The sequence below is a fragment of the Alligator mississippiensis genome, chromosome 3 (assembly GCF_030867095.1).
Source record: "Alligator mississippiensis isolate rAllMis1 chromosome 3, rAllMis1, whole genome shotgun sequence".
Lineage (NCBI taxonomy): Eukaryota > Metazoa > Chordata > Crocodylia > Alligatoridae > Alligator > Alligator mississippiensis.
This window is the reverse complement of record NC_081826.1, coordinates 80949192-81212209: the sequence shown is the minus strand read 5'-3', so window position 1 is coordinate 81212209 and position 263018 is coordinate 80949192. Positions and strand designations below refer to the sequence as shown.

Sequence of the window (263018 nt, the reverse complement as noted above, 5' to 3'; positions counted from 1 at the left end):
CAGGTCCCTTCCGACCCTAACAACTATGAAACCCCATTCTTCTGGTCCATGTGGGCAGGAATTACATGGCTCAGAGCAATCCCAGGGCTCTAGGAGGGTTGGGGATGCAAGTGGTTTTTTCCTCAATCCTTCCGGTTATGGGTCATGGGCATAGGAGGGAGAGATGAATTGAAGAAGTAAACAGAAGACTGTGGTCCTAGTGCCATCATGAAGGCTTCAGTTTCTTCGACTACAGTCCGTACTTCAGAAAGAGAGAGTCAGTGGTTTGTTGGGAAGGGATGGCCTCCACCTCACTCCAATGGGAAAGAAGCTCTTTTCATCCAGAATGGCTGACCTGTTTGACTGGGCTTTAAACCAAGTCTGCCAGGGGATGGGTGAATAACCACCAGTGCAAGCCCACCAAGCATCAACCAAAAATCAGCAGGTCAGGCCGCACAAGGGAGCTCACTCCTATCCCAGGCCAGGGACGGGGCTCTTCTAGTTCAGGGAAGCCTAGAGCCTCTGATGGTAGGCTTACTTGCCTGTACACACATGCCAGGAGTCTGGGGAACAAACAGGAGAAATGGCCCTCCTGTTAAACAGAAATCTCATAGGGATAATGGAGACCATAGGCAGTGGAAGTGGGGACTAATGCGGCTCAGCCCCCAAAATGTGGGGCAGTGATAGGGCCACAAGGCAGCCTGGCTGTGCGCTTCCAGCAGCTGCAGCAGGGGTAGGGAGGGGCGTGTAGGCAGTGGTGAGGGAGGGAGTGGAGCTAGGGCTGGGGGAGAAGCAGGCATACGTGGCAGGGTGTGGAACTGAGCCCCAAGTGGCTTGTCAGAGGGAGCGGCTCCTGCTGCCATGTGTACCCCAGGAGGCATAGGGGGCATGTGCCCCTGGATCTGCGTGGGGCAGGGCAGGCTGCAGTTGTGGGCTGGGGCTGGTCTCTTTCCAGCGGGGTGGGACTATGCTCAGGGCAGGCAGCAGCAGCACTGGGAGGGGGCTGGAGGGGAGCTCCAATCCAATCGGTCGCAAAGCTTCCTCACATGCATTGATGAGTTCTACTTGTCTCAAGGACTCTACAGGCCAATGAGAAATAAGGCACTGCTGGACCTGGTACTGGCCAAAGGGGACAAACTAGTGAGCAACCTGATAATCAAAGGGAAGCTGGGAGACAGTGACCATGAATTGATCACTTCCTCTATTCATTACAAAGCTGCCAGGTCAGTCAGCAATGCAGAAATCCTCGACTTTAGGAAAACCAACTTTCACAAGCTCAGGAGGCTAGTTGTCAAGGCCCTGAGAGGCCATGGGGGGGGGGGGGGGGGAGTCCATGATAGACAGGGAGGGGAGTCCACGATGCGTGGTCACTCCTTAAGGATGTGATGCTTGAAGCACAAGGGAAGTTCATCCCAGCCCATAGAAAAGGTAGAAAAAGGGTTGGGCAACCCCTTTGGCTCAATAGGGAACTTATGGACCTACTGCGCCTAAAAAGAGAAGCTTATAAAGGATGGAAGACAGGAAACACCACTAAGGAGGAGTATTCAGCACTGGCCCACACCTGTAGGGAGCAAACTAGGATAGCCAAGGCTGAAACTGAACTCAAACTGGCTACACGAATCAAGGACAATAAAAAGTCCTTCTTCAGATATGTGGGAAGTCAGGGGGAAAAAAAGGGCAACAGTGAACCCTTGCTAAACCAAATGGGACAGCTAATAACGGATTCCCAGGAAAAAGCCAATTCCTTAACGATTACTTTGTGTTGGTCTTCTACTAGCCCAAGGGAATCACCCTGCATGACAAGATACAGGATTACCAGGGTAAGGGCAAGCATACACCCAACATTGGTATAGGTCTTGTGAGGGAACACCTTGAGAGGCTGGACATCCACAAATCAGCTGGCCCAGATGGAATATACCCACAAGTGCTAAAGGAACTGGCTGACATCAAAATGCAGCCAAAGGTGAGGATATCTGAGAACTCATGGCACTTGGGCAAGGTATCTGAAGACTGGAAGAGGGCCAATGTGATGCCTATTTTCAAGAAAGGGAGGAAGGAAGATCCCGGGAACTACAGACCAATCAGTTTGACCTCAATCCCTGGAAAGATCTTGGAAAAAAACATCAAAGAAACCATTAACAACAGGCTAACTAACAGAAGGCAACATTCTGAGAGAGAGCCAACACAGCTTCGTTGCAGATAGGTCTTGCTCAACCAATCTCATTTCTGTCTATGACCAGGTGACATCTCCTGGACAAAGGAGAAGTGGTTGATATCATATATTTGGACTTCAAAAAAGCCTTTGACCTGGTGTCCCATGATGTTCTCCTGGTAACACTGGGGAGCTGAGGCCTCAACAACCTTACGGTCCAATGGCTGGGGAACTGGCTCCATGGTTGGACCCAGCGAGTGATAGTCAATGGAACTGAATCAACATGACATGTGATGACCAATGGCATCCCCCAGGGCTCTGTTCTCGGACCTGTACTCTTTAATATATATATAAATGATCTGGACTCTAATGTCAGAAGCAGACTGGTTAAGTTTGCTGATGACACCAAACTATGGGGAAGTGTGGTCACGCTAGAGGATAGGCTGGCAATCCAGGCTGACCTCAACAGGCTTGCAAGGTGGGCAGATCAAAACCTGATGGCATTCAACACAGAGAAATGCAAGGTGCTCCACCTCGGGAGAAAAAGCCCACATCATACGTATAGGCTTGGCAGTGCTACACTCACTAGCACCACGACTGAAAGACTTGGGTGTCGAGATTGACCACAAAATAAATGTGAGCCACCAACGTGTTGCTGCAGCTGGCAAAGCAAACAAAACTCTGGCTTGCATCTACCGATGCATCTCAAGCAAGACCCAGGAATTCATCCTCTCACTTTATTCGGCCTTGGTGAAGTCACAGCTTGAGTTATGGCTTAGAAATTGTATTTAAAGGCCTGGGTTTTTTGAGAATTGGCTTATTGGTATAGATATATGCATTATAAGGGGTCAAGATGGGCAGCAGGGGTTAAATGGATTTCTAAAGAGCTTGGGAGATGCTCATACAGCTTTTCATGGCCCTGAAAGCAGACGGACTGTCTAGCACAACAAGGCCAACGGATGGACACAGCCTGAGAATTAAGGGAGGGCATGCCATAACACAAGATCACAGCCTTCAAGGGAGACAGGTTGTCTAACACAACAAGGACACACACCCTGGGAACCAAAGAAGTATGTACCATACTGTCCCATAACACAAAATGAGTTCAACTCGATACAAAGCCCCAGAGCAGCCAGGGGGCTGAGTCCCGGTTTGTGGGAAACAGCCCAAATTACGAAAAGGCCTGAAAGGCTACATGGGTGTGTGACCACAGAGAGACAACCAAGCAGAGATAGCCACAGGTGAAGAGTCATCGGGAGCATCAAGGGGGAAGGAGAATACAAAAGCAGAGACTTGAGATTAACAAAGGGACCCTCCCTTTGTTCCATCCCTCCCCGTTTTGCTTCCTGAGAGGGGCCCCTCTACCCATCTCCTGGGAAGGGTCCCTGAGGTCACCATGGACCGAGAGTATACCAGCAGCCTGTCTCTTGCACCCCACTGGAGTGGGACTGTTGGCCTCAGCATCCAACCTCCAGACTGCTGACACCTAAGAGACAAAGCCTCTGAGTGCAGCCTGCATCCTGACCACACGTACTTTGACTCTGATGACAGCCCTGGAATTGTAGATATAGAATTGCTTGTATTGTTGCTTTTTTGTTATCACTCTGTATCAATAAATTTGCCTGTTATCAACTGGCAGGTGGTGTGGTCGGTCTGAGTGTTGTGCCCACCTGGAACAAAGGTATAGGAGCTGGGTTCCTAAAATGCAGTGTCAACAGAATACTGCATCCAATTCTGGGCTCCGCAATTCAGAAAGGGTGTGGAGAAGCTTGAAAGAATCCAGAGGAGAGCCACATGCATGATTAGAGGACAAGAGAACAGGCCTTATGAAGAGAGGCTGAGAGCCATGGGACTTTTCAGCCTGGAAAAGCATAGGCTCAGGGGTGACCTGGTGGCAGCCTATAAGTACATAAGGGGTGTGCATCAGGAACTGGGAGAACATCTGTTCACCGGGGCACCCCAGGGGAAAGCAAGGTGCAACAGTCACAAACTCCTGGAAGACCATTTTAGGCTCGACTTAAGGAAAAACTTCTTAACTGTCCGAGTCCCCAGGGCCTGGAATAGACTCCCTCCAGAGGTGATGCCAGCACCTACTCTGGACACTTTCAAGAAACACTTGAATGCCTACCTTGCTGGGCAGACAAGGTTCCTTGGGTGAATCTGATATCTTTTATTAGACCAACCCAAATAGTTGGAGAATAGTTATTAAGCAAGCTTTCGGGTTCAAAAACCCTTCGTCAGGCTAAGGAAGTTTCAGCAGTTGGTGTGTGCTCTTCCTGGATGGAATGAAAAGTAAAGAAGCCAGAGGCTGGGCTGGGGAGTCAGTTGTCCTTAGACCAACATGGCTACAACCTACACTACCGTGCTGGGATCATTTGATCCCAGCTGACTTCCTGCCCCTTGGGCAGGGGGCTGGACCCAATGATCTTGTGAGGTCCCTTCCAGCCCTTTTGTCTATGAAATCTATGGTTATGTGGTTATTCTGGTAGCATGGCTTTAAAGATGTCTGTTTACACTGAGAAAGATGTTGAGAATGATCATCTTGACCTCAAGATCTATTTCCATTCTGTACTCATGGTCCCAATGGGAAACAAAACACAATTTGATGCTTGATTAAGTTGTTTTCTACAGCTGAGTGCTTCTTTAGGTATTAACATATGCTAGCTAAATGTGACAATCAAAACTGTTTATTTAAAATACCAAACAATGCATAACTATAAAATGGCTGTTTGACTTATAAATGTGACAATGGACCAACAACAACAAATCCTTTTTCTTCACTGAAGTTCTTTTTGTTTAGTCTTTTCCTGAGTGGTACATGCTTGAGCAGAACTACTTTATTATATTTCTGGTAGATTACCAGCCTGATAGATAGCTAGCAGCCTGTTCTCTAAGACTATATTCATAAACCATCAGCTAAGCCTTTATTTAAAGGCCAAGATTTACAGCTTATTACATGGTTTTACAAAAGGATGTAAGTTTGGGGTATAGTCACCATCCAGCTACAAAGATATTTTACTGGCACAGTGACACACAGTCCTGACTAGCTCAGGAGCAGTCAGTAGTAATAATCAAAGAACCCCAGATACATGTATGCCCCTAAAGAATGGCAACAAACAATTTCCAGTCCAAAGGCAAAGAACTTACAGTATGGGCTCGCATACGTATTACACTCTTCACAGTTGCAGGAACAACATAGCCAATGTGTATAGAATAAACAAACAAAACCCCACATTCAATTTCCAAGATGTTTTCTTCAAAAGGAGTCAGAGTTGATAAACTGAACTAGCCGAAATCAGACATGTTCCATGTTTGTTGCATCAGTATTAAAGCATTGCTAAGGTATTCTGTTCCTAGAATGCCATCAAGTAGTCTTTTATTTCCAGAACCATAATTTTCCCTCCTGCAAGGGAGGAAACAGAGGAACCCAAAATCACCCTCTCCTCTGAACTCCAGCCCAGGAACTTCATGTTAAATAGCAAAAAATTATGCCATTCTATCATTAGCACTTCCTGGGGCACATCCTACCTTCACACTCTTTCAGCACTCCCCACATTCTTCAGCTTCTCTCAACTTGTGGCTCTAACACCTATCAAAAGTAGTCCTCAACTTCTCCACCTACTGCCTCAGTCTACCTGGGTTGCAGTCTTCTGTAGCAGCTCTCTCTAATCAGCTCCTTGGTCACAGCTGAGGCCCTCCTTCAGACCTTTCCAGGGTGTTTTTGGTAAGTCTTTATACCTTTGTGTATACCTAATCACATAGGCTTTCAAGGAATTTTAAAGCTACCATGTTGGAACACAGAAGTCAGTAGAAAAGAAGGGCTCCAAATAGTCTAGCAAGCTTTTCCACTTCACTACATCCTCCTCTCAGCCCACCTTAAGCAGTAGTATACTAAACTTGGGAAATAAGTCCTCAGCATCACACTTACTGATTGGTAAATATCAAGCTCAAAAATGTTCCAGTTTATGTTTGGAAGAAGGGACAGTCCTGTATTTTGCCGAAAGAGAACCTGATCCTATGTGCACGTAAATAAATGGCAAACCTACCACTGCCTTCCTCTTGCCATCTGTAAAATAGGGATAAGAATACTTGCATACCTTAAAAGGAATGTATTTGTTCAAATTATTCATGAGGAAGTGCATGGTTGCCCTCAACCCCAGCACCGTCACCACCATTCTTCAAGAGATGTTTGAGGTGCTGGTGGCCCACAAATTCTCCAATGCATTCAAAAATGGTCATTTTTCTAAATGCAGATGAATATGAATAGTGCCTAGAGCAAGCAACTTCAGTTGCCCATAGGAATGTGCCATACTGCACCAGAACCCAAGTCCACCCAGTTCAATATCCTGCCTCTGAGTATAGTGTACTAGGTACTTCAAAAGAAGATGTAAGAGTGCCTAGGTAGGCAGATGTAGGATAGTCTGCCTCCTCCTCACATTAGGTGTAATACTGATTTCTAAAGTTAGAAAAGGCTTTGTACCCTGAAACTCCACAACTGCAATAGGATTGTGCGGGGACCTGAAGGCTACATAATACTTGTTTATGTAGGAAGTATCTGTTAATTTTGAAAGGTGTCCCAAAGAGCCAACTTACTCGCAGACACCAGAATCCACTAGCTGAACTGTACTGTGATCTGGTAGACAAAGAGTTGGCTGTGTTTAGTGTAATGTAGCAAAATATTTTATTTGTTTAATTATTACATATATGATTCAAAATGCTAATACTGCACCTGATGAATAATTAAGATAGAGATAAACCCATTTTTACTAGTTGAGAGTACAGGTGACTTTAATTCCTTGTATATTAAAGGCGACGTATCCTGATGTTTGCTTATGTAACTGTTTTCCTATTGGTGTAGCACAGGGATGGGCAATTATTTCGGGCAGAGAGCCACTTACTGAGTTTTGGCAAGCCATCGAGGGCTGAATGACAGGCAGCCAGGGGCAGATAAATATCCATTTTCTTAATTTTGGGGGGGCCCCCATGGGCCAGATAGAATGGCCTGGTGGGCCGCATCCGGCCCCCAGGCCGCATTTTGCCCACCCCGGTGTAGCATGAGGTTTCATTGTCTTATAAAGATCAACTACAATCAGACAGAGGTGAGTAAGTAGGCACCAAATTTTTGCCACCAAATTCAGATTAGCTGCCACAAGATAGATTTACTGGATACTAGCGCCAATAGTGGCTAAATGACACTTCTATCTTGAGTAGAGGGGCTTTAAGCTTTTCTGAATGAATCAGCTTACTACAAAGTTGTAGCTTTAAGGGAATTTTTCTTATTTCTATTTTTGTCAGATTTTCAGATAACAAGGTAATGTGAAATGAGATACAAGATCCTTGGGGGGAGGGGGGGGGGTGTTTGTACAAGCACCATGCACACCCCATAGCTTCTGTGTAGGAACCTAGTAGGGCTGTTAGCATATAGCATGTTACCATGGTAAAAAATTATAACTGGGTTGGCATTATGTTTAATAATACCAACCCAATTATACTATGCAGGGTTCTGCATATATTGCTTTGGAACATAAACTATGATTTCATTATGTATTAAAAAGATAGATTTAAAGTAACTTACCAAATCTGGTCTATCTGGGTACTAATAACCATTTCAGTGGAAGAGCATACCTCTTTTAGCAAAGCAGGATATCATACTGGGAGCAAATTCAGTAATCAAATCTACAGTGCTAATCTTAAATAAGTCACTTACCAAGCATGTGTTTGTTTTATTCTTGTTTGGAATAATAATGGAAGAAGCTGTTAAAACATGCAATTAAGAAATTTCAAGATTATTTCATACACCAAATAGTCTTAGGTTACCCTGTAGAAAGCCTTAGTCTCCAGTAAAATTGATTGGAACAGCTCCCATGTTTAATGCTGATAGAGAAGGGGTGAGAGTGTGAGTCATATCACACACTTCTGTGAAAGGCTAAAGCTAAATACCAGATAGGCCACACAAAATATTCCAGGAAACTTTCAGCATTTACTTCGTTGAAAAAGTCACACACTATTGTTCTGGCAGATGCTTCTCAGATCTGCCAAAAGTAGAATGATATTTTTTCAGAGCATTAACAGTAGCAAGAAAATCCATATCTACATTCAGAAAAGAAAACCCTATTATTACAATATGGATAAGGAAAAGACAAGAAATATAGATGTAAAACAATGACACAGTCTGCTTCATGTATTCTGTACTAGTAATAAGAGGAAATGATTCCATGCTTGTAAAATTAAACTGCCTAATTATTAAGAGAACTATTTCCAGTGATGCTGTAACCCAACTAGCTTTTCAGGCACATGCACACAGACTAATACCTTTGTGGCTCCTCTAAACTCTTTGTTCCTGCAACTTATGATCCTGCCTCTAAATTCCATGCTTTCCTTTAATAATTGTCATCCCTTCTGTACACAAATTCACAGACTTCTCATAGCCACAAGTTATAAGTTCATAACCCACCCCAAGGACGGCCTTTTCTCTACATCACAAACTATTAAACCCCATAATCCTTCAAATCCCATGTTCTTTGAACCATCTTCCAGTTATCTGTAATATCATTGTTGATGGGGACATGATTCCACACTGTTTACTGCTTTCGTTCTATTTGGTAGAATCCTGTGGTCCATTCTGAATTAACATCAAGTCTTCCACTGGCTAGCCTACAACAGATCTGAGCCAAAAGTATGAGAAATGCACTGCACTGAATCCAGTATGCAGAAGATTTGAATCAGGAAGGAAGCTTGTGTGAAGAACTGGATGACCAGTTTTGTTTCAGGAAGCATTTCAGGGCTATCGCTGCAAGTATTCTAGCACTAGCTGACTAATTTCAGTTTTTGGCTATCATATAATCATCATCTCTCTTATTTTTGTATTGTACTTTTTGTTAAGAACACAGAGGAGAAGACAAGCAAAGACAGCCATAATGTCTTAGCCAACGGGACCATAGAGCTACATACACAGGAAGTGGTTCATGTTATTTTTTATCCATTTTGTTATGTTCAGTTCCATTTCAAAGGTGTGTTACCAAAACCCAGTGCAACCATGACCATAGTTTTTGATTTTCTTTACTGTAGGTTCATTCATATTTACAATGTAGCAGTTCAGTGAAAATCATGACAAAAAGCAGCACAATCTGGGCACATTTCACCTTGACCACTTTCCTCCTCAGTATATATTTTGTATTTTGGATAAAACAATGAACAGACTTTCACTCTCCTCTTTCCATGATTGCAAAATAAAACTCTGCTAATGGATAAAATTATAGGTCAGTCAAGTATTCTTGTTATTACTACATCTTTCATGCATTGTCTCACATTGCTGACAAAAATGAAAAGATTTTCAAAAGGAAGATGTTAAGGAATGGAGGGAGAAAAAGGAAGATGTTAGGAATAAAGGGAAAATGCTAATGGATGGAAGAGGAAATTTAATGTCTTTTTTCACTTCACAAATCCTGAAGAGCTTCCTCAGTTTTTATTCAGTTAAAACTCCCATTTAATTTTAATGGCTGTTTTACTTGAAAAGGGAAACTGAGGCCTTCAGGACATGTTTGTTTCTTTAAAAATTGTAGTGGTTTCAATTCATTTTAGAGACAAAGGATTTTATCACTCAGTAATTCACCATGTTTAAAACTACTGGACAAAGGTTCGTAAAATGTGTCAAACACAATTTGCCTTGTCCAAATAACACAAAAGCAATACCATGAAACTGAGATATTGGTTTTTCCAAGCACAAGCTGTCACTATGTCCACTACCATGCTGTGAAACCATCTCTGCTTTTAAGACCTTTAGAAAGTATACAATAGTTAACACCTATTGTGCAGCTGCTGACCTAGGGAAAATCATACTGAATTTGCATTTTATCATTCCTAAATAGCCGTAGCTAACTAAACCCAGCAGGCAGAAGTAATTACCTACTTAACCAAATTAATTGTTTTCTGCTGTCCACCATGTTGGTTCTCAATGGGAAGTCAAATATTTGCAAGGCATAGGATTTTACTGAATTGGTATAATAAAGAAAATTATAGGTCATGCTCTCCCATGGAATAGGAGTACAGCCCTTCAAAGAGATGTACTTGCTTTTCTGGACAGCTGTTCAATCTCCTCCTCAAGATGTTGACAGGGGTTACAGAGAAGCTGGTTGTGGTTGTTTATTGTTATTGAAAACCAAGATCAAAAGGAATAAAAGTTTTGCCTTCATCCTGTTTCGCCTAAGGTCTCCTGCCCTTGCTGTTATAGGACTAATGAGCTTCTACTGGCTTGGGCAAATGCTGCTTCTCTCTCCACATTCGGTTCCATCCACACAGGCAGAGAAATGCTGTTCCTGAGCAATAATTCAAGATGCTTTTAACTTACACATCTTCTACCTTAAGAGAAAAAGTACATGTGGTGATCTGTTGTTTTACCACCTCCTCTCATATTCCCATCCATACATAGCAGAGTGAGGAGGGACACAGCAATACAGTGAAGACATTTTCTACTGCTGAGTAGTTTTTCTGACTTCCCATTTCACGGGGTACCCACTGCACAGTACTACAGAGAAAAGGATATGTGGGTATGTAAAGTCACCTGAGAAAGAAGTGGAGACATCCCATACTAAAAATGGAAGTTCTCCAGACTGAGTGAGTCTGTATTGTGATGGGAGACTTTGCTCTGAATTTTATTAACCTAAATGCACAGGAATTGAATATTTCCTGTATTCTAATTTATATTTCTTTCAAAGCACTCCATACAATTTGAAATGTGTGTATTCTTCTGAAAATATATTGTTAAAGGATATTTTTAATCTAAAGATTAACTCTGTCCTTAGCTAAAGCCATTCAAGACTAAAGGAAGCTGAGTTCACATGTGTAGCTTTAGACCAGAGTTTGTCCCTAATGTTTACGACTGTTTTGATTTAAAGACACTCAAAAAGATTCAGAGATTGACTTTGGAGACATAATCATGTCCTGAGTTTGAACATCTAGGGCAGTTGTGCCCAACCTACAATCTGTAACTCTAACTTGAGGCCCTCAGATTTAGAACATTTTTTGAATCAGGCCCCCTGAACTTTAGTTTGATGCATCTGAATTGCTACTGTCCCTGTAGGGAGGAAGGCGGCTTCGATGCCACCTCAAATGTTCCCATGACATCCCCATTACTTTTAGCAGATCTATAACTGGCTGCCTGCAGCATTGCAGTGGAGGGAGGAGAGAACCTAGAGATGTTCCATTGCAGGGCCTGTAGAAGTTTTAGAGAGGACAGGAGTCTGATTGGTTCAGCCTGAGCTTTGGGTTTGCTCCTTTTCTCCAAAAAGCTGCCCAGTGTACAGCAGAGGAAAAAATAATAAAAGAAACAGCTGAGAACCAACAGCCTATTGTAGCTCTATGGATTCTCTGCCACAGGCTATCCTGCTGCTCTGACAGGCACCAATGTGCAGTAATAATCACATAGATAACCGTAAAGTATCACCAGTCACAAGAGTCAAAACACCTAAGTTGGAAGTGCAAAATAATGCCTTTGGATACCAAAATGAGAATTTTTTTAATGGATTACATTATGGATTTCAGTCTCTCTGGTTTTTGGGCTGTCCCTGCCATCCCTAGAAGGGTCTGTCTGTGACAATTTGTGCTGCCCATTCATTGGATAAGATCCATTCTCTGCTGCAGGAGCTCTGTGTCTCGCATCTACTCATCCCAAACCCAATTGATCCTCCAACACGACTTCCAAATCAGTGTGGTGTTCCTATCCCTGCTTTAGTTTTGCTCCCACATCATTTTTGTCCTCCAGCTTTGACATCTGCCCATCCCTAGCCACCCATTTGTTCTGCCCCTAGCCTCCATATCTGCCCAGTTCTCTATTAGTTCTCCCCTTGCCCCTACCCCAAGGTCTCCTATCTGAAAACCTACACATATAGTCATTAGTCAAAGTCACTTCCCACTTTGTCAGATACAGACGGTGGAGGGAAGTTAACTCCTCTATCCCAGTTTGTAAAGACAAAACCCCCCAGAAGTGTAACACGGGGGGGGGGGGGCACCTGCCCTGGGCACCAAGTTAGAAATCACCCTCTACCCCTGTGATATCCATTCCCTGACACTATGCCCATGCCAGAAACTCCAGAACAGTACCCAGCTGCTGTTCATTTAAGAGCAACAGCTGGGGTAGGCAGAGCATGCAGTAGCAGCAGCTGCCCAGCCGATACTGTTGAGGAGTTCCCGGCACAGGTAACTACTGCACCCCCTGCCTCCACTCTCACAACCTGAGTGCCCCCTGCGCTGCTTGCACGCACCCCTGGCTCTCCTGCATGGTTTGCTCAGGGCACCAGCTCTGCTTCTTATGCCACTGACAAAACCTACTATTTCCTGCCATACAATCATAGACCTCAGTTGAATTTAGATAGAACATTACAATTGGACCATTTAATAGGTCTTTGAATTGTGGTATTACCTTCTATTAATCTAATGATCACGGTTCATTGTTCCAATTACATTTTAAAATTTAATCAGTTTATCCTTACAAATTTGTATAAAAACAAGAGAAGTCCTCATTCTGTTGGTATAAATCTTGGTTTGAATCTTATCACTGTTTCGTTAAACAGTAAAAATAAAAAAATCAGAGATTGAAGATCATGATTTGATTTTCCTCTCTTCTACCTTATCTTAAACCTTAGAATGCTCATGTGAATAATTTAATGTCACAAGTACCAAACAGTTTGAAAAGACTTATAAGATGCCAAGTGGAAGCAATGCCTGCTTTAGATCTAATTCTAGGTAGTGTTCCAAAGAACTTGCCAATGTACAGTATAAGAACGAAATCACTTAAGCTCCCTCAGTAAACTGCTTTAGAGACTTTACAGCAAACATTTTGGTTTTTAAAATATTCAAAGATAATCCTTTATCTAAACCTCCCAGATAAACTCTAGAATGATTAGAATAAGGACAGAAATGTCTGACAGTGGCTGAACCACCTCTGGTAATTCTGAGAAGTCCTATCTTGGCTCTAGGAGAGAGGACGCTTTAGCAGACTCAGAGCTTTATCATGGTGCAGGTTATCTTTCCGAGATTCTAGTTTTTTACTACAGTGCTTGGGTCTTCATTTCATGATCTCCTTTGGAAAAGCTGATGTTTTTGGATGGGCACCTGGCCTCACTAGCTTAACTGAGGGGTGGGGAACAACCAGGGCAGCAGCCCCAAGCACCGCATGTGTGTGGGTGTGTGTGTGTAGGGGGAGAGAAACAAAAATGAACACCATGACCAACACCTCCGCAGCCTGACACTGACCTGTACATCACAGCTAGCCTGCTCTGCTAGCTCCATTCATGTCAGTGACCAAATTCTCATTGATTTCAATAGGCTCAGGATTTTTCCCTTTGAGCTGATTTCCAAACTGCCTTGAATGTTCTCATGGACAGGAGGTTTCATTTTTCTCAGTGAGGTTGAAATTCTTACTAGTCTGAGAGAAAAGCAATATCATGGCTTAATATCACAGAATGAGAGTTTGTATTAAAATAGTTGTGATATTTCTAAATTGCTGCTCATGTCATGTATTTATTTTAAAAAGAATAAACTAAACCATGAAAAAACTTTAGAGTCCAGACATGAAAAAAATAGCAAACATGTTCCACCCATTCTAGCACCTAGCCAGAGAGCACATTCTAGAGCCCAGAAAAGAAAGGTTGTTTCACACTTTTGCTTATTATTGCAGAACTGGTATATTGTACCTAGAATATTCTGTGTCTTGCAATTTGAAGTGATGTTTGGGCAATTTCTTCTAGAGAAGAATGAGCACTCCCAATTGGTTACAAAAACCCTTCCAAAGCCATAAAGATAGTGAAATATTTTTAGAATAAGAAACTTGCATCAGCAATGCCAGAGACTAAACATCAATATGAAGCTTCTTCTGTTCCAATCACTATATTTTCTCTGTACTTGCTTTTGGAACGGAATAACTAAATAACTGCTAAGTGGATTTAGGAAAGCAAGGGAGTTTTTTTCTCTTATTTCCCCAACCATCAGTCCCTCCTCCCTTCCCCCCCCCCAGCCCCAGCTTTTTACATTAATCAACTTGTCTGCTTTATTGGGTTTGAGTTTAACAAAAACCTAATTCAAAATTGAAGCCAAAGGTTAGTTCCTGTTATATTTTGAGAAATTGAACAATTTTTTACAGCTAGGCATTTCTGTTTTTTGGTGCCAAGCAATAGCATAACTGGAAGCATCAGAGGAGCCTTGGCTCTTTATCCTGAAGAAAAATACCTCGTTCTGAGAAAACTACTAAGCTGTCTTCCAAACAAAGACAAGGCTATACTTAAATTATCCTTTAAAAAAAGTTTATGATAGGTAATTGAGGGCCACATACACTTCTTTTTGGAGGCGAATGAGGAATCTAACTCTGAAAGATACAGCTCAGCAGAGATTTTAACCCTGAAGAAATCCTAATCATATTCAAAACTGGGATTAATTGTTTTAGTTAACTTGATTTCCAAGTGTCAGTGGCACTTAGTTGTCTTCAGAGAAATGAAAGAGGGAAGAAAGCATAATTTTGCAGCCTGCTGATAGATCAAGTTTGCTGTGAAGAGTTTGACATTGAGGGAAAAAACCTATGTTAATCACATCATTGCAGATCTACCAAGAGTTTTCCTTCCTTTGGCCTTAATTTTTATATACATTTTTCAAAGGAAAAGAAAGAAAGTGATGCTTATTTGCTGGTGAGGAACAATAATAGATACTTGGGAGCTAAGTGGGAATCACTAGATGGCAGCAACGTTCAAGAATTCTTTACTGGTATAATTTGAATGATCAGGTGAGAAAGCAGCCATCTAAGAGTAGACACAAATAAATACTTTTAGAATACTAAGCTTTAGAATATTAATTAAAATTACTTAGAACAATAACTAAAGTGTTGTGATGGGGCACTTCCTATTTTTGTAAGATTAGAATTCAGTAATCAAATGCAATAACAGATTTTATGATGTAGAAAGCTTGAATATATGATCTTGTATAATTCAAATCCAATAAATGAAATACAACAGCAACTGTAGAAATCCAAGTGATAGGCTCAACTTCTACTACCACAACAAGAGAAGTGGTAAAAGGACCTAATTCACCCAACATATGATTCTCTGTATCACTCAGAAAATATGGAGTACAATTGCAGTACAGCTAAGCAGATAGTATCAAATACATTGTATGAAACTAGTCATTATGGACCTGACCAAAGTTTCTGAAGTCTCTGAAAAAATTCCTCTTGTCTTCACATTGGATTCGATTAGGCTGTATACAATCTCTCTGTAGCAGTTTATTCCAGGATAATCACTTTCATGAACTAAGCTAAGACTTCATTCACCTGCACTACTACACAATAACCATAACAGTAACAACGTTTGTGCTCAAGACACTTCATAAAGATAAATAAAAACTGTAGCTGGGCCCTGAACAAGCTGCTTAAAGAAAAGACAAGTTCCTTGCTATACCAAAATATATGAAAGCAAGAGACCAACAAAGTCATACCTTTTGTGTAAGCATGAACCACAGACAGATGGACTGTTAGAAGAATAAAATTGATACCTTTGAAAAGTCAAATAAAATACTTGCTTTCAACTATTTGTTCCAGCACAAAAGGATAAGATACAGCCATGCACATGCTGAAAACAGGACATTGAAAGTTATTGTGATCTAAAGATGGGCCTTATTGGTTAGATACAGACATTCAAAAAGCCTGATGTGGAACTGATTGAAGTTACGCAGTTTTCTGTAAGCAGCATAGTTTAGATCAGTAATGAACAGAACACACATTTGCCCTTTGGTGGAGTGGGGAGGGTACAAATCTTAGACCAGGTTCCATCATTTTCAAACCAGTCTGTATGTCCCAAGCTTCTGTTCTGTTACAAGTATAAACTGGTTTCCAATCACTTATATCAGTAAAGGTGTAATGTCTGTACCTGGCCCTGAAGTCAATCATAAATAATAGGGGTGCGTGAAGCGGACCCTATTCGATTCAGATTCAGCCCGAATCAGGGACAGTAATTCAATTCGTTGATTTGGATCACTGTCCCCAATTGGATTTGGCCAAACCCAAATCTGAAGATTCGATGCTGATTTGGAAAATCAGCGAATCAGCCATAGACACAGATTTAAATGTTTTTTCTACATACCTCGAGGTACCAAGGCAGCTTGTAAACGCTGCGATTCTGGGCCAGATGGAGCATCCCACAGGAGTGTGAGGGGGCCCTCCATGTGCTTGGCGGGGAGCAGGCAGGGGTCTCCCCGGCTTGGTGATCAGCCATAGGGAGATCCCGGGTGCCCCACCCAGATCCAGGAAGCACCAGTGGCCAAGCTGGGCGGGCATGGGGGGTCCCGCCATGCAGTCTTTCTGGTCCAATTCTGGGTCTTCTGCCGAGCGCACTGGGGAGGCCCTCGCACTCCTGTGGGACACTCTATGTTCCCCAGCATCACAGTGCTCACGAGCTGCCTGCTACCTGGAGGTATGTAGAAAAAACATTTTAAAGTGTGTGTACGTCTGAAATGTTGAATCTTTCCAAATCTCTCTGAATCAACTCGGAGGGTTCCAATTCAATCCAGAGAAATGAAAGGGTCCTACAATTCGATTCGGATTTGGAGATTCGGCCACCAAATCAGGCTGAATCTCCGCCAAATCAAATCAGGGATTGAAGCTTCGCACAGCCCTAATTTCATAGATTTCATAGACATTAGGGCTGGAAGGGACCTCAGAAGATCAGAGTCCAGCCCCTTGCCTGAGGGGCAGGAAGTCAGCTAGGGTCATAGGATCCCAGCAAGATAAGCATCCAAATTTCTCTTGAAGGCATTCAATGTAGGTGCTTGAACCACCTCCGGAGGCAGGCTATTCCAGACCTTGGGGGCTCGGACAGTGAAGAAATTCTGATGTCCAGCCTGAAACAGTCTTGCAGGAGTTTATGACCATTCAACCTTGTCATCCCTTGGGGCACTCTGGTGAACAATTGTTCCCCCAGATCCTGGTGAATACCCCTGATAAACTTATAAGTGGCCATCAGATCGCCCCTGAGTCTGCGCTTTTCCAGGCTAAAGAGTCCCATGGCTCTCAGCCTGTTGCCATAAGGTCTGTTTTCCTGACCTCTGATCATGCACATGGCTCTTCTCTGGACTCTCTCAAGCTTCTCCACATCCTTTTTGAATTGAGGAGCCCAAAACTGAATGCAATACTCCAGCTCTGGCCTCATGAAGGCTGAGTACAATGGAAGAATGATGTCCTGGGATTTGCTTGAAAAGCATCTATGGACTCAAGCCAGAGTTTTGCTCGCTTCACTAGCCGCAGCATCACATTGAAGACTTATATTCATCTTGTGGTCAACCATGACCCCCAAGTCCCTTCCATCTGTAGTGCTAACCAGTGTAGCACTGCCAAGCCTATAAGGATGCTGCAGGTTTTTCTTCCCAAGGTGGAGAACCTTGCATTTTTCAGTGTTAAACATCATCAGTTTCTCGTCCACCCATTTCCTGAGCCTGTGCAGGTCAGCCTGGAATCACCCTCCTGTTCTCAGGTGTGGATGCTTTACTCCAAAGTTTGGCATCATCGGTGAACTTGGCCAGTCCGCTTCTGACTCCAATGTCCACATCATTAATGAAGATGTTGAACAATATCAACATACCAGGATACCAGATTGAAGGCTTTTTTGAAGTCAAGATATATGACATCAATCTCCTCTCCCTTGTCCAGGTGATAGGTCATCTGGTCATAAAAGGAAATAAGATTTGTCAAGCAAGACCTGCCTGCAACAAACCCATGCTGGCTATCCCTCAGGATGTTGCCATCAACCAGTCTGTTAAGAATGGCCTCTTTAATAATCTTTTGTAAGACCTTCGCCACGATAGAGGTCGGACTGATGGGCCTATAGTTTGCCTCATCCACTTTCCTTCCTTTCTTGAAGATAGGCAGGCACCACATTGGCCTTCTTCCAATCTTCAAGCACTTCACCAGAGCACCAGGAGTTCTCAAAGATCCATGCCAGGGGCTGGGCTATGATGCTCGCCAGCTCCTTGAGTACCTTGGGGTGTAGATTGTCAGGGCCGGCTGACTTGAAGGTATCTAGCCTCTCAAGGTGTTCCTTCACGAGGTAAGCATTGATGAAGGGCAGGGGATCTCCCTCACCCAGGCCTCCCTGTCTCATAATGGCCAGGGGCATCCTGTGGGACTGATGAAAGACTGACGCAAAGTACCCATTTAATAGGTTGGCTTTTTCCTGGGCATCGGTTGTCAGTTGCCCCATCTGGTTCAGCAGGGGCCCAATGTTGCCCTTGCTTTTCCTCCGGCTCCCCACATATCTAAAAAAGGACTTTTTATTGTCCTTGATACTTATAGCTAGTTGGAGTTCTGTCACAGCCTTGGCTTTCCTAGTTCACTCCCTGCAAGTCCAGACCAGTGTGGCATATTCCTGCTTGGAGGTGGATCCTGTCCTCCATCCTTTGTAGGCCTTTCTTTTTAGCTGCAGGAGATTCACTAGTTCCCTGGAAAGCCAAGGAGGCTGCTGTTCCCTTTTGCTGCCTTTCCTCCGAGATGGAAAAGCATTAGCTTGTGCATCGAGGATTGCTCCCTTAAGGAGCAACCACTCTTCCTGAACTCCCCTCCCCTTGGGGTCGTGGGTCCCTTAGGGCCTCACCGAGAAGCCTCCTGAGCTTGTCAAAGTCAGCTTTCCTGAAGTCAAGGACTTCTGTATTGCTGATTGACTTGCCAGCTTTATGGCGGATGGTGAAGGTGATCAGCTTGTGGTCACTGTCACCCAGCTTCCCACTACTCATTAGGTCAGTGATTAGGTTGACCCCGGTTGCCAGTACCAGGTTGAGCAGTGCTTTACCTCTCGTTGGCCCGTAGACTTCTTGTGTCAGATAGAGTTCATCCATGCATGAGAGGAAGCTTTATGACTGCTTGGATTTAGCTGAGCGCTCCTCTCATGAGATGTCTGGGTAGTTGAACTCTCCCATGACAACCATGGACCTGGAGCATGCAGCCTCAGCCAATTCCCTAGCAAATTCCTGGTCAATCTCTTGACTTTGGGTTGGAGGTCTGTAGTAGACTCCCACCATTGTGTCCCCTGTGCTGTGTTCCCTACGGATTTTAACCCAGAGGGTCTCCAGCCATCCACCCTGGTCACCAATATCAGCTTGCAGGGATGCATAACTCTTCTTGACATAGAGAGCTACACCCCCGCCCCTTTTATCTACTCGATCTCTCCTGTACAGGGTATAGTCGTCTATACCTGTGGTCCAGTCATGGGTTCCCACCAGGTCTCCGTTATCCCTATGACATCATAATTATTTGCCTTAAGCAGGAGGACAAGTTCCTCCTGTTTATTCCCCAAGCTTATTCCCCAAGCATTGGTATACAGGCAGGCAATGCAGATAAATAACTCTATCTGCATTACATCCACAAGAGCAGGTTAAAAAATATCCAAGTCAAGCACTCAAAAGTTAAGATACTTTAAAACTGGTATGTGACAGTGAATATGCCTATAATGATTAATGGAAAACTATCTTGGTTGGGTTACTGGGGTGTTTACTGTATATTGCAGGTGTGCTCTACCTCCAGGCTTCAGGCCAAATGCAGCCCACAGAGCCATTGCATCTAGCCAGTGGGGCTTCTCATGGGGCAGAAAATTTGGTGGTGGAGAAGCAGTGGCCATTACTATGGTCACCCTCCCCCCACCAAATTCCCAAACCCCAAGTCCCATACTGCCAGTGATAGCCAGACCACACTGCCTCCTTCACATCTAGACAGGGACTGAGCCACATACCCTTCCCCACCATGGAGCCGGGTTGGGGCCAAGCCATGTTCCTTCCCCCCTGACAGGCCAAGCCACATCCCCTTTTTCCCCACAGGGCCAAGCCATGTCCCCTTTCCCCCAATGGGGCAGTGTTGTGGCCGGGCCGCCCTGCACTCCCTTCCATGTGGCTGGATGGCTTGCACTACACTGGCCCCAGTACCAGATCAGGACCTCTGGCAGGATCCAGCCTGCAGGTGAATAGGGTACTGCCCCTCTCGCCCACCAGGGAGAAAGGTTGATCTCCCCTGGTATACTGAATTAATTCCCTGGTAGGATTGTCAAGAAATGCACACAGGAAAGGAAGGAGAATCAGATACAAACACTTAATGGAGATAAACTCTTAACAAAAGTGTTTTTTCCTGATACCCTGGTTTACCTCCTTTGCTGGGCCTCTCAGGCAGATAGGTCCAGGAGGGACTGGAAATCAAAAGACTCAGTTGCATTTAAAGAGATTCTCCCTCCAGGAGAGAGAGGGAATTTTGAAACTGAGCAGAGCTTCTTGTGTAGGTGTCTGGGTTAAATTAAACTTACTGGAGTCCTGGTCAAGAGGATGGTCATGCTCTAAATAAAAGACATGCACCTAAACTTTCTGTTGTTTAAAATCTAAAAATTATGGATAAGCAATATTTTTAAGAAAGCTGTTTGTAATTGCTGTAATCCAGCGATCACAAACTCTCAGGGGATTAGTAATTTTCTAAATCAAGGCATACTCACTGGCTTGAGCTAGTGGTTACATCTCTTGTCGTCCCCCTCCCCCCCCCGGTATTGTTCTCTGTCACTTTCATAACTCCTTATCAAAAGTCCTTCTTTCCCAGTATCGCCCACTCTCAGGAGTTTTGGAGTTGTTTTTAAGTCCATGCTTTGGGAATGTGAACAACTTAGCTCTTTCTTTTATATATATTCATATTTATATATGTATAAAAGAAAAAGCTAAATTTTTAACATTCCTGAAGCTCTTACTTTTATATATATGTATAAAAGAAAAAGCTAAGTTTTTCACATTCCTGAAGCTTACACTTTAAGAACACCACCAAAAATCATGAGAGTTGGCAATACTGCTTTCCTTGCATAGCTAGTTCCAGGCTCCTCTTCCCAATCCCACTCTTCTTGCTCAGCCTGTTTGGCACAGTTAATTGGAAGCAACTGGAAACAGAATCTTCTGGGAAATGTTGGACAACCTTAACTGTAGGCACCCTAAAATAAAGATATAATGGAAGAAAAAATATGTTAGTGCTTTAACCAGCTTTTTGAGATCTAATTGATGCAGCAGTTCTCATTAAATATACCACTGTGAGTGCCTCATTCAGAAGTTCATTTGCTAATACAATATTAAGATAAGTTTAGTTCAGCAATGGTGTAAACAGATTTTCAGCAAACAGGTTGGGAAGCTTCAGTAAAAAGCCTGTTAGTATAATTTCATAGGACTAAAATTGGGATGTGGCTAGAACCATTTTCAAGGCAATATATTAATTTGTGTGTTAAATTTAGCTTGAAACTGATGGGTAGACCAGGCAGTCTATTATAGAAAGCTGTGGACACTTTCATTTTTTTTTATTGGCACACTCAGAAATACTTCCAAAAAATAAAACTTGAAATAATTTGTTCCAGGATCATAAAAGCTAATAGATTGGTGCTACAGTGCTTCTCCCAACATAATGCTGTCCTCAAGAGGCCATGCTCCTGCAGGTACTCACATCTGGGAGAAAACTTGATCAATGACAAGGAGTAAATAACTGAGAGCCAGGAGGTTCCAAGTTCATTTTTCACCTCTGCACTGACTTGTAGTGAAAGCCAGCATGTAACTTCAACTCTTGAATTAAATTTATCTATCTGTAGTATCAAGATAGTAACCTACCTTCCAAAGATATTATATGTCTACAGTGTTTTGAACATGTAAAGTGCTGCTTACTATCACAATTGCTCTAGACACAATGCTGCTGGGAAAGCAGGGTGTGAAATTGCATTAGGCATAGCCATGAACGGCACATGCCCCCAGTGGCTGGGGGGGCATGGCTGCACCGGTGGTGACAGGAGCATGGCGGTGGTGGCAGGAGTCCAGCAGCAGTGAGTGGGGAGCTCCCGCAGACACCACCGGCACTGGTGGTGACAGGGGGTGGTGGCGAGTGCCAACCACGGGTCGGCGACCACCAGCAGGTGCCGCTGGCAGCAGCAACAATAGCAGCCAGGGGAGATCATGGACTGTCTGCAGACACCGCCTGTCGTGCCGGCGGTGGGGTGGCGAGGGGCAACTGCTCGCAGGTGCCACTGACATTCTCGCCTTTTTGCAGGGAGTGCACCGCCACACACAGGGGGTACATGGGCACCCACATACACCCCCTATGTATCACCCCTGGGCATAGCCAGGGGCAGATCCAGGATTTGGCAAAGGTTGGTGCAAGAGCAGCCACCCCCACTATAAAGGTGCCTGTACCCCTGCTCCCAGCTCCCCTCCTCCCCAACTTGTAGGGACACACCCCACCACAGAAGCCTCTGGGGACTTTTTTAAGTCCCCAAAGCACATAAGACCCCCCCCCCACTTCCCCTCCATACTTAGAGGGGAGGAACCCCTCCACATCTTCTCCCCTCTCTTTTCCTCACCTCCCCATCTGCTGCTACTGCTTTCCCAATGTCCCAGGGTTGGGGAAACTCAAAGCTGCTCCTGCCTGCTCCACCTGAGCAGCATGGAGGATGGGAATAGTGATAACTATAGCAGTGAGATGGGCAGGGGGCAGATTCCCTCACCCTACCTGGTCTCTCAGGGAGCATGTGCCAGAAGAGGGAACCCCCTTCCCATTGCTTTTCCTGCCTGCACTGTTCCCAACTGAGCCCACCTCAGCAGTGGCTTTGAAGTTCCTTCCCCGTCCCCTCTTCCTCACCCCAGACTGCAGGGAAGCAGCACCAGCAGGCCATGAAGAGGGAGGGATGGGGAGGGAAGGGGACATGCCTCTTAGCACAGAAAGAAAACAGGGATTCTTACATGCTTTGGGGGTTTTAAAAAAAGTCCCCAGAGGCTCCTGGGCTGGACCCAGTCTAGAAGAGGGCAGCAACCACACTACTGTACTCAGCTCTGAATTCACCCTGGGCATGGCAACTGTTTGTGAGAAACCAGTTTTTGTCAGTACTGCACTGCTGAGCTTTAGCTCTTTGCCTGCACCCATGGGCTGTTGATTTAACTAAATTAGTTTGATGAAACCTGTGCAGTTTCCTTGTATGGACTCTGAAATCAATTTAGGAGTGCACTACAATTGTTTCCTTATCAGTTTCATTTTAATTAGGGGTGTCAAAGATATGGCCTGTGGTGCACAGGGATTGACCAAGCACTGCAAGTGCTGCATGCGGCACAGGGCGGCAGTGTAAGGTGTAGACAGCATGCTGTGCCTGTGCCAGATTGGCCCTGCATGCCACCTTCGGGGCCAGTCCACATTGGCCCTACAGACTGTCCCTGTTTGCTGCAGCCAGCACACAGAACCAGTCCAGCACAGGCACTGCACACAGTGCATGTCCTATCCCAGTCCCATGTGCTGCATGTAGCACAAACCCTGGACTGGAGCCAGCATATATTATATATGGTGTGGGGACTGAGACTTCCACCAGCTCCTATGTGCTTGTCCCCAATCCTATGGTGATGTACCATCTATCTGGGCTGTGGCAGCAGTTTCATTTCAGAGGTGTTTTGGCTCCTGAAACACTGAATCCGAAACAGAAGGCTCCAAAACATCTCCAAAATGAAGCTGAACCTTCTGAAACAGAAACTCAGAAGAGGAAGGGGGAAGAGGAGGAGACTGACTGCTCTGATATTAATATCTGTAGCTGGCCAGTGTCTGCAATCTGTCCCTGATGTCCCCCCTTCCAACCCCAATGCTCTGGGGGAGGGACGGAGAAAGAACATATAAGACTGTTTGTGAACTGCTGTCTGCCTTTTGCGAGATCTGTCTTTTGCAGCATGAGCAGCAGAGCACAGCATCTGAAGGGTCTAGGGGGAATCTGAGTTTGGCCCTCACGCACCACCTTCAGCAGAATGGTGGTGCCTTTCCTGTATGAGGCATGCAGGGAGAACCTGAGGGAGGAGCTGTAGAACGCAGGGCCTCAGGTGGCCTTACACTTCACCTTGGACATCTGGAGCAACTGGGGTGGAGATCATGCCTACTGCTCCCTCACAGGGAACTACTGCGATAAGTCAGGCCGTCAGCAGGCTCTTCTTCAAGTGGAGGTGATGGATGAGTCCCACACGTCAACGGAGGTCATGGGGGGGCCACGAACCGCATGGTGCAGGATTGGTTCATCGGACAGGGAAAGTTCACCCACAGGTTCCTGGTCACTGACAATGGGGCCAATATGGTCAAGGTGGTATGTGATGCCAACTTTGTTGGCATCCACTGTGTGGCACACAAGTTCCATCTCATAGTCAGGGATGCCTTGGAGGGGGACATGGCTGCCAGTGAGGGTGCCATCACAACCAGCCAGCTCATTTCAAAATGCAGGAAGATGGTAGGCTACTTCCACTGCAGCAACAAGGCGGGCAAGATGCTGCAGTACAAACAGGCAGAGCTGAGCATCCCGCAGCACAAAATCATGCAGGAAGTGGTGACTCGGTGGATCTCCACATACCTGATGCTCAAAAGGCCTGTCGAGCAACAGAAGGCCATCCATGAGATGACCTTGCTCAGGGAGATTGGGATCAGAAGCCCCCTTGACAAAACAGAGTGGAACAACATCTCCCAGGTCTTGGTGGTCCCTCAAGCCATTCCTCAAGGCTACCAAGAGCCTCAGCGTTGGCAATGCCCTCCTTAGCCAGGTGATCCCCAGAGTGAGGGAGTTTCAGAACCAAATGGAGAAGTTCCAGGGAATCAATGTACCTGGCTGAGGCAAGCCAATGTCACTAGAGGTGCAGGCACTGGTGAATTGGCTGAAAAAGGGCATCAATGAACAGCTGGATCTGCTGTGGTCCACATGCTGGCAGGCATGTGCAACCCGAGGGTGAAGGGGAGCGTGTGCATCAGCAAAACCCCCGATCACTGGACAGAGGTGCTGGTGAACAGAGTCAGGGAGGCAGAAGGGCAGAGGGAAGTGGAAAAGGGGGAACCACTGTCCCGTGCCAGCATTCCATTCACCAGTCAGTCTCCTCCACCACAGGTGCTACCAATGTGGGCCAAGGGTATGGCTTCCATGTTGGGGTCCAGAGGCACCAGACACCAGTATCAGGCAGGTAGCGCCAAGGCCTCAGTGGCTACTATCTCACCGAGGACATGAAGCCACTGCTGTGCGACCCCTTGGCCTACTGGGCAAGCCGCAGCCAGATATGGCAGGATCTGGCCACGGTTGCCCAGGAACACCTCTGCTGTCTGCTGACCAGTGTACCGAACAAGAGGGTGTTCAGCATTGCTGGGGATGTTGCACCTTCTTGGATCCTGGTTTGGTGGAGCAGCTGGTGTTCCTCAAGGTGAGCCTCCTGCTGCTGGGGTTCCCCAAGCTCCACATGCAGACGGAGTGCATCCATCCACATTTAATTTCTTTTTTTAATCATTTAATACCCCACTCTCAGAGCTGGAGGTGGGACTCACTGCATCACCAGCCAGCAAGGGAAGAACATGTCCCTGATGAGCTTCCGTGCCAGAATGAACTTGGAGGTATGGACTAGGGCTATGGGGAAGGAAGAGGCCCCAGGTCCTGGGCATGACCTAAAACTGCATCCTGTCAGGGTCAGGAGGCCTGGTGGGACTGCTGGCAGTGCAGCAGCCCCCAAGAAATGCCAAGACCACAAACCTCCCTGGTGAAAGGTGTGTAGGAGGCACCTTATAACCTCCAGCCACCACATGCGCACACAGTCCTGGCTAGGGAAAAGCCCAGACCTGTAAAATCTTTGAGAGGCCTGAGGCTTGCTGGAGTTGTGAGGCTCCAGGTGAGCTTAGCTGCCTGGGATGCCATCTGCAAGGCATGGGCCACAGTATAGGGAAGGTATGGAGCTGCGGAACGGATGTCACCCCTAGACATCAGGTGCCTAAATGGCCAGCCTCCTGCCTAGGAAACATGTGAATTGGTTTTCCATCAAGGCATGGCAGGAGAAAGAGGGGTGGCTGGTTGGCCCAGAAATAGGTGGGCGGGCCAAGATCTCACCCGCAGTGGGAAGGCCCCCTGTTACAAGTTGCCATCCCTGTTCCATTTATCCCACTCTGCTTTAACACTCACAAGACAGACAAGGGTCTTTGGGTCAATCTGATATTTTTTATTAGATGGACTGAATAGTTGGAGAAATATATCTTAGCAAGTTTTCGGGTTTAAAACCCTTCTTCAGGCCGAGGAAGCACCTGCAGTTGCTGTGTGTGCTCTTCCTGGATGGAAGGAATAGTAAAGAAGCCAAAGGCTGGCATGCAATGCAGGCAAGAAAGCCAGTCAGTGAAAATGGAAATGGACGTGTCAGGGAGTGAGGGACAGGCTGGGGGGGAGGGGGCGCGGAAGGGGGATGTAGCAGGTAAAAGTGGAGAAGTACCTGGGCCTTCAGATGTCAGGCGGGTTAGAGTGTATTATAAGTCCAATGTCTATATTGAGCCCATGAGTTTCTGTATCTAGGAGGTTGATGAAGTGAAGTTCACAGGCTCATCTGTGAAAAGTGGTTTGTAAATTCCCTTTGAGGATCAGGCCTGAGAGATTGGAGGCAGAGTGGTTTTCTTGTGAGAAACATCCCCCACAGGTAGTCGGGTATTCTTGTCTGTAATAGATTTCCAGTGTGCGTTCATTCTGGTGTGCAGTTGTTGCTTGGTGTCTCCTGTGTATTTTCTATCAGGACATTTGGTGCACTGGATGAGATATATAATGTTTCTGGAGGTGGAGCTGTAAGATCCAGGAGTGGTGATGGTTCTTGTGTGGGGTGTAGTAATTGCTGGGTGTACTGAAGATATGTTGGCAGGTTTTGCATTTCTTGTCATGACATGGTCTAGATTCATTTGGTGTGTTTTGGGCTGTAGGAAGTTTGTTTCTGGTGATGTGGTTGGTGAGGTTCAGTCCTTGTTTGAATTTACAACCCACTTTTCACAGACAAGCCTATGAACTTCAAGTTTTTTCAGAAGTTTGAGGTACATTTTCACAGAAGCTCCTGTACCTATCTCCTTGAAACCTGGCAAGCTTCGTGCCCTCAGAAGAAGCTACCATCCCTGCAATTCCCATCCAAATCAGGCAAGAAATGTCAAAGTTACAGGCATTTTAGCGATTCCCCCTTATAGCCTATGGCCAAATCACCAAAATGGCATCAAAACTCAAACAGATTTGGCCGAATTGAAATGGTACAGTGATCCAAAACACCAAAACCAATCATGGTCCCTCCAAAATGGCCGAATCTGAACCAAAACATAGCCATTTCGCACAGCCCTACTATCTATCTCCTCATCTCTTCTGCCTGTTCATTACCACCTCCCTCCAGCTTTTCAGCTCCAGGAATTTTTCTCCTCTGCCCTGGTACACCTGATCTGGAAAGGGGGCTGTGAGCAGTGCTGCACTGAGCTGTTGTACACTCCCCACTCCCTTCCTCAACTTGTGAGAGTGGTATCTGCTGTCCCATCCACCTCCTGCCTCTGAAATCTCTCAGTTACTCTGTGAAAGGGATATGAATGCCTACTTCCAGAAGTAGCTGCTCTCTCCCTGGAGGCAGGGCACGGAGGAAGATGGCAGGGCTGAGAAACTTCAACAGGGGCCCAATCACATTACTAAATGTGGGTTACCAACAGTGCAGTGGAAAGTGGCAGCCATCTTTACTGGGGGAAGCCTTATTGTCACTAGAATAAGTGAAAGTGACCAGGAAGTCATTTTGCTGAGGGCAACCTGTATCTTCTGACCCATTACCAACAGTAGGAGGTGGTGGCCACTGTGAGAACAAAACTCTGATGTTGAAGATAGGCCACATGAGGTGCAACTTGTCTCAGAGGGGTCTATTGTTTAGGAAGGGCATGGAATGCTATTGATCATTTGGGGCTTTACCCAGTGTGGAGGGCTGAGACTTAACAGCCAATTTGGAGGGTCATTGCATCCCTAGCGGCTCTGAAACTATGCTGAGCCCTAAAATACCCCAAGGTAGATCACATTAGGCACTGATCGCTAGCTCAAGTTGTCCCCCAGTGATGAGAGAAATGTGAGGGAGGAACCACATGATGAGCAGGGGAGAGAGGAGTACACACTGTTTAAACGAAAAGTCATTACTGATAATGTAAAATTAGTCCCAGAACCATGAGCCTAAGACAGCAGTTATAAAAGACTGAGGCTGTAACAGAAATGCACAGAGCAGCAGCCATATACAACCCACAGTCCGGCCCAGACACCAACTGCCACTCGGAACTTCTTTTCATCTCTTCACAGGAAGAAGTGAGCAGTGACAGCAGCCATTGTGGGCTGGTGTCCACAGAGAACAAGAGCACCTACCTGAAGACCAAATAGATCAGAGGGAGTGGCTCAAGTAACTGCACAAAAAATGCAAAGTTATTGGCTGGTCCCACTCTGGCTGTTGATACATCTTATAGTTGGAGGTGGTCACTGCTCTGTTTGCAATTGGAGGGAGTCGTTCTCAGTTAAACTCTCCCTTTCCCAGAAGCAGGTGTCGGGCACTGTCCTTCAGTTCGCTGCCGATGAGCCCCACCTTCTGCAACACCCTTGTACAGACGAGAACCTCTGGGGAGGTCCTGGTCCAGCCCTGTATTTGGGGGAAAGAGTTTTCTTCAGCAAAGATGGCTTTGAGAGCAGCCTCCTACCACTTTCCATCCCCAGTGAGTTAGTGAGTCCAACAGCCTTAGTCAGTGCTGCCACCTTTGTGAAGAAAAATCAGATGGCAATGGTGATAAATGGTAGGGTCTATCTCTATATCTTTGCAGATGAGGAGAAATGGCAACCAGCAGAGGGGATCCATTCCCCAGTCATGGACCTCTCCAACACCTACTGCTGCTTCTCCTGGCAGGACCCGATCTGTGACAACGTCAGCATGACTCTTTTTGCCTATGCGACTGGGCATTCAGTCTCTGAGAGCCAAATCTTCCTATCAGAAAATGGGGGTTTCACTTTTAGACTTATGAAGTTAAAATCAGCTCTACAAAATGTGCTGCTTGGTGTCTATAATTTTATTTCCCTCTCTGTTACTGGGTTACTAATCAACAATACCCAAGAGGATGAAGGAAAAGGACATGGGGCTTATTTTATATACATTAACTGGAAGAAGAGCCACGAGGTCTATCGCAGCTCCACAGCCTTCCAGCTGGTTTCCAAAGAAGGTGCTTCTATCCATAATATCCAGCACCCTAGCCTGAGGGGCTACATCATTATCTGGACCAAAAGTACCCTGATGCTTTCCTTCAACAATGGCCTGATTACAGAAGCAGCGACTATTCTGCCCACAGAAGAGTTTCCAGGCACTTCTCTCCCTAATACTTCTCTATTCCATGTAGCCATCAGCACTTCTGAGATTGCAGTCTTCACCCAGGAGAACCAGCTTTTCTATGGCGTTCTTGGCATGTTTTCCACTTCCATGGTACTTACAGAAACAATGAACACCACAGATTTAGGCTGTTGTGTGTTGCTGTTTGAAAGGACAGGAATACTGACATTGCTCAGACCCATCCATAACAATGATTCCCACATATATAACTTCCAGAAATGCACCTATAATATGCAGTCACTGCTCATGAACAAGTTACATCCCATGCAGTATTGTATACTGGAGGTCCTTAGCGGCAACTTTCATAACAAGGTTTTTTACATTGATATGTACCAGAGGCTGAACTTCACTGCTACCTTTGTACCCAAACGTGGTACTGGGGCCTTTCCTCTGGTGACTGTGAGCAATCCCCATGTGCTGAGTTTCCAGGCACGTGTGGTACAGGATGGGTACACACATGACGGGAATACCAAGTATAGTTTAAGCATACTGCTGATGCAGCAACGCTTCTCTGACATGGCAGAGCCCCACTTCTGGGCTGGCTTACTTGAGGGTGGTGTGTCTATCCTCAATGTGGATTCTCCCAAGAAAGGTGTTTTTTGTGCTGACATACTTCCTTTGTCTGCATTTATTCATGTAGGTTGCCCACCTATGAAACAGATTAGACTTTTTAAAAATGCAACTGCTTGCAGCAAAGAACTCTTTCATCAAGACTTACTACGAAATAATTTCACTTACATAATCAGCCATGATATATATGACCCAGAATTTCTTGCCAGACAAAATTTAGAGCAAAGCGACCTTCGAATTCAATATGATTATGAGATGCTGGGATGTCCTCTTCTGGTATATCATGATGATCCTTGGTTGCCAGTTCTTGAGTTATGGGAAAACAGTGAATTTGTGGAGTACGTTTCTGCTGACTTTGTTATGTTTGAAGTAAATGGAATTCATAATTATGATTATCTCTTGACAGCTGTAGAAGCCAATTGCATCTCTCAACCTCAGAATTGGACCTCTTTGCTAAAAGAACAAGATTCTCCAGACCCAAATACTGCATGGAATAGAAAGAATTACGTAAACTGTGAGAATCCCAATGGACCTAAATTAGTATCACCTTCAGCCAAGTATCAAGTTCTTGGTGGAAAAACAAAAAACAAAATAATTTTTTCACAGTATAATGGATTATACATCTTTAAAGCTATTGTAGTGGACAATTTTTATAGTTATTGTGAGTTGTCTACATATTTCTGTGTCTATGTCTATGGTGCCCTCCCAAGCAGCTACATAAATCCTTGGGTAGCGCTAACAGTTTTTTTGACTATTATTTTTATTTCAATTTTGATGGGATATATCTTACCGACATTATCACTCATAAAAATACCCTCAAAAGTTAAAATATCCTGAGCTTATTTTGTAAACTGTGATGTTCAAGAAAGTTACTATGTTAAGAATTATCATATCTCACTTGTATAGGTCAGAAGATTAAATTGTATTTGTTATGAAATCAGTTTTATAACAAATGAAAGAAGAATTTGCAAAAAGGAACCATTTTGATGTCTGTTTTGTAACTTTCTTGTACATGCATTTTTAATACGCTAATTAATTTTCTCCACTTTTTTCTCATTTTTATTTTATAATTTTCTGACCATTTTGTTGCTTGCATGAAGAATTCATATCACTATTTTATTACAGGGACTGATTTTAGGGTTACCAGCTTTTGTTGATGCAATCAATTACACTAGCTTACTTCAAAAGGTCTCCTTTCCTCAGGAGGAATAAAGATCATCCTTGGAGCCTGTCAATTGCTTTTACTTCAACAACAGATCAATGGAAATCGAAGCTTCCTCTATATTTGTACTCCTTTTGTAGTTAAGATGCATATTTCCTACCTCTTCTCCCACTTGCAATATTAATGTTCATTCAAATATTCTATTTTATTGGCTAGATAATGGAATTCTGAGGCTTCATCTCAGTTATAAGACACTTTGAACAAAGACAGTTAAAAAAAAAAACCTTAGTTAAAAGAAAAAAGACATGATTCTACAAATACTTAATTGAGTGACACTTGGCTTCAATATACCTACCTGCGTTAGTAAATATTAGACAGCATGAATAAAAGTTGCAGAATTTAGCCCCCAAGTTAAATATACAAGTCTGTTTCTAATGGGTAGATCAGTAGCCTCTTATGTCCTATGCCATGGAAAGCTGCCATGGCCCATTTCCATAATCAAGTATCATCATACCTTTGGCCATTAAGATTGTCACCAACATCTCAAAGCATTTTTTAAAACCAGAATTAATACTTTTTTAATGTATCAGCTGGAATGAGATATTATCCTAACAATATATGGATATGCAATAAAAAGAAATAAATCAAAATATTCCATACACAAAAAAGCAAATTGGGATTTTCTGTACACATTTCAGGTAGCTGTGACTATAATATAAATATAGTAAAATGTTAGTATTTTGTTATAAAAAAATATTTTAGACAACTATTCTCCCCATTCTAATGTATTTTCAATAAAATTGTGCAATTTTATTGAATTTGCTATTTTATTTGCTTTTAGCCGAATCTTCACCTGTGCATTGATAGTGTTTATTGTCAATTGGATGTGTTTTAGCCGAGTTAGAAAATGTGTTTGCTTTTTCATCTACATATTATATGGAAGTTATTTAGGTTTAAAAATAAAAATTATCATTTGGAAAGTTGGTATTATTTCATTCTCTGCATACATAGATGATGGCATTAATAGTTAGTTCCCTACTGGTTACACTTTTTATAGATGATCAACTTCTCTCTTCTTCTACCTTTTATATTCATGTTATTGATAATTCCTGCTTCTTTGTCCTTTTATAACATTTTTAAGTGCCATTTCTTGTTATCAAGCTCTACTGCAAACCCTGACATTTGTCCCTTGATGTTTTCTACTTAGGCTACAATAACCAGCTTGTCAATGGTCACCTTGCTCTTCTCCTATATATAACTTAGAATGTCCCCTTGATCCTGTGTGTGTGTGTGTGTGTGTGTGTGTGTGTGTGTGTGTGTGTGTGTGTGTGTGTGTGTGTGTGTGTGTGTCTCTGAGAAGAACAAGGTGATTATTGACAGGCTGGTTATTGTAGCCTAAGTAGAAAACATCAAGGTACAAATGTCGGGGTTTGCAGTAGAGCTTGAAAAGAAGACACACACACACGTATATGTATATGTATATATACATACATGAATATACATACCACTCTCTCTCACTCACTACTTTGTCTAGAGCCACTAAGGTGCCACTCTGCCCTGCTTTCTACCTGACTTCAGACTAACATAGCTAACTATCTCTCTCTAGAGACACTAATGGGTACAGGACTAGGAGCAATGGCCTCAAGCTGCAGCAGGGGAAATTTAGGTTGGAGATCAAAATTAACTTTCTGACTCAAAGTGGTCAGGCATTGGAACAGGCTACCTAGAGAAGCTGTGGAATCTCTATGCGTGGAAACTTGCAGAAGCAGGTTAGACCGACATATGGCTGGATGGTTTTAGTCAAGAGTTGATCCTACCTTGAGCAGTGGGCTGAACTAGATGACCTTGTAAGGTTCCTCCCAGCCCTACTTGCTTATGATCCAGTGTGATAACTTTCCGCAATTATCTTAGCCTTCTAGGCTGTACTCAAATCTCAATTTTTTCTTATACGCTTGTGTTTAGATCATGTGCTGTATGTACCAGGGCAAACCTCTCCCCCCTGTATGTCCCTCTTTTACTCACCCCTGTGAGCAAGCACCATGTGCTTGCCCGTCCTGCTGCTTGCTTAGAATGTCCCCTTGATCATCTACACCAGTGTTTGTTTTTCAACCCATAGGTCGCAACCCAAAAGTGGGTCACAAGAATATATGGAAGGGTAGCAAATAATCATGGAAAAACATAGAAAATCATGGATTTTTTCGTTTAAAGAGAAAAACATGGAAAACCACGGGTTTCCCCTTGCAAGCTGGCAGAGTTCCAGCCTGCAAGGGGCTGCAAGAAGCAGGATGAGGACAATCAGGGAGGGGGTGTCATGTTCATGCACACATGCACGTGACAGGCAGGCAGCATAGAAAGCAGCTCCTGCAGGTAGAGTTGGGGGGAGGGCAGGGGTAGGCATAGATGATGCATCGGGGAGCCACAGGGAATGTCAGGGACCCCCCAGATTTGTGCACCCACAGTGGGCACAGGGCTGCAGCCTGGCTGGACTGGCAAAGGAGAGCAGAGCTAGATGGCGAGACTGCACCAAGAGTAATGGATGGGAGGAGACAGAGGGGAAGGGACTCACTGCCCTCACCTGCTCCCATTACCACTGCTGCCCTCAGGCTGCAGCTCTACTCTGGAGGGGAGGCGGGGTACTAAGCAGCAGAGGTGGAATGGCAGTGGCCAGGCCATGGTAAAGCCATGGCCCGGCAGGCAAGCAGTTGACAGTGGGAGGAGGCAAAAGCAGTGTGCCCCCACCCCATCTGTTACTCCTTGCGCTGCTGGTGATGTGGCTGGCACAGGGGTCCTGGTGGCATCAGCAACAGCAACGAGTCTCAATGTCCCATTCCTGGTCCCATCCACAAAGCCACAGAGGGGGCTCCTGTCTGTGCCAGTCTGGCCAGGCTGCAGCCATGTGCCCACTATAAGCACACACTCCCCCACAACCCACACTCCCATCCCCTACCTCACATACTGAGGGGCTGGGGCCTGGGGACAGCAGGATGCTTTGTCCCATGATGGGAACTTGAAAATAGTCCCTGCTGCATGCATCCATCAGAACCAACACAGAATAGTGGACATTTTTCTGTGGCAGCATCCCTCCTGAAGCCTTGGGAGGGTTGCTGCCACAGTGTGTTGGCACCAGATTTATGATGCAAATACCCTGTTTCGGGTGGACCCAAACCTTCAGAACAACCACAATGTCTTTCATTAGATTATAGGCAAATTGTATTGATACACTGTGATAGCAGATAAGAATAATGCAGGCAAGGCAACCCTCCCCCCATTCCTGACCAACCCTATATCTACCAATCCAAAAGCTGTCACAAAGGGGAGGTACATCTGGCCAGTATACAAACTTCATCCTGTGGTTCTTTCTTGAATGTCAGATGACAGCAAACTAGAGGTCAAGGGCCAAGGCTCACCCCCTAACCCCCCTCCCCCTGCAGTGGGGTGGGTGAAATGGGCTGGTGGTGTATCCTCTATCCATGGTGGCCTCAGGATCACCCCCTAAGGGACCCTTTGCTGCTCTAAAATCCTTCCTTTTGCATTCTTTTCATCCTCTGATTACTTCATTTCTGGGCATCGTCTCCCTATGGTCATCATATTGTCCATGTTCTGTTCTGTCAGCATGTTCCTTTGTTTCCTAAACCCATCACATGCAAACATCTTAATTTGGTCATTTACTGGTGTCTTAATTTGGGCATGCCCTGGCTTCCTAATTTGGTAAGTCCACCAGAACCGGAAATCCCAGGGCTCTGCATTTGGGCATTGTGACCTGGCACCAATGCAGTAAACCTGTCTTTTATTATGGAACAGTGCGGTACATCTTCAATTTCCCAGCTTGTTTGTGTATTAGCTTCATACACAGTGGGCCTTGAAGGAATATTTGGCACAAACAGGCTTTTAGAAACCAATTAACCTTAGCCGTTCCCCTGAACCATTATTTTAATGCACATCTACTTTACCTACAAGCCAATTCCTAAGAGCAAATTTCTAAATATCATTTTCTAGCCATCACAGTGCCCCCCCCCTCCTCCCCACACACACACTCTCCCAAGCTGACCCAAAGGAGGGTTTTTGCAGGGGTGGGGGAATCACCTGATAGCCATTCTTCTCAGCACTAACCCTCTTGAGGGCCCAGGAGGATTCCTACTGCAGGCCAATACTCCACCTCCGCTCCCTTGGAGGAATGGGGAGAGAGTAGAGGATTGCGGGGTAATGGGTGTCTCCAACATCCAAAAGAAATGTATATCCATTCAAGTTAGATCAGGACGAGGGAATTCATCCTGGTAGGTATGAATCTAATCTTCTTGCATAATAGCTAGCTATCTTCCATAAGAAATGTTGTGGAAGATTCGATGCATCCTCCGAAAGTAAAACTGGTCTCTCTCACGCTGGACAGGATAGTCTCCTTGAACTCGCCCACCACACCTTAGATAGAAAAGGAAGGACCCAAAGATGGATACAGTCCTATAAGAGGGGTTGATGTTAATTCTGTGACTTACAAGGCTGGCTCCTCTTCGCAGGGCTCCACCCTCCCCATCCCCGGCCCTCACCACACCTGATGTTATGAGTTCATTCATATCTGTACTCCTCTGTGGGAGTCTCGACCTCCAGCCTATCTTTATAAGCCTTTAGGTGGCCAGTTTCTGGTCCCTGGTCACTTGCCCCATTCTTCCCTGCACGGGTCCCAAGCCAACTGTCCTGCAGTTCATCTCTGCCCTTATTCTTCAGGGCAGAGTCACAGGAGGCAGACGCCTTAAACTCACTCAAACACTTGGTCCCGCCTCTTCTTTCCTCCAGGTCCCTGGAGTGGCTGCTTGCACCTGTCGGACTTGGACTCACTGGTTTGAACATCGCAGCTTCCTCATTTCCCTGCCTCTGCAGGTAAGTCAGTCTTCGGGCCTCTCTCTCCCGAGTCCCTTTGTTAGGTCCCTTGTCGCCATCTCCCTGTGTTCCCTCGAGTTTCTTCCTGGAGATTCTTCTCTCCCCAGCCAATGCCGACTGCCTGCTCAGCTCTCCTTTTAATTCCTCTGCACCGATCAGGGGTGAGCCAGCTTCAGCGTCCCATTTGCTGCCTAGTTGGCTCTCCCAGCTGATCAGGCTAATTAGCATCCAGGGATCTTGACGTGGCTTTTCACCAGGCTCACTGGTGCAGTAAGTATTCCTTTGTTCTTTGCCTTTTCGGCAACTCGTGACAGGATGAACACTGCCACTAGTGATACCAAACAAATATCAGACAGATATCCTGAAGGCATTTTAACATTTAATGTTTGAATTATAAATAGTTTAAACTTAAGGAGTTTTGCTGTAGTCATTTGCTCAAAAGCTCTAGTAGCTCTCCCACCAATACCACTGATTTTTGAAGGTAGTTTAATGGTTTGATTTTGTGTCCCCTTCTCATATAACAATACTGCCAAGCAGAGTTGAGATTGTTTGAATATTCTAACAGTATATTTGCAAACCGTAACATTTGGATTTCTTTAAAAAAATGTAATGATTAATTTTCTGGGGTTTCTAAAGTTTGTGTTTGGGATAATTACAATGGTCCTGTGTGCAAGTGCGTGTGAATAAAACAAACTAGGAATAATAAAGAACTTCTATTTTAGAATCCTCAGCTTTGAAAATGTATTGAAGTAAGCAACAGATATAACAAAGCTGGTAAGACCAAGTTCACCAAATGTACCAAATATGAAAGAATAAATCAAGTTTAATTTAGGACAACAGAAAATTGAAATCCAAGTTAACATAAGCAGGGTAGCAAATAAAAAAAAAGCTTAACTTTAAATCAATTTTAACTAGGATATTTGCAGATTCTCTCTCTCGAGAAAAAAGAAACTTTACTACCAAATCTTCATAACATCTGTGTAAAGTACTTGAGGCTAACAGTTGTTCCTATGATCTTTCTATTTTAGATACAACTGTAGCCACTAGGGCTGTGCAAAATTTCACCGGCTGTTTTGTTTCGACACTGTTTTGACTTGTTTCAAGCTCAAAACAGTGAAATTGAAATGAAACGAAGGGTTTTGAAACAGCCTTGAAACAAAATGAGGGCAGTCGAAACATTTAGAAAGTTTCTAAGCATTCTGAGTTTCAAAGCTAAAGCTGGCCTTGCCTGCAGGGAAACAGAAAGTAAGGAGAGGGAGAGGGAAGAGGGAGGAAGGACTGCTCTCAGGTTGACTGTGTAGCTGTCCAGTTCCTGTGATCCTTCTCTGAGGTCCCTTCCAATCCCAGTGCTCTGTGGGAGGGATGGAAAAACACCATAAAAGGCAGCATTGTTTCAGCTGGCCTGCTTTCTGCCATGGGGTCAGTTATTGAGCTATCTTCCAGAAGCTCAGTAGCATTAGACAACAAAGGCTACTACTACCATTGATTTCTTACTTGCTAGCCTAGCAAGTGGGATTCTGTAATACCTTTAGCTTTCTTTCTAGACTCTTTTTTATTATTATATTAATTGATTTATTCTTTTCAAATTTCATAATTATATTGTATATTATACTATAGAATTTATATAGGAAAACAGAGAGAGACACATACAGTTACATGCATGAGAGGAAAGAAAGGCTCTGTCACAGTTTGGCTGCCTGAGATGCTGCTGGTGCTACTGTGCTAGTGCTCACTAAGTTATTATTTTACCTGCTGTTATTTAAAGTGGTGGACCGGACTGAGGCTGTAGGGGAGAAGGAAGCCTCATTGGGGCACACTCCCGTGTCTTGTAGAGGCCCCAGCGCCAGTAAGGGCATGCCTACACACACACACACACACACACACCCCCGTGAGTTTTGCTCATCAGCTTGAGGTGCAGTTTCCCAAAAACTCCTGCACCTATCTCCTTGAAACCTGGAAGGCTTCATGGCCTCGGCAAAGGCTACCACACTGGCTGTTTTCACCCCCTCTGCACCTTAACACACACACGTGACAAGTTGTGCTTGTCAGCAACTTAAGGTATAGTGTCCCAGAAACCCCTGCACCTACCTCCTTGAAACCTGGCAGGCTTTGTGGCCTCAACTGGAGTTACCATGTCTCCTGTTTTCAGCCCCCTGTGCCTTCACACTTAAAAGTGACATGAGTTTTAATTTCAAGATTTTGAGTTAGTTTCCCAGAAACTCCTGCACCTATCTCCTTGAAACTTGATATACTTCATGCCCTCAGGAGGGGCTACTATCCCTATTGTTTTCATCCAAATCTGCCAAAAAATGACAAAGTTATAGGTAGTTATGTGCTTCCCCATTATAGCCTATGGGTGAAACATCGAAACTGCAAAACAGTTTCAACTAAACAAAATGAAACAGTGCTTTCAAAACTAAACAAAACTCAAAACAAAACACTGTCCCGTCAAAACGGAAGTCGAAATGAAATGGTACTGTTTCGCACAGCCCTAGTAGCCATGTCACAAAGATAGAGCACATTACAGTCAATCCTTTCCAACTTAATGATTCCTAAAATACAGTCACAAGTCTAGTGTAATACTATGCATAGTAGTTCGACATTTTTCATCTTTTAGAATATTATGTTTCTTTTTACAGTTTCTTAATCCTGTTACATAGCATGCCAGAATGCATGCCAGCTTATAAAACATCATATTTACACTTATATAAACAATTTAACCCTTTTCCATTTTATGAAAACATTGTCTCTGCCATTTCACCCTGTGCCTTCCTGGTCTCGTATAGGCATTCCCTTGCCGTCTTGAAAGGTGCGCCTGGGGTTGGCTGCAGCATTTGTTCCTGTGGTCTTGGTGAGGACTCTCGTTCTCCCCGAGGGAAACCCCAAAACTTGCCGGCCACAACTTGGGTCTTCCTTTCAGTGGTGGGGCTCCCTCTTGTAGGGTCAGTTGCACTTCCTAGCAAGTATCCACCTTACGGGTCAGTTGCACTTCCTAGCAGGCATCCACCTCCCTGACACTCCAGCCATGCATCAGCCTTTAAGACGGCCACTTGGTCAATTGGCTCGTCCTCCGATGTTCCCTCTTGGACTCTCTTTGTCTGCATGGCTCCTAGTGATCTTGCCCTGTCCTATGATTAAACGAGACTGCCCCAATGCACTGTAGTTACAGAGCACTGGAGCAGCTTCCCAGAATGTCTACAGGCACCCACAGATAAAAAGGAAGGGTAAAGAATGTGAAATAATGTTTGCATTTATAAGGACATCTAGCAACTCCAAATTAATGGTGAATTAAGTTCAGTAATACTGAACATTATTGTAATCAGGCATAAAAAAAGGTCCGATTGAAATTTACTGATATAGGGCCACATACTATTTCCCCTACTAGGCGTATAAGCAGACCTGGGTGCTTAAATGCGATTCTCTTCTACCATATTCAAGTTCTGAAAATCCAATGATGTGCCTGCTTTTGTAAGACATGGTCATCTTACCCTTAACACTGTCATGTGGCCCTCAATGGATTGTCAAAACTCAGTAAGCGGCCCTCCATCCAAAATAATTGCCCACCCCTGCTCTATGGGATTTCTCTGATATTGCTCTACCCTGTACCCTATTCCAAACCTACTCCTTGTAACCAATAAAGTTCTTCTTTGTACCTAGTGTGGGAGGCTTATTGGGAGAGGGGTTAGATCAGGGTGGACAAAATGTGGCCCGCGGACTGGATGGGGCCCACCAAGCCATTCTATCTGGCCTGCAGGGCCCCTAAAAATTTAGAAAATTAATATTTATCTGTCTCTGGCTGCCAGTCATGTGGCCCTCAATGGCTTGCCAAAACTCAGTAAGCGGCTCTCCTCCCAAAATAATTTCCTGCCCCTGTTGTAGGGCCTTGCCTCTGACCGTACAAGTTGCCCACCTCTGAACCATCTTAAGATTCCCTGCATCCCTTTTGAAGTGCGGTGCCCAAAACTGGATGCAATGCTCCAACTGTGGCCTGACCAGTGCTGAATAGAGGGAAAGCATCACCTCCCTGGACCTGTTTGTCATGCATCTGCTAATGCATGATAAATTCTGGTTAGCCTTGTTGAGGGGGGACCTGGTGACCATCTATAAACTCACTAGGGGGGACCAGAAGGGTTTTAGAGGAGACCTCGTTTCCCCTAGCACCCCCCGGGATAACAAGGAATAACGGCCACAAGTTGTTGGAGAGTAGGTTTAGATTAGACATCCGTAAGAGCTACTTCACAGTCAGGGCGGCTAGGATCTGGAACCAACTTCCAAGGGAAGTGGTGCTGGCTCCTACCCTGCGGGTCTTTAAGAAGCAGCTTGATGCCTACCTGGCTGGGGTCATTTGAGCCCAGTTTCCCTCCTGCCCAGGCAGGGGGTTGGACTTCAAGATCTACAAGGTCCCTTCCGACCCTACTTCTGATTCTATGATCACTTTGTCACATTGACGACTCATGTTCATCTTGGAGTCAACTATGACTTTCTGCTGCTGTGCTGCTGAGAAGGTCCTCCCCCAGCCTGTAAGTGTGTTGTTGGTTCTTTTTGCCCAGGTGCAGCACTTTGCACTTATCTTTGTTGAATGGCATCCTGTTTCGTTCCAACCTGTCCAGATCCACCTGGATCCATTCCCTACCCTCTGGTGTGTTAACTTTGCCTCAATTTGGTATCATCTGTGAATTTGGACAGGGTGCTCTCCACGCCCTCGTCTAAGTCACTGATGAAGATATTGAATAGCACTGGTCCAAGGACTGAGCCTTGCAGGACACCACTGCCTACATCTTTCCAAGTTGATATTGACCCATCCACCACCACTCTCTGGGTACAACCCCTTAGCCAATTTCCACCTGCCTGATCATGTAATCCTCTACATCACAGCCTGTCAGTTTATTTACGAGAACAGAATGAGACACCATATTGAACGCCTTCTTAAAGTCTAGGTAGATGACATTTACCTTGACTCCTGTGTCTAAGCATTTTGTGATCTGGTCATAAAAAGAAACAAGGTTAGTCAGGATCTACCTACAAGGCAGGATCTACCTACAATGAATCCATGCTGATTTCCTTTCAGCATTATTTCTCCTGCTGGGCTCCAAATAAATGTGATCCTTCATGATTTTTCCCAGAGTTTGCCCAAGGATAGAGGTGAGACTAACTGGCCTATAGTTTCCCAGTTCCTCCCTCCTCCCCTTCTAGAAAATAGGGACCACGTTGGCCCTTTTCCAGTCCTCTGGGACCTGACCAGAGCACCATGAGTGCTTGAAGAGCCATGCCAGCAGCTCTGCTATGACACTGGCCAATTCCTTCAGCACCCTTGGATGAAGTTCATCCAGGTCCGCTGATTTGAACATATTCAACCCCTCCAAGTGCCCCTTCACTAAGTCTGCACTAACAGTTGGTGAGCTGGTGTCCCTCCTGTAACTATCTATGATCCAATTGGGAGATTTGTCTTGGTCTGTGTCTAGGAATACAGAAACAAAAAACTCATTTAAGAGCTTAGCTTTGTCCCCCGTCTCTGTCACCAAGTGCCCTAGTTTGTCCTATAGGGGTCCTATGCTATCCTGTGCCTTCCTTTTGCTCCCTATATACCTGAAGGACTTTTTGTTGTCCTTAATTTTTGTCACCAGCCTAAATTCTAATCCTGCTTTGGCCTTCCTGACTGATTCCCTGCAAAAGTGAGCCAGGGGTGTATACCTTGGTAGCTACCCCCTATTTCCACAGCCTGTATTCCTCTTTCTTTGCCCCTAGGTTATCTTGGACTTCCCTGTTCAGCCAAGAGGGCTTCTTGGCCCCTTTGCCCCCTTTTTATGCACAATAGGATTGCTCCGTTGAGGAATGACCATCCTTCCCGGACTTCCATTTCTCCAAAGCTCTTGAGCTTTAACGCCTCATTAACTAATTTCCTGAGCACACTGAAGTTAGTCTTTCTAAAGTCTAGCACTTCAGCCCTGCTGGTTAGTTTACCCACCCTTCACTGGAGAGTGAATTCAATCAATTGATGGTCACTATCCCCTAGGTTACCTTGTACCTGCAGATTCCCCACCAGGTCATTCCCTGTAGCTAACACCAAGTCCAGCAAGGTGTTTCCCCTAGTGGGATTGTATACCTCCTGCATTAGGTGGGAGGCCCTATATGCATTTTAAGAACCCATGTGAGTAGTTAGATTTGTCTGACTGCTCCTCCCAGCAGATATTCAGGTAGTTTACGTCACCCATGACAACCATGTCTCTCGATCGTACAGCCTCTGAGAGCTGTCTGGAGAATTCCAGGTCTAGCTCATCCTCCTGGTGTGGCGGTCTATAGTAGACCCCCAATGTCAAGTCCCTTTTCCCGCAACCCCCTTGTATTCTGACCCACAGTACCTTGGTTTGGCCATCCTCTGATCCCGTCTTGATTATAGAGGATGTATATTGTTCCTCAAAAGGCACAAGGACAGCCCAGCCTGAAGAAGGAGAACATTGGAAACTTGAAAGCCATGGGGAGACCAGCACTACAGAACAGGTAAGAAACAAGAAGGTAAGAAACAATGGGCCCCTTGGGACTCGGAGCAGGGGGGCAGCAAAGGCACCAGTCGCAGGGCTCAAGTGCCTATATACTAATGCTAGGAGCATGGGGAACAAGCAGGATGAATTAGCGCTCCTGCTTGCAATAAACACCTATGACTTAGTGGGGCTAACAGAGACCTGCTGGGATTCATCCCATGACTGGGCGGTACATATTGAGGGCTATAGATTGTATAGAAAGGACAGGTTGAGGAAGAAAGGGGGGGGGGTTGCACTTTATGTCAGTGAGCAATATACATCAACCCTCATCAAGACAGAATCCGAGGTTGAGGAAGTAGAAGGATTGTGGGTTAGGCTACATGGGGGGCAAGGAGAAAGGGATTTGGTGGTAGGGGTCTGCTACAGACCCCCACACCAAGGGGAAGAAATAGATACGGGGCTCCTGAGGCAACTCTCAGAGACCATAAAAGCTAAAGAGGCAGTAGTCATGGGGGACCTAAACTACCCGGACATCTGCTGGGAGACGCAGACAGCAAGGTCCCATCGCTCACGCAGGTTTCTAACCTGTATACAGGACCTCCACCTGACACAGGAGGTGCATGGTCCCACTAGGGGGAATGCCATACTGGATCTGGTATTGGCAATAGGGGATGACATGATAGGGGACCTCCAGATCGGTAGCCATTTGGGAGACAGTGATCACCTAATAATAGAATTCAACATAAGACGTCGAGTGGGTAAGGTAACTAGTAGGGTGAAAGTGCTAGACTTTAGGAAAGCTGATCTCAATGCACTCAGGCGATTAGTCAAGGAAGCACTGCAGAGTAGGAGTTTTGAAGGGATGGGAGCCCAAGAAGGGTGGCTGTGCCTAAAGGAAACGATCCTTCGGGCACAAAGCAAGACGATCCCCGAGCGAGGCAAAAAAGGGAAAGGGGCCAGGAGGATTCCCTGGCTGACCAGAGAAATCCAGGGCAGCCTAAGGGCCAAAAGGGGAGCACATAAAAAGTGGAAACAGGGTGAGATCACTAAAGATGAATATACCTCCTCTGCTCGTGTTTGTAGGGAGGCAGTTAGGCGGGCCAAAGCTACCATGGAGCTGAGGATGGCAACCCAAGTAAAAGACAACAAGAAATTGTTTTTTAGATATATTGGGAGCAAAAGGAAGGCCCAGGGACGAATAGGACCACTGCTAAATGGGCAGAAACAATTGGTGACAGATAGTGGGGACAAGGCTGAACTCCTCAACGAGTTCTTTGCCTCAGTGTTCCTAAGTGAGGGGCAAGACAAATCTCTCACTGGGGTTGTAGAGAGGCAGCAGCAAGGCACCAGACTTCCATACGTAGATCCTGAGGTGGTGCAGAGTCAATTGGAAGAACTGCATGCCTTTAAATCGGCAGGCCCAGATGGGCTCCATCCGAGGGTGCTGAAGGCACTGGCCGACATCATTGCAGAGCCACTGGCAGGAATATTCGAACGCTCGTGGCGCACGGGCCAAGTCCCAGAGGACTGGAAAAGGGCTAACGTGGTCCCCATTTTCAAAAAGGGGAGGAAGGAGGACCCGGGCAACTATAGGCCAGTCAGTCTCATCTCCATCCTTGGTAAAATCTTTGAAAAAATTATCAAGGCTCACATTTGTGAGAGCCCGGCAGGGCAAATTATGCTGAGGGGAAACCAGCATGGGTTTGTGGCGGGCAGATCGTGCCTGACCAATCTAGTCTCTTTCTATGACCAGGTTACAAAACGCCTGGACACAGGAGGAGGGTTGGATGTCGTATACTTAGACTTCAGGAAGGCCTTCGATATGGTATCCCACCCCATACTGGTGAACAAGCTAAGAGGCTGTGATGTGGATGACTACACAGTCCGGTGGGTGGCGAATTGGCTAGAGGGTCGCACCCAAAGAGTTGTGGTGGATGGGTCGGTCTCGACCTGGAAGGGTGTGGGCAGTGGGGTCCCGCAGGGCTCGGTCCTTGGACCAATACTCTTTAATGTCTTCATCAGCGACTTGGACGAGGGAGTCAAATGCACTCTGTCCAAGTTTGCAGATGACACAAAGCTATGGGGAGAAGTGGACACGCCGGAGGGCAGGGAACAGCTGCAGGCAGACCTGGATAGGTTGGACAAGTGGGCAGAAAACAACAGGATGCAGTTCAACAAGGAGAAATGCAAAGTGCTGCACCTAGGGAGGAAAAATGTCCAGCACACCTACAGCCTAGGGAATGACCTGCTGGGTGGCACAGAGGTGGAAAGGGATCTTGGAGTCCTAGTGGACTCCAAGATGAACATGAGCCGGCAGTGTGACGAAGCCATCTGAAAAGCCAATGGCACTTTATCGTGCATCAGCAGATGCATGACGAATAGGTCCAGGGAGGTGATACTCCCCCTCTATCGGGTGCTGGTCAGACCGCAGTTGGAGTACTGCGTGCAATTCTGGGCGCCACACTTCAAGAAGGATGCGGATAACCTGGAGAGGGTACAGCGAAGGGCAACTCGTATGGTCAAGGGCCTGCAGACCAAGCCCTACGAGGAGAGACTAGAGAAACTGGACCTTTTCAGCCTCCGCAAGAGAAGGTTGAGAGGCGACCTTGTGGCTGCCTTTAAGTTCATCACGGGGGCACAGAAGGGAATTGGTGAGGATTTATTCACCAAGGCACCCCCGGGGGTTACAAGAAACAATGGCCACAAGCTAGCAGAGAGCAGATTTAGATTGGACATTAGGAAGAACTTCTTCACAGTTCAAGTGGCCAAGGTCTGGAACGGGCTCCCAAGGGAGGTGGTGCTCTCCCCTACCCTGGGGGTCTTCAAGAGGAGGTTAGATGAGTATCTAGCTGGGGTCATTTAGACCCAGCACTCTTTCCTGCTTATGCAGGGGGTCGGACTTGATGATCTATTGAGGTCCCTTCCGACCCTAACATCTATGAATCTATAAACAGAGAGAAACACCCCTCCCCCACCCCGTTTTTTCCCCACTCTATAGCTTCTGTACAACCTGTAACGCTCAATGCCTACTGCCCAATCATGAGTAGGGTCCCACTAGGTTTTAATTAGTTCAACCAAGTCAAAGTTATTGCTTGCAAGCAGGAGTGCAGGTTCCTTCTGCTTGTTCCCCATGCTCCTAGCATTAGTGTAGAAACATTTAAGCCTCCTGATGGGTGCCCTTGGTACCCCCCTGTCCTAATGTCTATCAGGCCCCTTAGTGCTTATCTGGGCTGATCCAGTGCATTGCTTGTGGGGCTCACTGATCCTAGGTTCTCCTTATCCTCTGCTTCCCCATCCCCCGATGAACCTAGTTTAAAGCCCTTTGGAGGAGATTAGCCAACCTGTAAGAACAGGCTCTTACCTTTAGGAGAGATGAAGACCATCTCGTCCCAGGATGCCTCCGTTGTGGAATTGGGTTTTAGCTTCTACAACCACGATCGGCACTTCCATGAGACACTAGTCCGGACCGCATCATGAGCGACTACAGGCCTCTGGGGGCCAGGCTTAGGAAGTTGGGGGCACAGGTGGTCTTCTTGTCCATCCTTCTGGTCAGCGGTCACCGTCAGCATAAGGATGCCTTCATCAGGGAAGTCAACCTGCAGCTCCAGAGTTTATGTCATGGGATCCAGTTGACTGATAGGGACCTTCTGTGTCTCTCAGGACTGAGCTGCCCACCACAATGACCCAGTCTCTCTTCCTCTGGCTGCTAGGTTGTCACTCAGCTTGCCTGGTGCTTGTTGCAGACCTGCAGCTTCCTCTGCAGCTTCCTCTGCTGCATCATCCTCCAGTGCTGCCAGGGCTTCCTATCTGTTCCCCAGTTGTGTTGGGGAAGCAGTCACAACCGCACACTTTCTAGCTCTGGAGGTGGCCGCCCTCCATTCAGCTGTCCTGGGATTCTCCCATGATGTCTCTGAGCTAGGTGTCTGGTCCTGCAGAGAATTAAAGTATCCAACAATCTTATCCTCTGCAGCCCTGATCCCCTGCAACCTGCTCACCTCTGTCTGGAGTTCCCTCACCTGCCCCTCCAGGGCCTCAATCATGTGGGACAGGCAAGAAAACCCCCAGCCCCAACGCTACCCCATTATGGGCCTGGGCTGACTCAGGCAATCACACAGCAGTCAGCACTCACTCCCAGCTTCTCAGAGCACATCCCCCACCAAACAAACAAACAGTCAGCTAAACCAAAGGTACAGGCAGCTGGATCGCTTACCGTTCCTGGGCACAATCTAGTGCCTGGCCTGGCTTTTCTCCTCCTCCTTACGCCCTCCTCTTGCCTCAAGCAACTGCCTGCAAACTCTTCCCCTGTCGGCAGTCCCTGTTCGCTGGCTCCCTGGTCACTTAATCGGCTCCAGAAGTGGCGAACACTGATAAAAATGGCTGCAGCCAGAGTGGCTTATGGGATGAGGGTTGAGAGGCCAGGGGTCAAAAAATAGACTAGTGCAGGGGGAGAGGGAAGGTCAAAAGAGGAGCGCCAGAGCTGGGGCCAGCCCTGGGGCTGCGTAAAGGAAGTGGACAGAAGTTCTCTGCACCGTTTGACTTAAATGGAATGAGTCTGATGCTACACAGGTCCAGGTTTATCTTAAACCAGGTTCTGCAATTTTGAGACCGGTTTGTGTGCATGGAACTTCTGTTCAGTTGCAGGTTTAGACTGATTGCCGGTTACTGAGACCAGGTCTTAAGTATAAGGTCAGCAACAGGACAAGCTAACTTTAAATTGGAAGGCCATTTTGAACCTGATTTAACCTCTCAAATGTCTGTACTTAGCCCTGGTGACTTCTATCAAACTAGATACCCTTGACGATCATGACCGATCATAGGAGAAACAGCATGACCTTACTGAAAGGAACTTAGCTGGAGACCAGGCACAGAAGCACCATAGCAAGGCCCCTCGCAGTTTTCAACAATTTCCATTCATAGTGCCAGGCCCTGCGTTCCTGAATGCACCCTGCCTGCATTCCACCCCCCCCCCCTTCCTGCTGCAGCGGGGAGGGGGGAAGGGAGGGAGGAAGGGAAACTATCAGCAGTGGCAGCAGCTGCCACCCCATGTACCCAATGCCTGCACCACCAGCCTGCACGCCTGCATTGCAGCTCTGGCAGCTATTCCTGTTTTTTCCTCCTCTTTCCCTTCTTTTTTCTACGGACCTACCAAATTCATGGGAAAAGTGGGATACGCAGCAGCACCTTTAATCTTGTAGGTTCCCCCATTGCTCCCCACCCCAGCTGCTGATTGGTGGAGAGGCTGCACTTGCAGCTCACTCCTGATTGGCAGGGAGGTGAAAACCAGAGATTTAAACTTGGTGCTGTTTTTGTCTCCCCACCACTGCTGACCAGTGGGGAGGCAGAACTGGCGCTATGTTTAAAACCATGGTTTTCACTTCCCTGCTGAATTGGAGATACAGTTCCTGTGGACTGTAAGCAGGTCAGGCTGGCCCTGAAGAGTGTGGGAGGGGGACCCTGAGCACTGGGAGGAGCAGGGGAGAGTTTGTGTAGGGAGCTGGTGCTCATTACAGCAAGGTGCCCTGCGGGCACGCGGGCATGGGAGACCTGGCAACCTCTGGGCACAGGAGCCTGTACTGCATGGAGGGGGGGGCTGTGCTTCCTGGGAGCTGCATGGCAGTGAAGTGGGGATAGGGGATGCCTCTTTCTGGAACCCATTAGCCACACTAGCAACCCCCTGAAAATAACTAGTAGGTTTCCAATGCAGAACTGCTGGGGCAGCTGGCACCCTGCCTGCCCAGGGGTGCATCATCACGGTGCTCTATGAAAATTGTGGCAGGCAGGCAAAGTCACATGCAAGCTGGCTGCTGCTGCCTCTGCCCACCCCAGGACTAGCCGCCAAGCAGGGCACAGCCAAGCAGAGCATGAGTTCCCCCTTCCACCCACACTGTACACTGTAGAGTCCAGCCCTGCAGCTTCCGCCTGCCTTGGCGCTTCCAGCCTAGGGCTGCTTGCCAAACCAGGATTAAATCCATGTAATAACTCCCCTTCTCCCCCCTAGCAACTGCAGGTGTTTTCCTGATGGATCTTCAGGGAAGCAAAAACCATGGTTTTAAACATGGCACCATTTTTGCTTCCATGCCAGTCAGCAGCAAGCAGCAGTGCTGGGGCCTCTTGACTAAGCAGCAGCAGGAAGACAAAATCAGCACCATATTTAAAACAGCATTTTTTGCCTCCCCGATGATCAGGAGCAAGCTGCAAGTGTGGCCTGTCCACCAATCAGTAGCAGGGGTGAAGGAACCTACAGGATTGAGAGGTACTGCCGCGCAGCCCACTTCTGCCATGAATTTGGTAGGTCCCCATCTTTTTCACTCTATTTTTCCTCTCTTTCCCTCATCTCTTTTTCCCCCTTTCCCTCATCTCTCTTTTTTTCCTGTTCCCCTCTTATCATATTCTCTTTCCCTCTTTCTCCTACCTCTTTTATCACAACATGCTTAACAAAAATACACAAAAGTAGTAGATGTTTTATTTATTGTCACCAGGTTTATAGGTTTTAGAAAACCTGGCATTTGCTGTAAAAAAAAAAACAAACCCCAAACCCCCACAACATTTATGATTATTAACTATATTAATGTGCAGTGCATCCTGCCATGTACACCCTGCCCCAGTTTTGTTTTTCTGGTATGCCAGAACTCCAGCACCTTAGAAAGTAGACTTTGAGCTTTTTTCAGCACTCCAGCCAAAAACATTGCCTACTCCTGCACCAGGGTTATCGTTGGATGTAGCGGGCAAAAGCTCAACAGCATGAACTTAATTTTTTTAGTTTCCACACAGCGCACTCAGGTGCAAAGTGAGTATTTTTCAATGTTCTTCCCTTTTACTTTCTTCCAATACTTACCCTCTTCCCTCTAGTGGTTATTACTTGGGTGTATGCCAAACAACCTTGCAGGTTAGATCTCTCCACAATAGGGAAAACATGCTCCAGTGAACATTCAAAGTCACGTTAGTGATGCAGGAGTTCCCAAGGAACAGAGTACACCCCAAATACAGTTGAGTTTAGACATCAGCAGGCAAATGCTATTCTGCAAGTAGCACAGCTACACGCGTACCAATTTTCATCCCTGCAGAAGGGCCTGTTCTTCATAGTGAAAAAGAGATTAGACAAAGTCCAGCAACACTATTCAAAGAAGTGCTTTTGTCAGCACCTACCTGCCTACACATTAGATCTTGGAAAGCTTCAAATGGTCATAGAAAAATCTAATGATTATTTTCCTTCCCACAAGGATGTTGTAGCAAATTCTCCATTTAAAAATCACACAACCTTAGCATTTAAAAAAAATTATTGGAAAGCTGCATCTCTTCAGTTCAGAACAGCAGTCTGGAAATTCAACAGGAATAAAGTCTCACCACAAATATGAAGAAGCTTATTTGTGGATAAATTTCAATTAAAATTACACCATTTGAGTTTTAATTGTTATACCTCTTGGACATTCACAGCATAACTGATTTTTATATAGTCAAACATACAGGGCTCTCATACTTTTAGAATTCTAAATATTAGTTTTGAACTAAGAAAAATAAACTCACTATCCACTATTTTAATTAATCCCCCTCTTAAAGATATTTAATGCAACACAAGAAGTTCCTTTGTATGGCAGTTCTCATACTGCTGTGCTTAGCAAAGATAGATCAGCATATTTATTTAGCTGCATTCCTCCTCTAGTTATGTATGTCTAATTTATTTGTAGGACTAGAACTAAATATCACTGGACCTCACACATCCATCAGGTACACCAGTAAGGTGCTTGCCATTTAACCAAAAGGAAACTAACTCCTTTATCTCCAGATATATACCAAAGATATGGAAATATCCATCTTTAAGTGCAATATAGCAGTGACTTCAAGTCTTATTTACACTAGATAATCGGGTACACTAGCCACCATTTATATTCTTACCACACCACTAACTCCCTGCATCCCCACATACAAACTTCTGCGCTCTTGTGGGAATAATTACCTAGGGCAGGGGTGCCAAAGATATAGCCTGCAGGCTGGATCCATCCTGTGAAGTTGTCATCTGGCCCATGAGGCTGGCCCTGCACGGGTCCACATGTGGCACCCACTCTTTCTAGTCTGGAAAGCAAACCACATGCATTGCTCATCCTGGCTGGTCCCAGGTAGGCAGTACATGTAGCAGGAGTCCTGAAGCAGGCACCATATGCAGTACAGTCTCAGGCCAGAGGGGGTGGCTGAATTTAGCATGCAGGGGTCAGGGGCAGGATATGAAGTAGATTCGGCGGGGGGGGAAAAACGAGGGTGGCAGGGAGAGGCTGATGCTCCACATGCCAAATCCAGCACCTCCTCTGGCTGGTCAGGAACTGACGTGCACAGCATCCACCCTTCACCACTTGGAGCTGGTGCCACATGTGGTTCATGTCTCAGACTGGCTGGAGCAAGCACCACAGGCTCTGGATTGGAGCCTCTCCCCACAACATGCCAGATCCAATTGACTGGTTCTGTACAGGGCCCGGTAAGTTTTACACCCCTGACCACAGTAACCGATGCTTAGTCTAATTTCCAGCTGTTCCATATAGGTGCTATTTTAGTAAATCCACAGGTTTTCCACAATTTTAACTGCATACACTGCTTATCTGAAAGGGTTTCTGCACCCATCAGGCCAAGGGTCAAGTTTACTATAAGTTTCTCTTACACAATAGTCAGGCAGCCACAAACTGATTTAATTAAAAGCAAGATTTCAGAGCTGCTTCTGAGGAAGCCCTTGAAGAATCCTGTGTGAACCAGTTCAAGTCTGATTTCTGTGCACATACTTGGGATAAGAAAGTATCAGTTGTAAATGAATCCCTGTCTCCTGGATAGCATCAAGGCAACTGGCTAGTAAAATCATAAAAATCATTCCCCAGTCTGCTTTTGGGCATGCAATTATTTTGTCCCAAGTGCAGGATGTTAGAATTGTCCCTGTTGAATTTCAGCTGGTTGACTGTGGACCATTTCTCCAGGCCATTTTGGATCCTAGCATTAGCCTCCAGAGTGTCTACAGCTCCACCCAGCTTGGTATTGTTTGTGAAATTTGCAGAGTATGCACTCAGTTCCCTCATCCAAATCATTACTGACCAGGTTTCCCAACTCCACCTTCACTGAGCTTAGCATGTGACTTCTTAAAGCTAGTTGCCTGGACCAAGTCTTCTACCTTCATAATGGTTACCACTCTTAACTGTGATGGCACATGTCCTGGCTTTTTTGTAACTTAGCTGCATCAACCTCAACTCAGCTCCACAACCCCTTGACTTGCATACAGCTGCTTGAACCATTGTTCCTAAATAAAGGTAACAATCCCCAACACTTGCAAGCTGTTTGAGCCTTCCCACATAGCTGGATTCCACTGTGCCAAATCCAGTGTCATGGCAAGTAATCAAAAGTAGCAGTGTTGCATGTGCACAAAGGGCAGAACACTACACTTGAACAAGGCTGCATTGCACATATATTTACTTCCATACTTGCAGATTCAGTTTCTGACTGTTTAAGTGTCTAACGGAGACAGCCGCAGTTCATAGGCTACTGCTGAAGGCAAAATAGGCAAGAACAAATCTATACAATAGAAGTCTGTACAGTGAATATGGTGTATGTTTTATTCTATTTACAGTACATTTGTTATAAATATAATACATTTCTTGAAAAGCTTAATTGAGAAGATTTTTTTAAAACAGATCAACTCAGTTGTTATAGTTACATAATAAAGTGAATGACAATTTAAATGACAAAAATCTCATGATGGTGAAATAGTGCATTTTGTACTGAGATGAATGAGAAAAATGCTCAAACTTGTTTCAAATTATTTTAGAAAATTTTTAAAGTGAGAGTCATCTGAAAGCCATGAAGGGCCAACTTGCTATCAGAACATGAAGGTTCCGTAAGAGTCCCAAACTGAAAATAAAAGAAGGAACAGTGTATTTTTATTGTAACACCCTATTGAACTTCACAGTAAGGTTGAAGTGTATGGTAACTAATGGCTTAAGACAGGAGATACTCAATGAAGGTTTCTCCTGGAACTGTCCCCTAATACAGCCACAAATATTAAAACACACCATGCTGGAATTCGTAACAGCAGTCAAACTGCATTTTTCACAGGGCCTAGGATACGCAAATATGTTCAAAATCCAGGTTATGAAGATTATTTTAATTCTGCATGTGAGTATTTTAGTTACCAGAGAAAAATACATTAAAAAGAAGATATGTATTCTCAGTTCAACGTGCCTTGCATTAAGAAACGGACAAGTCTGAATATTTTGCTATTTTTTCCTAAACAATCTTTCATAAGAGGTTAGATGTTGGGGTGCAAGTTCCAAAAACTGCAGCAAATGTCATCTGGCAAAATAAGAAAAAAAAATCCATTTATTTTGGTTTTTAGTGTGATCTTTCATGAAGTGGTCAAATATTATTGATGATGATCAGTGCTGGCATGGAGTTCTGTTGACTTGTTTCAAACAAAGTAACCTGGTCCGCTAGCTTGGCAAATACTCTTGGGGTTCCAAGATTATAGACTCCAGTATGAACAAAGCATGCTTTCAACTGCAAGCTATAGACCTCCTGGCTTTTCAGCTGAAGTTTGTACTGTGTTTGCCCAAGCCAAGTAAAAGATCCATGGACTTCTAGTGCTTCTGGACTGAAGGAAAAAAAAAAAAAGGATTACACTTCTGTTTTGCACATCCTCTTATGCTTAACTGTCTACCAAATTTGTATTCATTTCAAGGCCCATCCAAAGAAAAAGTTAGTTTATGCAGCATAGGAAAAGTCAGCATTTGTATTCTTTAAAGCAGGGGTTGCCAACCTGCGACACATCACAAATACCACAGGTAGCCTCAGAGTGGTGCACAGCAGATTAGGGAGGCGGCAGGCAGTACCAAACAGGGTCAGGAGCAGAAAACAGTAGCGGATCAGAGAGTAGCACCTGAGAGGGCATTCAAGGCATGCTTTGCATAAAGGTTGACCCCCACAGCTTTAGACAGACATACTAGTACAGTCTCCCCAAAAGCATTAGCTAAAACAAACATGCATGCTATTGCTGGGGTTTACTTTTTGAAAAATTACTGGAAGATTAAGACAATTCTTAAAAATGAGCTTTGGTTTATAAAAGCTGTTTAGATCAGGGGCTGGCAACTTATGGCCCAGCAAGTGATTCCATCTAGCCTGTGGAACTGGGATGTTGGTGGCAATCTGACAGCGTGTGCGTGTGTTGGGGGGAGGGGGGGGTTGCTGCAAGGGAGGCAATGAACGGACAGGTAGCAAGCAACAGCCCACCTTGGACCAAGCTAACTTATTTCAGAAGCCTGTCACTGCTAAAAGGGTGCCAATTTCTGGCTTAAATACTGTTCAACTGGGGCATCTGGATGAATATTTTCCCTATTACCGTTTCCATTTGTCTTCTATATTAGAAATCTAGTACTTAATGTATGTCTGGGAAAATATGCTGGACCAAAAACTTGCTAAAGCTATCCCAATTACTGCTCTTCAGTCTGTTCCTGAGAAAGCATCTAAGAAAGCTTACTTTGGACTGTTGCTAAATCAACTCTCTAGCTACTTAATTACTTTGAGAAGATAAGATTTTCTGAAAATAATCAGGCACTTCTTTCAACATTCTCATTTTTCAACCAATTGTAGAGATGTTTGAATACTTTTGCCCAAGAGTTATGCATAGAATTAAAAGCCTCTAATAATGGATAGTGCAATATGTGCTTTTTGCCCCTTTCATACAACTTCTACAACCAGCTCAGAAGTGTCTCTTCCCAAAGTTACTGGTATTTGGTTATGAATAATTAACTGTTATACGTCTAAGAAAAAAAGGCTTGCTTCTATGGATACGTTTATGAAAACTGTTAAACAGCTTTTAATCACAAATTGGCTTGATCCTGTTCCCAATGAAGACCTTTTCTGGACTTCAATAGGAACAGTGAAGCTACCGAAAGTCTTATTACAAGGTGTTCAATAAATCTAAATATACACTTGAGAATGAAAAAAAAGCAATTCCCAAAACCTGACGAAGTATCCATAAATCTCACCCAATTAATATTCAAAAGATCACTACCTTGTTGTTTTATGCCGTAAATCTATTATTACATCAACATCAGCCTGAGAACAGTTGGAAAGTAGTAGTGTGACGGGTACCAAACAAAGACTGCAAAAGAAAAGTCCTTCCATTAATATCCAAGATTTACAGTTAAAGTGCCCAGAAGTACATTTCTTCTATTTAAAAAGGATTACAATCTTGTAAATAATGAAACTGAATGATCTATTGTATGATTAGTCTAATATCAGCTGTTGATTACTACCATTCGTTAAAAAAAGTTTAAGATAAAAATGTTGAGGACTGAAAAAGGAAATTCATTATTCATTTTAGGGACTAAAAGCTGTGCTATCAACTAAAAAAGTTGAGTTATTGAACCTATATCCACTGTACAATTGCGAACTGTATTGTAAAACTGCTTTCATTTTATAAAACAGCTTAAACATTTAAGTACAGCAAGCAGCATTACATTTTTAGAATGAGATGCACCATTTGGCTCGATGTGATTTAAAATTTTGAACTGCTATTTATATACCTTCACATGTTTGTTTCATTCTTATATCCCCTTTTACATTCCACTGTCTACTACACGTATTACAGTATGAGACTCAGTGGTTTCAGTTTCTACCATTCCAGAAGAAAAATAACCAGTTTACAATGAGGCAGAAATCACTCCCAGGGTTGCAGGCAGGGGGCTTTGTCCTGCTGGTCCAGCCCCCCCGGGAATGAGAGGACTGGAACAGCCCAAGCTTTCCCCAGAATGGGATCACCCTGGTCTCGAGAAGGTGCAAGGAACAGAGAGGAGGTGGTTGCAGACTGAACATCTATACTGATCCGTCTCCCAGAATCATTTCTAGCAATGGCAATTTTCCACCGCTAAAACTGAAAATCTGTATGCAGCCTTAGTACAGCTGTGCAATGTCCAATAAAAGTTGGACCTGAAACTTTATACAGACCTGATTTCTTGTCAATTTAATTTTTTTTTAGCATTTTGTATTTAATGTTCTGAAGAATTCTGCCCAAATAGATCTAATTGGTGCTAGTGCGGTTTATTTAGAAAACTGCATAAAAACATTATCTTAATGAAAATGTGTATGAACTAAAGTTTACTATTTGGGAGCATGCCAGATGAACTGATGCACCTGTTTTATCTGGCAAACTTGTAAAAAAATAACCCGTTCATGCACAACTAGGATAAAGGGGCACCTATGCCCAATGTCACTCTGACGTGTACCAATTAAATCAGAACAGATTCGATTAACTGAGTCTGCTGGAGCGTGCCAATTAGCAAACTCTAGCAGCCTTGGCATAACATGTATTCAGAACCCCGCACTTCAAAATGGCAGTATGGGCGTTTTAACTAAAGTTTATTGAACAAGCTTTAGTTAAAATACCCCTTCTGCCATACTGAAGCACAGGACGCTGGATACCAAGAGCCGCTCTAATTAAAGCATCCCCACCCCGAAGCACATGTAAAGACACCCTGAAAGTTCTCTCAACTGAACAGTCATTTTCCAGAACAATGTTCACTTTTGCCTTGGCTCTTAATGGCCATTTAATCTCAAACTGTGCAGGCAAATAACAGATTTCTTCATGGTTCCTTTCACTGTCTACTTAATGAGTCTAACTTAAATGTTCCAATTAAGAAGTTTCATTTCAAGTCAGTCTACAGTGCAACGTTCATTTTCTGCATCCAATTCTCCACAATTGTTCAGTGCTACTGTTCTGCAGTTTTACCTATACCATTATTTATTTTTGATTGAGTGTTTCTTCCCCTCAAAAACAATTCCCCATTCACAGCAGTTTTATTTTCATTTCATCGCTTCATACAGCATAATTTTAAAAAGGATTAGTATTAAATAATCTGAATCAACCAACCTTTTTTTTTTAAAGGAGCCAGACATTTCTAAAGCAACCTTTAAACTAACCTTTTTTGATGAAATGAGTGATTAAAGGACTCTGGATAACGAAGACTTGTTTTGATAAGATTTGAAAGCTGCTCTGGTGTTGGTCTCGTAGGTGCTGGAGTGTTTTCAGGTCGAAAAAACTTTAAGAGAACCATTTCGGGTTGCTCCTGAGGGGAGAAAAAGGGAAAAGAAAGAAAAAATCCAGCCAGAAATGCTATTAAACATGTATACTGCACTGTATAAAACAAGGGATTCAACAACAAAAAGTTAAAAGTTAATAATTTGTTTAGGAACTCTACTCAGAGAGAGTTTTAGCAATCCTCACAGGAGTTGATTAAATTATTAACTTCATAACCCTAATGCAGGCAAGAGCATGGGACAATTCCACCTGCTGACAGTGCCAGCAGCAGAAGCATCTCGATCCAGTCTGGTGCACCACCTCCAGTGCCAGACTGATCTGTCTCATGCACCTATTTCCAGGAGGTGCACATGGAGCTGGACTAGAAAATGCTGCAACATGCTTTAGGCTCATGAGATAACCTTAATGTAGGCAGGCATGCATGCACATGCTGCAGCCCTTCTTGGTTTGGCTATGCACAAGGTATGCAGAACATTCATTTGGTGATGGTGGTAGCAATGGTAGCAGCAGCAGCATCCCTGCTGAGAAGCAATAAAGTAAACCAGGGTACTGCCAAATTCAGAAAAACTTAGAGGTGTGCCAAACCATGACTAAAGATGCTAAGAACCACTGTGCCAGACAGGATTAAAAAGAATAAGATTAGGAGAAATCAGAAATAATGATAAATTACTTCCATTCAGTAAGCTTATTTCTCCGTGAAGCCATTTATTTTCCTTTAAAATTTTCCACCTATAAATATTTTGCCCTAATATATTAGTTAGTTTATAATGGTAAATAAACTTTTAATGGTATTAGTTACAAATACCATTTATTCCTTCTTCTAAACATCTCAAAAATCAAAGTGTCAAGCAAACACTTCTAGGGGAAACGGAACGTTCTATAATACTACTGTGCACTTCATTTCATTGAAAGAGCAGCTTTAAATAAAGATAAATTGAAGGCACAGACACAGAACTTTCAAAAATTCAACTGAACAGTCTCAGTCCAACATTAGGTAGAAGACGGGTAGGCTCCAATTGTAAGGAAGTTTAAAAATGAACCTATTTTACTGGAGTAACAGCATCATAAGGCAACTCTCCAGAAGTACCATTAATTACTATACTACATGCAACAAAAACCACCACCTCAAGATACTGTCCTGAAGTGTGTAAAATTTCTCTCCCCAAATATTTTCACTACTTATGAATACAGGTTTGGCACAAAAAGGTATGCATTTCAACCTATTAAGGGCCATTCTTTTAGCTGAGGGACTAATTAAATAGAAAATCAGTTCCATGATATGAAGACTGCTCATGAATCAAAACATTTGGAATTAATATTATTTCAAGTAAAATGTGCAGATAGCGATATAGATATATATATATAATAGCATTAAGGAGTAATTACAAGTTACAGAAGAGTGTGATTGAGTTTTAGTCCAGGCAAAGAGAACAGATGTACTCACAATTTACAAGAAATTTATGCAGAGAAGTGCATGGCCTACCACAAAGACCACCGTGTCTTCCTGTAACACTCTGCCTTGTTCACTACAACCTAACTCAATCCTGTCACTTATGCACAGAAACAACACGCAAGGTAGGTTTAAGGTGAGGGGAAGGGATCTGGAAGGGGAAACAGAACTTAGGCCGAGGCAAAAAGGGGCCAGGATATTATTCACTATAATTATAGTTGCTGAAAAAACTTGTCTGCATCTCATGCATTGCTCTTTTTAAGTTCACAGACGTACATTATTTCCAACAATCCATGTGTCCAGGATTTAACCAGTTAGGTTCTCAAACCTATCCAGTTTTGTGCCAATACGATTTTGTACACCAATGCTTATGGCTACCACTGTTACATGTACACAAAGAATAAATCTCCACATCCAGGGGTTTATTTTAGCATTAAAAAAATCATAAAAGCATGATATATTGATTTTATGTAGTCTGTTCCGTTATCAACAATAAAGGTCCCCTAACAGGAATTTTCTAGTTTCCCTGGTTACTTCTGATATTTTTGTCCTGCCTCTGAAGTTTAATGGACACTTAAAAATATGATGCATGATAATCAGAATACAAAAAATAAAAAGTTACTTGTTTCCTTCATGCCATGTAGCTCAAGATGATTCGAGTCAGTTTTACTTTAAAGAAGTCATCTTTAAATAAGAAGTCGCCCATGTTTCACTAGTAGTTTATTTTCATGGGACATAATGACTTCAGTTACTTCTCACTAGAACAACATGGGGATATTTTCATTCATCTGATTTTAGTCCCATGATAGTACTCACAGTATTCACAGAAGTAGTTTGTTCTAAGAGAACTGGGCATTTATACCTCAGAAGTAGAGTATTTTTGCTTTTTTTCCTTTAACCTAAACTTAAGTTACTTAAAAAAATAAAATCAGTGTTAAAAGTAGGTAAGAATTATAGTTAAATGTAAGCCACGTTAAAATAATTGTCTGAATATCCAATGTTCCACAACCATTCACACTCATGTTTATTTAGTTATGGTCTACCAGTTATTAAAGTGGAAGAGAGACATTAATGAGACCTCATTTAGATCTGGTATGTGAACCTGATTTATAACCAAGTCTGCTTAGAACAGGGGTGGACAAAAATGTGGCCTGCGGGCCGGATGCAGCCTGCCAGGCCATTCTATCCAGCCTTTGGAGCCCCTAAAAATTTTAGAAAATTAACATTTATATGCCCATGGCAGCCTGTCCAGCAGCCATCGATGGCTTGCAAAAACTCAATAAGCAGCCCTCCACCCAAAATAACTGCCCGCCCCTGGCTTAGAAAGTACACATATGGGAGCATTTAAAATTAAAAAAAATATATATATATATTCATGTGCATTTCAAATATTTTATTGCTTACAACTTGTATACCAAGAATAACTAGACAATATTCTAGGTCTTCTCCACTTCAAGTAGCAACATACCTCAGATCACAACTCTACCTGCAACTCCTTTGAAAAGCTTATTTTCTCAGTCCTGTAATTTAATAGACTAGAAATATATTGCTAAAATTAATGGATTCCTTTCAGCTTTCCTAGTTCTTTCACACCTGTGCATGCACACAAGCAAGGAAATTTCACTGATATATTTAGCGGTGTGGTTTTTTAAGACACTACACATTTTGAACATGCAACAAACCATTCTGGAAAGACTTCTATAGAGCATGTAATTTTTGTCCTAATAGTAAATGTTGAATTACCAGCTTCTGAGGAAAGGAAAAAGCCTCCTTCCCAATTGTGTGAAGAGCAACATGATGCTGGCCTTCCAAAATCAGCTGCTTGCTGTCTTCCACAACATATGCCTATGGAATACAAAGAAAAAAAACCCAATAATCAAGAGATTAGCAAGCATTTACTTTATAATACAAACTTTTAAAATGAAAAATAAAATCATTATCACTTTTAAAAATCACATTGTATTTAGAAAAAAATCCCTGAAAGTAAGCCATAATCTTTACAAAGAGATTTAGAAGCATATGGGGGAGGGGAAGAGGATGGAAAGAAAAATTCAATTCCTTCTATAAGAGGATACAATTACTTTAGGGCTAAAATACTAAAAGATGCCCTCTTTATGGCACGGTGTATTGAACATTTTTAAAAAATTAGGAGTTAGGATCACTTGCATTTCATGAAGTGTCTTAGGTGAGCTACTACCACTGGATAATTAGTAGATCTTTAAGATTCATGCAATTTAAAATCAATTTTGTTAGAAGACCCCAGATGGTATCACTGCCAATATGCAATGCTAATGATTTCAATAAACTAGGGAGAAGAGTGGCCTATTTCCAAAAATACAACTGGAGTTTATCAAGTGAGTTGGTCCTTAGTTAGTATGGCAACACAAGCTCCTGATTTACTGTTGGTTCATGAAGAACTGCATGCAGAACTATTCGGCAGTTTAGTTTCAGCAAGCCATTTCATATACAACTTTTTATTCACATGCAGCAGTACCTTCAAGTTCTAGTTATATTTATTCAATTCTAAGTTTCTACCTGTTCTCACAGGTATGGGGAACCATTTCTATCCATACTGTGAAAGACTATGTAGAGAACTGGCAACTTCATAATCCTCTTTCTGAGGCTTCACTACCTTGATGGGCTACTTCAGGGTAAAAGAAATTTCCCCCAAAGTTTAAATAGAGGAGCTTGAGCTATGGATCTAAAAGCTGTTTGTTCAGGTAAAAAAAAAGTGCATGAAAACTGTGTGCATCAACACTGGAGCAATTGGTGGAGTTTTATTTTTCAAAGCCCAGTATTTAGGGGTAGTGTTAACATTGTATTTAGCTACTGTATTTTGTGAAGTAAAACCAGCCTTTTAAGACAGACCAGACTGTTCTATCCGGCCCACGGGGCCCCTAAAAAATTTAGAAAATTACTATTTATCTGCCCCTGGCTGCCAGTCATGCAGCCCTCGATGGCTTGCCAAAACTCAGTAAGCAGCCCTCCACCCAAAATAATTGCCCACCCCTGCTTTAAGAACTGAAGTAGAACACTTCTTCAAAGTATGGGAATTTTTTCATGCATATGCACAGCTCTGATAAACCCAACATAGGCAGGATCTAAGTAGCAAGAACTTTGATCTACTAGTTTTGCAAGAGACAAACCTCATTTTCACAGTTACAACACCATTTTACTTGATATCTATGCCTCTGGAATACTAAATAGCTCTTGAAACAAAATTCCCCAATTACTTATTTTACTTTCAGTACCATCATAGTTTCTGGTTGCAAATAACTGTCTAAAAATAGGAAACTGAAGTTTATTAAAAATAAAATCAGCATTTCTTTCATTTTTCTTCTTAGAAAGTTAGGCAGACATCAAGACTACCATATTAAAGAGTGTCTCTTTTATACTGTGTCAACTCACATGGGTAACAGAGTATACATACCTTCCAGAGCACAACAATATTCAAATCCACCTCACTGCACTTTTGTATTAATCTAACTGCTTCAAAGGACTGTTTTGCAGCTGCTTGAGACGCATGTGTATTAGATTGTACATGTGCTCTTTTTAATTGAGAGGATAAGCTTCGGAAAAAGAAGTCTGCACATGGACTGGCTGAACTGATTATCTGCAAGTGAAAAAACAGAAAAAAATTGCTTTCATAAGGGCTAAATGATACAAGTTTATTCTTGTAGTGAAGAGGAAATTCCCCCTTGTGTTCTCAAAAACAGCTCTGGTAATCTTTGCAGAGTTATGCACAGAATAATCATGCACATCAGACACAAACTACCTATACCACATAACTTACAGATGACAACTGAAGGGTTCTGTCCACTATTGTAGTAGGTAACCTTCCTTGCTGTACTGCCTGTGGTTTGAAGACTGGTCATTGGATTTAACTGCCTTAAGTCGCATGTAAATAAGTACCTTGAATTTGCAACATTTATGCGTTTCCCTCAAGTTAAGTTAGGCAACCAGACTTAAGGAAACACTTTGTTGCAATGAAAACAAATGTCAGAGGTTTCCAGTACATTCCTTATCATGCCTTCCAGGTAGGTTTGGACAGCAAGTTAGTATTTCACTAATGGCAGAATGAAGACCAAGTGTAGGCATCGTTCATAAGATGCACTTCAGTGTACATTTTTCTATAATGATATCCAGCTAGACAATTAAGTAGTTCCAGCAGTAACAGTCCAGCCACTTCAGAGAATGCAATAAAGCAAAACTATCGTCTTCTACTCAGAGAAGTGATTCTCAACCAGGGTGATGCAGCATCCTCAGGTGCTTGAGAGCCTTTGAAAGATGCCCCAGCATGGTAATGCAACGTTAGCATGCTTAGGTGTGTAAAAACGATTCACAATATAAACCCAGAGATTTCATGTAGGAATCCACAGTATTAATGCTTTCTGATCTGCTGTGATTTCTCTCAGTTCTTTGCAACAGAAAAACTGCCCTCATTAATTTTTCCATAACCAAAAAACCCCCAAAAACTAAAAGCTGACATTTTCTGAGGGTGTCTTGAGTCTAAACAGGTTGAGAACCACAAACTTAAGACTTAACTCATAAAGGTTGGGATTGTTTTTAATTTTCTTCACACATCCCAGAATGGTCCTGATCTATGATCAGGCCTAAGTACTTCAACATGACATTTAAGTAAGATCTTCCCTAACACTTATCTAGCCATCTACTCACCATATACAGAAAGCTTTTACAGCTCTAAATCCTATCCCAATGTTTTGCAAAATTACCTCAATTTTCATTACATGCAAAATATGCAGATTGAAAGAAATAACTTTTGTAAGTCACCTGGTTCTGTACACGACTTGACACCTGTATAGAGGCAATCATAAGGACATGGGGGGTTATGGTGGACAATAAACTGAATATAATCCAAGCATGCTCATTGCTAAAAAGCCCAACAGCATACTGGGTTTATTAACAAGAATGCCTCTTGCAAATCAAAGGAAGTGATTCTTTTTCTCTCTCTCTGGCACTGGCAAGGCCCCACCTGGAACACTACATCCAGTTTTGTGCCCCAAACTCCAAGAAGGATGTGGACAGATAGAAAAGAATCCAGCACAGAAAGACCAAAATGATTATGGGCTTGGAGGCAAGACTTAGGAGGAAAGGCCAAAAGAACAAGGGTTCTTTGATATGGAGAAAAGACGGGGGGGGGGGGGGGGGAATTGGCTAAAAGTCTTTAAAAAAAAATCTCTCTCAGAAGGGCAATTAGAGAGAGGGGAAAGGACTAGAAGCAATGGCCTCAAGCTTCAGGAAAGAAATTTAGGTTGGAGATTAGTAAGAAGTTTCTGACTGTGAGGGTGGTCAATCATTGAAGCAGGCTATCTAGAGAAGTTCCACAACTCCACAACAGTTTCACAATCTCCAATCCCTGGAAATTTGCAAGAGCAGATCAGACAGATGCTTGATTGGGATGGTTCAGTCAGTCAGGGATAATGACCTTGCAAAGTGCCTTTTAGTCCTATTTTCTCCATGATCCTATAAAGTGCCTCCTGACTTTTATTTCCCTTGTTTATTTGTATGGTAGTATTAGCTATCAAATCTCCAAAAACACAGGCACCACAAGGTTAGGTCCATGTGCTTATTTTATACTAATTCTCATCCAGTTAGAGAAAAGTAAGATTTCAGATGTGAAGTTAAAAAATTTTACTGGACCCAACTTGCCTTGTCTCGCAACAAAACAAGCTTTCAGGCTTCAGGTACCCTCCATCCAGTCTGCCACAGTCCAAGCTAAATCCAGTTTAAGTCAAATACTCTAGTCTAAACCTAAATTATAGGCAAGTGTATTAAATGACATGGTGGCTTGACATAAGAACTTTTCTGAAACTATACCTACACAAGACTGAAACCATCGTAATTTTCTATTTTAAAAAGTCTGCCCATATGCAGCCCTAATGGAAAGGAGCACAGTAGAACTCAATTTGTCAGGTTAGTTTTCTTAATCTCTGAAACAATGAAAGTTTGCAAGTATATTAAAACCTGATTATTTTTCCTTCTAAGATGTTCCTAACTCAGTTCACAGGGCACTGCTGAATTAAGAACAAGCTGTGCATTTTCTCCTTTCAGCTAGTACACCTTTGAGGCCCTGTGCAACTATTTGCTCCCATTATATATTAACACCCTTGGCTAGCTCACAGACATCTTCGGGGGGGGGGGGGGGGGGGAGAGGAACCTTAATCGTGCAGAGAACTGGGTTTTGCTGTATAGGTCCAGTAGCCAGCTGCACAGGACTGCTTCAGTTCTCCTAATGAGTGGAGAGGCAGCACCCTTTGAAGTAAAAGCCACAGAGTCTACAGTCTAAAATCAGAGGTGCTCAACCTGAAGCCCACTGAGCCATCATTATTTGGCCCATAGGGCTCACCACAGGTCAGGAAATTTGGCAACAGAGAAGCTGTGGCCATTAGTATGGCCTGCTCCACCCTGCTAAATTCCCAAATCTTGCAGGGCCAGGCTGCAGCCCCTTTCCCCGCCACAGGGCAAATTAAGGCTGAGCCACGCCTGTTAACCCTGCAGCCCCGGGCAGGGGCTAGGCCACACCCCCCCCCAGGGCTGGATCATCCCCCGCCCCCAAGGCCAGGTTGAAGCCAGTTCACACCCCACTTGCCCATGTGGGATGGAGCCATGCTCTCCTCCTCTTGTAAAGCCAGTTCATGCCCCCTCACCACTCCCCACCTCCACTGCATGGCTCGACAGTGCTCACTGCAAGTGCCCTGGGAGCTGGATTGGGACCACCAGGTGGATCTGGCCTATAGAATGACTGGGCACTGCCCATCCAGCCCCGCCCCCCCCCCCTTTCCCCCCCCCCCCCCAGGACAAAGGCTGAGCACCACTGATATAGGTAGACATGGGGTGAACTGCTTAGTGTCATTAGGCAAGTCAGTGATGGAACTGGAAACAGGCCCTAACCTTCAGGTTTACTGCCATACTGCCTCCAATGTGGTCTGTGTCTCTTGTTCACGTCTATGAACACTGAGGAATAAGACTGGAGCACAAAACACTTTGTTTGGACCACAAACACAAAGTAAACATTTCTGCCTAGGCCCTTTGCACAGTAAGGTTGTTTACAGGACTGACAGAGCAATTACACTATTTAGCTGTGCCAGTTTACATACCTGCTCATTTCCAAAGACAATATCTGCAAATGTATAAGTTTCTAAGAAAGAAAAAAAGAAAGCAAGCATCACTGTGTGGAAAAGTCACATCATAAGTATAAAGGATGCTATTTTATAAGTCCCTAAGTGTTGAAGTATTTTTTTAAAAAATCCCACCCAAATCACTAGCCCATATACTTAAGTGAACCTACCGTCAAAGCTTTTGCATCTTACTGCTTTAAAGCACAGTTTTGCTCTTTCCCTACTGGCAAGTTTAGTATCTGAAATAATTAAAAAAAAAAAGCCATATTGATCCAACCATTTAATTACTTAGTCATCACCACAGTATCCAAGCACCAAAGTCCACAATCTTTACAATTTCAATAGCCTAATGCCATTGCTAGACTTCATATTTAGGAACTCATAAGCCAACTGTATAAAAATGACTTAAAATCAATAATGATTACTAGAGTCTATCTTAACTTAGACTTTATTTCTTATTTCCTAATGGATACATAGTTCTACCATACTATAATTGTTCAGTACATTAAAAAGTCATAATTAGTAAACAAAACATTTGATTTTCTGGTCATTTCTAACTCAGTAGGAAAAACTAAGTTGAAGTCGGTAGCATAGGAAAGCTAAAGGGAGAACTGGATGAGAAACCAGTTCCAGAACCTGGGTGGTGACAGATAAAAATCTGATAATCTGTACAAGCAGCCCAGGTGTCTGAACTCGAGTTCAGACAAACAAAGTCACTATGACTGCAGATGAAACTCCTTTTTTAATTAATCTGCAGCATATTCATCTAAAAAAAATAAATGAGAAAAATAAAGGTATATCTACATGGCACAAACATCTTGTATAGAGCTACCAAAGCCACTGCCCTGGAAATAGCACAGCCTCATTACTGCAGTGCTTTATCTGGGCTAGTCAGATCTACTAAGCAGAAGAAAGCTTTAACCTGAGAAAAGGGCTGTGATAACACAGCTGTACTGTTATTACTTCTGCTTCTACTGCTCCAGCTACCTCTTATACAATTGCCATGGCACAGCCCTCTGCACTATTTTACCACCATAATAAATAGGATAATGATAGATGCAATTGGAGAGACAGCAGATGAAGAGCTGGGGACAAGGAAGTTACAACCCAAAACAAACCTTTGCTAACTAACCAACCAATCCAAAGACTTAGCTTGATCTGTCAATGACCTGATATATTAGTATACTAATGTCTTTTCATGGACTTAGCCAAGTTTAAGAACTAGAACAATACAATAATAAAAACAAATTCAACATGCTTACCATTCTGATTTGGTGTCATTTCCTACAATTTTAATGCCTTCTTCATAAGATTTTAAACAATTTATTTGGTGCAAACTATTAATAAAAATACAAACCTTTGTCTTCAGAGACCTTTACAGATTTCTGTAACTTCCAGTGTTTGCTATTGCTCGAAACTTGCACTACATGGAATTCTTTAACACCAGTTTCACTCTTTAAAAAAAAAAAAAAGGATAAATTATGCCAAAGTGATTAAGACTTTATTCTACAAAGATGTGAAGACGTAGTTCAAAGTCTAGCATGCCTGACAGCTTTGAAATTTTGAAGGCTTTGATTTACATTTGTAAGAGTAACTATTAGCCACAAGAGACTGACCCTCCCCCTCCCCTACTGGTAATCACTGAACAAAATTAATGATGGGGACTTTTTTTTTTTTTTGGACAGCACCCAATTTAAACCAGAAAAGTAAAATAGGCCAGAAGCTGGTTCACAGCTACGTAACTTAAAAACCCCCACCCTGTTTGACTCCATATCCAGTGCAGTATGCATTAGGCCACTCTCATCAACACCACTATTTGCTTAAGTTAGGTAGGCAATACCACCATATTACCACCTGGGACACTATGTTTTATTTAAAATAGCTTGATTCTTAATGCTGCCTACTAATTCTGCTCTTTTTCCCCCAGCATCTTCCAAGGTAAGATGTTTTGTAGAAATGAACTGCATCTAAACTACTGAGGAGCTCTGTATGTGACCTACTGAGGCTGGAGTTCTTGCTTATCCCATCTCCTTCATGGTAAGGGAAATATTAGAAGCAACATAAAATATTTCTTTGATCCTACGTGGTTGCATTAATATAGTTTTCTGCATCTCTGGTTATACATATCCTGATAACACCCCCCCCATTATTAGAGGAACTCTTCCACCATACATAGCTGGTCTAACTATTCATTGCATAGTTCAACCTCATTTCCTTTAAAACAAAAACAGTAGAATTTCTTTGCAAAAACGAAGTGAGATAGGAACTTTCCAACTCCCACCCTCAAGATCAGGGCCTTTCAGTTAAAAGCAACTTGCACATGGTGCAAATGTTGTTGAAATGAACCAGTGTTATGCAGAAAGAGCAAGGCAGCCATACAAGTAGCTGGATTCACATGGGAAGGAGGGGGAGGGGAAAAATGAGGTCTCCATTCCTTAAAGCCTCTTAGAAGTCTCTCTGAAGTTTTTGCCTAAACCTAGGATTGCACCAAGTGTTTATATAAAGCAGGGGTCAGCAACATTTTGGGGCAGAGTGCCAAACACACCTGCAACCTCAACCTGTAAGGTATTGGCATGCCAGGGGCGGATGATGGGGAAGCCACAAGAAGCCTGATCCTTGTTGTGGCAGTGCAACCCTGGCCCTTGTGTCCTGATGTCCGCCCCAAGCCATGCGTGCCAAGCAAAAGGCCTTCAAATGCCACACTGGCACCTGTGCCGGGGGTTGCCTACCCATGACGTAGAGCATGGAAGAAGATGGAGAACTGCAGCCATAGGACATGCCAAATCAATGCACCACCCTTACAACTTCAGTTACAATTTCACTCGTGGGGACCTATCCATTTGAGAGTAAGTGCAAGAAAACTCCCAAGACTCAAACTCGAAGCTGAAGTTACTCACATTCTTCCATTCACATCTAGCGACAAAATTTGTGACAGAAAAGCATACCACTGATATAGAAAAGCCAAGCTCTGCAGCTTATCTCTCTCAAGAATGGGGAAGAAGTAGTTTAAACTACAACCCCTGAAGCGTAAAACAAAACAAATACAAAGACACCTACAACAGTTCACATTTGGGGGTTCAGGATGTTATAATAGTTTCAAAGTAAAAATAGACAAGTTCTATTTAGGATTACCCCACTGTCAATATTTCACCAGATCAATGTATGTCAATATGCAAGTTAGATTTGTCTTTTTGGGGTGGTTGTTTGTTTGTTTTTTTTAAACAAGACTGCACTAACTTGACCTTTGACATACTACCAGATGACCAAATACACACTTAAGAGCCATATCTAGACATTCCACTGGGAATAAGCCTTGGCAAAAAAGGATAAGGACAAAAACTCAAATCCCCTGCCCTAAACAAAAACAAACAAACAAAAAAAACTTACAGTATTAATATTTTCCACATCAACAAATACCAGCATGTTGTCCCCTCTGCCTTCTTCATCCTCAAGAGCATTACTCCTGGAGACAGTAGCTCGAACATTCAAAGATCGACTTGTACAAATGACAGCAGTATGTCTTAATACTCTATGACTAGAAAGAGAAAACAGCAGGTACTAAGTTGCAATACTATTACGGAGCTTCTGACTAACCAATTAAGATTTTACATTTGAGAAAGAAAACCAGGCCATTATAAAATTTCTTTCCCCTTCTCTACTGATAAATCTTCTCTTGAACCGAGGTATTACAAAGTAAAGATGGAACAACTGATGTTCATGTTTGAACCCACCCTGTTTGTCAGGCCCAAGGTTTCTGAAGAATTCAAAACAAGAATTGAAAAAACACCAACAGATTCATATTCAGTCATATGTAGAAAATTTAATTAATTGCTGTTTCTAGATTTTAACGGATTAATCTGGTTAGATTAAATAAGCATTTTCTTCTTAAAAATCAGCACTGAAGTACATTTTTTCAGTGCTGAAAGGCCACACCAGCTATGTCAGTGATTTTCAATTCCTATCAAGATAAGAAACTATTCTTAAGTTTTTGTAGTTCCCTCTCTGTTGGCAAAAGATCTCACACACTCTAGCAGGGAATTAAACCTAGGACTTCCCATATCCCACGACAGATAAGTAGCCTTCCTTCCTATCAAATCACTCTGTGATCGAAATAGAAAAAAATGTGAACAAGCAGGACTACCAGAATCACAGGGATGGAAGGGATCTCAAAGATAATCTGTTTCAACCCCCCCTACACGAATTACAGAACAGTATAAGGGGACCGCATGAGGCCATTTGCTCAAGACAGGAGCATCCCCGATTAAAGCATTCCAGTCAAGTACCCGTCTAACCTGCACTTGAAAATTTCCACAGATGGAGATTTTCACAAGCTTTGAGTAGTTTATTCCAATGCTTAAACCACCCTCAGTCAAAAAGTTCTTCTTATTAGCCAACCTAATTTTCCCCTGCTGCAGGTGTGAAACCATCAATCTTTGTCCTAAACTGTGTCCACAGGAGTCATCTTCATCCTCCATAAAACCACCCTTCAAATATTTGAAGACTCAGTGCAAACCCCACTCCAGTCTTCTCCTCCAGGCAAAATAGACAGTACTAGACAGCACTCCAGATGAAGCCTCGTCAGTGCTGAACAAAGTAGAGGGACCACTTCCCTTGATTTGCAAGTACCACTCCTCTTAATACAAGCTAGTTGGCTTCGTTTCTTGCAACAAGAGGACACACAGTGGCTCATGCTCATCTTATGATCTACTGTGACCACCAGGTCCTTTTCTACAGTACCACAACCTAGTCAGTCCTTTCCCAGTTTGTTTCATTACAAACGCAGGACTTTGCACTCATCCTTGTTAAAATTTCATCCAATTGATTTTGGACCATTTCTCCTTTTGTCAAAGGTCATTCTGAATACTAGCGCGCCCCCCCCCCCCCGATGTATGCAGAAAAGCTACTCCTCAATCATCCCTGTCTAATGCTTAGCCCACTACTTCTTGAAGACCTCCAATAAGAAGATTCTATGACTTCTCAGCAATCTCTTCCCCCGTCTTTCTTTTAGCGATAAGGACGGGTTTTTTCCTGATACCCAAGCTGAATCTAGCCTGATCCATTTTCAAGCCACTGCTTTGCACCCTGACCTCTGCTGTAGCAAGGGAAAAGAAAAGAAGTTGTTCTTCTTTATGACAACCTTTCAGATATTTGAACTGCTTTCACTTCTTGCCCCTCCCCCCTTTGTTGGCTTTTCTATAAACTAAAGATGCCTAGTTCTCTCATCCTTTCCTTGTATGGCTTCCTAGCTCAGTTTTCTAATCTATTAAGACCCATCTGAAAACTACTCCTATCCTCCAACATGTCTGTAATCCTTCACAGTTTTGTCATCTACAATTCTCTCAGGAAATACTCTATTCTGGCATCTAAATCATTAACAACCAACATGTTAAATAGCACCAGACCTAGAATAGATCCCTATGGGACCCTGCTCACAACCTCCTGCCATTCTACACAGCTTTATTAGGTGCCTGAAAAGCCCACCCCTCTCTCAAAAGAGCAGGCTGGAAGAAACAGAATGCTAGATGCTGTCTCAAGAAATCAAGACTCCAGCAGCATATCAAATGGTACCAATGACTGTCAGGCCTATCAAACATTTCCTCATTCCAAAGAGGGATAAAAGGACCCAAAAAGTATAAAACATACACACACAGACTCACTCTCTCTCTCTCTCTGTCTGACAAACTGATCAGTGGATAGATTCTTCCTAGATTGTTTCTCTGACAGAGGACAGACTTACTGAAACTCAAATCTACAATATTAGTGCTTGGAGTAGGTACAACAAGCCATGATTATAAACTATCCCTATAATAACTGGCAAGTATAAAAACCAAGACAAAAGAGAAGAATCCCACAAGCAAAATTAAAATGAGCGTGTGTGAAATCTCTACTCGGGTCCAGAACATATAAGCAGGGCTATAGCATAAAGAAACCCAAAACCTAGAATACATTTGTTCACCAGCATCTTTATAGGCGACTATGACCTATTCAAAACCAAGATGCTAACAAGTCACACTGCTTATGAAAAGAGCTACTCTGTTGCCCCTTCAAAGCAGTCAGAGAGTCTGGACAAGGATTGAACCTCAGAATAAGCAATGCAAGTCACTCTTTGCAGGGCTAGAAGGGTCAGGTTGAAAAAAAAAAAAAAGATAAGAAAAAACCCCAATTACTGCAACTTCATGCCATCAATGAAGCTATTTGTGTTTAAATATTAGATTAAGTCAGCAACTTGAAATTTCTGGCTATGTGTTGGATTGAAGATAAATTTTTCAGACTCATAAATGAGTAGGGCTTTCTTTTATAATATACAGGAATAAAGTAACTGATGCCCTAAACCAAAGAAGAATGAAATATTGAGCCTTTAAGCAAGAAAGCTATATTTTATGGATACTGCTTTAAGACAATGTGGAGCCTTGTTTCCTTAAAAATGGAAGCATATTTTGAGAGATCTTAACTCTACAAATACCCAAATTCAGTTCAACAGGTACTGACCAGAAAAATTAGCTTTTAAATATCTTTATGGAACTAAAGATCATGTTTTGCTCTCTCATAACAAAGTTAAACTTTCATTTTTATGATATTTGTTTCCAGAAGAGGGGCAGTTAGCCACATTAATCTGAAGTCAAGCAGAAAGGAGAGTAGATTTGCACCTTACAGATTAAGTCAGATGTGTAGCATGAGCTTTTGTGAGCCCAATCTCATTTCATCCAATGCTGTTACCAGAGACATTAAACACTAGATTTCCCCAAGCATGTTAAAGAATTCACTAGGTATGAACCAAGTTAGAAGAAAGTTAACTTACCACATTTTTGAATGTTTTCTAATACTTTCATAATAGAACAAAAAATTTATTTCGTGAACACCCTCTTCATCTGGTCCACGTAACCACATTGGCAGCTGGACAGAAGCCCCAGGAAGGAGGACAGAGTCCAGAAGTGGAACATGTATCACCTCAGGCTGACTTCCTGTGCCAACCCCAAAGTCTCCAGAAGAAGCAGATGACAACAGTGCTGTATGCAGAGAGGTAGAATCCGTCACGACAGTCTTGTAAGCACTACAGTTCTCAGAAGCCGAGGGACTTAGTGGTGTTAGAATGGCAGTATTTCCACCAAACGTAAAAAATTCTGGATGTTTAGACACAACTTTCAGTGCAGTAAGAGGACACTTGCTCACATTCACAAATTCTACATATGCTTTTCTGATTTCTCCACAGAGCAGCCCTGTAGGAAAATTTATAAAGAACACCTGCATTGGGGGAAAAAAATTCATAAGATTGACCATTTAATTTTAAAGACAGATTTATGAAAATAACTTAAAGCCACCACCATTTATAAATTTAAAATAAATAACATTAATACAACTATTCAACAACCAGCTTAGTAATTCTGTTGGTGTTTTTACCATCTAAGGGTAAATGAAGTGCCAAAAAAATTAGTTCTGACAAACAGAAAAATCTCAAACGCTATTTTGTCAGGTTACAATTTTTATCAATAAAGTGTCTTTGTTCAATTTCTAGAGGTTGTACATAAATACATGTGTACATTTAAATGGAAATATAGCTATAGATAAATATTATGTTCTTAGGTTTCACCTAAGATCCAATAACTCTTAACTTTGAGGCTAAGTACAGGTAGCCAAAAAGCCAGAGGCTAAATCAATTCAATCTTCGCAGGTTAGTCTAAGCTGCATTGATTGAACCGATAAGCAACTGAACAGACATTCACTTTTGATTCCAGAAATGCAGCCACATGCTCCTGTAGTGGCCCAAGACAGAAGCCACAAGGCACTAGAGCATGCCTCCTTGCTCAGCTGGAGCAGACAGCTTGGGCCAGGGCTAGCCCGCCCATTCTGCAAGGGGTAGTTTGCAAGGGAGGTGCAAAGCTTTGTGGGATGCTGGGGGACTGCAAGTTAACTTGATGGTGGAAGGGATCTGGGACAGAAGTTCAATAAACCCAGTTAATCTAAACCAGTTAAGTCTGATATTACATTGATCCAGGTTTATCTTAAACCAGTTTCAGCCATTTTGAAAGCAGTTTATATGCACCAACCTTCTATTGTTATAGATTTGAACCAGTTTCCAACCACTTATACTAGTTCACATGTAATTTCTGTCCCTAACCTAAATGGGCAGAAAGTAAAGACTGCAATTCTTAATACTAGGTCAAAAGTTATTGATACTATAAACAGCAAAGTAAGAGTATCATTCTATACTTTACTATAATCGAGTTAATAGCAACGGGGAAAACAAAATACCTCCAACAAGGGCATTTCCTCTGTAATAATAGGATCTAAACGGCGATCGGGTCCATATTTAATGGATGTTTTTTCTTCTTTTGTGTTATTAAGTCGAGGTCCCTGGATTTCTAAATCCTGACGTCCTCTTACAGACAACCCATTAGAGACAAGCTTTCCTGAAACAGTTTGAAATCATGATGTTTTATAGTAAAAACAAAGTTAGTTGTCATCTCCAATTTCTAAAGCTTATACTAATGAGCCTGATCCAAAGCACACGCCAAAAGAGTACTTGCAAATTAAATTTTGTCATTTTCCCTTAGATTAGGAAAGGAAAATATTCAATCTTTTAAATGGCAACCACCTAGATAGACTAGCATTCTTAACAGACATGGTACTGGCAATAGCCGTGCAATCTGTACCACGCATACATCTGCAAGTGTTCTGGAACAATCAACTGTCTGTTTAGGAATGGTCAACTTTGTGTATATTGCAGTCTATACCCATTCAGTTCTTACCCCCTGAAAATTGCCAAGAGATAAGGATTTTTGGGATGTTAACACTTCATTCACCTCTAACCTGAGCCAGAGAGTATAAGAAATTAGAGAAAGATCTGTCCTGAATAGTTAAGTAAACAATAGGATGCAAGTGAGCAAGCAAGCAAGCAAGCAAGCATTTTGAATTATGAAGTTATAGAAGAGATCATGATTGTTTAACATCAATGAAAATTTTCAGTAGTTAGCTGTGTAGTTTTCTTTAAAAACAAAGAAGGGTAGCAAAGATCACCTACTTCTTATACCTTTTACAATACGAAAATGAAGATTCTTTGCTTCTACCTCATAGCAGATGAATTTATTAATCTAAGATGGCTTTTCCTTTTTTGCAATATGACATTTAATGATATAAAGTTTGAACTCGTGTCAATTTTCTTTAGACATGCCCAATAATTCTAGTAATTTCTCTTTTACTTTAAGTAGTAGTTGTAAACTAACTCTACGCAAATGTAGGTTTATGAAAACTGGAGGAAAAATTAAACAGGAAGATGCCTCCAGTCCCTTCCTTAAATTTATTCCTGCTCAGTTTATGCTCATTTTTTCTTGCACCAATTTCACTCCTTAGCATAGATTCTCTCCCCCTAATGACTATCCCCCTGAAATAACTGTAGCCAGCAAATCGTATCCCCCCTCAGCCTGTTAAGATGAGCAAACCAAGCTCTCAGACACTCCATTTCTCATTACCCAGCTACTCTTGTCCACACCTGTTTCATTTCAGAGTTCACCTTTCTTGAACATAAATGTAAACTGTATTCCACATCTTACCTCTGCCTTGTACAATGGCATTCACACTTTCCATCTCTATGAAAAAAATACCTTAACTCTATACATTCTAAAATAAAAAAGTTTGTTTGTTTTTTTTCCATAGTTGCATCACATTATAGGGTGGCTGTGCCAACAATGTAATATATTCAGGCCCGGTCATCTACATGTGGTAAAGGGACTGGAGAAGACAGCCAAAATAGGAAAGGTTCCACGCAAGGAAAAAAAAAAGTTCCGAGGCTGAAAGAGGCAAGACATAGTAGCTGCAAATTTCTTCAAGTATTTGAAATTTGATTACTTTGGGACTTTTTCTTAAGCCACATGCAAAAATAAGGAAGTGGTTAACATAATTAAGTCTCTTCACACCCTCCCCTCTTCCCCCCCGAAGTTTTAGGGTTCTGCTTCATTTTCCTTCTTCCTCTTTGGTATGATCAACCCACCCTCATCCCCAGCTAGTCATCACTGTTTACCTAGCAGATTTTAATGCTATTCTGACACAAACCTTTATGTCTTCACAGTTTTAAGAGAATCCGGTGTCCTTACCTGTTTGCATTCCAATAGAAGGGTCAAGTCCATCTAATGCCGTAGAACCCTGAATAGTGCCAAGGTTGTAAACGACGCCCAGAATGTGTAGCTCCCCTGTTTGATGGGGAAAGAGCTTTAGTCTCGCCTGTGGAGATACGTTAAATTTTTGTTGTTGTTGCTACTAAAAGAAAATGTTTACATTTAATGTCCTATTTTAATAGGAATGTTCACAGCTATACTTAACATTATATAACCAGACAAAATATAGTCACAATTAAGCATTTCTAATTCCTTATATAAAATTTCTAATATTTTTGCAAACTGTACTTTGTTTCCAGTTGAGCTGAAAAAACTGTCAAGTATATAGGAAAAAGTTCTTCAAGAACTTACTCCTAATCTGGAGTAAAAAAGTAAGCTTATAATGGAAGTAGAAAACAGAGTAGATATTGCTAATTTAGAACTATATTAGAAAGTTATCCTACATTTAGTTTAACGGATAGAAGTGAAATAATTGTAGAGGCTTAACAAATCTATTGCTTAAGTCTATATTGTTGGGTATCTACCTATGGGATAAAACATTTACTTACCATTTTTGTCTCTTCGCTATTAATTAAGAACTCTGCTATTACTTCAGCTCCAATGACATCACTTCCACATACTCCCTAGGGAACAAGACACACAACACATTGAAGCCATTTCCTTAATAATGTCATTCTGAATTCAGCATCTACAAAATTTAGTTTCTGCAAGTGTTGGTTTAAAGACATTTCAAAACAAGAGAAATCATATAGACATGGATCAATAAAAAGAAAGGAGTTTGCTAGGACTCAACACATTTAGAGCATCACAATTTGGCAGGTTGGCCACTGCTTAGCCAGAGAACAACTTTGAACAGAGTTGGAGTTCAACTCTAATGTTTACATCATAACCATTCTATAATGACAATACCACACTTAAGGATTTTATTGGTTCTTGTATCAGCTTGAAACTCAAGAAAACAAAAAGCAAAAGTTTTCAGAAGAAGTGGGTTTGCCAAACCACAATCATGATATCCTCTTTCTGTAGCTGCCTAGAAGTAAATCACGAATGCTAAATGGATGCCATAGTATTAAATACAACAGTTTGACTAGGAAATCTAGTCTATGAGTTTCAAAACAGCAGATGCCTTTAAACAGTAAAATCTTACCAAACAACATTTTAACAGATTACCCCAAGAAATGTCAGTTAAGGAACTACTAAAACTATGATCAAAATTATTAGTCTTTCATATAAGATACTTTCTAACTAAACATTAGCTCCTCCAAAATGGGAAAAAACTTAAATTAGAGATGAACCCAAAAGAGGTAGTGGTTTAGATAATGAACTAACCCAAAACATAACATAAGGGACTTTGGTGATTACAAAACCATATGGATTAGAAGGAAAAAAAAAGAACTCACTCTCTCTTACACACACACACACACACACACACACACACACACACACACACACACACACACACACACACACACACACACGTTAAAGATTAATTCAAAGTTCAAAGTACCAAGCTTTGACTAGCTGAGAACAGATTATGCAAATGACTTAATATTAGGTCTACTGTAAGTAGGCTTGATTTTATTTTAATAAAAGAGACCTTTTGTATGACCACTTGTTAATTTAAGTTTCGCACTGTGTTTGACAACACCAATTTTTCTCCTATAATGAGGGCAGGAAAGTGGTAACTGTGGTATTTGTTGGCAAGCATAGACATTTTAACAGTCACCTGCTGTAAGCAAACCCATTATTTTAAATTTTTAAGAAAAAGTTAAATTCTAACGCACAAGATGAATGTCAGTGACCTTATTAGTGTTATCCTCTCTTCCTATCCCAGATTTTTCCTATCAGGCTCATTCACTGTTTCAAGTCAGAGCTTAGAAACTGCACTGTATATGAATTTCTCATTCATGATGTTAAGACGATCCATATAAAGCAGCCACGTTAGTTAAAACTGGGGAAAGAGAAGGGTCACCAACAGCAAAACATTACTTACCAACTCTTTTGTTTCTTCATTATGCTTTACATTGAAGTCTTTTGGTTGGAATTTCCACAGTAACGATAAGTCAGTCAACAAAAGTGGAACCTTCAATGGATTTCTAAAGGCTACTTCCACCGTTATTGGTTCTATTTAAAAAAAAAGGACTTCAAGTTTTCAGATCGTACTAGGCATGTACAATCTGTTCATTACTGAAAAATGCTCCTACTTAGTTTTCCACTCAAATAAGCAATATCACACATACAACTCCCATTTGTTACTGTAAAATTTAAGCTTCTTTTAGAGTATCTAACTACTTGTAAATTAAGAAGTTCACACATCATCATTTTACCTTCTACTACAGCAAGTGGAAACCTGGAGTTATCTGAATAACTGTTCAAACAATACTGCGTTGGCTGAAAATTTGAAGGTATTATTCCTTTGTTAGCCACAGCCACAACTTGTTCCTCGAGCTCCTTCCACTGCTGTGAAGATTCAGAGTCATATTCTTGATCAAGACTTATGTGTGTGGCTGCTTGCTTTTCACCTAATAGTAGAGAAATCAACATTAAGTGGCAAAAGACAGCAGTACAAAACCACTGTACTACAGAACTGTATTGACAAGTTCCAGGTCAGAGTTTACAGTCAATATCAAAGTGTTCTGATTAATTCAATAATGCCTCACAGGTTCATAATGCAAAGCTTTATTTACATGCATTGAAAGAATAATAAAGAAAAATAGTCAGCACATTTTGAAGCCATTTGAATGTTTTAAAATCTGTTTAGAGAAGTGTTTCACACAATTTAATTATCAAACATGTAAACTGAATTAAAAAAAACCTTATAAACATTAAGTTAAACATTTAGTTTAGCTCATGGACAAAAAAAAATGTAGCCTCAACTAAGAAATGTTAAAGTCTTAACTAAGAGTAAAATGTAGCCTTAACTAAGAGTAAGAAACATTGCATACAAGGACCTTAAAATGTTTTACAAACATGTTAGGGAGGGAAAAGCACTATGCCTATTTTGCCTGTGGATAAACTAAAGTAGTTGAAGATAACTAGTGTTTCCCCAAAGAGACACGTGCAACCTGTCTTGCCTTCACTGTTAAAAATGAAGTTGGTTATCAGTCTTAAGAAAACTCTCAAAGGTGTCAAGCCTATAATCAGTTTAGTGAGGTATACCTGAGCATGTCAAGATAATTTCCAAGTAATTTCACTGATAGCTAAATCAAAATGACAACAGATAAAAACATTGATACTTTAAAGAACTTAATTTCTTCGCTGCAAAAGCAAGTGTTACTGAATGCTTCTTAAAATTAGGGAAAGAGGGCCTAAAGTACTATGGGGTCAAGAAGACCTTAAAGAGACCTGTAAACTAAATTATACAGACTTTTCAGACAATGAGAGTGTACAATCAGTTGCTTTTTTTTTTTTTAATTTGGTACAACCAATATTCCTAGTGTTCTAGAAACACTGTTGTAATATGTAGATTAGTGATTCTCAACCAGGGTGCTAAGAGATTTCTTTAAAAGCAAAATGAATATTAGCACAATTACATGTGCAAGCACCTAAATATGATTCACAAGATAAACCCAGGAATTTCAAACAGGAACGTTTTTGATTCATGGATTTCTACTTGATGGTCTTTGGACTTTTTGCCACGTAAGAACCGTTTCCCCACTCTCCACGCCATAGTCAAAAAACGAGTAGAAATGAAACTGAAACCGGAAGCCACTAAATTCAGAAAAGTTATGGAGGGTTACCTTGTGTCTAAAAAGATTGTGAACTACTGATGTAAGATGGTCATCCCTAGCAAACATTCTAATCTCTAAACCAATGCTGGTCAATGTTTTTGGCAGGTATGCCACAAGTTATGCCCCACCCCCTACAAATGCTGCTGTTAACTACATCCCCCACCACACCAGCCCCAGAGGCATACCTGATGAGAGTTTGAGTCCTGGGGCACTGGAATGGAGACAGAAGGGTTCAAACCTCTGGTGGTTATGCAGATTGGGGGCAAACTGCTGCTATGAGATGTTATTCTCAAAATCCAGATTAACCCTTCCCTGGCCTTAGGCATATTCAGAATTCTCACCCGTAAAAACTTTAGGTGGTCACATACTTTAGACACCTAAAGGATAGGGGGCATGTGGGGAGAGAAGAAGTGAGGAAGGTGTTGAGGCCACTTGGACTTCAGGTATCTAAATTCTGACTATGCAAATCCAGGCCTAGGGTGACCAGACATAAGAGAAGACATTTATAAACAAGACTCAATTACAAAACTTCATTCAGAGATTCTCTGTCCACAGAACAGAAGTAACAGCTCTATGTTTATTTTCCCTGAAGGAAAAAGTAAGTTTTCATAAGGTGCAATTGATTAAAAAAGGCTATTAAAAAGATTTTTAAAACAGAAAGATAGTGGTTATTCCTTATTTTAGGATTGAAATCTTAAGGGAAAAGCATTTGAAGCTCAAGTTTAAATTGCTGAGAAGGGAACCTTACTACACTAACTGATGCAATATATGAAGCCAAGGATATTACAATAATGGAAGACAAAAATACCAACCAGCCTGAAGAAGTGTTTCTGCTTCTTAAAGCTGAACCTTGTGCAATTAGGAGACCTTTATTAACAAACAATGAAAATTCACTAACCTTCAGCTGGTCGCCTGTTATGCCCGAAGAATACGCGTGTTGCTGAGCTGTTAATATATGGTAAAGGAAGTTGTGGTAGAGGGCCATCAGGTGACAGCTGGGTTACGTTCTGAGAGAAGCAGGAAGTAAATTAAAAAAATAAAAACAAAAATATTTTGTGATTATTCCTCCACAAATCTGTTTTCAAACACTGACAGAATTAAGGTATACAGCATTGTTAAACTGGCACTTCTCTTTTTTCTTTTTTTTTTTTTAAGGCAGCAACTTTGTTGATGCCTAGCATTATCCTTCTCTTTATTAAAATGTTAATATTCATAGTATTCTGGTGGTCTAAAATGTAAGGAGCAAAAACAAAACAAAACAAAACCAACAAAACTAGAACATTCTATTTTGAGCATCCCAGAGCAAGGATGAGTGCTGCCTATAAGCATCAAAACTCAAAAGCTATAATTCAGTGGTCTCCAACCTTTTTAAGTAGGAGATCACCTTTGGCATTTAAAAGCAACCCAACATCTAGCGTGAGCCGCCACCACCGCCTCTCCCCCTGCCTAGCAGGTAAGTCTGTGGGGAGAGAAGCAGGAGCAGATCGAGAAAAAATTATTTGGGGGCACACCTCCTCAGCAGGTAAGTCCTAGCCAGCCGGAACCCCACTCAACTTACCTCTGCAGCACTATACATCACTGCAGGGGCCTCAGTCTAGCCCCTGCCCCTTCCCTCCCCCACAGACTGACCTGCTGGGCTGGGGCAAGTGTGTATGCACACAGGCACTCAGCCCCCCAAGCCAGGCTCAGATGAACTCCAAGAGTCTCTGAGATCTACTGGTGGATCAAGATCCACTGGTTGGTGACCACTGCTGTAAGTCATTGTTCAAGGATCTATCCATACTTCCCTGATGTTACAAACTAGACTGACTGTGGAACAGAACTGGTGTACCATGTGGAATGGGTTTTGCAGAAGGCTGCAGTCCATTCTTCCAAAACTGTGCCTTTTGAGCAAAAAAATCTTTTTAATCTGGTTTCCTAGAAAAATTTGCATATGGCCATTACACAGCTAACTTGTATTTCAAAACTGAGGCAGTATTAAAAAATGTGCAGTCATGAGAGAAAATATGGTAATTTATATTAATACTGAATATTCTCACATAGAACATGCCCCTTGTTTTTGGAAGGCAGAAGGAAGTAAAAAAGGGCTTTCCAGAGTTATGGCTGCAAAGAGCAGGGAAAAAGCTTAATCTTTAACTGACTTGTGCTCCTTTAATTACTCAACTAAAGCAGAATCCCTAGCTGTCACTTAAGACTGGTTTCCACAGATAAATCTAAGAGTCTGAAAACAGTAAATGGGCCTGAGCTCAAGAGGTTGTGAAATAAGAGAAGACCAGGAGCAGCTAACTGACACAAAAACTGCCCTATGAAAGGCTAGCTTGATTAGCAGAACAATCAAAAACATTAACAGGGAGACATTATCACTAATGCCTGTAGACTGAGTAATAATAAACCATTAAAGTTAACCCAGTTCCTCAGTTGCCTGAAGAGTAATACCACAGATGCTGCACTATGGAGCAGGAATCAAAGCAGGGTGGCTTCCAAAGCAGAAGTCAGTTTCCCTCCTTAACATAAACACCCCAATTTAGATGATGTGACATTTAGGGGGAAAGGTGCATTGTGTCAAACATAGTATGTTTGTTGCCTAAAAACTACAGAATCCCGATGAGACTATGCCAAGATAAAGTCTTATTGCCATATTTACTCAAATAAGACTAGGTTTTTCCCCCCCTTAAATCAGCATGGGAAAAAAAAAAGCTCCTCATCTTACATTCACATACAAGGGAACCTCACTAAAATACAACTTCTATAATTAAACTACTGCCAAAAACTTGTGCTCAGTACTGGAAACCAAGTTGATTTTTTGAAGTGGATCAAATGCAACCAACACCAAGCAGAACAATAATACATGGCCCATGTTAAGCAAACATACTGACAGGACCGTACCACAAGATTCAGATGGGCTACACTAACTTAAGACATATGGTGGTGCACATTGAGCTCACAGTCCCCTTCAGCGCCGACTCTTTCAAGACCTGGTCAACCACTACACTGCATACATTTCAACTTCTTCTTCACCCTCACAGCTGAGCTGCACTTCTCTTTCCCATTTCCAATTATTCCTGTTTCTTCACCAGCCTTCAATGTCTAGCAAACATCACCAAATGGGGCCCCAAACAGTTCACCCAGAATGCTTCTGTCAGCCCATCTCCCAGCCTGTTGCGCATAATTAGTGTGGCTCTGCCCTCCAGGACGTGGAGCTGGCCCAGGATGCCTTGTGTCTCATCTGTATATACATTTTTCGAAGATCCCAGGACCTACAACAAGAACACCCAGGTCCCATGAGTCAGGGGCTAATTAGCACATGGATCCTGTGAGTATGGGACAGGGTATCTGGAGTTCACACACATATTAAGCAGTGCTGTGCTGTGGGGTCAACATGGCTTGAAATAGTTGGCTCTGCTGGGGCCCAGCCCGATGAACTGTCTGGTAAAATTGTGAGACTTAGCTTTGGACTAGTATTATACATAGTTTGTATAAGTAGGTATAAAAGTACTGCTTAAAAGCATGTTTATGGAATCCCTGTGCTAAAGCTTGCAGCAGTTTCAAAAAAGATTAAATGAATCAATCCTGGTTGAACTATACTGTGGGTACCCATAGACAATTTGCTTATATGGAAGTCACCAGAGGCATGTTTATTTCAAACACAGTGTTTTTAAATTTGTGCCTCACTTCTATGTGCTCAGGGAGAACAGGGTGTGACAGCAAGAAGAGGGAAGGACTGCAGGTGAAGGGGGCAGCCAGAGGGCAAGGGGGCTACTTAACCCCCCCAGATTTATTTTCCTTGCTATAGTAGTGGGAAGGGGGCAAATTCAAGGCAAACCTCCAATAATTAGATTCTGTATCTGGAAAATGATAATGTATTTGTAAGTTTTCCATATATAGAGTCTAATTATAGGGGTGATCATCTTCTATTCAGGGTCATTGTCCTCATCTTGTATTCAAGTAAATATGGGTATTTTTCACCTTTTCAATTATATACACAAGACAGAGTAAAAATGTATATAGCATCCCTTTCCAAGAATGCCTTTCAACCTAGATTTCTATAAAATAGAAGAACCATTTATGTCTTTGTGTAACATCCCAAATTAGGGTGGGATCATATGCAGATTTTAAATTTAGCTTATTCTGAAACTGCAAAGTTTTCATGTTTTAAGTTTGTATTTTAAACCCATCAATTCAAACTCAACAATAATGCATCTGCAAAGGTACTTAAGAATGCAACTCAAAGCAAAAAAATGTTAATTTATTTTGCTGCATTTTTAGGTTTTCTGTTAAGAGACTAACAATCCTGTACTCGGGAAAAGGAAGAGATTCCTTTTCAATTAGTAGAATATGAATTATTTGTTTAAAATATTCAACTCTCCATATAAAATTGGAGAGACTATGGACTTCGTATTTTAAGGTTTTGCCAATGGTCTCAAATTGAGCACAGAAGTTGGTAGTACATTCCAGACTTAAGCACATGCATGCTATCAAACAACAGATACAATGCATCATTCCAATTTAATTCACTGCTGCACGAAATGGGAGTCTAGCACAATGCAGACATTAAATTAATACACAATGATTTTCTGTGACTGGAATATTTTAAGCATCCTGCTAGAGTTAGAAAAAGACCTAACACTATTAAAAAAGAGGATGCAATGTACACGTGAGATTAACAACATTTAAGCTACTTAAGAAATAAAGCATTTACTACTTACCTTGTAAACATAAAGATATTCTCGGAGAAAGGCCCCTTGCTGAGCTGCAGGTTGTTTACTGTCATTGATCAAAATATGCCTGAAGGCAGACACAGCATTATCAAGCTGCCGAAGCGTAAAAGATTGGCGACCAATAGTGAAGTTAATGTGATCCTCTGCAAGAGACCAACCTTTTCCTTTATAAACTTGCATGGCCTGACAGTAGCAACGTAAGGCATGTTTCTTCTGCAAGAAAAGATTCAGATTGTTCTTCAAATATCATTAGTCTTAATATTAAAAAGTTTATTAAGTTACACAGCAGGGGCCAATAAAGAAATCATTTGGGTCCAGACAGATTATAGTACTAGAGGTTAAAATGAGTCTTCCAAGGTAACAGCAACTAGAAGAGAGTTATAACAGTATATCAAGCCAAAATTAATCATCAGGTAAATATAAGGTACTATAAGGTAGCAAACAACCACTTTATTTATCTGAAATTATTCACTTGCACTAAGTCCTAAAATATTAAATGCCCCTTGTCTCAAGAGATGCTTGGGCTCAGATGTATGACAGTAAGAGTAGAAGACAGGAGGGAAAAAAAGTTATACATGCATAAGAATGTTTGAGATTCTGATATGGCTCAGAACACACTACAACCTAGCATTCATCTTGAATGCCTGTGAGCTGTTAGCTTCATAGATAGGAAACTAAAATTGAAAAGGAGCTGCATGACTTGCACAAGGTAATGCAGAAAATCAGAGGGAGAGCATGTGGGACTGAACACAGGCATCTTAAATCTATGATTAGCTACCTAACCCCTGGACCAGTTTTTTCTAGAGCTTAAAAATAATCTTCCAAGTACTCTAAAATACTATGAGAATTAAATGAAAGGAACAGTCAGCCTTAAAGTTCAACTGCAAAGCTGAAGTAAAAAATTAAGTTACCAAATTTGTTGAATACCTTCTAGAACAGCACTTCTCGACTCATGGGTCACGACCCAAAAGTGGCTTGCAAGAACATATGAAAGGGTAACTAACGAACTTTAAAAATGGATTCTCCTTTAATGGAGAAAAATGTGGGAAACTGTGGGTTTTCCCTTGCAGGCCTGAAGAGTTCCAGCCTGCAAGGGGGTGTTTAGGGCCCCTCTGCCCCACACACCCACCCCCAGCCCAACACACTGAAGGGCTGGGGGGAACTGGGTTGGGACTGGCCAATGTTTACAAATTGTCCTGGTACAAAAGGTTGAGAACCATTGCTCTAAAACAAAAACAGGCCGTAGGTTAATCTGGATCTTTTTCCATCTTCTTGCCCTGTCATAACAATACATCTTTCTTATCTAGAAAGTGTCAAGGTGGCAGAGGGAGGAGCCAGACAACCCCTCCTCAAAGTACCAAACAGTTAACACACTAGTTCTGAAGCCAGGATACCCATTATTGCCATTGCACAATAACAGCCTATCACACACATTAAAGGGGATTCCTCAATTAATTTAGTAGTCATATTAAACATACCAAATGTAAACATTAAAGTAAAGCTGTCTCCAGCATATTTTTGTTTTAATAAATTGGGATCAAATTGTATATTTGGAGAGTATAACAATCAAAAGTCAATGAAAGTTATACACATACACACACACACACGCAATTTTTTATACATATATTTTCTCATTCACACACTATGTATATATAAATTTATATAAATTTCATGCAAGTAAACCCCCCCCCCCATAGAAGCCCACTTCTAAAAAAAATCTGTATTCCCTTTATATTAATCACATTGTAGAACAGTTAAGTGAAACTGAATTACTGGTAAACATAAGTTGTATTCATGAAACTTAAAAACAGATCGATTAAAAAATATTTTAAATAATCTACATAGGACATACCAACCAGTTTTAATAAGAAACTAAAGAAAGCTTTTGGAGATGAGATTTCGCCACAGACTGACAAATTGATACGGCTGCGCAAAGCTTTGGTAGACAATTCTATTTGGCGGAGATTTGACCCGATTCAGCAGCCGAATCTCTGAATCATGATCAAATCGGGAGACCCATTAAAAAGGTCCAAATTGAATCGGAAGCCTCCGAATCAATTCAGAAAGATTGGGAGATTCAGAAGGCAGGTTTGCAGCAAACAGAAACTGAGAAGGGGGGAGGAAATACTGCTCTGATATTGACTTCTGTAGGTGGCTAGTGACTGTGATCTTTCCCCGAGTTCCCTTACAAACACAGTGCTCTGGGGGAGGGACACAGAAACAATGGCTGCGTTTGAAGTGATCTGTGCCTTTTGTGAGCACTCTCAAACCAGACCGGCAGCATCTGAAAGACTCTGCCTTGCGATCTACTGTCTTGGTAGCTAGCTAGTCTCTCTTCTTCTGTTTTCCCTGTGTCATCACTATGCACTGCAGGAATGCACAACATATATTACAAACACATGCACATTTTGCAGCACATCAAACATTATGAAGTGTGCTGGAAAGGCAGGTGCCAGGTCTACTGGCAGGGGAGGGAGAGCTGCCCCCCTTCCCCCACCACAATATAGATGCACCCTCTTTTCCTGGCAGCAATGAGTCTTCTACTGCTAGTGGGAGCCGTGTCTGCACTTGCACCACCTCCACTAACACCAGCATAACAGTCTCCATCCCAGTTTCAGTTCCCAGTGTAAGCCTTCCAGTGCCACAGGAGAAGCTGGATCTGGAAGCAGCAGAGCCATGTGCTATAGTTAAGGAAATTCTGGGGAAGGAGGGGGAATCTGAATTTTTGCTCCACACCCCTCAAAGCTCTCCTACAAGCAGGTCTTTTCTACAAGGCGCTTTGGAAGAAGTTGTGGGAGCAGGTGGGCTCAGCTCCTTCTCCTGCTGTGCCTCTGCCTGGTGAAGAGGGGGATAAGGCAGGATGGATCCCCACCCTCAACCCAGAAGTGGGTGGGTAGTGTAGTATGGGATCATTTTGAGGTGGCAGATGATCCCAGGTATGCCACCTGCCAGCACTGCCAAAGGCAAATCAGCCAGGGCAAGGAGGTGAAACACTTCACCACCACAACGATGCTGCTGCACCTCAGAAGGCAGCACCCCCTTGCCCTTCTTCCTCCTCAGCCTCACATAAGTGGGAGCGTGTCCAAAAAGAAGCTGCTCCAATGCCCCCGTCCCCAAGAAGCCGAGGCAGGCCATCCTGGACCAGTGGGGGAAAGGCAGGGACAAAAGGGGGCATGTTCCCAAGGCGAGCAAGGTCACCCAAAGCAGTGGAGAGATGCTTGCTCTGGATGGCCAGCCCTTCTCCTTTGTTGAGCATCCAGGGTTCAGGCAGCTCATGGCACTCATGGCCCCAATGCACCAAGTGAACACACACACACCCCACCTTTAGCAGGATGGTGGTGCCCTCCCCGTATGAGGTATGCAGGGAGTACTTAAGGGAGAAGCTGCGCAAGGCAGGGCTGCAGGTGGCCTTACACTTCACCTCGGACATCTGGAGCAGCCAGGGTGGAGATCCCGCCTTCCTCTCCCTTAAAGGGCACTAGTGCGAGCAGTCAGAACGTTGGCAGGCTCTTCTTCAACCACAGGTGATAGATGAGTCCCACACAGCAACAGAGATCACGGGGGCCATTAATGCATGGCAAAGGGGTAGCTTGTTGGGCAGGGCAAGCTCACCTGTGGGTTCATGGTCACCAACAATGGGCCCAATATGGTCAAGTCAGTGCATGATGTCAACTTTGTTGGCATCCGCTGTGTGACACACAAGTTCCACCTTATAGTCAGGGACACCTTGGAGGGGGACAGGGCTCCCAGTGATGATGCTGTTACTAGCAGCCAGCTCATTTCGAAACTCAGGAAGGTGGTGGGCTACTTGCAGCAGAGCATCAAGGGAGGCAAAATGCTGCGGGAGAAACAGGCAGAGCTGAGCATCCCGCAACACAAAATCATGCAGGGTGTGGACACTCAGACCTCCACATAACTGATGCTCAAACGGCTGGACCAGCAACAGAAGGCCATCCATGAGATGGCCTTGTTCGGGGAGATTGGGATCAGCGGCCCCCTTAACAGAGATGAGTGGGATACCATCTCCCAGATCTTCCTCGAGGCCACCAAGAGCCTCAGCACTAGCGATGCCCTCCTTAGCCAAGTGATCCCCATAGCAAAGGAGCTTGAGAATGAAAAGGAGAAGTTCCGGGGGAAATAGATGTTCCTTGCTGGGGCAAGTCGCTTTTACCAGAGGTGCAGGCACTGGTGAAGTGTCTAAAGAAGGGCATCAAAGAACAGCTGGATCCGCTGCGGTCCAGTACAGTCCACATGCTGGCAGACATGTGCGACCCAAGGATGAAGGGGAGCATCTGCAGCAACAAAACCCTCAATCACTGGCAGGAGGTGCAGGTGAATAGAGTCAGGGAGGCAGAAGGGCAGCGGCAGGGGGGGACACAGAAGAGGGGCTCTACTTTCCCGTGCCAGCACTCCAACCACACACCAAATCTCCTCCACCACTGCCAATCTGGGCCAAGAGCATGGCTTCAACGTTGGGGTCCAAAGGCACCACACCCCACCATCCAGCAGGTAGCGTGGAGACCTCAATAGCTACCTCTCACTGAGCACATGGAGCCACTGCACTGCGACCCCTTGGCCTATTGGGCAATCCGCATCCAGATGTGGCAGGATCTGGCCACAATTGCCCAGGAACACCTGTCCTGTCCTGTCTACCAACCAGTGTTCCAAGCCAGAGGGTGTACAGCATTGCTGGTGAAGTTGTGACTAGGCCTGTGCAAATAGGGAAGTATTCAATTCTGATTCAGCCAATTCGGAGAACAGCAATTCAATTTGGATCAGTCCTGAATCAATTTGTCCAAATCAATTATGGAAGATTCGGTGCCGATTTGAAGAGATTCAGCTCGGCCAGGGAGAGGCAGGCATAGCCAGGCAGCTGCAGGTTCTCCCGCAGCTCCTCCAGCTGTGCCCGACTCTCCCCAGGTAGGGGGGAGCCACAGAAGAAGCCCCCATGGCTGCCCTGCCCAGCCCCAGCCTAGTCCTGGCACTTTAAGAAAAAAAAGCCCCGCACTCACTGGCTACAGCAGTGGTGACTGGGGCCTCTGAGTGCTCGTGGCAGAGCCCTCCTGCACAACACGGGGCAGTGAGGATCTCACGTTGCTTCCCTAGATGTGCCCATCTCTGCCACAGCAGGGGGGAGCTGTGAGGGCTATGCCCTACCAGTGTGGGGGACGCAATGTACATGTGGCTGGCTCCGGGCAGCAGCAGCGCATAGCCCCCACTCCCAGCACTGGCACACCTGCATCAGTGCTGGGAGCAGGGACTCTACCCTGCCACCGCTTTCCCGCTGGTGCAGGGGGTGTGGGATGCAGGCTCAGCAGTGCTGGGAGCAGGGGCTATGCCCTACTGCTACCTGCCCCCTTCCGCTTGGAGCAAGCCATGCCTGCATCCCACCCCCCCACCACCCCTCCCTGTCCCAGCCGAGCAAGCGGCAGCAAGACAGAGCCCCTGCTCCCAGCACTGCCACGTCTGCATTACGCACCCCCCACCCCCACCCCTCCCCAAGTAACGTGTCCCCCACCCCAGTTGGGCAGTTTGTCCCAGCCCCAATTCCTCCCTCCCCCACACCGCATCCCTCCCCAACAGACTTACCAGCTGGAGGCATCTGTCAGCTGCCTGTTTAGTCTGTGGCTGAATCTCTGAATCAGCTGAATCTTTTCCAAGTCAATTTGGATGCTTCAAATCGATCTGGAGCTTTTACTTGGTCTCCCAATTCAATTCAGATTCAGAGATTTGGCTCCCAAAATTGGGCCGAATCTCCTCCGAAGCAAATCAACTACTGAAGCTTTGCACAGCTCTAGTTGTGACACTCCACCACACCTCCTTGGATCCTGGTTTGGTGGAGCAGCTGCTGTTCCTGAAAGTGAACCTCCCGCGGCTGGGGTTGCCTAAGCTCCACATTCAAATGGAGCAAGTGCCACCCTCCCCACTCTGCACCTATTTGCTTTTTTTAATTTGGTTTCAGAACCTTGAGGTGCACCTTCACAGAAACCCCTGGACCACTCTGCCTGAAACCTGGCAGGCCTCATGCCCGTATAAGGGCCTACCATCCATGCTGCATTCATCCCATTCTGCCGTAACACAAACAAGCGATACGAGTTTTGCTTTCAACAGTTTGAGGTACACTTTCACAGAAACCCCTGCACCTATCTCCTTGAAAATTTGGCAGGCTTCATGCCCTCAGAAAGGGCTACCATTCCTGCTGTTTTCTCCCGAGTCTGCAAAAAAAAAAAAAAATGACAGTTCTAGGTATTTTAGTGATTCCCCATTATAGTCTATGGCCGAATTGGCACTGAATCTCCTTATCTAAATTGGCCAAATCGAATCTGGACAGCGATTCGAATCACTGTCCCTTCGAATCGGCCAAACCCAAATCCAAATTGAATACTTGCTGCTTTGCACAGGCCTAATAGACACTAGCAGGCAAAGTTTAAGTGTGTAGCTATGACACCATACATGACAGCAAACAGCCAAAATCCACACATTACAGGTTACCCAGTATATTGGAAACCAGCATATGTAAAACTTAACCTACAAAAAAAAAAAAAAAAGAAAAAAAAATCTTGTGTGTGTGAAATACCAACAGCTGCCAAAAGCAAATTTAGACCTGAAGCTCCATCTACAGACCAGAAGAAACATGGACAAAAATTCACTTTAGAAGCTAACACCTTCTCTCAAACAAGGCTGTATTACAGTCATATTCTAACCATCTTCTTCCAATGCAACCCTCAGAGCTGGTCCCTAGCAACATAATCTCCAGTCCAAAGGGGGTGATGTCCTGCCAGAAAATCTGCTAGTTGGAAAATGCGCAGCGCTTCACACAACACCTTCTGCTGGGGCATTTCTATGAAGTCTCAGTCAAAATGGACAGACATGCGTTAGGCACAACTGGCAGCAGGAAAGTAAAGCTCACCTGACAAACCTCAAAAGATTATGCTATATTTAAAAAAAAAAAAAAAAGCTGTGCAGAGAGAATGACAACATGAAAAGCTTAAATAAGTCAGATACTATGATGATGGAAACCATTTAAGCCTGCAAGACAGGATTCCTCCTTACATCAGTATTCTGAACATGTGAAAATAATATGGCTGAGAAGGCAGTTTTGCTGTCACATAGGAGAACTTGCCTTTATGCTGTGAAACAGAAAATTCTCTTCTCAAAGAGCCTTGAAAAGTTAAAATCTCAAACAAGCTGGCATCACACTGGAGAGAACTCCACAGGTTCCTATGCTCAGCAGAAATGAGGGGGTAGAAGGAATCATACATCTGGAGGCTGTTTAAGAAGAAAACTTCTAGGCTAAAGTTAATAAGACCATGATAAACACCCCCATCATAATACTTACAGGAGCCAAAATATACGGTATAAAAGGAGGAAGTTGAAGCCTTCTGTAACATGCACTTCCATTTTCATTGTCATTTTTATGATCTATTACAAACAATTTAATGCTCTTAAAAGAGATAAGGAATTACTACTAGTTAGGGGTATTAATTAGACAGCAGGCCTGGTCCCCTTACCTGCCTCTGTGCTGGTTAGAGAAGTGGCAGGGATGACAGATGGCAAGAGGGACAGGGATTAGGTTGCTCTGTACCCTCACTGTTCCTTTCCTCACTGTAGCAGTGCACAGGATGAATTTAAGATGACCCTCCAATAAATAGATTTATTTTCCATGTACAAAACAGTTATTGAAGGGTTGCCTTTAAATTCAAAGTAGTACTGGATCTGGGTGAATAACGTACATTAAAACAGTACAGAAATAACAGTATTGTATCAATACCTTAATTCCCTACAAACATGAGGTGGAAAAACTATCAAGCATTTGAGGGCAGACTTCCTGTCTGATGTAAAATTGAAAAAAAGTGGAAGGAATATTTTAAGTCTTCATGTAAGAGGCTTGAGAAGCCTTTTTGGTTTTTTAACCCCTACCATGTTCAAGGCTACTTTCTCTTTGTCTACTACAGACCATGTAAGAGCTGGAGGTTCAGATTCTAAAACGTTCAACAGTTAGCCACTTTCAAAGTAGAGCAAAATCCTGAAATCAAAGCCTAGAAAACAGCTTTTAAAAGATTAATTCCTTCTCTGGCTTGTAATTAAGATGGAAATTTCAGTGAGCCATACTGTAAAGTACTGACGGGTAGTAAAAAAGCAGTATGACCACAAATTCTCAATAACTATTTAAACCCTCCAAACACTGCAACTGGGGGAAACTTAGCTCTTTAACACCAGCCTTAATAAGGCTCTCCAATAGTCTGAAAACAGCCTACTGCAAAATAGAGACCAACATAAATCAAGTTTCATGAAGCTTAATTCATAACATTAAACTCAAGGCTGAGTCTATTTATAGGAAAAATAAATGCATTTGCAATGAAAGCTACCACAAAACAGAAAAAAAAACCCTCTGGAAGTACAAAGTTATATGTAATATTAATAGCCAAGTCACATGAGGAGGAACTGTCTAGTGGTTAAAAGCATAGGACAGAGTCTGGTTCTCTGGATTCTATTCCCAGCTCTTTTAAAAATGTTGCACAAAAAATTCAGGTACAGTAAACTGCTCCCAAGCACACATCTGAATGTGCACCTGGTTAGAAGCAAATTTGCTCCCAACAGGAGCAGTTCAGTCCAAGGCTGCTCCTGCCATGCTCTGCCCCTGTCAGGCAGCCAGGGGGAACTACAGACTCCCCCAGGTGCCAGCCTTGGGCTGGCAGGGGGCACAGGGGTCAGACCTGGGCTCCAGGGGCCAGGGAGAGCTGTACCGGCTCCAAGGCTCCCTCCCAGCCGCACGCAGTTCAGGGCCGGGCTCAATCTCCACGTGGCTGGGAGGGAGCTGCCCTGGAGTTGGGACATCTTCCCCCACACCCTGTAGAGATTGGGGCTTAGCCAGACAGCAGTAATGGCCGCCTGCTGCCTAGGCTGTCCAGGAACAATATGTTCCTAGTCAGGGTCTATATGTATGCTTCAGTGCATTAATGCATCATTTTTCTAGTACCTGTATATATTGGTATTAGCAAATGGTGCTTTAGATTATATTTAATGAACCATAATTGACACACACATGTAGATGGTGATGCTTTACTGCACATTAGTCTAATACACAGTAAAGCATCTCATGTAGACACACTCAGCAAGTCACCAATATCTGCCTCAGTCATCCACCTCTTTCTGAGAAATAGGAATGGTATCTCCCTGTCTAACAGAAGGAATAGCGAGCTTAATGCATTAACGTCTATGCAATTTAAAATGTTTAAGTAAATCAACAACAGCATAATTTCAGGTATGATGTAGAAGTGTCAGGTACAGCACATTAGCATTCAAGAAGGACAATGAGATCAATATTATGAGACTCTCTCCTGACATTAAGCTACACAACAAGTTATTTCATAACACTTACAGATCACAAGGGGTTTAGAGGGGGAGGGGAGCGGGGAGGGTGTTCTAAACGTGAACCACTTACCTGCCCAGCTTTACTAAATCTATGTCCAGCCAATATCATATGGAAGGCAAATTTCCTAACCATGGGACTTTTCATGTTTATAAAGCAGTGTGCCGCCTGCTCCAACAGAAGTGCACTGCGAAGATCAGAATCCTATTTAAAGGGAAAGAGGTCTCAATTTCAAAGTTAGACTAGGCAAATATAACTTAACTTACTTGCCAATAAAGCATAGCTCTACTCATGAATAAGAAATGTCACAAAAGGCTAGGTAGACAGCAGGGGAAGTTACCACATTATTGCTTTGTGGAAGACTGCTTCCTTACTGTAGACAGTAGGCTCTGGTCTGCTGACCCAACTGCACATTGGTCCATGATGCAAGCTTTTAAAATTTGAGATTATGTTCCCTGGCCTACAGTGTGAAATGCAGCCCTTGAAGCAGAGAGTGCTGAAAAAAAGTGATATACTCGAGAAGCACTTGTGGTTTTTGTTTTGTTTTTTGGGGTTTTTTTTGGGGGGGGGGGGGGTGTTTTGTTTTGTTTTTTGAATTTTACTTGCAAAGCATGAGCAAGCAGTCACGCCACCAGGTAGTTATGTTAAGCTTACAAATATTCTTGTAGGAAAAAAAAAAAAAAAATCACTCGAAGTCCCTCTTGGATCCCAACTTGAAAGACCATACACATTATATCATTATTCAAAACTGTGTTTTCTAGTGTGGTCTCTGCTTCTGGAGCCACAGTTTAGTTATAAGACCATAACAGTCCCATTGTAATGCTTACAGGAATCAAAGGGCACATGGATCAGTCAAAACATACTGCATTCAAGGAGGAAGTTGAAACCTTTTGTTAAAAGGGACTTCGTTTTTACTGCTGCTTTTGTGATCCATTATAAACAGTTTAATGTTTTCTTTGAAAGATTCCAGTGAGTACAGCTATGCTTTAAAAGCCTTACTTCATGATTATACACATCTACTAACGTGGATAAATTCCACCCTGTATATCCAGTTACTTTTTCAGTAACCTGAAAGAAAGATCAACAGCTATGAACAGAATGAGAGAGAGAGAAGGATCAGCCCATAGTAAAATGTCAACATTTCCTAACCCTTGAGCTACTCAGGCTGAAATTTCTAACACTTACCATTCCCATCCAAATGTTCTGCTGCCATTTTTTCCCGGAAAAATTAAAAACAAGAATATCAGCTTTAATAATATATATTATTAACAGAAAACCACAAAAATTATAAGAGGGGTATAATAGTGTTACTGAATTTCTCTGAAAGAAATGGGAGTAGATCATTATGGTCACTTCATTCCAATTATTTTTTTCTTTTTTAGTTGTAGCCAAACTTTAATGAACAACACTAACCATGTATCAACTACAGAACATCAGTCTCTTATACCTCTGAACAGTTTTATTAGCTGAATTTTAATTAGTTTATGAAAGTCAAACTGTAGCAGAACAAACTAATCCTAACAAATCAGCAATTTTAACATTACAATATATTTTGACCTCCAGATAAATTAAACAAAAGGAATGAGACAGTTAGCAAATAAATTTCCTGCTTTCTCAAATCACATAAAAAGATCTGCTGCAGCCCCAGGCCTCCTACATGTTACAGGACCTGTTGACACTTTTCCTTACTACAAATAGCAAGGCATTACTATTAAAAGCTTTTTCTCAGTTGTAACTAAATTGTAAGTGATTATTTCCTCTGCAACTGCCTCAGCAATGATCCAGAAGCACAAGAGTTAATTATTGAAATACTAAAGTGAAAACTAAGTGCTTGGCGCAATAAACAGCGCTCAGTATCTCCTTGTCATATATCTGGTTGGAAGTCAGGAAATAAAATAAGAAATATGACTAGATCGTCTCTTGGATATTAAAGGACAAAATTAAAAACCATCATTTGTTGTTTAACATGCACCAAGGATAATTCTGACAGACTTAAGGAGCTGAAAGTAAAAAGTATTTAATAACCAAAGCACTGAAGTGCTTTCATCAGCTTTGTTAATTTAGTTCAAAGTGTATCAATGCCATGTCACCCACATAAGACAAGCAGACACCACACTTTTAAAAACCATGCTAACCCTTAGAGGTTTTTTTTAAATGCGTTAACACCTCTCAAGTACTTAGCAGAGGTCAAAAGACAGACTAAAAATGTAAATAAAATTAACAATTCAGGCAATATTTTCTCTTTTCAAGAGTAACCATGGACATTACTTCAAGTACAGAGGATAGATTAGATGCATCTATCCAATGAAGATGCACAAAAACATGCAAAACTGATTTATTTATACAGGCAAATCAAATCAAGATTACTCTCAACTCAAATATTATTCCAACCCATTTCTGCCACACACCCCTTTCACAAAGGATTAGGCAAAACCCGAACTCTTTTTTTTTTTTAGCATTTAACTGATATTAGGCATTTAAAGCAGGGAAAGCAGAAAGATTAAGTTCTCTCTACCTCACTGGTTAAACGTATCAGAAGAGCAGCCGCTTCTGAATATTTGCTTTGGCTTTTTAAGATTTCAGCACTAAGCAGTACACATCTCTCCGCCAGTACCATGTTCCTAAAAAAAAAAGGAGGATATTAAACAGTGCATTTTAACAAACATTAGAATGAATCCACAGTTTCTTCTGAACTGAAATCTAGCAAGAAGTGTCAGTTCCAAAACTACTATTTTGTTGTATACACAACACAAGTGTGCACTCTTATTTTAGTACAGTAATTCATTGCTACAAAGTAATTCCTTCATTCTAGGTATTCTTAAAACTATATTGCTGAATGAGATTTAACCTATTTTAAAATCAAAATTTATAATGCTTATAAAGGTTTGTCTCCTAAGGAAACATTAAAACTGGTCTTTGGCAAAGTAATAAACTAATTTAATAAAGAAAATAAAAGAACACAAAAGCCAGAGACAAAATCTACCCTTGGCAAAGTGTCCCCTCTCAGAACACGCCATGTCAAGGAGGTTAAAACAGCTAACAAAAGTGAGCTAAATGTCCATTGCAGCTTCATTTTGATATACCTATGAGAACACAAGGTAGTAATCCTGATGTTAATCTTGTGTTATCACTGTTCAGTAAAAGCAAACCTCCGGGAGGGGGAAAGTATTTTATCATTCACTGGATGGAAAAGGGGGGGAGGGAGAACAGTTCTACCTACTTGCAGATATCTCTATATGTTTGAATTGCTGTATCCATATAATGAGCAGGATACGGTCTAGGTGCTCCAGGCTGAAGAAAAGCTGATACTGCAGCCATTTCCTACAGGATAAAAAGGTACTTTAATGCTGTCAGAAGAGTTAAAATTTACAAAGCAAAAAGGAATCTTGAAGACTAACAGAAAAATAAATATTTAAAAAATCCAAATGCCTCAAACCCAGCATTGTAATCCACAACTGATGCCAGTGAACTTTGTTCGTTTACAAATTCCCAGACCAGCTAGGACTTTGATGGAAGCTGTTCAATTTATACTCTGAAACATGAAACCCCTAGATATTTTAAGTACCAATGATTTAGTAGGAGACATTTCTCCAAGTAATCAATGATATAGCACAGGGCCAAGAGGTACTTCCCTACTAGAGAAGATACTTCTACTTGTCTGTGGTACTTAGGCAATTCCAGGTTTGTTCCATTCCTTCTATCTGAACATATCTTCTGAAGTTTCTTTTGGATTTCAACATTACCAAGCATATGCATTTCAGGAGTAGCTGAAAAAGTTCGTTGGCATAGTTTGTACACAAGTATGTAAGCATGTTTTTTTGGGAGGTGCATATACATGCATGTACACACTTTTTCTAAAAAAAATAAACTCTACGTAATTACTCTGAGCATTCAAAAGGTTTTACACAAGTTAGTGTCAGTGATTCTCAATCAGGTGCCAGATAAGCCAGGCTCACGTTTGTCCCTGCCTGGACAATCTCTCACCCCTAGTACCTAGCCCCTGTATAAGGAGGTAGAGCACTGCAATATATAAACTGGTTTATAAAATTGGGTACCACTCAATTAACGAATGTTAGGGGAGGGGTGCCTCAAGTCCAAAAATGTTAAGGACCACTGGCTTATATACAAGAATGCTCCAAACAAATCCAAACAGAGTCATGGTGGAATTGATGAGAAACCAACGACACTTCTGCCCAAGGAAATTCCATCATCGCTACAACAAGAACTAAGCTCCTTCTCACTTACTGTGTCTGGCCCTATGAATCTTGTAGTCTTTTCTGCAGTGGCTGTTTTGACAGGAAGAGAAGTAACATGTGGCCTCACCCTGCTTAGTGCCAGGTCATCAGGATAATCTCTTGAGATAGGAGATGAAAGTTTTAACCCCTTCAGGCAGAGGAGGACCCTAAATCCAGATCCCCAATTCTAAATCATTAGGCATGTTTAGAATGATGGGCACTACATTCTGCTCCAGCTAGGTTTCTGAATGAAAGTGTCCATTTCTGTGTTGAACTCAGTGCTATTTCCATACACTAGGAATCCTTATAGGATGCCTCACCAATCAATCAAGACCCTCAGGGGACTTAGAAACAGAGATACCCAATACGTGAAACCAAAAACAGGCTTAAGCATGAGCTTAGCCTCCAGATGCTCTACAGGTCCAAAATGGTGGTGGTTTGGGGTTTGTGAAAATAGTATTTTTGGGACTTTAGCACCTAGCACTGCACTTTAGACGCTTACATCTTCCTGGCTATGCCTGTTCTTTATTTCTGGAATAGGTTAGTACAGAGGTTCCCAAACTTGTCTTACTGGATACCCCTTTCCAGATTTAACAGCTGCTCACACACCCCTACCAGCATACGTTTTAAATTTTAACCCCTTACACAATTTATCCTGTGTGTCCCGTCCCCCCCGATGTCTTGTGCACCCCGAGGGACATATCACAGTTTGTGAACCCCTGGTTTAGTGCATGAGCTCATTACTCTAGTGCATAAACAACTGGTGCCAAAGCCCTGAAGATCCTGGGTTGGAAAAAGAAACCCATCAAACCTAGAACTTACTATGCTTGTTATACTAGTCCATTTATCAACAGCTTCAGAGGCAGTGGATTGTTTTGCCAACTTGAAGCTTGTAACAGACTTAAGAACTTGATGCAATATTTTAGGCTTCTTTACCCATTTACAAAAACGGATAGGAAACAATTAAAATATAACCTATGACAAAGTGGGAGTTTCAGCCTCCAGTGTTTTTTTTTGGAAATATTTATTCAGCAAATGAAGTTATTCCTATTTAAAAAATCCTCAACTTCAAGCCTGAGACTAATGTGATTTGAAAAATACTGACATCAAAGCCTGGCCATCGGGTATTTAAGTAGTCAAGTTTTTACTTTCTCTCCAACATTAATGTTAAATAGCCTTTAATGGAACAGTTATACTAAAAATACACCAACCAGTGCTCCAGCTGCATAAAACATTGCTTGGTCATTTAAAAAATCTTTCTTTGCTGTATGGTAACAGCTGTATGCCAGTTCGTAGTGTTGCACCAAGAAACACAAATCTGCCATTTTCCTGATCTGAAGTTCTGGCGCTTCAGGGGGATACCTATAAATACACAGCAAAACACACTTTGGTTGATTAACAAATGAGACAGACAAGACCTGAATTCTACAGTAAAAAGAAAGCCTGAAACATGAAGTGTTTTCTTCCCATTCATCCCCTGCCACAAGCAACAAAGAACCTGTAAGTAATATTAGCTGCTTTTTTGGGGGGGGGGGGGGGGAGGGACGGGACAGACTAACAACAAATGAAACTACCATCTTTCTGGCTGAGGATGGAGACAAGCTTCCTTTGAATTTACTCGTTTACTGGCTGAAGTGATTTGTTAAATCAATAATTAGGTTAAGGAAAGCTTTTTTCCTACTAGGGAAAGATTAATAATGTAATTGGTCAAAAAAAATTAAGTAGCTGTCACTGAAACTGATGAAAGCTATTTCATTTGCACCATCATACAAAATGGTTTAATTCTGCCCCTGGAAGAAGAAAACTAAAGGAAAATGTCATTCCACTTATTTTCACTGGCCAGCTAAAACTACAACAGTAACTTGGACCTATGCCTCTTGGACACAACAAAGAAAAAAAAAGTGCATTTCTTTAGCAACCAGTCAAAACTGGTTGGAAAGGGGCATAAAGGACTCGAGTCTTTCTGCCCGTAGTATAAACACCACTCTTACCTGTTTAAGTCTAGCTTACATTAGTTTACACTGTATCAGTAAGGAAGACTGTTCCAAAGACTAGGACTAGTAGGGGTAGAAACGGAACTACTTTTTAAAAGATTGAGCTTGAATACTTCATAAAAGTATCTATAAGGTGTTACTCCCTATTAGAGCTACGCGAAGCTTTGGTCACCGATGCAATTCGGCAGATTCAGCCCGATTCGATGGCCAAATCTCCAAATCCAAATCGAATCAGGAGACCCTTTAATCTCTCTGAATTGAATTGGAACACTCCAAATTGATTCAGAGTTTCAAAATGATTTGGACATAGACACAGCTTTATATGTTTTTTCTACATACCTTAGGACACACCAGGCGGTGCGTGAATGCTGAGATGGTGGGGCAGATGGAGTGTCCCACGGGAGCACCGGTTGGGGGGGGGGGGGGGGGGGGGGGCTGCCACCACACTCAGTGGTGGACCCGGAAGTGGACAAGAAGCACTTCCGGTCCACTTCCAGGTCCACTACGGAGCATGTGCCCCGCCCCCAGCGACTTGAGGCTCCTGGGTCCCCCCACACCCAAACTGCCAAGCTGGAGGGGTGCGAGGGTCTGCACTCTGCAGTGGACCCAGAAGTACTTCCGGTCCACTTCCAGGTTTGCCACCAAGCATGTGGGAGACCCCCTGCGCTCCTGTGGGGTGCTCCATCCACCCCAGCATCACAGTGATCACGAACCATGACTGCTACCTCAAAGCACATAGAAAAAAACATTTAAAGCTGTGTCTGTGGCCGAATCACTGATTCTCCAAGTCAGCATCGTATCTTCAGTCAGCAGAATCGAAAATCAGGACAGTGATCCGAATCAACAAATCGAATCACTGTCCCCTGAATCGGGCTGAATCCGAATCGAACATGGTCCACTTCGCACACCCATGCTGCCTAAAAAAACAAGAGGGTATTGGACTTCAGAAGCCCCTTCTAAGGCTAGGTAGGGATCTCAAAGACAAACTATACTAGTAATTGTTTTAAACTTGGGTAAGTGTCCATGGAGAAGTTTATATCAGATTTTAAACCAATCTTTGTTAAACCGTGTGCAACTATTAAACAGAGATGAAAAGGGGAATCTTAAGAATTCAAGCATAGCACACTGCTGCCTCCCTCCCTGCCTGCCCCTGTTTTCCCTGCTACAGAGGTGGAGAGGGATGGGGACACAAATTTAAGACAACCCTCCAACAGTTACATTCTATACATAGAAAATTAATAAGTTAATACATTTTCCATGAATAGAAGCAATCAAATACAGTAAGCACCTGTGTGTATGCTCTTTCATTGGAGGCCTAAGTCTCCTGCTTTAGGCTTTCATCAAATGTGGGAGTAAGGGTATGCACATTGTCAGTTACTGGCAGCAGCTGACACCTAAACCCTTGCTCCTTTTAAACTCATGGTAAAACAGTTAACCTGTCCTGTTTAAGAATCCTCACATGCTGGTGTGTGCCAACTAAACTAAAATGGCCTATCAACCAAAGGTAACAGTTCATCATCTCTCCCTTCTTATCTGTAGAATTTTTGTAAAAGTCTAGTTGTACTTGAAAAAGCATAAGGGGGTATACCTTCATAAAAATATCTGTTCAGCAACAAACTAGACTTTAAAAGGACTTCTCTTCTACTATTTTAGTTCAATGTCTTTAAAAAAGTTTTTTTGTGCAAAAACACATATACTTTTTTAGTAAATGTTTTGTTGATTCTAAGATTTTAGTTGAAATCTTGGTCAGCTACAGTACATTCATAATACCAAAGTGTTGGTCAAGATGTTTGTTTTTATTTAAAAAATAAAGAATGAAAGTTACTTACAGCAAGCCAGATGTATTTTTCAGCTCATTTATACTTTTCTCTGGAACCTTACCACCACCAAACCATTTTTTGGTTGCAGAAAATAGTGATCGACTCAAACCTTTCCTGGATATTAACTGTAAGAGAAAAGTGCAATTTCCATTAATTCACTCAACTTTAAGAGATTACAAGAACTGTGATGAAGCTCAAATGCTTCTGGTGATATAATATACACCTTAAAAATTTGTTTAACTTCAAAAACAGACACAGGCAATATGTTCATACATGTTAGTCCAGTGTTTCCCAACCAGTGTGCCTTGGCACAAAAGTGTGTCATCAGAAATTAACAGGTGTGCCGCGGAATTTTGCCATGGCAATGAGCTACAACAGGCACGAAGATGGGGAATGCCTTAACAGGTGTGCTGCAGAAAATGTTTACTAAATGTAAGTGTGCCTTGGGCTGGAAAAGGTTAGGAATCACTGTGTTAGTCATTTCAGATGAGACTCTGACTAATAGCACAGGTAGCTCTTTGACAGGAGGAGGTCATCATATCAACATAGTGTCCTCACAGCAAACAGTTATTCTATGACCAGAAAACAGGGTTTTTTTCTTTTTCTTTTTTTCAAACAAAGTTGGATCATGATTAAAACCCAATAGCTGAAAACATCAATGTCAAAACAAGTACTTCTACTAGTTCACTTATTCTAGTCAAGGTTTCCCCCAAAGAGACCTTTTTCCAAACCATGAAAAGACTACATTGCTGGACGTTTTGCTGGTTTCTCATAAATATGACACTCTTAAACCTGCTAGACAAATATACTCATGAATCACTTGATTACATGAATTTACCTTTAAAATTATCTCCATTTTTAGTATTATTTGTAATAAACTAACATGTTTCTATCATTATTTTAAAGCATGCTCCAAGTTGAACATGGCATTGTTCCAGATTACAACATAGTACAGAAATGGACATTTTGAGTCACTGAGTCCAGTCCTTTAAATGTTTCTGTTAGAGAGTAGGGGGAAATGGCTGAGGTATATCTCTACTGTATCTAGGATGTTTTGAGGGTTTTTCTTTATTTGCATGACTATCCTCAACTGTCCCCCTGAAATCTAGATAAGCGAGTTTCAGAAGAGGGAACAGTTTAGTGACATACTGAACTTAATATATATATAGTAATGCAGCAAAAGTGGTATTTTGAAAGAGAGATTTTACCTGGTCATTAAGCTGTCGAATTGTTTTCTCTATGTGTGGCAAAAGCCCCCTAAATGTGAACTCCTGTATGAACTGCCTAATCCGATCGTGATCTGTGAGTGTTAAACATGCACCGTGAGGTGTTCCAGAACTTGATTTTTTTGATTCGTGTAGTGACGGAGTGGTCTTTATGAAATCAGTGCCATCCAAAGTGCCACTAGTATCACTGGGATGATCCAGTTGAAGAGGGTGAGCCTTAAAGTTATTTGATAAGCCATCTACTGAAAAATAAAACATTTTTATTTTGCTAATGCATTCAATTATTTCTTTAAAAAACAACAACAACAACAACAACACACATTTAGATTTTAAAAGGCTTTACAACTGTTGCGTGGCCTATTATCCCTACTTACTTAAATTTCTCATATCCAAACTATTTGTCTGGCAAGTATATTACATATGCCACACTCTTAAATGAAGGCTGTTCACCTGTCATTAGCTGAAGTAAATTGCCAAAACCCAGAACCCTCTGGAAAGCTCCAACCAGGAGGGAGGAGGAATGAATGGAAGAATATGACTTCACACCAAACCAAGGAACAATGCAGGTAAGTGGTAAAAAAAGGGATTCTACACTGCTCCTCCAAGGAAAGAGTAGAGGCCTGAGTAACAGGTTGAGTTTGACCGTTTTATTTGCATTTTTAATTGACAGTCTGTACTCAAGAGTCCCCCTGTTTTAGCTGGGTAACCATCCTTTCTCTGATGATGGGCAATATAGCTCTCTACTCTCAAGCCATGTACACAGTAAACTAGTAGTCGGGGGGTGATTTATACTGTGCATGTGATTTCTGTTCAGATAAAATGCTCCAACTCAGGAGGCACAGAAAGCATACTTGGTGCCCTGAGCAAACCCCGCAGGAGAGTAGGGTGGGGACAACAGTCTTAACCATGCCAAGAACTCCTGAACAGCCCTTGGTTGAGCGGCTGCTGCAGCCACCACCACCACATGCTGTGTCTGCTCCAGCTGTTGTTCTTAAAGCAGCAGCAGCTGCCACTGCTGGGCAGCCTGGGAGTTCCTGGCATAGGTAAAGATGTGAGACTGCTCTTGCTGCTAGGGCACAGACTCCATGGCCAGGGGGCAATTCCAGCACCCATCCCATCTTGGCACCTGGGATGGGTGCCCCTGTTGCCCACCCCTAGTTATGCTACTACTCCAACTGCCTTGAAGTGGCCATGATTAGAACCATGGGGGGCAGACAGAGAAGAGGAAAAAGGGGCTAGTGATTCAAAAGTAGCCCTTATGCAAACAGATTTAAAAATTACCACAGTAGACTACAACAAAATGGTGTCTCAAGAGCTCATGTGGTAGATAAAGCTTTAACAATAACAGAAGAGACTTTACTCTCCAGCAATGCCATTAACAACATACTATAAAAGAAGAGCAAAACTGCAGCTGTGGAGGATTCCAGTTCTCAGCCCCAGCTGATCTATTAGACCACAAGTTGAGCAATCTAGAAGTAAGTTTTTCAAGAAGCCCCGGGGTCTCTTCCAGTTGCAAACCTGCATTGGAAACTTTAAAAGGGGCTTTTCTTTAAATATGAATAGAAGTCTAAACATTGTCACAGGTCTACCCAGTTAATTTCAGGCAGATGACCACACAAGTTGAATTGGCAGCTCCAATCATTTAAAGCCTTACAAAAGCATTGAGTGGATGGAATATTTTACAAAATAGACATCCATTAATCCAGTCTTCTTGCTAGTTCAATCATAAGATTAAGCAGATTGTGCTTATTATAAATTCCTGCTCTAGTCCAGTTATTTAAAAAAAGCCTACCCTAGAAAAAAAATTGGCAAACTAAAACAAAGGACTCTCACTGTGGTGTAGTTACTTAAAGAAACAAGGTGAGGTATATAAAGGATATGATTTCTTATATTAAAAGTTCTCCCAGAACGCTCCAACTTGCAGAAGTCTGCCTACGTCCTTAATGATCAGAGCTTACCAGACGGTTCCAAACTAGTACAAAGAACAATGGCATCACTCAGAAATAAAGCATTTAGAAAATCAGAAAGTTAAAAATAAGCATTTAACAGGTATGAAAGGAACACAGGAACTGCTGCCCTGGATCAGACCAAAGCTTTCTTCAGTCAGTGGATTGCAGAAGATGCTTTAGAACAGTGGTTCTGAAGCAGGGATACATGTACCCCCAGGGGGTACGTGAGATATATTTCATACATTGTCTAACACAGGTCAAAGGGCCTAAAAAATTAATTTCCTCGCACTGAAAGGGGGTACACGTGAAGTCTCACTCTGAGACCAAGGGGTACATCAACTGAAAAAGGTTCAGAACTGCTGCTTTAGAAGAACGTGCCAGAAACCCACAGTTCATAAATACAGAAATCATCTGCTCCCATGTATAGAAGTCAGCCACAAGGCTCAAGTCAATAACCCTTCAACAAAACTCAACTTCCTGTAGTAGTAAATATGTTTTCCTTCCTATCTATGAAATTTCCTTTCAATTTTGTCCCTTTTTTTTTCTTTTTAAACCAACTCTCCTCTTGATCTTGTGATACATTATTTTATAAACTTTTATCATGCCCCCTCTATCCCTCTTACAAGTCTCTCTCACTCCCTTCCTGAGGGAGTACGCCCCCCCTCCGCCTGTCCCTGGATCACTCGCCCTCTTCCTGCGTTTTTCAAGATGGGGTGAGACCAGTAAAACAGACAATACTTCAAATTAAATGATACAACTCATCAACATAAAGGCATTACAATATTTTCCATGTTATTTACCATCCCATTTCTTATGCTACATCTTATGAGTTTTATTTGATGACAGTTTCACAATGAGCAAAGGTCTTCACTGAACTGTCTACAAAAGAAGTCATTCAGATCTTCATCTTGAGTTCATCTAGTTATATTTCTTTTCGCACATGCATTAGATTGTGTTTACCATTTGCTGACCATTTGCTTAACTTGTTCAGGTCTCTTTGAAGTTACTTTCTAGCTTTAACTGACTGGAATAACTACCAACTGCAAGTTTAGCTCCTGCATTACTCTGCCATTCCCAATTTATAAAATGTATTAAAATATGGGACTCGGAAGAGGAGTCTGGTTACCCTTTTTTCATATTAAACGGCCAACTTTTTGTTCTTACTGTTTGCTTTCTATTTCCCAACCCATTTTTGATTCATGATATAGTTGGCCTCTGACCCCATTAGTACTCAAATCTTTTGGCAGCCTCTTCTACAATACACTGTCAAAATCTTTTCGAAGGTAAAAGCAGTCAACTAGTTCTCCCCTATACATTGCTTTAAACACCTTACAAAACAGAATGTTTATAATGCATTCTGGTACCCAGAAACTCAGCCAGCCTCAAGACACACTGACCTAGTTGCTTAAAAACCAATACAAGACAGGAGTTTCTGCACCGAATTATTATCCAAGACATGGAAGGTAATATGTAGACATTTGTTTTTCACATGCCTATATTAATATCTTTATTTAACATTTTTTATGTTAAGTTATAAAATATATATATATATATATGTATATATACCTCTGATATCAATATCTAAGCCATCTGATATTAAGTGGTCAGCACTCTTATTCGAAATTACAGTATATGGACCATCTTCATAAGATTCCTACCAGGAGGAAAAAAAAGGGGAGGAAATATTTTAGAAGTTGTTTCCAAGTCATTAATATTTATCAATTATTCCCAAAGCCTGAAAAATACAAATACTACACTCAAAGAAGGACTGTAACCACATTTTAAAATGAATGCACTCTTTCTTTCAACAGCTAGTTTGCAGAGTTCAAGAGAATGAAACAAATTCTCAAAAAAGTTCAGTTTTGATTAAAAGTTACAGTACACAAAGGGTGAAAGGAAGACAGAATCTGACTACTTTTTCTTCAAGGTTTAAATAGCTACAGCGGTCAAGAATCACTGCAAGAAGATGTCGGATCAGTTAAGTTAATATTAAAGAAAGCAATTAGCATGGATGAGGGACTTAAAAGGTCTAACTTAGTGAAAGATAGGACTTCTTGATTTGGCTCACTGTGAAACATTAATTCACATTTTAGGAGGGATATCACACATCTGAGAGGAACAAAGGGAATAGAAACTACTTTAAACTTTAACAGTAAAGTTTGAGTGTCTTTGACAATGCCCTTTTTAAATCAAAGGCACCTTCTGAGATTTGGCAAGAATGGAAGCAGCATTCCACAAATATCTGCTGATCAAGGTTTTTTCTTCTATTAGCATATAGAAGGTACATAAAAAAAGTCAAATACAAGAGGGAAAGACTCATTTTGGTCTTGTGACAACTACAAAAACTCTACTGCCAAGGAAATTTCTTTAAGTGGGGCAGAGGATGTTGGCTCCTTTAGTGGTATGTAGCGGCATACAACCAGCCTTTAACATCTTGGCAGACATGGATATGTCCCATCAAGCTAGATTACAAGGCCTCAGCACAAAAGGAACAAAGCTGTTTTCTCCTAGCCTCCGCAGGCTTAATTATTTCCCACAACTCCACCAAACTAAGATTTGAAAAAAGTTACACTAAGGAATAACAAAGACAAAAAAAAAGGAAGGAAAAGTAAAAAGAAAACAAAAAACCCCACAAAACCAACAGTCTTTTAGAGGAAAACTCCGTTTGCGTTCTCAGAAACACAGTTTGGAGGAGAGGAATGGATGACCTATACAACCGAATACGAAAATACCCAGGAGGAAATTATTAAGGATGCGCAAATGCACAAAACACCATTACATGATGCTACCAGAACAGTTCACTAAGATCAGAGCAGAAGTCAATATGGACATTTAAGAAGTGTTTTTGAAACATACCTGGTTTTGTATGCTGTTTTTCTGAAGATACTGACTCCAAGGATCTGGTATCTGTTCATCTACTCCCCTGTTGGATACTCGAGAATTTATTTTAAGTAAATAACACCCCTGAGTTCCATATCTCTGCTTCATTTCTTCATAAATTGAATCAGCTCTGAAATGGAAACATCAAGTTTTGTCAGTTTGTCTTAAAACTGGACCGCCTTGCAACATTTAAAAGTGGTTTTCCTATCCAATAAGAGTTGTAGAACAGGAACATAAATCACACATTTTCTACTGAATTGTATCACCTGAAAGAGACTTGCCCATATCAACACCCACAAAAATACTCTGTCAAAGTATTGCCTGCTAGATCCTTCCACTCATCCCTCAAGTTTCCCTCTTCCCCCACACGTGATGCACTGTAAAGCAGTTAACAAAGAACAGGATAGAAGCTGGAGTAGAACTGCAATAAAGAAAGAAACACTTTGCCTCAGAAAACACACAGGGAACAGTTAATTACATGCAACTGCTACTGCTTGGCAGTAGCCACTGATTCCGTGCCAGAAGGCTAGCATGGAAGAGGGAAATGAAGACAGTTTAGAAGACAATTAAGGGCGGAGGGGAGAGGAAAAATATCTGTGGAAAGAAATAGCTAGGACAAATAGTAGTACTAATTTTGATATTCTGCCTATTTCTATTTTAACTGAAGGTCACATTTAGGAATAAACTATTAAATAATGTATAATGGTATGCGACTGGGTTACCATACAAAAGAATGACAGTTTGTTACCCAAAACATTCTGGGAGCCTTAACTGCAAACTAAGAGAGACAGACTCTTTACACAACACCCCAACATTGGTACTGCTTCATTTCCTAGCCTCGGAACCAATACTTTGTCATCCTGAGTTTAAATTGTATTCAAGTCTTATAAACAGTATATACTATGAAAAGCCATTTATGTTGGTAACCTAACTCACCAATCTGCAAATTTAGAGTATTTCAAGCTACTTTTTCTTTGAATGCTATTCCAAATTTTACAATTTGAACTGCTAAATCGGTCAATTTTATACAAAAATGTGTATTTAAGTTTTACCAATGCCTGAAGATTAGTAACTTTGAAAGAAAAAGCTTTCACACACAGTTAGCCAAAGACATCTGCTTGGGCATCAGTCTACATACTGCTAATCATTATCTTTTTGTTTTAAATTTTTTTTTTAAATGAACTGCAGTTTACAGAGTTAGCATATCAGCAAAACAAGCTCTTCTGAAATCATGAAGATGACCTACCTTTGTTCCTCTCCTGCACTGACATCATGTAGCAACACATAATATTTCAGAGTGTTGGGTATGAACCATTTTGGATATAAATAATCACTGCTGTGCTGAATTCGATGTTGTTCTTGTGACAGCTTCAGAAACTGCTCCACAGGTTCAGGTTCACTAGAAGAAACTACAAGCATACCTGATTCCTTGCATTAAGGGTATTTCTCAAGTGTCAGAAACCATTACTGGTTTTTTGTACAGTGCTTGCTTAAATCTATAAACTGTCCAATTTTAAATTGCTAAAGTATATCTGCAGCTGAGTTCCGACTTCAATCTCAGGAAATGCATAAATATAATTTAAGTGTGTCAGATCACTGGCACGTTTTAACAGTATGAAACTTGGTCAGAGCTTAATCTCATGTAATATAGTTTGATTTAAAACAAATACCTGCACAGTTGGATAAGTCAAAAATTGGCTGATGGGGCACACCCAGAGAGTGGTGGTGGACGGGTCGTACTCAACCTGGGGGGATGTGAATTGTGGGGTCCCCCAGGGCTTGGTCCTGGGGCCTACACTGTTCAACATCTTCATCAGCAGCTTGGACGAGGGGGTGGAAAACACGTTGTCCAAGTTTGCCAATGACACCAAGATGTGGGGAGAGGTAGGCATGCTCGAAGGGAGAGGCTGCAATTAGATTTAGACAGACTACAGAAGTGGGCAGATAGTAATAGGATAGGGTTCAATGTAGATAAATGCAGGGTGCTGCACCTGGGGAGAAGGAATCCACAACATACATACAAGCTGGGGAGCTCCCCCCTTGCGAGCACAGAGGCGGAAAGGGATCTTGGAGTCATTATTGACTCCAAGATGAACATGAGCCGCCAATGCCAGACCACAGCCAGCAAAGCCAGCCGCACCTTGCCATGCATCCAAAGATGCATCTCAAGCCAGTCCAGACGTGATACTCCCCCTCTACGCAACATTGATCAGGCCACAATTGGAGTACTGCGTCCAGTTCTGGGCACCGCACTTTAAGAAGGATGTGGCCTGCCTTGAGAAGGTTCAGAGGAGGGCCACCCACTTGGTTGGAGGGCAACAGGGCAGGCCCTATGAGGAGAGGCTGAGGAACCTGAACCTGTTCAGCCTCAAACGGAGGCTGAGTGGGGATTTGGTGGCTGCCTACAAATTTGTTAGGGGAGATCAGCAGCAAATAGGAAGGGCCCTATTCCCCACAGCAGCACCTGGGGTGACGAGGAACAAAGGCCAGAAGCTGCTGGAGAATAGGTTCACGTTAGAGATTAGGAGGCACTATTTCACTGGTAGGGTGGCTAGGATCTGGAACCAACTTCCTAGGGAAGTGGTCTTTGCTCCTACCTTGGGTAAATTCAAAAAGAAGTTGGAAACACCTGTCTGGGGTCGTGTGATCCCAGTGTGTGCTCCTGCCAGTGGCAGGGGGTCAGACTAGATATGTTCAGGTCCCTTCTGACCCCAAACTACAAAGAAACTATGAAACTATGAATTTTGGAATGGCATTTAGGTGCAATGATAATAAAATGTCACTTAACACGAACAGCAGTAAACTTGCTGACCTGGAATTTTGTGAAATGATTGTTTGCCTAAGAGCTAAAAGGGCTAACTTTTTTTTTTGTTCATTTACGTAAAAATCATTAATCAGCCATCATATACTCCAAACAAATACATAGCACTTGATTTCTGACACAGGGGGACAGGAAGATGCGCATTAGTTGAAAGTCACCTGAGTGCATCTCAAAGGTAATCTTTATAAATATGGTGAGGTCTCCTGACCAGAGTTAAAGACCAGAGTTTGGATTAATGGGAAAACAATCCAGAGGTCAATACATGGACAAAGACTTTGAGCAGGGGGAGGAGGAGGAGGTTGTGTTTGTGGTTTTTTTTTGTTTGTTTGTTGTTTTTTTTTTATACACAAGAAAAAGCTTAAAGCTATGTGCTTACATAAGCAAGCAGTTCTTTCAAGGGAGCCGTGTTTTAGCAGCCTAATTTTCTCATCTTAAAGATGAGAAAACTAACATCTTTTTGTTAATTACTGTTATGAAAGAAGCCTAACATATTAAAACTAAATTATAACAGCATGTTAAAGAACCAAATATCGAAGCTGAAATAAGTCTATACAATAATCAGAACAACTGATGTTAAAAAGACAAAACACACAGTATTGGCTACCAATGCTATCTATGTAAGACTGATTGAAAATATATTGTTCTGGGTTTGTGATATTTTTTTCACAAGATGAAAAAGCAATTCTATAGCCTAAGGTTCTTGGCTTCTGTCCACCTAAGACTCAAGTCAACTTTATACAGCAGTCCAAACTTCCTTCATCATCCCAGGACAGGTACATGTAACAAAAGCAAGTCCCTGGGTTTCCAAAACAATGAAGTCAGGAATCTATCAAATCCTCAGGGTATTCTACTTACTAACCTACTTTTCTGAAATACTTCAGACTAAAAGTAAGGGAAGGTGAGTGGAGAAACTCCTTGAGCCCTAACTAGATTTTGAATATTATCTCAAAGCTTGAAATCTGTTTAAGAGTTCAATATGACAAACAATCTAACTGGACATTAGCATAAACCCTAGCCTCCTGTACTGTCCCAATTCTGTGGGACCACTGGATATCTTAACTAAAAAAACAACTTACTGATCAGGGGAAGAATTGACATTACTAGATATTTGTAACACTATTTTAGTTGAAGAAAAAATAATTTGAGTTAACTCTCGACTACAATAGCATTTGGAAGGTATGGAATATTCTAAGGACAACATAAGACTTGGGCAAGTGCCAACTTAACATTAATCTTAACTTTTGCTTAAGAGCAAGCTGATAGAGGTGAAAAATCACCTAGATAAGAGTTAAGAGACATGCAGTACTGCCATCCTGTGTCTAACTAAGGTCACCAGTCAAAAACTATGGAAAAATAATCAATGCTTGTAGTTTTTACTGCAACAGTTCAGAACCTTGTGGACACGGTATCAAGACTGACCAAGACCATCTCTCTTGTGAAGATCAGTAGTAGAAGGTGGCTGTTATATTACAGCTTACACTGAGAAACAAGACTAGAAACTGGGTCAGGGCAAGAACAAATTACTTTACCCACTTCCGTAGCAGCTAAGAGGCTCTGGTAAAGGAAACGGGGAAAAAAAACCCACAAAAAGTTCCAGCAAATAATCTTTGCTACTTTGGGAATGGATTAGTGTTTCAGAAGTTTATGAAATAAAACTGTAAAAACAAGGGATTTGTCCCTAAATAATAATCCAGCATCTCCCTCAGCTGGACAGGCAAGAGCACTTAAATCTTACAGTGTGAGAAAGTGTCCACTAGTAATAGCTTTGATTATTAGGACAATTATGAAACTAAAATTTCAAGGTCCTTGTACTGAAAGGGGATGCTATTTGTGAGACTGGAGGGGAAAAAAGAGCCTAGGAGACAAAAAACCAACATGTAGAACAGTCTGTAAAAACTCAACATAAGAATAATTGAGACATAATGAAGAAGAAAAAAAGCCTATTGAAGACAAACCACAAATTCTTCTGCAGTATCCCTAGATCCCACTGTTCTATTACTGCAGAGCAGAAAATATGCAGCAGCTTAATTAAAGTTTCAAAGTTCATACCTATATAGGAAGAATTAATTCTTTGTAGTTGATACATGAAACTACATATGCTAGAACAGGGCTATTCAACCCCCAGCCCGCAGGCCAGATCCAGCCCCTGGTACCATATTATCTAGCCCACAGGCCTCCCCATAGGTCCAAAAATTGAGCAACAGGAAAGGAGAGAGATTGTTCCCCTGCTGCCAAATTTCTGGACCAACGGGGAACCCCAAGCCCTGCATATTAGCCCGAGTGTACAGGATGAGGGAAGGGGACAGAGGGTTGACAACTTGAGGCTATGCAGGGTCCTATCCATGTGTGTGGGACTAGGTGAAGGCAGCACAGGACTCAATCTAGCCCATCAAGTGGCTCTGCACCACTCATATGGTCTGTGGGGCCAGCAGTTTGAGCACCACTGTGCTACAGGAATTGAGGAAAGGAATTCATGGAAAAAGGGAAAGGCACTGAGGCAACACCAACAAGTCATATACTAGAGGGATTTTTTGGGCCTGAGTACTTCAGCTGTGAGAAGCTAGCTGTAATATTCAACCCAACTTGTTTTTCAAGGTACTTACTGTTCAAAGGATACATGCCACATAGTGGTTTAGGAATTCATGATCCGAAGCTGGCATAGACTGAAGAAAGCTCTCTCTATAAGACTCAAACCAGGGAGTAGTAGCTGAAATATACAATAGGTTATTAAAGAATTTTCCAATAGACCAAAATACTTAGAAAGCTTGCTTAATTAGCTCAAATAAAAACTAGACGTGAACAGTCATATCTACAGATAAAACAAAACAGCAATCATTTGCAAGTCTTGAGGCCATCTTTAGATAGATTCTAATTTTTGAAAAGTATAAAAAGAAAGGAATGCATAACTTCTTTCCCTTATGGTTATCAATTTAAGAACGAGAGAGAGGGCTAGTAAGAATAAGCATGTTTAATGTGAATCCTATTAATTCCAATATTGAGCCTGAATACAGCCAAGTTAGTTGATCAGCACAGACCAGGAAGCCTGAAACTCTTATTTCTATCCTGTTTTGTTACTGAATCATTGCAAAGTCTTGAGCAAATCAAATTAGCCTCCAAGAAATTTCTATGTTGCTGAAAAGTATGAAGCATCACAGCAGACAAAAATCTGTAGCCTATTTCTAACAACATGATTTTATGCTGTACAATAATTAAGAGACAAAACTGAAGTGAGGATTTGAAACTTACAGACTTAGAAAAATCATAATGCAATGGAAAGACGTACACTGATAGTGAAAGATCATGAACACAGAAGAAAATTGTTTGGATAGGTAGGGCTAGAACAGAAACAGAATGTCATTACTAGGTGCTGCTGTAAGTATGTGGTTCCAGTAATTTAAAGAGCTTTGGAACTCTTAACGTCATGCAGACATCCCACACCTAATGCAAAGCTGCAGGACAGTAATATTTGATAATCAGTGAAAACATTTTCTGAAGGAACTTAATGTTAAATATAAAAAGTTTATAGAAGACAAAGCTTAAATATTTAGAGAACATAATGATCTAAAACTACATTTGAGTTGTACGATTTTGTAACTATGTATAAAACAGATTTGTCATAGAGAAACCATGGTATCCATTTTCTTAACAGACTAGGGATGCAAACAATTTACTGAAAGTGGAGAGGTATTAAGTATTTGTACTAATTTATAAACAACAGACAAACAAGCCAACATCACAAACACCTGAATTCACAGTAATTTGGACAAGCCTAGAAAAGAGAATCACCCCTGAAAAGAATCAGATAAAACTCTACTAGTATTTGTTACATTGATTTATGTTCAATTTGTCTGCCCCTTCCTAGGAGCAGCAATTTGCAAAAAACAAACAGACTATTAGATGCTCTGCTACCAGTTAGCAGTAAAATGCTAGAACAGCTGTCTACTGTGTGGCTCTAAGGCAGCTCTCACATTTGGGTGCTCTCTAGTCCAGGGATGGACAATTACTTGGGCTGGAGGGCCACTTAACAAGTTTTGGTGAGCTGCCAAAGGCCACAAGGATAGCCCCACCCCCTGGCTGCCATCTTGGGACCAGATGGCCCACCCCCTAACACCTGACCTTGCCACCAGAGGTCCCTCCCCTTGCCCCAAAAGAGTGGGAGGAAAAGTGCCATCTTGAAACCAAAAAAAACCCCAAAAACCACACACTAAAAAAATCCAAGATCGACTATAACTTACTTTAAAATACGCATTTGTGCTGATTTATGTGAGTTTACATAGTGTATCTAGAGGCAATTACATAATAGCTCAAAATACAGTCTTACTCTTGTATACTGTGGGTGAAGGGGTGTGGGTACGGTGGGTGGGGGTAAATGTAGAGGGATGTGGGTACAGGTATGTGGTTGGGAGTGTGTGGGTAGGGGCTGTGGGATTATGGTAGGAAGGTTGGTGTGTGTGCTGGGGGGCGTGGCGGGGGTGAGGTTTGTCAAAGGGTACAGTTGTGTGTGTGCGCGGGGCGGGGGGAGGCGGGAAATGAAAGTAGTAGTGGCAGCTCCTGCCCAAGTCCCCATCTGCAGATGGCAGCGGCATACCCGGCCCAACAGCACTCCCACCCAAGTCACTGGCCGCATGTGGTGGCAGCAGCATGAGACCAGCCTGGCCCCATTGGACACTGCTCCCTGTGCTCCTCCCCCCTTTCCCTCAGTGGGGCCATACCTGAATTCCCACTCTCGCAGGCAGGGAGGTTGGAAACAGCCTTGGAGTGACCAGGCAGAGGCTTCTCGTCTCTAGCGCTACCTAGCTTGGGGCTGGGGTGGGAGTTGGTTGCTTAGCAACCAGAGCCGCACCTCCTGCATGGAGGTGCTGACTTGGAGAGGGGCAGGCCAGGGCAAGGGCCTACAGATAGCTTACGGAGGGGCCTAGGGTGGCAGATGAAATTGCCTGGCAGCCAGATTTTGCCCACCCCTGGTCTAGTCTTATGAAGTTGTAAAATGCAACAATTGATCAATTTTACCAACAGAAAGAAAGCTCACAGTAAGTTTGCCAACCTGAGTCAAGTGTGAAGAAACTTCAAACTGCAAGGTGTATGCCATTCTGAATCACCCAGTTATCTCCACATATCTACTGCTGGTGTCTCACCCTTTTATTAGTGATTGGACCACAGCAATAGCTCTGTCCCAAACTTTCATTGGAATTAGCCTTTCTGGTAGTGGAAGATCTTCACTTTAAGTAAGAGTAACACACAAGCAAGCAATCACTGGGTAAAGATTTTTAAGAAATCTCAATGAAACTGGAGCTCTGTTCAAAAACTAAATACAAGATTGCCGAGGTACAGTAGCTTTCCATGAATGCATTCAAGGAAGAAAGCCTTGGGTGGTGTCATTTTTGTTTTTAAAAAAAAATTTACAAATACAGTTAAAAGAAAAATAAATTCAAACTATCTACAACCTAGTTTCAAGTGTGCAATGAAAAATGCTCTTCCACTGTTCTCCAGCCCCCTTGAAGAGGGACCTGTATAGCCACCCACACAATCTTCTACAACCTATCCCCTAATAGGGAAAGCACAACATAAGAGATTACTTACCAGTCTGTAAAGTAACATTACTTAATTTGTTGGAAAGGTGGACCGTTTTAATACTAGTGTGGGGTTACTCTGTATATAACCTAGCGTCATAAGTAACAGTATACCTTTATTACTAACAGCTCTTGAACACCAAATCTCACACCGAGTCCAAAATGACTGTATATTTTAAAACATATAGCTGGCTCTTAAAAAGAAAACAATCAGAAATTACTTCTTGCATGACTCCTTTCCTTTTCAGCCTGTGCATATATATGATCATGCACAGGGATATTTTCCACAACTATAATGAAGCTTTGGTATACACACACCAATCCAGCTGTTATTAAATTTAGCGTACAAGAAACAGAACTTGAAATGTGACACTACTTTGCATTCAACCACCTTCCCCTCACAATGCCCTATGTAACAGTTCCTGGTATAGTTTCATAGTTGGTAGGGGCAGAAGGGTCCTGAACAGATCATCAAGTCCGACCCCCTGCCATAGGCAGGAAAGGATGCTGGGGTCAAATGACCCTGGCAAGGTATCTATTTAGCCTCCTTTTGAAGACCCCCAGGGTAGGGACGAGCACCACTTCCCTTGGAAGTTGGTTACGGATCCTAGCCGCCCTGACTGTGAAGTAGTGCCTCCTGATATCTAGCTGGAATCTACTCTCCGTCAACTTATAGCCGTTATTCCTTGTTACTCCCAGTAGTGCTCGGTGGAACAGGAACTCTCCCATTGCCTGATTGTCTCCCTTGGCCAGTTTACAGACAGCCACCAGATCCCCTCTCAGTCTTCTCTTGTGGAGGCTGAACAGGCTTAGATCTCGTATCCTCTCCTTGTAGGGCCTGCCCTGCTGCACCCCGATGGTGCAAGTGGCCCTCCTCTGGACCCTCTCCATGTTGTCCACATCCCTTCTGAAGTGCAGCGCCCAGAACTGGATGCAGTACTCCAACTGCAGCCTGACCAATGTCATAAAAAGGGGGAGGATCACTTCCTTGAACCAGCTCATGATGCATCTGTGGATGCATGACAAGGTGCAGTTAGCCTTCCTGACTGCATCCCCACATTGGCGGCCCACATTCATCTTGGAGTCTATAATGACTCCAAGATCCTTTTCTGCCTCAGTGCTGACGAGAAGGGAGTTTCCCAGCCTGTAGGTGTGCTGCTGGTTCCTTCTCCCTAGGTGCAATACCTTGCACTTGTCAGTATTGAATGCCATCTTATTCTCATCCGCCCAGCCCTGTAACCTGTCCAGATCCAATTGCAGCCTGTCCCTCCCTTCTAGAATGCCCACTTCTCCCCACATCTTAGTGTCATCTGCAAATTTGAACAAGGTGCTTTTCACACCCCCCCATCATCGTCACTGACAAAGATGTTGAACAGTGCTGGCCCGATGACCAAGCCTTAGGGGACCCCACTGCCCACATCACTCCAGGTCGATGATGACCCGTCCACCACCACGCTCTGGGTGCGGCCCTTCAGCCAATTGGTGACCCATCCGACTGTAGGCACCAACACCACAATCTCCTAATTTTTTTAACGAGAATGGGGTGAGACAGTATCGAAGGCCTTCCTAAAATCCAGAAAGACTACGTCCACCACGACACCTGCATCCAAGGATTTTGTGACCTGGTCATAGAAGGCCACCAGGTTGGTCTGACAGGACCTGCCTCTAATGAACCCATGTTGGATGCCACTAAGCATACACTCCCCTGCTTGCCTTTCACAGATGTGCACCTAGATAATTTTCGCAAAGAGCTCCCACAGGACCAAGGTAAGACTAACAGGCCTATAATTTCCTGGGTCTTCCTTCCTCCCTTTTTTGAAAATGGGGACCACACTGGTCCTTTTCCAGTCCTCTGGCACCTCGCCAGAGCACCACAAGTGCTTGTAAAGCTGTGCCAGGGGTCCCGCAATGACCTCTGCTAATTCCCTCAGCACTGTGGGGCGATTGTCAGGACAAGCTGATTTGAACACGTCCACTCCCACCAGAAGTTCCCTGACTAGGTCCTCTCTGACCCTGGGCCCGTCTGTGCCTCCCCTGGGACCATCAAGGATCCTGGTGCGGGGGGATGACCTGGTTCCTACTCAGAAAAAAGGAGGCAAAGAAATTGTTAAATAGGTTAGCTTTATCATCTGGTGAGACAACCAGATTTCCTAGCATGTCCTGCAGAGGCCCCACATTACCCAGAACCTTCTTTTTACCCCCTATGTCTTTAAAAAAGGATTTCTTGTTATGCTTGATCCGGGTTGCTAGTTCCAGTTCCATCTCAGCCTTGGCCTTCCTAACAGCCCCCCTACAATCCTGAGCAAAGGAGGTATAGTCCACCCTGGTGACAGCCCCTCCCTTCCATTGGGTGTACACCTCCTTTTTTAGCTTTGAGACGTTCCTGGATGGCTTTTGGTTAGCCATGGGGGCTTTTGAGTACTCTTTCCCCTTTTGATCCGTGTTGGGATTGCCACCCTTTGGACTTGGAGGATCGTCTCCTTCCGGAATGACCACTCTTCTTGGACTCCCAACTCCCCACCCCTCCGGGACCTCAGTGCCTCCCCAACTAGTCTCCTTAGCTCAATGAAACCCGTCCTCCTGAATCACCAATGTAACGGAAGAAGACAACTGTATTATCAATAAGCATCCCCACAGTCTGGAGCTTCTTACAGGTAATTATTTAGCCTTGTAAGGACCTAAAGGATGAAAAGGCTAGGGTGTTCCAGCTGGTTAGGTGCAACAATCATATGCAATCCATTTAGCAATCTGCAACTAACCTAAGATCCTTGGAATAGTAAACAAATACAGGAAGTAATTATTATTTACTGTACACAGAATCAGTAAATATTCTATACAATATCCTATATTAAATATTATATTGCATTTATCTAGAAGTAAGCTAGGCTCACTTCAGAACAGCATTTCTCAATCCATGGGTTATGACCCAAAAGTAGGCTGCTAGACTATATGAAAAGATCGCAAACAAACTTTAAAAATGGATTCTCCTTTAAAGGAGAAAAATGTGGGAAACCGTAGCTCTTCCTTTGCAGGCTGGCAGAGTTCCAGCTTGCAAGGGGCTGCTTGGGGCCCCCCTACCCCACACAGAGGCGCTGGGGACTGGGGGCAGCCAGTTGGAAGTGAGGAACACTAGGTTGGGGCTGGCCATCTATGTTTACAAATGGGTTCTGGTATGAAAAAAAATTGAGAACCACTACTTCAGAATACAGGCAGTCCTGAACTTACGACTGAGTTATAACAAATGGCATTTACAACATTTGTAAACTGACACCCTGTTTCAAGATTCCCATGCCCTTTTCACTGTTACAACGGTTGACACAGCTGTATCCAGCTGGTAAGTCTGTTGTGGTCGGAGGGAGGGAAGGGGTGTAGGGGGCAGATCAATGCCCCCACAGTGAGGGATTGGGGCTAGGGCCAGGGAAAGCACTGCTCAGGGAGGGGATGGTGCGGCTCGCGCCACTGTCCGGCAGCTCTTATCACCTCTCCTGCCACCAGTCTGGGAGGGCATGGGATGGGGGCGTGTGCCCAGGATCTGCATGTGGCTGGGGCTGTGCCAGGCGGAAAGCACTGGGAGTGGGGGCTATGCCCCACTGCCACTTGCCCAGCCAGAGCAGGGCTAACACAAGACCGAGCCACTGCACTGCCTTCAGACAAGTGGCGTGCAGCAGCAGGAGCTGGCCCAGCCTCCCAGATGCGCAGTGGCTTCACCCCAGCTAGGCGAGCAATGGCAGGACATGCAGGGGGGAGGGGGAGTGTTAGTTTCCAGATCAGGTCAGAGAGGGTGGCAGAGCAGGGGCTGGGGCTGCCATGAGTTTTCAGGTGGCACAAGCCCCCCCCCCCCAATGCCTTGCCACCACTCCCAGCTGGAACAAAGCCGCTGCTCATCTGGGAGGTGCAGGGAGGCCGGGCTGGCTCCCACTGCTGAGTACTGGCTTGCCCACAGGCAGCACAACAGCTCAGTCTCGCGCCAGCCCCGCACCACCCGGGCAAGCAGCAAGGGGGCATAGCCCCTGCTCCCAGCACCTTCTGCACAGTGCAGCCCTGGCCCCGCACAGATCCTGAGGCACACACCCCCACCCCATGCCCTCCCGAACCAGTGGCAAGAGCCACTGGCAAGCCTCCACACAAGCAGCTCCTGGACCGGCAGAATGCAGCGGCGCAAGATGCTCCACCCCCTCCCTGGGCAGCACTTGCGCCAGCCCGGGTCCCAGCCCCAATCCCTTCCTCACTGCAGGGGCATTTATCTGCCCCCCCACCCCCACGTTCCTTCCCTCCCCCTACCACAACAGACTTACCAGCTGGAAGTAGCTGTGTCAGCCATGGTAAAGGAACCAATTCCCCATTTATAACATTGTTCCTATGGGAATATTGGTTCCGAGTTATGATGTTTCAACTTAATACTCAGTTTTCAGGAACCAACTGTGCTTTAAGTCTGAGGACTGCCTGTATAGCACCATGTCCTTGTCAACCTTCACTATAACGCACAAGATCTACATACTACTAAATAAGCACACCTGAAGTTTAAACAAGCTAGTTGGAAAGTGACTGAACACTTTCTAGGAGTATTTGGCATATACTTCTTATAAGCAGCCATAACTGAATGAAATAGTATCTCTCCGGAGAAAACCATCTGATACTAAAGCAAAATATAAGAAAGTTCATGAATCACATTTAGAAAAGGCAGCATTTAGCACCTTGTGAACAAGTAGTATCAGGCAATTCTTGATAGTAAACTGCAGTTGGGGGCAAAGATTGTAAAATGAGCAAGTTAAATATTTAAGATCACTTATCTAATTATTTTATTTGCCATAAGAGGGTGTTTCATTACGTTATCAATTAGCAGAAAGTGAAAGCCAACTTGTTTCTTTGCAATAAATTCTTATTACAACCCAAGAACTGCATTAGAATAAAACTTGTGCTACTGATATTTAATTAAAAAACCCAGACTGAACACACCTACAGGACAAAGGAACTACACTATTACCAAAGTTATATTACTAGCTTTAAAACTATTAAGCCCTACTACCCACATAGTAAGAGAAGCAGAAACTATTTTCATTTGAAACACTGGAACTCTCCAAGTGCACAATTCCATAGGACCAGACAAGAAATAGCCATTTTTCCCCCAGTACGAGAACTCAGTTTCTCTTTACTATGCATTCAGTCTGACCCTATGGAATGACCAAATGATTTAAGTTAATAGCAAGAATAGAAATATGGAAAAAGTAATGAATAAAGAAATCATAGAACCATCACCAACAGTTTTTGTTTTTGAAGAAAAAAAAAGTGAGGAACACGCATCTATGCCAAGGGAAGTGCTAAAATAGCTGTAGCAGATCCTAAGGAAAGGTGAACTGAGGGACACGGAAAAGGAGTAAGAGGGCAATTTGGCAAATCTGTACCAGCCACAAGAGAGATACCTGTGTAAAACGTGGATGTGTTCAGTTCCATCAGTGTTTCTTTCCAATTACTGTACCAAGGAACACTAGCTTTAATTGAGCGATCTGACAGAAAAAACAGGGTGTTATTAAGCTAAGAAGGATCAAGTGCATATACACACACACACACACTATCTGCTCTTTGGTTTGGGTATCATGAAAGACTACAACACTGTACCCAAGGGGCCCACTGGTGACTAAAGCTATTCACCTCCCATTAACCAAAAGCAGTCACACTTCCAGTTTGACAGTACAATGCACTGTTACAAGGCTCAGCTTTTATTTGTGGTGCAACCCAAACTTATACAGATTTCAACAAAAAACAAAAACAAAACAGGGGGGTTGCAACAAGAGGTTCAGAAGCATATATTTTATCTCCCATATTTTCCCTTGAGGGGAAACAATGCTTTATGCATTTAATCCTTTACCAACATTTCTCAAATTATGAAGACAAGGTTTTAACAAAAAGATGAGCTACTATTCATAAATGTCTTCTATTATACAATTTTTGTTGGCATTGGCTCCTTAGGATAAGTTTTCTTCATTTTTGAGTGCTAACTGATGGGGTACTTCCTTGTCCTTAATAAATAAAAAGTACACAATGTTCTTGCTAAAAAAAAAAAAACAAACAAATGCATGGCGTGAAGTGTCATATGCTACTATGCAGTAAACAAGCCATTTTATCTACTACAAGCAACAATAGCAATTAAATTCAAAGATGCTGAAGTATTTTATGGTTCACATTCTGAAAATAGGTGCTGGGACCACTAACAGAAGCTTACATACTTGCAATAATATTCCCCAGCAGTATTAAGAAGAAGAGTCACTGCAGCTTATTTTCTAATAATGAGGGGGTACTACTGTGTCTAGTTTTCTTAACAGCTCTCTAGCACAGAGAACAGGAAGTCGGATATGCTCTGCTACATATCAGATTCATGCCAGTCAAAAGTAGATCCATTTTGGCAATACATACTTGCTTCCCCACAGTGCTCTAAAGCAAAAATTTACTAAGACTAATAATTCAAATGAAAGAAATCACTGCAGGTTCATACAGCCAGAATATCCAACTCTCCCTATGTTGTCAGGGAACCATCTGTCCAGCCTAAGTGGAACTGATAAACTTAAAAATATAAATCTGAAGAACAAAAAAGAAATGGAAACATTTTACATTTTAAGCCACTTTTGGATACCCAAACTTGACCCAGATCACCATTTGCAGAGCAAAGCATTTCAGTCTTTTATTTAGATATCCTGAATAATGCAGTGTTTGGAATAGTATAGACTCCACAAGAATAAGATAACCTGGTCCCTGAAAGGTGGAAAGTGCACATGCATTTAAGTGGATTCTCCATCCTTCCACAGCCTTCACAATGTAAGCAGTCTTCGCAAACTTAAGCAGAAATCTGAGCGCTAAACAAAAGGGTGTTTTTTTTCAAGAAGCTACAGCATTTAAGACCTAAGAAGTCAAAATTATCCATTTTCCTGCTGAGAGTTTTCATATCAGAGTTATAGATTTAAGTTAAAAGACACCTTTATGTCGTGTTCCTTTTCAGATCTCTACACATAGCCTATTTCTACAACATGCTAGCTACTAACCCTCACAGATGAAAAAGAAGTCTGAGGTATGCTTGTCAAAGCCTTATTGAGGTGCCTCTAAACTCCCTCCTGAGCACACTACCAAGAAATAAGCCCTGTCCATTCCAGCCCTCAAACTAGATCTAACGGCTTAGTGCAGGTGCTGCTTGTTTCTTGGTGGGACACCCGGGCCTATGCAGAGATGGCTTCAAAATACCCTAGTGTAGCAGTAAACTCCAATGCATGCTGGATGTTAGGCATCTGGCATGAAGGGAGGGGGTAGGGAAGTGAGAGAGGGGGCAGAATATCACACTGATAATATCGAAAAAGTTAAATTAAAAAAAAAAAAACATTTATACTTAGATTTAAGCACGTGTTTAATCTTTTTGATCATGTCTACATGTAAACCTGGCATTCCCAGTATGAGACACTTATAAGCACACCACCCATCCCCTCCCATTCGCACCAAACCCACAAATAGTCACTTTGGCAACTTGAGACCTGTGCCACACAGGTGTACCTGACAGTAGCTACAAGAGGCATCCCTTGGAGAGACTTCTGTTACATATTCATATTTGGCATCTGTAAGCGGGAAGAAGTGGGTTCTGGTGCTCTTGAGCACCAGAAGCCATAGACATGCCCCTAGTAGATTATGGTCTTGACTGGGAAGCTTTGCCAATTCTCAAAGATTTATTACACATTTCATTTCTGATTAGTCAAAATCTTGATATCTGGAGTTTTACAACTATAAGCTTTCACTTTAAGAAGCTCCTAGCCATCATGATCCTGAAGGAGTTTGAAAACATGACACTTAAAGACTCAAATAAAATGACTGCAAAGTAGGTAGCTGCCCAATGCAGAAGTGCTCACAATTATTAAAATCATTCTTTAAATATTGTGTATTGGCAATAGGGGTGCACCAATAAAAATGTTCTTGGTTGATACCGATAGTCAAATATTCGCCAGGCATAGTCGACAGATATTAATCTGATAATGGATTTACAGGGATGCAGCCTGTCTCTGTCTGTACTGGCCATGTTGCATCCCTGGCCAATCTGGCAGCAGGGGCAGTGGCAAGCTGTGCCTCCAGCTGCTGGATAGGTAGGGGACACAGTGCAGCCAGTGCATGGCTCCCAAGCCAAAGGCAACAGTGCAAAGAGCCCTGAGCCCACAGTGGGCAGCCCGCCTCTGCCCTCACCTCTCTTGGCTCTGCTCTGGTTAAAAGCATCCCGGCAGTTAAAAATGGTGGCAACAGTGCTTGAACTAAAGCTCATTTGATGAACTTTAATTTCAGGCACCTGTGCCATTTTTAGCACAGGGACACTGATCCCCTGGACAAGCCACCTGTGGTTCTGTCCTGCTCCCTATCCCAGCCTCAGGGTCCCATTCACCACCCTTCCCCAGCCCCAGCCCCTCCCTCACCGTGGGGGGCCTCGATCTGCCTCCACTTCCCCACCATGCCCCTTCCCCTCTGTAGGTTACCTCCAGGGCACTGTTCTCCATGCTGCCCAGTTGCATTCCTAGCCATGCGCATGCATGAGGCTACATGCACCCACGCAGTGTCCGGGGGCCCCAGCCAGAAGGCATATTATATTTATCAGTACATTAATCAGCTATACCAGCAAAAAAAAGCCGATAGCTGATAATGTTAGTTTTCCTTTTATTGGTGTCAATCCAATATGGCAACAATTTATCAACGCATCTCTAACTGGCAATATTAGACGTTACCAAGAGCGAAAGTATACCACAGAGCTACTTTAAAGCATCCATATTCTATGTTGTGCAGCAGCGTTATTCAACATTCAAGGCAAGCTACCGATTAGAGACAAACTCCAAAAGTGTACAGCAAACGCCAATTTCAAGAAAGACGCAAAATTCTGAATACTGAGAAGGCACACAGTAAGTCTTGTTACATACCACTAATATTGAGATCATAATCTCCTGCAGTAATCACATTAGCTACTAATCCTTCAGCAGGTTGACTGACAGACACAACATCATTCAGAAGTTTCCGAATGGCTCCTGGCTGAGGAGGGTGGGTAATAATGTTGTTGACTGCAATCTTCAGGTTTTTAATTATGTGAAGCTGGTTGTTTGGATCCCTCATGTGAACTGAAAAGAAGAAAAAAACTTTGTTAAACTCAATTTTATTATAGCAATTCTATTTTAGTTCTGAATACAAGAGGACCTACTTGATGCATACGAAACAAAAGAAATTAAAAATATCTAAGCTTACACCTCAGATTGTTGTCAGTCAGGGGGAGGCAGACAGCAGGGAAATGAAAATAAATAAATAAAAAATACATACAGATGCTGCCTATATCAATTAATTTTATTCCAATAAAACACAAAATTAAACATTGGTCTTGACTACAGAGGGGGCATATCTACATGAGATTTTCACTGCACAGTTGACTAATCAACTACATAGTAAATGTCTCAGCATCTACACATGTGCCCCGTATTAGGGCTCACAAAACAAAAACTCTGCAGCAGAGTTTATATATTTACAAGTCCTACCCTGCTGGAGAGTTCTCTTGTGTACAGCCGCACACATGACAACTCTAAGTCAGCTGGCTGGGGCACAAGGGTGCTTCAGCATGGGGGCTGCCTCCCAGCTAGCTCCACAATGAAGCACCCTCATGCCCCAGCCATCCCCTCCACAGCACATCGAGTCCAGTCAGAGCAACCCCAGGCTGGCAGGCTGAACCCCCAGATCTCCTGCTGCAAACCAGCTCAATGTGCCATGGTTTAGGTGCACGTGTAAACCATACGCCCAGGAGCAATAAAATGCAGAGCAATAAGCTTTGCACTTTATTGCTTCGCATTAATGGCTCATATAGATGCACCCAGGAAAGTTCATAAGTAGTATACTAGAGCACAAATTTACAGCACATTAGCTATTCCATGCTATTTTACAATGGGGACACCTTAGGCCAGCTCCTTTTCCTCCTGCTAGGTAGCATAGAGACATGTGTTATAGTTATATAACAATAGTTATATTGTAACATTGTACATATGCATGAACAAAACCATTAAGTCTGAAAATTTTACAGCTACAAAGTTATGGAGAATTTAGCATTCATATGCTATAGTGGCATGCCAACATACTAATATCGTAACAGATGTAAAATTCTCAAGCAGCACCTTGAAACCACTTAAAAAAAAAGGGGGGGGGGGCTTTGTTTATCTACAACCTAAATTTCTACATGCAATCCTATCCTACCCTGCTCAAGTCCTGAAAAAACATTTTGAAAAGCAAATGGGTCAACATATCTTCTTAGATCTTAAGGAATAAAAACTATGAAAAGCAGAAGGAAGATCACTTCCCCCACCCAACCACCCTTTCCCTTACTCAAGAGGCAACCAATGCTACCAATAATACCTAGGACTCCTACAGCAGCGAGGAATTTGGTAAATTGTACCTAGAATGATTCTAGGAAAAGGACTGCACCCTCTAAGGAGGAAGGCAAAAAAACCCCAAACCCATAATGGTCCTTGAAAATATGGTCTGAGGAAACATTCCTTTCCGGCCCCTAAAAAATCCGGCTACTGATTTAACTATGAGCACAACCTACCAGTAAGGGACCCAAAAGTTTTTTTTAAGGATTATTAGAGACATCAATGAATCCAAGCCAATACCTTAGACTTCAGAGAAAGGAAAAACTCTCGAGTAAAGGAATGCATTCAAGTGCTGAAGAAAAGTTTCTTCCTGATCCCAGCAGGAACACTAAAGCATGGGATTAACGCAACACAAGCATTGTAGACACAGGGTTCTTATGGGATTGCTTACACTAAAAGAGGATAACTCACTGAAGTCTATAGAAGAGTAAGTAGCAGAAAGCAGTTTCTCAGAACTAATGTTTTCATAAACCAAAACAAAATAAATTTAGAAATTAATCATACTTGCATCATTATGCCTACACACTATACCCATTTTCATACTATACAGGCTTAGAAAGCTAAGAAAATGGAACAGTCAGTAACTTCAAATACTTGGAAAATTAAACAAAGATGTTAATTGTAATTCTTTATGTACCACTTACATGTCATATGATCATAAAAAAAGAAGTGCAAATGTAGTCTGCCTACATATTTTTAAAAAGTATAGCAAACTAAAAGAGACTTCTTCAGTTTCATTTCAGTATTTCTGAGATCAGCAATATAAATCTTAAAAAAAAGATAAGAAAAAAAAGAAACCACCACCACATAGTTTTAGAGTCAAACTCCCTTTCACCCAAAACCAGATTCTTGCAAGAAACAAGACTTCTTATAGGCAACAGCTCGTCACAGCAGCCAAGTCCACATCGAATTTGGCTTTGATTTAAAGCCAAACTGTATTATTCAGTAGATAAAATTTAGACCAGAAAACATACAAAACAAGTGATAGCTTTTACTTGAATATTTTAAAAATATATTTCAGTAGAATTCTCCTTGTCTCCCATGACACCTTGAAACATGAGCAGCTTCAGCTTTGAGCTGCTCTAGCCACTTATTTTTACTTACTTTTTATTTTTATTTTACTTATTTTTTTATTAATTTTCCCCCTGCCTAAAAATTTAAAAAGCAAGACTTAAAAAAAAGCAACAAACCAATGGCTAAATGCCCAAACACTATTCTAACTAGAAAAAAAAATCCATTTTATACTGCAGAAAGCAGAAAGACCGAGTTTGTTACAAAACAAGCATTTTTAAAAATGTTAAGCAGTTACAAGGTGGCAGTTTTAAAGAAACACTTAAAAATCATAGCCTGGTAATGTTAAGTTAGGTTTCCATAACAGCATCTCTACACTCAGGTCCTGTTTCTTAGCCTGGAGTTCTACAGTGCTCTGTGCTGCCTTAAGATTCATGTAACAGTACAATAAGTTTAAAATTATGACAGCTCCCAGAAAGATTAAAGCAGAGAATGACCTAAAGGTAGGTGAGCTGACAACAGCATCTGCTGTTGACACAATGGCAAAGTTAAGAGTTGTAAGTCAAAAGCCGAGTTACAAATTACCCGATCATTCCAAACGATTCCATTTATTGCACACAAGAAAACCATGAAAGTTTTCTTTTGTTACATGTTTGTACAATTCTTCAAGTATTTCTGAAATGATTTTTCCAGAATAAATGCTCACAAATGAAAGAAGAAAGATTTCAGATACAAGTGTCAACATGGAGAAGTTATGTTGAGGGCAGAGAGGGAATGGTTACAAAAGCTCAAATTAATGCTATCAGTACAACTCAATAAGTATCGGCTCATCTATGTGCAACTTCACCAAAATAAAGAATTTTTTAATTAAAATTGTTTCTCTCATTGCAAGAGGACCAGAGCAGGGATAAGGGATGACTGGATGCAAATTTAAAAAAGTACGTCACCCATAGTACATAAGAGTTCAAAAACCAAGGTTAAAAGAAAAACATCAGCAATACTCAAGTTCATTAAGAGACTAAAGTTGAAGGTAGAAGAAGCTACTATATAGAATAATTGAAGAAAGGAAATGATAGGATGGGCAACTACCTGCAATTCCAGATTTCAGTTATCACAACTGGAATAAAACTGCTACAGATACCTCCTTCCATCCCATCCAAGTCCCCGCCCCCGCCAAAAGTAGCATCATAGGCCACCTCTGAAAGATAGATGGAACCCGTATGATGTACTGAATTGCTTCTCTCCCTCGTCCCCCCCCCCCCCCCCCCCACATCTGCAATCATGGAAGCAAAAGTGTGGGACCCCTCCCCACTGCGCCTGGAGATGCACAGGGAAATCTCTTACAGAGTTTCCTCACACCTGCTTGCGAAGTCAAAGGGGACCTGATCAAGTCCCACTCCCCCTTCCCACACATCCACACACTTCCAAGCATGGGGGGCAGAGGGCGAAGAATCCCCTGCAGGTGACTGTCCCAAACACAGGGAGCAGGCCTGCTAACAGGGGTTCCCCCTTGCAGATATGACCCAAAAATCAAGACACACCAGCTGGGGATGTCTATAGATATCCCTGGAGCACAATCAACTGTGCAGCAACAACAGGTCAAGGGACTTATTTTTTTAATCAGATGTTTTTATTTAATCGTATTTTTTGTTAAGATGCTTTTAAAAAAAACCCTATATAAAACATAGTTTTAATTTAAGATACGTTAAAGCTCAAAGATATCATCATGGAATAGGGATTATAATGTCTAATTATGTGAATATATGATCTCAAATAGTATACAGGTACTCCTCACTTAACGACCTACCTGTTTAATGACCGCGCGGACTTACGACCAGCTCTCCGAGCACTCGGTATTGTACGAAACGTATTGTGGAAACGGCAGCGCGGCGTCTCAAGCCAAGGCACGCGGTATCAAGGGGCGGCTCCTCGCTTATCGACCAATTCGCTTAACGACCTAGTCGCAGGAACGGAACTCGGTCGTTAAGTGAGGAGTGCCTGTATAACCTTTTCATAAAAGTTTTATAAATAGGTCACAACAGGCCATGGACTCTATTAGGGTGCAATCTTAATGCAGTTTCTAGAGGCTCCTTTATAGATTAGTAAAGATTAAATAAAACCACTCTACCGAGTGGGATGCAATGCTCAGTCTAGAAGATCCCACTAAACATCTCTGTGATGCTTAGTTTCAGTTCTCAAACTGTGGATTTGTGTCTCCAGAGCTAACATCCTTGTTAACAGCAGTATAAGGAGATGAGACAGACATAACAGACCTAATTACCTACCCATCAGCCCTCTTCTCTCTCTGCAAGTTTGTATACACAGAGTCAAGTCCTTACCTCTCTCTAAAAGTGTCAACTTTAAAAAAGTAAATGAACAGAAGATCGCAGAGGTAGAGTAGATCTAGGCAAGGAAGAGTCTGGAGATAAATGCAGGGAAGGAGAGGCAGTAGAAACAAAAGAGAAACATTTTGAGCAGACTAGTCCAGAAATCTTGAGGGATAAATTTGAGTATAGCCTCCATTGATTTGAGATCTAGTGAGAGAATGGTATGGTAGAAGAGAAAACGTATCATGGCAGCAGGCTTGCCAGGCCATAAGAGAGACTCTGTTTGGGAACATTTTAATTAAGGTTACATCAAACAAGAATGCATTTTTTGTTGAAAACAATGATTAAATCGAGGCTTCCTGACCAGTGATTTAAATCAAATCCACCCTACAACTGATCTCACTCCAATGAAGACGTCCATTTGGAGCCTTAGAGACAACCTCTCTCTGAACCTTTTTATAGAAGTTGCAGACAATAAAAATAGTCCAATTTAAGTCTAGGGAATACCTTCAGATGATCCAAGTACAGAGATCTGTCAGTAGAAAGACAGTAATTTGCTCCTTAGCTCAGGCCCTTACAGTCTTCAAGACACATCACCTAAAAATTATTATTCTGCATTTGATCTGGGGCCACTTTAGCTCAGTATCTCATGTTCAACATTAGACAGCACCAAATGCTTCATGGGACAGTGGAAGAAACCATGTAACAAGCAGATATGGGATACTCTGCCTCCCAGGAAGTCTTGCCCCAAAGTCTAAGAGTTAAAGATTGGTTTAAGCCCTAAAGCATAAGGCTTTCTTTTCTTTCTTGCATGTTTGCAAGATTCTTCAAGTATTTCTGAAATGGAAGACTGCCTCTGTTATAACCAGGGACCCTAGTTTTCCCCGATTAAAAAAAGTTAAAAAATAAGTAAATAAATAAATTATCTGATAAAAATTCCAAAATCCACAATTAAAATGAAAGGTCCCTCACTCCCCCCCCCCCCCCAAGCCTCCTGGCCCCACCAGCCCTGCCATGCCCCCCCCCCCCCCAACTGCCAGGGCTACAGGACCAGGGACCCAGGTCCACAGCACCCTATCCCTGGCAGGAGGTAGTGGCTGCAGCAACAGCACAAAGCACAGAATCCAGCTCCCTCCCTGCCCCACCTTCCTGTGGCCTGCAGCCTGCCTACCGGCGGGGGAAGAAGAGGGCGGAGTGGCCAGCTCCCTGCAGCTACACACTCCTTGGGGGCAGGAGGGACCTGTGCCCTCCCCCGCCCCAGATCTGTGTACAGGGCGGGGCCAGTGCCAGCTGCCCACTGCAGGCTCGGGCTCCCGCCCTGCTGCCCTCCCCTGGGGCCTCCACAGCCTGGTGGTGCAACTGGGAATTGAAAGAAACAAATGGAGCTGCACAAACTCTGAGCTGGCCCGCCAACATGACCCCTGCGCACGCAGCTACAGCGAGGGACACAACCTGGCACCACCACCCTCACTGCAGATGCAAGCACAGGGGACACACAGCTTGCACGGCTCCTCTGTTCCCTGCCACACTGAGTCGTACCCACTGCACTGCGGAGGCCCCGGGGGAGGGCAGCAGCAGCCGCCAGACTTTCTATGATTGGCTGCTATAGACTTTCATTAAACTTCCTCTTACAAATCTAGTACTGCCTAATGTCAGCAACAGATTATTATGACAAAAGGAAATACAACCATAGTGGATCAGTTTAATTTGTTTCTATGATATAAGGAAGTCAGAGAACACATTTCTAGTAAGTTACTTAAACTGTGGCTATAAATTTGCAACTTGGAGACTTGGGCAGCATGGCATACTAGCCAACAAGAAACAGCAAGTGACCCAAACTCATCACAGTTCCTAAGAACCACAACACAAAGGTAAGTTTGGGTACAGCAAGGCAAGCAACTGCAAAGCCATAATATCTAGGGAAGAAAAGCAGAGAGTTATTTTGCAACTATTTTTGACAAGTTCAGTTAAAAAAAATATTACCACCAATAGACTGGAATCCTTCTGCAACCCAATAGGATTACAAACCAGCTCTCTTCCTCCTACCAAGACATCCCACATCAGATTTTAATGACTGATTCCCATGTATTCAGCAACCACATAGTTAATTCTTGGTGCAGAATCTTACTCAATGATCTCATCTTTCACTTAAGACATATTAATAACCCTTATGATTGCATAAACAGAGTGTTCTAGCAAGGATGGTCAAATACAGTTCACAAGCCACCTGCAACTCCTGGGCAGTTTAAAATGCAGCCCCTGAAGAAGGTATTTAGCTAGAAATTATTATTGTGTGCGCCCAGGGTACAGATAGCTTGCTCTGGGCACACATCTTAAAATGTGTACCCTGTGGCTCTCTGCCACAACACAGTTTTGATTTATAGATAAAAGGGTTAGAAAGTTTGGCCACCCTCAGGAAATGGTTTGTTCAGAGAACCTTGTAAATATTAATCTAGTGTACAACAATACAGTGGGCAAACCCGTATGCCAAGGGATACTGAAATAAGAGCTGTGAAAAGCCTAAGCTTCCCAAGGCAGCTAAATCATGGTCTCACAAATCTGAAACCACAGGACTTCAACATTTTATCAATAAGCCACAGGACTGAGTAGTTTTGCCCTTGCTTACTGCAGCTCATCTGAAGAAGCCTCTTGCTGTCCAGCTTCCCTACAAGGGAAAGTTAACTACAGAACATAGAACATATTTACCACTGAGCTATACCTGGAGTGAAACTTGTAGTCAGAAGTGCTATCTGCTGAATCAAGACTTGTCCAGGACCACCTGAGCTGGCCACAAGCTCTTCAGTCACCCTGATACCAGAAATTTGGACTAGACTGACTAGGCAAAGGAGCTGGGCTGCCTAGAAAAACAAACCCAGCCACTCAAGAGTCATCAGCTGTAACCCAGAGTTGAAACTGGTTGGGTGGGAGAATTAAAAGCATATTCTGAGAATAAAATAAATTAAAGATGCCTTACTTTATGGTTCTATTGTGCCATGGAATAAATAATACTGTTTACAGGAACACCAATAAAAGTAGTGGCGAAAAAAAACCCCTAGAAGTCATATAAACAAAGTAATTTCCTTACATCCCCAAATAAATTAATAGCCATAATTTAGAACAATGCAGAAATATACAATTGGGGATTCACATCCAACGTTAAGTAAAACAAGGTATTTTAAAAACACAGTTCCACAAGTTGTTTTTGAAAAGAGAGGTATTTAACCTTTAATACAAAATTATATGGAAAGAATATTTTTAACAAAGGGTGGAGAATAATTTATCAGCAAGTGCTGCTTACATTTCAGTATATAGCTTCCTGGACTGGTTGCTTCAGGTGTAAGCCTTACTGGATTGTAGTATAAAAGACTTTTAAGAAAAAGATGGCTGAATATGATAAAGCTGAGTTGGAAAAGTGATATCCACTAATGTAAAGAAACAGACCTTAGTGCAGTACTTTCCAAAGGCACTACAAGAGTCAAGTAAGGTCCAATACAATTACTAGATTTAAAATATTAGTTCTAGGTAGGAACAGAAGGTTCAATTCTCCCCTCCTTAAATTTGGTAGCATTCTTTCAAAACTCTTCTCTGAAAGGGCTTACTTCTAGCCTACTATGTTACAACAGCTAAAGCAAGATTGCCAAATATGTTTCCTCTATTGTTATCACAGTTTTTTATTTTGTTTACTAATTATATTTTACAAGCATCGGGCTCTTATCCTCAAAGTGAGTCAAGCCCCTATATACTTTTGAGAATCTAGGTCTGCATGTTTATCATTTTCACTTCAACTGACTTCCTCTAGTTTGAGAAATCCCCAAACAACAGAGCAGGGAAAACGTTTACAGAAATTAGGCCAGGGTTATAAAAATCACCAAGGCCAACAAGCAAGGGTCAGACAGGGTAGCAGAGAACACTGTATTTAACTTTTCAAATCGATTGCTTAGATTTCAGGCTAGCAGCATTCAGCCAAACTATCCTGAAGGACTTTTGTGTGTGGGTTATTCCCCCACACCATAAAAAAATCTATAGTTAAACCTACTTCACTTTAGATGCCATTTAGAAAGCAAGCCAATATTACAGACCAAAAGGGCTGCCTCTAATCCTTTTAATAAACTGCACTTTAAAGATAATCAACTTAAAAACACAAAATACAAACCCACTCATTATTTGCATCTCAACCTAAATATTTTCAAACAACACCCCTGTTCACAAGTACTCCTCATACGCGGTCAGTTTACAGACATGACAGCCCTGTGTCTACAGTCAGGTGCCCCAAGTACCTGGCGTGACCCCTTCTGCAGCACAAGAGGCCTACACCCACCAAAGAGCGGGGGAAGCAGCAGGGTTGTAGAACAAAGGTGACCAAACCAGAGCAGCTGGCAGGGCCGAGTGGGGCAGGGGTGAAGTGGGGGCAGCACAAGGACCAGAAACAACTTTGCCAGCTACTGCCCAGGCCCTTCTGCAGCAAGCGAGCCATGGCTCCCAACGCCTGGCCGGCTGGGTTGGTCTGCAGGCCCAACAGGATCACAGACCAGCTCTCCTTCTCCGACCACTACATGAAATATCCCACATCAGGTTGTAACGGCTGGTTCCCAAACGTTCAGCAGGCGCGCACCCCCTGCCTCCTCCCTGCCAGCGCCCCCACCTGCCCCGCACTCCCCCGCGCGGGGCCTGAGAGCGAAGCCCCAGGACGAGCTCCCCCCCCCCCGGCGGCGCGGACCTTCAGACGTGAGGCGGCAGAAGGGCTTCACCAGCTCGGCGAAGCTGAGGCCGTTCCGCCGCGTGAGCCGCTCCGCCTCGTCACTGCACAGCGCCGCCACCAAGGGCACGAAGGCGTCCTGCAGGAACTCCTGCACCGACTGCACGCACTGCGCCATCGCGCCGCCGCCGCCTCCTCAACGGCCACTCGGCACCGCCATCTTGGGCCTGCACCCGGACACCTCAGTCCGCCCGCTCCCGGCAGGCCCCGCGCGCGCGGCCCGGATTGGCTGGCAAGGAGGGGCGGGGCGGCTGTCAGGGAGGGAGGGAGGGGCGGAGACGGAAGTGGAGACGGAAGAGCGAGTAGGGGGCGGGGCAGGGCGCGCAGGGGATGAGCTGGAGGCGTTGGGCGGTGCGTCGCAGAGTGGTGCGCATGCGCGAAAGCGGGAAGGGGTAGTCAAGCAGGCGGTGCTTCCCCCAGGGTGGGGGCGGAGCCTAGCGGTGGCTCCACAGCGGTGGGTTCGAGTCTCGCTCTGGGCTCGTGTCCCAACAGGCTGCGGGTGTGCCAGTTATAAAGGGAGGCTTCGATGAGCAGCATGAACCCTGCTGGCTTGGAGCAGAACACGTGGCCTCTGGGGTTTTTCCCAAGATTATAATCCGAAAATCAGGGACCCACTGAAGTAATAGCAGAAGTACAGCGCGCAGCAGCTCCTTCAGTCTTGTATGTTCCCCACCTACCCTTTGCCCTCCCCAAAACTCTGCTGATTACCCTGCCGCCCTGACCTCAGCAGATGGTGCCAGTTTACACATGGCGCCATTTTTTTCCACCCTGCCAGTCAGCAGCAAACTGCAAGGCTCAGCCAATCAGTGGCAAAAACAGCACCGTATTTAAACCATGTTTTTTGCCTCCCCACTGACCTGGAGCGAGCCACAAGCAGGGCCCCTCCACCAATCAGTTGGGGGAACCTGCAAGATTAAAGAAGCCACAGTGCACCCCACTTCCGCCATGAATTCGGGAGGTCCTTACCAACGATCTCAACCAGGTGCCGCAGCACCCTGGGGTGCTCTGAGCACCTTCTTAGGGCACCGTGGGAGGCTGTGCAATACTAACTGGCGAACACCTGCACGTGAGTCACAAGACAAACCCTGAGATTTCACATAGGAATCTGTAAGCGGTAAAAGCGTTCTGCCCCGTTGTGGTCTGTCTTGGGTCTCTGCACTGGAAGAGTTGATCTGCTATGAGTCTGTAGTCCAAAACAAGTGGCAGCTACAAGCCAGCATTTTCCAAGGGGTGCCTTGAGTCTTAATGAGGAGTGGCCTTGAATCTAAGAAGGCTGAGCACCGCTGATACTGTTCCACAGAGCTCAGCTGGATGAGGCCCCAGGCAAAGCCAAGCCCCGTGAAGCGCACCAGGCCAAATCTCAGAAGCGGGGTACCATACCAAGCCTGCATCCAGCCAGGACCGGATTAACCCTTTAGTGGGCCCTAAGAAAACAAACTTGTGGGCCCCGGGCCTGTCAAGACCTCCCTCCCTACCCTGGTGCTGCCGCCCACAGGGAGCAAGACTCAGAGCCGCCGCTAGGATGCAGCTGCTGAAGCAGCAACACCAGCAGAGGGGAAGGAAAGGAAGGCGGATGGGGCTATTCTCACCGCTGCCATGGAGGGAAGGACCGGGTCCCTCCCACAGCCCAGGACCCTACGCATATGTCTTGTTTGCCCTGACCAGGACTGATTCTGAGGACAAGCTTTTACCTTCTCCAAGCAGCACTGCTTTTTTGTTGGCAGCTTTATCTGGCTCATAACCTTTTCCCTTTGTGCACCAGGGAAGGACAGAGCTTTTAGCTGCTTTCAGCCCATTGTCTGTCTGCCCCTGCCACAAACATGTTATATTGTTCTCCTGGCAGCATGACTTGTACAGCATGCCACATAACTATGCATCTATCTCTTCCACCCTCTGACAGCTGCTTCTGCTCCCAGACACCTTGGTGCCAGGACTTTGCCTAAAATACAATGAACTCTTACTGGGGAAAAACTATAGAGTAAAAGGTGGTTGCAAGCAGATGCTGTTGGGGGATTTATAGAGAGTAAAGTGGCCACACCATATGTCTCATTTTGAGAGAAAACCTAATTACACAATTCCTAGTCAGATATTAACAGATGATCCTTCTGCCAGGTCCCAAGTCTCCTTTCTGTCCCTTTATATTTTGAAGAGGCCAGTTTCCAAAGCTTGCACACCATGTCCCCACATGCAGCTGCCCAGTCTGTATCACCCACACTTTCCTCAGATGTGCAGGCTGGGAACCAGACATGATGCATGTGCTGTGAGATCCCTCAGCCAAATTAAAAGGGAAAGGATCCCATGTAGCAGCTAACTTTTTGATTGCAGGGGTGTCAAAGATGCAGCCATCTGGCCTGCAAAGCCACATCATCTAGCCCCAGATGCTGGCCTTGGTGGGGTCAGTCCAGGACTCCTTCTGCATGCTGGATCCGGTGTCCACTCTGGCCCGTCCAGAGTGGGTGCCACATGTGGCACAGGTCCTTGAGTGACCAGAGCAAGCATTAGATCCAGCATGTGGGAGGATAGAGGCAGAGGAGTGGTCTCAGTGGTCCAAGAAGCCCATTCAAATATCTATACAACTTGGCAAAACCTAGGAAATACTGTGCTTCTTTGATGTCCTTAGAAGATTCCAAATCTAGGAAGGCACACACCTTTCAAGGATCCACCACCATTGCATCCAGGGAGATGACATACCCCAAAAACTCAGTGGTGCTTTGACTCAACTATCACTTTTTCAGCTTTGCATAAAGTTGGTTTCACCACAAACATTCCAGGAATAGCTGGACATGAATTATATTTTGGGTTTGATCCTTGGAAAAAAATGAGGATATCATCCAAGTAATTACTGATCCAGGACACTATGATAAATGTCATTAAGTAAATGATGAAAGAAAGTCAGGGTGTTGATTAAACCCTTTTTCTGGATTTGTCTTCACATATTCTTTTAGAATTTCAAGTTCTGACAAGGAAAGAGGGTAAAGCCACCTGAAAGGAATCTTAGCATTGGGCAGCATTGATCTGCAGATCAATATGACAGTCATATGAATGGTGGGGTCATGACTTCTTTACTTGCTTTTATCAAAAATATTCACCAAGTCCTGACTTTTGGCAAGAACAGAGGAGTCGGTCATGGACTGTTCGACTGGCTCTCATGGCAAGCCAGACAACGATGTACTACCTAACAAGTGAGACAGAAGTACAAGAACACCTGGGGAAGAGTCAATAGGGGCGACATATCTCAGAAAACATACATATCAGCAATATGGTGACTGGAATTGGAGCTTTCCATCTTTCCACTGGATGAGCACATCATGGAAAGAGATGCAGAGGGACTCCCAAGATAACTGGGAAGTTGGGGTACATGTAAGATCAAACCATAGAAATTCCCAGAGCCCTGGGGTGGTGATTTCCTGGAAGATCATTCCCTATGTAACTGAGCCAGATGCCAGGGTAGAGTAGTCAATGGTTTCTATGAGTTCAGGGTGAAGCCTTGCAGCATATGGATATCTAGTGGCCCTTGGCGATCTCTAAGTTCATGATGTTATTACCCCAGGGACAATCATTCAGAGACTGCATAGGGGATGCTTTGATGCCATAGACACCTATTAAAGACACAGCTGGAAGCAATGAGGTTCATACTAGGCACATCCTAAGCCTCTTCACTGGAGCCAGCCCCAAGACTTTCCCCAGTGTGGCATCTGCAGAGCTTTCTGAGCCCATCTACAAGGCCTCCCCTGGTCCTGCCAGGTGCAAGTCTCCTGATGGGAGAGCAAACAGGAAGATTTTTTTTTCTCTGTAACATTCCTAACACAGTTAAACAACAGAATTCAACTCTACAGGCGACATCAACATAGCTCATCCTGCACTTCCTTGGTCAAAAAGGGAATGCTAGGCTGCCTCTTTCCAGGTAGTATCAAACTCAACGTGTTGGAAATCCACAGCACAACAGGTGCCTCAGGCTTCATAATGGAATCTCAGTATTCCCTCACAATTGGATCACTGAAAATAAGACACACAAAATCCTCTGACTGAATTAGTGGGAAAACCATTGATCACAAGGAATGAGGCAGCCCAATCCAGTGTATTCCCTAATAATAACTTAACAAGTGGAACATTTGGGACTTTAGAAGAATCAGTAACTGGAAGTGGTTCAGACACCTCCAAGACCACCTCTTCTTATCAGGGAGAAGAACCTTGGTTTCCCAATTCAGCTGGGTAGACAGAGGCTAATCAGGGTCATACTATGCCAAGAGGACAAGAGTCCATTTGTTCTGGTTAAGCTGTAACAACCTATGTGTGCAGAGTGGATGTTCAGAAGTGGGCCTGGCAAGCACATGCTCATGTGCATGAGCCAAGACACATGCACAGTGTACACTGCAGTGTGGAGAAACCCACATACCTGCAACAAAATAAATAGAGTTGTATATTAAAATTAGGTTAGGTTCCAGTTTGTATGCAGAAAAAACATCCATTTTCAAACAACACTGACTTTCATTAAGTTGGCAGTCAATAAAATTTTGATTTAAAATGATAAAGGAAAAAAACAAAACTGTGGCAAAATCATCACTATCATCAAGAGCAAGATTCCGACAATGTGATGGTAGATATGGGTCTTAAAAGTGCATTTGCACTGTCACGCAACTGTGATTTTAAAATGGTTCTTACATAATGAACTAAGTCTGCATTTTAGCAGTTGTGGTGAGGTAATCTTGCATAAGAAGTCTCTCACTTGTAAGAGGATATTAATTCCTTTTCTTTGCTATGTCATTCCAATATATAGCCTAGACTGTACTATATATTGGTTAGAATATGTATTCCATTTTATATATGCAGAATATAAAATATATGCTGCCTTTTTCAGTCTAGTTGGGGTGATTAAAGACAATATATTATTTCATACATGATACTGACTCTCATGAAAATTACACACATAAGCAAATTAAAGCTATATATATATGTAATTAGTACAGCACCATTTTGCAAATGAATTATTACCTTCTTGGAGCTCTGGGTGGAGCTGTTGAGCTCTGGTTCCAATATAATTAATGACAAAAACTCTTAACTGATTTCATCCCTGAAGTTCATGAATACCATTTGCTATTTCAACAGTAGATGGTGCTATAGACTATCAGTGTCAGGGTTGACAGGGCTGTACCAGCAGTTCTAATTCCTGAATACACACACAACATGAAACTGATTTTTTAAAAGCCAAGACATCTTAAAATGTTTTTTGCATAAAGAGTTAACAAATTCAAAGACAGTATATAAAACATGGATGACACAAACATGCAGGAGGAACGACGCATGAAGAAGGGGTAAAACTAATAGGATTTCTTAGAAAAGGAGCTGTGTCTACAAATATTAGCCAACCACAAGTCACAAGTACAGCTTGTCACCAACTTAGTCCTTAGCAGGAGGCAGTTTTCTGCATGTGTTGTGCCAGGGGTACATTAGTCCAATGTTACCTACCCTCTAGGAAGGAGAAAGCATGCACATATAAAATCTGGATGTTCAAAGCCAGAGCATTGCATTGTTAAAACCAAGTCACAGACACTGCAAGCCTTGCTGGCACATATTGGGTGCGTCTACACATTGCTGTACAGTGATGTTGCTATGGCGCCATGCTTTAGTACTTCCTTTTGGATGTACTAAAGCACAGCGCAGTAACCACCTGTACTGCACCGTACACACCGCGCATGGTTATATTTTGCTGCTATGGCAATGCAGCTGCCAATCACATGTAGATCCACATGATTGTGTGTGCGCCTCATGCTGTATGGCAATGTAGCACATCGCTATATCTCTGTAGGGTGACATGTAGACATGCCCATTGAGTAGAGGAATGCTGAGAGGTAATCATTTATTTGAGCTGCAGGAAGTGAATTTTAATTTTCTTGGTTCTGATTTGCAAATGTAAAACCAGAAAATTAAATTTAAGAACTCTGACAGGGCACAGGTTTTCTTACCAGAGTTCATGAAAAAAACCCAAAAGATTCTAACAATCCCCATGGTACTCATGCTAATCATCTGAGATACTGAATTTGTAACTGTTTGCTATTGTTATTATGTTAAAAATATTTTATATAAAATGGTAATATGCTAAAATACTTGGTTATAGCAACTCTCACATCTCAACAGTAAATTTTATTTTCTCATTTAACAAGTACGTATAACATTATTAGTTGTTTTCAAATGGAATACTTGCAGAAGTATTGCTAGTTCTGCTTACCTGAATATACAAATAACTTACTGTTTGAGAAATAAAAAGAAGTGTATCTACTGCTTAGAAACTGAGCCTGAAAATAGAGCCCATTCTACTCAGATAGCTGTCTCACTAAAAATTATTTTCCTAATGTATAGTTGAGCAAACAAAGCTTTACATGATACAAAAATATTATAATACTAATTTAGAGGCCCCTAAAATTAGAAATGCCTTGAGAAGATGGACTCTGTGTTCTTTTTTCTCACTGGATATAGCTCAAGGGAGTAAAATTAATTTGGAATTTCCTGTATTTTATTCCACAGCTACAGGATTTTCTCCACCACATTCAAATAATTCAAAATAGACTAAAGAAATGTTTACTAAACATTTTACAAAATTTACTCTTCGACTTAAAAGATAGGTTGCAGGTAACATTTCTTGTCATTTCCTGTCAAATGTAATAAAAGGTCATTACATTTTAGTATGTCATAGTATCAAATTAAATTGACCTTTTGCCTGTCATGCTATAAGGATCAGAAATTGCAGAACTGCTAGGAAACTACCATGTTTAAACTTCCTAAAGTACCTTCAATATATCTGTGCCAGCAAAAAAACTTGGAAAAAAATTGATAATCAGTAATATTAAGCAAAATTTTAAACATTGCCAAAAAAATCACTAAATTTTGCCAATATACAAATAAATATTTCTGAATCAGAATTTAATTACCAGTCCTTGAAATGCTCATCTGTATAAAACTACATTTAAGTCTCTAATGATGCAGAAGGATGTCGGTTCATGGACTGGAGCCGCTCTAGGGATTATTTCTCAATCTCTGTTGCTGTTCAAGATGGATGTGCATATACACATTCCACTTCAGGCCCAGGAGGATAATGTGACAGCTGAACAAAGGTCCCCAGAGATGAGAAAACCAATGTAGTCTCTTCCATTCCGGGGAAGTCAAGATCATCATCATAGCATGATTTTATCTCAGGTTCCTGATAACCCTGGCAATCAGTGGGATTGCGGGGAAAGCATAAAAAACCCTCTAATGCCCAGGTAAGGTATTTGAGGCTCTTTGTGTTCCAACATAGACTTACACTATCCCTGCTCTGCCTGTTCACTAGCCACTATTACAGAAAGAGACCATGGCACAGAGAGAGAAAAATCAAGGACATTGGACAATATCAGATTACACAACAGTAGACTAAAGATGAAAAGAAAACCCAGGAGTCTAAACTAAGGAACCTAGGATTGCTGCTGGCCTACAAAAAGGATATGGTGTTGTAATGAGGATCAGAGCCACAGTTAGGAAAGCAGGAGAGACTAATGGCTTCAGATTAACTGACGCCTAAGCAGAGTGAATGAGAATCTAGTTGAAGTGGGAAGTGAAAAAGAAAAATAATTCTGACTGGAAGAGAACTAGTAATTCCAAATGTAGAGGGGAATAAGAGATATAGCTATCATATAAAAAGGAACTGACAGAAATGAAAGCAGTGTTGAGGAGAAATGTTTTAATCATACTTGCTTTTAAAGCAGTTCCTTCCACATGTGTTCATAACTAAAAGCATTACATTCAGGGTTCTATTTTTCATGTATTTTTAATACTTTTTCAAGATATAAAACAAAGGTAGTTTACAATGATGTATGATTTGGATTTAATCCTTCTTTTGCCATTCTAGATATAAAAACAAATGTTTGTAATCTCATGGGTTCCCCAGAAAGTGCCATATTATCTAATTGCTCATTTAGAAGAGTTCAGAAGGCCTTACATTATTGGAGTTATACCTGGTCCTAATTGTACAAGCTGTGTAAATTAAAGATTATACCATTATTCCAGGAAATTTGTGAGGAATTGGCTACGTGGCAACATATATTGTAAGTGGGCAGCATTTGTCTACATAAGATGACCTTACTTGATTACTTAATTTCATTCTTTAGTTGTAAAATATTGCTCAGTCTAACAAAGGTTAAAGGCATTAAAAGTGTAGAGAGCTGAAGTGAAGCAATATCCTTATTATAGCTTGCTTCTCCATATAATAGGATTTTCCTAAATTGCTTCTTTGCTATAATAAATTCTACTAAAACAAATTAAGTCGATTCATGTAAAATAGTCATCATATAAACAAGTTTACTGATGATCACATTCACATTTCTGGAAGACAACTATTCAGCACAAACTCTGGCCTCATACGGATGTCAACACCTTGTGCCCTCCTTCGGGAGACGAGAAATATTTGCCTGTTGTAGCTTGTATTAACTGAAGTGGTTTAAGAAAATCCTTAAAGTTGCTAATAATACATTCATTTGTTATTTTGCAGTTGAGAACAATGAGGAGAAGCAGCTCAGTGTACACATTGTGCTCTGTCAACCAGGAGTGATTAGTTCCTGGATCACTATTGTTTCATTCAGGAGGGTAACAAGGGGTGGGTGAGTGAGACACCAGCACTGGGTGCCAAGTTAGGAGGGGCACCAGAATTGTCCCCTCACCCCCATGGAGTCCATGCCTTGGCAGCAAAAGTAATCCCACAGCATGGCTCTTGCAGCAGCAAAGGGTTGCTCAGACTCTGTAACGTTGCTGTAAGAGCAACAGCAGGGGTGGGCAGACCATGTTGTGGCAATCGTGGCAGCTGCAGCCTGGGATTGTTTACAAGTCCCCTGTGTAGATAAGACTCCTGCAGCCCCGTCACTCCCCACTCAGAAACCCCACCTCTCTAGTGTACAAAGGCACCTCTCTGCCCACTATGGTGATGCACTGCTGCTGGGCAGGCAGGAGGCACCTCACCATGGCAGCACAGCTGGCATGGGCCTCCCAGAGGGAGGGCAGCAGGGTGGAGAGCCCCGTAGCAGGCAGCCAGCATCCGCCTCCACCCCACGCATAAATCTTTGGGGGTATGTGCCCCCCATTCTCCTCTCCCTGGGAGTGTGCACAGTGGTGGGGAGCTGCCCCCACACTGCTGGCCCCACAGACAAGCCACCCATGGTTCCATCCTGCTCTGCGGCCAGCCCCATGACCATGCACTCCTGACCCCAGGCCCCATGCACTACCCTGCATGATACTGAGAATCCAGGACAAATGCTGTCCCGGAGTCCTGCAGCCCAGGGCCAGGACTTAATGTTCCCATTTTGAGAGTGTCCTGCCCAGTTGCCCAACTGCTCACCCCCATGCTCAGCTCTTGGAAACTTGCCTCTCCAGGCACTCAGCAGCACCTCCCACCTGCTCTCCCATAGGTTTGGCCCAGGGTGCAAGCTGCACTGGTACCCTCTAGCACACAGAGCTGTTCTGGGTAGGCTACTTCCTAATTTCGAAGCTTTGTTGCTAGGGCTATGTGGATAGGCTAATTGACCCTCTTACTCAGCAACACTTATTAGCTTGTCCCAATCAATGCTCTGAAGTGGTCATGCTGTTTCTAGTTTAAAAAGCAGTATACAAGGAACAGTGCACTAGAGGGTACTGCTGCTGGGGATAGTAAATTTCCTGTATAGACATAACCTAAGTGCTCTAAAAAACTGAATGTTTACTTATATGGCCTTAACATTTGGTGTACCGGAGAGAGATACAGGGTACCATTAATGATCTCAAGTTAGGGTGATTTGAGTAAGTAGTTCCCAAGGTAGACTCCCCTGCATAGAGAAATCTCTAACAATTTTTTTTATAGACTGGATGACAACATAGCTCTGATCGTGCCCCAACTGTTTAAAGGGGGCATGATAGAGGTGATATCTTTTATTAGACCAACTAGATTTTTAAAAAAAAAAAAATTAATTGCAAGCTTTCGACCACAAACACCCTTCTTCAGGCATAGGAGAAAAGATGGTAAAAGTTCTCCTGGGTAGAAAAGTTCTCCTGGGTATTGCCTCTAGACCAATATGGCTACAACCTGGATACCCAACTGTGTAAGTCACTCAACATTTATTCTAGCTACTACTACTTTAAGAAAGCAATACATAAAGTCTTATTTAAAAAAGCAATTAAGCTGTCTGGAACATGTGTGAAACAGTTTCACACAATGTGAATTACAAGAAAGACCAGCCAAGGTGGTGTCTAGCAGGATAGCTTTCTCATGACCTGGGTGGCTCATGGGAACTGCCGTGGCCATGGAACTTAAGGTCTACTCAGATAATGTGAATTCATGGCCTAGCCTTGGCAGAAATCTGAGAAATGTCTGGGGGCAGGTTGCTACAATCTGCCTAGTCATGGCCAGACTTCAGCAGTGTTTTGGAGGAATGTAATCCAAGTACAGTAGATAATCCACAAGGCATTCCAACTATTTAATTTATTGTCCAGCAACTGCTTGCTGGGAGGGGAGGGCTGACGAACAGGAGTTGGGGATGCAACAAAGAGAAGGGAGAATTATGGAGATTGGCATAAGAGGGATGAGTAGTAGAAAAAATAGAGGCTGAGGGGCTCAAATCAGGAGAAATAGTGTGGGGACAGGGGAGGGTTAGGCAACAAGGAAGGATAGAAGAACGCTGTGTTGGGTGATAGAGGGATGAAGAAATTAGAAGTGGGAGAACTTGTCAGCCTTACTTCCTTACCTTCAGTGCATATGCAAGGATCTAAGGGTGCCTATACACAAGCAAGGAAGCTGCTCTGACACGCTGCAATTCCAGCATGCCAGAGCAGACTCGATTAATTGAGTCTGCTGGAGCATGGCAATTACTGTGCTCCAGCAGCCTCCTGCATCTTGTGTATCAGTGTGCCCACACTTACAAATGGTGGTGGGGGCACTTGAACTAAAGCTCATTGAACGAGCTTGTTGAACGCAGCTCTCAGAGCTGCTCTAATTAAAGCGCTGCCCTCCTCCCCCCCACCCCCAACCCCAGAGCATGTGTAAAAGTGCCTTGAGATACCTGCCTCTGTGAGTGGGATCAGAGTTCTTCTCCCTTCCCCCTTCATCTTAGCTGGGACCTGGGCAGTCTGGCAGTCCTCTCCATCTTGCTTATGAGCCCCCACTCACATGAGTCAGGATCTGGTGCATCTTGGTCCCTTGGAGAGTCCTGAGCCCTTCTCCCTGCCTGCCTTGTTAGTGGGGATCAGGGTGCCCTGAAGGTAATGTACATTTACATTTCCGAAAACCAGGAAATAAAGGATTGAGTCATACTTATAAATGCATAGGGTGAGGGATTTGAACAGAGTGCATGGATGGAGGTGGGGGTGGGGATAAGAAGGACCACAGGTGACCTGAGCAGGGTGCAGGGACCGGGGAAGTCAGCCTGTGTGGGGCCCCCCACTCCCATACGCGAGAAAGCCGGCAGCAGATTTGGCGGCTGGGGGGGTGGGTGCTGAGCAGCCAGATGTGAAACCGGCGGCAGTGCAGAGTCACCACATCCACTCTGCTCGGCTCCACGGGGCCCCCCAAAACGTGGGGAGAGAAGGACTTCTATGAAGCAGGGCAGACTGGATGCCAGTGGCATGACTGGGGAGGCTTGGCTAGAACCCAAGTGGAATGTCCATTGCAGGCCCACAGATATACAGAGCCTGGCTTTCCATAGAGCTTGGCCTACATAATCAAGGAAGAGTGCAACACTGCTTGCTAATCTGATGCTTGTCAGATGTGAACACAATAGCAGAGGGTGCCAGACAACAAGGAGCAAACTTCTATACTATGAGACAGAGATGACAGAAAGGGGATACTTGGCAAGAAAGGTTGAAGGGAAACCTACATCTTGAAGAAAACAGCTGCTTTTGTAATGTCTCGCTTTCCTCCACAGGATTCTAGATGTCATTCCTTTCACTTACCCATCATAAAACCCAGAAAGTGCTTCCATATCCTGCAATGGAATGGAATTACTTACTGCTTACAATACATATCAGCAATATATTGTGTCTGGGACTGTTCTCTGCTCCTAAGGAATGTGAACAGGTCATAATCACTGTTTCCAAGAAAAACACCAACTTTCTATCTATCGATCAAGTTCTTCTTTATCTATTATAATGAGATCTGAAATAGAGCTATTCCATGGGGAGGAAAGGGGAATATCTTTTATATTAGAAAGTTATCACCTACACTTTTTTAAACCTCTATACATTTTACTACTAGCTGTATGAGACTTCCATTTTATCTCTCCAGTGATAAAGCAATTTTTTGTTCCACACATTACAGATAGATGCTTAATTCCTTGTTAATATGTATTTTTAATAAAGTGAGATTTAATGGATTTCATACTTTATTCATGTTCAAATTGTCAGAGTGTGGTTAATCTTTAAGAATAGTCTAATTTACCAGGAAGGCTCTAGTCAGTCACGGATTGCTTTTTCTTGCATTGTCTTTGGAGATAATTGAACAGATAAACACTCCATTGGCTAATGGTACTGTTATCATGTTGCATCACTGAAGTTCGGGCTCATTGCCAAAGCGCCGTAGTGTCGTAGTGTCGCTGGGCATGAACCTTGATGGCAACACTACTGTGCAATAGTAACAAGCTACTGCGCAGAAGCATCTAAAAATAACTGCGCGGATACAGGACTGTGCAGTAACACTGGTACTAAATGACTGCAAAGTAACAATTGTGGAGTCGGCGGTTCGTGTAGATGCAGCCTCTGTGTAGCTTCAGACAGAAGGTGACTATTACAGTGCCTTGCCACCTGTGTATTTTGAGCAGACAGCTACTTTAGGAATGGCTGCAGACACACAACATGTACCCCGGAGTATTTAACCTCAATGTAGTTTTACCCATTATTTTTCCCTGAGTAATTCTACACCGAACTGAAGTGAGCTACACCAGCTCAGGTTTGTGCATCATAAGTTTACTTCTTAAAATGACAGAAATACACTGTGTGTCCGAGCCTCCCTCTCCTGTAAATCCACTGAGTTGTAATTTCCATGTGAGGCACACCTGCACTCCATGAGAGGATTGGCAGGAACAATAAAACTTTTTTTCTTATTCCTGCATTCGTCCATCCCCTAAAACTTCCTCTAACTTCATTATATATTTTGAGTACAATGAATGAAGGATTACATCCTGCATCCAGCAACAAAGACACTGACATTCTCTGTGTTCTTCTCATAAATAATATTACTTTTATTTGCCACATGCATTTCTAAAGTCTTTTGTATCAGTGTTGGATAAAACTATGCCAAATATACTTTTTCCCTTTTTGTTTCTTATTAAAGAGCAGGTTGCATTTTTTTATGCAAAGATACTGAACTACAGAAAATACTTATCCAAATTCATGATGATATTGACAAACTCAAAATATGTTAAGCAAATTAGGCTCCTTTTAATATGAAAAAAGAACAACAAATGGTACACTGTGCTAGAACCAGGTAGGAAAACAATCAGAAATTCCACTGACATAGGGAGGAAATGGAAGATAACTTCAGATTTCTTTACGATTTCTTACAGATTTCTGTTGCCCTTGTTTATAACCTGTTTCCTGATTTCCTTTGAATAACTAATTTCAAAACTCTGCCCCACCTTCTTTTCACGTAACGAAAGGGCTGTTTTAAAAACTATCTTTCAAAAGAAGGAGTTAAAAAAAATCTTTTATTTATAAAGTAATGTTGCAAATCATTACTAAACTGTATCCTAAGACAATGCTGCATAAATATACTGACCTTTCACCAGTACAGAAGTTATTTTATTTTACAGACCATTAATCAGTGAAACAACAATGTAACTATATCTGATAACCTACAATCTTCCTCCAAACTCATTGAGATTTGGAAACTAGCAAAAAGCAGATATACCAGGATGACTAACAGACTGCAAAATATTTACAGATTTAAAAAAAATAGTAAGAAAGTGTAAGCAAGCATAAACTGGTGAAATATTATTTTTCTTTACTCTTCTTACATGAGGATTCATTCCAGGATTCTTTTGCCCAGCCCATTTTAAAGAGAACTTTAAAAAAATTTAAAAAATTAAGTTCCCATTTTTATTTATTTTTATCGTACTTAGAAAACTAAAGGCTGTTCTTAAAAACAAACAAACAAACAATGCATTTCTTACAGTAGAAAATCATGTCTTGTTTATCTAGGAAGACTCTATGGAGAGGTAGTGAAGCAATGATTTTGAAAATAAAATGAAACCTGAGCTGTTGAGAGTGGAAAGGTCTTTATTCAGATCACTTGTAACAGTATTCTTTGTTAACTTTTGGAAGAACTTTTTATGTACTTTGGAAAAAAAGATATCTTTGTGAAAGATCCAACACTACAGGCATATTTAGTGAAGGTAGGAGAATTATATCCCTGACACACACATAAGCAATCCTCCATTGAAATTAGGGAAAGACCAGACCTGTGATACATGACAGTCAAAAGACAAACAAATAAGCAACAACAGCTTCCTTACATAAAAGCTAACTGAACTTTACTGTCCTCCCTTATATATCAAAAAGATACAAATAAGAAGGTTCGCAAACCCAGTTTTCCAAAATCCTTTACAGGTCACCCATGAGAGGTTTCTCTGGGTTATTATAACAAACCAACTTGTAAAAGTAATTACATGTAGGTATTCTGTTTACAGTATAATCTGCTGTGAGGCAAACAGCTCTGCTAATGCCAATATTTGTTTGATATTTTGGATTCCAGCCTGCTGGATTTTAAAAATCAGTCTTATCCAAAAGTTTTGACCCTTTCATGTATTAAAGGGTCTGTGAACTAGCATGACTAATAGAAAAGGGTTTTTTAAATATCTAAATACAAGTGTCTTCTCAGATGAGTGCCTTCTCAGATGCATCTGCACTCCAGTGCAGCTGCCCCAATGGCTGCATGAGGCAGAAGTGGGAGGAAAGGGAGGGATGTAATTTGTATTTCTTCTGTGCTTCCAGAAGTTAATCTGCTGCATAGCTGTCTGCTTCTGAAACAATGAACCTTTTGACACTAAGGACAAATTTTAAGAAATTGCGGTTCCTCCTACATTAGCAGCATCAAGGTCCCTGGCATAGCTAATCTGTTGCTTGTTGCTTCCATTTTAAGCACACCAGGCACATCTATACGAGACGCTTTACTGCACATTACAATGTCACTGCCTATACGTGCATGGGATTTACTGTGCAGTAAATTAGGCTAATGCACCATTAGCTAATAGCAGGAAATAGAGGTACTAAATTAACAGTGCATTACCTACTGTGCAGTAGCACACCGAGTCTGACCAGGCGCAATTTGCTCCCTGTCAGCCCAGGCTGCCTGGTGAAGCCCTGATGTAGGGGAAGCTGTGCCCACTGCAGGGGAAGCCGTCTCCCTGCCAAGTGGGGATCTGGATGGGTCCTGATCCCCATGTGCCCGGAAGAGGTGTGCTGGCAGCAGGGGCAGCAGTCTTTCCAGCCATGTGGGGATCGGGACCTGTCTGGATCCCTATGTGGCATGGACGCAACTCTTCCAACTGGGCAGAGATCAGGACCTGCTCCCGTACCCCGGGGGGCAGAGGGAGCTGTCCCAGCTCAGGGGCTGCTCCCTCACAGCTGTGGGGAGATCAGTTTGTGCCCTATGTATCTATACAGGCCACACACACACACACACACACACACACACACACACACACACTTTGGTTATGACATATATATATATGCTACATATACATAAAGCACAAGTTTTCATGGGTTGAAGCTTCCTTCACCAGACGCCTTCTCCTCGACTTCAGGCTATCCCAGCTACCTCGGTCTGTCACGCCACCCCGGGCATCAGCACTGTGACTGAGAGAGGCCTGCTCAGAAGCACATCTAACCTAAAGAGGAAATGCGAAGGGGAGCCTTGGGCATCTGAAGTGAGGGTCCTTGTTAGCTCGGGTGCTCTGCTGGGCACGGCTCTCCTGTGCAGAGTGTCACCTGGTACAAGTATCCCCACCTAAATAGCTCAGGGGAAGCGCAGGGAGGAGCAGGGCCTTGGGAAGCACAGGCAATAAGCAGCAGGGTCGGGTCCTGCCCCAGCTCAGGGGAGCGCAGAGAGCAGCAGGGCCCTGCAGGGCTGGGGGCAGGGAGCGGGGCGGCCGGCAGGGCTCGGGTTTCAGGCGGAGGACGCTGCAGGGCCGGGCCAGCCCAGAGTGACCTGGGCGGTGCGGAGGGGCGAGCGGGCAGGCGGCGGCCATGGGCTCCGCGCTGCGCAGCGAGGCGGCGGCCGGCGCCCCCCAGCCCCCGCGGGGCCCGGGCGGAGCTGCCGAGCCGCGGCCGCCGTCGTCCTTCGACTGCTCCATCTGCCTGGAGGTGCTGCACCAGCCCGTGCGGACGCAGTGCGGACACGTGTGAGTGCGGCCGGGCCCCGCCGCGCCGCGGAGCGGGGCAGGGAGGGCGGCAGGGAGGTTGAAGCACGGTGCCTGCGTCGCAGGGCTTTCAGCCTGCTCCCCCGGGAACAGCAGCGTTTCTCCGCCCGTGAAGGGCAGCTCTGCAGGGGCAGAGGATCGCACGGCTCCCTGCCCTGCCCGCTGTGCCACGGAGGAAAAGCAAAGATCCGGGGCTCCTCCTGCCAGCTAACCCCAGCCAGGGACAGGCACTTAAAAGAACCAGGTAACCTTTGAGGCTTAAAAACAAAGGAGCTAGAGCAGCTGGCAGGGCAGGGGTCCCAAGGTGCCCCCTCTCCCTTGCCTGCCCATGTTTCCGTAGTGTTTTCAGATCTTTGGGGGCAAAGGGCTGGAGTGGAGTGAGGAGTGTCCTCTGTATGGACATGGACAGTCCCTCCCCTCTGCTGAGCAAAGGCTGGAAATTTTGGCTCTGCTTGAGTTTGTCAACATGAACTGGGGTGGAAAAAAAACCCCAAAGCTGTATTGCAGAGGTTGCCAAACTTTTTCTTATTGCCTACCCCCTTCCAGATTTACTAGCTGCCCATGTAACCCTAACAGCATAGGTTTTGTGTTTTAATCCTTTAAATGCCAATCATTCTTATCATGACAAATCCGCCATTACACAATTTCTCCAGTGTACCCCCCAGAGATGTGTTGCATACCCCAGGGGCACATGCACCACAGTTTAGGAACCCCTGCTCTATAAAGGAAAATGCACGCAAGGATTATAGAGATAAGCACAAGGCCTTTACGCCAATCCATCCTCTTTCTATAGCCCTCATTAAGGTTCATTTGTTACCTCTGGAGTCATTCTGGCATAGCTATTTCAGATGGACACAGAGTCTGGACACCATTCTTCATGAATAAGAGTGCCTCCATTTGGCTTAGCCTACTGTGCTTGGAAAGTGGATTAAGTAAACAAGTATACTTATGGCACTCTTGCTCCAGAAGGTTTATGTAGCTGAAGGCTCCGGTTTAAATAAATAGACTGTTCAACCAGGAAGCCTACTTAGATGGATGAGAGATGATGAATATCGTTATTCATATGGTTGTCTAGATTGGATACTTGTACCATTTTATTTGGTTTTGTGTAACAAGTGGATATTTGTATTGTAACATTTTATTTGGCTTTGTATAACATTGTGTGTGGTTTTGTGTCATTTCTCCTTACTGTTTTCTGATAGGCTCATTATTTAGTAATCCGCATGTAAATAATGACTTCATCTTCACAGTTTGTAAAGACTATAATACTATTTTTATGCAGGAACACATTTAATGTAGTGCATTTTTTTTAAATATATTCTGTTACTACCAGTTTCACTCTTAAATAAAGACAGCTGGCTAAAATGTTTTTAAAATAGTCATTCCAGAATACAGACAAATAGAATGATGTTTTTAAACCCTCCTCCTCCTAAAAAATGCAGCAAAACCATGAAAAAAAATAAAACCAGAAGAACAACAACAACAACTTTTTTCCACTCCTCCTGGGGGCAGGAGAAAGGGGCAGAACAGGTCTGGAAGGACAGAAGGTGGAAATAGAGGCATAACAGGCCCTGGACTCTAGGTAGTGCAGCTACTTGTGGTGGTGGAGCCAACTGGCAGCTGCAGCAGCTGCTGTTTTTGTATCCCCCCTCTCCCCCCAGTTATGCTACTAGATGGAAATCTAACATAAATTACACAGATTGATCCTTTTAAAGCCATTAACTTCAATAATTATCTCCCAGATCTGATTGACACAAGTCATTTAGATTGCCAGTGAGTAGTTTTAGGGTTTGCTTTCATTGCAATGTTAATCTGAGTCATGCCTCAATTGCTGCCCCTAACTTGAGACCTAAAACTTTATCTCAGGTATGGATCAGGGTTACCTTAATAGCAGCCTAAGGAAAAAAGAATAAACCTGTGGGGAGTACTCACATGAGTCTCTTTACAACTGTGTATTTTATGCAGACAGCCCTGTGTGGCAGCACAAATCAACCTGCAAGATGGTGAAAGCAAGTATTTAGGTAAAAAGAGGTATGGGGGGAGAGGGTGGCATTATAGGCTTGATTGTTTTGGCTCTCCTCGGCTTCCTAAGGATTGGTCAGATCAGTAGCCACCCCCAGAATCTGTATACCATAAAAGGAGGCATATAGCCAGTTTTGCTGCTCCCTTCTCCAAGTGAATGGTGTGTGGCTTCAATGAAGCTCAAAATGCAAAGCTCTACTGTCCTTGTATCTGAGCAGCTTTGTTTGCACTGTTTACTCCAGCAAGCACAGGGAATACATTGCACTGGTGAATTGTGACACGCTTGTTGCAGGACAGGCATGCAAGTAAATCATCCCTTTCTGGTTTCATTCCTTCCATGCCATTCCCATGGTCTTAAAAAATAATGTGTTATATAAAGCTAGGACTTGAAAAAAATTACCAGATATTTCAATCAATTGTCCAGATCATATATTGCTTTTTCTTTTTTGGGGAGGGCATGGGGGAGGGGGCTTTCAACAAAGTTCAGGAACAATATCCTGAGAAGTTTAGCTTTCTTTTTTTTCAGCTCCACACTGGCTGTTCTTAAGTAAACCAGTTCCTTACTTACATTTCTGTTGAACAAATAATGTTGAATGGCAAATTGTTTTAAGGTTAGAACCTCAGATATACACCAGTGTTTGTTATAGCTGAAAACCTATCCAAACTTTTTATAGGGAGTGGTGGGGACAAGATACAGAGCAGTATAGGAATATTATCTAATATACCTTGATATAAAGCCTTTCATCCTTTCCCTTGGTGATGATTTAGCAGGTAGGGCAAACAAAAGGGTCAGAGGGCAATCTGGTCTCATAACCTGTGACATTAGAAGAGGAAGGCTCTCAGACAACTGGGGTGAACCATGATCCAGGGTTATTTAGTAAAGAATATTCTGTTTGTTAAGGAAATGGAAAATGCTGTTTAAAGTACAAAAACAATCTAGATCAGAGCTTCCCAGGCTTTTGCTTATTGCATACCCCATTCCAGATTTACCAGCTGTCTGCATACCCCCACCAGCATACGTTTTATATTTTAACCCGTTACATGCCTATTATAATTATGAACATTAAATCTGCCATTGCACAGTTTCTCCTATGTAACCCCCAGAAGTGTCTTGCCTGCCCCCAGGAGTATGCATACCACAGTTTGGAAACCCCTGATCTAGATCACAATATGGCTTTATGACACAACTGTAGCTAAATCATATATATTTTTTATTTAGTTAGTCTATAAAGGTACATATCTACCCTGCCTTCTAAATCATATTATAATGTAGTTTACTCTGGGACAGAGGATTTATTCAGCCTTCCTCACCACACCCTTGAATAGTCATCAACACTTGTTTAAAGTGAGTGCTACCAGTGTATGATTTCCAGTGCAGTAGTGCTTCACACTACTTTGCAGTTTTGAAAGTCTGCATGTGATGCAAGACCGTTCAAATCAAGAACTAATTAAACTGTATTATAGAATCATGTTTTAACCTAGGTGAGATGCTATGCTTCAGACATTTTCCAAGGATTTTGCCTCATTGCCAGCTTCAGGTCAGCTCCACCCATCATATTAGTGACATTTGGAGCCTTAGATTCAGATCTCCAGGAAAATTGCTATTGCCCATGTCACAGATTGAGAAATAGGAGGAACACGAAAGGTGGCACTGCCACAACTTCATGCTCTGTTTTTGGCTGTTGTGTGGGCTGGAAAAAACTGCAAGAGGCTGCTTGAGCAAATAGGAATAGAAAGCATGCTATTCTCTTGGGGTTTTTTGGCTTTTTCCCTATGGCAGCAGCAGGCCCCCAGTGCAACCAGTCCACTCTGTAAAGCACGCAAAACACATTTTCTTACTCTTTTGCTGCTTTTTAGTCTGGTTAGACGCACAGTAGGAAAAAAAGAGCATGTACAGATAAAAGTAAAAATGAAAATATCAGTCAATGTTTATTGCTTCAGCTTTCAATCTAGCAAGCTTAGACAAAACATCAATAAAGCTTTCCTCATGCTCCCAGCCTTATCTCAGAGAATTGTGTGGACACTATCTTAAGCAGTCTGTCAAACGTGTCCACTGAGGTGCCTGATGTGACAGTTTCTGTGTCTGCTACTGAAAGTTTCACAGTGTAATTTCTGTAGTCCTAATATCTTTCTATTGCATGTTTGATAAATTCACTCACCTTCACAGGCCAAATCCTAAAATTTCCATTGATTTAACTGAGAGCAGGATGTAGCCAAGACTGTAGGCTACTTTCTGCTTTATTTAACATAAATGGCTAACAGGATCTGTACCTAGCAATCTTTTATAAATATTTTTCAGTCCTCTAATAAACCCACAGCAGTGTGCTTTCATACCAAATTATAACAGATTTAGAAGACACTTCCAGAGACAATTCTACTACATTTTCAGCTAGACTGATGTTAAACTGGACAATTCTTCTGGATCCCAACACTGCTTTCTTTCCAACTTTCCCAGTTTACAAGCTCTGATGTAATCTTGGGGGTAAACAAAATCTGAGATAACTGATCTTTGTCTGATGTACTATGAGCTCATTCTCTACCTCTTACTCTGTTCCTTAAGATTTCCTCCCCACAACCAGCCCCTGTTCCCGACCTCCAGAACCCCAAATCAGGCTTCCTGTTTTGGAAGACCTCACACTTCCCACCAATATCAGCACATCACCCAAGCAAGCAGAAGAATATTTAGTCAGTCTACCTTTGAACCTCTTTTTGGGGTGAGGCTCCATGCAGTCCATTTTTCACTGTCCTACCCCAATACCAAATAGCATTGTTACCCAGATTACAGGTAACCTTGTGGGCAGGCTTATAATAAAAGAGGGAGAAACAGGTCTACAGTTCAACCTTTTTACTTGCTTGCACCTTAAAACATAAAAACAAACATTTATCCCAAAGTCCATCTGGCTACCTGCAACAGCACAACATAGATTCTCACCTATACTGGCTGGGGAGACTCAAGAGGTAGAAAGAAGGTGGCGCACAGATTGGCAGCAGATCTTTTTGAATGTGCTCAGTTTTCCAAATTTCCCTCCAGCCTACGTCCAATATTTATAGATGGCTAGTTTTAATATTTTAATACATAATATCTGATTGGTTTTATTTAAATTTCTTTGTTTCACTAAAACTTTTGGAACTGGACTAAACCAGATCTCTTGTGGACTTGGAAGGCATCAATTAGTTGGGATTTATATCCTTGGGAAAGAGGGAGGGTTTCTTATCTCCTTTCCTACCCCATTGTGGAATGCTGTTCCTGTTTCTTATTCACCTTACTTTATGGTCTTCACTGACAAGGCTGTTTTTGTTTTGACAAATTATTTAAGCATTTTAAGAAAAATATATTTATTATAGCAAAATAACATCTAATACATTTGGTTTCATCAATCACTACTACTACTCTTTTTAAGATAAAGCTATGAGATAATGTGTATATGGGTTATTTAATGTATGTTTTTACCTTATCTACTTTCAGGTCTTGTGCTTTGTTTAATTGTGTTTGATGGCTTCCTTTACTTGATGACCAAGTTAGTTGTCACATCTGCAAAGGTTCACACTATGGTCACTCAGAAACAGGCTTTAGGCCTTCTGCTTAGCAACACTTCTGCAGCTTAGCCTAGGCGCCTTGAAAATGGCCACAGCTGGCAACAGCATGCAGGGAGAAAATTAGGAAGGCCAAGGCACAATTTGAGATATAGCTGGCAAGGAACATAAAAGGCATTAAAAAGGAATTATTTATGAGGAAGACCAGATATTCCACAGGTCCCTTGGAAAAGGCAACCTAGTCACAGATGATGCAGAGAAGTCTAAAGTATTTAATGCCTTTTTTATTTCAGTTTTCATGAATGGGGCAGCTACTAGCTGATGAGAGCTCATTTGGCAGCAGCAATAGGGAAAGAGACAAACAACCTAGAGTAATGGCAGATCAGATCAGGAATTACTTAGGGAAGCTACATGCTTTCAAGGCAGCAGGCTAAACAGGATGTACCCGAGAGTACTGGAGGAGTTGGCAGAGGTAGAACTCATGAAGGTCAGGTGAGGTCCTGGATACCTGGAAAAGGGCAATGTAGTGCCCATCTTTAAGAAAGGGAAAAAGGAAAATCCAGGGAACTACAGACCAATCAGTCTGACCAGTCTGATACCTGGAAAGATCATAGAGTAGGTCCTTAAAGAATCCATTGTGAACCACCTAGAGTAGAACAAGGTGATCAGGAACAGTCACCATGGATTCACCAAGAGCAAGTCGTGCCTGACCAATCTGATTTCCTTCTATGACAAAGTGACAGGCTTGTGGATGAGGGGAGGAGGAACGGATACGGTATACCTTGATGTTAGCAAGTTTTTTAACACTATCTCCTATGACATCCTCATTAATAAGCTAAAATGAATGGTAAGATATCATATTCAGCAAGTAGTCTTCAGTGGCTCAATGTCTGGTTGGGAGGAGGTAGGGTTTCCCCAGGGGTCTGTCCTGGGTCTAGTATCATACAACATCTTCATTAATGATTTGGATGTTGCAATCAAGTGCGCACACAACAAATTTGTGGATGACATCAAGTTGGGTTGAACTGTACACATTCCAAGGGCAGGGCTAGAATGACCTGGATAAACTGGAAAAAATGTTGGCAATCAACCAGATGAACAAGGACAAGTGGAAATTCCTATACTTGGGATGAAATCACCACAGACACAGAGACAAACTGGGGAATGACTGGCTTGGCTGCAGTACTGCAGAGAAGGACCTGGGGTTTATGGTGGACCAAAAGCTAAATATGATCCAACAGTGTGCTCTTGTTGCAAAAAAACCTAATAGCATCCTGGGTTGTATTAACAGGAGCGTCACTTGCAAATCAAGATATGTGATTGTTCATCTTTATTTAGCACTTAAGGAGACCTCACCTGGAGTTCTATGTCCAGTTTTGGGCAGCACACTTCAACAAAAATGTGGACAGTTTGAAAGAGTCCAGCACAAGGCAATAAAAATAATTAGGGGCCTAGAAGGCAAGTCTTATGAGGAAAGGCTGAAAGAACTAGGGTTATTTAACTTGGAGAAGAGAAGTCTAAGCTGGAATTTGATAATAGACTTCAAATACCAGAAGGGTTATTGCAGATATGGCAGAGATGAACTTTTCTCTGTGGCTGTAGGGGACAGGATGAGGAACAACAGCCTCAAACTGCAGCAGGGGAAATTTAGGCTGGAAATTAGAAGGAACTTTGGGTACCTGTACACGTACTGGATGTCTGCTCTGATGAGTGCTAATTAACACATGTGGGAGCAAACTCAATTAATCGAGCCTGCCACAGCATGTTAATTAACATGTTCCAGCAGCCTCCATGTCACATATTCAGGATCCCCACACTACAAATTGGTGGCAGGAGTGCTTGAACTAAAGCTCATAAAATGAGCTTTAGTTCAAGCACCCCACCACTATTTTGAAGCACAGGACACTGAATACACTGACACTGCAGGTGCTTTAATTAGAGCAGCTCTTGAAGCTGCTCTAATTAAAGCTCCCTCTCCTCCACGTGTATAGACACCTTTTCTGACTAGGAGAGTGGCCAGGCTTTGGAACAGGCTACCTGGAGAAGTTGTGGCTAGGATGGTTTATAGTCAGGGATGATCCTTCCTTGAGCAAGGGCCTGGACCTGATGATCTTGTGAGATCCCTTCTAGCCCTATGATCCTATGACTCCTTAGATCCCACCCCCCACAGGGAACTGGGCAATACCTGGCATTTTCTGTTCAGTGTCCCCTCCTTCTAGAACCCTCAGCTTTGAGCTTTTAAAACATACTCCATTGACTTTTAAAATATACTTCCATTTTGTCCCAAGGAATAATTTATATTTTTGCTCTTTGGCCCCAGATGCAATACAGACTCAGGCCTTTTGTCCAGTGTAGGTTTATGCCCCCTCTCCCAAAGTTCAAATAGGCCCTCAAACTTTCTTCACACCCTACATTCCTTCCAAGACTGTTGTCATGTTGGAATTCAAAAGCATCCAACTTTCCCCATGTGTCTTAAGTGTCTGTATTTATGACAAGATTTACTTCATCCACATGAAGTAAATTGTAGGTCTCCCAAGCACTATCACGTGCCCAGTGCAGAATTACAGGCAATATACGTTTAGGTTAATGACAGTTACCTTTAACTCAGATTCCACTAACTGAATAGACTCCTCCCTTTCCTATTCCTTTCCAATTACTATAACTTCTGTCATAATAGACTTCTATTCACAATATCAAATGCAAAAGAAAAATCTAATGGGTGAACATATATGCAGGTCTTCTCTACTGAGCACACCAGTGTGCAATGATGCTGCAAAAGCAGGTTTATCGTGGCTCGTGTTCAGACAAACTGAGGCCCCAGTGCTCCATTCCCCCAGGGCAGAGTATTCATACCACATTAATTGGAATCCGAGGAGCACAGAACTGCAGCATGCTGATGTATGGCGTCTTTACTACCGTGTTTAGGTAACTGAACACTATCTGTGCCCACAGCATTCACAAGTTACTCCAGATTGCTAATGGAGTCTTACTGGTACACAGTTTTTCTTACTGTAGAAACAGCCCTATAACTTCTGTAATGACCTGCAATCTCACCTTATAAACAACACTATAGACTGGGTTGCTAGAAGCAAATATTAACCGACTAGAACTGTGGTAGAAACTGAGCATCCTGACACTCAGTGGTGATGTCAAGTTCTGAATTGTAGCACTTCTTCATTTTAAGTGAAATTTGGGGGAGGAAAGTGTTATATTTGTTTTGTTCTTTCTTTTTGTAGGTTCTGTCACTCCTGTATTGCAGCAAGCTTAAGGAATAATGCATGGACATGTCCTTATTGCCGAACTTATCTTCCTTCCGAAGGCATTCCAGCTACTGATATCACCAAGAAGATGAAAAGTGTATTTCAAAATTGCACAGAGTGTGAAACACAGGTTTGTACCCTTGAACATCCATAATTGATTAAGTATCTGTTCATACACAGGACCAGACAAAATTAAGGCCTCTTTCCAAGCCCTTATCTATACTATCAAAGTTCTGCTGACCTAGGGATGTGAAAAGATCAGATCCTATAGCAGGGGTCAGCAACATTTTTGGGCAGAGTGCCAAAAAACTCCACAACCTTGACCTGTAAGATGTTGGTATGCCAGGGGAAGACAGCAAAGAGCCACAAGGGGCCCAATCTTTGTTGTGGCAGTGAAGCCCCAGCCCCTTTTTCAGCATCTGCCCTGAGGTGCGCAGGCACCCACTGCTAGCAACAAGCCAGGCTGGAGCTCCACAGACCCCAGTACAGCTGCTTGCAGAACTCCCTGCCATCTGCTGCAAGCAGCCTGGGCTCTGTGGCCAGTGGCAGAGACCTGCTTAGAGCCTGGGCCAGCTGTGGCATGCTGAGCAAAATGGCTTCACATGCCATGCTCTGATATGCCAGGGTTTGCCAACCCCTGCCCTGCAGCCAATTAGTTCTACTGGCAGAACTCTCCAGTGTTTTGGATCTGCGAGCAGGTGAAGGCTTTTAGGGCAGACCTTCTGCTGTTCATGGGAGATAACATAACTGCTGGCAGAAAAACTCCCACTGGCATTGCTGGGTCCACACCAGGGGACTTGACTGCCATAGTGGTCATTGTTCTTAAAGCAACAGTGGCACCTTTCGTACACACATATAGACAAAGGTTTGTTTGCACAGGGAAACTGGCATAACAATGTAGGAGTTCGGTATTCTGCTATTGTTACGTGGATATCTACCGTTATGTAGATTCCTTAATATTTAGCAAAATTTGAGTATTTGTCTTAGCATGTAATAACATACTCGTTGCTAGCATTGCTGTCACATCGTATCTGCAATGGTAAATATATTTAACAGAATAAATTAGCTAAATTACGTGTGTAAAATGACAGTGGACCGTTAGGATGCATGATGAGGATGCATATGGAAATGTATCGTGCATTAAATACACTATAATTAGCGCATTTATAAATATGATATATCTCTAAGACTATATGTACAATGCAATCTAAAGATAGTATCTGTGTACAATACCTATATCTAAAATCTTTGTCTCATTATTTTTATGTTGTTTTCCTTTATTAAAAAAACTAAGATCCTAGTTCACAAAATTTAATAAAGCAAAGTCCTGTATTAAAGTGAATGGGTCAGATCTTAGGTCAATATATGACCTAGATAGGGACCAGGGTGGATCTGAATGAGACCTGCTGGGTATGGCCTGTTGTCTCCAAAATTTCATTTCAAAATATAAAGTGTTTGGTTAGAAAACAAGGAGGAAAAGCCCCTCAAACTGAAAAAATCTTGCACTGAATTCATTTTACATTTAATACAAAAATTATTACAAAATGCATTTGATACAGTCTGTCAATAATAGCTTATTGTTGCTGAAAAATTGGTTTAACAACAGAAACAGTGATACATCTTGAGCTAAAATGCTATGACTCTAAAGAAGATAGCACTGAAATAAACTGCCATTTAAGTAAGCTACACCCAGAGACAATTTATGCTAACAGAACCGCCATGTAACTGATTTATTGCATAAAAGTATTCTGGCCTAAAGCATAACAGGCTGCTTTTTAACATTGTCTAGGTATGTCTAAGTGAAATGAGAGCTCATTTGAGGACTTGTGAACAATATATAGAAAAATATGGACCTTTGCAAGAGCTTGGAGACACAGGAACAAGGTACAGTACTTTGATGGTGATGATGTGACAAACATAACTTTTAATATAATTTCATGCAAAGTTTGAAAATATGGAAGTTGTTTCTTTTCCCAGGGGCTGATAAAAGCCATTTCTATTTTTTATCAAAATGGTTGTTGCAAAGCTACCAAACATCCAGATTTGGCCATGAGGCTTTAAAAGCCAGCTGGCTTTAACAACCAACAACGGCAAAAATCTGTTCTTGTTTCCCAAAAGTTTTTTTTTTTTTAATTAGAATTACGTCTCAGAAAAGCTTTATAGCATCTCACCATAGCATGAGGCAGTGCAGAGATGAGATAGTGTGCTCAGGCTATAAGCAGTCTATCTCTGGGCACAGCTGGCTGAGTGCAGAGCTCTGTCAGTAAGCAGAGCTGTAACATTGTGGCTGGGTGTTGGGGGCAGCTTCAACTCATGGGGGCTGCAGCAACTTCTTGCAGCCACCATGCTGCTGGCATGATCATATGGCTGCAGTGGCAGCTGATACACTTCTGCTCCACACACCCCAAGTCAATACCCAGGACCACTGTCCTGGTCATCCCACCATAGTCATGCTACTGCCAATAAATTCTACTGAGAGGCAGAGCTTAGTGGCCACAAGTAGCAGTGCACTAAGCTAGCTACACTCCACTAACTGGCCATGCTGCTTCCAGAACTGGGAGTAGCATAGGTGTCTTCCTGTTACACTGTGACTGCAGCAATACTGGCAGCATATCAACAGGCCACTGAAATAGCAATCAAAATGGTTGTCAAATTTCTGAATACTGAAACCTGGTAACACATTTAGAAAGCAGTTCTTCTGATCAAATTTTAAACATAGTGTGACAAATTGTGCAAAAACTAAAATATTGTTACAAATTTTTATTTTTTTTAACAACAGCCAAACATTTGAGAATCTGAATTTTAAAACAAGGTCATTCAGGTAGTTCACATCTTCTTCTAATATTTTGGTTTATACCAAGGGTGTTTATATAAAACTGCTGGTAACAGGCAAACTGGTATAATTGTGGTATCTTATACAGAACACACTGACTGCTGCCAGTTCTTGCTATATTTATACATATATTTGGAATTTGAAAATCTGTTCATAGTTTCTTTGCTGTTTTAATTCCTCCTTTATTAACCTATTGTGTGGGGATAAAGACTAGGAGCAGCTATTGATCTGAAAACTAAAAGTTTTAAGTGCCTTGAGTACAAAATCCCTTGACTTGTTGATGTCTAAATTCCTAAATCTATACATTTGTTCAGACTATTTTTAACCATAATAAAACACAGAAGCATATTTTCTTTTTCAGTGCATAGAGATACCAGACATCATCCAGATACAAACCCCCCAAAAAACAAACCAAAAAAAAGCCCATCAAAAGCTATGTTCATGCATCAAGCCAAAATGGCAGGGCCTGAACACCATACAGTCTTGCTCATGTGAATGAGGAATACACACATAAGGCCTGCAGTCTCAGAGTGAAATAATAATTAAAAAAAAAAAAAATCAGGAAACACGAAAGTGAAGCCTCGTCTGTGCAATATAACTTAGCCATATTTCAAAGACGAAGCAGTCTCCCCATTGCTTTCTGCATCAGATTTTTTACACTGTGAAATTTTTGTCTAAGTTTACCTGACAGCATCCATAAGCACAAAGAAAGTATTTTCCATGTTGGGACTTAAAAATAGCTGGTGTGATTTTTTTCATACGCAAACACAAGAAAAGGAAAACATGTAAAGTTTCTGGGAAGAATTTTATTCCAGAAATATCTGTGTGTGAAAACAAGACTAATAATAGAATTTATACATAATCATCAGGTTTGGTCTATACTTAAAATTTTTGCTGGCATAGGTATGTCACTTACAAGTGCAGAGGAAAAAAAAATCCTATCCCTAACCAAAATCTTATCCCTAACTGTGGTGCTCCTGGTGACAGTACCAATTACTTCTCATCAGAAATCCCACCTTCTCACACCCCCAACTTACAGATCTAGGCTGGAAGAATTGTGTAGTATGCGTCTTGCCTCCAAATTCTAAATAAAACTGCCTTCAATATTCACTACATTGACAGCTAATAGCTGTGGACCTGAATCCATGACTGGCTCAGGAGCCACAAGGACAGGCAGTATTAACTAAAGAGCTACACTAATACAGACACCTCAAGGTGGATTGTAGTGTTATATCCTTGTTGGTTAACCTGTAATAATGCAGGAACTGTTTGCATCCCTCCTGGGGAATGAAGTATTTATATCATCATTAATAGAGATAGATGGCACACGTGTTGCATTATTCATGACTTCAGGAAAGACATATCAATGCCTACAGTACAAAAACAAAACACAACAAAATGTGATCTCTGATAACATTTTCTACAAACAACTACACTAGTAAGTTAAAAAGCTACTTGCAGCATGAAAACCATGGTCCAAGTATAACTGGTGTAGATGTTGTAATTGAAAAGAGTCATTCCAAGACAAACAGGGAAGAATGTAGAAGTGGATGGCAGCTTGGGCAGCAGCAACCATACGATGATTGAGTTCAGGATTCTGAGGAAAGGAAGGAAGTAGAGCACCAAAGGACAGACCCTGGACTTGAGAAAAGCAGACTTCAGCTCACTCAGGGAACTCATGGGCAGGATCCCCTGGGAGGCTAGTCTGATAGGGGAAGCAGTCCAGGAGAGCAGGCTGTACTTTAAAGAAGCTTTACTGAGGGCACAGGAATGAACCATCTGAATAAACCATCCCGATGTGCAGGAAGACTAGCAAGTATGGCAGAAGACCAGCTTGGCTTAGCAGGGAACTCTTCGATGAGCTAAAACACATAAAGGAAGTTTAGAAGTGGAAACTTGGAAAAAACTACTAGTGAGGAGTATAGGAGTATTGTTCAGGCATGCAGGGATGAAATCAGGAAAGCCCAAGTGCATTTGGAGTTGCAGGTAGTAAGGGATGTGAAGGGTAACTGGAAGGGTTTCCACAAGTGTGTAAGCAGCAAGAGGAAAATTTAGGAAAGTGTGGGTCTCTTACTGAATGGGGGAGGTAACCTAGTGACAGACGATGCAGAAAAGGCTGAAGTACTCAAAGCTTTGTTTACCTTGGTCTTCACAGGCAAGGTCAGCTACCAGGCTGCTGTACCTGGCATCACAGTTTGGGAGTGGGGAGGTAAGCAGCTAATAGTAGCGAAAGAACAGGTTAGGAACTATTTAGAAAAACTGGACACATGGAAGTCCATGAGACCAGACAATTCACCCAAGGGTGCTGAGGGAGTTGACCAATGCGATTGCAGAGCTGCTGGCCATTATCTTTGAAAACTTGTGGTGATTAGGGGAAGTCCCAGGTGATTGGAAAAGGGCAAATATAGTGCCCACCATAAAGAAAGGGAAGAAGGAGGAACTACAGACCGGTCAGCCTAACCTCACCTTGGAAAAAATCATGGAGCAGGTCATTAAGAAATTCATTTCTAATTACTTAGAGGAGAAGGAGATTGGGAACAGTCAGCATGGATTCACCAAGGGCAAGTCATGCCTGACCAACCTGATTGACTTTTCTGATTAGATGACTGGCTGTGTGGATGTAGGGGGAGCAGAAGACATGATCTATACCTTGACTTCCGCAAAGCTTTTGATACGGTCTTCCACAACATTCTCACAAGAAAGCTAAGGAAGATGAATGGACTGTAAGGCCGATTGTCAGGCTTTGAGGATAGTAATCAATGGCCTGATGTCTAGATGGCAACTAGTATCAAGTGGAGTGCCCCAGGGGTTGGTTCTGGGGTCAGTTTTGTTCAATATCTTCATCAATAATCTGGAATTTACTATAGGTGCACCGATATATCAGTCCTATATTTGATCAGCACTGATATAGGGAAAATTGACAGTATCGAAAAATCAGCTTGTTTTGCCTGATGTGGCCAATAAACGTCCTGTGCATGTGCACAGCCGCAGCATGCATGCAGACAGGGGCACAGCCCAGTGGCTTGGAGAGCAGCATTAGGCTGGTAAGTCTGGTGTGGTGGAACGGAAGGGGTGTGGAGGGGGGGCAGATTGAGGCCCCTGCAGTGAGGGAGGGACTGGGGATGGGGTAGGTGCTGCACAGCCGGGGTGGGTGTGGGATGGAGTCGTGAGTGACTCATCCGGGGGCCATGGTGGGGGGGCGGCTCCTGTCACTGCATGCACCCCAGGAGGGCATGGAGGGTGTGTGCCCTGGATCTGCATGCAGGGTGAGACAGCTGTTGCTGCAGGCTGAGGCCGGGGACTGCGCTGGGCTCTTCCCAGCAGACGGGCTGGGCCAGGCTGCCCTCGGGGCAGGTGGTAGCAGCAGTGGGAGGGGGAACGGGGGGGCTACAGCAAATTCTGGGGGGTTGCAGCCCCCCCATAACCCTCTCCCAGCGCCAACACTGCCCACCTCAAGTGCAGCTTGGCCCAGCCCCCACGGGGAAGAGCCTGGCACTGCCCGGCCCCAGCCTGCAGTGGCAGTCGCCCCACCCCACGCACTGGTCTGGGGACATACGCCCCCTGTGCCCACCCCCGGGGTGTGTGCAGGGCAGGAACTCCCTCCCTGCTCCCCTCACGCCCTCCAGACAAGCCACTCGTGCCTCTGTCCCGTGCCACGTCCAAACAACGCCTGCCCCATCCTCACTCCCTCCCTCACCGCAGTGTCCTAGATCTGCAGCCTCCTCCCCCCCTTCCCCCACACCAGGCTTACCAGCCCGATGCTGGTCTCCAAGCTACCCAGCTGCATATTGGAATCAGATTGGTATCAGCCATTGGTATCGGCCCAAAAAGTTTCTATCAGTGCATCCCTAGAAGTTACCCTCAGTAAGTTTGCTGATGACACCAAGCTGGGTGGAATATTAGATATGCTGGAGGGTAGAGCTAGGATTCAGAAAGACCTAGACAAATTGGAGGAATGGACCCCCAAAAAATTATCTTGAATTTCAATAAGGACAAATACAAAGTCCTGCACTTAGGATATAACACTGCCATGCACTAGTACAGGCTGGAGACTGACTGGCTAATCAGCAGCTCTGCAGAAAAGGACCTAGGTATTACAGCAGACAATAAGATGAACATGTGCTCTTATTGTGAAAAAGGATAATAGCATACTGAGCTGTATTAGTAGGAGTGTTGCCAGCAGATCGAAGGAAATGATTATTCCCCTCTATTTGCCACTGGTGAAGCTACATCTGGAGTACTGTGTACAGTTTTGGGCACTTCACTACAGAACAGATTTCGACAGATTGTAGGGAGTTCAACAAAGGGCAACGGAAATGGTTAGGGGGCTGGGGAACATGACTTATGAGGAGAGACTGAGGAAACTGAGTATTTAATCTGGAGAGGAGAAGACCGAGTGGGAATTTAATAACAGCTTTCAGCTGGGTGGTTACAAAGAGGATGGAACTAGACTGTTCTCGGTGGTAGCAAATGACAGAACAAGGAGTAATGGTCTCAAGTTGCACCAAAGGAAGTTTAGGTTAGATATTAGAAAAAATTCTCTCACTGAGAGGGTAGTGAAGCACTGGAACAGCTTACCCACAGAGGTTGTGGAATCTCCATCTTTGGAGGTTTTTAAGACCCAGGTAGACAAGGCCTCAGCTGGGATGATCCAGTTGGGGATAGTCCTGCTTTGAGCAGGAGGGGTTGAGACTACATGACCTCCTGAGGTCCCTTCTGACCTTAATTTTCTGTGATTCTATATCATTTCTGTTTTTCCCCAGGTATGCTTGTCCATTTTGCCAGTGTGAACTGGATGAAGATGATTTAATGGACCATTGTCTGACTTACCACAGATCAGAAAGAAGAGCAGTGGTAACTATTTTACACAGTTTAGTAATATGCACACACATATACTTCATTGAACTTGCATGTTACATTGATTACTAATGTCTGCAAGCAAACACAAGACAATAAGATGAATTAATTACAAATTTAGTTTTTAATGAGTATGACAGAATGGTAAAAGAGGGCTGTCCTCCATATAGCTGTGCTTCATTCCTGCCAGTCTATTGGTTGCAATTCTACCAGCACCAGACAACTGATTTAAAAAAGCCAAGGCCAGAAAATCCAGTATGCCCTCATGGTTCCAAAGGAGGTAAGGACTAACCACATACATTTTCAAAATTGTGTTACCAGACCCAGTGGTTCTCCCACTTTCTAATTCTCTATATACTTTTCCTTAGTATACCCTTAAAGTCCAAGGCCTCCATTTTATGTACAATATCCTATGTATATTCTAATTGTCTATTTCTGTTGCACAAGAGATCTATAGATCATAGTTTGAGAGCTACTATAATGATCTGTAAGGGCTAGAGAGGACTATATGCATATCTAAGAAAATACAACTGCATAAATGAAATTTGTATACAATAGCCCTAATCTTCAGGATATAACTGTGGATATCAGATTGCAGGATTACAGTCTAAATGTAGACCTGATCTTGACAAGTACGGTGCACAACTCCTATTAACTTCAGAGTCATTTGCTCAAGACAAGGTCCTAAGCACATAAGATGACTCTTAGTGCCTGAGTTTATGAACTGAGTGACTGATGTATGAAGCAACCAACACCATTTTTCAGTAAGAAATAAGAAATCACACTCTATTGCTGCCTGGTAGTTCTTACTCTGTTTAACTGCTGTCAGACTGATGTTAATAGTTTGGTAGGCTTGTATATGTAGTATTGAGTGAACACATTAAAAGAAAGATAAGTTAGAACTGAGGGCACTATTCACATTTTGTGAGAAGTTCTAGCTCAGCAGGCAATATTTTGCTGAATTTTGGTTGCCTGGTTTTAATTTGGGCTCAGCATTTTTTTGTTCAAGCCCAGTAATTGTCAAAAAACCTCTCTTACACTTGTCACAATATACGTGCTTATTTATGATAGGACAGATATATATATAATCAATATTATCAGTGTGCAGTTATGGGGCAGAATACAGCCCATAGATCAAACATCAGTTACACAAAGAAAGGTATGTCAAGGAGACTAGTAAATAACATGTACCATACAACATAGCATTAAAATGGTCCCTTTCCAACTTCCCACAAAATCTCACACAACTTAAACAATATTTAACACACATTTAAATTCATATAGAGAGAAACCAATAAAAGTCAAGAAATTGCCTCTTCTGGAACCATAAAGTTCATTCTAATCGATGTATCCACTAAACCAGGGGTGTCCAACCTTTTTGAATGTGGGGCCAGATCATGAACTTTTTATCACCCAGTGGGCCGGCAAGCCATATTCAAAGACCTCACAGGAAGCGGTATCACATCACCCCCCCCCCACCCCTCCTCAGAACGAAAGTACAGTGTTTTTTTCATTTCCCGTCGCAGCAGCTTGGGCCTCAGAAAACAGCTTGGAGGGCCACGAGCCAGCCCGCAGGCCATATGTTGGACAAGCCTGCACTAGACACTTCCCACTGCATCACTTGCTACAGGATTCCCTAGGACAAGCTAGTGGCAGTCACTCTTACCCTTCCAGTCAATTATTGCAGTTGGAAGGCCCCTGATTCTGAAACCAAGGCTGTTAGGATGCATTGTGTGACCTGGCAAATTAGACCTTGTTCCTACAAGTACTCACATGAGCTTCTGCTACCTCCTTTCATACCAGGATAGCACTTGCTAAGTTAACCATAAAAGCATAAGGGATGCATCTTAGCTGCTCTCAGTTTGTTAGGAGGCCAACAGGATTCAAAATCTGTTTTAAATGCAGGCTAACATTTTTTATATTGTTTGAAGTAAATGTTACAGAGGTTAACTCCATTACAGAGGACCTGCCACTACAAAACAACCTCCTTACAAAACACAGGCATTTATGTTTGAAAAGACCCAGTAAACTATGGCATATGGCAGTAAGAACCCTACTTTTTTAAAATCACACAGCATGTGCTGGAAGCTGAGCAAGTGCCTTGTCGCTGTATATTCTTGGGTCAGCCAGTAGCAATGAAGGGGTTAAGCAGAAGCTGTGGGGAGACAGACCAAGAATTGTCTATCAAGGGAACAGATAATACACAACTGGGATTAACCTAATAGGCTACTGGACTGAAAGTGCATTATGCCTGCCAGTAAATATATTCATGTCACTCAAGGAATGCCCTTTGGTCAGATATTTTTCATTTCTGTTCCTTTAACACTGACAATTCTTTATTTTATGAGTTCTCTGTACTGACAACTTAATATTGACTTTTTTTCCATATGTATAGTACTGTCCAATTTGTCGTTTAATACCTGGTAGAGATCCAGGCTATTTCAGCAGGAATTTTATAAGGCATCTTCAACTCAGACACACATTCTATTATGAAGACTACATAGTGAGTAAATGCTATGATGATTTTTACAAGTTATGATACTAACATATCTGTATTTTCCTCCATCTCTCTTTCAATGAGTAAGTCATGTGAAGGTAGGCATTAGATTGCTGTTATGTCATACCTGGGGCATGTTATTAGGCTGCAAAAACATAACAGACTTAGTGGAGGCAGCAAAAGCTACTGCTAGGAGCACCTGACTGGTAGTCAGGACACATGCATGGATTGTATACCCATTTCCACTGCTGTCCCCTGGCATGACTTGGGCAAGTTCTTAACCTCTCTTTTCTTCAGTAGCCTTATCTGTGAAACAAGGATAGCAATATTTGCTCATGTACTCATGTGCTTATGTAAAGTGCTTAGAGATCCTCACATGAAAAGTTCTACATTATATGTGACAGGGGTGTAGGTTGTAGCCGTGTTGGTCTAAGCACATAGGCAGACAAGGTTCCTTGGGTGAATCTGATATCTTTTATTAGACCAACCCAAAAAGTTGGAGAATAGTTATTAAGCAAGCTTTCGGGTTCAAAAACCCTTCGTCAGGCTAAGGAAGTTTCAGCAGTTGGTGTGTGCTTATCCTTTTGAACCCAAAAGCTTGCTTAATAACTATTCTCCAACAAATGATCTGATATGAATGTTCATACAACTTCAGTGTGCTGAGAGGACAGAAGCTTAAACAGTTCATCTACCTCTCTACAGAAGACACCTCTCCTTTCTCAGCCAAAATTTGGTCTGTCTGCCCTCTCCTTTTGGATGTACTGCCATCATCTTAAACTCAATATGGCTAAAACAGCTCTTAATCTCCCCTGGAAGCTCTCTCCATTACCTTTCTTCCCAATCACTCTGGAAAAGTGCCAGCCTCCTGCCTTTTGTAACCCATGTGTTATCTTCACCTTGAACATTTCTTTTGGTTCTCTCGTCAAGTTTTCTAAGTTTCATAGTTTCATAGTAGCTAGGGTCAGGAGGGACCTGAATAGATCATCTAGCTTGACCCCCTGCCACAGGCAGGAATGAATGCTGGGTTCACAAGACCCCAGACAGGTGATCGTCCAACCTCCTCTTGAATTTGCCCAAGGTAGGGGCGAGGACCACTTCCCTGGGAAGTTGGTTCCAGATTGTGGCCACCCTAACTGTAAAATATTGCCTTCTGATCTCTAACCTAAACCTATTCCCCATCAGCTTATGACCATTGTTCCTTGTCACCCCAGGTGGTGCTAGGGAGAAAAGGGCTCTGCCTATTTGTTGCTGATCTCCCCTGATGAGCTTGTAGGCAGCCACCAGGTCCCCCCTCAGCCTCCTCTTGCTGAGGCTGAACAGGTTCAGGTCCTTCAGTCTCTCCTCGTAGGGCCTGTCCTGCTACCCTCTCACCAAGCAGGTGGCCCTCCTCTGAACCCTCTCCAGGCTGGCCACATCCCTTTTAAAGTGCAGCGCCCAGTACTGGATGCAGTACTCCAACTGCGTCCTGACCAAAGTCACATAGAGGGGGAGTATCACTTCTCTGGACTGGCTTGAGATGCACCTTTGGATGCATGACAAGGTATGGCTGGCCTTGCTGGCTGCGGTCTGGCATTGGTGGCTCATGTTCATCTTGGAGTCGATAATGACTCCAAGATCCTTTTCCGCCTCTGTGCTTTCAAGAAGGGAACTCCCCAGCCTGTATGTATGCTGTGGATTCCTTCTCCCAAGGTGCAGCACCCTGCATTTGTCTACGTTGAACCCCATCCTATTCTCATCTGCCCACTTTTTTAGTCTGTCTAAATCTAGTTGCAGCCTCTCTCTCCCTACAAGTGTGTCCACCTCACCCCACATCTTAGTGTCATCAGCAAATTTGAACAGCGTGCTTTACACCCCCTCGTCCAAGTCACTGATGAAGTTGTTAAACACTGCAGGCCCGAGGACTGAGCCCTGGGGGACCCCACTGCTCACATCTCGCCAGGTTGAGTACAGCCCATCCACCACTACTCTCTGGGTGCGCCCCATCAGCCAATTTTTTACCCATCCAACTGTGCAGGCATCAATGCCACAGTCACTTAATTTATTGATGAGGATGGGGTGAGAGACAGTGTCAAAGGCCTTCTTAAAGTCTAGAAAGACTATGTCCACAGAGACACCATCATCCAAGGATTTAGTTACTCTGTCGTAAAAGGCAATCAGGTTGGTCAGGCAGGACCTGCCTTTGGTGAACCCATGCTGATTGCCCCTGGCAATGATCTCCCCTGCAGACCCCCCACAGATATGCTCCTTGATGATCCTCTCCAAGAGCTTCCCGAGCACCGAGGTGAGGCTTACAGGCCTATAATTACTAGGGTCCTCCTTCCTCCCCTTCTTAAAAATAAGGACCACATTAGCCAGTTTCCAATCCCCCGGCACCTGGCCGGATGACCACGAATGCTCATACAGCCGGGCCAAAGGCTTCGCGATGACCCTTGCCAGCTCCCTCAACACTCTTGGGTGGAGGGCATCTGGACCTGCAGATTTAAGAATGTCCAGCCCTTCCAGAAGATCCCTAACTACATCTGCACTGACTGAAGGCTTGTATCCCCAAGATTGTCCCTGCCTCTGGTAGGTGGGATATCCCGGTCCCTGTTCAGGAAAACAGAGGCAAAGAAACTGTTAAAAATATCAGCTTCCTTGTCTGGCGTGGCCACAAGATTACCATTTGTGTCTTGCAGGGGCCCTACATTGCCTGGTGCCCTCGTCTTGCTCCCAATGTACTTGAAAAAGGACTTTTTGTCGTCCTTAATCCTGGACGCTAGCCTGAATTCCATCTTTGCCTTGGCCTTCCTAATAGTCCTCCTACACTCCCGGGCCGAGGAGGAGTACTCCTCCTTGGTGATAGCTCCTCCCTTCCACTGGTTTACGCCTCCCTTTTAGTCCTCAGGCATTGCTGAATACCCTTGCTGAGCCAAGGGGGTTTCTGAGCACTCTTACCCCCCTTGCTTCTCTCAGGCTGTTATCCTTTGGGCCTGGAGGATCACCCCTTTAAGGTACAACCATCCCTCGTGGACTCCCATCTCCTCTACCTTCTGGGCCCTTAATGCCTCCCCCACTAGTCTTCTAAGTTCATTGAAGTTGGCCCTTCTGAAGTCAAGGGCTTTAGCCTTGGCGTGAGCCCTAGACGCCCTGCATTGGATAGTGAAATCCAGCAGGTGATGATCGCTATTGCCCAGGTGGTCAAGGCTCTGCAGTCCCCTCACCAGGTCATCCCCTGTGGCCAGGACCAGGTCCAGCAAGGCGTTACACCTAGTGGGGCTGTGCACTTCCTGGATAAGGTGAAGGTCCTATAATACAGCCAGGAACCTATGCAAGCGGTCAGACCTGGCTGTCTGCTTCTCCCAGCAAATGTCTGGGTAGTTTAGGTCACCCATGATAATAACATCCCTTGACCTAACCGCCTCCATAAGCTGACTGGAGAAGTCCTGGTCTAGCTCTTCCCCCTGGTTGGGTGGTCTGTAGTAGACACCCAGCGTGAGGTCCCTTTCACCACGCCCCCCTTGTAGTTTGACCCATAGTGTCTCTGCCCGACCCTCCTCTACCCCAAAGCTAATCCTTGATGATGTGAGGTGCTCTTTGACATAGAGTGCAACCTCCCCACCTTTCCTCTCTGTCCTGTCTCTTCTATATAGGGTGTACCCCCGAATGCCCACCGCCCAGTCGTAGGTAGGGTCCCACCAGGTTTCTGTGAGCCCTACTAAGTCTGGGTTCTTACTTGCAATCAGGAGGCATAGTTCCTCCTGCTTACACCCCATACTACGAGCATTAGTGTAGAGGCACCTGAGTCCTCCTAAGGGTGCTCGTGCCTTCCTCCCATTCCCAGGACAGTTGTGGCCCTCTGCTCCTCGGACTTTGATACTTACCTGTGCTTCCCTTCCCTTGTCACCCTGCATGCTGGTGAAGCATCCTCTCCACTCAAGAGCACTCTTTTTTTTAAAAGAGTGCTTCTGTGAAAAGGGGCAATGCAGTTCTGTATAACAGAGGAGCACTACCTCTGTTCCTTGCAACCCCCCCCACCGTAAAAATTAAATTTATATATGTAAATTAGATTGTTTCTATACCCGGTGCGCCAACATTCTTTGAGTGAGTTCTCTGGTCCACAGTATATAAAAAAGGTTGGGAACCACTGGGCTAGACCACTGAAAAAATGATGCCAGAAATGAGGGGAAAAAAACAAACACATGAACACCAATAAAATTCTAATCCATGCTATATGCATATAACAGAAATTCAATTTGGAGGGCTGTATTTTATTGATGGTTCATGTCTTTTTATTTTATTTGCAGTATAGTGTCAAGACACCACTGGCAGAATTCTTTTTTACCCAGTAAACAACTAACGCACAGTTTGAGACTAACTTTGAGCTACCCAACTGTTGTGTAGGAGTGTTTCTGTTACTCTCTCTGGGTGCCTAAATGCCCCCCTTATAGGGATAGCAGAGAATAGGAATTCCCTCCTGCAATGCACATGTGTGTCTCTATTCCCTTAGCAGGCCAAGAGAGAGTAACAGAATTACTCATACAACTCTGTCAAGCAACTCAGTCTCAAGCTGTACTTTGGTCATTCACTAGGTGAAATAGAATTTTTCCCCAAATGATTTTTGTTATTTCTGTATGCTATAGTATAACATGCATCACTCAAATCAGGACCTGTCATAACGTGAAAGTTGCTTGACTCTTGCATAATCAATGTATTGTTCTTGCTTGTCTGTATTTGGCACCCTTCCTGTTTATAATTAGTTTTACAGTGAAGGCTTTTCTCCACTTTAAATTGTGAGTGATTACAACTGAAGAGTAGAAAATTAGGACCTGATCTAGCCAAGTATTTTAGTCCATGCTTAACTTTAACCAAGTACATAACCCGATTGAAATCAGTGTTTTGTTGGATGAAGGCCTAAGCACTCAAGAATAGACTTTTCTTGTTAAAATGATAATGGCTTTTTATCTGCATGTCTGACTATATCACTTTTTTTTTTTTATTTCAGGACATAAACATAGTAGAAGAAGTTCTTACTGAAAGAGTTTTAGACAGGTCACTTGTAGAATACGTACACGCAAATCATCCAAACAGCATATAATTCCACTGAAAATGAGTTGATTACTCTGTAAATTCAAATTCACCTTTTACAATTTAAAGAAGCATTGTCAACCTGGTTAGGCTTAATTTTGGCTTTCTTAAATATAACATTGTTTTGTTTTTTACATTAAATTCTAATTCCATTGTCCAGAAACATAAAAGAAAAGAAAACGGTGCTGGTTTTGAGCAGCTAAAATGCAATAATGATCATTGGTTGCCTGAGTTCTGCTCATTAACAAATGTTGTATCTTTAAACAATGAAGGAACAATGACTGAAGCTCACAGCACCTTGTGACAGCAAATTCCAAGAGCAGGCCAGAGTCTCCCGGTTATTGTTGATGATGTTGCAACTCTGGGGACAGACAGCAAACAAGCAGCAGCCATTTTGGGATTCCACAGCACTCAACTGATTGCAAACAAACACAGGGCTGAATCTTGCAAACAGGTTAAACAAAGTGCAGTGGATATCCTCATGAATAATCCCACTGACTTTAATCAAACTGCCCACAAAATTATGCATTACATTGGTAGCATTTTCAAGATCAAGATGATATTTAACTAAATCAGTAAGTAAAAAGACATCTTGGAGAGAGGTAAAAAAGAATAATAATAAAAAAAAACAATAACAGCTTTTAAAGAGGTTGACAGTGTTTCTTAACTATTCTCTTTATCATGTACTGTAATGCATCATATCTAATTTTTATAGGAAGACTATAAAATATTAATTTTATATGTAATATTTAATAGTCATTTTCAATTCTGTACTTGTTGACTGTACATACATTAAAAAAATTAAAGGGTGCACTTGTAAATAGAAACATATGTGATGATTAAAACAGCTTATAGTCAATCTGTTTGCATACTTAAGATATACTCATTCCATTTGCAAGGGATTTATTGAGAGTACTGCTGCATACTTGGTCACTGTCAGGGGCTGGATTCTGCTCCACAAACTCTGAAAGGAGCCAGGGATGCTCAGCCCTTGGAACAGGGAGATGCAATGTCTTGTGACTCAGAAATGCTTTCCACCTTATCGCCATTAAGAAGCATCTCTTTAAAAGATCTGAATAGAAAGGTGGCCATTTCTTCTTGGTCAAAGTGATGATGGCTTTGTATCAAATATGGGAAATTCGAGGTATAACTTCACAACTCTTAGCTTCATCTCATAAGAACAAAAGGATAGCCAAGGATCAATTTATAATCAAAGGCCACTTTCATAGTCCTTGCACAACCAAATTAATTTTTTTGAGACTTTCTGGATGCACAGAGAATGCAAGATCAGGAGCTGCCTGTTCTCCATCCAGAATGTGGATTTCTGTTTACCCCTTCATGGCAGGCATTCCTGAATAGATCATCTCAGCTTCACATCTACCCATCTTTGACTCCCCAGCCTGAATAACTAGGTGCCCCTTTGCAATTGGATCAGCCAGCAGCCGCCTTCAGCATGCATGTAGCAAGATTTGAATACCTACCACTCAGTGATAGAGGCACACCTTAATTGCATTGCCACTGCATCACCCGCCTCACATGCAGTGTCCTCCAGTTACCGTATATTCTCCTATGACATCCAAATCTAATGGTTCCTAAAGGATTCTAGATGTCTCCCACTTAGCCAAAGCCTTGGAATTACTGGAGGGTCACCACTATGACCTGATTAACCAGAACAACAGAAGTGCCAAGTTATTTCAAAATGTACCCCCAGTAAGAGGGAAATGATAATCCCAGGATAAACTCTGCCAATTTGTGTGTAATCCTAAAAGATTTCATTTCACAAATATGTTTTATTATGAGGAATAAAAAGTTGGCAGGACCATTGATTTCATTTCATTGAAAGAGTGTGATTTAAAATGCTTTCCTTCAAATAAATGTTCTTCATAAACTTCTGCTGCCTGAGGTTTTTTTTACGTTGTCTCTGTCAGCGGCAAAAACGACACAAGATTTACAAGGTCAGTGCCATACTATATATTGCTCCATGGCATACTAGTTGTCAAAATCAAGGTCACCACTTTATTAAAGGATCAAGATTTACAATAACATTAATAACAACATGAACACCTTCACATAAACCTTCTTGTAGTTTACTTCTCTGAGGTCATCAGCCCAATTTCTCCCCTTGCCAGGAGCTGCTAATCAATAATTACTGCAGTCTACTGAGCAAAGTTCAAATGGACTATTGTGTACTTTTATTATAACTCTTTGCTCATCTACAGTACCATTGTCACAAACCTAACTCTTTACCAACAACATAATTAAATTAGCTTCGCAACTTCCTTATGAAGTAGATTAAAATTATTCTCTATTTGCACATTAAAAAAAATGAAGCACAAGAGAGTCCTTAAAGTCGCACAAGAAGGCTGTGACAGATCCTGGATTAACCCAGATATTCTGGACTCTCTGCTGGGCATCTGACAGAGGGAAGAGCTCATCAAAGCTGATTTTTTAAAGATTTTAAGTCCCAGCTTTGCAAGCCTGAGAAACATGATTCAAGTATATAAGAAGTCCAATAGCCTTCAGTGACACTACTCACATGTATGTTTGCCAGCTCAAAGGCATTAAAAGGAGAAAAATAGTTTTACCCAATTCTGATGCACATTTGTATATTTGTCCTGGTGTTTTGTATTTCCACAATTATACCAAAATAATGAATGGTGTGACAGTGGACTATCTCGAGGCCACCCTCTGCGTCGGCCTACCCACCTGTCTTGGACAGTCTGCCTGCCTATCTTGCCTGCCACGCATTGTTAGTAAATAATTAAGTTGTTTATTAGGTGGGAGGCTGCCTTTTGTGTGCTCAGCTATACTGGGTGGTACATACATGCTCTGACCTCCCCTACATGTTTCCCCATGTCTCACAGGTGTTACTACCATTGTCAACTCTATACGCTCCTGGTGTTGAACCCTGTGGCTCCTGTCTCTCTGCAAGACACAGAGACCGGGTTCTCTGGTGCCTAGCTTTCTGGGCCCCTCTCTCAGATGCCTGGCTCAGTGCCTCTCTCCTAGGCACCTGGTTCTGCACCCCTCTGGTGCTCTGGGCTCACTACACTTGACACTGAGCTCTACCAAATCATATGCTGTCTCCAGGCACTAATGAGGCCTCCAAACCTCCCCTTCTAACCTCATCCTGATCCTCCGGGGTAAACAGTTACCAGAGAGAGGGTGTGCATCTGCTAGATGCAGCCTGGGTTTATATAACCCAGAACGCTGCCTCCTGCCAGCCAGCTGAGGTCAGCAGTTGTGGCCCATTATTCCCTTAGGCTGTTACCCCAGCAGCCTGCAGCTGGGGAGCTCTACTTAGCCTGCTGAGCTCCCTAGCCATGCTTCTTCAGCCTTAAGGAGCAGGCATATCTTAGTACCCTGCTACAAATGGGCATAGTTTTCTTCCATATGCAGCAGAGACAAGAAAGCATTTTAATATTTAGTAATCATATCATCATAGCAATAAAAAGGCTGGAGGGACCTTGTATGTTACTATTAGTAGGTTAGTAGTAGAGTATTTTGACTCTTCTGGCCTCTGCTTCTGTCCCCCTCACTTCCTTCCCCCCCCACCATCCCATTCCCCACAAACACACTTGCACAGGGCTCATCCCTGCCTTAACCAATCCAAGAAAAGTTTGTCCAGTTTATACTTAAACACTTCAAATAAAGGGAGTCCACAACCTCTCCAGGTAATCTGTTCCAACATTTAACCACCTTTACAGTTGGGCAGAAAGCAAAGTAGAAGTACATCTTATAGACTAACTGAATCAGAAGTGATTCAACCTAATACCTAACCTATATCTCCCTTGTTGCAATTTAAAGTCGTTATTCCTCCTGTCCCCTGTGAACAACTGAAAGTTAGCATCATAGCAACTCTTTTGGATTTGGTGTCTGCTAATAAATTCTCCCACAGTCTTCTCCAAACTAAATCCCAAGTCTTCCAGCTTTTCTCATGTCAGGTTTTCTAGACCTCTAATCATTTTTGTTGCTCTTCTGCGGACTCTTCCAATTTGTCTATGTCTTTCTTAAAGCGTGGTACCCTAAACAGAATCACTGTATTGGAGGAAGCTTCATCAGTGCTGAATCAAGTATAAAAGTCGCTGCATGTTAAGTCACATACGCAAGTCATGGGAAATGTCAGGCAGGCTGGGACACAGATACAGGAGAAGCTTCCTCTGCCAGAAACATTTGCCTTGTTTTCTAAAGCTTTATTTGAAGCTGATTTTATTGATGGCACATGAGAAAATAATGCAACAAGGCCTCAATACTGAAACAGCAATTTACGTTCTAAGCAATATATTATTTATTTATTTTTAAATCTTTGGTCTCAGAACCATTACTTTCTTTTAATGTTTTTCCCTGAAGTGAAACAGAAGTTCTACTTCCTTATGAGCTGGAAAAGGTAGTTTTTTAATTAACTGCCCAGAGAACAGATTAACAATATTTGAATCAGAATGAGAGCATAATGAAACCTTTATCTCATTATAAGAGATTATGGGGAGATTATGCCATTGTGATTCAACTAAGAATGTTCCTTAGTGCTTTAGAATCTGTCTATAGGTGAGGGGGAAACAAATACAGTATTTAGGCAACCGCTAGAAGATACTGATAGCAGAAGGACTAGTATTATATAATATTTTCATTATGTTCAGGCTCAGATGTTCCAATCAGGATCAGTGCCAAGTTTTGTTAAATTAGGAAAACATGGTCCCTTTCCCCCAAAGATCTTGCTGCCTAAAATTAAATGGGTTGGCTCAAAGGTATCCACAGCCTTAAAAATAATAATGAACTTAATAACAAAAAGCCCTCTGAGTTCATTGAAGCCAGAATTTCCTCCACTTGGTCTCATTATTACTTAGTCCCAACTCAAAAAATAATGTTATCCAAATGTTTTAGTTTAATCATATTATGACTAGTCTCCTGCAGTTGTCTTGAGACCCACTGACTTCAGTGCAGCCATAATTGCAGAATCAGAGCCTGAGAATTTTACAGCCAATATAATAAAGAGAAACCTCTCTGTAAAACTAATAAAAACAAGAGATAGCATCACTTCTTATTTGTTTGGTAACCTGTGGACTTATTTTTTAATGCTATTTCCCTCAGATTATTACTTGTAAAAGAACCCACTGTGAAGCTGATTTGTAAAAATAAAAAACAACTTCACCCAATCTCAAGGTCATCTCTGTTTCAAATCACTGTACTTACTCCAATCCACCCTCCCACCCCCGCATCATGAGGGAAAAAAGCCTCATATTGGATTTCAGTATCAGCCCAGAGGAGGCGACAGCTCAGCTCCTCCTTCAGCCCTGGGCCAAAGCTGGAACTGAGCTGCCATCTGCCCCAGGGTTTCTTGTATAGTGGGCAAGAGGGTGTGGGTCAGGGGGGTGCAGGCGAGACCCATGTGTGCAGCTCAGGAGGGAGTTGCAAGGAGCTGTACATTTCCCCTTGCCCCTACCACTTGCTTTCTGGCAAGGGATGTGGAGAGATAGGTACTGGGGCAGGGGGAAGACAGGAGGCAGGAGTCAGGCACAGGCATTGGGGGTCCAAGGGTCAGGCAGTAGGGGAGCAGGTAGCAGGGGTAGGCACAGGGGAGACAAAGGAAAGGGGAGGCCAATGGCAAGGGGCAGGGGTCTGGCCCCTCACCCTCCACCGCTGTTTTTCCCACCACAGCTCTAGGGCAGGTGGAACAAATTTAAAAGGACCCTCCAATAATTACATTCTATACCTGGAACATTACAGAAAATTATAATATTCCATGTATAGGACCTAATTATTGGGAGGGGTTCTCTTAAATTCAAAGTTGTCTTAGATTCAGGTAAATACAGTAAGCCTTTTTAAAATTTGTAAGTCATAATAAGGTTCATGAAAATAGTCAAGAAGATAGCACGTAACAAAATGTCTGTGAATGTGCAGGGAAGGTGGGTGGCAGAGCACCTTGGTGCCTGCCACTTTAAGGAGGAGAGCAGGCAGCTGATAGGTGCAAGCCAGCCCTGATGAGGCAGCCATTTTAAGATCCTGCTTCTTAGAGCTGAGGTGGCAGTCTGTTACCAGCAGCCAAGGGAGCAACACTACCCAGCTGCCCAAGGAACATCTTGGAAGTAAGGGCAGGAGCTATGGGGATGGCTGGAGCCTCCTGGTCCTGGGCATGACCTGAAACTGCACCCTGCCGGGCAAGGGTGGCCTGGCGGGGCTCTGTGGCAAGGGAGTCCCCCAGAAATACTAGGCCAGTTACGTCCCTAGTGAAACATGAGGGGCACCTGAAAACCCCAGCCCCTGCCTGCAGGTGGCTTACTAACATCAGAGGGAGGTAGGGCCAGGCATGCCCATGTGGGGCACCTGAGCCCTCAGGGGTGCAAGACCCCATAATGAAGTGGGGCCAGGCCAAAAAGGGGTAAGACCCTGGAGAGTAGTGGGGCCAGGCATCTCCATGCAGAAGGCACCTGAGCCCATTGAGGTGTAAGATAAGTAAAATGGGGCAAGTAATTGGCCCCAATTAGGGATGAGTTACCTGGTGTGGGGCTAGAAGTGAAGTCAAACCCTGGGCTGATTAATTGCTCAGCCACTGTGTAGATGAGGTTTGTGGGAGAGGCTCAAAAGGCTATGCCAGGGTTGGCCAAGGAGAGAAGGGATAAGCCTGGTAACCCATGTGGTCACTCAAGGGAGCAGGGCAGGGTGAATGAGGCCCGGAAAAGGGCATGAGTGTGAGAGGCCTAGTGAGAGCAGGTAGAGTGATAGAGGCCTCAGTGAGATGGGGACTGTATGAGTGAGGCCCTGGACAGGGCAGCATGAAAGAGGTCTAACCACGTCCTGAGTTTGCCTGGCCTCAGGCCAAAGCATAGGCCAGCTCAGAGATGACAGCTACGAGGCATGGGACACGATAGGGAGAGCTATGAGTCATGTGTTTACTGCCCTTGGACATCAGGGCACTCGAATGGCAGCCTCTCGCCTAATTAACATCTTTAATTTACAACAAGGCATGGCAGGTGAGTAAGACAGGCAGCTTGCCCAAAGACAGGCGAGGGGGCCAGTACTGTGACTGGGCCTGGGAGTTTGACCCCTGTCACAGCTATCAACCAGACAACAGATCGTGATAACTGGACTACATTTAAAACGAATAGCTTAGTGTTATAAAAACTTATCCTTATATCTATTTTCTGAACCATCCAAACATAGTGATAAAAACAGCTGTCTTGTCTACATTATAGCTTCTATCACTAGTAATAACAATGGAGCTACACCAATGCAAAAACAGGCTTACACCTTTTCCCATTGTATATTACCTAGAGGCAATGGGACAGCTGGGAGTAGAATCCAGGAGCATCTTATACACCTCCTCTTCGGTGGAGGGGTGCACTTTAATTAGAGCAGCTCTGACAGCTGCTCTAATTAAAGCACCCGCAGCATCACGTGTATTCAGCATCCCGCATTTCAAAATGGCAGCTGGGGCACTTTAACTAAAGTTTGTCTGACAAGCTTTAGTTAAAGCACCCTGCCACTACTTTGAAATGTGGGGATGTTGGATACACATGACGCAGAGGTTGCTGGAGCATGCTAATTAGCATGCTTCAGCAGAATCGCAGCAGATTCAGTTAGGTCTGCTCCAACACATGCTAATTACCATGCATTGGAAAAAAGGTCTGTCACATGTATAGGTGCCCCAGGAGTTCTGAATTGCCTGTTCTAGTCATTAATGGAGACTTTGTTAAGAAACATTTTGTAGTAATATACTCACCAAAACTGTTTAGCAGAGGGTTAGCCTTCTAGACAGCAAGCTTCTTTATACAGACATGCAAGCAAATATGGAATGTGTGTTTCTAGTGGATTTTTATTAAACTGAGTGAAATTACAGTCTCCACTTATATTTATCAGTCCTGGTATGTCTATCAAATGTCAGTATTCAAAAGGATTGGATAGCTGTGCCGGGGTTTTGAGAGGGGGGTCACGGTTGTAGACAAATGTACTTTGTTGGAGAAGTGATTAAATAGGAACTAAATAGACAAGGACAAACTTAGATACTTTGCTGAGTACCTATAGATTCATTAATATTTCCAAAACAACTACCACCCATATGTCTGGAACCATTTTTCTGGAAAGAGGTTATCACTAACCCAGCAGCTACTAGCAGAAGAGAAGGACCAGAAGCCTTACCAGTTATTTGATAAAAAAAATCCAACAATTCTTAATACATTCCTAATTCTCACATACTAATTACATCTCAAACAATGATCTCTATTCAGCTTCTATGTATTTTTAACTTGACTGATGCAGCTGCCACTGAAATAATAGGTCAAAGACATTTCCTTATGTTGTTCTAGAAACAAAGTTTGCTTTTCAGCTCATACCACTCCTCTGGAGAAGTTTGCAGATGCAGAGAACCAGTGTTTGTTATAATGTAAGCAATTTGGCAACCAAGCATTATGAAGCTAAAGGACTTATACACTTATCCAATTTGCAGGTAAGTGGAGTACACTGTACCATATTCTCGCATAGAACACGCCTTGGAATATATATTTGAAAAGCAGAATGGAGGAGAAAAGACTTTTTCCAAAGTTATGGATGCAAAAAGCAGGGCCAGAGCCTAATCTTCAGTGGAGTCACCTTCTCTTTCTTGATTAACTGCTGCTGTATACTGGTCTCCATGGGTGAAAAAAACTGAAGAGTTTTGAAGGCTATGAAATAGGAGGAAAGAGACCAAGAGCAGCAGACAGCAAAATGTCCCTAAAAAGGTTAATTTGAACAGTGGAACATCAAGGCCAAAGGAGAAATGATTGTTAACATCTCTGGAGTAAAGTACTGCCTGAATAGTAATACAACAGTTGGTGCACGGTGGAGCAGGAATCAAAACATGGTGCTTCTATCCTGGGCAGAAAGATCTACTTCCCTGGTTAATAAATGCACCCCAATTTTGGGGCACTGATTTTGGGAGGAAAGGTGCATGTTGTATTGTAGAAAATATGGTATTCAGAACAGCTTGTTCATCCAACCAATGGGTTTCTATAAAGTATTTACACTTGTTCCAAGTTTCCTTATTTCATATAATTCCAAAAAATATTCTCTTTATTCCTCACAGTGTTTTATTTAAGGTGAGGATAAGATTTTGAAAAGGAAATGTATCCTTTTTTTAGAATGTTCATTTGGACCATAATTATTCCTCCACACTAGGAAATTGCATGTTATTTCTAGCATTGCAAATCTGTTTTTCCTTTGCTAAAGTAGTGTTTGACATCTATCATACAGCTCTTCAGGTTATCAGAGAACAAGTTTCTCAAATATTGTATAGAATTTGTTGCCAGTTTGTATATAAAAGTTTGAGAGAGATAATGTCTCAAGATTACAGAAATGTACAGTGAGTGTTTCAGATCCAACAAAATTTATTTTAAAGCCAGATATCGCATATTTCTTTAGGTAATGATTTCAGAGAAATCCTCAGGTTAGCTAAAATTATTGCATCTCCAGCATATAAAACTATTTTCTAAAGCATTCTTACAAGTTTTATTTTTGTGATAAATCCATTATGCCCCCCATCATGCAAAATGTTCTGTGGACAATGCAGAGTAAAGGAAACAGTAAACAAACCTGTTCATATGGGACAGAATTGAAAAGCAGGCTTTTCCACTTTTCTCTTGGGGCTCTGTTAAACATTAATTTTAGGTGGCTCCTGAACCTCTTAACCCTTGGATTGTCCATACATTCATGTCTGAAACTAAGTTTAAGCACACTTCAGGTGGCTTAAATTTATGCCACTACATGGATCAGAGATAAACCTGCCCTGTTACCCAGCTCATGTTCCATTAGTGTGTGGCCACTCCCCAACTTGCAGTCCTCCAGCATCCCAGGATGCAGTGTTCCATCCACCACCCTCCTGTTCTGTGTGGACAAACTCCACACCCTGAAGACTACAACCCAGGAGGCAGTTCTGGCACCAAGCCAACTCCCCTTCCTTCCCCTAGAGCTGTGACCTTCCTACCTTCAGGGGTGCAACCCCAAGCAAACAGCCTGAAGAGCACATCCCAGGTACTAGGTCACAGGGCTTAGATACCAGGAGTGGGGTTAAGGGAGTTGAGAGGTGGAACAAGGTAAGGTGCCAGATTGGGTCCTTCCTTCTCAGGACAGGGGCAACAGTGCCCCCAAAAGTGCCTTGCCTTGCCATTCCCACTTTGCAGCCACCCTTGGAAGCACAACCAGCACCCCCTGCACTCCAGTCTCAAATTCCAAGTTATTAAAACATGAGACCTTTAATTTACTACTTTATTTCTTTTTAATTATTTTTCACTTTTTTTTTTATCCTTCAGTGTCTGACTTTTTCATTTCACTATCCATCCTCTATCCCCATTCCTTTTCACTTCCCAACCCCATCCCATTAACTCTCTGTCTCCCAGCTTCATGTTTCTGCTCCCCTCTCCCAACCCACCTCTCACACACCCACACCTGGAGCAGGGATAACCTGTACTGGCTCACCAGCCCCATAGTGGTAAATCACAGCTGTAGCTCTTAGCCAGGCCCCTGATCACCAGCCCTCTAGTGGCAAGTGATAGCTGTGCAGTTGGGGACAGTCAAGGAAAGTTTTTAGCCTTAAAGGTGTGACTGTTCCAAACTCAAGCTGGCACTAACACAGATCAACATCTGCGCAGCAAGAAGTGCAACATGTTAACAGGGGCCCTTAGTCGGACAATAACAATAGTATATTGCTGATCTGGTACCATGAGCGATTCCAAGACCTCTACAAATATCTGCAGACAAGGTTCCTTGGGTGAATTTGATATCTTTTATTAGACCAACCCAAATGGTTGGAGAATAGTTATTAAGCAAGCTTTCGGGTTCAAAAACCCTTCGTCAGGCTAAGGAAGCTGCAGCAGTTGCTGCGTGCTCTTCCTGGATGGAATGAAAAGTAAACAAGCCAGGGGCTGGGCTGGGCTGGGCTGGGCTGGGGGGTCAGTTGCCAGGCAGATGTAATGTATCAAAAATCCAATGTCTGTGTTTAGTCCCTGATCTCTAGTATCCAGCAGGTTGATGAAATGGAGCTCATAGGCTCGTCTCTGGGATGTATTGTGTAAATTTCCCTTGAGGATCAGGACTGAGAGATTGGAGAGAGAGTGGCCCTCCTGTGAGAAATGTGCCCCCACCGGTAATTGGGTGTTTCTGTCTTTGATGGATTTCCGGTGTGCGTTCATTCTGGTGCGCAGTTGTTGTCTGGTCTCTCCTACATATCTTCCATCAGGGCATTTGGTGCATTGGATGAGGTATACTACATTCCTGGAGGTGCAGCTGTAAGATCCTGGGATGCTGATGGCTCTGTTGTGGGGTGTAGTAATAGTGGAGGTGGTGGAGATGTGGGGGCAGGTTTTGCATTTCACCAAAAAACTCAACAATACCATCAAATCATTTCCACCGATATTACAAGAAAAACTACAGACCTTGATCCCCCCACTACCTAACCCAGGGACTTTTTACATGCTCCCTAAAATCCACAAACAAGGGAACCCTGGCAGACCTATCATATCCAACCATGGGACCCTAACTGAAGAAATATCAGGTTTTGTTGAATCCATCCTAAAACCGCTTGTCACCCACAGAGCAAGTTTTGTCCAAGACACCACAGACTTGCTACGGAAACTTAAAAACATAGACCACCTTCCCAGCAACACACTCCTAGCCACCATGGACGTTACCAGTCTATACACCAACATCCCACACCAGGATGGCATCCATGCCTGCCTTACATATCTACAGGAACAAGATTACAACCCAGAATACAGACCCAAAGATATCACTGAGCTTATACACTTCACCCTCACACACAACAATTTCACTTTTAATAATCAACACTTCCTCCAGACGATGGGAACAGCTATGGGCACTAAAATGGCCCCACAGTATGCCAACCTTTTTATAAGCCACCTGGAAGAAGACTTCCTCAAGAACTGCACCATCAAACCCTTGCTGCGCTTACGATATATCGATGACATCTTCATCATTTGGAGTGAGAACCAGGAATCTCTAATTGAGTTCCACCAGAAATTCAACAGTCACCATCCCTCCATCCGACTTTCTTTAGAATACTCCAGCACCAACATCCCCTTTTTAGACACAATGATCAGTATCCAGAAGGGTAAAATACAGACCACAGTATACAAGAAACCCACAGACCAACACACATATCTGCACAAAACCAGCAATCACCCAAAACACACCAAAAAAGCTGTGATATACAACCAAGCCCTCAGATACCACCGCATCTGTACTGAAGAGAACACCCGGGATCGCCACCTCACCAATCTGAAAAAGGCTTTCACCCAGCAAGGACACTCCTCCAGAGAGGTAGATCGCACGTTTGAAAGAGCCACCTGGATACCATGTGAAGAACTGCTGCAGTACAGAAGAAAAACACCCACAAATAGCACACCGCTGGTTATGACCTATCACCCATCCCTTGAACCTATACGGAAAATCCTCAAAAAATTGCAACCCATATTAGAAAAAGACCCTATTCTTAAAAAAATCTTCCCAGAGCCACCCATCCTAGCCTTCAGACAAGCACCGAACCTCGACAACCTCATCATAAGAAGCAAACTTCCTCAGCCCCAGAACACACCAAAAGGATCCAGACCGTGCCATGACAAGAAATGCAAAACCTGCCCCCACATCTCCACCACCTCCACTATTACTACACCCCACAACAGAGCCATCAGCATCCCAGGATCTTACAGCTGCACCTCCAGGAATGTAGTATACCTCATCCAATGCACCAAATGCCCTGATGGAAGATATGTAGGAGAGACCAAACAACAACTGCGCACCAGAATGAACGCACACCGGAAATCCATCAAAGACAGAAACACCCAATTACCGGTGGGGGGCACATTTCTCACAGGAGGGCCACTCTCTCTCCAATCTCTCAGTCCTGATCCTCAAGGGAAATTTACACAATACATCCCAGAGACGAGCCTATGAGCTCCATTTCATCAACCTGCTGGATACTAGAGATCAGGGACTAAACACAGACATTGGATTTTTGATACATTACAATCTGCCTGGCAACTGACTCCCCAGCCCAGCCCAGCCCCTGGCTTGTTTACTTTTCATTCCATCCAGGAAGAGCACGCAGCAACTGCTGCAGCTTCCTTAGCCTGACGAAGGGTTTTTTAACCCGAAAGCTTGCTTAACAACTATTCTCCAACCATTTGGGTTGGTCTAATAAAAGATATCAAATTCACCAAAGGAACCTTGTCTGCCTATATCCTTAGACCAACACGGCTACAACCTAAACCTCTACAAATATCTGACATTTCTCTTCCCTTAACATATCCAATTTGATCTGAGTTTAAACAATTTGAGCTCATTGACTGCTAGTGAATGGCTAGTATTTTTGCTAAGAATCTTTACAACATGTTTCAACAGGGATTTGAGCTTACAAAGAGCTGCAAAAGATAAAATCTTTTCCAACTTTACAAAGAACAGCATTAGCTCTTTCATAGATTTTTTTGCCTCTATGCAAAATTAAGTTTTTCCCTAATAGAATTGCATTAAAAGTACCCTCAAGAGACCTACTAATAGTTTCTTAAGTACCTTATAAAATTCAGCTGGAAAATAATCAGATCCCAGAGTTAACCACTTTTCACACTTATTATTGACTCTAAAGTTTCCTCTTCTGCTGTGGAAAGCTTCAGTGAAAATGATGTAGCCACAACTTGTGATATCTTTTCCCAAAAAATATTTTTTCCTTTTTTGTGTTTTGGACATCTTGCTGTTGAGACCTTGTCCCTCTTAGATAATTAAAACCACTACCATTTTTATTAGAGGTGCACAGATACATCTGTCTGATATCAGATCGGCACAGGTATAAAGAAAATTGACTGTATCAGAAATCTGCCTGATGTGGCCAGCAATATGGCTGATAAATACCTGTGCATGTGCACAGATGCAGCACAGCACGTAGGCGGCAAGGAGCACAGCCTGGCAGCATGGAGAGCTGTGTGCAGCTGGTAAGTCTGTTGTGGTGGAAGGGGAGGGAAGGGGCATGGCGGGGACAGATCAAGGCCCCCCATGGTGAGGGAAGGAGTGGGGCTGGGGTTGAGGCAGGTGCTGCCCAGCCAAGGTAGGGTGGGGCATGAGACAGAGCCGTGGCTTGTCCAGGGACGGCTCCATGGGAGGCCATTTGCCTCTGGATCTGTGCAGGGCGTGTGTGGGGGCAGCTGCTGCTGCAGGCTGGGGTTGAGGCTGCACCAGGCTCTTCCTGGCACATGGGGGGAGTGGGGTTGGGCTGGGGCTGCACTCAGGGTGGGCGGTGGTGCTGGGAGGGGGGGTTATGGGGGAACTATGGTGAATTTTGTGGTGGCTGCAGCTCCCCCGCCCGCCTCCCCATGGCCCCCTTCCAGCACTCCCACCACTCACCCTGAGCACAGCCTGGTCCAGCCCCTACCGGGAAGAGCCTGGCACAATCCCAGCCCCAGCCCACAGCAGCAGCCCCTCCTGCCTGTGCCCTGTGCAGATCCGGGGCACATGCCATTTATTATATTTTAACGCATGTAGATGCTACTGCAATGTAACTGTTGAGTAACAACAACTGGTGCTGTGCTGCTGTATTACAGTATCGGCACCAGTACTACATGGTGTGGGGAGACTCCGGATCCTCTCGGTGCTTTTGTGCTCAGTTCTGTGTACCCTCCCAGTGTGGAAGGCATAACAATACTCCTGGCTATTTTACCACTGATATCTGACTTCTGCCTAATTACTTCAGCAAGCCCTAGAAGTACCATAGTAAGAGACCCAAATTGAGTTCAGTGTTCCTAGCCATTTCTATTTATCTATCTGATGAGGACACCTGTTGGGTAAGAAACCATGATGAGCTCCCCTTTCCAGTATGTATATTTGACACAGTAAAGGATGAATACGCTCTCAGAAGTCCTTAAGAAATCATCCCCTCCATGACCAGATGATAGACTCAGTTCTAAGGATTAATTAATCCTTATGGGACATACCCATACCTGAGACCAGCAGGAAGAAGGCTTTAACCAGTTCCCTTTGTCCTTGAATTGATCATATCCATCCTGTGCCTGAAGTCCCCCCAAGGAAAAGATTTGAAGTCCTAGTACTGCAAAACAAAAATCTTCATTAGCATGTTTGGTAGAAAGTTAGCTACTGGATGCAAGCCTCATTAAGAAACTTTCTTTTAAGAGGAAGCCCTAAGCTGGCTGGAACAGGAGATGGTGATTTCTTATTTGGCCTGGAAAATGAAAATCACACCCCCTTCTATGCCTCAGTTTCTCTGTCTATAATGGCAGATGCCAGGACAGGGTGGCACCTTAAAGGCTTCTTTCATAGGCAGCAGTCTACATGGTCTTTAGTTTTTAAGGTGCCACCCTTCCTGACTTCAGACTAATATGGGTAACAACCACTTTCCACCTATGAAGTGGGGATAATACTGATTTACATCAGCTTCTGAAACTGAACTCATTAATGTACCAAAACACTTGGATCACCACTGATGAAGAGGACTAGGGATAAGCAAACATTTATCCTAGCCCTACTCTGGTTACTTGTCATCATGAGGTATGATTTTCTCAACATAATTCGCTGATGTTTGTATTTTGAAGCATCTGCTAGAATGGTACCAGGAGACAATCACCAATATCCCAGGAAGAAGCATCTTTTCTCTACTCTATTGTTTTCATAGAGATCTGCTTACCCAGCCCTGAGGGCATCTACATCCCAGTAGTACACCAGGTGTCTAGTTGAGAAGTAACACCTGAGGGATCCACACTGTACGGTCTATAACTCAAAAGATCTAAATAACCCTCACTCTCAGGACTTCTCTGCACCAAGAAGTTATTTCAGAATAAAGTAAGGCTTATCATCCTAGACCAGTGGTTCTCAACCTTTTTTATCTAAGGCACCCCTCCATACTTTTTATAACTTAAGAAGCACCTAGCTTCAAAAACAAATTTATATATTACAGCACTTACTTCCTTGTAGAGAGGCTGCAGAGTGGAGGTGGGGGATCATTCAGGGAGGGAGGAGTCTGAGCCTCCTTTTATCTACTTAGCTTATCTGCGTATCTCCTTATTCCTCACAGCACCCTTGAACAGAGATGGAGGCTGTGGCAGAATGCCACCTCTGTCTCTCCCCAAAAACTCTTCTATTTGACAATTTGGTTAACATGGTCACTGCAAAGGGCAGACTCCTCTGCCCCATCACTTTGGGTGACCCTGAGTTATGACCTGAGCTGGATAATTCCTGAGGGAGAGGGGAAACCTGTTCCTTCTGCCTACGTGACTGGCATCATACATCTGGGTGAGGGGCTTACGCTCCCTATTGTTCTAAGCAATGCCAACCTGACTGGGAGGGGGCTAGAGACCGCCAATCTACCTGGCAACCAGTGATGCATTTCAAATTGGTTGGCTCGCAGCCAACAGGTGCTGGCCTCCACTGAACCAGGTAAATGAGGTCATAAGGTCTATATAATTTAAGGATTGCCCAGGAGGAGGAGCAGTAGCCATGATGAAAACTCAGAGAGAGAAGCTGGACCATCTGAAACATGCTCTCTCTTGAAACTTATGATCAGTGAACTGCCTGCCTCCAGAGGGAATCTCCACCTGCCTCTGGATGATACTCGTGAGTAAGCTACCTGAGATCCAACTAGATATATAGCTTCCAGTAACTTAGATGCGTGATCAAAGGCTACGCAGCCACCCTATTTGCTCTATGGGATTTCTCCGATATTCCTCTACCCTGTACCCTATTCCAAACTTACTCCTCATAACCAGTAAAGTTCTCCTTTGTACCTAGCATGGGAGACTTATTAGGAGTGGGTCTAGATTATGCTTTGGGGTCCCCTTGATTAGGCTGACTAAGGGAGACCGTTATTTGTGCTTCAGACTGAGGGAAGCACCCCAAGCTCTTGAAATGGGTCGAGTACCCTCAAGGGCTACTAGGCCTGTGTTACCCAGTGGGTACAGAGCCAGGATCACTCCAGACCCTGGGTGGTGGCGGTGTTACCCCCAGGCTAGCGGGTGTGCTCCAGGAAGGGGGTCAGCCAGACATGAGGTGCCCCCAGGGAGGCAGTCGGAGCCTGGAAAGTAGTTGGGCGCAGTGAGGTGTGTGGCTTGGTGCAGGAGCACTCTCTACTGCCCCGTCACAGAGGCACCACAGGGTGCCTTGGCACCCTGGTTGAAAATCACTGCCCTAGATTGTGAATTGAAAAATACCGATATTATAGTTATTCCAGAATAACTCCCCAGGTGGAAGCTCTTATTAGAATAAAAACATTTTTTTTCAGTTTTGCTGAATCTAGTTTGGATGTAGATTTCTCAAAAGCAATAACTCAGGAAGAAGGGCCATAGGATCTCCAAGATCCAACTACCAAATAGTAATTAAACCAGCAAATAAATGAGGGGCTATAGTTATCCTTAACTATGAAGACTGCCTAAAAGAAGCCAATAGACAACTCTTTGACATTACCTAGTATAAAAAAATACAGGAAGATCCTACTCCCCTTTGACACAGAACTATCAATCACCCTAAACACACCAAGAAAGCTATAATATACAGCCAAGCTCTCCAATACCACCAAATTTGCACTGATCGCCACCTCACAAATCTCAAAAGGGCCTTCAGCCAACCAGAACACTCCTCCAGAGAGATACATCGTGCTTTTGAAGGAGCCACCCGGATACCATGTGAAGATTGCTGCAGTACAAAAAGAAAATCCCCACAAATTGCACACCATTAGTTATGACATATCACCCTTCCCTGGAACCTACATAGAAAATCCTCAAACAACTGCAACCCATACTAGAAGAAGACCCCTCTCTTAAAAAGATCTTTCCAGAACCACCCATCCTAGCCTTCAAACAAGCACCGACCCTTGCTAACCTCATCATGAGAAGCAAACTCCCTATGACCCAAACCATACCAAATGGATGCAGAACATGCCAGGACAAGAAATGCAAAACCTGTCAACACATCTCCACCACCCCCACTATAACTACACCCCACAACAGAACCATCACCTTTCCCAGATCTTACAGCTGCACCTCCACAAGTGTTATACATATCATCCAGTGCAACAAATGCCGTAATGCAAAATATGTTGGACAATTGCATACCAGAATGAACACACCCTGAAAATCTGTCAAAGGCAAGAATACCCAACTACCTGTGGGGGGCACACTTCTTACAGGACAATCACTCCTCAAAGGGAGCTTACAAAACGCCTTCTGTAGACAAGCCTACAAACTTCACTCCATAAATCTACTGGATACAAAAAATCATGGACTCCATATAGATACTGGTTTCATGACATGTTACAACCTGCCTGACACCTGATTGAACAGGTACCTGCCTGACCCAACCTCTCACATTCTTCTTTTCCTCACCTTTTCTCCCCTCCCCTCCTTTTCTGCCCTTTGTCTCCCTGATTTCCTACTATTTCCTTCCTTATAGATTCATAGATGTTAGGGTCAGAAGGGACCTCAATAGATCATCGAGTCCGACCCCCTGCATAGGCAGGAAAGAGTGCTGGGTCTAGATGACCCCAGCTAGATACTCATCTAACCTCCTCTTGAAGACCCCCAGGGTAGGGGAGAGCACCACCTCCCTTGGGAGCCCGTTCCAGACCTTGGCCACTCGAACTGTGAAGAAGTTCTTCCTAATGTCCAATCTAAATCTGCTCTCTGCTAGCTTGTGGCCATTGTTTCTTGTAACCCCCGGGGGCGCCTTGGTGAATAAATACTCACCAATTCCCTTCTGTACCCCTGTGATGAACTTATAGGCAGCCACAAGGTCGCCTCTCAACCTTCTCTTGCAGAGGCTGAAAAAGTCCAGTTTCTCTAGTCTCTCCTCGTAGGGCTTGGTCTGCAGGCCCTTAACCATACGAGTGGCCCTTCTCTGGACCCTCTCCAGGTTATCTGCATCCTTCTTAAAGTGTGGCGCCCACAATTGCACGCAGTACTCCAACTGCGGTCTGACCAGCGCCCGATAGAGGGGAAATATCACCTCCTTGGACCTATTCGTCATGCATCTGCTGATGCATGATAAAGTGCCATTGGCTTTTTTGATGGCTTCGTCACACTGCCGACTCATGTTCATCTTGGAGTCCACTAGGACTCCAAGATCCCTTTCCACCTCTGTGCCACCCAGCAGGTCATTCCCTAGGCTGTAGGTGTGCTGGACATTTTTCCTCCCTAGGTGCAGCACTTTGCATTTTTCCTTGTTGAACTGCATTCTGTTGTTTTCTGCCCACTTATCCAACCTGTCCAGGTCTGCCTGCAGCTGTTCCCTGCCCTCCGGCATGTCCACTTCTCCCCATAGCTTTGTGTCATCTGCAAACTTGGACAGAGTACATTTCACTCCCTCGTCCAAGTCACTGATGAAGACATTAAAGAGTATCGGTCCAAGGACCGAGCCCTGCGGGACCCCACTGCCCACACCCTTCCAGGTCGAAACCAACCCATCTACCACGACTCTCTGGGTACGACCCTGCAGCCAATTCGCCACCCACTGGACTGTGTAGTCATCCAAGTCACAGCCTCTTAACTTGTTCACCAGTATGAGGTGGGATACAGTATCAAAGGCCTTCCTGAAGTCTAAGTATACGACATCCACCCCTCCTCCTGTGTCCAGGTGTTTCGTAACCTGGTCATAAAAAGAAACTAGGTTGGTCAGGCATGATCTGCCTGCCATGAACCCGTGCTGGTTTCCCCTCAGCATAATTTGTCCTGCTGGGCTCTCACAAATGTGAGCCTTGATAATTTCTCTTCTCCTTCTCCTTCTTTGAAAGCCTCTTCCTTACCCTGTATTATTATGACTTCTGTAATATTCCCCTTTGGCCTTTTTTTGCCCTGCTTTACCTTTTGTTTCTCCTTTCTACCTATTTATATTTTCACTATATCTTCTCATACATTGAACTTCTCTCATTCCTGTTTTCCTGATCTCCAACTGTTTTCTTTTTCACTGACAGCTTCTTTTCCACCTTGTATCCTATCACTGTAATGTCTCCCTTTAGCCTTTCCCCAGCTCTCCTCTGTGCTTTCTCTTTTGTCTTTCTAATTATTCTACCTATTTACATTATTACTGACATCCTGCCACACTTTTAGCTTCTCTCACTTCTTAGAGTCTCAGAACAGCAGAGATTCCCTATGCCTGAAGGGTGACTGCACCTGAAAGCTTGCTAAGAACTCCCCCCCTGCCCCCAACTACTCAGTTGGTCTAATAAAAGATACCACATCTACTCAAAGAACCTTGCCTCAAAAGCAATAAAAAAATCTTATTCTGGAATACGAGTAACCACAACCAAAGCTGACCTGGAACAGCTGTCACAGAATGGTTATACCAGAATAGTTAAATTAATTAATTTCCCTGTGTAGGCAAGCCCTCAAGCATCTTTTCTCCACCTATTGCATTCCTGTGGTCTACAGATCACCAGCTAATGTGAACAATCCCCCCTCTTCCAGTATTCCCCCACCACTCTAGATATTATTTCCATTGAAACCCCTCTAGGTGATGGTGGTGGGGTCTCTGCTTCTCTTGGAGAAGACAGAATTGGATTCTAAGAAATAATAGAAACCATGTAATTAGGTTTTTGTGTACACTCATGTTTCTAATATAGAGTAGAGGAAAAAATAAAGCTGCAGCTGTCTTCATGGGAGAACAAGACAATGGATGTTTTGTCAGCCAGGACAGGCTGGAGGAGAGGGGTTTGTGTTTAGAAATAGCTCATAGTTTAGCCAGGATCAGGACCTTGTCACACATTACACTTAGGATGTGTTAATTGCACCTAAAATGCTAGTGTCTGAGTATTCAAGCAGAAATAAAACACAAGCTAAGTGCCATTGTTGCATAGCAAAATTAAAAATTTCCTAGAAATGAGCGTCTCCAGATTGTATTACCCAACATGTGCTGAGCTAACCTAACATGTGTCTGGCTCTAATGCAGTTGTAGGGATAGGACCAGCAAACAACTGTTTGTCACTTCCAGGCTTTGCAGCACACTGCAACACACTGGAGTCTTCAAGGGCTCTGGTGCATAAGAAGTGGTTTTAGACTGTAGTAAGCATTACAGTGCATCTGCTCAGAAAACTTCATAACTCATAATAATGCTTACTTACTACAATATAAATAAAACATGCTAAGTGTGACAAGGCCTCAGTCTTACAGAGAAAATTTGTTCCTGGCACTGAAAGGAAGGGAGCTCTAGACTCTTACCTCCCTGATGCACCAATCAGCCAAAGGTTGATTGAGGTTTCCACTAATGTTCTCCATGGGGATGGAGCAGGAAGACTGATACAAGGAGAGGTCCAGCTATGTCACCAGATTCCCAACCAGGTGACCAAAGATGAGATATATTGAGAGGAAGAGAAAAGTAGAAGCCAGACAGTATTTTATTACTTTAGCTAAAAAATCTCTTTAGGAATAGGGGGTCATATCCAAATAATTCCCACTTTACAGACTCCTCATAGAAAAGATTTGAACAAATACAGAGAAAGCTGCTAAAAACTCCATCTTCTAAACCTACCCATGAATTGGAGCACTGGGGCACATGTTATTCAGTGACCACAGGATGGGGCCTGGATATCAAACAGGATGCAGCTCAGGTCAGGTGTTTTGTATATAGCCAGGGCCTAAAGACAGTAAAGACAGAGGGTTTATTTAAGATAAATCCCCAACCTCCACACTAGGAGCTATTGCAAATGCTGCAGAGTAGGTAGTAATGCGAACACACAGATTCAACCTGGGAGCAAACATGACCTATGAAAGTCCTTCCAATTTTGGACTAGCTTCACTACACAAGGCATCAACGAGTGTGTGGGGAATTACAAGCTGGAAAGGAGGGAGACAGTCACCATTTCTCCCCCAGTATACTTTAGAACAGGGGTGGGCAAAATGCGGTCCATGGGCGGATGCAGCCCACCAGGCCATTCTATCTAGCCCATGGAGCCCCTAAAAAATTTAGAAAATTAATATTTGTCTGCCCCGGGTGCCTGTCATGCGGCCCTTGATGGCTTGCCAAAACTCAGTAAGCAGCCCTCCGCCCGAAATAATTGCCCGCCCCTGCTTTAGAATCAGCCCTTTTGCTTAAACTGAAATGCAATGACCAGCCTCACAGTCATAAATTACAGTTATGAAGTTACAAGGACAAATAAAGGGGTAACTGGATGGAAGCACCTAAAGTAAAAATATTTCTGACACATGACACAACACTACGGTTCCAAACACTATAGGGGCAGATCCAGAGGGGGTGTGGTGGCTTTCAGACCAAGCCACAGAAGCAGCAGGTAGGGACTTTGAAGCAGGTTTGTATCTACCTCTTTTGCTACTTTTAAGCAGGTATGTATCCACCTCTTTTGGTACCCCATTACTTCCCCTCCATGCTCAGTGGGACCTCCCCCCAACTCCCCTCTGATTCCCCACCTGCCACTGCCCGTACTCCTGCCTTTAGCTACCCCTGGGGACAAGGACACTGGATTCTTCCTTCCTGCCAGGTGTTCTTCACCAGTCTGAGAGCAGGCTCAGGGACAGAGAATCCACCTACTGGCACCACTGTCCCTGACTGGGTTTGTCTCCCCATGCAGCTGCTCCCTGCAGCCCCAGCTGGAGCAAAGCTGGAACATCCAGGACAGCAGCAGTGGCAGATGAGTCTCCCTGAGCCCAGAGGCATAAGGAAGAAAATTAGAAAATAGGCTGAGAGATAATTTTAGGTGATAAGTAAATGGCAAATTTATTATGAGCTTACAATTAATTGCAACAGAAACACATGTATGTACATACAGCCAATGAAAATTAGGGCTGAATATCCAGCAGTTTCAATATGTATCATAGAAACATAGAAAATTAGGGTTGGAAGGGAGCTCAAGAGGTCATCCAGTCCAACAAAGCAGGACCATCCCCAACTAGATCATCTCACCCAAGGCTTTGTTTAGACAGGTCTTAAAACCTCCAAGGATGGAGATTCCACAATCTCCTTGGGTAACCTGCTCCAGTACTTTACTACTTTCCAAGTGAGAAAAATTTTCCTAATATCTAATAGAACATGAGACGGTCCATTTTTACATGATTTCTGAAATGGTGCTCTGAGATCCTGAATTATCTCCACACAAGGAGGATATCAACAAGTTGGTGGGATTCAGAAGTACGAAAACCTTAAATGTGGAGAAAGTTGTCAATATGACTGTTTTATAGCAGCAGTAGGAAGCAATCAAAAGAAGAGCAATTATTTAACTACGGACTGCTAGTGTTTGTATTGGGCTAATGCCCAGGGGCTCCAAAATTTAAAACGTAATAAATCTGAAACTGTGGACTTCACTATGGTGTCTGGTACAGTTATATGGGAGCAGTGAGACAGACACCAGATCCTCTTGCATCCAGACGGTTTAGATTCTCCTCTTGTTCAATCCTCAGTAGAGGTTAGCAGTAGAGGTTGATGAAACCTGGGTGCAGACACACGAGGGCTGAACTGTTCTGAGAATGTCATTGATTAGGAACCAGTTCACAACTGTTGCAGTGCAGAGGTGTCCACTTCCAAAACAGTTCTAAGAACAGCCACCTTTTAGGTATTGGAGTGCTGTGGCACTGCCATCACAGAATGGGAATAAGTACCTTGCCCAGCAGCCTTAGGGGCAAGAGCCCCATGTTACCCTAGGATTTCCTTACCGGGCATGAAGACCCTGAGGGGATTTAATGGCAGCTTTCAACTACCTGAAGGGTAGTTCCAAAGAGGATGGATCTAGACTAGGGTTACCATATTTCCAGTTTCAAAAAAGAGGACACATACGTATTTGGGTGGGGAGGAGGGGAAAAGGAATATGACTGTGGGGGGAGCAATAATATGCCCTTGCCCTGGCCCTGCCACTCACTCCTAAGGGACAGCACTCCCCCACCCCGCCAGCCCTGCTGCTGCCCCTCACTCCCAATCCACAGTACCCCGCCTCCTAGGCCATGCTGATGCCCCTCACTCCCGACCAGCAGCCTCCTGGCACTGCCTATGCTCCATGCTTCTGACCCAAGAGGCATGGGGAAGGTGCAGCTTCTTGCCACTGCACACACTCCCAGGGGAGGGCATGTGGCCTCTGGGTTTGTGTGTGGGGCAGAGGCAGTCTGCCCACTGAGGGCTGGGGATCACTGTGTTCTGCTGCTTTTTCCCAGGAGCTATGCAACACCAGTATGCACCCTGACACATGCTGGGCAGGTAGGGGACACAGTGCAGCTCTCAGGGCAAGGCGGGGGGAGGCAGCAGAAGGGGCTTCCTAGATCCCTACTTCTGTATTCCAGGGGGCTTGATGTTCTGGGGACTGCCTGAGGTCTCTGCCTCAGGCTGCAGCTTTAAGATTTTTGCTAGAAAACCACCTAATTAATTTCAGTTCACCCCACCTGGTGGGGTAGGTGGGTGCACCCTTAATGATAAACACCTGTTAATTGCTAGGTCAGGCAAAATGGAACCACAATGGGCACTTAAGGCTGCAGAATGGCTGTTAATCCCATGCTTGGTCAATGTAAATTGCCCCATTAACTCTGATAAACTGTTCCTCAGCCCTGCACCCTCCTTTATCTGCTTTGGTTAGATTGTTTTTAACACTATAGATTCCTATTTTAAACAACTGGTTTTATGTTCTGAATTGTGTTTGAACACCTAACAATGCTAACATTGAATGGCATCTCATGGAAAGGGTTTCAAGGACTGCCATGCTGGCTTTTACTACTCAGACCTGATAAAGGATGTCCTGCATTTGAAAGCTTGTCTAACTCTACCCCAACTATGCAGTTGGTCCAATGAAAGACATCACCTTAAGAAATCCTGGCCTCTCACTTAATTCCTGGACCATCATGGCAACAACATAATTCCAATACAGGTTTCCCTCACTTTATGCAGGTTTTGTATGTGCAAATTTTCTCTTATGCGATGACCCTTTTTATACCAAAAATGAGTTATATGTGAGGTAAATTCACTTTTATGCAATCAGTGTGGTAGAGGCCTGTAGTCAGCTGCTTTGTATGGTGCATTATGGGAGTGATGTGCACCAAAATATAGTCTGCTGTGTGGATCCATGCTCCTCGCTTGTTGTCCGCGACACATCACGTGTACACGTGTAGTTGCCATCCCCATTATGGTAATATTCACCACCTCCTGTGCTTGTGCGCACTGTCTGCTGTTAGCAAGTACCAAAATTGCCTGATAAAAATGGGTCTGGGGGCCAGTACAGTCAAGGTCTTGGAACATATCTTTGTTGCATTGTAAAGTGGGTTCTTTATGCGAATTCGAGTTAATGCGCCCTTTTCCAGGAATGCACGTACAGCATGAAGCGAGGGAAACCTGTACTACCGAAGAATGTCAAGGCACCCCGGGGTGCTGCAACATCCTGGTTGAGAACTGCCAATCTCAGGTGTTAGATGTAGAATTTCAGAACTAGGTGCATCCCTAGCAAATTCCTCCAAGTTTAGTCCTGCACTTCTGCAAACCACGAGGTGTATGTCTGCTGCCCTTGCGTGGCTTGTTTCATCTGTCAAGGGCTTCTTCTCCCTCTGCCCCACTATCCACCCACCTCACTCTTCTTCCTTAAATGAATACCTGAGGGTAGACCACAAACTGGCTGTGCCCTGGGACTAATGTTTGCCTCCTCTTCACATTACAGGTACCACACAATTACCTGGTTAATTGTGCAATTATCTGCATACCAGTAACACATGCCAGGTAGCTATCACACCGTAAAAAGCTCCCATCAACTATGAAGGTAGACCATGAAAATGCACAAACTTTATAGCTAGTTGCTACCCAGCTTTCACCTGCATGTGCAGCAGGGTCTCTCCCCTCCCCTGTGGCGGGGAGCACTGAGAGGATGGGGCTCCGAGCCACGGGGCTGCACCAGGCCCAGTTGGGGCCGCGGGTCTCACAAAGCAGGGGCCTCCCAGCTCCAGCAACTGCCCACGCTGAGTCCTGACAGCACCTGGACACGCGGGGGGGGGGGAGGGGGCGGCACATGAAAGCCATGGCCTGGACGAGACCAGCCCTGCCTTTGCGGCGCGGGGCGGCCCACTGCGCCTGTGCCACAACAATCCCCCGCGCGGGCCCGGGCGTCACCACGGAGACCCGCCCCGCCCACGGCGCCGGCGGCGGAGGGACCCAGACCCGGGCCCCGCCCTGTGACCGCCGCGGCGCCGGGCAGGCGGAGACGGCCGCGCCGGGCCGGATCCCCGCGCCGGAGGCCGCGGCGCTGCCATGGCCGAAGAGGCGGGCGCGGGCAGCAGCACCAGCAGCAGCGGGAGCGAGGAGGAGGATTTCTACTGCCCTGTGTGCCGCGACGTGCTGCGGACGCCCGTGAGGACCCTGCTGTGCCGGCATGTGTGCGTAACCCTCCATTCCCCCCCCCTCCCCCCGGGCACGCGGGGCTGCGACCCGGGCCCGCCGCACCCCCGGGTAGCTCCCCACACGTGCGATCGCACGCGCGGCCGGAGCGCCGGACCCTGCCTCGCAGACGCGCACAGCCCGGGACCGCACGTGCTTCCCCCCAGCCGGGCATCCAGCCCCCATTACATACACACCCACCATGGCCTGGGAGCCATGCACAGCCTGGGATCACATGCTAGGCCCAGGGGTGTGCATCTAGCCCCCATTACACACACACCATAGTCTGGGATCCAGGCCCTGCCCCTCAAACACAGGCCGAGTCTGGGATCTCACACACTTATGCCCTCTCCCCCTATCTAGCCCCTAATACATACACACGCGCCCCCCCACAACCCACCCCCAGTCTGGGATCCAGACCCTGCCCTAAAAACCCACAGAGCCTGAGATCCAGCCACCATCTCACTCTCTCAATCCATGCCCACACGCGCACATGGCCTGCGACACCCCCCACCTTTGAGATCCAGGCCCTGGTCTGAAGGAGTGCGATCCACCAAAGCGGACACCCCCCCACCCCCCCAAGCTTCATTGCCCTGTGGCAGTGGGATGCAGTAAGACTGCCCACCTCCACTCTGCTTCATTCCTAGGGAAGGAGCACAGGGGGGTTAACAGCCCTGTTTCACTCCCCTCCCCCTTGTCCCGGCTGTTCTCATCCTCCCTAGAGGCATCTTTGCAACCTTGCCACAGGAGCCTAAGAGTGATGTTGTAGACATGACAGTCCATGGTCCAGAAGTGATGCCAGAGGGGAGGATCTCTTGGGGCAGTCCCTTATTGCAGTGGCTCCCAACCTTTTTAGACCACAGACCAGCAAACTGCAGACCAGCATACCGCAGACACTGGCAGCCAACCCTTTTTTTATACTCAGTATGAAAAAGGGTTGTCTGCAGTATGCTGATCTGTTCTGGACTTCCAGTCCAGCAGCCAACCCTTTGCAGCCAGGTACCAGGCCGTAGCGCAAGGGTTGGGGACGTCTGTCTTATTGGACCAGTCGTGTAGTAGGGATAAGGTTCCCTTCCAGCCCCGCAGTTTTTGGCTGGTTCCCATCCACTTGGCCGTAAAGCCTCTGTTGGTTCAGGTGGATGCTTAATGGCAGGCTCCAGCATTGCCCAAACTTGTGGGTGGATGTTTCTTTGAAATATGGTGCCTTGAATTTTAATGAAGCTGTATACTGGAAGTAAGGGAGGGGGAGAAGTAAATGTGACCAACTGAAAGCTGCGGGAACATTCACAGGAGGGTCGGTTTGCAGCATTTGGGTCTCTATATAGGAATAGTAAACAGGAGCCAGCCTGGTACAGTTTTTCTTGGCTCACAAGCCCAGGTATCACCTGAACGGCCAATCATGGTGAACAGCTCAGCAGTGCTAGAATTAGATAGTAAAATCTCTGCATCAAATGAATTGCCAAACATCCTATTACTTAAAATCCGTGTTTCAGTATATCACTGAAGTAGACTTATATTTAATGGACAGACTTCTAGCGCTTACCGTGAACCCTGCGGAGTTCCTGCGGAGTTCGTCATTTGCCTCCTCAATACCAAAGCAGAAAAATAGTTGGCTAACACTATTTCAATTTTAGTAATTTAGGTCTCTGTTAATTTTGATTTAGGTTTTGCAGGAAATGTTTCCTGACAGCTGTCAGAGAAAGTGGAACGCATTGTCCTCTCTGCCGGGGAAGTGTGGCTAAGAAAGAAAGATCATATCCCCAAAGGGCCCTAGATGTTGAAAACAACATGAAGAAGTTTTCTGGAAGCTGTAAATGCTGTGAAAAACAGGTGGAGTATACTTGTAACAAGCAACTATTGTAAGGAACTAAAATTTTCCTTACCTGGGGTTTCATTTTGCATGTTGCTATGCATCATCAGTGTTCTGTTGTTTTGCTCGAGCACCATCAGCGTTGAGCCACAAATGAAGCATAAGTGCTTATGATAAGCAGAATTTGGTCCTTAATTAAAAATATGAATGTTGATATTGGGATAACGTAGAAAGCGAAACAAGTTATTTTTCAAGGGATTAATTGTAATTGTCTCATTTTTGGTGATGTGCCAAAATTATAGTGCTTCATAAAATTAAATTGTTAGCAAATTCCTAAAAAGAGTTTTAAAACATGGTTCTGCCATGTTATTTAATGTTTGCTTTCTTTTTGGTAGAGCATTAATTTCCAAAACACTGTACATGAAATCCTAGCCCCACTGAAGTCAAAAGGCATCTTGCTGTTGATCTTCAGTGGACCTGGAAGATTGCTTAATAAGTTTTGTTTATGTAACATCTACCTTCATTCAGATTGGAGCTTAATTGTCTGAATGCAGCTATCGTGTCTGAAAAAATGAAATTGAGAGCAACAAAATTTAAGATCCACTAAACAATACAAGTGGGTAGGCTAGAAGGAATAAAGCCCCAGGTCCACAAAATGACTTCAGGCCTGGACACAGCATGTTAACACTGGTGTAATTTACTTCAGTCTTATACTACAATGAGAACTGCACTGGGATCTGGGGTGGCTGGATGACCAGTTATCCCAGGGAAGCTGCTACAGTAGTCAATATGACACTGTCTCTCACCACTGTCTCTCACCTATTAGGGGCAAAGTAATAACCTAATAGGTTTCCTTGGACACCTACACCAGTGTAATTTGCACCCAGGGAACACTACACCTGAGTCTAATGTACCTCATGTTCCTCCTCCTTGTTTACACCAGCATAGAGGCATTTTGTGTACAAGCTCAGTACTGAAAAGGAAACTTGAGAAAAATGTAGGTGCAAGAATACATACAATCTTCAGAACCCTTCCCCTGACCCATTAGGTGCCTGTGTTTTTGGCAGGAATGTTCCCATGATACCTAAAGTTGTACTTCTGTATATGCTCTGACTTGCTCCCATCTTGGCAGGGCTGAACAGCCTCTCAGCCTAATTGGGATCCTCGTATTAGGCATTTATATGAAGCACCCGGTTTGATAGGCATGCTCTGAGCACACCTAACAAATTAACATGATTTGAGTTCTCCACAAAGCACAGTGGCAATGCCTACAGAGAAGGTAGGGGTGGTGCTCCCATTTGAGCAACAGCTGAGTACTTGGAGTATTTACCTGGAGTGTAGAGGATGTAGGGCCTACATCTTCCTCAAGCTGATGGGGATTCAAAATCAGATTTCTTACCTACTGGGAGAGCATACTAAACACCTGGTTGTAGTATGCCCCTATGTCATAATACTGCTGTTAAAGGTAAAAATTCAAGGTTCATTGGGTGAAAAAAAAACACACAACCTGGGACAGGGGAGACCATTGCTCAATAAGAAACTCTTCTTGTGCGAATTATTTTCCTTATCAGATTTTTTTTTTTTTCCAGATTATACTGTAAAATCTAAATAGTTTGAAATTTTACTTGCAGGTTAGATATTCTCGCATGAGACAACATTATAAAACATGTAAGAAATATCAGGAAGAATATGGTGATTCTTGTACTGTTCCAAGCTTAAAGATTTACCAAGAGTCAACAGGGAACAGGTAATCAGTATCTCTCATGCATGACAGCAAATATCTTTTCCACAATGGGGAAATAGTGTTTCGGGATGTTTTCTTTTTGTAAACAACCTTGTCCAAGTTCTTATTTTTTCAAAATTGGAAACTTTTTCCAGTCTAGAGAGCGACTTATATATCTTCCTTATTCTGGGCATATAGAAAACTTTTACCACATTTCCACACATTACATGGCACAGAACTATTTTCAGAAACATTCTCTAGTGTCTCCCACTATTTTCTTTCCTTAACAGCTTACCTCAACTTTCTTTCCTTTATGGCTTACCTCAACTTTGTTTCCTATACTTGCTTTGTAGCAGGTTTCATTGCACTTAGAAGTCTTTCTTCCCCTTTTTCCCCATTTCTCTTCCGTCCTAATTTTACTGTTGTATGAACGAAGGTTGTCTGCTTAGCCCATTCCTGTTTAAAAATATTGTTGTTCAGTTTTTTTGCCTTCTGATTTTACCTGGTTTTAGTGTGATCTGTAAAAGGTGTAAGACTGAAATCCTCATTGTTTTATAAACTATAAAATTAGCTGTCACTTGCCCAATTACTGTTGCAAACAGCACTAATATTTTTCTTGCTTTATCTGCTCACCATTACAGCTCTTATACTCATTCTTAATTCATATTTAGTTTCAAATACAATTAAACTATATATAATTATTGTGTTCCTTTTCACCTTTTATATTTTCAATAATTTGACAAATTGGAAGTAATCAATTTGCATTTGAAATCAAATTGTGATAAAAATAAGTGTGTTGAGTAAGGTTCAAACTCTCTTATAATATTGTTTTCAGAAATAGTATATTAGCACTGCTCTGCAGCGTCTTATAAAATGAGTGATGTTACTGAAGAATGTTCATGTCCAATATTACAAGAAGCATAAAAAACTTCAGGGTTTATTTCAGCCATATTTACAGTTTTAAATGTCTACATTCTTGGGGCACATATATCATAGTTGAGCAGTCCAGTGTGGCTTGGCTAAACATTTCAAAATTATATCTTGACATTCTTCCTGGCAACTCCGTGTAGGAAATTCTTGGTTGCATGCACAACCTGCAACAGCTTTTCTTTCTGCCATTCCAAATTGTGAATGAGTTAATTGCTTTTCTATCATCCTAAGCTGTGCCTTTTGGAAAACTGTCCATTTTATTTTTACATTGTACCCTTGAAGCTATTTTTCCCATCAGTAATTTTGCTACTTAATGGATAAGCAAGTAACATACATCATTTTCCTGCTAATTCATTCTGTATTCCAGTAAGCCCATCATGCTAATGAAGTGAAAAACATTGCATGATGATGCAAAAGAAAAGTTCTGAGCAGTGGTAATACTTAAAAAATGTGTTGTTACAGTTGTATGTTTTACTTGTAAGATCCATTAAATTCATGGGAATGAATGGATTTTTCCTTTCATAATTAGAGGCCTTTACACATGCAGGCCTCAAAACTAAAAATGATTACACTTGTAATTTTATACACAGTGTCAGACTAAGCAGTAGGAGATGTAAATACATCTACAGCTGATTATAGGTGACTAACTTCAGACGTTTCAGGGAGATGCTTGGTAGCCTTCTTGTAGTCCATCTAATTAAATTGCCCCTTTTTAAATACTAAAAATAGATCCAGTAGGGAAGAGGAGAACTCAGACTTCCAAAAGACATTTAAAAAATCCCCAACCTTTCAACAAGCTTTAGAATAAGCATATACTTGGCTTCTTTTACATCAGTCTGCCCATCAGAATCTCCACATGGTGCCACATCTTACATTGCATTCTGAAGAGTTTCTATGTTTCAGGAAGGTGCCAAAAAATGAAAGCAATGTTCTGGTTATGGCCTCAACAATGACCAAAATACTGGCTACGCTCTCCAGGTCGTTAACAGACACATCTGCAATTTGCTTGAAAACTTAAGTTCTTTAGCAATGTAGCAATACAATGGCAGCATCAAGAAACAGTTTTCTTCCATTTTAATTACGACCAGAGGGCACGTTGACAGATGTTATCTTCCTCTGGCATCTCTTCTAAACTTCACTAGTAGTGCATGTTATATATAACACTGTCTGACTTTAATTTCCAGTGCTCATCCCACATTTAAGTGCCCCCTGTGCCAGGAAACCAACTTTACAAGGCAACGCTTACTGGATCATTGTAACAATAGACATGTTCATCAGATATGTCCGGTAGTAAGTAGACTACATTTTCATTAAAAAATGTTTCTGTCTCAGCCATACCTTTTCTTGCTTCTCTTCAGTCATAAGGCAGTTGAGTGTTTTTCTTTTGTTGTATGTAAACAGTTGAATGTAAACTCTTTCTGCTTTTGAGTATAATGTTTTGTTTTCTGGTTCATTATCTTAAGTTGTTGTTTCTTGTAAATGCGCTGTCAATTTAAAAATACCATTTCTGTCTTGTAATTTACTGTTACAGTAAATGAAACCTAAAATTACCAAAATTAAAAGATTATAGGTAAAATGTTCTCTATTTTTCATTTTACTTTTGTATAGCTGTTTTAGTCTTGTGAGAGACAGCTACAAACTCCAGCATAGGCAAAAAGGAAAATCTATTAATAAACAGCAAATTGTTATTTAAACCACAGAGTTGGATAAGGAGAGTTATGTTTAATAGTGGTCACCAACTACTTGTAAGCTTTTTAATAAAATCGACTAAACTTCAAGTTGCAGAGACATAATTAGCTGTGTTAGTCTGAGGTCAGGTAGAAGGCCTAGGGTACAGGGGAGGCTGTAGTCCCTTAGCAGAGGTTGAAGTTGACCTAGCAGATGAAATTGCAGGAGGTTGTGGCAGAGTAGTCAGAGGCAGAAGCTGCTTTAAATCAGTTGAAGCTAGCTAGGAACTGCATTCTTGAATTTAAGGTGCAGGATAAGAACAGGTTATTCTGATACTTACAGGTATGTTTATATTTCTGTATCTCAATTTATGGTTAATAATTTCTTATACTCGTTCTTGTTTTTATAATAAACCTTTTTATTATCTTTTACCCACTTCATGACAATATTAACTGTAAGTTGACACTCTCTTACTTTGGTTATTTCTGGAAAACTGTAAATACTGTAACAATCAAAATAATGTGATTTATGTAAAAATCTCTAGTAATTCACTTCTAAGTATCAAAATAAGATTTTACATTAAGCATCACTGTATTGCTTATTGCACTTCTGCATTTCTTTTTCATATTTAGGTCTGTCCTATTTGTGTGTCTCTTCCTTGGGAAGTTTCTAACCAGGTTACTAGAAATTTTGTTGACCATCTAAACGTATGGCACCGGTTTGACTACGGAGAATTTATGGTAAGCACTTCTGCTTTTTGTCAAAAGAAGATTCTGCCCCCCCCCCAAATCTACTGAGGAATGAAAGTTACTAAATTAGAACAATTCTCAGACTGTTTGTTTTTGTGGCCAGAGTCCACAGAATACTTGGTTAGCCGATGTGAAAACTGCTACCTACTCAGATGTAGTTCTGCCCATTCTCAAATTTGTCTCTGGTATGAACTATAAATGCTATTGACAAGTGATTGTTGGCAACAGATTCAGCTAGTTCATACTTATATTCTTATGCTCACCGTTGTTTTTGTCCTTACACAGTTCCTTAAGACACTTCTTTTTTGAACAGAAGCAATCACAGAACCCACCCATATGCTTCACTTTGTAGTGTTTATTGTTTTGATGAATGAGTTAACTGCAATCAGAATATGGGAATGTGGTCTGAAGAGTTGTGTGTTGTCTGACTGAAAGCCCCATCAGAAGAATTACATGACACTGATCACTTGCTCATTGATTATTCCACAGTCATACTGAGCTAGGGTGAGGAGATGGATTAGACTCACAAGGCTGCAGAGTTCTGTTCCTCTGCTGTTTCCTCTTGTCCTCTAGTTCCTTCTTCTATCTGGTTAAGACATACAATTAACCAGCCTTGCTGAGTGTATTTCAACAAGAGTGTCTTCACCTAAGTGCTATTCACTGTACTATACGTAGGAAACAAGCAATAAAGATATAGTAAAAAAACAGGATGGAAAGAAACAGATTGTAATGTTTTTATCGTGTTTAGAATCTTCAGCTCGACGAAGAAACCCAGTTCCAAAATGCAGTTGAAGAATCTTGTCATGTGAACTTCTGAAATGGAGAACCTCTGCATTTTAAAGGTGGTGTGAGGAAGAAAAAACTACATGAATTCTCTTCCAGTAATTTCAAATGAATATAAATAAAGGGAATTCAGTACCCAGTTTTTTCAGGTTTAATTTCTTTCCAAGAATAAAGATTTTTTTTTTTTTAGAATGGCTTTTGCTTAAATATAGAAGTAGAGTAAACTTGATTTATATTTCACAGAATCATAGCAAATTAGGATGGAAGAGACTTCAAAAGGAGGTCATCTAATCCAACCCTCTCATGCTCAAGGCACGATCAATCTGAATCTTGTGGATTTTTTTTTAATAGAATGTAACTGATAATATATCTGTTGTAAAGGTGCCAAGTCATTTTACTGGGATCTTTCCTTTTTAAATTGGGGCATTTCTAGGGCTCTACACTGATGTTTTGACTTCTCTTTAATTGTTCGCTGCTCTTTGTTGATCTTACAGACTTATTTTTTATGAATACCACATTTTATAACTGACTAGTGGGCAACTCTGAAAAGTAAATATTTGAAAAACAATGCAAAGATGCTCTATTTTGCTGCTGCTCTTAACATCATCTGCAAAATTATATCGATTGAATTCATTTTTTGAAGATGAAATTGAATGGTTTCTTTATTGTTACCTCTTAAAAACAAAAATGAAAGTGGCTGAAGTGGGAAACAGCTTGTTTGAATCAGCAGCAATGCAGAGGTGGTTTGTTCTGCTTGTATCATTAAGAAAGAATAATACCAGAGCCTGGGGGATATTGCTTCTATTTTGTTATTTCTCTGGAGCATACCCAAGGTAGGATGTCTTGTTTCTTGGAGTGGTGGGCTCTGAGCATTTTCCATTCCCTCAACAGATAAGGAAGTGCTTTTATGTCACTTGCCTTTGTACATTCTGAACAATTAAAGATGCCAATACACAAAAGATGCTGTCTTTAGCATATGAAAAAGGCTAGATTGTTTTTGTCTTTAGAAATATTTTTATTAGAAATTCAGGTCTTATCTATCCTGTTTTTAATGAAAGACTGAACTAATAAACTGGTAGTTTTGAGACATAGCCAGTATAAAGATATCAGTATTTTTTTTCCAAACTGCATCATCTATAACATTTACAGGCTTAACCATTAACAGTTAAAAGGAAAAATCCTGCTAAGAAGAGTCACACCTTGCATATCCTAAGGGTTGAGAGTCCATTGTAGTTCTCCACTCTCCCAAGGTCTCTAACAAATTAAAGACAGACAAGAATTCATATTCCTGTAGTTTTCAGATAAAAATAAAACTTTCAGGCCTTCTTTATATGCCATAAAACACATTGTATTCTTTTATATGTCTCTTTAAGAAATGGTTTAGGCTTAGAGAATTTCTAGGACTGGAAAAGTAGGGTGTTTCCAAATGCACACTCATTTGGGGCTTTCTTGACTTCTCTTTTCACAACAATGTCCTTCACTGCTACTGTTCATGGGTATTGTGTACACCAAAAAGAGCATATCCAATAATATTCCTAGTGATCTAGCTATAATTGTAATAACTATGCACTGAAACTACAATAGCATTCTGTTGTTTAACTCCAGTTTGTGCCTTTGAAAACCTTCTCCTAACATATAAGCAATGCTATTTCTAAACAAACAAAAAATCTGCAGGATGTGACGACTTATATTTTTCATATTCCAAAACTATATCAGACTGTGCAGCAGGTCCATTTGTTATGTATATTAGAACTCTTAACACCACACATGCTCTATTCATTTGATATTGTTTTAGCCTTTAATTGTAAACAGTGTAGCCAGTAGTATGAGAGTAGCAAATATCACTACTGGAGGTTTAAATTGCCAAAAATGCAGGGAAATAGACTACTTCACAAGTTACCTAAGACCTGTTACACTGTCTTAAAAATAAGAGGGGAAAACAAACTGCATTGTAGTCTGCTGCTAATATTCATAATTTATTTAAAAACTGAGTCTATGCGAATTTTTCCTATTCTATAATTGTGATATTTAGAAGTTTAGTTCCAAGGTTTTTAGATTCAGTATATATGCGAAATTGAACTAAATGCCTAAATCTAATACAGTGTGTTCTGAAATCAGTATTTGACTGACACTGACTGGTTACTTCAGCTGCCTGAACACGTCTTTAGATTTGTAGTTGAAATTGCTTCTATTTTAAATATTTACTCTGGGAAACAAAAGTCTGTGCACTGTTACAGCAATAATTAGTTGTCATTTAACATGGTTTTTGAAATAACATTTTAGAATTCTTTAAACGTTGTAAGACTTGACTTCCTGCAATTTAAAAGTAATAATTTTTCAGTATGTTGCAAAGAATTTAATCTTGAAACCATAATTTTAAATTACTGCATCCCCTCGTGTGTTTTAAATACAAACAAAACTTTTAATGCCTAGGATGACAACTTCTCTTTGCTTGTAGATGTTAAACTCTGTATTGGCAAAGTTTGTCTTTGAAAGCCTTATATTTTTGCTATGATGAGACAGACTCTAAGTACATTTTGTGGATAACTAATAAATGATAAGGAACTAATCTGGTTGGATATGACGCTGCTGTTGTGACTCTCCCACTCTGAAACTCAGACACACGCAAAAGGGGGCTGTATAATAGTAGTGGTTTATATTTGTTCTTAAATAAAATGTGCAGATTTTACTGGAAGTGTGTTGTTGAGAAACTTTTTCTTGTTAACATTCCATTGTACTCCTGTTGAATATGGTGTATTATGTGTTAATTGTACCTTCTGGTTTTTTCCCCCCCAATAAAACGGTTTATTTTCAGTTTGTATCTGTTTTCCAATAATGAATATCTAGGTCTACAGCTGGGCCCTAAAACCAGTCAACTTCACCCCACTTCTTGCTTTTGAATTGAGTTCATGCATGCCATACTTCTCATGCTACCGCAGTTTTAAATGACTAAATCTAACGTGTTCCTTGCTAATAACCAGACCTATGCACTATGTTCTGAGCTGTTAACAATTAAAATAGTGCCAGAGGCCTCACGATCTTCATTCAGAATGAGGCTAGAAGCCCAAGGTGATAGGTTTGCACAGTTCAGAAATGCATATGTTTCTCATCTCTACATAGAGAGCTGTCAGCTGTGTTTCAGGAGAAACTGCTAAAAAAATAAAGGGAATGGATGTCCTGCCACCAGTAAGCAAGGAAATTTGGTTATTAGGAGTAAGCAACATATTAAAGGGGATGATTTATGGAGAACTTAAGGCAGGCTGTATTAACGGACCTTTCCCTTCTCACTGAGACTGCTCTCTTCAATATTCTGGATCTAGGAAAAAAACGCTTTGGGTTATCCCTTCTCGCAACCTACATCACTTCTAATTTGTAGGTATACAATACCAAATATAATTCACTTTCATAGATGTTTTTGATTGTGAATTCCCTTAGTTAGCTTGCAAAAAGATTTAGTTATGAAATTAAGGATAATGTATAGGTATACAGCTGTTTAAAAATAGAATTGTTATTCAAAGTCCACTTACCATAAAGTTGCCAAAGATTTCCCCCCCCCCCCCTCCTCTTAGGAAAACCAAATTTGCTCTGTGAAATTACAGCTCTTCCTGCCTGCCCTCCAAGGGTAAACTATTGTAAAATGAAACCTTGCCATAAAATAGTGGTTAGAAGGTTTGTTCCATGGTTTTCCATTTTGTTATAATTTGTTTGTATTCCATATTACTCGGATTCAGTAAAGCAACAAAGCATGTGCTTAATTCTCACTGAAATCAGTATGACTTAACCATATTTACTCAAGCTCAAGACAAGCTATTTTCTCTATTTAACATAGGAGGAAAGGCCCCTTGTCTTAGAATTAAGTATGAGGGTATGAGCTTCTGCTGCTCCAGCCCTGGCCCTGAGTCAGGACCACAGTTTCAGCTGCTGCCTGCTCCCCACTTTCCCCCAACATTACCCCTGCCTTTCCTCTTTACAGCCTTGGGCCCCTGTCTCTCCATTCCTCCCATCTCCCCACCCCACCCTCCTCCCAGCACTTACCCTTTGCTCTATTGCCAGCAGGCTTTGTCCCCACTACAGTCTAAAACAGCCCCAGCCCAGCTCCTTAGCAGTGGTGCTGGCTCTGCATTGCTGCTATGGAGCCAGGTTGGGGTTCCTGCCCCAGACTAAAGAGGAGTTGGATCCTGCCAGCACTGGAGCAAGGGTTGGTGGGGGACAGGTGGTGGGCACAAGGTGATGTAAATTGGGGGGGGGGCAGACAAAGGGGGGGGACTGCCTGCCTCTGCACCCCTATCCCCTACTTCCTGCCCCCTTTATGTCTCCCTCACCATCTGCTCTGCTCCCCCTCTCCCTGGGACCTGTCCCCCCACAGCTTTCTGAGATGCAGTTATGACTCACAAATTTAAGATCCTCCAATAAGAGAAATGCATGCAAAATTATAATATAAATGTTACATGTATAAAATCTAATTACTGGTGGGGATGTCTTAAATTCAGGGGTGTCTTGGATTTGGGTAAATACAGTAGTATATGAATAAGTACTTTGCTTCTTGGGAGCCCAAGAAGGGTGGCTGTGCCTTAAGGAAACGATCCTTCGGGCACAAAGTGAGATGATCCCCCTGCGGGGTAAAAGAGGGAAAGGGGCCAGGAGGCTTCCCTGGCTGACCGCAGAAATCCAGGGCAGCCTAAGGGCCAAAAGGGGAGCACATAAGTGGAAACAGGGTGAGATCACTAAAGATGAATATACCTCCTCTGCTTGTGCTTGTAGGGAGGCAGTTAGATGGGCCAAAGCTACCATGGAGCTGAGGATGGCATCCCAAGTAAAGGACAACAAGAAATTGTTTTTTAGATATATAGGGAGTAAAAGGAAGGCCCAGGGAGGAATAGGACCCCTGCTAAATGGGCAGAAACAATTGGTGACGGACAGGGGGGACAAGGCTGAACTCAACGAGTTCCTTGCCTCAGTGTTCCTAAGCGAGGGGCACGACAAGTCTCTCACTGGGATTGTAGAGAGGCAGCAGCAAGGCGCCAGACTACCATGCGTAGACCCTGAGATGGTGCAGAGTCACTTGGAAGAACTGGATGCCTGTAAGTCAGCAGGCCCAGATGAGCTCCATCCGAGGGTGCTGAAGGCACTGGCCGACATCACTGCAGAGCCACTGGCGGGAATATTTGAACGCTCCTGGCGCACGGGCCAAGTCCCGGAGGACTGGAAAAGGGCCAATGTGGTCCCCATTTTCAAGAAGGGGAGGAAGGAGGACCTGGGCAACTATAGGCCAGTCAGTCTCACCTCCATCCTTGGCAAAGTCTTTGAAAACATTATCAAGGCTCACATATGCGAGAGCCCGGCAGGACAAATTATGCTGAGGGGAAACCAGCACGGGTTCGTGGCAGGCAGATCGTGCCTGACCAATCTAGTCTCTTTTTATGACAAGGTTACGAAATGCCTGGACACAGGAGGAGGGGTGGATGTCGTATATTTAGACTTCAGGAAGGCCTTTGATACGGTATCCCACCCCATACTGGTGAACAAGTTAAGAGGCTGTGACTTGGATGACTAAGTCCAGTGGGTGGTGAATTGGCTGGAGGGTCGCACCCAGAGAGTTGTGGTGGATGGGTCGGTTTCGACCTGGAAGGGTGTGGGCAGTGGGGTCCCTCAGGGCTCGGTCCTTGGACCAATACTCTTTAACGTCTTCATCAGCGACTTGGACGAGGGATTGAAGTGTACTCTGTCCAAGTTTGCAGATGACACAAAGCTATGGGGAGAAGTGGACACGCCGGAGGGCAGGGAACAGCTGCAGGCAGACCTGGACAGGTTGGACAAGTGGGCAGAAAACAACAGAATGCAGTTCAACAAGGAGAAATGCAAAGTGCTGCACCTAGGGAAGAAAAATGTCCAGCACACCTACAGCCTAGGGAATGACCTGCTGGGTGGCACGGAAGTGGAAAGGGATCTTGGAGTCCTAGTGGACTCCAAGATGAACATGAGTCGGCAGTGTGACGAAGCCATCAGAAAAGCCAATGACACTTTATTGTGCATCAGCAGACGCATGACGAATAGGTCCAGGGAGGTGATACTTCCCCTCTATCGGGCGCTGGTCAGACAGCAGTTGGAGTACTGCGTGCAATTCTGGGCACCGCAATTCAAGAGGGATGCGGATAACCTGGAGAGGGTCCAGAGAAGGGCCACTCGTATGGTCAAGGGCCTGCAGACCAAGCCCTACGAGGAGAGACTAGAGAAACTGGACCTTTTCAGCCTCCGCAAGAGAAGGTTGAGAGGCGACCTTGTGGCTGCCTATAAGTTCATCACAGGGGCACAGAAGGGAATTGGTGAGTATTTATTCACCAAGGCACCTCCGGGGGTTACAAGAAATAATGGCCACAAGCTAGCAGAGAGCAGATTTAGACTGGACATTAGGAAGAACTTCTTCGCAGTTCGAGTGGCCAAGGTCTGGAATGGGCTCCCAAGGGAGGTGGTGCTCTCCCCTACCCTGGGGGTCTTCAAGAGGAGGTTAGATGAGTATCTAGCTGGGGTCATCTAGACCCAGCACTCTTTCCTGCTTGTGCAGGGGGTCAGACTCGATGATCTATTGAGGTCCCTTCCGACCCTAACATCTATGAATCTATGAAAATGGGCTATATATAGGATTACAGGAAAGTGGGGCTGGAAGGAACCTCATGAAATCATTGACTGCCTGAAGACGTTAAAAAACCCCCCAAACTGGCTTTTCTTTAAACTTTATGCACTTTCATGCAGAGCCCAGTGCATAAGTTGCTAGTTGGACCCAGCTCACACAACGTCTGTACAGATTGGGTGCTTTAGTAGGGCTTTTTTTTCTGGCTCTTATCTAATTGATTCAGCTATTAGATAAAAGCACCACCCCCCAAAAAAACAAAACAAAACAAAACAACAAAACCTCTACTGAAGCACCCAATCTATACAGATGCTGCAGAGCTGGGTTGAAGTAACGTGTTGCTGTTTCTGGTCCAGCCCCATGCTTGGGGCAGCATAATTCCTAATTTAAACCATCCCAGTCAAGTGTCCTTCTAAACTGCTCTTGAAAATTTCCAGGAATAGAGATTCCACAACTACTCCAGATGCACAAGGCCTGTTGATTTATTATACTTTTACCTAGTTATTGGGCTTTCAATTAGATCAGTGATTCTAACCAGAGAATCACAGCACTCTGAGGTGCCTTGAGATCCTTTTAAGGGCGGGTGAAATGTTAGTGCTGTTAGGAGAGCAGACACGATGCTTAAGATAAATCCTGTAGCAAGGCTTTTGACACTAGCATCTCACAAACAAGCTAAGACAGTACAGGTTACAGTGGACAATAAACTGAATATGAGTCAATCATATGCCCTTGTTGCAAAGACAGCTAACAGCATTAGCTCTGCAACATCTGTATAGACTGGGTGCTTCAGTGGGGCTTGTTTTTGGTGCTTTTATCTAAAGCTGAGTCAATCAGCTATTAGATAAAACAGCCAAAAAAGCCCCACTAAAGTTATATCACATATGCCTTACATTTACATACAAAGAAGCCTCATTACATGCATTATCTATCATTAAACTGTTGCTGGAACTCTGTGTGTGGGGGGGGCGGGGGGGGGGGGGCGGGGAAATCAGTGCCAAATTCTATCAACTGAGCAGAGCTGAATCATTCAGCTCTGTATGGCACTACCACCAGCAAGTATCCTACCTCCCAGACTCTTCAGCTTAGGACTTCAGACACTCCCAAATCCATGGCAGACATCTTATTTGAAAGCCTCAAGTCCAGAGGCATTAGAGTTCAGATGCTCCCTAGTTTCACTTGTCCCTAGGCAAAGGCGATAGGAACAACCTAGAGTGAGAACCCAAGAGCAAACCCCCATCATCATAAATTGTGTAGCCAAGATCCTCCTATTGGGAGGCTACAGTAGATTCTTGCAGGGATGCCTACCTGCAGTGCAATGGACAGGTCTCCACCTTCAGCTACACCCAGTCATTCATAGATTTCATGGTCAGAAGGGACCTTTTAGATCATTGAGTCCAACCCCCTGCCCTGGGCAGGAAAAAGTGCTGGGGTCAGATGACCCCAGCCAGGTGTTTGTCCAATCTCCTCTTAAATACCTCCAAGGAAGGGGATAGCACCACCTCCCTTGGAAGCGTATTCCATGTTTTGGCAACCCTCACTGTAAAGATTTTTTTTCTGATGTCCAATCTAAATTTGCTCTCCTTCAATTTGTGGCCATTGTTTCTAGTTACCCTGATGGGTGCCCTGGTCAACATCGTATCCTCTACTTCCTCCTGTTCCCCGCTGATGAGTTTGTAGGCGGCCACAAGATCACCTCTCAGCCATCTCTTGCAGAGGCTGAAGAGATGCAGGTCCCTCAATCAGTCCTCATAGGGTTTTTCCTGTAGGCCTTTAATCAGATGGGTGGCCCTCCTCTGAACCCTTTCCAAGTTATCTACATTCCCCCTGAAGTGCAGTGCCCAAAACTGGACACCCGACCAATGCCGCATAGAGGGAAAGTATCCCCTCCCTAGACCTGTTTGTGATGCACCTACTTATGCAAGAAAGAGTGCTGTTAGCTTTACTTATTACATTGGTGACTCACGTTCATTTGGAGTCAACTACGACTCCGAGAACATTTTCCGCAGTTGTGCTACTCAGTATGGTACCTCCCAGGCTATAGGAGCGTTGATGGTTCTTCCTCCCTATGTGCAACACGTAGCATTTATCTTTGTTCAGCTGCATCCTATTCTGTTCTACGCACTTCCCCAGCCTGTCCAAATCCACCTGAATTGGCTTCCTGCCTTCTAGTTTGTTTACTTCATCCCATAGTTTGGTGTCATCTACAAATTTGGACAGAGTACTTTCTACTCCATCGTCCAAGTCACTAATGAAGATATTGAACAGTACCAATCCCAGGACAGAGCCTTGGGGGACTCTGTTGCCCGCATTTCTCCAGGTAGAAACTGATCCATCTACTACCACTCTCTGGGTGCATCCCATAATCCAATTTTCCACCCACCGGACTGTGTAATAATCTACATTGCAACTGTTTAGTTGATTTATAAGAATTGGGTGCAACACTGTATCAAAGGCCTTTTTAAAATCTAAGTAAATAACATCTACCTCTATTCCTTCATCCAAGCATTTTGTGACCTGGTCATAAAAAGAAACCAGGTTAGTCAGGCAGGATTTGCCTGCTATGAACCCATGCTGGTTGCCCCTTAGCGTTATTTTACTTGCTGGTCCCCCACAAATGTGATCCTTAACAATTTTCTCAAAGGTCTTGCCAAGGACAGAGGTGAGGCTAACCAGCCTATGGTTATCTGGTTCCTCTTTCCTCCCATTCTTGAAAATAGGGACCACGTTGGCCCTTTTCCAGTCCTCTGGGACCTGTCCTGAGCGCCACAAGTGCTCAAACAGTTGCGCCAGTGGTTCTGCTATGACTTCAGCTAATTCCTTAAGTACCCTAGGATAAAGATCATCAGGGCCTGTTGACTTAAATACATCCAACCCCTCCAAGTTCCCTTTTATTAGGTCAGTCCTAACAGTTGGTAGGTTGGCATCTATCTCGCGCTTACCTAAAGTTTCATTGGGGTGCATGCTTGTATCTGTGTCCAGGAACACAGATGCAAAGAAATCATTTAGGAGCTCCACTTTGGACTCATAGTACCTCAATTTGCCCTTCTTCTAGGCCCAACTTAACTACAGAGGATGTATATTGCTCCTTAACATAGAGAGCAATGCTTCCCCCCTCCCCGTTTCTTCCCCACTCTATCCTGTCTGTATAGCTTGTAGCCCTCAAGGCCCACTGCCTAGTTGTGGGTAGGGTCCCACCAGGTTTCTTTTAGCTCAACCAGGTCAAATTCTTTGCTTGCAGGAAGGAGTGCAAGTTCCTCCTGCTTGTTCCCCATGCTCCTAGCATTAGTATAGAGACATCTAAGCCCCCCAATAGGTGCCCTTAGTACTTCCCCATCCTGATGCTTAGTGGGGCCCTTGGTACTTACCTGGACTGTTCCAGCACCTGGCTCATGGTTCGTTGTTCCTGGCCTCACCCTGTCGTCAACATCCCCATCCCTCAATGAACCTAGTCTAAAGCTCTATGCCTCATCTGCATATACATTTTTGGAGGATCTTAGGACTCATAACAAGAACACCAAGTTCCAGTCATGAGTGAGAGGCTAATTAGTATGTGGATCCTTTGTGGGGGGTATCTGGAGTACACACACATACTGAGCAGTGCTGAGCTGTGGAGTCACCACAACTTGAAACTGTTGCCTTTGCTGGGGCCCAGCCCAATGAACTATATGGTAAATCATGAGCCTTTTAGCTTTGGTCAAATATCGTGCATAGTTTGCTTTTTGGCCCAGATCAGGCATAGTGTAGCCCCTTGAAGGCTTAGATCAAGCGTAGTGGCTTCATAACCTGGCAGGGGAAATACCATGTATCTGTGTCCAAGAAGGCAGTTTTTCTGAACTGCCTTGCAAGAGAACTGCTTTTCTGGCTTGGTTCGGTACCTGCCAAGGTGCAGTGGCTTTAAGCCCAGTTTATGGAAATGGGAGTCTCCTCCCTTGCAAGCCTCTAGGCTTAGGCCTGCAAGCAGGATGTCCGCCAAGGTTTTGGAAACATCTGAAGCCCCAGGTGTAGGTGGAGGATGTTTGCCAGTAGTAGGGCCACTTATGGTTCTGTACTCTTGGATTTGGAATTAGTTTTGGCTAATTTGGCCTCGAATACAAATTTAAAAGCTTGTACTATATACAAGTAGGTACAAAAATGTTGTTTTAAAGTGTGTTTATGGAGCACTTGTGCTATATCTTGCACCAGTTTCAAAAAAGGTAAAATGCATCAATTCTACAAGAATGAAGTCTATGGGTACTATATGCAAATTGCTACTGCAAGTTTAGTGTTTTCAGAATTGTTCCTCACCTCCATGTGCTCAGGGAGAGCCGGGTCTGATAGTAAGGAGGAGGTGAAAGGTGTTCAGTGGAAGAAGTTGTGGGAGCAATGGGGAAGAGGGCTACCTGACCCCCCCCCGCCCCTACCCCCTCAGATTTATTTCTCCTGCTGTAGCAATGGGAGGGGGACAAATTCAAGGCAAATCTCCAATAATTAGATTCTAGTCCTGAAAATTATAACAAATTTATAATTTTTCATATATAGAATCTAATTATGGGGGGGGTCATTTTATATTCAAGTAAATATAGTAATATTGCTCAGTGGGAAAAATAAATACACTGTTTTTAGGATCACTATTATTTGTACTCTGTTTTTCATACTGTTTTTTCTTTGTGTTCCTTGCTTTCCTCTGCATTTCTTTTCCTGAAGCAACTTTCAGTTCCTAACCCCATAGACACAGGCAATGGGTGGGGGGAGCCAGGGGGGGGCATCTGCCCCCCCTGACAGGGCCATCCCCACCCCTGACACCACCAGTGGCTTCTGTGGGTGCTCACCAGCCCCGTCCCCACCGCCGGCTTCTGAGGGTGCACCCCCAGGCTCAGGAGGCAACAGTCGCCCATGCCTATAGGCTTCCTTTCTACCCATTCAATCTTCAGAAGTGAACAGCATTTCAACAGTCAATGTTATATTTAAAATGTGTCATTAGTAGGCTGAAGAATCAACACTACTAATATGCTTCCTTGGGCACTGAATTGTGGTTCAGCCCATTTGCTGGTCCTCAAAGTGAGCACTCCATCAGTTACACTTGGTTTAGATATGAAGTTTCTTTGCAAGAACTGAAGCCTAGAAACTTTTAATTTGTTAATACAATCCTGGTTTTGGAATAACTTCAATGGTCCATAAAAGCCATGTAAATAAATTAAATCAGAACAATGGTCTGAGACCTATTTTATGGCTTTCTATTTCTGTTAGGTGTAAACAGAAAATGTAATTAGTAGGGCATGAACTAGGTGGGTCTTTTCCAACTCTAAGTTTGACCACTGTATTATAGTAGTAGCATCCTGTCACCCTATTGTAATGCTAACCAGAGAATTTATTATTATTTTACTCTAGCAAACCTAGAGGCTCTTTATAAAGGCTAAGGCTCTTTATAAAGAGAACTTAAGGCTCTTTATAAAGACTTGTTTTTCTGAAAATAATATTTGATCATTAAACCAGAAGTGAGAATTGAGTATTTTTAGAATTGACTGGGACAAAGCAAATGTTTTATTTAATATTTGTTCCAATAAAAGGTATTAACTTACCTAGTAGTTGTCCTAGTCCTGGATGGCATATTATCATCCAATTATTTCACATTATTTAATGCACCTCTAAATGCACCATGGATTTCTATTGCAATAGACGTTGACATTTTTTCAAGCCTACATTTCATTAAGTGTTACTGATTTGCTATAATCAACCTTAGAACTTGACACTTTCAGATTTATCTATTTACTTTTAAGTTTGGCAGAGATGTACAAGCTCCAACATGAAAAGTGCTGAAGTGCTCAAAGTTCCCATTAACTTGAGAAAAAAATAAGTTCTCTATTTAAACATAAATAAGCTAAAAAAAAAGAATACAAGTCCAAATCTTTCCCTACCCTTTTAGAGGTCACCTTTAAAATAAAATTTGTAGTACACATAAGAATCACAAGGGGGCATCTGAGGACTATTACATTAGTAATTGGCCAAGAGAGCAGAGCTGCATTTTTGTTAGATTTAGGTGTCTTGCCTTAAAACTACAAACACATGAAACAAAGCTCATTACATGTGAGCAAACCTCCTCCACAGCTCTCAGCTTCTGTGATAAGGAGGACTTCAGTTCAGACATATTCTTCCTTTTGTCACCCTCAATGGCGCAGAACCCTCTTCATATGCTCATTTCCACTTCCCTGAACACAGATTTGCAGCACAATCGGTGTCAAGGGGCTGATACAGATCTTTGGGACAAGAGAAAATCCTTTTCCCCCAAGGTAAGAATCCTATTCCAGGATGGAATGGGTACGTACTAATACAAATGTAAAATAATATCATGTATCAAGTACATTGCCCTGAATAAAAAACTGAGATTAGGTGGGGATTATGGGATCCCACTGGGGGACTCTTCTGAAGACTGGGCAGGGTGCAGCCTAACCCAAAGCTTGTTTTTTGCATGCCAGCCTGCCAACATGTGTCCTTCTAGGCCTGTGTGTAAACCTTGCCATGAATAAGGATCTGATCTCGGGCTGGGATTATGGGGCAAAATCCTTTTCAGGTCACCCCAAACCACACATCTCCACCACTGGAGGAAACTGCTAAAGAAGACTGGGCAGCACCCTGTCCAGACTTCTTCAGGAGAGTCTCCCAGTTCCAGAAACGCATGATTTGGGGTAAGAGAAAATCCTAGCCTAAACTCAGCTCCTTATTCATAGCAATTTATTTAGGAAACAGGCCTGCAAGGTCATGAGTTAGCAGGCTGGCACTTAAAAACTAAGTTTTGGCTTGGGGAGAAGCCTGCCCAGACTTCTTTAGGACAGTCCTCTGGTGGCAGTGATGTGTGGTTTTGGGTGACCCAAGTAGGATTTTTCCCCATAATCCCAGCCCAAACTCATCTTCTTATTTGGGGTGATGTACATTGCACACAAATCTGGGAGGGGATGGAGGGGAAGGCTGCTAGTTTTCAGGCTGTCACACAAAAACCGTGCTTTGCCTTGGGCAGTGCCCTACCCTGGCTTCTTCTAGAGGGTCTTCTGGTGGCAGATATGTGTAGTTTGGGATGACCCGAAAAAGATTTTTCCTGATAATCACAGCTGAAACTCAGTTCCTTATTTGGTGCAATGCATGTAGCACACAGGCCTGTGGAGCCATGAATTGACAGGCTGGCTCTCGAAAGCTGAGCTTTGGTGTGGGCAGGGGCCTGCCCAGCTTTTTCAGGAGAGATTTGGTGGCAGAGAGGTGTGGATTGGGATGACCCAAAAGGATTTTGCCCCATAATCCCATCCTAACTCAGCTCCTTTTTCATGGCAATGAATTTAGCACACAGGCCTGTGGGGCTGTCAGCTGGCAGACTGGCACACAAAAAACATTCTCTGGATCAAGCAGTGTTCTGCCCAGTCTTCTTCGGGAGAGTCCCTGGTTGGTGGTAAAATGTGTTTTGGGGTAACCTGAAGCAGATTTTGTCCAGTAACCCGAGCCTTATATCTCAGTTCCTTATTCAAGGCAATGTACTTGATACATGATATTACAGTATAATACATTTTTATTAGTATATATACATTTTTATGACATTCTAACTCTGTAGCATGTCTAATTGATTACTCACAATGTTTAATAAAATCTTAATTGTGTAAAGACTGAGAATAATGAATTAGACATGAATTAGATAATTGTGTTAAGATTACTTCTGAAAAAGGAACCAGGAATAAGGAATCAATTTCAGCCTTATGATGCATTTATCCATTAAATACTGCTCTGCATCAGGGAGGTACTACTGTAGTATTATCCTCATTTTACACATAGGAAACTGAGGCACAGAGAAGCTAAGTAAATTGCTCAAGATCACACAGGTCTTAAGTGTCAGACTAGCACCCAAAGTACTTGACCATCCTTCCATTCAATCAGGCTACAAGTGCCCCACATTAAACACCTAAATTGTGATGCACTCCAAAAAGAGCTCTTTTCAAAATTTTGCTTTTGAATTCATTAAATCATTTGCAATCCATTTTAAGATCCATGATCAGTGAGTTCAACACACACATTTGTTTCAATATATGGGACAGCTACAACTTAAAAAAAAAAAAGTATCTCTAAAAATCCCAGAAAGCTGAAAGCAGAACAGCACTTTCAACTCAGCAATTTCACTACACAACTCTGTCATAAACTCAAATTATATAAGCGCAGACAAAAGTGACAATTTTCACCCAATCTGGCCACAGAACACAGTTTATAGCTATGACCAAACACAAGTGCATGCCTGCAGACAGTTTAAAAAATGGCCAATTGTGTGAAAATCTGACCCCTAATTGCATGAGGGTTTAGATGAAGAAGTTTCAAACCAGAGCATCTTCTGTAACTTCTGTCTGAGCTGCCTGATAGCCTCTCGCTGTTTTCAGAATGGAAGCTGGGAAATGGAGTAAAAGGAATTCAGTCTGGGGGTTTTCAACCCCTGCTGGAAGGTGGGGCAGGTAACCCTGAAGTGGAGGGGCTCTAATTCACCCACCCCACCCTCCAGAGCCAGCTGGGGAACTCCTCTGCTCCCTTCCCCCCCCACCCCGCCTCCCCAATTCTGAAACAGGGACATGGTGGAAGAGGAGGGGTCATTGCTAGAGGAAACTGGCTGCAAGCTCCCAGCCAGCAGCTAGATTCCCCTACCCCCACGAACCAACAACGAACTTCTGTTTGGTCTTGGGGGTGGGAAAGGCAGCACTGTAACTCAGAACGCTTCCTGCAAAGCATTCTCAGGAACAGCGGGGAGCTGCACTTCTCTCTGCAACCTCTGAGATGAAACTTCTTTATCTTATGGTGCCAGTATTTTGCAAAAAAACAGATGACATATTGCCATTTCCCCCTGCTTATCTGTTTTCAACCATATTCTCCCAATTTATTGTCTATTTCCTCATTCACTTGACTACTGTCCTTGTCCCATAAATTCCCTTTTTGGTCTTTATTCTTCCTCGCAGTTCTAGGTTCTGCCTATTATTTATTGTCCCTCATTTTTCATTATATTTTCATCCTTCTGGGATTTCTGTTCTTTCTTCCTTCCATTTTGCTTTGTCTATTATCCTCCACTCATCTCTCCTTTCTTTATGGTATTAGCTCCTAGGTAGCTGCTTATTTAGCATTTTCCAAGAAGCTGGTTGAGACTACATGATGGAGAAGGAACCCTAACAATCATCATTACATTATGCAAAAAAGCCTCCCAAAAATAAACAAACAAAAAAGATGTTTTGGAAGGAAAATAGCCCCAGCAATATTATTAATCTTTTCTTCTAAATCTTAGCCTACAAACACTAAATATTTATTGTGGTGGAGTGAGTGACATTTACAGGTTGGGGCTCCATGCAAACAGTAAGTAAAAAGGTGGTCCATATCTAGAAGAACTTAAAATATCATGCCAGAATACCCCCTTCCACAACAATAGAGATGTGAACTGGTAGACCAGGGTGGGCAAAATATGGCCTGTGGGCTGGATTCAGCCTGCCAGGCCATTCTATCTGGCCCATAGGGCCCCTAAAATTTTAGAAAATTAATATTTATCTGACCCTGGCTGCCTGTCAAAGATGACAGGAGCCAGGGGCACTAGGACCCAGGGGAAGCCACTGGCAGGACCAAGGCTGCAGAAGCAAGGCCCGCCCAGCTCCGCCCCTCCCCCCCAGCCTGAAGCCCAATGTGGAGCAGAGCTTTCTGGCCTGGGCTCCTGGGGCTATTCCTGCTTCCCTGTGCCAGAGGGAAATTCAGATAAGAAAGTGGGGAGGCAGGGAAGAACTGCAGGCAAGCGCCCCAGTCCTCAGGGTCAGGCTGGGCTGGACCAGCTGCTGTGGTTCCAGTGCTGCAGCTGGGAACCATGTGGTGCTAGAGTGGCCGGCAGGGGGGTGGAGAGGAGCGGTGGCAGCCGCATGCAGGGAAGTGCTGAAAGTGGCTGCAGGTGCGGGGAAGGGGCAGTAAGTCAGCACACGGAGCACAGCAACAGATGGGTGGGAGTGTGGGGCCCATGCTGGTGCACCAGGGCCAGCAGGGGCCCAGAGTAGGGTGACAGGGGTGCAGGGCCAGGCTGGCAGGGGCTCTGGAGCTGGGTTGGCTCCCCCTCTCCCTGCTGGTGCAGCTCAGCCCAGCTCCACAGAGCCCTTCCTGCCCTGTGCTCCTGCTGCCCCACTCTGGGCCAAAATTCTGTATCAACATCAACTTTATTTATAACCTTAATCTAAAGATTTATTATTCCATTCTCACACATCATGTGGGGCAGAGGTAACATTCTTCTGTAAACTTTAACTCTGAATGCTCTGACATTTTAAAAATTCATGTTATCATATTTTTATCATATTCACCCCTATTATTTAACAAGGTTTATTGTGATAAAGCTGGATATGTACATTATTAGTAGGCTGAAAGTATGCATCACATTTTGTATTTTCATTTTCTCTTTTGCGATTGCATGTACAAGTTACTTGAATATGGTGGTTTACTTGACTTAAAGTACATGCCATTGTTTGATGAAGATTATTGATTGCCCTATTTATTTTCCTGCCAAGATATCCATTCTATGCTATTGAATGAAAAAATCTGGATTGTTCCCTTTTCCCCTGAGGGCTATTTTGCATGCACCTTAGGGCTCCTAAGCAAGAGCAACAAAAAAGATAATTAACTCACATTGGAGGTAGAAAAAGGAAAAGAAGAGTAATACCTCATTGCCAAGCAGATGTCAAAAGTACTGTTACTGCCTTTTATCAGCTACTGCAATTTCCCAGCATTTACCACTATGTTGTGTCTTGCTTGCTTTTTCCTAACTCCTCAGTGAATCATTCTGTTTTTGTCTTCTCTAAGCAGCTCTGAGGTGTATCCAGCACCAACCTCAGAGTGATCTTATCTTCATAACCTTAGCCTATCAACACTTAAGTATTTATTGTGGTAAAGTGTTATATACAGACTTGGGCTTTGGCCCCCTTGTAAGCATGTAAGCAGAGAGACAGTCCCTGTGTAGAAGAACCTAAATCATTTAAATATTTATTAATCCAGTTACACACTTCATTGGGAGACAGAGCTGCTGCTGCTCTGAGAGCTTTAGCTCTAAATGTGCTGACATTTTGTGATTCATATTTAGTTTAAGTCTCTATTATGCTATCAGTTTCATTACGCTATGCTGACTGAGTAAGATGTCAAGTTCAGCATTAATTAAAATGCATTAACTAGCATGAGGAAGGGTGGAGGAATAACAATGACAAGGCCCATGGAAATGCTACAACCACACTACATCAATACTATTGGTTTAGTTTATAATTCTGTCTATCCATTCACAGCACAACCTGTTACATCTTTCACTAAGCTTCTCACAACCCTATGGATCCTTGGGTATCTCACCTACCTGGCAGTCCTCTCTCACAGCAGTAGTACTCATGACAGGTATATTATCATGCAGCCTCTCTTTTCAGCAGTAGTGATCACTGATCATCAAGTCATCTTCCTGTCAGAGGCTACAGAATTGGATATGGGTACTCTTACTGGAAGGTCAGTTGAGGAGTAGGTCCCTTTAAATTCTTGACAGAAGCAGGTCTTTCCCAGTTATTGAATGATAGCAGGGTGAGTGAGAGGGTGCAGAAATGGGTTATCTTAATCAGATGTAAATCTGGAGGAGGGGTTGTTTGGATGGGAAAGTAGGGCTTTAGCCTCCTTCTCAATACCGGGTTCTCATGCGTAGGGATTGATGCAAGCCCTGTTGAGTTTATGACATATTATTATCTCAACAAGGCATTTCCAATCAAGGTATAATCCCAACCAGACCTCCAGAAAAAAATATGTCAACCTTTCTTGCAGTGTGATAAAAGCATAATTTTGAAAAAAAATCAGAAGCCTCCTGAGAGCTATAACAGTAACCTCACAATCTTACAAATAGCACTGGCTATCTTGGGCACAACTGGCAAGATCATTATCTATGGTTAAGTATTGACAATCCTCAGGGTTATCAATTTGGTAGATAAGTACAGAGACAAAATACCTACCATAATTATAGTCCAGTTTTCTGCCTCTCATTGGGTTACGAGGAAAACAGCAAGTATAAACAGAAGAAAGAGGATGTTTTGTTGTTCCCATTGTTCAGCGGCAGCCAGTTCTTTCTCAGCTGTGCTGATGCTCAAAGTGCCATGGAACATTCTGTTGATTCAGATTGTTCAACTTTGTGATCCCAGTATCGGAGACTGGGGAAGATAACATGTAACCTCAATGTCTAATACATAAAAACAGTAAACATGATATCTTTAGAAATCTTGTTTAAATCAGATGGTGCATACTAAAAGTGGTTATGAAGTTTTACTATGTGTTTACTGCAGATATACCTTCTCCTCTAAGTTAAAGGAAAATCTGTGGCAATTTCAAATCTCTTTATATGATGCTTGTTGGTAAGAGAGGCCATTGTGTATGCAACATATTAGAAGACTTTACTAGGACTTGCAAGAAACTACATTCAGCCTAGATTGAAGTAAAAATATATGGATTACTCAATGGCAATGACAAAACAAATGCATTCAATTGAAGGAAACATATAAATGACCCATCAGGACATACCATAATACAAGTGGTGGGCAAATGTAAAACGTTAAGAATAGAAAAAGACGTTGCCCAGAGAAGCAAGGCCTTGAAGTCCCATATTGGCTATAACATAGACTTCTTATCTGGACTTAGCAAGTCACTTTTTGACTATTTCCTTTCCTTTAAAACACATATGCTATTTCTTTTCCTATTTCACAAGGATCTTGTGAAATGATAGACTAATAGATTAGTTTTGAAGTTATTGGAAGAGGTTAAGTGCTAAATATTATGTTAATTTTTTCATAAGGAAAATGTTTTTAAATATATATTAATGTTTTCAATGAAGGACTGTGTGTTAATATTAATTAGATAACATTCATAATTGGACTTTACTTACTGGAGGATTTACGAGAGCAAAAATGAAAAACACTTTGCTGCCAATAACTGGTCAAAGGTTTCAATTTATGATAACCACTTCCTTAAATACAAAGTCACTCTGCAGATCTGTCTCCACATCATTCAACATGGGTTTGATGTTTGTGTCTGCACTGCTGCCTTGGGTTCTTCTTCAGGTTATCCATTGTCTGGTAAGAAAGCAAAGAACATATTTTTAACATCTTGAACATGGGTCACAATGAGCTTGTGATGAAAATATATATTCCTTTGTACAATTCCTGCAGAAGCATACTTCTTTCCTGCTCTTAAGGACATTGGAGAGGAATATAAAAATGTTGATTTTCAGGACAGGTTTCTCAGTGCTACTATTTATATATGATCAGTTCAGATGTACACTGAAAGGGTTGTACCTTGCGCGTGTTTTTCAGGCAAAACTTCCCATTCATTTTTCATAGCAAATTTGCCTAACCAAAGCTGAACACCACTGTGAGTAGTAAAACCTACTAAGCTATTTGGAAGAGTGTCATCAAGCACTTAGTTTTGTACAATTAATATAAACTGAAATGAATGCCTTCTTAGCCAGGTTGGATATATCATATTGTTCAAATAAGTCAGCTGCTTTTCCCAGTCTATGGTTAGCTATTTTCTGATAACCTGCAACAATAGTAACTCTGAAAGTACATATTGCTTTCTATTTCTTCATAGAAATCCAATATTCTCAGAAGCAGAATAATAAAACTCATTTTAGTTGCCAAGAATTTGGAGGAAACTATGTTATTAAGGATCTGTGGGTCTGAAAAACTTATTTTTGGAAGCTGAAGTTGATTATATTCATATTACTGTGCCTTTATTCATTATCATTGTGGCAACTCACAGAGTAAGATAGAACTTAACACACAATAAGGTGGCAGAATCTGGTCTGGTTTCATTTATATAAAAATATTCACAAGCATTGTGATGTTTATCACAGTTCTAGTCAATAAACAAAACCCACTGTATTGCTAACATTCAGAAAAAAAAGGAAGCCTTCCATTTAGGTTTAACCATAGTAACTGAGTGAACCAACTGGATTTCTCATTTGTGTGTCTTAGTCAGTATCACCTACCACATTAGGTAACTATTCTTAATTACAAAATTTTCATAAATTTACAAGATTGTTGATATTCCCAAAATTTTAGGTTCTGGATTACAGTAAAATGGGTCTGCTGTGATTTTGGCTTTTGGGGCTGTGGACATCTGAGGCCAGATCTGGTAGTTGCTGTTTGCAGCAATCAGACAAGGTTCTTTGGGTAAATCTGATATCTTTTATTAGACCAATTGAAATAGTTGGAAAAATTCTTCTTTGCAAGCTTTTGGGAACAAACACCCTTCTTCAGGCATCTACAGTTGTTCTGTGCTCTTCCTGGATGAGATAGAATAGGATACAGTAATGACAACTGTTGCAAAAACATTGGGAGACTCGGGATTTCTAAATCAAAATAACTCTGGCTTATGATCTCCCAATGGAACCCTCAAATCTCCAGATTTTCCCAGCTGGTAAGGCTATGGAGGGGAAGGGGCAGGGGGAGAGGGAAGGGGTAGGGGAGGGTGGGAGATCGAGGACCCCACGGTGAGGGTGGGAGGGAGTGGGGCAGGAGCAGGGGGTGGGGTGAATGGGGCCCTCTCAGGTCACCCAGAGGTGCGGGGGTAAGAGGTGTGGCTCTCCACAGCTGCATGCACCCCTGGGGGAGGCCTGGTGGGGCACATGCTCCCTGTGGGGCAGAGGCAGGCTAGCTGTGTGACCCATCCCCTGCCCGCCCGGAGGCAGGAAGCACACTGGCATCACACGGCTGAGCTCCTGGGCAAAGACAGTAGGACACAGAGACAACTCACCCCAGCCCAGGGGCCCCATTCACCGCAGCCTCTGCTCCTGCCCTACTCCCTCCCTCATAGTGGGAGCCTCGATCTCTCTCCTCTGCTCCTTCCCTCTCCCCACACCCTTTTCCCTCCACTTACCATCTGGGTGCTGTCTGTGTGTCCATCTCTGTGTGTCTGCTCCTCACTCCCAGGGCACAGCTCCCACCACCCCAGCCCTGCTGCTGCCTCTCACTCCTGACCCACAGTACCCCACATCCTGCCAGGGCATGCAGGAACCCCGCTTCTGGGGTCCAAACCCTACATACACACCCATAGCCCCCCACACCTTCACAAATAACCCCCCCCCACACACACACACGCTTAAAAAAATAGCATCTCATGATTTACATGTCAATCTCTTGATTTTTTAAGAGAGTTTGTCTCATAATTTTGGCACAGTGGGGTTGACAACACTGAGACTAGAAGCCAGAAGCCAGTATGTAAGAATGCCAGTCAGTGAAAATGCAATTTGAGGCAGTTAATAGGTGACAAATGGATTGGGGGGAGGGGAATGTAGACCTGATGATTCATAGATTCATAGACTGTAGAGTTGGAAGGGACCTTGAAGGATCATCGTGTCCCAACCCCCCAGGAAAAGAACCAAGATGTAGCTGGTATATAGCAAGGTTATCTGGGGTACCAGATGTTAGGCAGGTTATAATGTGCCATAAATCCAATATCTATATTCAGTCTGATTTTTTTTTGTATCCAGTAGATTGATGAAGTTTTCAGGAATAATATTTATTAAAATATGATGTTTGCAGGAGTAATATTTATCCAATAAATATCCCCACTCACATTGGTTATTTCACTGGGATTGGCTGGATTTCTGAGATTCCCCATAATAAGGACCAAGTCAAATTCGCTAGGAGCTAGAAACAAATCACCAGTTTCCTCAACAGTGGCCACTGGCCAACCATTGGTTTATGACTGTTTTCAGTTACTGCTGAACTGGTTATAAAAATAATTTGAAATAATTTGGTATATGAATCATTTCTCACCTGTGTGTTGTTACTGACTATGAATGTAGCCTGGACAGAATTAAACTGTTTTATGATTCTACTCTTGGGGGTTTTGATGCAGCTGTATAATTTTGTCTGTGAATGAAAAAGTTTTGATAAGTGCTGGATAACTTGTTTGAAAGATGGAGCTTGGTGTCTTGTATCATTGTAAATTATTATCATGATTGAAACTAATCTTTTATTGAGATATTTAAAGGCACTTGACAACTTTGAAATACAGCTTTTCCTATAGGTGTTTATAGAAATCATATTATTTCAGCTTCTGAACCTTGCATATTCTTCCTGGTATGTAGGTATCCTTTACCTCTGTGAGGATTATTGGTGCGAGTTTCCAGATCACAGGAGTTAGTGAAGTTATAGTGGTAGATATAAGTAGCAGTAGAGTAATATTTAGTAATAGAGGGCTACTGACATTATGTAATGACAGATGGTTCAGCTGAAGAGAAATCTCAGTACTATTTGATTAATTTCTCTGCTAAGGCCCTCAGTCTGATCTTTCTTCCATCAGTGTAAATCAGGAGTAATGTAAATCAGCAGTAATGAAGTCATAAAAATGTCACAACTACACCAGTAGTTAGGCTCAGAACTGTGTTCACCTGCAAGTACCCCAAGTCCTATGACCTATCATTCTATGTTACAGTCCATACCAAACCAAAGAACATTATATTTCTTATCTTCCCAAGCTCAGCTACAAGAGGTCTTTCAGTCTCCCTTGCATCATGAAGCCATTCTAGGAATCTAGCTACTGACTGCTTGGTCTCTCCTCAGGGTTCCCTGGGTTTGTATGTAAACCCAATTGTTGAATAACTTCTGACTCCTAACATTTGCCATCACTTGCAGAAGATATCGGAGGAGTAGGGAATGCAAAAGGTTCACTTGCCTCTTATCTGACCTGCTGTGGTACAGAACATATTTGGAAGGGCATTCACCTGCAAAGACAACCAAGGCTGATAGGTCATAGGCTTATAGAAAAGTAAGGTTTCAAGATGACAAGAGGTCATCTAATTCAGCCCCATTCTCAATGCTAAATTAACCCAGCCAAGCATCTGTCCAACCTGCTCTTGAAAATTTCCAAGGATGGAGATTCCAAAACTTCTCTAAGTAGCCTGTTTCAATGTCTGGCCACCCTTTCAGTCAGAAAGTTTCTCCTAATCTTCAACCTAAACTTCCAGTGCTCCCATTCCTGTCCCATATGGCCACAGAGAAAATCCCATCTTCATCCTCTCTATCACCAGCTTGCAGATATTTGAAGACTATTATTAAATCCCTCCCTTAGTCTTCTCCTCTCCAGGCTAAATAACCCCAGTTCATTCAGCCTTTCTCCACATGTCTCGTTTCCCAGACCCCTGATCATTTTTGTCACTCTGCACTAGACTCTTTCCTATCTGTCCACATTCTTATTGAAATGTGGAACTCAGCACTGGACACAATACTCCAGGTAAGGCCTCACTAATGCTGATTAAGCTGAAGAATCACTTCCCTTGATTTGCAAGTTGATACAACCCAGTTGGCCTTTCTTGCAACAAGAGTACACTGTTGGCTCATATTCAGCTTACAGTCCATTGTAATCCCCAGGTCCTTCTCTGCAGTACTGCAACCTAGCCACTCATTCCCCAGTCAGCATTTGTGCATGACATTATTCCATAACAAGTGCAGGACTTTGTACTTGTTCTTGTTGAATCTGATTGATTGTAGCTGTTTTTCCAATCTATCCAAGTCTGGATCCTAGCCTTGCCCTCCAAAGGATCTGCAACTCTACCTAGCTTGGTGAAAATTTGCTAAGTGTGCCCTCACTCCCACCATCTAGATCACAAATGAAGATATGGAACAATATTGGGCCTAGATCTCACTTCTGGGAAATCCCAGTTCATACTTCTCCAATACTAGATATTGAGCCATTAAGGACCACTTATTGAGCATGATGATCCAAACAGTTACGTATCCAGCTTAGAGTACTTTCATCTAGTCTGTATTTCTTTAACTTATTCATGAGAATGTCATGTGAGACAGCATCCAAAGCCTTGATGACATCTGCTGCTCTTCCACCTTCCACATAACCTGTCACCATAACACAGAAGGAAATCAGGTTGGTCAACATGCTCTTGCTGAATCCACGCTGGCTTTTCTGATCACCTTGTTCACTTGTTGGTACTACACAGTAGACACCTGTTCTATGATCTTTCCAAGTATTGAGATCAGGTTGACTGGTCTGTTATTCCTCAAGTCATCTTTCTTCTCTTTCTTGAAGATGGGCACTAAATTTGCTCTTTTCCAATCATTCAGGATCTTACCCGACCTCCGTGAGTTCTCAAAGAGCTAATGGCTCTGAAAATTACCTCAATCAATTCCTTCGGTACCCTAGGGAACACCCCATCCAGCCCTGCTGACTTGGAATCATCTAGCTCTTTTCAGTAATTCCTAACCTGTTCTGCCATTACGTTAGGCTGTTTGTCTCCTTCCTTAGCTTTGCTGCCAACTGCACTCATCACCTGATACTTGCCCCTTTTTGTGAAGACTAAAGTAAAAAAAGGCTTCAGCCTTCTCTGTATTATCTATAACCAAGTTGCCTTCTGCATTCTTTAAGGGATCTTTAGTTTCTTTGATCTTGCTCAGGACAGCTATCACATTGGGATAGCTTGCTCCTGTGCTCATAAAAGGGCCTTCTTAAAGCACAGGCAGGCTCTTCTGGACTCCTTTTCCCTTCAGACTTGCTTTCTAGGGGATCCCGCACATTCGTTTCCTGACTTTGTTAAAGTCTGCTTTTCTGAAGTCCATTGTCTTTATTCTGTTGCTCTCCTTTCTTCCTCCCCTTAGGATTTTGAACTCATAATTTTTTGGTACTGTCATCCAAATTGCCTTCCACTTTCACATTCTCAGCCAATTCCTCCCTGTTTCTGAGCAGCATGTTGAGAACAGCTCCCCCCAGTTGGTCTGTCTACCAACTGTATCAACAAGGTATCACCAACACACTGCAAAAATTTGCTGGATTGCCTGTGTACTGATGTGTTTTCCACCCAGCACATGTTCCAATAATTAATGTCCCCCGTGAGAACCAAGTCCTGCGATTTGAAAGTGCTATCAGTTGTTTAACGAAGGCCTCGTCCACATCCTCTTTCTGGTTTAGTGGCATGTAGCAGACACCCACCATGACATGCCCCCTGCTGACCTTTCCCTAGAGACCCTCAATAGGCCTACCTTCCACTTTGTACTGCATCTCAGAACATTTGTACATCACTTGAAAAGTTATACGGCAAGACCTTCTCCTTTTTCCCCTGTCTGTCCTTCCTGTACAAACTATATCCATCCATGACCGTACACCAGTCATGTGAATTACACCACCACATCTCTGTAATATAAGAGATAGCATAATTATGTTATTGTAATAGGGCCTTCAATTCTTCCTGCTTGCTCCCCATGCTTCTCACATTAGTATATCAACACTTCAGATATCTAACTGATTGTCCTATCTTCTCCCCAAGAAGACAGGACCAATTGGGCCCATGCAGGGCTGTGGTTCTGTCATCTAATTAGTCCCAGTGCATAGGACAACACTTGTACAGGCTTTGGGGCCAGTGAGTGCTCAGATGTCCCCAACATTGCTGAGAACATGTCATTGTTCTTGGCCTGTTCTTCCTTATTTCTGTCCCTCTGTAGCCTTCTTGAGGCCACAGCTATCCTGTTCTCCATCCTCCCAATCCTGCCTCTCTCTCACCTCCTGCTGCTGGTTCCCCTTCCCACCCAAGTTCTTGCTATTCTTGCTCCTCCCCCATCTCATGATTCGGTGCATTCTCTACCTTTCCACAGCAGCTCCATCAAGAGGTCATCAACGGCATGCTTCTTTCTTGCTCTAAGTAGAATGACCTTGTGGTCACACTGAACAAAAAGTTTCTAGGATTTTGAAATGCAGGTGCCTTGGACATGGAAGAGTTTGAAATAAGATGCACAAAGCAATTTATGTCTCTTCTCCAAATGTTACAAGCGGACTTCCCCACCATATCTCTGGCAGCATACAGCCACAGTTTGTAACTTTTATCATATTGGCCAAGTATAAATAGTGGGCTTGTTTGACAACCAGAAAATTGCATGACCCATGTGATAAGTTGTTAATGCTTCTAGCTCACCTCAGCTGTTGTCAGTTCTGTGCCATTAGCAGCACTGAAGCTAACTGGGTTCTGTTAATTTCATGGTTGCTAACAGAGGTAAGGAGCTGTGAGTAGCAATTTAAGGAGCTTTAATGAGGTGTGGACAGCTAAGAGCAGGCTGTTCTGGTATGAAAAATGTGGAATGTTTAAATCGTGTTAAGAAGTGCCTGTAATACTGAAATCAGTGGGACTTGCTAATGCTACTTGGATGACTTAAATGGCTGCCCATCTTACCTCTGGGCATTTTAAATGACTTGGTATACCTATACCATCCCCTGTTCATTTTCATGACTTACCATAGCCAGAAGGACTTCAGGTAGAAAGTTTTTAAAGAATGGATAATGGTAAAATCATTTTCTGTAGCTTTTGTTTTAAAAATTATTTTTAAAAAGTTTTAAAGAATGGGAAGCTGTTCAACTGTCAATGATACATTGTAGAATTAGGTGCTTTAGGAATCTGTTGGAGCCACCAAGTCTTCTAGAATGTCTTTTGGGTGGGGTAACCCACCGATGACAAATATTTTGGAGGTCTTCAAACAGAAAAGGGAGGGGTGATGAAAGGCACCTTCTAGGCCTGGTACTATTATGGCCCTGTCCTTGTCTCTGGGCAAATCGCCCACCTTGCTCAACTGCCACACATTGTTGATAAATGATTGAGAGGTCAAATGGGTGGGAGGCTGCCCTTTGTGCACCCAAATGACCGTGGATGATCAGTACATGCTTCTACCACCCCTACACGTGTCCCATGCCTTGCCAATGTCTCACTGTGTGATGATACTCTGGCTCAAGGCCGGGCCAAACTGGACACACAGTTGTATATCTATCACACTGCCCACTTTGGGGCCACACACATACCACCCCTCTCTCACCAGGGCCTCTTGCACTCCACTGGCTCTCACCCGGTCTCTTGCATGCTGCCTATCCAGGCCAAGTCACACTCATTCCACCCTACTCCATGGAGATCCTCATGCTTTGCTCTTCACCCTTCAGTCAGACCTGGCATGGTCTTTGGGGCCTCTCCCATGACCCTCACCCAAACGGGACTGAGTGATTACTCAACTATGGGCCTACTTCACCCCGGCCCCTCACTGGACCACTACACCTCCCTCTCAGACCACAACTCTGCCCCTTACACTAGGGCCTGGGGACTTCCAGCCCTTAGGACTCAGCAACTACTCCCTAAGCTTAACTGGCTCCACAACTCCCCTCTGCAACTCTCAGGGCCTGGGGTCTTACACCCTCTTAGGCTCAGGTGCTCCTCTTTGAGCATGCCTGTCCCACCTCCAGAGTCCAACATCCCATAGGACTTAGGCGCTTCTCAGTAAGCTTATCTGGGCCCCCTCCCGACTCTCCTAGTAACCCACCTGAAGGTAGGGGCAGGGGTTTAGTCGCCCTGACCTGCCTTACACCTGGGAGGTTCTCAGTCCTGGTATTTATGTGGCCCTGCCCCACCACAGGCAGGACCACCAGGCCTCCCTATCCTGGCAGGGTGCAGTTTTAGGTCATGTTCAGGACCAAAGAGGCCTCCTCCTTTCCCATAGCCTCACCCTTACCTCCAAGATATTCCTGGAGCAGGAGCTCCTCTGAGTGACATTACTCCCCAGGCAGCTGAATACAAACTGCTCTGCTCTTATAACAGAGCTCTCCAAAATGGCCACTCTCACCAGCCACCTGGCAGCTCCCTGCTCCAGCCCTTAAAGTGACAGACACCCTAAACATTCCAGGCTAGTAGTTGTATGCCTTCAAAGTATGTGCAAGAGCTTTTTTGGAGCTTTATAACATTATATGTAGGAATGGAAGAATATTGTTAGTTACCAAGATGGTCCAGTATTGCTTGCTCTGTTACCTAATTTAGACAGCTGGCTGGAATTCCTACTGCATGAAACATTTGCAATCATCATTTCCCAGATTAGGTCAAGATAAAGAACAACCATGATAAACTACTTAAATAATCAGTGTTTTTTCACATGTCCTGCCTCCTTCCACCTGCATGTTAAACCACTGCTGAAAAATGAGGGCAAGAACCACAAGTATTTTTCTCATGAGGGAAGAACTGAATGACCTAAAAAGCAACTGTGCTAGTTGAATGGACCCTCTGACAAAAATGATCCATCTTCACCCACCCCTGGAATGGTTTCTTCCGACAGGGACAGTGCTACTAACTCCTGACATTAGCAAGTTCTACTACATGTGCCTTACAAGCTAATCATTAACAGTATTATAGTCATACTATCACTGCATCTGTCCCTATAATGCAAAGGTCATGTTGAATGAAGGAACATATTAGAAACCAATGATTAACATTCTGTATGCAAGCCTGCAAGATGTAGGACCATGTAGCTGTCATGTAAAAACCACTAAGGCAATGCTTTAGAAATGATACTGCTTAGATAGTGGACTTCATATTTTTCTCCATTCAGTGGGCATGGGGTCAAGCACATAGTGGTGAGCTGGAACAGAGACATGACAAACCACTCTGGAAATCTCTGACATGGCTGTTGCCATGGACCAACACCAACTGAATCCCACAAAAGCTGAATTCTCCCTGACTTCACTGCCATTGGCTATCAGCCAGAACATCTCCTCCACTCCTTCCCTCCTCCCCCTGCAAACACAAATAAAAATAGCAGGCACACTAACTAAGGCTCCATGGCATCCCCTGCTGTAAAGGGCAACTACAATCTGGCTCTTAGGAGGTCCTTAGAAAACTCTCCAAAGACATTAAGGAAGGAAGGATTAGCAGGGACATTAGCAGTAGTTTGTTAGTTTGCTTCTGTTACTAATTGTAAAGTCATTTCAATTTTAAAATATATATTTTTTCCATTAAGAAATGACAAAATGGGATAATTTGGGCAATTTCAAAATATTTTCCCCCCAAGTTTTTCAAATCAGAAATTCTTTGAAACTCTTGTTTTCCTGCAAACACATTCAGTTTTAACAAATCAGTATTTTCTGAAAAAAAAATGTCAACACATTTATGATCAGATTTAGTACCACACAGGTGTCTGGTATGCTCCCATAATTATTTGCTTTTGCCAAAATATATGACTAGAGTCCTTTTGAAAATTCCAGTTATGATATTTACTTGTCTATTAACAATGCAGATTACCTGTGGAACTGACTGAAGCAAATTTGGCTGTGGATTCTGAAGGCCTGATTTTTAAGGCTGCTGAGAACTATAAGATACCCTTGACTTTATCTGCAGCTGAAATTATAGGAGTGTGTATATATATATATAATATGACTTTGGAAAAACCAGGCCCCCAATATAGTACATCCAAAATTGTGTTAGGAATAGATTACAAATTATTTACACAGACAAAGTGTAACAATGAAAGCAGAGACCTTAGTTAAAATAAATCTCTCTCAAATTGAACTCCATTCCTGCATAGTATAGTGTCTTCTATATCTGGTTATCTGCTACTGCTTCTGTGTCTAAACACTATTAAATCTTAAGGGTTTTTTTTCCTTCAGTTGTGGCAACCCCACAACTTACAAAAAGGAGAGTTCTCCTTAGAAACAAAATAGGCAAACAAATTACTTAAGAAAGATATTTATGCCTTATCCTATACTGCATGAGTACTTAAATAATGTTATTTGAAATGTAATACTCTAAAATGAAACCAGGTGTTCTGTCTAATATAGGAATATATTTTATGGATTAGTTAGTGCAAAGAAAAATGCAGTATGTATATTTCATTACAGTTTTGCCATGAAATGAAGCCAGTTAATGACAGTATGGAATATTTAAGTCCATAAAATATGGGTAGGAAGAGAATAGAAAACTGGAGGGTCTCTAGACACCTGGATTCTATACTCTATTCTGCAACTGAATTGTTGGGTGTCCTTTGCAAAATATTTATTTTTCCGTACTTCAGTTTTCCCATCTGTAAATTGGGAACACTCATCTTCTTTAGAAAGTGCTTTGAGATTTGGGAAAGATTATGAATCCACTTATTCTAGTGTAGTTTTATCATAGACTATTATGACAATGCCAAAGGTGGCCAGCACTAAATGCTGTGAGTTTAACACAACATTATTCTTATTAAAAGAGGAATATTAATAGCATTTCCTTTCATGAATTCTCATATTATCATCTTTTTTTCTTTCAGCCTACTTCAGAGACATTTGGTGAGTACTGTTTGAGTTCTATTTGTATGCACTGAAAGCAGCCCAAAAACAGCTGCTCATAAACATAAATGGGACAGACACAGATTTATAATTACTGTTACTGTTATTGCATTAATTTTTACACTTTGTGAAGATAATAACCAGGGCTAATGTACTATCTCATTTGTCTTTTGTTTTTCCAAAATAGATGTAGATGGTGGAATTGATCAGGATATCTTTGACATCAATGAAGGTGATTTTTTTTATTTAGTCTTGTAAATATTTTTAAAATTTCATTGCAAGTCTGGGAGATTACTACTATGTCTGAGTACTAATCAGTTCCTCCTTTTTAGCTTTAGGACTGAACCTTTTTGAGGGAGATATCGTGTTAGATGGGGTAAGTTCTAATGTAAAATCTAAAATGAGAATGGTGCCATTGACTTTTGCAATATAAAAATACTCCTGATCTGAAAATGATTAGCCCGCCCTCTTTGTACTAACAATAAATGTTGTTAATGGAACAATGAAATGAAACTGTCTAGGGATGGATCTGTACAAAATGTTGTAGAGAATGAAAGTCTTGGTAAAATTGCAGAAACATTATCCAAAGTGAAAACAAGTCAGCCAGTAGATGATAATTAGCTTCTTATTTTCTTTACTGTGACTTATATTTGTACTTACCAGAATATCAGCAGCATCAGTCACATGCAGACAGGTCTGGCTGAGATATGCCTCATCTATCTGCACATTATGTATTGTCAACTTCTATAACTTGCAGATCAATGTTGCAAATCCTTCTTCCTCGTGTAATTAGCCCCATTGAAAGTTTTGTGAAAGTAGATCCTTAATGACTACCTCACTCATCTAATACACTGAAAATTACATGTATATCATGCATTATATCTCAAAAAGTCCCGGGGGAGTCCTTTGAACATAGCCTGCACCTGGTCCCCTTGAAGTCAACAGGACTTTGTTCTTGCCTTTGCTAGGTGAGCATTCATTACTACTTAGGATGGCCATGGCACTTTTAGAGGGACAAGTGGGACAAGCATTTAAAACAGCACTGTCCTGATGAAAGTGGGACATATGTTTATTCTAAGTAGTGATGAATAACTACCTGCTTCTCATCCCTTGTCCCCTTCCTCAGTTCAGACCAGAACTCTCATTCCTTTCCTCTGTTCAGTTCTCCTCTCATCCCTGCTCCCACTCTCTGGTGCACTCAGCTGAGAGTGGAACTCAGGAACAGCTGCATGTGCCATAGAGTAAGGGGCAAAATGGAGCGTCTCAGAGTGTCCTATTTTGTGCCAATAGTGCATCAGTGGTGCAAGGGAAGATCTGTTTAAGGACACTGGAACAAATTTGGGGTAGAACCTTTTTGAGGGAGATATCGGATTAGATGGGGCAAGTTCTAACATGAAATCTAAAATGAAAACGGTGTCATTGACTTTTGCAATATAATGAAGAAAGGCCTGGCATTGTTAATGTTAATGTCAGGCAAGTAGTACTTCAGATTTCAGTGTCTTATCTGAAAGCTTGGACCTCACATGCTACAGGAAATTTAGCTGGGCTACCTCAGGAAAGATTTAAGGCCTGGGAAGAAACTGTTGAGATAAGGCTCTGGTACTGGGAAGTCAAGGCATTTCAAAACTGAGACCTAGACTACTGAACCATCTTCCCCATAGTTTGAGCTCCCAGAATTATTTGTCACATACATTGCACAATTTTGTAAGACCTATGACTTACACAGCAGTATTCATCTACTAAACTATTTTACTTCTAACTCAAGTATCATCCCTTAGTGAACATTTTGTATTTATGTTCTTTCCCACTTACAGGAACGAAACTCCATTATTGGTGACCAATATAGGTGGCCCCTCACTATCCCATATGTCCTTGAGGATAGCCTGGGTACAGTATTTTCCGTTGAACAGTGTGTGTGTATGCGTGTGTGTGCCTATCTGTCCGTCTGTCTGTCATCTGTTTTGGTTGAAAACAACACCAGTTTTAAATTCCGGTTTGTTTTTGAAGGGATGGGTCTAATGTGTAACATTATATAAAAAGAAAAAGGAACTGGGGATCTTTTTTTTATTTAGGAAATATTAATTTTCCGTTTGTTCAGTCTAGTTATGACTTAGAATTATTTGGTTATTAACATTTGAAGGGGTTTAAACCAAGCAAGTCTCTTAGAGGAAATGACCCAGACATATTAATATTCAGAGCTGGAACAATTCCTGGGAGGTGTTTGTAACCCTCAGTTTGTTTTGGAAGGAATCTGAAATCCTTACAGTTTTTATTTGGTGCTTGCTCAGATAAACCCTACAGGGATGCATGAGAGTTGAGAGCAGCTCACAAATAATACATGCTCTTGTTATGTGTAAGCCCATTGTCCCATGTTAAGTACCTGTGAAGTACCTGAGACTAAAAACAGACTTCAAATTTCTCCCAAGACAAAGCTTTTTACCTTGACAACATATAGAAGTACAAACCCATGGTCCCACTTTGAGTACCTGTGAAGTACTGGAGATACCACTTTTTCTCTGGGACAATCTGAGATAATTCAAGTAAATAGCCACAAAAACAGCATGGTTTTAAATGACTGTAATGTGACTGTTTTGATGCGAGTTAAAGCTTGGGACAATCTGACCCAGGATAAACCTCACATCTGTTTTTAGCCTGAGATAACACTTTTTATTGGGACAATCTCAGCTAATTCAAGTTAATTACTATTCATTTCAGGGACAAGTTGTATGTATAAAGGGTTATGCCACTATCAGATTTTGACTCGGATCAATCAGAACCGACTCAAACGTGATATATGTTTTTACCCTAAGAATCACCCCTGAGCTATGCATAGGAAAAGAGACTACAGTTTTCCAATGGTTTGATTCTTAGGATCCTTAGTATTTTTTAGTCCTTAATCTGGCAGGACTCCCAGTGATTTTAATATAAGTTTGACAAAGGAAATCCATATACAAACTTACCAAGAACCTCAGTTTGGTGCTTTATTAGTAAGAATGTTGTTTGTTTTCCCTACAGAAATGAATGCCAAAGGAGTTATCCTCAAGGCATTTGAACAGTATCGACTAAAAAGCTGTATTGACTTCAAACCTTGGGAAGATGAAGAGAATTACATATCAGTGTTCAAGGGAAGTGGGTAAGGGGAAAAACATGTGATGATTTCTCATTGCATTTGGTTGTGGCAAGATGTTTCCAAAAAGAGAATACTGAATATAAGTCTTTACCTTATCTTTTCTCAAATTTTATTGAAACTTATAATTGTCCCAAACCTAATATGAACCTAGAAATGTTTACTACTTATACTACTTTGAAAACATGAGACCTAATGGGAGTTGTACAGTGAGTATATGACTGAATTCTTAGAAAGAAATTTGTTCTTTGATGGTGAAAAATATCTGAATTAAATCATTTTTTTCTGATTGGCCTTTGGAAACTCTGTATTTACTGAATTAAAAGACAAGGTTTTTTCCCCCCTCATTTAACATGGAGGCAAAAACCCTTCACCATCCAGTTGAGTACCAGGCAACGGGGAACAGGCTGCTGCTGCAGCTGTGGCCACAACCTGGGATTGGGGCCAGGGCCAGAGCTGGAGCCACAGCTTCTGTCTGCCCACCATTGCCTATGCAGGCTTCACCACTCCTCCCCTGCAGTCCTGTCTTCCCTCTATGCTGCTATTCCTCCTCTTTCCCCCGCTGCTGGGCTCCTACTTACCTTTGCTTCCCATCCCCCCTATGGACCCTGTGAGCCCCCCTGATCCTGCCAAACCCTCCTTGATCCCAGCACCCCCCTTGGGGACCCCAGGTGCCCCCCCCCCAAACCACCCCTGCAAACCTCACTAGTCCCCAATTCCTTAAGCCCCCCTGTGGACTGCATTCACCCCGATTCTTTTGCAGACCCCTCTTGCCCTCCTGATTCCCCAATCTCCCCCATGGATGCCACCTGCCCCTCCCACTTCCCCAATTCCTTGTGGACCCTGCCTGCTCCACCAATCCCTCCCATGGACCATACCTGCCCCTCATCCCCCTATAGATGCCTTGCCTGCCCCCCCCCCGATCCCTCAAATGTCCCACAGACCCTATTTGTTCCCTGATCCCCTCCATGGACCCCACTTGCCCCTCCCCCCCCCAATCATCCCACAGAACCCACCTGGCTCCCAATCCCCCCAAGCACCTCCCTGCTAGCCACCTCCATCCTGACTTACCTTAGATCAGTTGCCATTTTTAACTCGACCTAAGCTCCCCCTAATCTCCCCAAATGTCTGTACAAAGCCAATAGGACTAAATCCTGCAGTTCATACTCAGACAAAATTCAAGAGGAATCCAGCAGGAATTATGTCTGAGCAGGAACAGCCCACTTTAGGCAATGGTATTTAATGGACTTCAGCATTAGGCTCCGCTTCTTACCTTTAGTTGACTAAAAAGAAATGTCACATTTGAGGCAGTTCTGATTGATCCAAGTGCAAACCTGGGAATGTCAGAGCCCTTTTTACACATAGCTGACCCCTGGAATGAATGACAATTAACAGAGATCATCCTAAGAAAAAGTTATATTAGATACTTCACAGGTATGTTGGTAGGGCTATGAACAGATGTTGTTTTGTCACTGGACAAGTTGTGTTTGTGTCTCGTCCCAGAACAGAAATGTTCCAGGATTGGCATCTACACACATCACCCTTCAAATAAGGGTGTAGTGAGCACTGCTGTTTTTCTGTCATTGAATCAATAATGCAATCCCAGGATAACCATTTAGACATACCGTGTAATGTCCGAGGATAAACTGTTAGTACTTCTTATCCAGTGATTTTTAGGATTTATCCCAGGATGATGGATACGAATGTCTGAATGTTTGGACTTTGACCTGGGATAAAATGGATTATCCTGGGATAAACATGACATCTATTTGTAGCCTCGCATCCTAAGATAAAAAGCTTTGTCCCAGGAGAAATCCAACATCAATTTTTACCCTTAGAGAAGTATTTGCCTCAGCAAACAAGATTATAGGTCCATCTGTTGTAATAAGATATCTTGCCTTGATTGTTTAGCTGTGCTACTCTTTGCTTAAGGAGAAATTCCTTCCTTGCAAATTCCTAATGCAATTAATGTGATTACTTTATTAATTACCCTGCCTTTTGCCTAACTTTAGACTAATATGGCTAACTGCCTCTCTCTATTCATTAACTTAAAGAGCTTATCAATAATATTAGTAATGGTCATCACTTTAAAAGGTCAGCTACACTGTTTGACTTTATGACCTCCTAGAGTAGTAGCCAGACTTCAATAGGTTGACTTTGAGATGCCTAAAGTACTTTTAAAAAATATTTCCACATTTCCTTTCTTTTAATTTCACTGTACTCCCATGTTCTGATATAATGGTACAGGGTAAAATGAGTCAGACTTGTTTGTTTTTACTTTGCTCATCATAAGTTTGTTTCAATCAGGTCTCCTATAGCTACATGCTAACAAGATCTTAGTCTAAAGGGTTGCAGCACTGAGTCCATGGGAATGCCAGTCAGATTCATAGAAGTTAATCACCCTAGAAGAAAGTCAATAAACAACTTCTCTAAACACATATCTTTTCTCCTCTAAGGTACATCGAGAGGTGGAGAAATAGGTGTCTCCAAAGATTAGTAGTGGGATATGAAATCCATAATGTTTAGGATGGTTATACTTTTAAACTTGAATGAAGTTAGTAATCAAATAAAATGTTTGCCATGTGTTTGCTGCTCATCCTCAAGTAAAATGAATTGGTCATTTCAAAGTATATCTACATAGTTACATATCCGACACTGGGGTAAGTGGCCTGCAAGCTTGAAGCAGCCAAACTGCCCTACCCCTTACAGAACTGTTTTATATAATATACCCTGGTTTCTCACCTCTGCGTGTGCAGTGCCAGGATTTATGGGAGACCTATCTGAGGTTCCCTGGTGCTGCATGGAGAAGAGTTCTTCAAGGAATTGATTTGTCATGCACTGTGGGACAACTTGTCTTTCCTTCTTGGCCCCCAGGACAGAAGTTATTTAAGCCCACTGTCACACACAGGTTTGTCAGCACGGCACGTTGTTCAGTTCTGTTCATTGGTTAGGGGCGATCAGAACCGTGGAGCTCTTGGAGGAATTCCTTCTGACTGCCGCCCAACCATTTATAATGCCATCATTCACAGAGATGCTGGAAAGCCTTTGAGAATTATATAAATGTACAAAAAAAGCGTTTCTGTCTTTGTCAGCAAACTGGCTACTCCAGTCTGTTATAGCTCCATGACTAACCAGTTTAATTTAGTGTTGGCAAATCAATGAAACTGTGATAGAGGTTTATGATGTCGTTTTGCAAGTTGTTTTCTTGGGGGTTGTCAATGTGCCTAAAATAAGAGCTGACTTTCAGCAAATGGGGTTGCCAAACTGCATTAGACAAATTGTTATGCCTTTGGTTGGTTCCATCCCCTGGTTTTGCAGGGCTTGGTGGACCACAGAGATAGGTTCATTAGCATCAATTTCAGGAAGCATTGGTAGGATGCATGCCGAGATTCTGAGAAGATCTCGCATTTATTTGGTTGGACAAGGTAGGACCTTATTTCTTAGCAGTTGCAGAAACAGAGTAAAGACATACTGTCCGTTCTCAGAGCTATCCATCTTGGCATCTTCTGCCAGCAACTAAACTCTTTCAGAAATAAAAACACTTAGACCAATAATTGAGAGGCCTGATTTTTTTTTCTTTTAAAGTTTGCCACCAAGAGCTTTCTGATCAATGTTTTTGTGGCCCTTTGAAGTGTTTTTTTCTGGATGAAGTCACAGCCACCTCTTGTCATCAGCATGGTGACATTTTTATATTAAAGAAATAAACCAAAAAAAAGGGGATAGATATGAAGAAATAGCTTCAGCTGTATTACTACAGAGTTAAATATAAAGAAAAAAGAACTGTCAATACATACACTTAGGGCATGTCTACACGTTGCCCTACATCGCCATAGCGATGCGCTACATCACCATGCAGCAATGTGTGCGCGCGGCCATATAGAAAGTGCTCTCTCTGTAACAAATTACTTAATTAAACTGTGAAGCTCTTAAATTAAAAATGTATCTTTTAGAGGAGTAAACTGATAAAAAACATTACTTTGGGGGTGATCAGTTATGCATTTCATGTACCTGTCTTGCATTTAATTTTATTATTAGATGCTGGTCGTCAATAGGAAACCGCAGAAAAGGGAAGCAGGAGCTCTCAATCGGAGCCAACTGTGACAGAATTGGGACTGTTCAGCATGAGTTCCTTCATGCGCTGGGGTTCTGGCATGAGCAATCACGATCTGATAGGAATGATTATGTTACAATAATGTGGGACAGAATTAGTACTGGTAAGTACTAATTCTCCTTTGCTTTGCTCTCATATGTTTTGACTGGGAAATACCTCATTCAGCTACAGTACATATTTACAGATATGATTCTTTTACCTCATCCTATCTTTCAGTTAAACATTCAGAAATGTCTCATTTAAGCAATCTCATTTATGCAATAGACACCAATAATTCTTATTATCTATTCCACATGGTTTTCAGATGCTTCAGAAGAACATAGGACTACAAGGAATCTTCTTGGTCACTGAGTCCAGTTTTCTGCTATCACGGGGACCATGTTACATAATCTCTTAAATTACGTTTTCAGGCTACCTTCTAAAAGCAGCTAGGTTTCTTGCTCCCACCACTCCCACTGGAAAGCTCTCCCAGAATCTGATGGTTGTGAGACCTTGGATCCTTCTTCTAGTTTCCAGCATAAATATATTCATAGCCAAGTTATACCCATTTGTTCTTATGCCAATATTGTCATCCTTTTGTTTAAATTCCTCTTTTCCTTCCCAAGTGTTTATACCCCAGAAGTATTTATAAACATCAATCATATACTGCTAGACTAAATAAAACAAGCTTGGTTAGGTAAGGCAGAGTCTCTGTTTACTTGCTCCTCCTAATAGGCCCTACTCTGTACCTGTTCTACTTTCAATTGTGTGACCAGAAACTGTACAAAGTATTTCAGATGAGGTCTCACCAGGGCCTGGTACTGTAGCATTAGTACTTCTCTGTCTCTTTAGAAAATATTTTGACTGCTACATACTGAAATCATAGAAAAGTAGAGCTGAAAGTGACTTTTGGAAATCATCTAATCCAACCCCTGCCTGAAGCAGGATCATCCCTATCCAAACAATCCTATACAAATTCTTGTGTAACCTATTACTAAAACTACACATTCAACCCTGTCACACAGCCATATGGCATAGCACCCTAACCAGCCACAGGTAAAGTAGGGGGACAATGGTAGGCAGTGTCCTGCTGCTGCAAGGGTTGTTAAAATATGCTTGAGAGATCCAAGGAAGAGGGCCTCACCCCTTGCTACAGAGAAAAGCAAACCCCCCCAGTCCCTACTAATCTGACCATAGACTCAAATTCCTTCCTGATCCCAAATATGGCAATCCATCTGACCCTGAATGGAGGGGCAAGACCCTCTAGCCAGGAACAACTGGGTTTTAGTCTTGGCAGGAGCACTGGCTCACCTGTCAAGAGCCCCAGCTTTGGCTGTGGCCAACATCCAATGTTTCTGAGGAAGGCAACACTCTCCCCCACCACCACCCCAAAACAAAACCAAACCCACAACGGGAAGGGAACAGGAAGAAGAACAGAAAGGGGAAAAAAATCTTTTGTGGCCCATTGTGACAACCAGCTAAGCCCAAAAGCATGGAAATCGTTGATGTTGTCATTAATTAGAATACCTAAGTCACTTTAGGACTGAACTTATTCTAACACCTAAGTCCTCCATCCACCAGTTGGTCATTTTCAACTGATGAGTTTCCAGCTTATAGTAGAAGATTTTGGCATTAGTCCCTAAGTCCATGACTGCCTTTTTGTACTACTGAATTTCATCCCATTTCTGTTTACCCACTATTGACACACTATTTTGGATGACAAAGAAATGTTCTCTATTTACCCAGCAAACAGAGTCATATTAAGTTTCAGTGGCTCAAACCTAAAGCTAAACAAACACAGACCAGAACTACAGTAATGCACAACTTTTCAATATGGCAAGAGTAATTAATCTTTAGAACATCTTACCTAGACATGTCGTATACTCCCCATTGTGAGAACTCTTTAAATCAAGAATGAACATCTTTTTGAAAGGTATGCAACACTTTACATAGGGATTATAGACTGACGCTAGAATAATGTGAAAACATTCTATATCCTGTGTTATACAGGAGATCAGAGCCTAGATGATCAAAATGGTTCCTCTTGGTCTTAAAGAGCTATGAATTAGCTCTAGAAATCTTATAGCTTATATCAAAGATATATTAACATTTTAAAATTGAAGTTTAATGTACACATTAAGAGTCAGTGACTTGTGTCATCCTAGGCAACCAATAATCTTTCCTTCTCTCCTCAGGTAAAGAGCACAATTTCAATACATATGATGATAAAACATCAAATTCCTTGAATACTCCTTATGATTTCACTTCTGTGATGCATTATAGTAAAAATGCCTTCCGGAATGGAACGGAAGCAACCATTTTAACTAACATACCAGACTTCATGGATGTGATTGGCCAAAGAATGGATTTCAGTGATTATGATCTCCGGAAGCTGCATCGACTGTACAACTGCAGTAAGTTTCTCTACTGCTTTTGAGTTCCTTTGCCATCTTTTGTCTGTTACTTGGAAGAAGGTGAGAGAGTTTTACTCAGATTGGACTCACCCAGGCACAGGTAAAAGAGAAGCTAACACTTAAAAAAATGCTAAGAACACTAAAAATAGTGATAAGCAGCAAAGGCAGCTAGAAATAAAAGAGCAGTCCTACGGATATCCAGCTGTGTAAGAGGCAATGCAAAGCTTCCTCTGCAATTTTACTTGACCTTTTGTTAAAGACTACTTATGGTAGGCAGCTTGTTTTTCTATGAGTGCTTGTTTTAAATGAATTGTCCTGTACATGGTTTTTTTGATTCCCCAGCTGTTGCTGTAGGCATTGTAGGAAAACTAACATCTCAGCAGTTTCTATTGTATCTGCCCTTGCTTTGCTCTTACCTCTCAGAATTAGGTTACAGCATGCTTGGTGTCAAATTAAGTCATGGGTGGTACTTTCAGTATAAGCTGCTTTTTTGTATTGTTTTTAGCCTCCCTCCTCTAAAGCCAGTCTAATCCAGTGATAGTGTTTGGCCAGCATCTCAAGAAGATGAGTAAAAACAAGGATTAGAGAATAATGTCATTATCAAATAGGATTAAAAGTCTTTAATAGTAGACTGGATAGCCAATCAAATGCCTGTGCACTGACATACAGATCAACTAGAACTTTTTGATATTCTCACGTGTCTAGAAGCAGAGATTAATGCATCTATAAGCAAAGTCACAATTATGTTTTAAAGATGATGTTATAGCTTGCAGGATCTAGAATTGTAGATGTATTTTGAAACAGTGTATTTTATAAATACAAGATCCTGGTAAATAATCCTACTGCTCAATTAAGTCCCAGTTCAGTACATGCTTACTAAACTTTAAGAGCATGAATTACTTGCCATCAGTTGGATCTTAAAACATGAGTTTACACTTAAAGATATCTTTAGATAATTGACTCCCTCCCCATATCTTCTGCAACCCTTAACTTTCCCCTTTCTGTAAATTTTAGATATCTTTCTTCCTTGTCTTTTCCCCATATTCTATGCTTTTTTTTCCACCAAGAAGATGCCATTTTCTATCCTTTACTCTTATCTCCACTCACATTTACTCAATAGGTGAAACCTTGACCTTACTGAAGTCAATGGGAACTTTGCTATGGATTTCAATAGGAGCAGGATATTTTTCTCAGTTTCTCCCCTTGCTTAGACAGAGCCATAACTTTGCCTTGTTCTTTCCTTCATAGTCAGCTTAACATTTAGCATTAAAATGTATGTTGTACGTTCACTCAATTTATTTTTATATGGAAGATGAAACCTTTACAACTTCTCTGGATTGATACAACCATAAATGTTGAACTACCTGCCAAGACAGATGAGCTGTTGCCTTTTTAAAATCCCAACTAAATCATGGATTATTCAAAGCAGTTATATACACCATGTTCAGTTGCATCCTGGTATCAGGAAACCCTTCATAAAAACTGTGATCATGCTGCTAGCCTTGAAGACATAGAAGACTGGGAAAGGCATGTTCACAGGCTTTTTAACTGAGTAAGAATTAGAGGAACTGGGCCATTATTATTTTTTGTAAATAATTGCTTATTTTAGAATAGCAATAGAATACCCAAGAAACCACAGTCTGTGATTAACACACTTCCCAGGTATGATGAAGTGACTTAACTCTCTTTGTCATTCAAAGAACCCAAGCTATGGATTCACCAGTTTCATCACTGAGTCTGTCACGTCTTTTTACTAGCTTGTTAATGGCCCAGTCGTACCAGCTCCAGGCACAACTCAGATGGGGATGGAGCGCACACAACATAGGGCCTACGTTTCTTAATATTCTGAGACTAGCGTTAAATGACTAGAATCAATTACTTGTATTTTGTAGCCTCTTCACTAAGCTTCATGGACACATGTAGCTTTGAACTTGCAAATGTATGTGGCATGATTCAAAGTTCAGAAGATAATACTGACTGGCAGCGTTTGTCTCAGGTGTCTGCTGGACCAGATACTGATCATACTAACATGGGACAATGTGCAGGTAACAGGCAAGAGCTACTCTTATCTCTTTTGAAAGGGTTTCTGCAAAGACACATTAGCTGACTTTAACTTTGACCGTGTTCAGAGTTTACTTGCTGACAATTAAGTTACAGTTAAATTTTTAACCAAGCAATATAAAAGCATTAGGGAAATCTAGTGTTTTTTCTGCAGATGTTTAAAACAAGTTGAAGGTACTAGTTCATTTGAGCTCTTTCTGTTCTTCAGTATAATAAAAAAACAAGAAAACTATGCAAGATGTTCTAACCCACTTCAAAACTAGATTTACAAGCTGTGGTAGTTGAGGTATAAGAGATACGTCCACACTAGAAACTGGTTTGCCAGAAGTCCTTTTGAAATGGCTGATATTTGTGAATATGCATTATTATGATTGGGTAAACAATCTACTTGAAACCAATTTTTTTTGAGCCTATTACAGCAGATCTCTTGAATCTGGGCTCAACAACCCAGGCTAACACGCCAGCCAGGCACGATGTCAGCAGCAAAATATTGGTGCTAGGCAAATAGTTAAACCAGAATATACCACACGATGGAGCATAGATAATCAAGACAGTGCCAAATGAGGCAAATGGCTAACTACGGAGAAAAAAAATCTCTTTAAATCCTTCACCCCCTGTAACATCTCTGGGCAGCAATTGTCATTAAAGATATGTTTGTATGGAGCCCAATACAATGAGTCTCAACTTGGCTGAGTCCTCTGGGTGAGGACTACTACTACACCATCCTACCACTATGATGTAACGCTAAGCAAAAGTAATTGTTTGTCCTTCGCAAGCGAAGATAACCACATCCAGCAGGGGTGGGGAGTAGGGAGAAGAGAGAAAGGAAGCAGGGAAGAAAAAGGGAGGGAGAAAAGAGAAAGGGAAAAAGAGAGGAAAAGAGAGAAAGAAGAGAGAGGAAAGAGAGAAGAGTGGGGTAAAGGTTAGGTCACGTGGGTACGCAGGTGATTTATAAGCCTAATCCTTGCCCTGAACAATCTGCTTTTTTTTTTCATAAGCAAAATTAATAAAAACGTAACAGGAGAAAAAATTACTTTCTTTTTCTTCCCCATTCCCCACGCATTTTTGGCAGACACTGGCTACTTTATGCATTTTAGTACCAGCACCGGCAATGTGGGAAATAGAGCCATTCTGGAGAGCCGAATTCTATATCCCAAACGAGGTTTTCAGTGCTTGCAATTCTACTATTACAACAGTGGTAACGAAAGTGATCAGCTGAACATCTTGGTAAGGGAGTATACTTCAGCCCATCCCAATGGTACTTTAAGATTCATTGAAGAGATAAAAGGTATGGAATAAAATTCCTTTTTAAAATGTGTATATTCTAGTGTCTGGCAGGGAAGAGCATACTGCAGTAAAATGGCATTTTTCTGATATTTATACATATTTACTTATATTATTTATATAACGAGATAATATTTAATGGAAACATGGCCAATCATTTTCCTATCATACAATCAATTATGTCATCGGACTTATTCTTATCCCATACATATGGACAACGAAGGAGCGTATGGTTGTAGCAAAATAGGACTGGAAGGGATCCTAGCAAGTCACGTAGTTCAGCCACCCACTCAGAACATCCCTGTTTAAACTGCCCCAGCAAAATGTTGGTCTAACTAACCTGCACTTAAAATCTAACAACATATTCCAAAACCTCACTATGTAATCTCAATTAGTATGCATCTTCATAGCAAACTTTATAGTTTACCTACTTTTATAATTAGAACATTCTCCCTATCAACCTGAATTACCTGTTACTTCTTGTCCTGTCCCCTATGTCCAAATGATCTGTATCTTTTGGAGCACCACCTCCCTTGGAAGCCCATTCCAGATTCTGGCAACCCTTACCATAAAGAAGTTCTTCCTACTGTCCAACCTCAATCTGCTCCCTGTCAGTTTGTGGCCGTTGTTCCTGGTTATTCTAAGGGGTGCCCTGGTAAACAGAGCATCTCTAATTCTTGCTGCCCTTCCCTTCCCCCCGATGAATTTGTAAACAGCCACAAGATTACCTCTCAGCCTTCTCTTGTGGAGGCTGAAGAGATCCAGGTCCCTCAGTCTCTCCTTGTACAGCCTTACGTGCAGGTCTAACCATACAAGTGGCCCTCCTCTGGACCCTCTCAAGGTTATCCACATCCCTCTTGAAGTGCGGTGCCCAGAACTGGATGCACAGCTCCAACCGCGGTCTGACCAATGCTGCATAGAAGGGAAGTATCACCTCCCTGGACCTGTTTGTGATGCACCTGCTAATGCATGATAGTGTGTGGTTAGCTTTACTGATTACTTCATCACACTGGTGGCTCATATTCATCTTGGAGTCAACCATGACTCCGAGATCCCTTTCTGCTGCTGTGCTGCTGAGGAGGTCATCCCCTAGCTTATAGGTATGTTGCTGATTCCTTCTCCCTAGATGCAGCACTTTGCACTTGTCTTTGTTGAACTGCATCCTATTCTTTTCTGCCCACTTTTCCAACCTGTCCAGGTCCACCTGGATTCGATCCCTTCCCACTAGTGTGTTAACTTTGCCCCATAATTTCATATTATCCATGAATTTGGACAAAGTGCTCTCCACACCCTCATCCAAGTCACCAGTGAAGACGCTGAAAAGCACAGGTCCAAGGACCGAGTCTTGGGAGATCCCACTGCCCACATCTTTCCAGATTGATACCGACCTATCCACCACCACTCTCTGGGTATGACCCTTAAGCCCATTTGCCACCCATTTGACCATGTAATCATCTGTCACAGCTGCTCAGTTTGTTTATGAAAATAGGATGAGATACTGTATCAAAGGCCTTCTTAAAATCCAAGTAGATGATATCTATCTCAAGTCCTTCATCTAAGCATTTTGTGACCTGGTCATAAAAAGAAACAAGGTTAGTCAGGCAGGATCTACCTGTTATGAACCTGTGCTGGGTGCCTTTCAGCATTATTTTTCCTGCTGGGCTCCCACAAATGTGATTCTTGATAATTTTTTCAAAGGTTTTCCCAAGGATAGAGGTGAGACTAATTAGCCTATAATTACCCAGATCCTCCTTCCTCCCCTTCTTGAAAATAGGGACCACATTGGCCCTTTTCCAGTCCTCTGGGACCTGAACTGAGCACCATGAGTGCTCAAACAGCCATGCCAATGGCTCTGCTATGACACTGGCCAATTCCTTCAGCGCCCTTGGATGATGAGCATCTCGGCCTGCTGACTTAAATACATTCAGCCCCTCCAAGTGTCCCTTTACTAGGTCGATGCTGACTGCTGGTGGACTGGTGTTCCTCCTGTGCCTATCTAGAATGCAATTGGGAGATTTGTCTTGATCCATGTTCAGGAATACAGAGGCAAAAAAACCTTTGAAGATTTCAGCCTCGTCCCTCCTATCTGTCACCAATTGCCCTAGCCTGTCTTGTAGGGGTCTTATGTTATGCTGCATCTTCTTTTTGCTCCCTATACACCTGAAGAAGAATGTTTGTTGTCTTTAATTTTTGTTGCTAGCCTGAGCTCCACTGCTGTTTTGGCCTTCCTAACCGACTCCCTGCAAGTGTGAGCCAAGGAGGTATAATCCTCCTTGGTAGCTACCCCCTGCTTCCATAGCCTGTATGCCTCTTTCTTTGTCCCTAGGCTTTCTTGGATTTTCCTGTTCAGCCAAGAGGGTTTCTTGGCCCCTTTGCCCCCTTTTGTGTGCAATGGGATTGTCTCCTTCTGCACTTGAAGGATTGCTCCCTTGAGGAATGACCACCCTTCCTGGACTCCTATTTCACTAATGCTCTTGATCTTCAATGCCTCATTAACTAATCTCCTTAGCACATTGAAGTTAGCCTTTCTAAAGTCTAGCACTTCTGTCCTGCTGGTTACTTTTCCCACCCTATGCTGGATAGTGAATTCAATCAATTGATGGTCACTATCCCCTAGGTTACCTTGTACCTGCAGATCCCCCACCAGGTAGCTAGTACCAAGTCCAGCAAGGCGTTTCCTCTAGTGGGACCATATACCTCCTGAGTTAAGTAAAGGTCCTGTATGCAGGTTAAGAACGTACATGAGCAGTTACATGTGGCTGACTGCTCCTTCCAGCAGATGTCAGGGTAGTTTAGGGCACCCATGACAACCATATGTCCCTTGACCATACAGCCTCTGAGAGCTGCCTGGAGAATTCCAGGTCTAACTCATCCTCCTGGTGTGGTGGTCTATAGTAGACCCCCACTACCAAGTCCCTTTCTCCCCGACCCCCTTGTATTCTAACCCACAGTACCTCGGGGTCTGATTCCATCTCGATTATAGAAGATGTGTATTGCTCCTTAACACAGAGAGCAACACCCCTCATTTTTTCTCACGCTTCCCCACTGCCTTTTTTCCCCACACGATTCACAAGGAAAACCCAAATATTTCAGATAGGAATCCATAGTGCTAAAAGTATTTTGACCTGTTGTGGTCTTTCTGAGTTCTTTGCAACAGAAAAGCTGGTCTGTTATTTTTCCATAGTCAAAAACTAAGAGCTAGAATTTTCCAGGGGGTGCCTCAAGTGGCAAAAGGGGAAATCTGTGTTTCACCCCATTTTTCCATGGAAAATAGAAAACCTGGATCCCTGGTTATAACAGATCCTTCATTCTGTACAATATCTGACTGCACTGTTTGCTACCTTAGAACACCTGATTGTTCTTTTTCAGGTTCACCAGTGAATTACTGGCAGCTGTACCACATTTCTTTGAATGTCACAAGTCAGTTCCGGATTATATTTGAAGGCATAAAAGGAATAGGTTCATCATTTGGAGGCCTTTCTATTGATGATATTAACCTGTCAGAAACACAGTGTCCCCACCACGTCTGGCATATTAGAAATTTTACGCATCTGCTCAATACAAGCCTTGAAGGGAAAATGGGAAAAATATACAGTCCGCCTTTTTATTCTAGTAAAGGATATGCTTTTCAGATTGGTTTATATGTGAATGGCACCAGCAACAACTCACATAACCTGGCTATTTATTTGCACTCGATCTCTGGAGCAAATGATGATCAACTGGCATGGCCTTGTGCATGGCAACAAGCTACTATGATCCTATTGGACCAACACCCGGATATTCGTCAACAGATGTCAAATCAAAGAAGTGTAACAACAGACCCATCTCAATTATTACCAGGTTAGTTAAAACCAGGTGAAAAATCTATCTCATTTACACAATGCATTTTCTTGCTTTTAGGAAGACTAGAGAAAAATAAACAATGAATTAGATTCCTCATGGGCCAGGTACAGACATTATACTTTTACCAGTATAAGTGAGTGGAAACCAGTTTATACCTGTAACAGAACAGAAGTTCAGCACACACAGACTGGTTTAAAAATGGTGCAGATGAATTCACTTCAATAGAGTTTTGCCTGTTTATATCAGCAGGTTTGATCCAATGGTGGGAAGCAATGGCCTAGGGAAATTATGTGCGTCAGACAGAGGAGTTTTGGGTTTCAAAGGTGATATGTTTGGGCAGAAGCAGTAGCATCTACTCTGCAGATTTCTTTTATCTCATGCATAGCACAGACTTTGTCTGCCTATGAGAAGGTAGCTTTCCAGGACTCTTGAATGGAGAAATGCTGAGTTGACACCTTTTATGTGGGCATGCAGTAATACCAGCTAAGAGGGTTGTCAATAACTGAGCGCCACACTGAATGGAATGTCAGGGTCAAATCTAATCTCCAAATGGAATTATTTACCTCCCTTTTACCCAAAACTACTCATTTCAAAGTTCACCTTTTAAAAGAAAGTGTTGTAAAAGAGTTTTTCTTCCCACCCCCCTCTTCAGGTTCATTAACATCTCTTTTCTGGGACAGACCAGACAAAGTAGGATCACCATCTAAATTTGCTAATGGAACTGAGTTCAGAAGAGGTCCAGGAAGTGGAACCAGTGGATTTCTAACTCATCAAAGGCTTAGAAGCCGTGACTTTATAAAAGGAGATGATGTTTACATTCTTTCAACAATAGAAGGTATGTGAGCATCAACGGTATTTATAATACTTCATTACTTCATGATGCAATAAATAGGCAGCATGGCTTATTTTTAGAACCAAATAAGGTCCTAATTCTGCAACTATATTTGCATTTGGCTAACTTTATACATAATTAATCTGAGCTAATAGATTGGTTCACATATTTAAATTCATTCATTCATTCATATTCATTGGACCAAATATGCGGATAGATATATCCACTATATAATCCTGCTTTTCTCATGAGGAGGCTAACATTGAACTACATGATGTGATGTCAGGCTTAAATAAAAATGTATAAATAAACCACTTCTCTGTTTCAAAAAGATTTGAAAGTAAACACTCAAAGAATATCCTGGGAATTTCATTTCACACCACTGAAAGCACAAGTTACTTATTGTTTATTCCAACTAAAAACTGCTTTGGATATTTTATGGTCAGCACTTCATTGCTGTTTACTTTTAGAATTAATTATTAACACAAAGCTTTTAGCTGTGTGTATTCACATTTTAGCATAGCTAATCCTTATGTCCTTTTATAGAAAGTCAGAGTTAAAAAAAAAAAAGAAAAGAAAAAAAAAGACCAGCTTCTCCATTAAAAAAAAGAGAAAATGTAGGATAGCATAAAAGCATCATGTCTCTTTTCTTCTTTAGATATATCACATCTGATATCAACTGAACCAAATCTTCCAAACACCACTGCTGGCAATATGACCGTAAGCACCCCTACCAAGCCTGCCACCACTAGACACACCACCACCCGGCGAACTACCACCCAACGCACCACCACCAGGAAAACTACAGTGAACACAACGCCAGCAGGAGCACCAGAGACAAGTAATCCCAATCCATGTAAAAGGTACAGCTGTGAAAATGATGGCATCTGCGTTGCTGTTGCTGAAATACCACTGTGCAGGTAACTGACTTCATTTAACCTGAAGATTAAATTTTATAATCAGGAAAGAAAACATTTTAGTAGAGACTATTAAGTAAAATAAATTAAATTTATATTTTCTCTGATGAAGGTTTTAGTCAATTAAAGTAATTTTCAAGCACCAGCTCCAGGAGAGTAAGTTTATAACCAGATTTGGTAACATGGCTCTTCCAGACCTTCTACTATTTTGAAGTACTATATTTACTTGTATATGACACACACTTTTTCCTCAAAAAATTGCTACCGGAAATTGGCACGTGTGTCTTCAGTGAGGAAATGCAGAAAGCAGAGGACACAATCATGTGGGAGCCAGGCTGCACGGTCTCTTCTTGAGCTGGGCGGTTGCTCTTCTTGAGCTAGCTGTGCCTGTTGAGGCAGCTGAGGGCCAACCCCACTTCAGAAGAGGGGCTAGTCAATTTGGCTCAGCCAGCACCACCTACTGAGCAAGCTGAAGGCCTGATCCTGCTAGAGCTGAACTATGTGGCTCCTCTTAAGTTAGTAGACAATCAGCAGTGTCTGCTGTGTTCTGCATTTGGGGAATTAACAGGAATTAACAGAGCAGCTGCAGATTTTTGCTCTTTTTTTACTGCAGCTACCTGTGTTTTCCCTGTGAAAACACTTAGTATTTTAAAAGAAAGATTTTTTTCTTTTCATTCCACCTTCCAAAAATAAGGTGCTGGTCTTATTTGGGGGTGTAGGGGATACAAGAAAATACAGTACTTCATGTTACACACCTGTAAAATTCAGTTAAACTATATTTCACCGAATTGTGCAGCAGTGTAAAAATTAAATGGTTACCTCTTCAAAAATCCATAATGTACCTGATTTGGGCATAAAATGTTAATGGAGATAAAGCAGAAATTGAGTTCAGTTCTAAAAGGACAAATGCAAAGTCCTGCCTTTGGGATGGACCTATCACAGGCATGAATGTGAGAAGCAGAATTACTGGCTAGGGTGAAGGACTGCAGCAAGCAACCTGGGGGTTATAATGGACCATATGCCAAGCATGAACCAACACTATAGCCTTTTTGCAAATAAATAAATAAATAAATAAATAAATAAAGCCAACAGCATGCTGAGGGAAGGGGTTCTTCTGCTCTATTCAGAACTGGTGAATTAAGTGTTCAGGAGTACCTGCTGTATATGCTATACTAATAGAGAATCATTAAAATAAACTAAGCTTTATCTTCCTAGGATTTTATTTGCTATTGCATGACTGTAGCTCTTTCTTCATAGATGTCCAGTAGGTGATGACTGGTGGTACATGGGGAAAAGGTGTGAAAAGAAAGGCTCAACTCGACAGAATATGGTAGTCGCCGTTGCTTCAACTGTTGCTGTTTTTGTTGTTATGCTAATCATTACAATTATAAGCACACAGTGTATTAGAAGAAAATACCACAGAAGGCGGCAAAATGAGGAAGCCCTGGACAACCTAAATTTAGAAAATGTATGTATTTAGCTCCAGTTTTAAGATTTAGAAGTTTTCTAAATGCCTTTTGGTCAAAAAAGTACATGCTAAACAAGCAAATATTGTTAATCACTTTTGGAAGAGTCAACTTAGATGAATAGGAACAAAATAAATATCAGGGAACAAGGATGCCAGAGAACTCTTACTGAATATTTTAAATATTCAAAATGAATCTCTCTAATTTCCCAAATAATGCGGAGGGTTATCAATTGTTTGATACATTCCTTCTCCTGTACCCTATCACTATTATCTAAAGGCTGTACTTGTACCCAGTAATGACTGCTCATATGAACTGTGTGAGTACATACACACTATTTAATTGTCCCCATCTGCCTTCAAATTTATGTGCTTAAAACACATTTCATTTGCTGTTTCACCAGTAGCATAACAATGCAGCCAGGTACCTGGGGTGGCTCCCACACACAGGGATGATTTCTGGTTGCCACAGCTGATGTGGTCATGATCAAAATCATGCAGTTGAGGGAAAAGCTGTTTTTTCCCCTCCCACCCCTCTTGGTGCCAGGCTTGTTGACCCTGCCTTAGTTATGCCACTACATTTTTTATGAAGAGTACCTCTTAAAACACCTGAGTGTTTGTATAGAAGGAAGGCCAGCTTCCCAATCCAACCATCATTCTTTTTGCAGGGAAGGTAATATAGGTTAAAAGGATAATCCAAGCAAATTAAAGAAAGATTGAGTTAACATGGTTTTAAAAAGAGTTAACTGAATCATAAGGCATTGGGCTGAGCCTTGAGTAAAGCAGAGACCCTGGCATCTTTCTCCAAGCAGAAAGTTATACAGATGCAGGCCTAAATTAAGAACATTTGGTACTCAAACCTGATCAAGGGAAAAGCTTAGAACAGAGCAAAGGTATAATTCATCTCACTAGTTGTATTAAGATATGAGAATAACCCTGTGAAAGAAATGAACTATAGTAGGAAGCTGTAGGTCTTCCAAACAACATACTTCCATGTTTTACTGTGTCTTAATCTTCAGTGCTTCAGGACTTCACCTATTCAAGTCACACCGTGGTTTATTGCTTTTGTTGAAAGTTACTGCTGGTTTTGTTTTTTAAATAAAGTAGATCCCTTTTTTAATTAAGTGAGATTAATTCAAATTCTGGTTGTTTGCTGATCTGATATGAGATATTTTCTTCATTTAACAGAGAACATCTTTCTGAAAATATTGAAAGCAACATCCTCCTCCACCCAAAAAAATCCAACCAGGTAGACTCTTTCCATCACTCAAGTCAACTGAAAGCCTTAATTACACAACTATTTCTCCTGATTTCCTTCATCTAAGTCATCATGCTAAAGTTGATACAGAATGAGAAATAAAACACATTTTGGATAAAATCTGTGTACTATGCCTCTGCCAATGAAGTGTCTGAAATAGGTCGATTTAGGCATGTAATCATGGCAGTGGTATTGCTGGGTTGCATGCCTGACATATGTCTGTGGCAGGGCACTCTGTGTGCCTGCCACTTTAAGGGCCTGGAGCTGGCAGCCACCAGGTGCCTGATGAGGGCAGCCATTTTGAGTCAGGGGCCGTCTATATAAACAAGGCAAAAACATCGCCTGGCTGGAGGGCTGCTGAGATCATCTGGAGGTAAGGGAGGAGCTGTAGGGGATGGTCAGGAGGCTCCTGGTCCTGGGCATGACCTAAAACTGCACTCTACCGGGAGTGGGTGGCCTGGTGGGGCTCTCAGTGGTGCGGGAGCCCCCAGGAAATGCCAGGCCAGTTACCACCCTGGTGAAAGGTGGGACAGGGTGCCTTAACCCCTAGCCCCCACCACCAGGTGGGTAACCCCTGTGTTTGTGTGAAGGGCCCAGCGGGCAGACCTCTGGAGAGAGTGAGGGGTTAAAGACTCAACCTGATCGAGAGAGTACCCTTGACTGGCCCATGCTGGGGCCAGGACCAGGGCAGTCAAAAGGGCCAGGGGCCCACCGCGAGGGATGCCCAAGAGCCGGGGGCCTGGGGTCCTGACTGGCCTGGAGGTGGGCTAGGGCTGGTAGCCAGAGGTCCCGGGGGGACCACACCTGAGAGGGGAAAATATCTTCAGGGAGCTAGGTAGCTTGAATGAAGGTGGGGTAGGCTGCCTGAATGGAGGGATCATGGAGGGGTCCTGTTAGGCGGATTCTAGGGCCCAGTGTGGGGGCCGGTGATAATGAAAACACCTAGATGCCATCTGTGAGGCTTGGGCTGCAGTGTAGGGAAGGAAAGGAGCTGCAGAGAGTGCCACCTGGCATTGGGGCAGCAAAACGGGTAGCCTCCTGCTTAATTGACATCTATTAATCAATCAATCAACATCAAGGCGTGGTGGGAGAGAAGGCAGGTGGTTGGCCTAAGAACAGGTGGGCAGGCCATGGAGGTTGGCCCCGAGCAGGCACCCTGTTACAAAGTCTATTTGAATATGGAGAAGATGTACTGAATTAAGATAGGCTTGATTTTTTTTTTTTTTTTTTTTAAATTATCTTCATAGTGAAGTCTGCTTAAGGATAGTCAGCCAAACTGAGTTTTCTGTCAGACTAAGAAGTAGTTCCTGTGATAGCAGGGGACTGGATCCAGTGACCCTGGAATTTACTCCCAGTTTTCAGCTCCTATGACAGTTTTTGCAGACTTTGGAGCCTAGTTTTCTTACAGGATTGCACGAGCAGAGGAAGATCAGAAATAAGAGGAACAAGGGGAGGAACAGTGTCCTTCATAGAGCCTTCAGGGAAAAGTGCCATGTACCATTCTCTCTAGAGGTTCCTAGCCGTGGGCTTTTCCCAAGGGACAAAAGTACCAGAAACAGAAATGCTAGCTACAAGCTGGTCTGTATGGGTATCTATGAATATGTTTACATATAAAAGTAAACTACTGCTTTGTCTCCCTAGGTTGGACATTGATAATCACATTCTTGAAAACATTAAAAAAAAACAAAAAAAACCCCTTTGAGCCAAAGACTGACATGCATTCAAGTTTGATGAGGAAATGAGAAATTCTCACATTCTGCCTCTAAATGCTGTGTTTTTAGTACCAAGATACAAACATGTATATTTTTGTATTAGTCTCCATTGCCTACTTTTACACAGGCCAACATTTTATTTACTTTAAGCCACCACCGCCATGTATCCAAGTAACTCTGCTCTTTATTCAATAAACAGAATATATCCAACCTGACAAGTCTGTTGCTGGCACCAATTTCATTTGTGTTCTAACTCAGTGGACTAATGTTTTTCTTTACATGCATATTTCTGAGGATTAAGGTGACAATTTTTAAAGTCTCAATTTTGTTCATCCCTCTGCCTCTCAGATTAGTTGACCTGCTTTATAAACACAGACTCAGTATTTATCTCACTCTGTGGCTAGTATTTCAACTTGGGATACAAACTTTAAACAGTTGCTTCCTATATTGTAATTTTTTTTTTTTTTTTTTACCAATTGAGAAGAATGAGAGAATGGTTTAATAATAAAGAGTGCATATTTAAAAAAAAAAAAACTTAAAGAACTAATGGCAAATACATATTTGTCCTAAATAGAGGATAGAAATAAGGAAGGCAGTAGAGGAAGCCTTCACTGCTTCTTCAGTCCCCATGTTCATTGTCTATACGGCCTATAACCCATTGTTATCTTCTTTATGGCTCAGGCAGTTTGTCCATTCTGAGCCTACTGGTCTTATTCTTCCTCACTACTATAGCAACTCATTTTATGCAACTTCCTTATAGTCCGCCAGCACTAGATCTCATCCATTTCTACTCAGGTGAAAAGGCTTTCATTTAACCAACTGTAGCAGTAACGAGTATCCTTCATTTTCTTAG

General features: G+C 42.8%; 5 protein-coding genes and 1 long non-coding RNA gene across 13 annotated transcripts; 4 read left to right on the top strand and 2 right to left on the bottom strand.

Annotated features, from left to right (window-relative positions):
- The first annotated feature begins 28066 nt into the window (after positions 1-28066).
- Positions 28067-31997, top strand: CATSPERD (cation channel sperm associated auxiliary subunit delta). The gene has a single exon (XM_059724142.1). It carries the CDS (start codon positions 28370-28372, stop codon positions 30728-30730), a length of 2361 nt encoding a protein of 786 aa, XP_059580125.1. The 5' UTR covers positions 28067-28369; the 3' UTR covers positions 30731-31997.
- Positions 31998-51967: 19970 nt separating this feature from the next.
- TRAPPC8 (trafficking protein particle complex subunit 8) lies at positions 51968-155367 on the bottom strand. Of its 8 annotated transcripts, none has more exons than XM_019498544.2 (31): positions 155347-155367; positions 124414-124608; positions 120904-120987; positions 112531-112620; positions 108339-108513; positions 107069-107222; positions 105779-105866; positions 102246-102505; positions 101047-101162; positions 98435-98585; positions 96209-96309; positions 95504-95609; positions 94174-94194; positions 93061-93192; positions 83604-83828; positions 79796-79904; positions 77494-77688; positions 77160-77290; positions 75715-75789; positions 75146-75272; positions 73308-73465; positions 71857-72299; positions 68445-68592; positions 66415-66511; positions 65228-65296; positions 65037-65077; positions 61349-61531; positions 59662-59763; positions 56351-56496; positions 54444-54533; positions 51968-53024 (listed from the first exon to the last, which is right to left on the bottom strand). In XM_019498544.2, the coding sequence occupies exons 2-31, from the start codon at positions 124601-124603 to the stop codon at positions 52790-52792; spliced, it is 4242 nt and encodes a 1413-aa protein (XP_019354089.1). In that variant the 5' UTR covers positions 124604-124608; positions 155347-155367; the 3' UTR covers positions 51968-52789. The 8 variants fall into 8 exon arrangements, with proteins under 8 accessions (XP_019354089.1, XP_014462333.1, XP_019354086.1 ...); XM_014606847.3 differs by lacking the exon at positions 155347-155367 and adding an exon at positions 133954-134193; XM_019498541.2 differs by lacking the exon at positions 155347-155367 and adding an exon at positions 133954-134193 and having other exon boundaries at positions 102246-102502.
- RNF125 (ring finger protein 125) lies at positions 150205-176347 on the top strand. The gene is made up of 6 exons (XM_014606780.3): positions 150205-150374; positions 159185-159338; positions 160998-161092; positions 166805-166895; positions 169294-169401; positions 174377-176347. Exons 1-6 carry the CDS (start codon positions 150220-150222, stop codon positions 174467-174469), a joined length of 696 nt encoding a protein of 231 aa, XP_014462266.3. The 5' UTR covers positions 150205-150219; the 3' UTR covers positions 174470-176347.
- A 24216-nt stretch (positions 176348-200563) lies between these two features.
- RNF138 (ring finger protein 138) lies at positions 200564-211252 on the top strand. Its single transcript, XM_059724140.1, has 6 exons — positions 200564-200774; positions 202440-202605; positions 204217-204332; positions 206423-206528; positions 207539-207646; positions 208404-211252. Exons 1-6 carry the CDS (start codon positions 200650-200652, stop codon positions 208470-208472), a joined length of 690 nt encoding a protein of 229 aa, XP_059580123.1. The 5' UTR covers positions 200564-200649; the 3' UTR covers positions 208473-211252.
- A 15804-nt stretch (positions 211253-227056) lies between these two features.
- On the bottom strand, positions 227057-236680 carry LOC109285938 (uncharacterized). Its single transcript, XR_002093835.2, has 3 exons — positions 236585-236680; positions 227974-228160; positions 227057-227274 (listed from the first exon to the last, which is right to left on the bottom strand). It is a non-coding gene; the product is annotated as an uncharacterized LOC109285938 (long non-coding RNA).
- A 2113-nt stretch (positions 236681-238793) lies between these two features.
- MEP1B (meprin A subunit beta) lies at positions 238794-260577 on the top strand. The gene is made up of 14 exons (XM_059723514.1): positions 238794-238797; positions 239350-239394; positions 239495-239538; positions 240977-241049; positions 242178-242295; positions 246325-246503; positions 248575-248793; positions 250686-250838; positions 251927-252142; positions 255508-255978; positions 256634-256816; positions 257472-257733; positions 258988-259198; positions 260384-260577. The coding sequence occupies exons 1-14, from the start codon at positions 238794-238796 to the stop codon at positions 260396-260398; spliced, it is 2193 nt and encodes a 730-aa protein (XP_059579497.1). The 3' UTR covers positions 260399-260577.
- The last annotated feature ends 2441 nt before the right edge of the window (positions 260578-263018 follow it).

Bases quoted from the DNA above. Each gene is read 5' to 3' on its own strand.
- CATSPERD (XM_059724142.1), top strand. From the start codon at position 28,370: ATGCAAAGTTATTGGCTGGTCCCACTCTGGCTGTTGATACATCTTATA.
- TRAPPC8 (XM_014606847.3), bottom strand. From the start codon at position 134,110: ATGGCGCAGTGCGTGCAGTCGGTGCAGGAGTTCCTGCAGGACGCCTTC. The intron at 105,867-107,068 runs GTATGTTTCAAA...TCCTCCTGGTAG, and splicing joins AAAACAGCATACAAAACCAG to GAATCTTATGAAGATGGTCC. The intron at 66,512-68,444 runs GTAAGTTTTTTT...TTTTTTTTAAAG, and splicing joins ATGTGGAAAATATTAATACT to AGTGAAACTGGTGTTAAAGA.
- RNF138 (XM_059724140.1), top strand. From the start codon at position 200,650: ATGGCCGAAGAGGCGGGCGCGGGCAGCAGCACCAGCAGCAGCGGGAGC. The intron at 202,606-204,216 runs GTGGAGTATACT...TTTTACTTGCAG, and splicing joins GTAAATGCTGTGAAAAACAG to GTTAGATATTCTCGCATGAG. The intron at 206,529-207,538 runs GTAAGTAGACTA...TTTCATATTTAG, and splicing joins TTCATCAGATATGTCCGGTA to GTCTGTCCTATTTGTGTGTC.
- MEP1B (XM_059723514.1), top strand. The intron at 239,539-240,976 runs GTAAGTTCTAAT...TCCCACTTACAG, and splicing joins GAGATATCGTGTTAGATGGG to GAACGAAACTCCATTATTGG. The intron at 242,296-246,324 runs GTAAGGGGAAAA...TTTTATTATTAG, and splicing joins TCAGTGTTCAAGGGAAGTGG to ATGCTGGTCGTCAATAGGAA.
- RNF125 (XM_014606780.3), top strand. From the start codon at position 150,220: ATGGGCTCCGCGCTGCGCAGCGAGGCGGCGGCCGGCGCCCCCCAGCCC. The intron at 150,375-159,184 runs GTGAGTGCGGCC...TTCTTTTTGTAG, and splicing joins CGGACGCAGTGCGGACACGT to GTTCTGTCACTCCTGTATTG. The intron at 169,402-174,376 runs GTGAGTAAATGC...TTTTTATTTCAG, and splicing joins TCTATTATGAAGACTACATA to GACATAAACATAGTAGAAGA.